Raw genomic sequence first — 231,359 nt, 5'->3', positions numbered from 1 at the left:
ATTGTTTTTGAAATTTAAAGTACTTTAATTTTTTTAATGTAAGAAACAATTTAATTAATGTTGCATGTTTGACTGAAAGAATAATAAAAAATAGCATACAACATTGCTTTTCAATTTAGAGCAATTTTGAGCCATTAGGAAAAATGAATATGCTAAAAATTTTATAATAATTATATATATACATTAAATATGGATATCTATTTAACAATATAAACGTGAAAGTTGCCCTATAAACAGTGTTTTTTTGTCGAGCGGTTATCCTGCAATTGTTATTAGATATCCAAGCTATTAGTAAATAACAAACTAATTATTCTTTTTTATAGAATGAAAGGAATAAGAATAAAAACAAAGGCATTAAAAAATTGTAATAATTATATAGAGTAAATATGGATATATAGACTAATATATCTTTATAATTGTATGTTTTAAAAAGTAGTAGGATTAGAAACCATTTTTAGTCCAAACCCTTGACACCTTAACCGATTTTGGTTATTCATGATAATAATGTTGGACTTCTCTCTCTCTTTTTTTTTTTCTTTTTCTGCTGTTCAATTTTTAGGAATCGTGCAGTCAAAAGCTACTCCTGAACATGCTAAACAGCCACTGCATTTAACAAATTTACAGAACACTATTTTATTTCATTTTTTTGCAATATATGCATTCATTTTTTTTTTTTGCAAACAATTTTATTTCATGTCACAGTAATAAAATTCATTTTTTAAAGTTGCTAATGCCAATAATAATTTATTAATTATTTCCTCAATAATTGTGTCTTTACAGAACACTTAACAATTTTATTTCATGTTAAGCCAACAATAATTTATTAATTGTTTCCTCAATCATTGTGCATTTACAGAATACTTCAAAAGCAAATAACTAACCACAAAATTAACTTTCTACTAAAAATACAAGACTAACGTTTAAATTTTGTTTAAAAAGTAAAAAATATCACTAAATTCAACATTCCAACTTAAAGAGCCTAAATAAAAAGGTATATAATAACATTAAATCACATAAATATGTTGATTGTATAGTTAGATGTAAAGAATGTAGGCAACAAAGAATATAAAAAGGCATCCGATATTTAGTAAAATAAAAGAATATAAATAAGCATGAATAAAAGTAAAAATGGGAGAAATTTAACAAGCATCGTGATTAAGAGGATGGAAAATGTGGGAATTCTCATCTCTGTGATCGGTTTCCAAATGGCTTGAACAAATCAAAAGTACAAAACAGTAGATTACTCAAAGTCAAAATGGCAATTTTCCAATGAAGAAGAGGCGGGTTTCAAAGAAACATGTAAAAACAAAAAGTGAGGCATCCACGAAAGTGAACAATGTGCCCTTGTCGGGGTTTCTATCCCACATCGGTACTGGGGGGTATTGGGTTGGGTAGTTAAGTGCCTCGGACGTCTTCAAAAGTTGCCGGCTTTTGAAGATTGTTCGAGGACTACGCTTAGTTAAACGACTTCTTACTTTCGTAAGAAAATGTTAGAAAGAAACTCTTTATGGGGCGTCTTCTGGGGTTGGTAAGGGTGCTCTTTAGTGTTCAATGCTGCCCTACTGGGCTTGCCCTTGTCGGGGTTTCTATCCCACATCGGTACTGGGGGGGTATTGGGTTGGGTAGTTAAGTGCCTCGGACGTCTTCAAAAGTTGCCGGCTTTTGAAGATTGTTCGAGGACTACGCTTAGTTAAACGACTTCTTACTTTCGTAAGAAAATGTTAGAAAAAAAAAACGAAAGTGAACAATGAGTCAACAAAAAATAGGGTCAGAAGACAACAAAATTACCAAACAATCAAGCAACTATAGCATGCAGCTTGAACGAAGGAAAAAAGGAGTGGCATAACTGAAAAATAAGACAAACCTAAGGCTAAACTAATACTCGAGAATAGCTAAGATGGCCTGTCTCTGCGGATCACAATAGGCAAAAATGATGCAAACAAAGAACAAATAAATTACAAAGAGACCACACAACTATAACATGCGTCTTTCGGTTTCGGTCTCCTGAGTAAGGCAGAAACTGGAAATGGCATTAGCGAAAAATGAAGGACTAGTAAGTAGGGGTGAGCAATTACGGTAATTACCGAATTACCGATCGAAATCGATTTCAATTTGGTAATTCGAATTCGGTAATTCGGTCGGTAAATCGGTGGTATCGAATTAGTAAGAATCGAATTAGGGTCGAATTTGGTTTTGGGGTTTTTGAATTCGGATTTACCGAATTCGAATTGAATTCGGTAAAACGGTAAAATATTTACTTTCCCAATCAGATTACGATGTACCCTCATTCTCCGCTGCCCATTTATGTACCCCGAGAGCTTACCTGCCTCTTGTTTCACTCTTGGGCCTCTGCCATACAACACTGCAATGTTGATGCAAGGGAATTATGTGCAAGCAGCAACTGGCTTTGATAATCATCACCACATCAGTCAACCAGCAAACCTCGTACTTCTTTCTCCGGCTGGGGAGTACGAGGAGAACAACACTAATAATACTGGTGGCTGGTTTCAAGAATCTGATTACCAGTTTTCAAATATCTTCATGCGGATTAGGATTGAGCCAGAAGAAGAGACTGCATTGGTTGAACTGAGTCATGGGCCGGAGCCTACGGTGTTTGATCTGTATGAAGATTCGAATGCTGATGTTGAAGAATCGAATGGCCTTGGAGATGATTGGCTGGAAGAAACCATCTCCCAACATCTGAAGACTAGAAGGTATCATACAATACCTGGTGTAAAACAGGCTGAGCGTGAAGAGGCTGAAATTTGTGTGGTGTGCCTGAGTGAGTACGAGAACGAAGAGATATTGGCGACCCTTGCAGTTTTCTGAAATTCGGTGATTCGGTATTTTTTTTGTTTACCGAATTGAATTCGGGTTGAATTCGAATTCGGTAGTGTCTAATTCGAATGCGAATTAGGTCGAATATTTCCAGAACCATTTATCGAAAATTACCGATTTCAACCTACCGAATTACCGAATTCGAATTCGATGCTCACCCCTACTAGTAAGGCTAATTCTAATGGCATAAGGAACTGCCAAGGACTGATGCAAATGGAGTTGCCGAAAAGCCGACAAAACCAACAAATACAAAAGCCATCAAAGTTGCTGAAAATAACGTGATAACCGCTCGACCAAAATGGCACTGTTCATTCTTCAACTCCCGCTTTTATATAGTTAGATGCGTTTAGCTATATTATTAATAATTACTAAGTGATATCACTACAATGTGATAGTAAAATCTGAAATAGTTCCTTCAAAAAAAAAATCTCAAATAGTTAAAAAAAAAAAAACAAAGACAAGTACGTACTCTGACTCGGCTAATATCAACAATATAAAATTTCCATCGGTTTGTTAAAAAAATTGGTAAACTCTTGTTGGTTATATACTTGAACTGCTTTAAGAATTTCCCCAATTATGCATGAACTCTCCGAGAGAATTTCTTAGAAAGACAACCAAGACTGAGGATATTCACCGTAAAACTTAAAACCTCTGCTCCATAAGCGCTTTTAACTACTTAAAATAAACATGGAGGTATAGTTTAGTGGGAGGGGAACCAAAAAGGGTTGCCTGTTCAAATAGTTTAACCGTGTATAACCTTTTTAATTCATTACAAATTAATTATACAATCTTATATTACATGTAATATTAAGCATTTAAGCTACTGTTCACATACATGTCAGATTTTATGGGAATCATGTGATAATTTCTCAACTTTGAAACTTTTTGGTGGCTTCTATTTTCAAAAAGTTTTTATCGAAAAATATACTGTAACGATTTTGTGTATCTAAAATAAAAAAATAATTAACAAATGTATTCACAAAAAGTAAAATGTATAAATTTTTTTTTACAAAAAATAACAATTCAAATCCTAAACAATTACCGTTATCGGTCATAGCGAGCGAGGAATGCAAAAATGTGTTCACGGAAGAAAGTCATTTTTCCTCAAAAGATTTCTACGCTTTTTATAAACATATTTTTTATTCACTTTTTTATCTCATATGTATCAAATCATTATAATATATTTTTAAAAAAAATTCAAAAAAAATAGCAATCCAAACGAGAGATTTTTCTGCAAAAATGACAATTCAAATCCTAGGAGGCTATCCAATGTTTTGAAAATCGGATCGGATCGGTCGGTTCAACCGGTTGAACTACAAACCGGCCATGACATCGGTCCGGTTCTATGTTAGGGTTGATCATGCTAGAAAATCGGTCCAATCGTGAAATCGTAGAAACCAAATTGAACCGATTTTTCAGATTTTGAGTTTTCCTCTTTTTTTTTTTTAAAACGTTTTGCAAAATGTAGTTTTCAAGATTTAAATTCATGACCTTTGTAATAGAAGACTAATATAGTAACTGTTGCACTATCACATCTTATTAAATTTTTTTATAACTTATTTATATAAAACAAACACTCATATTTCTTTTTTTCTTTTTTCTTACAAAATCTCATTCTTTCATGATTCTTTCTTTTTAATCTTCAACTTTCTCTCTCTCTCTCTTTCTCTATTCTCTTTTCTTTTGTCACTCCCTTTTAATCAAACATCTTTATTTTTAATTTATTGATGTTTTCTTACATCTTTTAATTTCATTTTTGTCCATTAAATTAAAAAAGTTAAAAAAGAATTTTTTTTAACCCAAATTATTTAATGCCACAACCACTTACTTTTATCTCATTTTTTTGTTTCTTATCAAGTTTGCATTTCTATTTTTGTTTCTCTTGACTTCTTTCGAATTCCAAACTTTCTTTTTTAAATTGCAATCTCTAAATCCCAAAATGTAAATTAAAATTTAAGTTCACAATGTCTAAATTCTTATAGACGTGAATTTTATATAATTTCAAAATATTGTGATATTTTTGGGTTAGATTTAAGATTTTTTGATAGATATAATTGAAATTGAGATAAAATTTATTTGTTTTAATTTATAATTCAAAAATAAATAATTTATTTTTAAAAATCTAAGTTATTCAAAAATAGTAAACTTTTCATCATATAAAGTATTAAATTAGTCCATTACATGTTTTATTTTATACATATATATATTTATATAAATTATTTTTTTAAAAATTTATTGAATCAAAGTTGAATCGATTCGATCGATTGAATCTCGACCTTTTCACTTCATCGGTTCAATTAACGATCCGATTTTTTAAACATCGTGGCTATCACCATTGCCGGTGATAGTGGACGAGGAATAAAAAAATCGGTGCCTGTGGGCTGGATCCTGTTATTCTATTCCCACTATCACTGCAATTTGGGGGTTATTCTCATCTCATCACGGCCGTGGATGTATGCTCAAATGCCATCACCCGCGTTCACCGTTTAATAGATCGCAACCGTCAAATAGAACTGTCCCCACAAGTCATTCAATTGATCAGCCCAGTCAACATTATACACCTGGTTGAAAGTCCACTCAATCCGACGTGGCAGAGATCCAAGGACCAGCTGTAAAACAAGTTAAATTCCGGTTTACAGCCTCCTACAACTATAATTAAATTAACACATTTCTAACAGACAGATAACAATAAAGTAGTCACAGCAAAAACGAATATAAACTCCAATTTTCTTCCAGACGAAGAATTTAGACGAGAGAACGGAGAAGGGTGGGAGGAGAAAAGGAGGTTTATTCATTAATTGGGATTTTTTCTTTTGCCGATAAATTTGTATTACTGAGCTAGAATTGATATTATTTGCAGAGAGAATTTTATTTATTTATTTTTGGTCGGGGAGAGAAAGAAGGATGAAGATCACGGCGCTGTTGGTGCTGAAGGTCGGACCGGACGAGTCGAAGGATCCGGTGATATTAGCCAACGCAACTGACGTCAGCAGTTTCGGATTCTTCCAGAAATCCAGCGTCAGAGAATTCATCGTCTTCGTCGGTCGGACCGTCGCCAAACGGACGCCTCCTGGCCAACGTCAATCCGTCCAGCACGAAGGTAGGAATTAGCCTAATATTAATCCTAACAGGAGTCCAATCTGTTGAAATTATGCGGATTTATATGGGAACTAATTTTGCGGGGAGAATATATCGTTCGGTTTTTGGGAATTTAGGTTTAGATTAGGGAAGATTGTTGGAACTAATACAGGTAATTGTAGGAATTTTGTAGTTTTATGTTAGGGATTATAATCTGATGAGTTAACGTGTCTTTCTTAATTTGACGAATTTTGTATTTTTGTTTCTGAATTAGAAATGAGAGTAAGAAAGTGAGGATTATGCGAGTTATGGAATTTTAACTGGGACGAGGCCCTTGAACATGAAAATTTACGTTTTTTAGCTGAAATTGTTAGGCATTTTTTGATTGAATATTTCTGTCAAAGATTTACTTTTTGACTGGAAGAAAAAATGACGACTTGTGCATTTTATAGTCTGTTTTGATAAATCTGTCATTTCCCTGAGAGTTGGTGATCCTAGATGGCACATTGGAAAGAAGTATTAAATTCAAGTTCTCCCATTTTAGCTGGAAAGTAGGCAAAATCCCTTGTATTGATTCTTGATAGTCAGGCACATTTGGCAAAACTTTGCAACATTTTGATCTGTTCTAGGTTTTCTTCATTTTGGAGGCTGAAACCAAAACATATCCTTTGAATACTGTAAGATAGACTGAGTTTTATACCAACGCTGGTTGATTTGTAGGGTATTAAATTTTTTAAGTCTCTATTGTATGACCTTTCTTTCAGTGCCTTGCAAAAGATCCTTTGATGTGACCAACCTTAGATGCATCGAAAAGGAAGAAGTAAACCACATATATTGCTGTTGTTTGGGCAATTCTTCCATGAGTTAGACTTAAGGTCTACACCGTAAGATTAATGCTTAACGAGTTATACTAACTCATGCTTGTTCTATGTGTATCATCTCTTTAAGTTGGTTCTACCCCTCATATCATCTTTTATCTATTTACTCATCCCCCTTATGCATGAGATCATATTACTGGATGGTATCGTATAATTGCTTAAAGCTGAATTTTTTTTTGTTGCTCTAGAGTACAAGGTGCATGCATACAATCGAAATGGCTTATGCGCACTGGGTTTTATGGATGATCATTATCCTGTCCGAAGTTCCTTTTCACTGCTAAACCAGGTTAGCTTTCCTGTTCTGGAACTTGTACTAACATGGAGGTCAGCTTGGATTTCTGGATATAACAAGTTGATGACTTTGACTTGGTCAGGTCTTGGATGAGTATCAGAAAAATTTTGGTGATGCATGGAGAGCGGCTCAAGCTGATAACACTCAATCATGGCCTTATCTTGATGGAGCTTTGTCCAAATTCCAGGTACATGAAGCATTATGTCTCTGTTCTACTTTGTTTGGAAGTTGTCTTTAGGACTTCCATTCTACTGCATTGTACAATTTAGAAGTTATATATATATATATAAAAAGAATTGCTGATGGAATGAGCTGAAGCTTTGTTCTCTTTTTACCTTCACTGATCTTTTGCCATTCCACTCTATAGGATCCTGCCGAGGCTGACAAATTGTTGAAAATTCAGAGGGAGCTGGATGAGACAAAAATTATCCTCGTGAGTACTTTATCCTAATGGGTCTATACACCTTTCAACTTGGTTTGTATCTTAGCAAGATCCTAGAAGTCAATGGTTAGTGAATGTTGCTGAATTTTTTAACTCCATATACATGTCACACTGTGTGTGTGTGTGTGTGTGCGATTAAAATGTTAGTTGACTGAGTAGACTTATTAAGTGATGCTTCTAGTTAAAGTTCATGAGTCAAAAGTCAAGGACTTCAATATTCAGTGGTTGTTTTATAGATAGCTTGGTGTATCGCATGATGCACATTCTAACATCTGAATTTTACCTTACATGTTTGGACTTGTATATGTAAGAAGTAGCCATTCTTCTACGCCTTTTTTTCTTTCTGCTCCTCCTACAGTTATTAATACTGCTATAATCGAGACAAGTTTACAATGAGAGTTATTTGGTTCGATCTGAATTATGAACTTTGCATTGTTTGTCAATGAGTATAATGTGTTCGAGGTAGTTTAAGAGATAGGAAATCTCTCTTTTCCATTACTTGTTTGACTTTGTTAATAGTGGAGAAACTATAAATTGATTGAGTTATTGTACCTCAAAATTGGCCTTTGAGATTATGTAATTGGTGGATCTTGCAATTTAATCTGTTCGGAGTATTTTCATATTTGGCCTTTATCAACAATTGAAAAATGACAAAAGATGTCTATGCATCGATTTTCTTTCTACTTCCTTCCGTTCTTCTAATCATTGACGAGAGTGTTCCAAGTAGATAACTGCAGGTTGATAGAATTGCTGCTGTTTTATTTTAGTGTATGCTGCTTCATGTTTGTGACTCTGATAGCTTCCATACGAGGACCCAGAAACTGGGTTCTTTTAGGTTGAAGGTTTAATGAGATCTATATGTATCTTGCTTCTTGAACCGTCGTCACTAGTTTTATTAAGTTCCTTCATCAATGGAAAAAATGTGTTCCAAAAGCAATTCTGCAGCGAGCTTTTCAACTCAGGATTTGGCGATTTTCCCTTAATTAAGTGACTGTATAGCTGTGATTGGTGTTTTGATATCTGCTTTTAGAGGTTTTAGTTTCTTATAATAATCTATACCCGTGGTTCACACAATTTCTTTAGGTGGTTTGCTTCTTTGAAACTTAATCACAAACAAATTGAATGGGTCCGTTTTTGAGTTGCTACAAGCCTATTTCATTTTTCAAGTTGCTACAAGCCTACTTTTTTATTGTGATTCAACTGGCCCATCATTAGTTCAAAGACTTTAAAAACCTTTTGCCTTGTCAGTAACAATCTTGATTTAGCAAGTTTTCTCTATAAATTAGTTTGTCCTCTTTAACAAGATGCATCAGTTTTTGACATTATTTTTGCAGGCCTACTCATTTTGGAAGAGCTTTTTGACTAGTTAATATTGTGTGTGGATTTGCCGCTTTAAGTTCATACATCATTGTAGTGACTCATATCGTATACTTCTATTTTAGTGTCTCAATTTGATCTTTTATTTTGTTCTTTTTATCAGTTAAAATCTAATATATCTTTTCTGTATTTAATGCAGCACAAAACTATTGACAGTGTCCTAGAACGTGGTGAGAAGCTGGATAGTTTGGTTGAGAAGAGCTCAGATCTGAGCGCAGCTTCACAGGTGCGTGATAAAGAGCTCAAGTTCAGTTTATGTAAAAGCTGGCTGCATGTTTGAATGGGCCTGGATTAACCCCCTCAGGTCACCATCTGGGGCCAAAAAAATTAAAATGATAGTGCAAATTACAGAAACAAAAAATCTCTCAGATGATTAGCTTTTCCAAGTGAACATTTGGCAACTCTATGTCTTAGGCTATGTATGCATAATTCTTTTCATGTTACAAATTTTGTTCTCTTACTCAGTGCATGTGCATTTGGTAGGGATTCAAAGCTTTTGCAGTTTCTTTCTTTCTTTTCTTTTGGGAGGTGGTTTTGGCTGCTCCCCTAGTGGTGTTATTAGCTTCATTCTTGTGTTTTAGTGCCCTTTCATGTTTTGTCTTGTAACTTAGCATAGGGCTAATTGGTATCTGGAAGCTTAGCTGCATGCAGTTAACCACTAGCCTTTTCTTGGTATTTTATTGCTGAACCAAGAGGTATTTGTGTTTGACGTAGTGTTTCATTTGAAGTCAATATAGCTTCTGTTTGACGAGTCTGTCTGCTTGGTTTGAGAAGTGATGGGGCAATTGTGAGATGTATGGGATTGTCTGCTTGTACTCGCATTTCCTAAAATGGGATTGTATTTGCATTTCCAGACGCGTGGTTTTTGAAAGTAAGAAGCTGATTTTTAAGTTGGAAAAGGTCTTGGATATCTGCTCTGATTGGTCGAGCTTTTAATTCATTTATCAATTCTCTCTCATTACTGAAGTTTTTGCTTATTTGTCTTTTGCTAAACAGATGTTCTACAAGCAGGCAAAGAAAACTAATCAGTGCTGTACGATGTTGTAAATCTTCTGAAGATGAAGGGGCTGCTCAACCATGTATTTCACGCGCGTCTGATATTATACATATAAGAAGTTGATTGTTGTTTATATCATTCATCAGTCGTGGTCAAATTGAATGCCTTTTGTGCTTCCCCTTTGTTCCTTGGTTTTATGGTTGATGAAGAGGAAATGATTTGGATTCTTATAGGCCTACTATCGTCGTTCTTATTACAGGATGTCTTCTCAATTACAAGTCAGGGTTTCTTTCATGACCGACTATTTCTAATGCTGCCCCCCCCGTCTATTATTAATACATGAATTTCAGTATAGATGCAGGAGTCCCTAGTTGAAGATGTTCTATCATCAGCGAACTTTTAATGACAAATGGAAATGCGCACGTTCTCTAATCTAACTTATCTATTGCTATCAAGCAATTGGGCAAAATTACTAGTGAGATGGACTGTAGTTTTACAGACTAGTCTAACTTAACAAGTCATGTTGTGTAGTTCCTAGAGGTTTAACTTAAATAATTTTCTATTTAAAAAGAGTTCTGAGTGTATATTAGTTTTTCCCACGGGTCCAGGAGGCAACCATTTGTTTTCTGGGCCAAGCAGTTAGGCTAAGTTGACGCCCAGATTTCTGTTGATTACATGAGAACAAAACATTTTTGTGGATTGCTTGAGCAGCTGTTCTCGAGACAAGAGTAGAGCTTGTCGAAACCCCATATTCAAACGGAAACCCCATATTCAAACGGCCTAGCACTTGAAAATGTTCCCTCGCTTCTTAGAAGGGCTAATTCCATACTAGGGTGGGGTGCAGAGCAGGGGAGGGTGATGGATCCAACTAACCTGTTTATAATCTTCTTGTTGGCTGTTTTGAGATAAACTTGACCGCGTCCAAATGATTTAGCCTCCTTTATCACAGCTTTAATAGTCACGTCTCCCTGTCCCCCAAACTTCCCTCAAATTCTTTTCTCTTCTTGGCATTTCTGTCCACCCAACCTAGATCGTGGATTTATCGAATTGGTCGGATAACGATGGCAATACTGCTAAGATCGTTCCAGCTCATGGCATATCTCCACCGACATGCAACCTCCGCGAAACTTAGCCGTTGCATCAGAAATCAATCGCAACACTTTCCTGGGCTCCAAGAAAATAGATGGACCTCACATGTGGGCATCAAGATTCATCCCCAAATTCCAAGTGGACCTTCCTATAATCCCTTAACGCTCAAGTCTAGCATTGACATTGAAAGGCCCCATTGGATGTGGAGGTATCCAGAGAAACTTGACCCCAAAGATAAAGCAACAAACAAATTTTAGGCAAAGACTCAAATTGCATTAGAGATCAAACCACGCTATTCTCAAACATTACAGTAAGGACACGGCAGAAATAATAATTACATTACCAAAGATGGGACTCTCAGGCCCTTTTATTCAACACCACCACTATTTCTTTTACTGATTGCAGCACTAACGCTGCAATTTTGATAAAAAAGGGTTTATTACTAACTACTTCCCAAATAAAGATTTGATCCACCAAATCCCTTTGTTATCGGTGGAAGCTCCATCGCTCTCTGGAGGGGGGTCATGCTGTGGTGTCTTGTGCAGCTTGCTAACATCATAGCCTTCCTCAACAGCCTTTTGAACAAGCTGGTTGTAGATCTCATCCTCCAAGTGGGTTTTCCTGCTCAGTATCTGTTAAACAACACCACCACCTCCTCTGAATTATGCTCGTAAAAAGCCAAAGATTCAATTCAAGAATATTCCATAAGACAGAAAAGAAAAAGAAGATCCAAATAAGGAGAGCTCGAAATTTTGAGTTGAGAGCATTTCTATTTTCAATGAGGAATCCGAATAAGTAATCTAAAGGTTGCATGCATGATTATCATTTTAAATTTTACATCCATAATTACTCCATCTATATTTGGGTTAATTAACGAAATTAACCAACCTTGGTGGAGTTGATATTTTTATAAACCCAAAACGACATTTATGGGCATCTAATACATCCCATAAGTCACATTCTGCTAAAATGCTAATCACTATAATTGACAATGGAAGGATATAATTTCTGTTTCTGTACTTTCTTTCTTTCTTCCTTCCCTGGTTTCAAATGTGTTATTCTAGTCTTATTTGTATGACCAGAACTTAAGGTAAGAAAATCACATTAAACCCACGAAATTTTGCTAGCAAATTTTTCCCTTTTGTATCAGATTCTCAGAATCAAGCATCACAGAAAAGCAATCAATTGTCACACGATTTAGTTATACCTAGAGAAGCATGATGCTGTTATCAAAAAGAGACACGTACCCAAAGATACTTCCTACTAGGCTGGCCAATCAAGGCATACTGGTAATCATCATCAATATACAAAACCCAGTAATCCCCAGTAACAGGAATGATGGGCAAGAAGGGGGGGACATAGAACTTGACTTTGAGCTTTGCCTCATCACTTTTGGCGTCAGCCTTATAGGCAGTGCCTTCAATGGAATCCCTTTTGCCATCAGACCAGGTTTCATTCAGAACATGGATAGTTCCATCAGAGTTCAAAGTGTAGGTGGCCCTTGTGTCAACCCCATTTTTTGGTTGGAAGAACGAGGGAAATGAAGCAATTTCATACCATCTACCCATATACCTCTCCACGTCCAGGCCTTTTACCACTTCCATCTCTTTCTTTGGTGCCATTTTTTTTTTTTTTTTGCAGATTTTGAATCAAATAGAGGCTAAGCAGATAGATAGGTAGATAATGAAGGTTTGCGCCCAAACTACCAGATGGGACTTGATTTTTCTGCTTTCTGGATTAATACTAGTGCTTGATGAGGATCTAAGAGAAAGGAGGAGAGGTTTAACATGTATATATAGAGTTTGGAGACGTGGAAACTTAAGGTCCATAGAATTTGTAGAGGCTCCGGGTTGTTTCCATTGCTTTACAGGTCATTCTAGAACGTCTTTAATACGTAAGAAAATACGACTAGCGTTTTATAGCAGTAGTATTTCACACTAAGCAAATGACCCAAATACTCTCCTACAATTGGATTCTTTCCATTCAGGGGTAAATGGAGATATTCCGTTTGCCCTCCTATAATAATTCTTCAAATTGTTTTCAAGATTTGAAATTATTCATGATTCATATCAAGGCTGTATAATTATTCGGAAAAAAAAAATATGTATATGAACTGATTTTGGAAATGATTTGAGAAGAAGATAACATTTGGTTTAGTCTCATCTTTTCGAAGATTTTATTTATTAAGATTCAGTTTCATAATAAAATTACTGCATAGGAATACTCATTCACATTTATTGTCCTTACCTGTATTTAAATAAGTTTTTCCATTTCAATTCAAATTGCCCAAAAAAAAAAAAAAACCTCTTAACCATGTCAAAAATTGAACACCTCTACTATAGATAAATATAGAGGAATAGAAATAAAGACAATCCCTCAAAAGCAAGCAAAATATTTTGAGAATATTTTGCTTTATGGGCCATTGTAAAATGTGTTTGGTAAAAAAAATATTCAAGCTGTCATACTTCAAACAAAAATTCTGTAAATTTTGGCTTATTAGACAATTTACACAAACAAATAATTTTCATTTATTGTTGGAAAATGAATATGTCTAGGTGATATCTCATATTATCATTTTTTTTTCTGATCAATTAAAATAGTATTTTGTACAAACAAACAAACAAACAAACAAAATTCGTAGTATTGCACTTGAAATTTGAAAGTCACAAGTATGACCAAGAAATACAATTGATTTTTATAACACAAAGAAAAGATTACATTTATTCTTATCTACCACATCCCAACATACAGTATTATGCAGCGCCGGTTTTCACATTAATGCCATGCATGCATGTATGGACAACCCGCTAATATCAGCATCTAAACAAAATGTAAGTAAATGTGTTACCACCATTTTCATGAATTGATCAATTGTACAGAGAATAGATAGATGAGCAAAAAAACATACCCATAGAAATCTCCTAGTAGGATGGCCAACCACAGCATTCTGGTAACCATCATCAACGTATAAAACCCAATAATCCCCAACAACAGGAACGAAGGGAAGGTCTGGAGGGATGCGGAACCTGACTTTCAATTTTGCTTCGTCACTTCTGGGATCGGCCTTATATGCAGTGCCACTAATGGATTTTCTTCGGCCATTAACCCAGACCTCATTCAGAACACTGATGTTGCCATCAGGGCGCAAAGTGTAGGTGGCCCTTGTGTCAACACCACCTTTTGGTTGGAAGAATGAAGGAAATGAAGCAATTTCATACCATCTTCCCATGTACTTCTCCACGTTTAGGCCCCTTACTACTTCTTGATGGGATGCCATTGATTTGCAGATCAAGAGTGAAAAAAGGGCTAAGAGAAAGGGAGACATTTTGTTACGAAATGGAATTGTTTCTTGTGGGTATAGCTTGAGGAAGAAAGCAAAGCAAGGTTCAACAAGTATATATATATGGCGTGGAGACGTGGAAGATAAGGATGATCTCCTTAAATGCGTACCCGTTTCACTACGAGTGGCAATTGCAACCGTTTAGTAAATAGATCTAAATGCATGTGATTCAAATGGATAAAGATCATCCATCCACTAAGGAAACTTTTTCCTAAACATCTAGCTGGTTTCAGTATTTTACTCTGTGTGTGTGTGTGTGTGTGTGTTGGTATTCAATTTTTCAGTTAAATGCACAGGTTACAAGGAGAGAATATGGTCAGAGTTATTACTACTCCCTCTCTTTTTTTATAACTGACGTTTAAGGTTTTACACACCAATTAAGAAAAATTTTTCATTGCTTAAATCTGTACACTACTTTCCTTTTGTACCCTCATTAATTATCCAATTTACCCATGTTTTCTCTCACTAGAGTACTTGTTGAGATGCCTTGAATTAGATCTTCAACTCCCGCTGAGCTGTACGGGGGTCTCGCTGTTCTTGTTACAACCCTAATACAATCTGATTTCCCCCAAGTTGTTCTTGTCTATTCTTGTTTGTTCTTCTGTTCCGCTGCATCTGGTATAACAAACTGGTATCAGAGCTCTAGGTTTGTCCTAGGGCTCGGATCACGCAACAACATGTCTGCTTTGAACATCAAGATCGACAAGTTCACCGGGAGAAATAGTTTCAGTTTATGGCAGATCAAGATGCGGGCTCTGTTAAAGCAGCAGAGCCTGTGGAGTCCGCTAACAAAGAAGAAATCGGATTCCGTTGATGAAGAGTCGATGAGTCTGGAGGAAAAGGCTCACTCGACAATCATGTTGTGTCTGGCAGATGATGTCATCACTGAGGTCGCCGGTGAAGAAACTGCTGCGGGTTTGTGGGTTAAACTTGAAAGTCTCTATATGACGAAGTCTTTAACCAACAAGTTGCTCCTAAAGCAACGTCTGTTCGGTCTGCGTATGCAAGAAGGTACTCCTCTTCGAGAACATTTAGATCAATTAAATACAATTCTTCTTGAATTGCGTAATATTGATGTTAAAATTGAGGATGAGGATGCCGCGTTGATTCTGTTAGTGTCTCTACCGTTATCGTATGAGAATTTTGTTCAGTCTTTTATTGGCGGTAAAGATACAGTGACTTTGGAAGAAGTAAAATCAGCACTGCATAGTAGAGAGTTGCGCCATAAGGCGGCTGGTAATGTTACAGATAATCAGGTTGCTAGATTAGTTGTCAGTAGTGGTAAAGGAAAATTGGGAAAAAAGAAGTCCGGAAATAAGAAGCAGTTCTCTAAAGGTCCCAAGCCGGATGATGTCTGTAACTATTGCAAGGAAAAGGGTCATTGGAAATCTGATTGTCCCAAGAAGAAGAAACAGCAGGAAAAACAACACGCTTCAGCTTCAGTTGCAGAAAAGGAAGCGGAAAATTCAGAAGAAGACCTGGCCCTAATTGCAAACGAACCAACACATCACTCTGATGTGTGGGTTCTTGATTCTGGGGCGTCCTATCACATATGTTCAAATAGGGAATGGTTTACAACATATGAGCAGATAGATGGCGGAAATGTCGTGATGACTAATAGCGCTGTCTGCAAGGTTGTTGGAATCGGTTCGATTAAGATCAGGACACATACTGGAAAAATTGCCACACTGAACGAAGTCAGGCATGTCCCTAAAATGACGAAGAATCTGATATCACTTAGTACTCTTGACAGTAAGGGTTTCAGGTTCAGCGGAGGAAGTGGAGAGTTGTGCATCAGTAAAGGTTCATTAGTGGTTCTCAAAAGAGTTAAGCATGGCACCCTGTACATCTTACAAGGTTCTACGCTAACAGGTTCTACTGCTGCTACTGTTGCATCTTCTGAAGATCGCAGGTCTGATATGACCAAGTTGTGGCACATCAGGCTTGGTCATATGAGCGAAAGAGGGATGCAGATTTTGTCTAAACGTGATCTTCTAGAAGGCCACAAGGTCACTGATCTTGGATTCTGTGAACATTGTACTTTCGGTAAATTACATCGCAAAAAGTTTGGGAAGGCAATTCACAGGACAAAAGGCACACTGGATTACATCCATTCTGACTGTTGGGGTCCTTCACGAGTTGAGTCCTTGGGAGGCTGTCGGTATTTTTTATCCATGATTGATGATTATTCAAGGATGACTTGGGTAATCATTATGAAGGAAAAATGTGAAGCTTTCAAGAATTTCAAGCAGTGGAAGGCCTTAGTGGAGAATCAAACTGGAAAGAAGATCAAAAGGCTGAGAATTGATAATGGTCTGGAATTCTGTTCAAAGGAGTTCGATGAGTTCTGCAAAGATGAAGGAATTGCCCGGCATCACACAGTTCGACACACACCACAACAAAATGGTGTAGCAGAACGCATGAATCAGACATTTCTAGAGAGAGCACGGTGTATGCTCTTCAATGCTGGTTTGCCAAGGAGGTTCTGGGCGGAAGCAGTGAGCACGGCCTGCTTCTTGATCAATTGTGCACCTCATACAGGTATAGACTGCAAGATACCTTATGAAGTGTGGTCTGGTATGTCCCCTACTTACTCAAATTTGAAGACTTTTGGTTGTACTGCGTATTATCATGTCAGTGAGGGTAAACTAGAACTAAGGGCCAAAAAGGGAGTGTTTCTGGGATATGGAGATGGGGTTAAAGGGTATAAATCTGGTCACCCTCAGAAAGGAAAGTTATACTTAGTAGAAGTGTAATTTTTGATGAAAACTCTATACTTAACCCCTCTGTGAAGGTTGTTGTTGCAGAAAGTACAGGTGATGAAGAAAGTGCAGGTGTTGATAAACAGGTAGAGCTAAAAATCATTCAAAATGGTTTTGAATCACAGCAGCAATTTAGTGATTATCAACAGCTATCCTGTGAAACTGAACCTCCTGCAGAAGTAGAGTCTCCAGAACCTACATCAGCAGAAAGGTTGGCACCTATATCCCATACTGCATCAGAAACTCAACAGCATGGTATTGCTTATGATCGTGCAAGGAGAGTGGGAGTACAAGCTCCCAGCAGGTATCGGAATTTTGTAGGTTATGCATTTCAAGTTGCTGAGGAGGTGGATTCTCCTGAGCCCTCTACTTATAGAGAAGCTATTTCAGGCAGTGAGTCAGCTCAATGGCTTGCTGCAATGGGTGATGAAATGGAGTCGTTACACAAGAATGACACTTGGGAATTGGTCAAACGGCCAGCAGAGAGAAAGGTTGTGACTTGCAAATGGGTCTTTAAAAGGAAGGAAGGAATTTCTCCAGCTGAGGGCATCAAGTATAAAGCACGTGTTGTTGCAAGAGGGTTCACTCAAAGAGAAGGAGTAGACTACAATGAGATTTTCTCACCAATGGTCAGACACACTTCTATCAGGGTGCTACTAGCAATGGTTGCACATCAGGACATAGAACTTGAGCAGCTAGACGTGAAGACAGCTTTCCTACATGGAGAGTTAGATGAAGAGATTTATATGACTCAGCCAGATAGATTTCATGTTCGGGGAAAAGAAGATTATGTATGCAAGTTGAAGAAATCTTTGTATGGATTAAAGCAGTCCCCAAGGCAGTGGTACAAAAAAATTGACGGCTACATGATTGAGCTAGGTTACAACAGAAGTCAGTATGATTGTTGTGTATATCACAACAAACTTGAAGATGGTTCGATGATCTATTTGATTCTGTATGTAGATGATATGCTCATAGCTGCGAGGAATAAAGCTGATATACAGAAGTTGAAAAGTCTTCTCAGTGCAGAGTTTGAGATGAAAGACTTGGGTGCAGCACAGAAAATTTTAGGAATGGAGATTTTCAGGGATAGAAGTCAGAAAAAACTTTTCTTATCACAGAAGAGCTATATTGAGAAGGTACTATCCAGATTTGGCATGTCTACAGCAAAACCCTTGAATACTCCGAGTGCAACGAATGCTCAACTATCAGTTACACTTGCACCACAGTCAGAAGCTGAGATGGAGTATATGGCTAAGGTTCCCTATTCTAGTGCAGTGGGTAGTTTGATGTATGCCATGGTCTGCACTAGACCTGATCTGGCACATGCAGTCAGTGTTGTTAGCAGATTTATGGCTAATCCTGGGAAGGAGCACTGGCTGGCAGTGAAGCGAATTTTTCGGTACTTGAGGGGTACATCTGATGTTGGTCTCATCTATGGAGGTGATACAGAGTGTTTGGTTACAGGCTATTCAGATTCTGATTATGCTGGAGATGTTGATAGTAGGAGGTCGATGACTGGTTATGTTTTCACTCTTGGGCATTCTGTAGTTAGTTGGAAAGTAACTCTACAACCTACAGTGACTCTGTCCACTACTGAGGCAGAGTATATGGCATTGACGGAGGCTGCTAAAGAGGGAATTTGGTTAAAGGGGCTGGTTGGAGATCTTGGCCTACATCAGGATCAGGCTAATATATATTGTGATAGTCTCAGTGCAATATGTTTAGCCAAGGATCAAGTTCATCATGAGAGGACTAAACACATTGATGTCCGATATCATTTCTTGAGATCTGAGACAAGGATCAAGGTGAAGAAAATTGGCACTGCTGACAATCCTGTTGATATGTTCACCAAGCCGGTCCCTCATAGTAAATTCAAACATTGTTTGGATTTGCTAAATGTCCTAAGTTTCTGATGGCCCTTATGGGCATTCTGATGGTACTTAGAGATAATTCTCTGAGTACTTCTGGCACTTCATTAGTGCGTCTGTTACATTTTTCGGGGAAGATTCAAGTCAAGGTGGAGATTGTTGAGATGCCTTGAATTAGATTTTCAACCCCCGCTGAGCTGTACGGGGGTCTCGCTTACGGTATATATTAGTTACCGCGTCTGTTTTATTTTGGGTCTTGTTTTGGGCCTGTTTTGGGTCCAGTCTGTTTGGTTGTATATATATACACATTATTTTAGTCTGTAAACTATTCCAATTACAACCCTAATACAATCTGATTTCCCCCAAGTTGTTCTTGTCTATTCTTGTTTGTTCTTCTGTTCCGCTGCATCTGGTATAACAGTACTAAATGGTGCTGTTTTACTAGGCCAAAAATAATGCAAACTAACTCCTACCAAATTAGGAATAGTAATTAAAAACCCTGTATTGAAAAAGAGAGATAAAAGGGTAAAATTGTGAAAAAATAATTAATACTGTATGGGGATAATTAAACGACAAATAAAAGTATACCTGAGCAAATTTCTCAAACGTCAGTCATAAAAAAAGGGAGGGAATATTTGATTGATACTCATGAATTCAACATTATTGATAGCAATTAGTAAAGATTTTCAATTATAAAAGAATTATAACCTATGCCTCTAATTTAAATACCTATAATTCCTACATTATTGAGCATATTGTTACTAGTATAACTTACGCTTTTGACTAACTATTATCACTTGTATATGTGTGTGGACTACGAGAGAGAAAATACTTATGGGCTACCAATGCTACTGAAGTCTGACAGCTATAAGTAACAAGAGAAAAATAACATATTTTCTATATATTCCTATCTCGTATTTTAGCAAGAAGATTCGGTATTAGTAGAGCTATACTCTCTTAGTTATATAGGCTAAAGAGAATAACAACAAATGTGACTGTACTGTTGTATCCTAAGATGATAAGTTGGACATCTTGCTACACCGTAATTTATTTTTCGGCGGACGATTGAATCATTTTAAAACAAAAACGAGATATCTGTTCTTCAAACCACCGCATTTGTGCACTCTTATATCTTTATTATTATTATTGTTTTATTATTCCTATGTAGTATTAGCTCTTTTTATTCTAGCGGAACAACAGTGTGTATGTATGTGTATATAAATATACATAAACAGATACATATCCTTGGTTGGGCAATTCAATCTTGCTGTTAACCTTTTGGCCATAATCCACCAAGGAAACTATTAATTGGTTTCAATATTTTTCTTGGGGTCTATCTACGTCTCCAAAAAAAAAAGAATATATAATGCAAGTAAAATCAATAAAGAGTAGTTTGTTTATCATTATTCGATGAATTGTAAAGAATCTCCATTGACAATCATACCACAGCGACTGTTACTTGTAGTCTAGAACATTCGGACAAGAAGTAAGAGGAGAAAGAAGGATAATAATAAAGAAGGGTCTGTAAAAAAGGGCTCTTTGCCACACAACTATCTCTGTTGGAGAAATTACAGAGTCAAGAAACTAGAGGTATAACAAGAACTTAACCAAGATTATGCTCAGAATTGTCAAAGTTTTATTAATTTAGTATATAGCTTCACGAATATATGCAAAGTAGCACGGTTATATTCTGAGATTGTTGATGATCTTTATATGCTAGTTGCCAGTTTCCCATGAAATTTTACATTTTAGATACCTACTAAACACAGCTAATCATTATTTGGTGTGTATAGATAGTCGAGTGAACTTTCTTGTAGGTACAATTGCGTGTAAGAAGCCAATCACATTTAAGTGCAAGCAAATCAAACATCATATTTGTCATGCGACTTAAGGTAGACTTCAAGAGTTTGCCAAATTTAAGTTAGGAAGAAGTAAATAATTTTGCAGCAAAAACATACTCCTTATTGAGCATTGCAAGATGTAATTTGAGCCTCGAAGCACTTAAGGTTCTAATAATTACTTGCAGATTGTAAATAGTTTAGATTCTATCAATTGTTTGACATCGATATCTCTGAAAACTATTCTAAATATTACAGGTTTTAGGAGATGGAAACTTATATCCGTTTATGGCTTTTTTGTTAGGTGCTTTTTTGCTTCCACCTAGCAGTGAAAGGATTTCAGAGAAGAAAATTGGTGCATTTTTATTAATTAGGAAAGATGGTCACATTATTAATTTACATTTATATGTGTGTGTACATATATAAGGATGATGCAACTTCCATAAATTGAACTCCTTTCTTATTTGCAAATATAGGTTTTTTTTTTTAAAAAAAAATTCATTTGCTATTGTAGGTTATCACTTCTTAGGTAAATTAAACTTACTCTAAATGCTGTCCAAAAATGCATTCATGTCTAGAGCACTTTTAGCTTGCCTACTTCGTTTCCTTTGACCTACAAAAATTGGCATCACTCATCAAAACAATAATATATGAGACGTTTATTAGCAACAGTGAAAGTAAACAAAATTGACCAACCCCCCCCCCCCCCCCCAGTGTATAGAATTCAGCATATGCTAGTACCTCTGCTCTTCTTGTAATATCCATTCGACTTTCCCTGAATACCACACAATAAGAACTTGGTAATTTCCCCAGGCCAACTCTAGATCATGACAAAGTTCAAAGTTTGAGTACACTCATAAAATGATCTCAAAATTAAATAGTTTCATCGCGTAATGTGTAGAAATGATTTGAAAGCTCTGGGCACATATCTAATCGTGTAGAACATGGATTTCGTCTATAACTTGAAAAAGTAATGAACTATATGTAAACTCATCATGCAGGACAGAAGCAATTTTAACCGTAAAACTGGTAGTATCATTGTAGAAATGTACTCTACCATAAATATTACTACCACATTAATTTGCTTACAACTGTTTCAATGGTTATGAATTTGTCTGTTGTCAGTTGTTGCCGTATATGAAGGTGTTGGAAACCAGCCAGACTTTCCTCGAATTTAGGAGGACAAAACACAGGACCGTGGTAGTAATGAAGGGGAAAATATTGCAAAACCAGGGCTTTTTTTTTTTTTTTTTTTGTTGACGTTTGAATGGATTCAAAGACCAGAAATTAACGCGACAAATGTGTGGGAGCTAGTGACCTTAAATATGTGCCTAGTTTTCATCTCTCAAATTTCTGAAGCTCCCCTTTTCCCCATTCCTTCCCTTTGGGAGTTTCGGTATCATTTTTTCCTCCTTCGGGAAATGATTGTTTCTTCCATCTGAAGCTCAGAATTCAAGTAAATTTTCGCACAATCTTTCTTTCTCTTTCCTTCCTTTTTGTTGCATGTTGTTTTCTCTTTGATCTTTGACATTAATAATAGAAATGTTCTTTGATTTGTTTGTCACGTTCATCGTTTTTGTCGAATGTTAATATTGCTTGAACACAGGACCAATGCGATGTGAATTTACTATTGTCCTCGAAATCCCTGTTTTGTGGACACTGTTTATCTTGATTTAGCCATCTTACGTTATGCAAATATTTAATGCAACTCCGAAACCATAAGTAGAAGAAAGGGGGCGTTTAAATTTTCTTGATCTTTATTGTTCTGGAGAGACATAAATTAATACACTGTTATCTTCTAAATCAAAAGGAAACATCCATGAAATGTTTTGGCAACAGGCATTCGACATTTAAAAAATAAATGCAACAGAGGCGGCCATTATCTGACACTCCCGGAAGAAAATCAGAATATAGTTAAATAAGGAAAAAGGCTAAAGCAGGATCAAATCTGAAGGCAATTCGGTTTCACAACTTCTGGTAAATTCATCTTTGAAAACCAGTATTCTGTTTACCAAAGTTTTTGCTGGTACATAAGTCTGTGCTTGCACGTGTTTCTGTGTCTGTTCTGCATGCTCGTGCGAAAATCTGATAGTTTGCCATTTATGAAATCAACCAGGCTGACAGGATTGGAAGAAAATGATCAGGCAACTGTTATTGTCTTTCTTGTTGATCCAAACCACTCTAGTGGCTGCCAGAGGCAGGGGAAGACGCCACCCTGCTGTTGTTCCCCCTCCTGCAAAAAAATGGCTAACTCTAAACGGTAATGTGTTATAACATTGAGTTGTATTCAATTTCCTGCTTAAAGGGTGCGAATGATCTCAATGCTTTAGTCCAATTATAAGTTTGTATGCCCTTGTCTGATTTGACTCTTTGCAGGAGGTGAGCCTGTGGCAGTAGCCAGGGGTGGATTCTCTGGAATTGCACCAGAGTCCAGTTTACCTGCTTATACTACGGCACAGCAGACGAGCTTGGCTAGCACGATCTTACTCTGTGATCTCCAACTTACAAAGGATGCACAGGGCTTTTGCCAGTCTAGTCTGAACCTTCAAAATGCAACAACTATTGCTACAGCTTTTCCAGACTTGAAACCAAGAACCTACAACATAAACGGAAAGAATGTGGAAGGATTCTATGGGGTGGATTTTTTGGCAGATGATCTACTCAAAAATGTTTTCTGTAAGTTGTCAGACGGTTATACAGAGCTTCAGTTTCCTTTCTCAGTTGGTAGAGCACTATCATCTGGTTACAATTAAGAACAGAGAAACTTACAAGAAGGGTTGAACTCAAACGCATTAGAAGATTAGGAAGCAATGCTAGTGCCCTTTCAAACAGTAGAAAATAATGAATTCCATGCTACTGCATAGTTTCTTTTGCTATCCTTCTTCATTCTCCTTCTGTTCTCTCTTAGAAAGCTGCATTTCGTATTGTTTAATCTGCACAAAGAAGTAATTTCTTGAGTTAGTAATGCTCTTCTGCTTAACAATTAAGTTGCTACCAGATAGACACAAAGATTGTGAATTGCCATTGAATTGATCTAACTCACATACTTTCTCTGGCAGTGGTGCAAAGCATTTACTCAAGATCCCCTGGTATGGATGGTTCATACCCTCTGTTGACACCCTATGATGTTGTGGGCATGCAAGGTCCTCCTCCAGTGCTATGGATGAACGTCGAGGTCCTTTCCTTGCTCTTTTATTTTCATTTAACTGACACTAATTAATGGTAAAGTTAACACAAGCAGAATTCAAAATACACCAAGAATCAATCACGAATTTTAGAGGAGTCGTCCATAAATTTTTGGGATTTCTTTGTTTTTCACAATTTGGATTTGATGTTGTTGCAATTTTGTGCTGCAGTATCCTAGTTTCTACGACGGACTGAAACTCAGCGCATCAGCATTTATTATAGATACCATGAGAGACTTGAATCCTGCATACATTTCATCACCAGAGATTGGATTCTTGAAGGGCTTAGTAGGAAAGGTGAACCCAGCAAAGCTCATTTTTAAGATTCCGGGCATAAACGAAGTTGAACCTACAACGAAAAAAACATATGTTACACTGCTGTCAGACATAAATATGATCAAGACATTTGCATCCGGGATTATTCTTCCAAAAGATAGCATATGGCCCGTAGATAGTGGAAGGCTATTGCTGCCTGCTACGAGTTCTGTATCTGATTTCCACAAAGCAGGTCTTGAAGTGTATGCTTCTGGCTTTGCAAATGATAACTACTTAAGTTATAATTATAGCTATGATCCAACCAAGGAGTATCTGCAGTTTATAGACAATTCTCAGTTTTCGGTTGACGGGGTAATTACGGATTTCCCTGCCACCGCATCAGAGTCCATTGGTGAGATTTATGCTTTTTCTCTGCTCCATTCCTATAATATATTTCTCAATGAGTCAAAAGGAAGAGTACTGCAAAACCTATCAAAAAGTCAAACTGACTGAAACTGTCTCAAAATTTTACATTAGCTTTCTTCCTTGGTTTTACCTGATCTAGTTCTGACCTGAGAACTGCTCATGTTGCAGCATGCCTAGCCCAGAACAAGAATGCTCCCAAAATTGTAAAAGGTAAGAAGTGTTACACTTTGTATCGTTTCATAGTCTTGGAAAACAAAATTATGCAATCTATTGCTGCATGGAATAACTCGTTGTCTTCTTGCATTAAAGCATTGATAATATCTCACGACGGAGCAAGTGGAGATTACCCTGGGTCGACTGATCTTGCATACCAGAAAGCCATAGATGATGGAACCGAGATAATCGATTGTTCTGTTCAACTGTCCAAGGATGGAACCGCCTTCTGCTTGCCTTCTGCTGATCTTATAGGGACAACCACTGCAGCATCTCTTTTCATGGACCGATCTACCAGGATACCTGAAATTCAAGATAAGAATGGAATATTCTCCTTTGATCTCACTTGGACTGAAATTCAATCACTAAAACGTAAGCAAAACGCTTTATTTAATAGTAAAATGGTTATGACACCTTTTCAAGCTTTTGACATATGATGCTTTTCTCCCTTTTCAGCTCAACTTGCAAGCGTTTTTGATGGCCCTCTTGCTCGAAACCCTGCAAACAAGAATGCAGGAAAGTTCGTTACTCTTAATGAATTCTTGGATCTTGCTAAGAATAGGGCAGTTACAGGAGTTCTAATTAACATTGAAGTAAGATTCACTTCACTTCAAACTCTTTCATGGACTCCATTTGTCAAGATATATTTTAATTTCCAGGTTCCTTGTAAAACGTTTTACATATCCCACGTCTCATGTAACATCATGATTATACTATACTCTTCAACCGTGCACAAGTTAATTAACACTTGATCTTTTAATCAGAATGCTGCCTATCTAGCATCAAACAAGGGTCTTGACATTGTTGGTGCTGTCACCACTGCCTTGAGCAACGCCACAATGGATAAGCAATCTACTCAGAAAGTTTTGATTCAGTCAGATGACAGTTCAGTGCTTTCGAAGTTCCAGGACATCAAGACTTACCAAAGAGTCTTGGCCATCGACAAAGATATAGGTGGTTCAACCCAAGAAACAGCACAGGAAGTCAAAAAATATGCTGATGCTGTTAAAGTGTTCAGAAATTCTATTGTTCTGGACTATCCAAACCCCGTCTTCATGTCCTTGAATTACAGCAACCTTGTTGAAGTCATGCATGCTGCCAACATCTCGGTGTATGTGGGAATTCTGAGAAATGAGTTCCAAAACTTTTTATTTGATTACTACGCTGATCCTTATGTCGAACTCGCCACTCTTACTCAGAAAGGAGTGGATGGAATCGTAACTGACTACCCTGCCACAGCAAATGCATACATGAGTAAGCATTTTTATTTATCAATTTACATAAGCAAGTTTTACTACCACTTAAGCATTTTTAGGAATTTATCAAGGCCACCATATGGTTTCTTTTCTTCTATTTTTTGGCCTAACCTGGAAATCATCTCTATCATGATACATCTATTACTGAAGTATGGAAGAGAAATTTCCTCTGATCTCTACAATGAAATTAAATGAGCAACCAGAAGAACTGTTTTGAGGGGAAAAAATGTTTGTTGAATTTTCATAGAGAATTGTTAGAAATAGAGACATTACCACTAGCCAGACAACGAAAAAAAAAAAAAACAATGACCACTCTATGACAAATACGTGATTGCTGCACTACAGAAGAGCTCTAGATGAGCATAAAGAAGACACATGTTATTATTTTCTTCAACACAATACATGCCTAGCTTACAAACGGTAACTTGCTGTCCTTTGCTGCTGCAGGGTCCCCATGTTCCAATCCAAATGCCAATCTTCCATATACAATACTACCCATCAATCCAGGTGACATGTTTAACAATCTGGTTACAGCAAAACCTCCAGAGGCTGCACCCGCTGTACCTCTCCTTCAAAATGCAGATGTCGATGATCCTGCACTGCCTCCTGTAGCCAAGATTTCAGCTCCTCCACCCGCATCCCCTTCTGAATCTGGCTCTAACTCTCTTCCTGCTCCAGCACCCAAAAAATCAAGAAGCACGAAAACTGCTAGCAACACAGGTCTCATGGTTGCAGCAATGGTTGCAGTACTTACAATTCTCAGCTATAATAGCAAAGTTTATTAATAGGCATATCCACATTTACAAACACCAGTGTTCACCCTGTCACCGGGAAATATTGCAGGTTTTTTTTTAGGTGGATGTATTAGTACTGTTTGCTAAACGTTTTAGTAGGAATTTTTCGTGCTAATGATCATTGATTCCACTGACAAGAATAAGTTGCAGATTCTGACTTATTTGTTACTATATTGGTGCTCAACTGTAGAAGCTAATAATGAAGATTCGAGTAATTTGTTACCGGTAATTAACTTAACCAGAAATTTTTCTTACCCAAAAAAACAAAAAAGAAATTTTCGAGCGTTTAAGCTGGTAACCTGGAAATCAAAGGCAAGTTAGATATCTTGATTAAAAGCATATTCTAATTCAAGGAGTAATTTTTATCCTCAGACTCTGCTACAATCTTCTTGCGACGCTCAAGTTAGCCAGCAATTAATTACAAAATATCAGTCTAAAGAATGCAGTTTTGCAGAACTGACAAGTAACTACAGAAAATTAATACCTTCCAGTAGTATTAAATTTCTTTTCACATCATATTTTTGGCAATCCTCGATGCCAACGATTTCCATCCGGCAAAACTTTAATCCTTAAGAATACACAAATTGCAATCAAAAGCCACAAAGTATATTGTAAACTAAATCGTAAAAGAACATATATTCCGTCAACAGATTTTCTAACCAAAAGACAGAAAATGGGGATAAAAGGAAAAAAGCTATGTTGCTTGCTTCTGTTTCAAAAGGAAGATTCCCAGCTACAGATCCAGAATATAGCTGCAAATTGAACGAAAAGAATAAGAAAAATTCTATGAGGTTGTGGGTTCATTATTAAAGCTGAGTGAAAAAAGGAGGCTCAGATTGGAGTCTGACATCAAGACAGGCTAAACCCGCTATGGCTGCAAACAACAGTTGCCGCATGAGAGAAATCAGACAAAGAACCCAAAAGGAAAAATGAACCAAAAGTGCCCAATTTTCCTTTTGAGCCCTCTGCATATCCCTCACAGACCCTCCAGAGTTCACCAAGCCAAGAAAAGCTCAAAATCTTGATTTCTATTTAGTTTCGTATTGATAACAAACAAAAAAAAAAATCATCACAGCCTCAGATAAGCAGTTGGGAAAGAGGAGGAAAGGGAATGAAACCATGATCCCACCAGTCTCTCTCTATCCATCCATCTATATATACATATATACATATATTTGTGTATCCACTGTTTGTATGTGTGTATGTTTGGATTTGAAGGGTGGTTTTTTTTTCCTTCATTTTTAGTTGAAATCATTGGCTGATTTACAGAGAGGGGTAACCACCCTTGACAAACTCCATGCCTCTCTGAGTTTAGCCTCATTCTTAAACTAATAATGAGATGCTGAATCTAGGGTCTGCTCTCTCTGCTTCAATGCCAACTTTATAGTAGTGTCTCCGCGGGCTACAGAGTCCGTCCTGTTATGTCCTTTCCAACCCTTTGTCTTGGAGGACACAGACGGTAATTCAGTCATCATGAAAACTTAAAAAGGAAAGAAAAGAAAATTAAAAATAAATAGTCTCGACCTCAATGAAAACCCTAAAAATGGAGGCTCAGATTCGCCTTTGATCAGACAAATTGGTAAAAATTGCTAAAACCACCAATAGACCATGGCTGCAAAGCAACAGTTGCCATTTTTTTTTTGCCAGAAACTCAACAAAATTTGACCATCTGAGCTGTGCCCTGCCAAGTTATGGTATTAGCTATTTTCAGAGTCTGAGACTTCTTTCCAAGTCCACAAACCTATTCATCACAGCCTCGTCCGTATCGAACTACTGAGAGAGAGAGAGAGAGAGACGTAAACAATAGCTAAAAATGTTCAAGGACCATTTTGCAGCCTGCATTTTCCGAAGGGCGGTTGTGAAAATAGGAGCTTCATTGCTTTTTTTGAGATCATCGGCGGAGATACGCGGGAAAGAGAGGGGCAACCACCCTCAGGAACTCCATTTACCTCTCTTCCGGCGAGATTGCTCTCCGCCTCAGTCTTAAACTAATGAGATTTTTGCTTTTTTTTTTTTTTTGAGATCCGGTATGGTTGTTTCTTTTATAGCACTAGTTTCAGGCCTTTCGTGGGCCTTTGCTCGTTTCACCGATGAAGCCCTAAACAAATTATACCATTTTAGCCCAGCAAATGAAGCCCAAGTATCTGCCAAATGAAAGCCTAAAGTAGTGATGTGTGAGCTTTTAGATTTTTTGGTATGTAAGATGCTATTTGGGGGATGAGGTCCTTGAGGAGGAAACAAAAGAACAGGTTAATTGAGTTATGAGAGAAAAAATTTTATTCTTTTTCTCATTGAGAGGTTCTGAACCAAGTAAAATGATTTGACCTCGTTGGTTATTTCGAGATTAAGGATTCCTTTAATAAAACTGAAGTCTGAAATTTGAAATCTGAATCTATTAAATTATTAAATTGTTAAATATTAAATCCGATACATTTGAATATATATCGCATTAAATAATAAATTGTTATCACTTATTTTTTTTTTAAAAATTATTATCACTTATTTTTTGAAGCAAATTTTGCTTAGAAAATTCAGTGTCACTTAATTAATTCAGATATTCAATTTTTAATTATCAAACGACTTTGAACATATTAAAATCCGAAGTCATTAAAATAAAATATTAAATTGAATTATCAAACAGAACCTAAGTTCTCTTAAATGAATCAAACTATTGCTCCTCTTGTTCTTTATTATAATTTTGGCCTTACTTAAAATAAGAAGAAAGATCCAACACTATTTAAGTTGCTAATCCGTCCATTTAAAGGTTTATGGGCCGATTCTAGTGTTTTCCACTTCCATGGAGATCCGCATGAATTTTGGCGTTAATTTTTTTTTTCTTGTAACTTACAGAAACAGGAATACACTGTTGAGCAAATCAAAACAGATTAGTAAGTAAAAAATTGAACTTTCATTATGTTTAAACGCTGTTCTTCATTGTCTTGAGCAACATTCTCTTAATTGCGTGTAAGAAGTGAAACGTCGAGGAACATTTTGGATGTTTTTGTGTTTTTTGTTGCAAGGCCTTTTGGTGGTAGGCAGTGATTTTTTATTTTTCTATTTTTTCTTTTTGGCAAATTACAAGTGTATTTGGATAGATTATTATTTAAAATAATTATTATAATATTTTTTCTAATGTGATGTATATGAAATAAAAGAATAATTAAAAATATTAAAAAAATAAATTAAAAAATATATTTACAATGCAAATAAAATAGGGATAATTGCAGAAACCTCCCCTGACTTTTATAGTAATAGCATTGACCTCCCCTATCAATTTAAAAATAGCACTGACCTCCCCTATCAAAAGTTGGAGGCAATTTAATAAGCAAAAATGGATCAATTTACTAAAGTACCCCTGACATGATTTAATTTTACCAAATGAATGTGATGAGTACTTCTATCAAACCCAACAAAACATTTGTTAATAAAAATTACACTAAATTAACTATTTCTACATAGTTTAACTAATTAATTAAATAACTAATAATCTAATTAATTAATAACTAATTATCTAATTAACTATTAACTAATTATCTAATTGTTAAAAGTTATTAACTAATCAAACTATTTCTACATAAACTAATCAAACTATTTCTACATAATTAAACAAATTAACTATTAACTAATTATCTAATTAACTATTAACTAATTAACTAATTACCTAATTAATTAATTAACTAATTAACTAATTTCTGTTTATCTAATTAACTAATCTCTATTTATCAAATTAACTAAAGCTGTTGTCTGTCCGAAACTAATAAACTATTTGCATGTTAAACTAATTAACTAATTAGCTGCTTAACTAATTAACTACCTAATTATCTAATTAACTAATTTTTGTTTATCTAATTAACTAATTATCTAATTAACTAAAGTTGTTATCTATCCGAAACTAACAAACTATTTGCATGTTAAACTAATTAACTAATTAACTGCTTAGCTAATTAACTAATTAACTAAAGCTGTTGTCTATCCTAAACTAACAAACTTAGCATGTTAAACTAATTAACAAATTAATTGCTTAACTAATTAACTAACTAATTATCCAATTAATTAATTAACTAATTTTTGTTTATCTAATTATCTAATTAACTAAATTTGTTGTCTATCCGAAACTAACAAACTATTTGCATGTTAAACTAATTAACTAATTAACTGCTTAACTAATTAACTAATTAACTAAAGCTGTTGTCTGTCCGAAACTAACAAACTATTTGCATGTTAAACTAATTAACTACTTAACTAATTAACTAACTAATTATCTAATTAATTAATTAACTACTTAACTAACTAATTATCTAATTAACTAATTAACTAATTTTTGTTTATCTAATTAACTAATTAACTAAAGCTGTTGTCTATCCGAAACTAACAAACTATTTGCATGTTAAACTAATTAACTAATTAATTGCTTAACTAATTAACTAACTAATTATCTAATTAATTAATTAACTAATTTACTAATTTGTATTTATCTAATTAACTAAAGCTATTGTCTGTTCGAAACTAACAAACTATTTGCATGTTAAACTAATTAACTAATTAACTGCTTAACTAATTAATTAATTAATTAGCTAACTAATTAACAAACTATTTGCATGTTAAACTATATGCAGTACGCATTACCTATTTAAAGTATCGGTTCTTTATAGGTATTTTACTTTCAAACATTTAATTTATGATAAAAATATCAATGTTTGTAAGTAAAATTCAAAAAGTGTTACAAAAAATATCAATATTCTTACTTTCAAACATTTAATTTATGGCCCTATACCCCTCCCGTTTTGTAAGAATATTATTGTAACACTTTTTGAATTTTACTTACAAACATTGACGTTTTTATCATAAATAAAATGTTTGAAAGTAAAATACCCATAAAGAGCCGATACTTTAAATAGCTAAGGCGTACTGCATATAGTTTAACATGCAAATAGTCTGTTAATTAGTTAGTTAGTTAATTAGTTAATTAGTTTAACATGCAAATAGTTTGTTAGTTTCAGACAGACAATAACTTTAGTTAATTAGTTAATTAGATAAATAGAAATTAATTAATTAGTTAATTAATTAATTAGATAATTAGTTAATAATTAATCAAATAATTAGTTAATAGTTAATTAGTTTAACAATTAACTAATTAGATAATTAGTTAAGTAATTGTCAAGCAAATAATAATTGTCAAGCAAGAAGAGGGCAAAATTGGAAGAAATTTCTTATCTCACTTCTACAAAAGCTGTCAGGGAGGTTTCTGCAACGAATTGTTACTGTTCAGGGGAGGTGAATGCAATTTCAAAACCTAGAGGGGAGGTCAGTGCAAATATCAGAAATCTCAGGGAAGGTTTCTGCAATTATCCCAATAAAATAATATGTGAAATAATTCAACAATCCAAATACACTCAATTCGTTTGGCATTGTACTCGATAAAAGCCATATTAACAGCGTATAGACGTGAGAAAGACAACATATGTTTATTTTTCTTTTTTCTTATCTAGTAGAAATAAATGTACTCCCTCTTCCGTCCCATTTTAATAGTCCTGTTTTCCTTTTTCATCTGTCCCAAATTACAGTCAATTTTCCAATTAAAGAATGTAGTTGCATTTTAATTTTTCTAAAATACCCTTATTTAATGTAAGTTGTTGTTACAATAAACCTACTACATTTAACGAGAGTTGACTTTTTTTTTACCATCAATTTAAGTTCCCATAAAATTATACTCTATTTAATGTGAAGATATTTTAGGAAAATAGCAATCTAAATTTACTTTTCCAACAAAGTTAACTACTTTTTCTTAAACTGTGTCAAAAAAGAATCAGGACTATTAAAGTGGGAGGAGGGAGTATATAATTTAGTTGTCATTAATTTTTTTTTGGCATCCGGATCTCATAACATGACTAGAAAATTAGTAGTATATCTAGCTGACATAAAGCTTCGGAAATGAAAACAGAATTTTGACACATAATACCATAACGAGGAAACTGTACAAGAAAAGAGCAAATGAGGGAAAAATAAAATCAGCAAAGTAAAGAAAAAAGAAAAAGGAGGCTCAGATTTGCCTTTAATCAGACAGAAAATGGCTCAAGCCCGCCATGGCTGCAAAAATCAGTAGTAGTACTTGTGATACTTGCCCAGCCAACATACGGGCTTAGCTCAAAAATCTGACTTGCATTTGACGCAGGATTAAATCATCACAGCCTTTGATTTTGGGGGTTTTGAGTGCTTAAGAAGCTGGAAATGGAAACAGCAGTAGAATGATTGCGCTCTTTGGGATGCAGCATAAAGGGTTGTTTGGTGGGTAGCGATGAAATCACCGGCGGCGTAATTGCAGAGAGGGGCAACAACCCTCCACAAAACTCCCTACCTCCCCCACAATTACACTGCCTCATTCTAGGGGTCCTCCTTCTACCGACGCCTCTCGATCTGAAAAAGCTGATAAAGCATGTAGAGACCAAGGCTAGTTTGCGAGTTTAGGATAGAAAGGAAAAGAAAGAAAACTCTAATGAGGACTGAGGTGAGAAGCGAGCTTGTTGAATATGGATTCTCAACAAAAAAAAAAAAAAAAGAATCGAACTTAGTTGAGGCTCAGATCCGTCATATCAGTAAGGCAATGAGGAAGTAAACCGCCATGGCTGCAAAAACCGGTTGCATGTCGGAGAGAACCCAAATCAGATTCTCCTTCTTCTGCCATCCGGCTTGCCCAACCAAGATACGGGCCACTTTGTCTCAGTGCCAAAATTTCATTTGCTCAGAGAAATTATCATCATGGCCTCAGATTCAGTCCTCCGTGATCTTTCTTTCTTTTCTTTTTCTTTTTTTTTTTTTTGGGAGTGTTTGGAAGAGCATGAAATTTGTGGATTGATGATGAGGAACCAGAAACAGACCTGGCACTTCAATTCGTCCATGGATCCATGACTAGAAAGCATCTTCAGTTTCTGCTGCTGAAGGGTTGTTGGCTTTGTGGAGACTTGGGGGCAAAAAACAGAAGAAAATCACTGGCTCAGGAGAGCGGCAACCACCCTTAAGAAAATCCCATCTCTCTCTACAGCCTCATTTCTTTGCTCTGAGTCTGAGGACAAGTTCTTTCGCCCATTTTTTGTTTTATACAACTTTTATGTTAGTCCTTAGTATTGTTTCCTAGTTACCATTTCTGGCCTTCTTTTCACTAGTTTTCGCGTCTTTGACATAATAGTCCATGGCCCCTCGTTACCATTTCTGGCCTTCTTTTCACTAGTTGTCGCATCTTTGACACAATAGTGCATGGCCCAGATTCTTGTCCAAATTGCCTGAAAATTTCACCAGTTGACTGTTCAGTCCTCCGACTCTTCCATTGATCCCTTGAATTCACCTCTTTCGTTTGGCATAGAATAGGAAGAGGTTTAAAATAAAATTTCATTTTTTGGATTTAGGCATTGGATTTGATTTCATTAATAATACAGTAACCATTGTTGAGAGAATTAATTAACCAAGTCTAATCACACTATATACGGTGAAGAAACAAAAGATATATAACAACATAGCTTAACTAAACTTTCACGGCCAAGAACATGAAAGTGCTTGGCTTGGTCTTCGCTCAGCTCTTGATTATCTTTTTTTTTGCTTATTTTTCAGTTGGCTTCCTTTTTTTTTTTTTTCCCTTTTTAATGAATGCCTACTGAAAATTATCCCTACAAAGGTCAGGGGTGCAATTGTCAGAAACTTAAGGGGATATTTTTGAAATTATCTCTAAGCCCAGTTGGTGCAATTGAATGCCGTCTACTACAAAGTACAGACAACCAAGGCAATAAAGAAACAAAAGAAGAAAAATACCTTTTGAAGGTAAACAGGAAATATCTCAGTTAAAATAAGAAATGTAACTTGAAACTGAAGAACAAAACAGTTAAAAATTTGCTAATAAGCAGTAAATAGAAAAAAATAGCAAAATGAAATCTTTGAGGGTTCGTATTTTTGGGTGAAGATTAATATCAGATGCTAACCATCTTGTTTTTTAAGTAGTTTTTTGGTCACAAGCAAAGCGCCTTTACATCATAGAATCCGAGCCAAGAATAGGCAGAGAGCAAAACAAGGAAAATCAAAGGTGAAAACCAAATTATCCCTAGGGTACAAAAAAGTGAGCAATCACATATTTCTTTCAAGAAATTAAGCGGAATAAAAAAAAGTATGAGGCTCAGATCTGCTATAACAGTTGGACAAGGAGAAAGCGAACCGCCATGGCTGCAAAATCGGTTGCATGAAAGGAAAAACCATATCAGCTTTTTCCCAATTCTGCCTTCCGGGTTGCCCAACCAAGATACAGGCCACTTTTTCTCAATGCCCCAAAATTCATTGCCCAGAGAAATCATCAGTCACCACAGCCTCAAATTGAATCCCATTTTTCTTTTCTTGGTTGGCTTAGCGCGTTAATCCTCAAGGCTAAATATACAGAAACAGAAAGACGACAGACATTAATCCTCAACATACGAAATATGTGAAAGCAGAAAGGTCATGCAATCCATTACTTCCGCTGGAGTATCCTCCAGTAGAAGGGCTGTTGGTATCGTGGGGGGACTGGAAAAGAAAGTCATTGGCTCTGCAGAGAGGAGCAACCACCCTCAAGAAAATCCCATCTCTCTGACCAGCCTCATTTTCTCCTCTGCTCTAAGCTCTGAGTTGACCAGAATTAGACAGGTTTTTGGCTATCAAGTCCTCTTTTATGTTACGACATGCTAGGAGTCAAGGCGTAGTTACTTTTGACCTTTCTGTTGATCATCCTTTTCCGGGTTTTTTAATAAATTATTTATTTGTATTGGGTTGTTTATTGACAACTTTTACATAGGAAAAAGGGTGATATTGAACCAAGTAACTCAGTTCAAATTTACGAATTACTTGCTTAATAGTTTGACTCGAGTTTGCTTTCACCAAATTTGAGGTCGAATTCAAGCTACTCGTTTAAGGTTGAGTTGAGTTCGAGTTCTAAATTCTTGTACTTAAAGGTTTGACGAACCTAATCAAGTTTTTTTTTATAATATATATATATATATTTTTTAAATTTTTATATTATTATTGTGAAATATTACATATTAATTTTTATTAGGTGAGTTCGATTAAACTCAAATAGCCTCGATTGAGCTTGATTAGAGTCATTAAATTTAATTAAATTCAAGTTCGAGTAAACTAAACTAAAATTGAACTTGATTTCAAGTTCGAGTTCAATTTCAACTTTTAAGAGTTTGATGAGCACGAGCTCAATTATTTTACCTCAAATCAAACCTGAGTAGTGACCCGACTCAATTGCACCCTTGCTAGTCATTTTTAGGACTTGCACGTTAGAGTTCATTTCCGAGAGCCACTCCTAGTACAATTCCATTACAAAAATTTTAGGAAAAATCATAATTTGCCCCCTAAACTTGATGCCTTTTAACACTTTGTTCCCTCAACTTTAAATATATACACTTTACCCCCTACATTGATTATTTGAATATTAATGATCACCTTTCCATCTAATTTTTTAATAAAAGACATTAATGCCAGAGCAGTTGGATGGTGCTAGCTAGAATATTTAGCACTTTAATGGGGAAAAAAAACACTGCATCATGTGATACTAAAAAAATAAAGAATAAAAGATGATGAAATTAAAAATAAAAATTGTATTGTAGAGTAAAAAAAATTTAGAAAATCCTCAAAAATTCTATGTTGTGTTGCTTCTCTTTTTCCTTTAAATTATAAACAAATTATCTTTGATAAATTTCGATTATCTTGCAACTCTCACAAGATTTTACAAATCAATAAGATGTGAATTGCTTTTCCTATGTCACATTTGCATCTTACCTTACATTTTGGTTGAGTTCTACATTATTTAGGAAATAATTGAGATTTTTAAAATACATTTCCACTACATGTTTATTTATGTCAATCAATATTTTATCCCTAATAAATTATACAATGCATTGGTCAATTTTATTAAACAAAAATAAGCACTAATATCGGTATTAAGATAAAACACTTTGAATTGCTTAGATTTTTTTCTTTTAATTTTTTGGCTTTTTATTGCTAAAAGTTTAAGTGCATGGTGTGGTTGTGTTTAAACCAATTTAACAATTGTTGAAAAATATTTATTTATTAGGTTATAATTGTTATGTGTTCAAGAATTAGCCAATGATATTTTGGTCTTGTAAAATATAACTTCACCTTAACCATATTAATAATATAACTTTAAGGGGTAAAGTGCATATATTTGGAATTTAGGGAGCAAAATATTACTTAGAGTCTAGTATAGAGGAACATAGTGTAATTAACCCAAAATTTTATTACCAACTCTAAATTCACTATCAAAATTTAAAACATCTGAGTATTATGTATCAAAGATTTTCTCGGTAACAACGAAAAGGCAGCGTAATAAATCGTGGGAAACTCGTAAAGAAATAAAGACAAGGAAAAACGTTGGCCGAGGCGTTTTGCTAAATTGTTTGGGAAGCGTGACAGGCTACTTGCAATGTCTTAAATGTTTTGCATCTTGTAAGCGAGGACAATTGGAACGTTACGAAATTTAAAACATGGAAAAATTATTATAATTTTCAAAGGGACAATAAATTTGTTAAAATTTCTACAACTTATTAGTTTTACATGCATAAATTTATAGTAATAGATTTTTTTAAAAAAATCATACATGTGTATGGAGATATGCTATATGAGTATAATACCAATTTTACTCAAAATATGACTTTTAGAGGTATCATACCATTTTTTTAAAAAAAATTATATAGCGCATTTTTTTAAAATTTTTTTGAAAATCCTTTAGTTACTAATAGTCAATGCAGAGAAGGGCTGAGCTAACAAGGTTAATTTAGTGAGAAGAAAATACTTAGTTTATACTTCATAGACCTTAGATATACATAAAGCTAAAAGGATTGTACAACGACTCTAATTTTTCTAAATTTTTTCGTAAAGTTTATACTTAAGATTCGTTACCTTTAGTAGGACTGAAATTTTTCAGAGGGATAGTCAAGTCATTTTAGGGACCAAGAGTTTTTTTTTTTTTTTTTGGGGGACAGTCAAGTCTCAAGTACGTGGTAAAGGAGGTTATCTTATCTCTAGGCGGAGGAAGTTCCATTTCCCCAGGGGAGGTTTTCTGAAATGAACCCTAAATGCCTAAATTGCTAATCCCTTGGGGGAGTAGGGAAGATCCTTGGATTGAGGCCAGTGTAATTTGGGGCAGGGAGGTTGGGAGTTTTTGGGAATGGGTTGTTGCCCCTCTCTGCAATTACGCTGCTGCCGATGATTTCATTTCACTGCAAACAAACAACCCTGAACCCCTCTTGAGGTTTCTGAAATTATCCCTTTATACTACTCTGTACAGCTTCAATAGCAGATCGGCAATATATCTGATCAAAGCAACCGAAGGACCTGCGCTTAACTTCGACCATCCTTAGCCATCTGCCTTTCATTCTGGTTACCTCACTCTCCTCTCCAAATTTCACCACCACCACCCGTTGCGTATGATATGAAAGCCTTCTCGTCTTCTTTGCCCTTTTTATTTTTTCCTTCTCCTTCTCTTGAATCTCTGCCACCCACTTGCTGAGTCTTTGAACCATGGGGAGAATCCTTCTTCGATTGAGGCAGTGTAATTTGGGGCAGGGAGGTTGGGAGTTTTTGGGAACGGGTTGTTGCCCCTCTCTGCAGTTACGCTGCTGCCGATGATTTCAATGCTAAAAACAAACAACCCTTCATGATGCATGATGCCGCGAGATAAAGGTCAGACATCCCTCATGATTTCACAGGCCAGTCCATCCTAAATTCTGTATCCCACTAGTAATTGGAGGCTTTGATGATATCTTCCTTTCTTAGATTGTGTCAGATTTGGGGCTAGCCCGTATCTTGGCTGGGCGAAAATCACGGAAGAGTGGTTTTTGCAGCCATGGCGGGCTTAGCCTTTTCTCTGATGATGATAAGGAGATCTGAGCCACCACCCCCTTGCATAGGATATTAAAGCCGCCTCGTCTTCTTCACCCTTTATTTTCCTGCTGCTCCTCTTCAACCTCTGCCACCCACTTGCTGTATAGTGAAGAGTCTTCAAAGAGAGAATTTTGGGTTAAAGATTGATTTGTTATTGGCTGTCTTTCTGCGCAATTTCTCATACATTGGATACCGGTGAGTTTTTTTTTTTCTTTTTAAAATTTTTGATACCCCAATGTGTCTCTGAAAATCATGGTGAAAGCCTCATTCATGGATATCTGATGGGTCAATGCGGTTTGACTCGGTAGACTCGGGCGCTCTTTTGAGTCCCGGAGTTGACTGAGCCGGAATTTTCCGAGTCTGAACGAGGTTCCACCGGGTCTACCTTCTCCAGGATATGGCGGAACGGAAGCTGAAGTTCTGACGACTCAGACTCGGCCGAGTCTTTGAACGCCTGCCCTTTGGATGAGGCAGTGTAATTTGGGGCAGGGAGGTTGGGAGTTTTGGGTGGGTTGTTGCCCCTCTCTGCAACTACGCTGCCGATGATTTCAATACAAGCAAACAGCCCCTGTTGATGCTTGCCAGATGTAGTACAAACCTCTCTAGTGATTCCACAAAAACCCTAAATCCTAAATCCTTGTAATCAGAAGCTTCGATGATATCCGCCTCTTCCAAATTAAGTCAGATTCTGAGCTAGCTCGTATCTTGGCTCGGCAAAATCTCCCAATGGCGGTTTTTGCAGCCACGGCGGGCTTAGCCTTTTCTCTGATGATTATACAGCTCAGAAAGAAGAACGAATGAGGCAGCAGCAGAGGAGTACGGGATTTCTTCAAGGGTGGTTGCCCATCTCTGCTTTGCCTATGATTTCGCCATTGGTTACTAAAAAACCAACAGCCCTTCGAACATAGCCAGGGAAATATATGTATATATATATATATGTACACAAACACACGTGTGTGTGTGTGTGTGTGTGTGTGTGTTTAACAATAACAGGGAAGAAGCCCTCGTTGCGAGTTTTCTTTTTCTTCTTTTCTTTCTTTTTGGCGACGGTGTAATATGAGATGAAGGTGGTGGTGGTGGTGGAGGGATTCGGCGTTTATGGAAAAGAGGCGGTGATGATATTTGTTGGGCATTATTTCTGAGCGTATCAAATCGGACATTGGAGACGAACCGACCCGTAACTTGGCTGGGCAAACTCAGCAGTTGGTCTCGTCTCATGTATGAGCAGCTGCAGATTTTGCAGCCATGGCGCGGTCAATGTCTCTGTCCGATTCATAAAAGAAATCTGAGCCTCATCTTTCTGTTGTTTTTTTCTTTAAAAAAAAAAAAAACATTTTTTAGTATATCATTTTGATACCCCTTTTGGTCCCTGATTGAAAAATATATATTTGAATCCTCAATCCTTTTATGTTGATGTGTGTCTGGAGAATGTGTCAAGGGAGGCTACAAGCCAGTCCTTGTTATGGACCGCTAGCCATCAAGTGTTTTAAAGAGCGCTTTCGAGGCCCGTCTCATGACGGAGCGTTTTGTTTTTTATACAGTCTATTTACTTTCAAATTTGTACGGATCGTATTTCTGTGAAAATTTTTAATTGTACTTTTAAAAAATTTATATAGTATGCATACATATAATCTCTTTACGATCAAGCGCATCATTTTTTTTTCTACAAAGAGTGTCCATCTCTTATTTTACTAATTATGCCTAGAACAAACAAAAGAAAAGAGAAACATCCGTTTGGACAGTCATTTTTCGTCGAAAAATTGCGTTGTTTTTAGTGATTATATTTTTTTATTATCTTTTTTTCTCATATATATCAAATCACTACAGTAATTTTTTTACAAAAAATTCAAGAAAATGCAATCCAAACAAGGCCTTGAGATCTTAATCTAATGGGTCTTTTTTTAAAAATTATATAAATAGAAGGATTCGAATTCGAGATTTCTCATTTAATATTTCTTACCTTCGTACCATTCAATCCATTCTTCCCTTCCAATCCATCTGAGTAATGTGTTACTTGACCTTTCAATTAATGTCAATTTTTATTTTATTATTTTTAAGAAAAATTAAGAAAATACACTGACATAATTACATCACAATTCAAAACAGACTATAACCAAAGAAAAGAAACAGGTAAATAACTAAAATGTTTAAGAAAAATTCGCCACGGACAAATGTTACGGCAGTCAAAACGCTGTTCATAGTAAACTGTGCGTATTGGTGTTCCTGGAGGGGTTTGAGAATTTGTCTTCTTCGGCCCGAGCGTGAATTCTTATGCCTGACTACACGCTCGTCTTAGCAGTACTTGACTGCTTTCTACTTACATTTTGGGCCAACATCATTGGTATGGTCGATGCCTCGATGGGGATGCCCATTTCATTCATGGACTTACTTAGGGGATTTAATCCCATTAATAGTACAATAACTGTGAACAAATCAATCAACCATGTCTAATTCGTATAAAGTAAGAAAATAATATTTTATACTTTTTTTGTTCTACTTTGACAGTGTTATTTTTCTTTTTTATCTATCCCAAATTATAGTTTATCTACACCTTTCAATTGAATAATCTAGTTAACTTTTAATTTATTTAAAATACTCTTTTTAATATAATTCATTATCAATAGATATGGCATATCTTATTTAATACAATTAAGTTTTCTACCAATAATTATTTTGATATATGTGTGTGTATGTATATATATTTTGAATGGTGCAAAATACCATCATTATTACTCTTGTAATTAATGTAATAGTGATTAGTGATAATATTAATTGACGGGTATTTTAGAAAAAATTAGACTAAATTTACTTTTCCAACAAAGTTAACTTATTTTTTTTAAACTGTGTGAGGAAAAAAACGATACTATCAAAGTGGGATGCAAGGAGTAATTACATAGCTTAACTTTCTTAAGAACATGAAGGTGCTCGATGTTGGCATCAGCATATACTAGTGGCACATTGAATATGATTTTATTGACGACCCTTAAATTTGGTAACGCACAATTCAAATCATTACCAAAATTAGTTCTAAAAAATCGGTTCAATGGAAATATGGACAAATAAGATTATAGGGTCTTTATTGAGAACAATCCAAAGAAGTACAATCCAAGTAGTTGTTCATCACCGGATGAAATTTCTCAGAGACATTGGAAAGCCCCATCATCGTAAATGTGACAATTCGTATGGCCTGCACTAATTTCATGGTACAGCATTGAATGGATTCTTCTACCTTTTGAGCAAACCAATTACTACCATTGACTGGATCGGATCGTTCTACTTTTGAGCAAACCAAAATCAAGCCTAGTTGGTGCAATTTCAATGCGGTGCAGTCCTCCACAAAGTACAGACCATTTAGGCAATAAAACCATGCGTTAATTCATGGCACCGGTCACCGGTTTAGGGGGGCAAAGAAAAAAAGAAGAAATACCGTTGAAAGTAAACAGGAAATATCACTTTTGTGTGTTCCCTTAGAATAAGATAAAAGGTAAATTTTAACTAAGAAGCAGTAAAAAGGAAATCCCGAAAACAACATGAGAGTTTATATCATTGGCTGCAGACTAATATGAGATACTGACCATATTATGTCTTTTACGGAAGAAAATATTTTGTTTTGTTTTATCAGTAGTTTTTTTTTTCGACACAGGGATATCCGGGTCCTCAGCCCGACTACTCTCATGGTTCAAGGTCGTGGTCGCGATTGCGGTCGCGGCTTGGACCGTTTCACATCAGTCTCGACATATTGGTCGCGGTTTCGGTAAGACGCAAATTTTTAAAATATTTAATATTCTAAAAATTATTAAAAATATGATAAAAAATAATTAAAAATTAGCAAAAATAATAAAAACTCGAGCTAACTCAGGATGACTCGAGGTGATTCGGCTGTTTCGATCCGTTTAGGCCGAGTTATTGGCGATTCATTATTTCGAAATCATCTCGTTCCGTTCTAGTGACGACTCGGCCGAGTCGTCTTGGTCTCGGCCGAGTCTTTAAACCATGACTACTCCTCCTGCGGCCTAAGAGGAGAGGCCCAATCTCCTCAAACACGTCCGGAACTCGAACCGTGGTCGTCATTTCCTAAAGAGGAGCAACGAAACTGCTCGAGCTACCCGGGTTGGGCCAGTAGTTATTTTGACAAAATCGAAGGACCTTTACATCATGGAATCCAAGCCACAAAAGAATAGGCAGAGCACAAAACAAGACTAAGTAAAACGGTGAAAACCAAATTATCCAGTAAAATTGATGCATACAAATTCATTCACAAAGGCATGGTACAAAAGCGAGTAACATTTCTTTCAACAAATTATGTGAAACAAGAAAATAACCAAATCGCTGCTTTAGAATAAGGCTTTGAGTACTGAAGTAAACATGGGATACCAAAATAATAACGATAGTAATGATCTGGGCTGTTAGCCAAAAAAATTTTTTTTTTTTGAGTAAATGATTTATTATAAAGTTCAATATTTTCTTATCAGAACTATAAGAATTTTCACAAATGCACCCACAAAAAGCAATATTTTCTTAATGCTGCATGATGAGTTGATTCGAGTGGGTAAGAAATTAGGAGAAAAAAATGAGGCTCAGATCTGTTATAACAGTTAGGCAACGAGAGTGAACCGCCATGGCTGCAAATACCAGTTGCATGAACTAGTTCTGCCATCTGGATTGCACAGCCAAGATACGGCCACTTTTTTTCTCAATGCCCCAAATTTCATTGCTCAGAGAGGTCATCATCACAGCCTCAAATTCATTCCCCTTCTGCTTTTCTTGGTACAGTATGTAAATGATCGGGTACGTCGACGGTGGAAAGGTCATTATCATTGTCATCAAGGTGTCAAAGATGCAGAAACTGATAAACGACAGACATTGAAGCTAGAAGATCATCATACTGGAAGTAGCTAGTAAAGCCATTGATGTATCCTCCAATTCCAGAGTTTACAAGGGCTGTTGGTTTCGCGGCGGCACTGAAAAAGAAAATCATTGGCTCAGCAGAGAGGGGCAACCACCCTTGAGAAATCCCATCTCTCTGTCCAGCCTCAATTTCTTCTCTGCTCCGAGCTCAAAGTTAATTCGAGTATTGGACTGGTTTTTAGTGATTGGGTAGTCCTCTTGTGCTATCTTACATTGTTACTGCGTGCTAGCACCATGGTGCAGCAACTTTTTGACTATTCTGTTGATTAGTTTTGACTACTTTTATTTTTTCCCTTTTTCCTTTTTAGTAAATTAATAGTCCCTCCGTCTCACTTTGATAATCCCACTTTGATAATTCTGTATTTCTTTTTCATCTGTCCCAAATTATAATCCATTTTTTTAATTAAATAATGTCCCAAATTATAATCCATTTTTTTAATTAAATAATGTAGTTGTATTTTAATTTTTTTCAAATACCCTTATTCAATGTAAGTAGTTATTACTATAAACCTATCCTATTTAACGAGAGTTGATTTTTTTTTATCATCAATTCAAGTTCTTATAAAATTGTATCATATTTAATGTGAGACTATTTTAGGAAAATAACAATTTAAATTTATTTTTTTAACAAAGTTAACTATTTTTTTTTAAACTGTGTGAAAAAAAAATAGAATTATCAAAATGAGACGGAAGGAAGTAATCGCAAGTCACAACTTCAACTTCTTCCTCCTTTTTTGTTTAAAATAATCGTCAACAAGCTACTTTATTACTATGCTGTGAGGGGATGGGAGAGCCTAGTTGGAGCTTGGAGTTGTACGAGGCTAGAGCTAAACCTTCAAATTGGACAAATGCACTGTTACACTACCTAATTTTTTATATCAGACAAATGCACTACTGACTATTTTGACGAAAGGACACTAAACTTCCACTTAATGCACCAAGCCAAATTTGAATTCCCGCCCGGTGCACGGGAGTTCGAGGACGTTCTCTCAGGCATTGGACCAAAATCCAATGGTTATAAGTGTAGTTATTAAATCCGGCTTGAAGTTTGATTCGGATAGATGATCGAGTCACTAGTTCAATTGCGGCTTGGACTGTTCAATTGCGACTTACATAATAGTTATATAATATAATATAAAAATATATTTTAAATTATTAAAATGATAAAATTTTTAAGTTGACGATTTAACTTGTAGCTTTTTTTCAATTCATCAATTGAACCACTGAATCGTTGACTGGTCAATAAATTTGTTGCTTGATCGATCTAATTAGTGACCTAACTCTGCCCTACGAGCGATTCATCGAGTTGACTGATTTGGCCGTCAGACCAGGCCGAGTTTTGTAACTATGGTTACAAGTCACAACTATAACATAGGGATGCAACATTTATCCTTAGGGACTTGCAAGTCGGATTGTATCTCATTATGAGAATGTTATTTCCAAGCGTATATTCACATTACATGAGCAATAAGATCTTAATTCTTGTAATTTCTGACTGTTAGGCGTTGAAGATTTACTCATCAGCGACGAAAATGTACAAATAAATCCTGCGACAGTCATGATAACGAACTTTGAAGAAGTAACTTAGCTTAGTTAAAAGCATGCTAGCTTGTTAGTGCTGCTTGTTAAGGATTAGGATACTCCCAAATGACGGAACAAATTATTGAAGCAACAAAAGTGATTTTTGAAGCCGGGTATACCAAGTGCTTTTACATATGTCAATATTTACAACAGACGTTGATGCATTCTTCAAGATGGACTTCCACTGAGGGGACAACAGAGAATTGTTAGCTGGGACCATAATAAATGTGGATGTGAAGCCGGGAAAGAGAAAAGAAGAAAAGGGTTAGTGTTTGTTTAGTGCTTAGTCGGGCCTAATAAATTTTTTCCATCAAATGATGAAGCATCATCGGTAATTAGTCGCTCACATTCACGTCCAACATTTTCATGACAGAAACTTTTGAATTTGAAAATGTTGGTTCTAGATTTGCATAATTAATCCTCTTTACAATAATTACTCGGATGAATTAACCATCATTTTGGTTTTCTATTTGCAGATCCGCGGTAGCTTTTAGAGTGAACTCTTTGCTTGTGCTGTGGTACTACTATACAACAATAGATGTTACTATTCATATTAACAATTAGAATCTCACTTTCGTTCCTTTTTTTTTGGCCAAAAAGGAGGGAAAAAATGAAGGCGAAGGAAGCAAATAAATTAAATGTCATTAGCTCCATTCAAAATCCAGAGGATTTTTCCGATCAGATAGAATCGTAATACCCAAAAAAATAATATAAGTTTTAGAAATAATCGAAAAAAAAATAATTGAGGGCTCAGATTTGTTAGTTTTAACCAGACAGAGACATCGACCACGCCATGGCTGCAAGTCACCAGTTGCATAGGAGACAATAACGATGTCCCAAATACCGTACCGGGTTTGCCCAGCCAAGATACGGGTCGGTTAATCTCGCTGCCCCGATTTGATTTGCTCAGAAAGGATGCCCGGAATTATCATCACAGCCCCTTTTCATTATAGACAACCTCCACCATCACCGTCACCGCCGTATCACAGTCCGGCGTCAACAGAAAAAAAAAAAAGAAAAAGAAAAAGAAAAAGCGCATGAAGGGTATGAACCCTGTCAAGAACACACACACACACATACAAACACAGATATTGACATGTATAGATATATACATACATCTCTCTGTTTCTCTGTCTCTGTTGTTCTGTTTTAAAGGGCTGTTGGTTTTTCAGTAATCAATGGCGAAATCATAGGCAAAGCAGAGGGGGGCAACCACCCTTGAAGAAATCCCCTACTCCTCTGCTGCCTCATTCGTTCGTCCTTCCGAGCTTTCACGAAACCCTGGCGGTTGGGTCTTTGGCCCCTTTTATTTATACTGCCCTGCCCTTGTTTTTTCGCCCCTTCTTCAGTACTTTTTTTACCTTTACAACACCTGCACTGCTACCATCTCATGGTGGGAATGGTAGAAGGGTATCATTGTAATTATACTTTCCTACCTTCTATTTTTCCGGGATACCATTTTGCACTTATGCAGGTTGAATAGCTTTCTCTTAATTTTTATGACAGGGAGCACTATAAACGATAAACCTTTCCTTTGAATATACTTTCAGTATATGGAGCTAGAATAGCTCCTCCAAAATTGCTCTTCTAGATCTCTTTAGTAATCTGCTGCAAATTGTAGTCACAATACTTGATACACTGAATTAAAATATGTTATGTTTGACTTTTTTGTTTTGCATTCTTTTGGCCAAGCTAATGTCGCTTAATAATGTGTCTGATTAAACAGGTAACCGCCAAGTCACAATTCACAAGAACTCATTTGAGTGGCACTAGAAATACTCCTGCTTGATTGTCCCCCGTTCATGGACGATTTGAGAATTTGCCTTCACTCTTGACTCTACTGACTTCTTTATTTTCTTTTGGAAAAATTACACTAATCGTTCCTCACATATTAGCGATATGAAAATGTAGTCTCTGAAAATGAAAATGAGCATTTTTAATCCATAAAAAAAATCAATTTTAGTTCCTGCTAACTTTTTCATTCGAATTCTTGATAGATCCAGTTATAGGAATATCACGTGACTAACTTTTTAAGATTAAAAAGGACAAGTGACTCAGGTTTTGACCAAAATGTAGAGGACTAAGTGCTCTCTTCTTCAACTATTCATTGAATCCCTAAATTTTTTTGAAGTTTTCATGGGAGAACCACCAATATGTGGTTGTGGTATAGCAGCCACAGTGAAGACTTTATAGACGACTAAGAACCCAGAAAAAAAGTTCTATGGATATGCCTATTATGAAGTAAGTCTTTGCTTCAGAATAATTTATTTATTTATTTTTTTTTGGAGAATCTGAGCTCCTAGGAGACAATAAGTGTTTCACCATGAACATCATAATAATGGTGGAGGCGGATGTGGGTACTTCAAATGGTATGAAACAAGCAGCTGTAAGAGGTGCGATAAACTGGTGAGGCACACGCGTAAGTTAACAAAGAAGGTGAAAGATTTGAAGACTGATGTGTAGGAAAGAAAGCGCAAAGAGTGCAGACTGAATTTGATGCTATTTTTGGCCATTGTTATCGTAATCTATCAATGGCTTTGGAAAGAGCAATTTGGCACTGGTTGTATATGTTTGTCTGGGTTGTGAATTAGGGGCCTTTGATGTAATGGCTATTAGGTAATGTACGAAGATAATGTAAGAGTCTTAGATAAACGTTAGTTGTATGGTTTTGAATGTACTCTTGCAGCAGCATTGGAATGAAATGCTCTGTTTAACAATTTGCAAATTACTTAAGAGTTTGCAATCTTGCATGTGTTGTCCAACTTAATCATGAATTAATTGGAAATCTGAGCATGAACATTAAAAAAGAAGCAATAGATATTGACATAGATGAGAGTAAAAAAAACTTTTCGAATCAATTCCATTACTGCAACAAAAATTGAACCATCAAAACAGGTCACATAATTACTTCCCATTAGTCCATGTTTTTCACAAAATACAAGTCAAAAACTGATCAAAGTTTGCTAAGATCAATCATAGTCAAAAGGCACTAATTGTTCCCAAAAACAAAAAAGTGAAAGACACAAAAGCCATAAGAGGTCTGATTATGCAGCAGTAGTTTTCTTTCTTTGTAGTGTAGTAGAACCATTCGAGCCTTCTTTGCAGTAGTAGTAGCTTTTGGATTCTCATGTCTCTGAACATTAGGCTATATATATATAACTTATATATGATTAAGTTCGTAACACGAGCATGCTATGTCAAGTTGTAAAATAAAAATACTTGTCAAGTTGAATTTTGGAGAAAAATAAGTCTAAGCTGACATTTGTTACATAAATCAAAAAATTTGATTTTACAGAATTTATTTCCACAGTATCTATAGCAAAAGAACAAGGAAAAAAAAAACAAGTTGCAATTGTAATTTTAATTAGTTAATCCAATTGGCTGATCACGTAGACAGCATTGGCTCTTAAATTTCCCAAACATGATTTCTCGAACCAATGCTACTTCTTGTAGTTCCTTCGGGGTGCAAGAGCATGAATGTTGCCTGTGTTGTTAGCTATGCCATCTTGATCTATTAGTAACAGATAAAAATGTTATGCAGGTCATTGATGGTTTCTTGATTCTTTTAATACATTGGTCGGACCAGGAAAAGGGCGAGGGATTGAGAAGGTATCGAACAGAAAATCCCAGTAATTAGCAAACAGCAAAAGTTCCTTAAAGCAACATCATTTATCACAAAACAAAAACCATGAAAGTTCAACCTCTGTCCCCCTAAACGAGGAAAAGGAAGACATAAATAAAATTACGCAAATATTATTATTGGCTCAGTGTATAATTTCTTGGATGAAAGGTGTTGGCGAGTAAACTATTTCACTATTTTACACATCTTTTTGTCTCGTGACTTCAAGCCCAGTTGAAAATTTTGACAAATTTGTATGTGTGGTTGCACGTACAATGACAGGTCTTTGTCTTTCTTGACTCAGTCCCTACCAAGTCATCTTGAATAATTATTTACCTTTGTTCCATTCAACCTCAATTGATGCCATTCATTGATCTCTTTCTTGATTTTTTTGTTCATGTTTTGGCCCTTTTCTTCGACCTAAGGTGCCTGGATTTGGTGGATGTTTTAGTGCAGCACCAGAAAGTATATTATATTATATGCCAGCTACAGATGTGCTAACGAGGCAGGCTTACCAATTAGAGATTCTTCAAATTAAATGCAAGTGTCACACTTCTTTTATCATAGCCACAATGTCAGATTGGTCAGATTTTAAGTGCATACTTGATCATATGCCAAAAAATGACAGGTGATATACCACCCTAATGGCCCAACCGAGGATGCTTCGATTTCTTTTTTTTTTTTAACTTTATTCTAGTCATTGATCAAAAGGCGAACTAGATACTCCCTCCGTCTCACTTTGATAGTCCTGTATTCCTTTTTTATCTGTCCCAAATTGTAGTCCACTTTCCAATTGAAGAATGTAGTTGTATTTTATTTTTTTTTAAAATACCCTTATTCAATGTAAGTAGTTGTTACTATAAACTTACCCTATTTAATGAGAGTTGATTCTTTTTTTACTATCAATTCAAGTTTCCATAAAGTTGTACCATAGTTAATGTGAGGGTATTTTAGGAAAATAGCAATCTAAATTTACTTTTCCAACAAAGTTAATTATTTTTTCTTAAACTGTGTGAAAAAAGAAATAGGACTATCAAAGCGGAACGGAGGGAGTATCATTTTGTAGTTATAGCACAAAAATTGGGAAATAATTGGGTGAGGGTTTTACAAATCAGGTTTTGCACACTCCGGTAATCAAACCGAGAACTCATTTAAAATTACAGTATCAGTTATCCGAAAACACAGCGAAAAGATGGTAACGAAAAAAAAAAAATTTTTTTTTGACAAAAAACAAAAGGGTAAACAATTTAATAAGAATAAATTAGTACAAAAAATAAAAAAAATTTGAGGCTCAGATCTTTAACAGTACAAGCTAGGCAAAGAGAAGGTGAAATCGCCATGGCTGCAAAAACCGGTTGCATGTTAGGGAAAAACCCATATGAATTCTGCCATCCGGATTTGCCCAACCAAGATACGGTCACATTCATCTCAGTGCCCCAAATTCGTTAGCCCAGAGGAATTATCATCACAGCCTCAAATTCCTTCCCAGCTGAAACCACTTTCCCCTCTTCAATATTGAAAGATACACAGATCAGAAGCAACACTTTAGGCTAAAGAAGTTCAGTTGCAGTCGTTGCGATGGAAGATGATTATGCTTCAGAATACAGAAGGGCTGTTGCTTTTTTTTTTGTTATATATATATATATATATTCTTTTTAATTTGTGAGAATGAAATCATCGGCTCAGCAGAGAGGGGCAACCGCCCTTGAGAAAGTCCCATCTCTCTGCAAACCCTCATTCTCTTCTTCACTCTGAGCACAAGCTAGAATTGCCTCTGCTTTTTGCTTTCCGAGACCATTTTATAGGCCACCATTTCCTATAACTTCTTTTTTTTCTTTTCCTACCATTTTTTTCTGCCTCTCTTCAAGGAAAATTTCTCAAAATAATCTTAAAAAAAAAAAAAAACAAAGGTATTATTGTAGCAGCACATATGATATGATGCGCATCTACACTTTGATTTACTCTCTCCGTCCCACTTTGATAGTTTTGTTTTCCTTTTTCATGTGTCCCAAATTATAGTTCACTTTCCCATTAAGAAATATAGTAATCTTTCAAATTGTCTAAAATACCCTTATTAAATATCTTGTTATTAATACATTGTTATTAAATACTAATCCACTACATTGAATACATTGACCTTTTCCAATACTAACCCATTAGCTGTAACTGATATTAATTGGCACTTTTCGTGTTTAGCATAAGGGTATTTTAGGAAATTATTAATCTAAATTTATGTTTCCAACCAAATTAATTACACTTTCTTAATCTGTGTGAAAAAAAAAACCAAGACTAACAAAACGGGACGGAGGGAGTATTTTTTTTTTTCAGTTTGGTTTACATCACCGTGCTGCATATATGATGTAGTTTGTTTTACGCTTTGAATTTTAAAAAAAAAAATTAAAACCAAATAAATTTCTTAATGTAGTTGGAATTTTTTTTAAAAAAATCTTAGAATGAGCAGTAAAGAAAAGAACAAAGAAATGCATACAAACATATTTAAACAGCTCATACATAAGCAGAGGAACCAGACTAGTATCAACAAGAAGATGCAACATGATATTTTTGCAAACTAATCACAGAAAAATGTGCTCTGACGTTTGCAATGACAACTAGTTGGTAGGGATTTTTAAAATTAAAAAAAAAAACTAAATACCCTACCGTGTTTAAAAAATAAAAAAAAATGATTGGATACAAAAGACATATACGAAGAAATCCCACTTGTTAGAATCACAATTTCCCGATTTCTTTTTTTTTTTTGAACAATATATGAAGAAATTAGCCATGAAAGGGTTGGGTTTATGGCATCCAAGAAGTATAGTTTGCTTTTGTACATTCACTTTTATTATTGATAAAAAATCATGGGATGTAGAATGAGATAAATGACGGCAAGCAATATCTATTTGGAATGGGCTAATCTACGTATTTAATGCATTAATAACTTGTATCACGGATATTAATAACTTGTGATACTATTAGTTTTAAAAGTTATATCACATGTGAATTTAAACTGTCGAGGCGTGGATTTAATGAGTGTGTTTGGATAGTGGGTTATTTGAGATATTTTTATTTTAGCATTTTTTGTGTTGTGATGTATGTGAGATAAAGCTGTATTGAAAATTATAATGGTGATATAAGCAAATATATTTGGAGAAATAACCCACTATCCAAACACACTAATTAATATCACCCTATTTATTTTTAGATACTTGATAGTATATAGCACGGGCTTATTAAAAGAGAATGTCACCTTCTAAGTTCTAGCCTATGCTTCACCAAATTTTCACTTCGAAGTTTTTCGTGTTCATTTTTCAAAATTGAGATTCAACGCGTTAGCATGTTGATATGACAGCATTAGTGAACGTCGGATAGGCATTTGTTAATTAAATAATATAGCAGAAAACGGAGAAGACCCGGAATTTTATTGGTTTCGAAATGAAATCTATTAAACCTCTCTGTTACAATTAATCTATCATTGGTAAAATACAACCTCCTCCGCGAGTCACAAATATTTTAACTAATTACGGTCTCAATTGATGTTGACTGAATTACCAACGTGCTTTGAACTGTTGGTTATCATCGAAGACTTAACTTTAAATTTTCGTGAGATGAGAGATCAAGAATTTAATTCTTGCCTCTTATTAACTAACTAACATGTCATTATAGGTGACTTTTTCTACGTAATACGTCTGTCTATCTAGTTCGATGATGGTTCGATCTTATCGAACCAGAAACGTGGTTCGGGCCTATCGATTAGATACAAGAAACAGAAAGATCAAAGAGAAATTGATCAACGAGTAAATAATTTTTTTGAAAAATAATTCCTATCCGTTCACTATGAATTGATGAGCTTAAAGAAAAAAAAGGGAAAATATTCTGAGGTGCAAAAATCATAATAATACTCGTAGGAAGGTTTGAAGGGACATGAGCTAAGACCATATATATAAATATATATATACAGATATATGTATGTATGTATATATTAATATATATATATATATGTGAGGCTCAGATCAGAAATCCACAAGTCAAGCAGTAAGAGACGTGAACCGCCATGGCTGCAAAAAAACCGGTTGCAGATGCAGATCAGGAAAAACCCGCAATGAGATTTCCGACCGCTGCCATCCGGGTTGCCCAACCAAGATACGGCCCACTTTTACCTCAGATGCCTAACGTTTATTTGCTCAGAGAAATCAAATCATCGTCACAGCCTCAAAATTCGAGATCCAAAATGGTTGTTGTTTAACCTGGAAGTTTAGTATACACTGAATGCAGGAGGACCAAATTAAGATACGTACAGGAACAGAAAACATACGTTCTGGTTGAAACCCAGAAGACTGTACTCCTCTGCAATCCATGGAAGATACATCATCCTCAGGGTTTCAGAAAGACGAAAGGGCTGTTGGAAATTTTTTTTTTTCTTTCTTTTGGGTTCGTTGTGGAGATTGAAGATCACTAAGAAAATCATCGGCTAAACAGAGAGGGGCAACCACCCTTTAAGAAAATCCCATCTCTCTGTACAGCCTCATTTTCTTTATTATGGTTCTCTGAGCTGATCAGCTAAAGCAAGTTAGCTAATTGATCTTGGCTCTTGGGGTTCCAAGCCCTTTTCCTGACCATTGTTGGTGGATTAGTCAACTGCTATTCATTGAGTTATGTCCTTTTCAATCTTGGTAATTGTGAAGACTGACATATTTATTTATCAGGTGAACATCGGGTGAAGACTTAACAATTTATTTACATTTACCCCTTTTTCTTTTTTTTTTTTAACGACAACTATTGTATAAGCTAATCTATTTTACATTAAGGGAGGGAACGGACTTAAGAAGGTCCAACTACCGGACTAAATGAGTGCACAACACACTCGCCTGAATTTTTTTGAAGCAAATCACTTAAACGTAGCATTTTGATAGGAGGCAAGAATTCCATCCCATCAAACTAGGTGGTGGCCACCAGCCCCAAAGACTGGTGATTTATTTACATTTACCCATTCTTTTCTGAATTAACTTTATTCTTATAAAAAAAAATTAACACGTGAGATCTCTCTTAATTGGTGTACAGTGAATATCCATTGGCTAAACTCTATATCAAATTCTAATTTCAAAGATTATATGCATACAATACACATCATAAGAATGTATTAGACATGTTGCATCTCGTTTTATATGTATAATAATAACATAAAAGTCTCTTCCTGGATTGCGATTTTAGAAATAATAAAATGTGTTTTATGAAATAGGATTTTTCTAACAAATATATAATGGGCACTTGTTAAAATACTCATATTTATGCACACTCATATTTATGACACCCCTGAATTGGGGTACATTTTTTAATTAACTACACCTTTTAAAAAAATTAACACCTCATCCTCTCTTAATGAATATTGAGTGTCTATTAGGCACCTGTTAGCTAAATTATATGAAATGTTCCAAAAATGTTTTTCTAAACAGTGACTTTCCTAACAATAGTTTTATTTTTAATTGTTTGGTCCGTCATATAGTACAGCCACGTTAAATTGAGTATTTGCATCAATTTACTTTAGCTTAATTATATTGTCACATAAGGCAACGTCCACGAGATATATATCTCTCTCTTTCTTGTTTAGTTTACAGTAGTATTTGACACACCGAGTCCGATATGGTCTTCTGATTATTTTTTTGTTTGGGGTTTGGCACCACCTATTTACAAGTGGAGATGGACAAAATTATTCGCTAACCCGGAAACCCCGTCATATCTGATTCGATCTGATCCGAAAATTAGAACACCCGATTTATGTTATTTGATCGGGTAAAAAAAAAAATCCGTTAAGATGCGGGAAGGAATAGAGTCACATAACTAAAAACCTGCGAATACCCAACCCGCCCCGCATATATATATTTTTATTTTTATACATCTACTATAAAATAATAATTTAGAGCTTAATAAGTAATTTCATGAACAAATTACATTATAAATAGGAGAGACTATAGTTTATTTATAAGATTCATTTGTAGATGTCAAAATCTTATATTTTATAGAAAATAGCTTAATTAATGTGAAACATATATTTTAAAAACTATGCTACTTATTTCAAACTTTTATTGATTTTGAATTCTTTTAATTATTTCCTTTTATCTTATATTCTCTTCGCATGCTTGTTTTTTGATGAGAGACTTTTTTTTGAGAAAAAATCTTTATTAAATTTAACATGAATGTGTAAAATATAAAATTAAATTAGTATAAATCGTTGATATGCAGGGAACATAAGGATCAGAAAATGTTGACCCGCAAGATATGGTTCGGTTCGCATCAGTCAAATCGTAGATGGGACGAATATCTGACCCGTACCCATCCCAATTATATGGAATAAACAGTAGTTACTTTGCTATTTTCTATGGTTGTTGTAATTGGAATTTTCCCAGTTGCCATCGGCACTTAAATTACTCTATTCTGTTTTTTTTTTTACATTAATAGACAAATTATTTCTGCCAATGAACTTTTGCCTGTAGCCAGTTAGGTAGATATTGTCAGAAAGAAAACTCATTCTCAGGGGTTTGGGGGGTCTTTATCTCTTAGTAGCGGGGCATTCTGTGAGATTTTCTATCCCACATCGGTATTGGGGGGTTGGGGTTTGGGTAGATAAATCCCTAACATAGACTTCAAAAATTGGCCGGCTTTTGAAGTTACAGTGAAGAATCGGTTTATTTACGTAAATTCTTACTTTTGTAAGAAAATGTCAGCAAAAAAGTTAGGTAGATATTCCCTTTCTAATTAGTTTCCCAAGAAAGCAAAAACAATTGAAATAATAAAAAGAAAAGAAATTACTAGTACACAATATAATTTCTTTAACCGATTTCCTAAAAACTGAAGTCAAACCAGAACTCCTTGATTCAGACTGCGTCATTGGGAAGATATTTTTTATTGGAGAATGTGAAAGTGTCTTTTTTACGCAAAATGCAAAGTCTTGTAGTTCTAACTTCTAATACTAATTCAATTAACCTGGGGGCACTAAAAATGGATTAAAATCTACTGGGTTGGTGGAAAAGCAACAAATGAAACAGGGAAATAAAAAAAAAAGAGTGAAAAACCAGAAAGTATAATTTTTTTTTTTTGGTATCTTTTTCTTATGAACACAATGGAAAGATACATGCCTCAGAACATTGACAGATTGACAGATACATGCCTCAGAAAATCTCAGTCGGGGATGTACAGAAGGAAAATCCCAGTCCAAAAATATATTCATAATTCATCAGAGGTGTGGTTCTCTTGCCTGTCAAGAATCAAACCCACACAATTTTCACATATATTAGATGTAGGAATGAGGCTCAGATCTGTGGTAATTAGGCAATGAGAGAGTGAACCGCCATGGCTGCAAAACCGGTTGCATTATCAAGGAAATCCCATCTCTGAGTTTCCCAGTTTTGCCATCCTGGTTGCCCAGCCAAGATACGGCCCACTTCGTCCCACCGCCCCGAGTTCTTTTGCTCAGAGAAATCATCATCACAGCCTCTAATTCAACCCTTTTTTTGTTACTAATATCTTTCTTCTACTTCTTCTGTGGTTGGGAAAAAAAAACAAGGAGTCATAATTGCAATCAACAAGAACCAAACAGAAACAACGTCAAGAATGAAGCAGATAATCATTTGACGAAAGAACAGCCAGCAGTCAAAAGTATTATCCTCCATGGAAACAATGGTAGTATAATATTTGCTAAGCTTCAGAAACCAGCAAAATCCAAGGGCTGTTGGTTATCATTTTGGATGATGAAAAGAAAATCACAGGCTTAGCAGGGAGGGGCAACCACCCTTAAGAAAATCCCATCTCCCTGTAGAGCCTCATTGTCTTTTCTCCGAGCTAAAAAGATAATTGCCACTGCTGCTTGTGATTCTAGCCTTCCTTTTATGCAATTTCCTTCTACTTTTTAACCCCACTTCGATCAGTTTTTACACCTTGGTCACACGGGTGAAAGTTAAAAAAGGAGTTTGACTGTTCTTGGTACTACACATCTTCTGTTTCTGTCTTTTTTTTAAAGAGGCTTCAGTTTACTAGTAGTGACCGTCCTCCATTTTAGTCCTACAATAATTAATCTAACTGTAGAACAATAATGATGACTTGCTTTAACTCCGGGGATTAAGGACACTTAGGCTGAGAGTGGTTGAGGATTTGGCTTCGATCAAAACAAGCATACACAAATCAAAGCAAGTCAGGAGACTCTTTGCCAAAAACACCTTTTCTGTAGTCTAGCATTTCACCCTCCTTGTGACATTTAAAAAAAAAAAAAAAAATCTTCTGCAACATTTATACTTGACAGTTTTACATTATTTAGTGTCAGTAACGTTAGCAAAAGGCCAAAGTTCTAATTCCATTCTTGAAAAAGCTGTTGATTAGCTCGTGAAAGTGAAGCCAAATGTTTCGTTGTCTTAATTGTATCATGCAAAATTGAGCGGATGTTGATTCAACGCAATTGGACCTGATAGTTTATTCCAATCGGGCTTTTTATCCTCATATTCATTCAATCACATGATGTGGAGAGTACGATAAGCATTGCAAATAGGGTACAAGAATCGTCCATTTCTTCCAGAACGGAAGGTAATAATTAACCCCGAAAAACCCTTCTCTTTTAACGGGTTGCATCTCCATGATCAGCCAAAGAGAAAAGGGCAGAAGTTCGCGAATTTTGCAGAGCAGAATGATCTTGGGCTTGCAGCTCACCAGTCACACTGGCTAATTATAATTGTTCAAAATCGAGTTTCAATACTTTCCTTTACCATCTAAGGTTTGACGTGCAGCCATATTGCTGCAGTAGAAAACGTTTGGATAGATTGATCTTTGAACATAGAAACATCCTCGATCTTTGACGTGCGGTGTTGCTACATGGCGTAAAACAAAACGTTCGGATAGATATTTTTCAGTGCAGTAGAAAATTGAAAGACATTATATACAGAATATATTTTGATTTGCTTCCGAAATCCATAAAGAGACTAATCTGCCTTAGATTTATGAAAATCATAAAAGGCCACTAAAAGTTTTCATTCCGTATACAATTCTGACAAAGCTCCGACCTGACAAAAACATCCTTAAAGAAGTGGCTCAAGACATGCAAGAGCTATCTGTTTATAATAATGCCTTCTGGCCTGACAAAAGCAAAGCAAAGCATTCACAAAGCTCTTTGCTGATTTCCAAAAGATTTTATTGTATAGCACAACTTGAACCTTCCACTGACAAAAATCTTGATGAGCAAATACTGCCCGTTTAGGGTAATTGCCCACAGAAGTTGCAAAAGAGTTCAGAAGACCAACAGAATAAAACTCGAACACCTCGTACAACTGCTTCAAATCATACCTCACCAGAACTTGGATGGTGATCTCTTTCAGTGTTGTTGCACCTCATATATAAGCTTCCTAGCGTGAGAATACCACTGGTGCAGGATAATTGCACAAAGAAGTTGCCGCCAAAGAGTTTAGGGAAACCAACAGAACGAAATTCAGCCACCTCGTAAAACTACTTTCAACCACACCTCAAGGCATAGCAATCTCTTTCCCTGTTGTTGCAACTCTTCCACCATTGAAGAAGAGGGGACGCAATTGATTGGTTATAGTAGCGAGGTCGCGAAATCACCATGGCTGAAAACATCCAGTTGCAACTAAAAAGGGAACATAAAAAGCATTTCATAACAACCCGAATTTGCTGTCTAGGTTGCCCTGCCAAGTTCCAAGCTGGATTGTACCATCCACAAGCGATTCAGTTCATCTCACAATATATCATACCAGTGTTTCATTTTTTATCAAACCGTTTGCGTTTAAATCACCATAATCACAATCATCATCCTCACCATATATATATATATATATATATATATATCATTGAACCATCAAAGGCAAACTTTTGAAACTGACCAGAGAATAAGGCTCAGATCTAAATGGACCTGGCATTGGTGTTGTGACACTGCCATGGCTGCATATTACCAGTTGCAGCCAAAAAGGGGGTGTGAAAGCATTCATCACGACCCAAATGTGCCATCTAGTTGCCTCGCCAAGATATGGGACAGCTTATAAACATCAATGCCTGATCCACTAGCTCTCAAGAAACATCATCACAGCCTTCCCTTTTCTTTGAACCAATTGCAACGATATCAACCTGATCATCATCATCACCACCACCACCACTATCATCATCATAAAGGACACTAAAACAACAGAAGAAAGGTTTTCATACAGAGATACTCCCTGCTTTAAAGCTTTCCAACTTCAAGTGCCCGGTAGGGTCCAAGGGTTTTAAAATCAGATTCTAGAAAGAATCGTTCTTGAGTTCATAGAATTGGACCTAAGGATCTCAATCCTATGAAAACGTAATTAAGTTATTAATTCAATTTAGGCTAATGGTTAATGAAGAATTATATGATCAATTCAAAAAGGTCAAAGTCCTTTGACCTGAGCTTATAATTTTCAACTCACAATGTAGCTTTGTCATAAGTTTATCGACTACCTAATGCATCAGTTTACCTTTTGGCATTGGCTAATTAAAAAGATGGATCAACTACTTTGATGGTTAGGATGGTAATCCATCATTACATCATGAAATGTAAAAGCATTTATCCAAGACATGCATGTGCACAGCTTATTATAGAAAAGAATAGTGAACCTATCTACAACCTGGATAGGTCTTGTAGACTAGTCGAGTTTGTTTGGATAGGAGTTTATTTGGATGATTTATTGAAATAATTACTGCAGCACTTTTTATGATGTAATGTATGTGAGACAAAAAGATGATTGGGAAGATAAAAAGGTGATCAGAATTTGTAAAACAAATTATTTTATTTCAAATTTTCTCAATCCAAAAGTAGGATCCTGAGATCCGGACTGGGATTCTAACAACTGTAGTCTGAACAAAACAAGGCTGTTTAAGGGCTGTTCTAGAACAACGAAATCATAGGCCAAACAGAGAGGAGCAAGCACCCTTAAGAAATTCCATATCTCTGCAGGCTCATTCTTCTGAGAGCTGAAATTTCAACGATGGCAAAGCTAAAGATGAGAGATTTACCCTCATCTAATCAAGAACTTAGATAAAAACAGCTCAAAACCATTAATTACCGCCATTGCAGCAAAGACCTGCGTTTCTAAACTTGGACTGGGGAGGCGACTCAGCTAAGCTAAGAATCTACAATCAAAGAACCCGTACCATCACATCCCCAATGGTTTCTCTTCGCGGAACAGGATCCATTCCTCAAAGTCCGTAAAGGCAGTGGTTTTTTCTTCCATCTTTAACAGGTGGTGAAGGGTAAAATCATTGGCATTCAGAGAGGGGCAACGTCCCACATTTACATACTCTTTTTTTTTTAAAAAAAAAAAAAAAAACAGGGAATCCAAGAAAGACACGAACCCTATACAATATCCAAACTCAAAGCGTTTAACAAGGTCTAAAAGGCAGCAAACAAATCCAGAGGAGGCTCAGATATTACCAATTTCAAGGTCAGGCAAAAGACTTTGACACCGCCATGGCTGCAGCACCGGTTGCATGTCAGGGTTGGTACCAACAATTCTGCCATCCGGGGTTGCCCCGCCAAGATACGGGTCAATTTTGCTCAATTGCCTGACCCAACTGGGCTCTGCGAATAAATAAAATCATCACAGCCTCTTTTCATGGTAAATACAGGACAGCCATTTAGCATGATCCACAGCAGGAGGAGGTAGTAAGCGTTCAGCATGAGGGGGGTGCAAAGTGAAATTGTCAGAAACCTCAATGGAAGTACAAGAATTATTTCTGCAGTCTGCTAAATCAAAGGGCTGTTGGTTTGCTTGCGTTTGAAATCATGGGCTTAAAACAGAGAGGGGGCAACCACCCTTTACAGAAATCCCACTCTCTCCCTGTTTGCCTCATTTGAGCCGATAATTTTCAAGAAGGACGCACTAATGAAGAAGCATTTGAGAGCTTTAACCCAGAAATTATTTTTTCAGGTTTAATTGTAAGATACACCCTCAACTTTCTTCAGGTTGCAAAGCGCCCCTTAAACTATCATTTTCCGTAGTTTACACTCCCTATCCATCTATCGTTTTTTTTTTTTTTTTTTTTTTTTTTTAAAAACACGATGTACTCCAAGTGCAGTTTTTGCTACTACGTTATAGTGCTTGCAAAATTAACGGAATTGTGTTTTCATCTAGGTGTTAACAACAGTTTAAATTTGAAGCAATGGTTTTTCTAGAGTGAAGAGGAATATGAAAGCTGGAATTTTCAGCATATACCACTCGATAATTCCCTCTTTTTTAATATATATATCTTATTGAAAAATATATGAAATTGTGGTGATAAAGGGCGCTCAAGTTCCATCCTTGACATAAAGAAAAAGAACCAGCGATTGGATTTGTAGCAGCTGAACACTGGAAACTAAATATATTGTTAGGATCACTGACTTTTTTTTAGTAAGCTATCAACTCAGTCTAAAAGCTTATTGTCCTTTAAACCTAAATCCGTAGAACCATGCTGCAGAGAATTGAGGCATAATTTCCATTTTTCAGAGTTTAAATGTTCAACCATTTCATACCGTCCCCTTCTCTCGACCCACAACCTAACAGAGAGTTTTGCCCCCAAAGAAAACTATCAAAATCATCTCTCTCTCCTTTATTTTTCCTAGTATCAAGTGAAGAAAAACACAACCACCAGCAAGCCCTTAAGGCTTTGGTGAGATGGGAGGCAAGGGTTCAAAATGCCACTCTTGTGGCTCTGCTTCAAAATGCCACTCGTCTGGTCCGATGGACCTCCTCCCTAATTAGAATTAGAGCAGGAGTAAGGATGACAATTGACAAAAAAAAAAAACACATTATTAAAATTACCAAGACAAAACATGGTGAGACACGGTTATAAACCTTGAGCGAAAAGTTTGCAAAGTGTTTATGGAAAATGCTCGTGCACGACCAATTAAGGGGGAAAAAAAAATCTGATCTTTCCCACTCGTTCAGTAGCCAGCCAATTCCTGCACAAGTCCTACTTCTTTGACCCCCAGTGGAGCAGAGTTATGAGGATAGAAGTGCACGGTAAAGGCGGTCATCCTAGGTTCGAGAATCTTGAGCAGTGTACCAACACGGAAGTTGCAAAAAAGAGAAGATTCGAACCTCCAACAGGCAGCCTTTAATCCTCTTTAGCAGATAAAATTACATAACAGCTAATACAGAAGTGCAAGGGAGGGGGGTTTGGGGGGCTGGGAGGTTGGGGTTAGATAGGTATGAGAGAGAGCAACCTGAAACTTAACATAGAGTGGTAGCTGCTGATGCTATAGATGGAAAGGGAATTACTACTTTCACAAGCTCCTTTTACAGAATTACCATATGTGCATGCATATTATATCCTCATACAGAGAAGACATCACCATTTTCTGAGCTTTTAGGCTCTGAACAAGACGTAAAGATCCCGCCTAAAACTTTGATTTCAGGCATTAGATAAAAGGAAATACCGTCTGGGGTAGATAGAGAACTTATCACGTACCACCAAAATAATACAAAATAGTATCAAAACATGGCAGCTCCCACTGCCAACCAAGAACTAGCAAAATCATTGAGAGAAGAAAATCTTAAAAAACTTTGTGTTGACATGTTAGATCAAACACAATGGCATTAATTGAAATCACTCCCAAAAGTTTTTCACAGCTACTGATTAGTAAAATAAAACAGCACTAATGTTCCATATAGATGTTTTTCTGGTAAATATAAAAAGATGATTCCAATTTACATTGGTAAAAATTGTTCTCTTTTTACCAATCAAACTCATCAGTCATCAAACCAGAGAATTGAACTCAAAACCTCTAATGAAATTAAGTATCCAAACACAGCCAGCAATATACAAGTAGAGCAGAATACGCATGCATATCAAGACAAGACACTACACGGACAATGTATTTGACCAGGCATTGACGCTGTGAGACAAGCATGGCAGCAAATCACAAGTTGCATGTCATAAAGGGCGTATAAAAAGCAATTCATCACGACCCAAAAAGCCATCCAGGTTGCGCTGCCAAGAAACGGGTTCCATACATCCATAAATCCTGAATTACTTGTTCTCACAAAATATCATCACAGCCTTTTATTTTTTCAAAAACAAAATGCCAAAAATCATCGTCAACATATTAATATCCTCACCAGAGAAAACAACAAATATACCAAAAAAAAAAAAAATCTTATACAGACACTTTCCAATTCCCATTACTCGTTAAGGAACCAAATAAGGATTCTAAAGGCCTATGGGATTTGACAAGAAAGAAATCACAGGTGTAAACAGATAGGGAAAACCAACCTTCAAAAAAAAATCCCATCTCTTTGATGCCTCATTCTTCATAGAGCTGAAATTTCAACGAATCCATAATAGCAGGCAGTACTAGCAAGCCAAAAATAAGCAACAGTAAAGAAAGTTGGCTCAGATCTATTCTTTTGATCAGAGGAAGGAGGACACCGCAATGGCTGCAAAAACCTAATTACATGCAAGTGAGAAAGAACCCATTTTCGAATCCTTCTCATCTCACACATGATTCAGGTTGCCCTGCCAAGACATCGGTCAGCTTTACCTTGATGTCACAGATAAAGAAAACATCATCATCATAGCCAATTATTTGAACAGGAGAAGACGCACTGTTGCTTTATAAGGCATCCCCTTATTTTCTAACAGGGCTGTTAGTTCCGTCCATCTTTAACTGATGGTGAATAATGAAATTGTTGGCATCCAGATGGGCCACCTCCTTAACAAATTCCCATCCTCTGCTGCCTCATTCTTCTTTATCCTGAAGACCATTGATATCCATCTTGAGGCTTGTTTTTATTGCTGGCATATATTAAGAAAGGCCTAGTTTGGTGTTGTTTAGGAGAGGAGAAAAATAAGGAGTAGAGGGAGAATTGGGGTAAGTTTTTCTTGCTTCAACAATCAGTAAATGCATAATCCTACAATAACGGTTGCATTTGAGAGAGGGAAGAGAATGAACCTCATCCCCCCACCCCAATTCTGCCATCCAGGTTGCCAAAAATATATAGGGGCCACTGGTCAGCACCTCAATGCCTGACCACACTGGCTTCGGAAACATTTCACCACAGCTTATTTTGAAGTGGAAGGATACTGTAAAAAATTGAAATGATACAGAGAAAGGATTAGCTTGATCCTGCTACAACAAGGGCTGTTGGTTTATTTGGGTGAGGAAATCATTGGCTAAAATAGAGAGTGGGCAACCACCCTTACAAAAATCCCAATCCCTCTCTGTTGCCTCATTCATTTTTTGAGCAGAAAATTTGAGAGGAAGGCTGATACTTTCAGACTTCGCAGCAAATAAGCAGCTCTAGAAGCAATAGCTATCACCACATCTAAGAAAATCTTATATGTGATTAACATTTTCGTCCTAAATACAAAAAAACATTGAAGCAAATGGCTCAGATCTTTACTTTGACATCAAGGCAACATTGGAGAGGTTCAAATCAAGTTTGGGTCAAAATTCTTACTTCGTATGTATGTAGCAACCAAGTAAAAGCTAATCGCGTAACATCACAGCAGCAGCTACAATCAACCATAGGAATGCAAACTCCTTCACGTAAGATTACTTCAAAAAATTGAATGTTAGCACATGAGACGTAATTAATTAACTAAACGCACTCCACATACAAAACAAGCGTGCTTTCAAAAAGTTATCATGTTTGTCCATTGAATATTGGAAGATAATTACAAGTTACGGTGCTGAAAAAGTGAAGTATTTTTTGACAATCAGAGTCATCAATCATCAGACTTGTGAATCAAACTTCAGACGTCCTGGAATAACTATCCAACTACAGCTAGCAGTAAAACGAGAAAAGCCAAAAGATGTATAGCAGTAAATATGGCTTAAACAGGTAGACATCACAAACAAGGCTCAGATCCATACTTAACCTGGCATTGGTGCCATGACACCGCCATGGCTGCAAATCACCAGTTGCATGTTAGAAAGGGAGTTTTCGACCAAAATGCCATCTAGGTTGCCCAGCCAAGATACGGGTCAGATTCCACCGTCAATGCCTATATCACTTGCTCTCACAAGAAATATCATCACAGCCTTTCATTTTCTTTAAATAAACACTACCTTCAATGCATCATCATCATCATTGTCATTGTCATAACATATGAAACAAAAAAAGAACGCATGGGAAGTTGTGATAGAGACACTTTCCCTATATAAATGCATTCCCTTTCCAGTTCCCATTCCATACTCCCAACCAAACGAGGCTGTAAAAGGGCTGTTGGTTTTCATACGAAACAAATCACAGGCTAAACAGAGAGGACAACCACCCTTTAAAAAATCCCATCTTTCTGGTGCCTCATTCTTCAGAGAGCTAAAATTTCAAGGTTTTTGAATGCCCACAAACACTGGCAGAGCATAAACCTTAGAAGGCTCAGATGTTTAATTTTGATCAGGGAAAAAAGAAAGGAAAGACGCCGCCGTAGCTGCACAAGCCCAGTTGCATGAAAGAGAAGAAAGAACCCATCTTTAAATTCTTCTCATCTCACATGCCATCAGGGCTGCACCACCAAGATACGGGTCCACGATTTCCTCCATGCTCAAATCACAACTAAGAAAAATCATCATTGCAGCCAAGAGAATACAGAACAATGGTGACAGAAAGGGAAACGGGGCCTCACAAGTTCCATTTCAGACCAATTTACGGCAAAAATTAAAGGCATCAGAAAGAGAAAATGACACCGTCATGGCTGCAAAACCGGTTGCAATGTGACATTGTGACGTGAGGAAAACATTGACATAGAAAACAGAGAGAGACCCAACCCCAGAAAGATGGATGGATCCCCTCAAAAAGTTAAAATCATCATCACAGCCTTCAGATAAGCGGGCTTATCGAGAAAGTGAGCAAACTCAATAATAGTAGTAGCAGTAGTGCTAGGCCGTTTTGCCGATCCCATTTTTCTGAGAGCAGAAGCTCAGGGAAATTTGAGATGCTTTACCTGTCAAAGGCTTGGAGCCATGGTGCGAAGCTTATTAGACAGAGTTGGGTATTTTATTGCACTAATTTTTTCAGCTTATGAGTGAATTTTGAGTGAGTAAGATGAAGCTTCAAGGACTGCGTGCCTTACATTGCATGATTTGGGCTTTCAAGGATTTGTGAACAATCCGGATTCAACCGCTCAATGTACCCCTTTTTTTTTCTTCTGTCTAAGTGAGAGGTATCGAACCCGGGTTCAAAGACCAGAACTGAATGTTGTTGCTGAAAAGATGAAGGGCTGTTGGATTTTAGTTTACTGATGGCAAAACAGAAATCATAGGCTAAGAAGAAACAGAGAGGGGCAACCACCCTTGAAGAAATCCCAACCTCTCTGATAGCCTCATTCTTCACAGAGCTCAGATCTTAAGGCACCGTTTGGATTGAAGACAATAGCGAAGGAAGGAAAGGACTCGCAGAAGTCATCAAAACAAAAAGTTGGGAAAGAATGGAAAGTGCTTCGGTTCAGCTGTGAACTGGTCCGAAATGGAAAGTGCCAGAAATTGCGAGGCCCCATGCCATTGCTGTCCTGCACTCTGTGGCCCAGGCATCAACCCTTTGAATTGGGTTTGAGACGTGTTTTTTTTTTTTTTCGGTTTCTTAGGCGGTCTTGGAATTGGGGTGCGGTTTACCACGAGGGCAAATGGGCTTCCAAGAAGCCCGACCCAGTTTGTTGTGTAATTATCCCGTCTGAAAGTTCAATCACACTAGTAAGAAGACAATTAGCAGCCTAGCACAGAGTTACGCTAGCAAGCAAAATGTACAAGTATTTGAATAGTGAACAAATTTCATGCAGATTTACTATGTTCTATTTGATTCTTAATGAGTGTGTTTGGATTGTAAGTTATTTGAAATATTTTTACTGTAGCACTTTTTGTGATGTGATGTATGTGAGATAAAAAGGTAATTGGAAAGATAAAAAGGTGTATTGAAAATTGTAATGGTGATGTCAGCAAATATATTTGGCCAAATAATTGGCTGTCCAAACACACTCATTAAATGATAGTGCAGCATAAGCCAAAGCTGTGAGTTTGGATGTAATTAATTAATTCAACTGAATCCCAGACAAGGGAAACGACACATTTTCTTGTCAACTTATTTTTCATTTTTACCCTCCTCCTTTGTCTCTTTTCACAGTCCAGCAACACTTTATATAATTCTATATATTTCCCAGAACTGAGCATGGGTGAAAATGGTTGAGGTTATACCATATTTTCAAACAGCTTAATAAAGTGGAGCCAAAATATTACTGCTTGACAAGAATCCACTTTGCCCCCGCCGATCGACTGGTTTCCGTAGTCCTCTTTTGGGGCAGGTCATTGGATCGATCCTTGGAAGAGCTAACGCGCTGTGAACCTTGGGACAGGACTCTCACAGTCGCAAGAAATTAGTTGGGCCCAATGGTTCCGGGGCAGATCATTGGATCAACCCTCGGGAGAGCTAACGCGCTGTGAACCTTGGGGCGGAGCTCTCACAGCTGCAAGGGATTAGTCGGCCCGATGATTCCGGACACCCCATGTCTGACAAAAAAAAGAAAAAGAAAAAAAAGAGACAAGAATCCACTTTGACCTGATACATCATTCAACGCCAAATCCAGAGACAGAAGCAACATCGACATTAACGAGTACAAGCATTTGGTAATAAATCTTCCTTGTTCAAATATGCTTGTGGAGCTGCATGACAATAATGATGCTAAAAAACAGGAAAAAAAAGGATAAATAGTAACTTCAATGGTACCGAATGCTAAAGCGTAAACCATCTTACTTTTAGAATTACCTAACCAGAACTAACGAATTCATGCAGAGTAAACTGCAATTTTGCATTAATTTAACTTCATTCCTCAGTGTACCCAACCCAAAAAAAAAAAAAAGAGCCCAATTTCTTGAAAGTAACCAAAGCACTTGCTTTTGTTTTCAGAAAAAAATGACGCCATCAAGGGGGAAAAATGATCAAGGTTCAGGCTCAGATGTATCTAATGAGGTCAGGCAAAGAGAGAGTGACACCGCCATGGCTGCAACACCGGTTGCAATGCGATGGATCATCTTCTCCACCTCCACATCATATATGCCATCCGGGTCGCCCAGCCAAGATACGGGTCGGATTTGCCTCCAGCCACTGACACATTTGCTCTGAAAGTTAAAGAATCATCACAGCCTTCAGACAAGCAGGCTTCTCGAGAAGATGAGCAGAATCAATACTAGACTACTAGTAGTAGTAATGCTGCTATTTATGAAAGGTCTGGGTACCAAAACTTTAAGGGGGGTTTCTGTGATTAATCATAAGCAGAAAACTGCATCTGAAGGGCTGTTGGTTTCAGATGGTCGATGATGAAAAAAAGAAATCATAGGCTAAAAATCAGAGAGGGGCAACCACCCTTGAAGAAATCCCCAGTCTCTCTGACAGCCTCATTCTTCACAGAGCTGAAATCTTAAGGCACCGTTTGGATCGAAGCAAAAGGAAAGCTGGAAAGGAAAGGACTCGTAGAGGCCCCATCTCCCTCTCAACTTGATCCCCTCAGGATAGGCATACAATCCAGAAAGAGAGAAAAAGAATGAAGGCAATAAGTTGGGCAGACCGAGCCATTTGCCAAGAAGGAATCCCACTCAATTCTGTATGGCCTCGAAGGCTCGAACTGGTTGGAAATGGAAAGTGTTGCAAATTGCGAGGCCCCTTCCCTTCTGTTCTGGGCCTCTGTAGCCGTCTGCGCTCAGACCGTTTATTTTCTTTGACTGAGGTTTCTACAATTGCAGGTCACCTCCCCGGTGTTTAAAAAATTACACTTATCTCCTTTGATGCTTAAAAAAAAATGATGCTGGAAAAATATGATAGTCTTCACAAAATCTTTACAAATTGTAAGTGAAAATGAGTTTAAAAGAGAAAGATGAAAATTTTCTTGATAATATTTCTTTATTCTAAAATTCTAATGTAGTACATTATACTTCATTCCCAATTTTCCTGACCACATTTATCAATCAATTTACAAAAAAGTAGACTAACTAATTGAGGAGGCAATTGTTAAAATAAGCATTTTCAAAACATACTTAATCGAAAAAAAGTTCAAAATACCAAAAAAGAATACTTTCAAAACATGACTTGTACTATTTTCTAGCCAAAAAAAAAAAAAAAAAAACTTGAAATGTTCACCTAACAGATAATGAGGCGCATAGTTTGTTTATCACACTATGCTCATATTTAATGTGCATCTTTTTTTAATAAATATTTATTAATAAGAGTAATAAATACAGCACTAAAATTAGTATTAATTGAGGGATACATGAAGAAAGTACTATTACGTAAAAATAATTGCATTGACTACACTAACTTACCCTTCTTAATCTGGGTCGAGATGGAAATGGCCTATTTTTACGTGACTGAATGCGTATTTAACTAGACAACATCTGCACGCCTAACCAACTCTTTAGAAAATAAATTACATTCTTAATCAGATAGGCCACAGCAGCTGGTCAACTATGGCTCTCTCACGAACGATTCGTATGATCGTCATCCAGACCATTCTCTGGATCCTGTTACCATTCTTCAGCATCTACAAGTTCCTGATGTTTTTCTACAGATACTTTTCAACCGAAGACATCAAGGGAAAAGTAGTTCTAATCACAGGTGCATCATCAGGAATTGGAGAGGTACGTTCGAATCCACGATTTTGTTCTCACGGTTCCATTTCAGTCGCTCTTGATCATTTGTGATTACCATTTACTATCCCATCAAGTTCTAGAAGAATGATCAATGATGAATATTCATATGGATGCAGCACTTGACATATGAATATGCAAAAAGAGGAGCTTGTCTAGTTATTGTTGCCAGGAGGGAGAATCTCCTCAAGGAGGTGGCAGAAAATGCCCGGAAACTTGGCTCGCCGGACGTTGTCCCCATATGTGCAGATGTACTCAAGGTCGATGACTGCAAGAGATTTGTTGAGGAAACAGTTGACCATTTTGGCAGATGTAACTATTTCCATCACCAACTTTTGCAAGAAGCGTATAGAGTTTTACAAAAGAGCCTAATCACTAATCAGTTTATTTGCAGTGGATCATGTTGTCAATAATGCAGGAATTGTCTCCATGTGCTTAATTGAAGATGCAGCTGACATTACAAACCTCCAACCTGTTACGGTAATTAACCATCATGAGTTGACTGTTTAGAGAATGTAGGAATCAATCTATTAAACCAAGTTCCATGTACTTCGAATTTTCAGGATGTGAACTTCTGGGGATCTGTTTATCCGACTTACTTTGCAATTCCTCACCTGAAAAGGTCCAAGGGATCCATCTTGGTTAATGCATCATCAGCTGCAGTTTTGAGCCCACCAGGATTGAGCATCTATTCTGTAAGATACTTTGCATGAGCTTATTCTGTTCGGGACGTATTTGGCTTTCTTTTCAGGTAAACTGTTCGAAAATGTCGTAGTATATAATTGGTTTTTCAGGCAAGTAAAGCGGCTTTGGTCAGCTTCTACGAGACGATGAGAGTTGAACTGGCTTCTGAAATCTCAATAACAATTGCAACTCTTGGTCCTGTAGAGTCAGAGATTACCAAAGGGAAACACATGACCAAGCATGGAACTACAGAATTTGACTCAGAGTTGGTAAATGTGAGACATCTGATCATATAGTTTATAAAAAGTTTGAAAGTTCTCTTGGGTAATTAGGTACTTCAACAATATAATCAAAAAGAGAAGTTCATCTAAAATGAGCAATTCATTGAATATTGTGGTGATTATGTTTTTGTGCAGGTTTTTATAGATGCTGATCGGCTGCCAGCCATGAGCTCCCCTGATTGTGCAAAAGCAATAGTGGACTCGGTATGCCGGAAAGAAAGATATGTGACAGTACCCAAATGGTGCAAGGTCCTATTCCTGCTGAAGATATTATGTCCTGAACTAATTGAATGGGCTAGCTACCAACACTGCTTGAAGATAAAATCCTGGGGAGCAAAGGCTACTCCAGTGCCTCCTCGTTCACAAAGTAAATCAGACTAGCTGCATCTTTTGGCTGTAGCGTGCAAACTCTAGATAATCTTTTTCCTAATGAAGTCATCATCCCAGCACAAGCCATGAAAAGCCGGTGATCATTGTCGTTGGAGTCGGCAATTGGTTCTATTTTTGTGTGACGAAACATGCAAATTAAGTATCTGTTTTGGGACATTGTTTTTCATGGAGAAGCAAAAATTCTTGGTTATATTCATCAGCGTAACAGCTTATATTAGATCATATAGAGAGAACAGAGGTGGAAGATTCATAAAACGAAAGCTGACATCTTTAAACAGTTCACAGACACCAACCATCCCGTTGTTCAAATCAGGTCATCATGTTTCATTCTAAAACTACAATTTGATAAAAATGGTCTCAAGTTAGATGATTTACTTTGTTTGGATTCTTCATTTGGGAATTGAATTTCAATTATATAGACGCCAAGAAGGAGAAGACTTGGGTGAGCGTGAGGTGCAGTGGCTGCTAGTCTTTTTGCCAAACATATGAACTCAAATGCTGGACAGAAGTCAGGAGACAAAACAAGCAATATGACCAACTGAATTATCACAAGAACAGCATGATGTAAATCAAGGGAATGGTACACTTTCGAAACATTCCAGAAGGGAATTCCAAAAATTAGATTCAAGGCCGAAGTAGTAGTAATATTTTGCAGTGGTATCCAATTGCTCATCAGCACCTGATTTTCCAAGAATACTCTTACAATGGAACAAAACTTTGATATTACCATCTTGACTTGACAAGGACATGTTGAATAGTGGACCGTTATGGCAAGTGTAAACATTCCTTGTTACCAGTTACTACCACCACGGCACCACCTAGCCAGTAAAAGCTGAGACCTCTAACTCCACACTAACCTGACACAAATATATGCAAAGCCTAAGGGAGAGGCGAAACAACCTAAAAGTGCAAATTCAACCAATAACAAAAACCAACATTTTATACGGCATTTTCCTACACTGGTGCCGGACACTTTTGAAGTTTTAAGGGCTCAGATATGTCTAAATTAGGTCAGGGAAAGAGAAAATGACGCCGCCATGGCTGCAACACCGGTTGCAACGTGATGTGAGGAAAACATTGAAAGTTTAAACAGACAGAGGACCCAACCCCAGAAAGAGGGATGGATCCACTCAAACCCCTCCTCTCCCCCTCTCCCTCACATTTGCCATCCGGGTTGCCCAGCCAAGATACGGGTTGGATTTGCCTCAAACACACTTACCCATTTGCTCTACAAGTTAAATCATCATAGCCCTCTTGTTGCCTTAGAAGCAGATGAAGAAGAAGAAGAAGAAGAAGAAGTACAAGGGTCAGTCATGTCAAGAAGAAGCAAGACGTTAGAGATCGTTAAGGCTCCGTTTGTTTCGCAGGAAAGTCACATGGGAGTATTAAAGTCATTAGCTGAGAAAAGAACTGTTCCACGAAGAAGGGCTGTTGGTTTTCAAAAGACCGAGAAGAAATCACAGGCAAAGAAACAGAGATGGGCAACCACCCTCACAGAAATCCCAATCCCTCTGTTCCCCTCATTTTCTTAGAGAGCTGAAAATGTCAAAGCATCGTTTGGACGAGGGGTTAGATATATAATACTCCATAAGGATACTCTTCCCTGTCAAACCCCATTCTTGATTGTTGGATTGATCAAGGGCTCAAAGCCTGAGCCCTTTTACTCTTTCTCTTATCAGGAGTTCGAGGCAAACCTAAATTTGGGCCTCCCAGAACCCAAATCCAGTTGGTGGGATATCATATAATATTTTATATAATGTCCAAAAAGACTATACATAATTTAATCTCTAACATAATACTAATTAATAAGCATATGGTAATAAGCTAGATAGAGTGATTGGCATGAATAGAGAGTAGTATTTCCGGTACTACTATTATATTCTGGTTTTTGTTTGTAATGTCTTCCTTTTTACGTGTAGAAGTATGGAAAAAGCCTAATCAATCTCTGTTTAGCTGTGGATCATCTGGTCAATAATGCAGGAATTGGTTCCATATGCCTGATTGAAGATGCTACTGATATTACGAAATTTGAGCCAGTGATGGTAATTATCATGATTCCGGTATATATTATCCAGATATACCCAAAACAGATTTTGACATTATTCAAATGGTACAGGATGTGAAAAAAACTTTTGGGGATCAGTTTATCCGACTTACTTTGCTATGCCTTACCTGAAAGGTAAGGACAAAGGGGTCAATTTTTTGCAAATGCATCAGCTAGTCCAATTATGAATACACCAGGATTCAGTATCTACTCCGTGAGAAACCTTGCGTTTTACCCCTCTGTGTGGTTGACGGACTATTACACGAGACAGGATTTATCTGATACACACTCTCGAGTAGCAGATGCGGTTCCCTTGTCAACCAAAAAATAAAAAACTCCATGTTAATGCCTGATAAAGATGTTGCCACATCTTGCTAATAGAAGTTTTATTATCATAGTACCCCTCTAGCTAAAACAGTTCAGTAGCCTTCAAATTAGGTAGTGCATCCTTTCGTCCCATCTCCTTCATTCAATTAGGCTAGAGTTCGATAGATTCCTACACTAGGACTCAGTAATAACTCCGTCTGGTTTTCAGTAGATGATAATGGCTAATGTGCTGAAAATTTCACCTGGTTTTGAGTCTTTCAACGTCTACCTTTTATGATACAAATACGAGTAGAACTCCAATCAGTCTTTGTAGGAGATCATCTCGTCAACAATGCAGGATTTGCTTCTATGTGCCTGATTGAAAATGCTATTGAAATACAGAATTTGAGCCAGTTATGGTAATTTCATGATTCTGGTATATATGCCCGCATAAACGTACAACCAAGTTTGACATTATTCAAATGGTACAGGATGTGAACTTTTGGGGATCAGTCTGTCCGATTTACTTTGCAATGCCTTCCCTGAAAAGAACGAAGGGGTCAATTTTTGTGAATGCATCAGCTAGTTCACATTTGAATCCACCAGGAATTAGCATCTATGCTGTTAGAAACATAAATGCACTCAATGCCTGCTAACACTTTCGCTGCCAGTAAATACTTTTAAACTGCACTAATGATTTTTCAGGCAAGTAAAGCGGCATTGCTCAGCATCTACGAGACAATGAGAGCTGAACTGGCTCCAGAAATCTCGATAACTACTGCAACTCTTGGTGTTATAGAGCCAGAGATGTCCAAAGGGAAGTACCTCAACAGAGAAGGAATCACTCAAGTAAACTCAGATTCGGCAAATGTAAGATACCTGGACCTAATAAAGATGTCAAATTTCTTTTATTAAGCACAAGAATGCAATCTTAAATGACATCAAATGTAAATGGTGGTTGTGGATGTTTGCAGACTTTTATTAATCAGCTGCCAGTCATGAGTGCTAGTGCTAGTGCTTGTGCAAAATCAATTGTGGATGCAATATGCAGGAAAGAAAGATATGTGACAGAACCAAAATGGTGGCGAGTTTTCTTCCTCTTGAAAACCTTCTGTCCTGAACTAATTGAGTTCGCTAACCACACGTACAGCTTGCAAATGAAAGCCTGGTTAGCTAAAAATTCTTCCTTGCCACCATCAGAACATAAAACAGACAAGCTGCAGAATAAAAAAAAATGGACAAGCTGCAACATCTGGCTGTAGTCTACAAACACTAAATTTCTGATGGTACTTTAAGGTCATTTCCATCTCAGAAAGGTGAAGAATGAGTCGTGTTCTGAAACTCTAACCTCTAACACTACCAAGCTCCAAATTAGCACGTCATAATACCAGAGATTCTAGATGGTATTCACCTAATATTGAATAATTGACTCTGTGTATAAGACACATCAATTCTCTTTCTTGTGAAATGTAAGTCAAAAAAAATGTTTGGCCAGCGACAAACAAAACCATTCTGATATTTGAGGTTCGTGTAATAGTGATGAGATTAAGCAAGAGACAACAAAAAAATTTAAGAGCGATGAGATTAAGCAAGAGACAAAAAAAAAATATGGAACTGTGTGATGACACAAAACCTATTGTATGGCTTAGAACTTAGAGGTGAAAATTCTAAAGAGAAAAATACCATTAGTACTTCAGTATGGGTCATTACCCTATCTTGAAACTGGCAAGTTTTTAAATATGATGTATATGTTTACATGTTGCATTGGTGCTTCAAGATTGATTGTTTTAGGCACCAAAGTTTCATATTCCACTCATATTATTTAACCCTCCTATTTGTCTGAGCTTGAACATAAATAGCACGCATCTCTAAGCAACAATTGTGCAACTTATGCGAAATTTCTGCTACTGAAGCCATGATTCAGCTCATGACATCATAAAGATACAAAATTCAATGCAAAATATACAGTACTAAGTAAAAGATTTTTCTTTTTTTTTTTTTTTTTTTTTTTTTTTTTTTTTTTTTTTTGTTTAAAACCAACAGCAAGTATATACAGAAACCTGTACTGAAGAAATGAAAACTCTCCAAGCACAAACTTTGCACAGAGCTAATTTCCAACAATGAACTATTCACAAAAAAACTGAAATACAAAATAAAATTGGGAAGGACCACGACAGCAGCAAATTTAGAGCAACATTAATGGAGATAAAATTTGCTAACATGCAAAACCACAATCTCAACACAGAAAAGCCTGATTTTGCAAAAGGATAGGTTTAAGCTAGAAGCCCACAAATGTAGAAGGTCTAACTTCACTAATCACCAAAAGAAGTGGTTTACGAAAACACATCCAACAGGGAGGACTGAAGCCTTGACCATGTATAAAAATCAGGAAATCCCAAATCAAGGTTGAATTTTGTTCATGTAGTATTTGACGACATGCCAAAAGTAATCTTAACGACAGTTATCTCAACCCAAAAATCAAACAATTGACTGACAATTAAATCATCTGAAGCAAAAACTTTAGTACCCAATTGAACACACTCAACGAATAAACAGATAAAATGAGTGAAAAAAACAGAGTGGAAGGCTCAGATTTGTGTAATTGGCAAAGAAAATGTGACACCGCCATGGCTGCAAACTCCGGTTGCTGCGAGTAAGGAAGAAAAGCCAACCTCTGGCACCCTTAACACAACGCCATCCGGGTTGCCCCGCCAAGATACGGGTCAGCATGCATCAAAGCCCGACTTGCTCCGAGAATTTAACAAGACGGAGATCGTCACAGCCTTATTCTTCTACTTAGGATCTTCCAAAGGATTAGGGGCCGTTTGATAAAGGTATGGAGTAGAACTAGAATCATCAGAATCAGTAGCAGTACTCCACAGAAACAGCTCAGGGGAGGTTTATGAAATTATCCCAGAAAACAGCAAAAGAAAGACTAAAGATTAAAGGGTTGTTGGTTATTATCATTTTCTTTCAAGAAAATGAAAAAAAGAAGTCATGGGCAGAACGGAGAGGGGCAACCACCCTTACAGAATTCCCATCTTTCTCCATTGCCTCGTTCTTAGCCTCCCGGAGCAGACTCCTTGCGGTCAGAATCTTTCTTCGGGTGAGTACTTGGGCTTTAAAGGTTTTTTTTTTTTTTTTTTTGGATCAAATTAAACCGTAATTACCTGGCACGCTTTGTTACCCGAGTTGGCTTGACTTTAATGGACTAAAAGCGTAATTTAGAAGGTGCTGCATAGGTCGTGCGGGAGTGACGGGAATTTGGAAACAAAGTAGGGTTTTTTTTTTTTTTTTTTGAGGAAAATAAAGTATTGTTCATCAGCAATAGTTAATGAATATGATGAATGATCGGGACAATGTCAAGTAGCACATATAAAGTAGGGAGATTTTACCGTCTCTTCTGAGTATTATATTTACAAGTGAAATTCACACTGTTAAATCGTAAACAAAGTGTTATTGATGATTAAATTAAATATTATTAAATATTCAAAATTTAAACTATTTATCTTTAGTGTGATATTTAAGTTGAGGGAATGGTAATCAAAAGGGATTATAGAATTTTCCCATTTACATGCCTAAAATTGGAATGATTATTTTTCACAAATGTTATTGGCACTCCTTAATGAGCGTCCAACATTCCATCCTTCCTTTATGCTTTTAAAGGGAGGATGGAGTGTTACAAGTTTTTCTAATTTTATTTTCCTTATTTTACATGTCTGGAAAACAAATCTATTTTTTTAGATAATTTAATTTAGGATAAATTACATTTTATCTCCCTATAATTTGGTATTTTTCATATAATCCCCTTATAATTTCAAAAATTATATATAATCTCTCATGGTTTGGATTAAAGTATCAAAATATCGGAATCTATATTTCATAATAGAATCAACTAAAATGTCAAAAACACCTCTATGTAAAGTTGAAAATTATTTATCAACCAAAAGAGGGTTACGTATATATTTTGGAAACCATAAGAATGTAATGTGGTAAAATATTAAACTATAAAAGGGTTATATGGTAAAATATAAAACCATGAGGGGCTAAAATATCATGTATATTATATTTATATATTTTGATCACTCCAACCATTTTAGTTTATAAATAAGGATAATCTTGATATTTCTATGAGTTTCGTTATAGAGGATCGTTTCCGTTGTTTTGACACTATAGTTGAAATCATAAAAGAGCTATGTTATAACTTCCAAAATCACATCACAAAGGATTATGTGAAAAATCGCTAAACAATAGGAGATAAAGGATATTTTACCTTTATCCTTTAATTAACAAACAAGCTCAAATTTCAAGAAGAGAAGGATAACTTTAACTCGCTTGACAATTTAAGGTTAGAATGATGTGAAGAACTGGAGTCCTTGAGTTAAACAAAATTGCAGTTCTTGAGTTAAACAGAATTGCAAGAAATGAAAGTAGAACGAGAGAGAGTTGAGAGAGGAGGTAGAATTGTGTAGATTTCTTATTCATCAAGCTTGTTCATTACAAAATACTACTAGAGTAGCATATATTCAGCTTAATGCAACAGACTAATTGAATCATAAATGAATACCAATAACTAACTTTCCTCCCACCAATTACCACATTAAGTGATTTTTAAAAAATACATGCTATTAGTGCAGCTGCATTGTTATTGGCCAATTAATTCTTTGAAGCAATGCCCTATCTGAAGAGGACCAAGGGATCGATATCTGTGAATGCATCAGCCAGTGCATATATGCATCCATCAGGATTCAGCATCTACACTGTAAGAAACTTAAAATATACTCCCTGTCTTCTAACCTTTTGGCACCAGTAAATAGTTCCAAGTTACCTCAAAATCTTTTAGGCAAGTAAAGCAGCTTTGGTGAGCTTCTACGAGACGATGAGATCTGAAATGCCTCCAGAAATATCGATAACTACTGCAACTCTCAGCCTCGTAGAGTCCGAGATGACCAAAGGAAAGCACTTGAACAGAGAAGGGACTACCGAAGTAAGCCCAGAATTGGCAGATGTCTGGATTTAAATTTTGTAACTACGCATTTTTTTTGCTATTAAACACAAGAATACAATCTTATATAACCTCAAATGTAAACGATTATGGTTATATGCAGACTTTAATTAATCAGCTGCCAGCCATGAGTACTAGTGCTTGTGCAAAATCAATTGTGGAAGCCGTATGCAGGAAAGAAAGATATGTGACAGAACCAGAATGGTGTGCAGTTCTCTTCTTGCTGAAAGCCCCGTGTCCTGGACTAATTGAGTTCGTTAACTGCCGCTTACACTTGAGGGTAAAAGCCTCTGTAGCCAAGAATTTTTCAATGCCACCACCGGAAAACAGATCAGCCTAGCTGCAGTTTCTGGCTGCAATCTACAAACTCTTATTTTAGATGGTGTTTGATTTATGGTCATTTGGAAAAGATAAGTGGACGATATTCTAGTCAGTATGAAATATTATTGATTAATTGATTCCGTGTATCGTAAGACGCATAGATTTTCTTTTTCTTTTTCAGATTATTGCGATATTTTAGCCTACACAGATAAACAGATAATATTCGGTCATAGCAAAAATACGAAAAAACTATGGAGTTGGTACTTCAACTTGGGTCATTACCCTATATTTAAACTGCGATGATTCGCAGAGGTGAAACAATCTTAAAAGAGAATTACCATTGGTACATACCACCCCTGAAACAATGAGAGGACGATCAGGGCATAAGATCCAACAAATGCATCCCTTAAAACTCCTAGCAAAAGTAGCAGAAAAAGCCCCCTCTAGACCACACAGACAAAGAAGCTAATGCAGCACCTGCCAAGGAAGCTCATGCAGCGTTAGCAGCTGATGCTAGAAATAGCCAAAGACATTGCATCTTTTTTGGGATTGCTACTGTTTTCCCAGAGGCACAAAATGAGTGTGGATTTCAGTCCTGTCCTATTCTCCAATGGCCTTTTCTTCGTGCAGCTTCAGATTTTTCCCTTACTTTTCTTTCCAAGGTATCTTTCCCATCCCCTTTCTTAAAAAGGTATGGTTTTCATAACTGGCAATGTTGTTGCATTTCACGTCCAGAAGGAATCCATCTCAAAAGGTCCAAAAAAAAAAATGTAGTACACGTTTGGAAAGATAGACTAAAGTGATGAGCACCAAAGCTTACACAAAAATAGAACTAAAGAAAAAGCAGTACCAGAACAAAATTTTGCTCTTTCTTTGATCTTTTTAATTTAAAGATGGACTATATTCAGAACAAAGTTGAGAAACAAAGCATATGAGATACCCAATACAATACCAACATGGCTGATAATCCAATATCCTATGAACCACCAAACATCAAAATACTTCTAGAAAAGAATTTCCCTGCCAAGATCAATATTTAATCTTCTGAATCAATACTAGCTATTAGCAGTGCATAATTGCACCCTCATTTTTGTGGATCAGATACTTCCTAGTGGACCATCCCTTTACATTTTGCCAGCAATAGTAGTAACCTGATTTCACTACTGCTGTCTAAGGCAACAACAGGAATGGGTAATGAGGATCTAACTGAGGTTCACCCAACTTAGGTTGATAAACAACTAGTAGCTGAGTTACCCCGTCAGCTCCACCCAGATCTGTACAAGAACAAAGTTTGTCTAGATAAAGAGAGATACATACCAGGAAAGAAAAATGCATTTTGGTCACTAAGAGGACAGACTAGTGTTGGTCTGTGATCAGGCAAAGAGACCAAGAGATGCTCCCGCGGCTGCAAATCTGAGATACTTACCAGACTCTTCTGCTGGAATCATTCTGGTTTCCCAGCCAAGATCTTACCAGACTCTTCTGTTGGAATCATTCTGGTTTCCCAGCCAAGATATGTTCTGGATCACCTCAAAATGCCTGCAAAAGAAAAACTTGCTCCATTTGGAGAGTAAATAATCATCACAGCTTTTTTGATGTTTTCATTTCTTTTTCAAACTGGAAAACTAGAGGCTTGGAAGTTTTCCATGATATATCAATAAAGAGGGCCTTTTGGTTCACATCAGTGACAAAAGGGTGGTAAGTACAATTAACCCTTGCTTTAAACTCTCAATGGCTGTTGGCTTCTTTGATATGAAGAAAGAAATCATAGGCTAAAAACAGAGAGAGGCAACCACCCTTAAGAAATCCCATCTCTATGGTGCATCAATTTTTGAACTAAATTTACAAGTGCAACTAACAATTCAAGGGTTACCATAATTCCAGAGCAATATTTGTCTTGCCAGAGCAACTTTGAACAGAAAAGAAGTTGCAACAAACACCTTTCTTGGACAAAACTCACACATACACGCATGTATCAAAACAAAGGCTCAGATGTAGAGCAGCAAAATCAGGCAAAGAGGAAGGGGAACAGCCATGGCTGCAAACGCTGTTGCATGTGGGGAAAATCCCATATCATCAGGGTTGCCCTGCCAAGATACGGTCCCATTAGCATCATGCCTGATCTGCAGCTCAAGAGAAGACGTACCATCACAGCCAATATTAACAGAGAAAAAGAAAAGATGACGGACAAATGGTGATGATCAGACAACGATCCAAAATGTACTAGGGCATTTGTCATGCCTTTCCTTTTGATTTATTTATTTATTTATTTTTGGGTTTTGCTTGATAAGGGCTGTTATATTTTTCTTCAAATTAGTCATTGGGAAATAGCAGAGAGAGGGGCAACCACCCTTGGAAACTCCCCAAAACTCTCTCTGCACCCTCATTTCTTTTCATTCTTTGAGTTGAAAGAGGAATTCCCATAGAACCCTCTGGTCAAGAAAGATTAACTAATTACTTAAGGTCGTGTATTCGAACCCACTTTGTGTAGTAAATGGTTATTTCCATATAGATTGGAATACAACACCATACTTGCACATTCCACTCACAAGTATAAAATAACCAACTCAAGAAGTAGAAATGCATATACCGACCTCTATAATAGCATAGACAAGGCTCAGAACTTGCATTTCATCAAGCATTGATGACGTTGTGAACTGTGACACCGCCATGGCTGCAAAACCAAAAGTTGCATCCAGTTGCCCCGCCAGGACACGGGTCAGGTTATACCATCAATGCTAGTTCATTTCCTCGTAAGAAATGTTACTACGATAGCATCATCATAGCCTCTTTTTCCATCTCTCATTTTCTTTGCTCATTTCGTTGTAGTGTTACCACTTACTACCACCACCACCACCACCACTACCACTAACAACAACAACAACAACTATGAATTCACCATCATCATCATCATCATCATCATCATCATCATCATCAACATCAAAAGCACACTGGCTCAGAACTATTACACGAAAGCGCTCGCTTGAACAAAAAAACACAAAGGGCTGTTTACTTATGCAACTAAGATATCATAGACTACAAAACAGAGAAGGGCAACCACCCTTAATTCAAGAAAATCCCAATCTCTCTGATTACCTCATTTCGCCTCAAAGAAAATGGCTCAGATCTTTCATCAGAGCAAAAGAGGGAGAGAAACACCGCCATGGCTGCAAAAACCCAGTTGCATGCAAAAGGGAGACGGGAAAGAATCCCCCATTTTCAGGCCATCAGGGTTGCCCTGCCAAGATACGGGTCGGTTCACCTCAAATTACCCTGCAAAAGAAAAACTTGCTCCGATTCTGAGAATGAAAAGTAATCATCACAGCCTTTTTGATGCTTTCTTTTCTTTTCTTTCCTAAACTCGCAAACTAAAGCTCCTGGGAAGTTTTCCAGGGAATATGAATACAAGGGCCCGTTTGGTTCGACTCAGTCGAAAAAAAAGGAGGCGCTCAGTGTAATTAACCCTTCTCTCAAACGATGAAGGGATGCTGGTTTTGCTGTAACGTGATAGAGAAAGAAATCACAGGCTAAGAAGCAGAGAGGGGCAACCACCCTTGAAGAAATCCCGTCTCCCTGCTCGCCTCATTCCAGTCTCGGAGCTCCCAGTTTTCACTTTTTCCAGTCATTCCTGCGTAATATTTGTATGGGTGACAATGATGTTAATGTGCTCTGGAAATACGTTTAATACTTTCCCAATTTACTCGTCGGATTTGGGTTGACCTAGTCATTGTTGCCTGGTTTCCTGAGCTTTGGGCAAGTCGTCTTTATCTACTGGTGCAGCCCATCTCAGTTACTGGCTTGGAACAACACTTTGCTTTTCAGGGATTAAAAGGCAAAAAATAAAATTTGCCTTGCACATTGATTAGTTAAAAGTATAATACAATGATTTAAATTTTTATGAGTATATGCCTTTTATGTGCATTTTGATTAAAAAAAAAAAAAAAAAATTTCACCTATGCTTCTAATTAGTGCTTGGCTGGGCTTGGACTTGAGAAACCAGAATCACAAAGGAAACAAGTTCCTGGCGAAGTTTGTAATAAATTTTTGGCCGGGTTGGTTAGTTTTTGCAACTGGGCCAATGCTTCCTTTCTATTTTCTTTCTCGACAGGATTCATTTTCATTTTCATGGCTCTGGGAACTGGGAAGCTGTGGTAGCATTTTTGCATGATGTTGAAGAGAAGATGTTGCTGCCAAAGAGAGGGGCATCCAAGGTCCCTTCAGTATCGTCCCAAGATCCATGTAGTATAAGCTCTGCCTATCCAGAGAAAGTGGACAAATGGAAATAGGATATATGATTCCTTGCAGGAAGCTGGGAAGAGAGAAACTGATCTCCTTGAAGATGTACATGGAGAGACTAAAACTGATCCGATTCTAGATAATTTTACCTAGCCATAAATAACAAGAATATGATCAGAAGAGTGTGGTGCAGCAACACTAGCCCTACATATTTGCACTAGAAATTTCAATAAGAAATACACCGGTTTTAGAAAGAACAATTCTACAGACACTTAACACAGATATCTGCAATAAGACGACAGAAATAAGAAAACCCAAAATGAAAATATCAACTACAGTTGAAGTATTTAGCACAGTAGAAACTAGAAAACTCTCTAACAGAGCACAAAATCACAAGAGCCATGAATAGCATCACACACGTGCAAGGACAAGTTGAACTGCGCAGAACTGCAGAATTGTGAAACCTTAGTTCAAGTAACAAGAATTTCTGGTTCACTAGACTGACCAGCGAAAGCTGAGGCCTAACATCAGATTGGCAAATAATTTCAGTTTTAATTTCACCTCTAATCATCAATAGCTTCTCCAATGACGCTTATGATACGGCCAAGAGCAGCTCGACCAACAGGCACTGTAATACGGGAGTAGTTGTTGGGCACCTGCTGCCTACAAACAAGACCTGGAGTAGCCCATAGATACACCTAACAAATTCTCCCTTGTATGCTGAGCCAACTCAAATACAAGTTGGATCTGATTATCAAACCACCTCCAGCGCCATCAAATTGGCACCCCTCCTTCCTTGAACCTAATATCAAGGACAGCATCAATCACTTGACAAACTTGCAGAATAGCACCCTTTCCAGTAAAACTCAGTGTTGGTGTATAGAAACAAAAAGCCAATGAAGCCATGGTGGTCATTCATATTGGGCCATGCAGTTATGAGAAAAGCTGGCAGAGAAATGAGAAAAACCAAAAAGCATATACAATAAAAGAAAACCTTCTAACGTTTCAGGAAAAAAATATATATATACAATAAAAGAAAAGATCAGAAAATCCTTCTACCAAAACAAAATATCAAAATAAAAAGAGCAACCTATAAATGCTAGAAGACTAAACTGGGAAAAAAAAACTCTATTTCCAATAAGACCAGTAATGTGAAAAAGGAATCCCACAAGATGAATATGAGGCTCAGATTTGTACATCAGGCATTGAGTATGTGACACCGCCATGGCTGCAAATCACCGGTTACCTGAAAGGGAACATAATCAGTCATCAACCACTCCCATAGAAACAGTATGCCATCTGAGTTGCCCTACCAAGATGCGGGTCAACTTCTCATCAATCAATGCCTGATTCCATTGCTCATAAGAAACATCATCACAGCCTTTACTTTCTTCTACCCTCTTTCTGTTTTGGATTCATCAAAGAGCAAAAACAACAACACCAGCAGCAGCAGAAACAACAGGCTTGTTCTCAGTCTATTATTTCACCTGATCATAGATTCTAATTTTGGATAATCATTTTTTATAATGTTTTTTTGCATCTGCATTTTACATTTGTTAATGGCCAAAAAATCTGAAATGCAAAATCCACCAATGAGTAGCCTCAGCTGATTATGATTATTCTCTAGTGCCACTTTCCATAAGCATTTACAAAATCTAAAGCATACAAGAACAAGCTCAATATCAGCTGCATTCTGAAGTCTGATTATTATTATTATCACTACTACTACTAGATACTAGTAATGAAGGGCCGTTGGTTTTGCATTGGGTAATGAAGAAATCACAGGCGAAACAGAGAGGGGCAACGACCCTTCAAAGAAATCCCATCTCCCTGATGCCTCATTCTTGGAGCTAAAAATTACCAGTGACAGGTACCACTATTCAAGGAGGATTTCTACAAGATTCGAACACACACAAAAAACGAGGCTCAGTTTTATAAAAGAAATGGGTAAAGGGGGAAAGGTTCCGCAATGGCTGCAAATCGAGTTGCATGTGAGAAGGGATAACCCATAAAAACATACCATCCGGATTGCATCACAAAGCACGTGTGAATTGCATCACAGTTACAGTACCAGAACCAGAACAAATAATACGATATTTGTGTATTCCTTTCTTTTTCGTTTTCCAAGGGTGGTTTATTCTTTCTTCCTTGTTTGAGGACTGAGAAATCATTGGGGGAAATGCAGAGAGGGGCAGCCACCCTTAGAAACTCGCCCCAACAGTACACTCTCTCTGCCCCATCATTCTTTCGATCTTTCAGTTGAAAGAAGTATAATGCCTCATCCCTTAGAGGCTACATGAGTAAAGGGACAATTTCAGAAAGGCATGCTAAGGATGTGAACCTTGAGAAAAATGGGCTCAGATCTTTTAAAAACTTTAGGCTTTGGGCAAAGAAGTAGAGAAACACCGCCATGGCTGCAAAACCCTGTTGCATGCAGGCCATCAGGGTTGCCCTGCCAAGATGCGGGTCGGTTCACCTCAATTGCCCTGAGGGAGAAAAAAACAACTCAGCTCCCATTCAGAGATGTAAAATCATCACAGCCATTTTTTATGGGACCATACAAAATCTCTCTCTCTCTCTCAAACTCCCAAACTAGGCCCAAGAAACTTTGCAAAGTTGTCGGACGCCATGTTTGGTTCCAGTGAATGCTAGCAGTAGTAGTACAAAAGGGTGATCAGTGAAATTAAACCCTGAGAAGGATGGACACTAAATTAAACAGAAGGGTTGTTGGCTTTTGAAGAAGAAGAAGAAGAAGACATCATTGGCTAAAAACAGAGAGAGGCAACACTGCTTGAAGAAATCCCACATCTCTCTGATGCCTCAATCAGTCTTGGAGCTCCTAGTTTTCAGTCCTCTGGTTGTTTTATCATGGAGGTTCAAACCCGATCATAACCCTCATTCATTCCTTACATTAGAAGGAAGTGAGTAACACCACAGCCTCTGAAAAATCTGATTAGGGAGAAATTGACCACCATTGAAAATCCCTATTTCTCTTGCGCCTGAGTCTTCAACTTTTGATTATGAAAGAATGCAGATTGTGCTACAACAGCTTGGGTGGAGTGACAGAAGCCTTGGAAAATACACTTCAAAATTCCAAAAATTGAATAATTACAGCTTAAAAAATGTATGTTCATATCCAGTAACCCACAAAAAATCAAATCCACCTAATGCAAGTAGCACTAGAGAGCAACCAAAACACAACAAATCATCTACAATGAATGCAGACTTGTAAATAATTACATTGAAAACGACAGAGGTAGAAAAATCTATATTGAACCAAAATCACCACTTCTTTTATTTTTTAATTTTTTTCCAGCAGGGAAGGGGCAGGACTTAAGAAGCATGAGGGGACAGGGGGATTTGAACCCAGGACTTCTAATTCCTAGGGCCTCAACCTTAGCCACTAGACCAAGGCCTCATTGGCACCAAAACAAGGAGACTATCAACCCAGGGACTAAAAGACCCAATTCACCAAAACAATGAGCTATCCACTTTTACAGAACTGGTAAAATGCTAAACAAGTGCAAATAGCAGCATTTAGCACATCAGAAATGAGAAAAACTCCTGAAGAAAACCCAGAATCATAAGTCGCAAAGAGATCTTATTTGAACAAGGATAAGCAGAAATGCACAAGCTGCATAAATGCATGGCCACTCTATGCCTGTGACTTCAACACAAGAATACTGCAAACAACAAGAACACAAGGCTCAGATCTGAATTTGACCAAGTATTAAGTTTGTGACACCGCCATGGATGCAAATCACTAGTTGCGCTATAGTGAAAGAAACTAATACACAGAAACACCCAAGTAATAACTGTGCCATCCAGGTTGCCTACCAAGATATGGGTCAATTTATAAAATCAATGCCTTTTTTTCCTAGCTCATTACAAATATCATCCTAGCCCTCAACACTTTAGTCTTTTCTTTCCTATACTTCTCCAAGGCCTTTGGTCAAAGAGCAAACCAAATAACATAGAATTATAACTACAGTCTAAGTTTCAATTAGTAGTAGTAGTAGTAGCAGCAGCAGCAGCACTGATTACTGGAAATCAAGAACAGTTGGTTTCTAAATTTGGTTAATTAATGAAGAAATCATAGGCATAAAACAATGAGGGAATCCCATCTCTCTATTTGCGTCATTCTCTGAGCTAAATTTACTAGCTAAAGATTCCCACCATGGCAGAGCCACTTGTTCCTACTGCCAACTAAATCACAACAAATCTCTCTCTCTCTCTCTCTCTCTCTCTCTCTCTCTCTCTCTCTCTCTCACACACACACTAACTAGAGAAAGGCCCAGATATGCACAGTAAAAATCAGGCTAAGAGGAATGGGAACCAACATGGCTGCAAACCCAATTGCATGTCATGGACTCCGGAAAACCCATCTCAAAAAATGCCATCAGGGTTGCCCCCACCCCCAACCCCCACAAAAAGATACAAGTCCAATTAGCTCCCTTCCTGATATTCACAACTCAAAAACAAATAGTGAAGTACCATCACAACCTAGAAATGCATATACTAGCACACAGGAAAAGAGGGCAGAGTGATTAAGGGTTTTGTGCTGTTACTATGAGGTACTGCTGCTGCTGCTGATAACAGCTGATTATTTTTCCAAATATATTTACTTGCATCATCATTACAATTTTCAATACACCTTTTTAATCTTCCCAATTACCTTTTTATCTCACATACATCACATCACAAAAAGTGCTACAGTAAAAATATCTCAAATAACTTACAATCCAAACAAACCCATTAATGATGCTATAGCATATAGAATAACTCCATTTTCTTCTGTTTCTAATAAGGGCTATTTTTCATTTTTATTTTTGTTCAAAGACTGAGAAATCATTGGGAAAAAAGCAGAGAGAGAGAGGGGCAACCACCCTTGGAAACTCCACCAGAATCTCTCCCTGCACCCTCATTCTTCATTCTTTCTGTCGAGAGAGAAATGCCTCCTGATGCCCACTTATATTCATGGTTCAAAGACTCGGGCAAATAGGAGTCAACATGGAAGCCCCTAAAATTTGCAGAATCCAGAATTGATGGCAACTTGCTCGAACTCAGACTATTTATATTGAGTCCACTGAGTGAGTAAAAAAAGAAGCTAAATATCCAAGTCTACCCATTGCAACAGAGGCCAAAAAAAAAAAACAAAAAACTTTCTGCTTTACTAAAATTTATGGAAAGGTAACAATAATCCTCCAAGAACATCCGAAAAACAATCAGTTTGTTTGGATACAACAGTATTTGGAAAACATTACTAATTGCATCATCAACACATTTTCCAATCAGCTTTTCATCTTTTCAATCACCTTTTTTCTCACATACATCACATCATAAAATGTGCTAGACTGTTACAATATAAAATTTTCCAAACAGTTCTCCATCCAGAAACACCTAATTTATAAAACAAAAATCCCCAAAAAAATAAGAAACTAATCTCCATACTCATCTTCGGGCCAAACTTGTCTCCTCAAATACCCTAAAAAGAGCAGTAAGTGGGTGGGAGAGAAGGGGAAGGGGAACGTCAAGTGCAACTGAAGCTTCATTGAGCAAGGAGAAGGTCATTGCGGGGAGGGAGTGGGCAGTGTGATGGAGAGGAGAGGGGAAGTGACCCTTGGGTTGGAGTGGAGTAGGTACTGGCAACACGCTAGTAGGCTTAAGTTGTTTAGTGAATGTTGTTGAAAAGGCATTTAAGGTGGAACGAATAAGGGATCCTTTTTGCATGCGTCTACAACAAGAAAAACATCAGGCTCAGGTCTGTAATTGATCAGGCATTGAGTTTGTGACACTGCCATGGCTGCAAAACACCGGTTGCATCAAAGAAAAGTTTGTGATTCATCAAAACACCCCCCAAAATGATACCGTCCGGGTTGCCCAACCAAGATACAGGTCACTTTATATCATCAATCCCTTAGTGCCTAGCTCATCTAGAAATATCATCACGGCCTTTAACATCTTAGCAAAGCAAACAATGGAAAAATACATCCGCAGTCTTTGGTTCAGCTAGAAGTAGTAATAGTAGAAGCTGAAAAGTAAGTACCAGAAATTAAGGGTTGTTGGTATTTATTTTTGGATAATTAATGAAGAAATCATAGGCTCAAACAGAGAGGGGCAACCACCCTTCTAAAATAAATCCCACCACTCTGTTTGCCTCATTCTCTGAGCTATCGACCAGTAATATATAAACCACCATTTTGAGGATTTCCATAATGCCAGAGCAATATGCTTGCTTCCAGATAAAAATTGCAAAGTAAAATGTCTATCTCAAACAACACACACTAACGATGGAGTTAGAGTACTTCTAGAGTAAGGCTCAGATAATATAGAAAAAATAAATAAATTAGGAAAAGGAGGAAGGAGACAACCATGGCTGCAAAGCCCAGTTGCTTGTGACGAGGAGGAAAAGAACCCATTTTGAAATAATGCCATCTGGGTTTTGCCCAGCCAACATACGGGTCCGGTTGCCTCCATTCACAGATTCCAACACAACAAAATTTCTAGTACCATCACAGCCTTATGAGTAGTGACCCCTGCTGATGCTGATGACGGCCGATGAGGATGAGCAGGATAACCATAACGAGGACGATGACTAGGTGTATAAACCGCGCAATAGCTTTTCTATTTTTATTGCCTTTTCTTTTCAGTCAAGGGCTGTTGATTTTTTTTTTTTTGGCGAAAAATTGCTGAGAATCATCGGCATTGTGGAAAGAGGGGTAACCACCCTTAGAAACTCCCTCAAACTCTCTCCACAACCTCATCCTTTCTGTCTAATATCCCTTCTTCTTCAGGGCTCGCAGTTCAGAACATAGTCAATAAAAAACCGACCCGGATATCAACCCGGTGGAACCTCGAACCGGGTAATGAAGAAATCATAAGCTTAGCAGAGAGAAGGAGCAAAACCCCATCTCTCGGCTGCTTCGTTTTCTCAAGCTAAAACTAGACGAGCAAAACCAGACAAAAAGAAAGGCTCAGATCTGTCAAAAGGTCAGGCAAAGAGGGAGGAGCACCGCCATGGCTGCAAACCCAGGTGCATTTTAGCATGGAGAACCCATCTCAAATAATGCCATCAGGAGTTTGCCCAGCCAAGTTACGGGACCCGTAAACTCCATGCCCGATTTATAACTCAGAAAGAAAGAGAAATATCATCACAGCCTTATATCAAACAAGAAGAAGATGATGATGATGACGAAGATGACGGTGATGATCTTGATGCAGAGAAAGAGTGAAATGATGATAATAATAATAATAATAACAATGCATTCTTTCGTCTTCTCTCCGAAGGGCTGTTGATTTTTACTTTAGCGGGTCTGACAGAAATCATCGGGGAAATGCAGAGAGAGGGGCAACCACCCTTACAAACTCCCCAGCTCTCTCCCAGCGCCCTCATTCTTCTGAGTTGATTCTTCCAGTAGTATTATTCTTACTGAGGTGTGAATTGCGGGCGGACCATATACAAGCAGAGTGAAAAGGGTTGCGCGGTTTCCTCGAACAAGGGCTTGTTTGTCTAATCAAAAAAGACTGCATTATTTACTTTTAGTACACCTTATTCAGACTTTGAATTTGAGATTATACTCCAATCCAAATATGGAGTTAACAAAGACCCAAGCCACCATTCTAGCATTTTGCTCCATTTAGATTAACGTAAATATTTGTAGAAGCTAATATTTTGTGTTATGAAATTGTTGGACTGTATAACACACCATCAGTCCCAGCAGATAACCCGATTGAGACTGATCGTCTGTAGTTACAACAAGATCTCAGGTTCGATCCCACATGTTACCGTTGTTGAGGATTTTTGTTGGATATTTTTGGGACAAAGCTCTGCCCAACCCAACCTGGAAGGATTAGCCTCCAGACCCGAAAATATATATATAACACACCATCAGCTTTTCTTGAACTACGCAGGCCTAAAAAAGATACATACTGTACATTAAATTTTCTCCAAATTGACTTGCATTACTTGTTAAGATGGATGGTGCTCCTCCAAAGACCCAGGAGATCTCGATTCTTTATAACCATATTCTTTTTTTTTGTAGGAAAAAGGGTAAATTAACTACTAATAAAACGTAACACAGGAAGTCTGATGCAATAGTAACTTCACATTTTACCACTGTCCATTGCAATGGTAACTTCAGAGCCATATTCAATGCAATAGCAACCAAATGTTACTGAAGAGTGAAAACCAGACACTGATTGGCCCACAAACCTCGCCTTTTTACCAGTATACAAACTCCTGATTGGTTAATCTCCATGAACCATGATATATGGAAAACGAACAAATAAACTTGGGATTTACAAAATGCACTTCGTGTTGAAGCCTGGTTTGAAATGAGATAAATGGTACATCCTTCAGAGGGATGGAGTCAGTCAGTCCTCAGCTTACAAAAATGACTTCCTTCATCTTGCCTCAGCAATGCACAACATTGTCATGTCTCTATTCCCCCTATGAGCAGTAGTCGATACACTCTTCTGCATCTTAAAAACAAAACCTGAACAAACATACATACGGCAGCAACAAAAGAGGCTCTCACATTGGAAGGGCTGCTTCAGCAAGAAAATACACCACAAAAGGAATCAGAAATCTACTCATTACCCTCTGGCTACTACAATCATATCCTTTTGTACCACAGTGATCCATCATGAAAATGTAAATGCTGCAAATCCTGGATTTAACCGAAGCTGAATTGTATTGCCCTCGCTTCTTATACCTGGTAGATGCTATAAGATCCTGTAAGGAATCTGTTTCAAACGCATCCCAAAAGCAGCTTGAAAGAGTAATAAAACTCACCCATGATATTCAAATCAAGTGTATCCATTCAAAACAACATTAGAGCAGCAGGCAGGACATGTAAAACACATAATTTCGCTCAACATCCTCAAACTATAAAACTGTTTTAAAATCCTACAAGTGCAAAACGATTGCTCGTGCAGATCCAATGATGTCTGACAGCTAACTGTCACTAACTGCAACTTTTAATCCAATAAACTCAACTGAAGGACCAAGGTATAATTCACAGCTACACACATTTTCCACGTACCAAACATTTAGCAAAACACAGTCCATATTACTTCCCTACCAAAATGAAATTAATTGTCAGATAATGCATGACTGAAAGCAAATTCAATTCCGTTAACCCTGCATAAATGTGGAATTTGAAAATCAATGGAGCTCAAAACAAACTTTTAGCAAGCTTTTGTCCCCTAAATTGCCAAAACAGTGAACTGGTGGTTTAAATTCTCCCAATGTAAAGATCCATCTGATTATTAACTAGAATGGAAAACCCAGACGTTCCCACAATAATGTGATTTAAAGCCTAAATTTAAATAAAATCAATCATCACAACAGTGGACTTGGTTAAAATTCTCATTCACGTAAAGGTCCATCTGATTCTTAACTAGCATGGAAAAAGCAAAACTCCTCCAATAATGTATCTAAACTTCATCTCAAACAAATATAAGGCTAAATCTCTTTCTAATTAAACCCCATTTAGAGGGGAGTTTACAAGACTTCCATAACAATAAAATCACAAAGAAGGTTTTACTTTAGAAATCATCTCGGCTCATGAGTGTAATAAGTTCCAAAATGTGCAATTTCTTTTTTCTTTTTTTCTTTTTTCAGAAGGATTGTTTTCCATTGATAGGCACAAAATATCTTAAGATTTATCAATCCTAGCTAAGGCATGTTTTCTATAAAAGCCAACTATTACTTGGAATTCCTACATGCATAAAAAATAGTTTGTGATTAATAATAGAGTTATGAGGACCTTTAGGCCCTCATCTACAATTTGAAGTACTAAATGAGATGAAATATGCATTGCTTGACGCAAAGTTGGTTGCTTAAGATACATAGCTCAACCCTTGGGAAAATTGACACTACCAAGATTAATTTTTCTTCTTTCTTTTCCTTGTTAGGCGACCATTGCCATGATTATCAGCAAAGAACCATAATTCATCAAACATATAACAAGACAGAACAATCAACATTCCAAATTTTCAATGACCTCAAGTAGAAATAGATGATGCTTCCAGCCAAGAGTATAGCAAAGAAAGAATTCAACCACACAATTACATGTGTGGTACATGCTCATCAACAGAACTCAACTTTCACTGGTCTAAGGACGATAACAGAAAGAGAAAGATTGAGAAAAATGTAGAAAACTCTTAAGGCCTCAAGAGAAGCTCTTTCTTCTTTTTACTTACGGGCACCCTTTTGCTAAGCTGGTAAAACCATGTTGGTTGATACTGGCACACCAGAAAAAGACTAACTCCTCGAGGTAGGTAATCAACTGGAAGAGTCTTTTGAAGGCTTTCAGCAGAAGATCTGCTAAACAGGTATGTATGACCACCAGAATCAATGTCTGGATGTTCATGAGCAAGTTCAGAATTATTCAATCAAAAGCAGGGTCTCTTTCCCACTTTAGGTCAAGATTATTGAAAGAAAATGCGACCTTGAAAGTAAATCCAGCATATCCAGTATAACTACAAATCCAATAGACAAACTATATACTAAAGAGTTTAGACAAGGTAATAAACCATCATATGCACGGTTTAACCAGGCTCAGATCTTGTAATAAGAAGAGGCAAAATGTAGAGTCAGTACCACCATGGCTACAAAATTCCAGTTGCATAAGTGAATTTAGACAAATAGAACCAACCCATCTCAGCTCAGTTGCAATCCGGTTTGCCAGCCAAGATATGGGTCAGATTGAACTCCAGACCCCATTACAAGCACCAGAATAGATTTTTATCATTAAATCCTCAAGCATTTCAGAAACCTAAAACCTGATCAAGCAAAAGAAAGCTTGTCAATTAATACAAGGGATTATCAAATACATATACCACCATGCCGTTTCAAAATTCTTCGCAAAGAGGAATATGGCATAAGCATCAGCATTACAAAACAGACTGCTGTTTCTGTCTCAGTCATCCAAAGGGCTGTTAATTTTTTTAAAGAAAAAATTGAAAAAGAAAAAATTGAAAATCATTGGCAGAAACAGAGGGAAGCAACAAGCATTTAGAAACTCTCCCAGCACTCTAGCAACCTCATTCATTTCTCTTAAGTTTTGAATGTCTTATCAAAGTTGGATTTCTTTCAGCACCACATGTACTCTTTCCAACTTTTTCTTCCTGGTCCAATATTTATTCTCAAGGTGTTCATTTCCATGTAAAAGTAAACTCTCCAAATTTATGACCAAATTTTCCTTCACTAATCTTACAAAGAACAGTAGTGGTTTTTCCATTAAATTCTTACAAAGCAATCAACAAATTCCACAAACTTGAAGATCTATGTAATATTTATCATGAATAGACCTCATTTTTATTCTTGGAGTTTATTTCGCTTCTGAGGAAGAATGCATTCCCTCCTGCATAAATTCATATAAAATAACAAAACCATCCAAGAATGCCTCAAGAAACTGGCGATAATGGTATTGCTTTTCACATTTTGCGATGGTAGGCAAATGGGTCAGCAGTCTCTCATTACTAAAAAGTGATTCACCATTCAATGGTAGGCAAATAAGTCCAAAAGTTCTAACAAATGATTTTTATCAATAACCCAACAAACTACATTAACTCTGTCACATGGCATGGCATAACTCATATGGTAAATCATACTATTACTAATTACCCACATCTTCAAACCAAGCTCGCGCAAAATTGACAGGGAAACTAAGTTATAGTATCATAATTCAAGATCCAGTGGCAAACTAGATTTGTTAGGCCCTGAAAAAGGTTGACCATTAAAATCAAGGGTGCTAAAGAACAAGCAATTACCTAATCTTAAGCCGTCTGAAAAATAAACAAAAGTGGACTTGTCTAAGCTCCGTTCAGAAAGGTAACATAGGGAAGCAACTAATAGTCACTTAATCTTCTATAGGATGCTCTCCAACAATAAGATTCAAGCACAACAAAAACTAATTATGATCTTAAGAACTTTTCCATGCATGAAATTCTCCAATAAACAAGCTCAATAGCAAAACCAATAGAGACTAACACTCCCTTCTCCAATACACGCTAGTTTTTTGTTTTTCTTGATTCATGATTAGTTGAGGTACATTCAAAAGTAGTCAAAAGTACAAAAAGAAATGTTATACCTAGGCATCTAGCAATGATATAATTCGGACAGACAATCCTTTCATCGGAGAATTTTAAAAAGACACCAAGGCATCACTTCCATAGATAGTTTAACTAGGCTCAGATATGTAGTGGGATGAGGCAAAATGGAGCAACAACACCGCCATGGCTGCAAAATCCCAGTTGCAAAAGTCAATGAGAAAGAACACATGCCCCCGTTTCAGCTCAGATGCCATCCGGGTTGCCCAGCCAAGATACGGGTTGGATTTAAACTCCACATGCCCCACCACGAACAAACTCAAGAAAAGATTTTTATCATCACGGCCAAAAACTATATCCAACACGACCTTAAACCCTAAACCGAAACACCAGAAGGCTTTCGTAAACTGCTGATAATTAAGCCATTTGTCGAGAACGATCAAAGAAGATTGCATCGAGTAACAGAAGCAGAAGCAGAAACCAAAAAGGCAATAATTTAAGCTTCCAAGAACATCCTCAATCTCAACGAATATCAAGATTATCAAATGCTTCCAGCAGGAATTGGGAAATGTTTTTCTTTTCGTTCTGCAAAGGGTTGTTCATATTTTCCCCCCTTCTCTTTTTGGAAGGAAATCATTGGCCAAAAAAGAACAGAGGGGGGCAACAACCCTTTAAAAACTCCCCGGCCCTCTGCTGCCTCATTCGCATCTCTTGAGTTTTTTCAGTCTTTGTGGACAGAAAAGTGAACTTTCCACCGTAGATGTAACCGACCAATTTCTGCGAGTAGACCCTTATATATTCCTGTGGCGCGAAACCCAAAGACACTAATCGAAACGGAACAGGACCGACGTGAGTGGCTCCAGACACGGTAACGTTTGGCCTAACATGTTTGTGTTAGACTAATTGATTTCTTCTCATATTCTTTTCTTCGCGGGTAAATGGCAAATTAGTAGCCTTTTGGTACATTACCCACCGTTTGGATTGGACTACTTTTTACAAGCTAGTTTTTTTGCCTAGGGGTGTCAATCGGGTTTTTCTGAATCGGATCCAGCAAGTTCAAACTCATCTCACAAGTTATATGAACTTTTGGATTTTGAGCTGAAATTAAAAAGGTTCAATATCAATTCACATGATCATATGAAGTTTGGGTTCAAATCAGGTTTGATCCAAACTCATAATTAAATACATAATTATATATAATCTATAATTATAATTATAAATTAATACAAATTTACATATAAATTATTAATATTTTATGTCGTAATATATACTAGTATTCAAGGCACATATTAATGTGTGTGAGACTAATAGAAAAAATATTTTTGAAATATTTTGAGTATATTAATTGAAATCATTTTCAAGAAAATTGGTTTTATATTTTGAAAATACATATGTAAAAAATTCACCAAAATAAAATTTATAAAAAGTAGTTATTTGGTAGTTATTCATAACCATAATTGGTAGTTGCTAATTAAAATTAAGATTTACTAAATGAGTTAAAAAATAAAATATGAAAAAAATACATATTACTTGGTAAAAAATCATATTGTTAATGGGTAGTTATCAAAGATAAATAGACTTTTGTTTATACCAAAAATTCCCGCACCATCAAGGATAGTTTAGGAAGTATATAAAGTAACAAATTTTTGTTTACCCCAAACCCCCCTCCCTCCCTTTATATATAGTATAGATAATTATAAATTATAGATATTATTATATATATTATTACATATATAATTATACTCATATATGAGTCGGGTTTTAATCAAACCTAAGCCTAGTATGACCTAAGGTCGGCTCACATTTAGTTCGAGTCTAATATTTAGATCCAAACTCTATCCACACCAACTAAAGCTTAAATTTAGTGAGCTTTTTCGGGCTGAACAGGCTGAGTTCGGACATACCCAACCCCATTGATAATCCTAATTTTTCCAAACAATACACAAACAAAAAACAACTCCAAAAATACCTAATATCTCAAAAACAACTTACAAATACACAAAAAATTAAAAAAAAAAAAATCAATCATACCACTTTTTTTCCTTCCACACATTACCACCACCCATCACAGTTGCGCCACCCCTATCCTCTCTCTTTTTTTTTTTTCTCCCTCCTTCCTTCTCCTCCTCCCCCATCTCGTCGCCCCACCTTCCTCTCCTAAAACACCTTTAAAAACACCCCTAAAAACACTTAATACTTATAATAAAAAATGTTCACATATATTGGTACTTTAAAATATTTAAAAAACACCCCCAAAGTTCCCGAACCTGCCTGTTTTCAAGGGGTGAAAACCCGTTTGGCTGATGATCAGAAGTTGGTTTTGATGGGGTTAGTCCATGCACCTTACAGAACTGATCGAAGCAATTTGAATGGCGGTAGCTTGTGTCACAGATGAAGGGTTTACAGCCTTTTTCATTGGATGGACAAATTAACTGCACAGCGTTATGCGGATGATCCATGCATACGGGGCATCTTGCTTCTTTCCACTCTGAGTCTTCCTCTAACTTTTCCTCAGAACTAGTACTATTTTCTAACTTGTTCTTGCAACTTCTGCGATGATTATTGCTTGAGTTGACATCGTAAGGAGATGCCCTTTTGTCGATGAGAATAAGTTAAGGAATTCGGGTTCCTGTGAGATCCTTTCGGCATCCTTGATGCTGATCGATGCTATGCTGCTAAAAGGCTTTGTTGAACACAATTTTCCTTTGCAGGACTGACAAAATGCTCTACGGCTTTTCTCAGTTTCTTGAGTCGAGGATTACCTCCAAGGTTTTGAAAAACGAAGTGGTGGTAATTATTTATAGGACAGGAGGCAATGAAGCTAAAGGGTGTTTATTTTTTCACTAGGAAAAGTTTGCAGATAATTATGGCGGTTATAATCTCTAAAATTAATCTTAGGATTTCAGTTCTGTATAATCCTAAGTGGACTACATCGTCACAGTAGGTCTTTAATCTAATCTTAAGGATTCTAATTCTAAGTGGACAACTAATTACTTGACCCAAAAATTTAGGACAACTACAATTTTGTCGTGCCAGCAATTTAGGAAATTACTATAGTGAAACTTAATTTCGTTCATCTTGCTTTCAACTTTCCGCAAAGTTTTGGCCCAAGAGGAAATGTAGAACGGACAGTTTCTTTTTTTTCTTTTTTTTAAAGGAAAAATTTAGGTAACTCCGGCTTCGATCACCGCCACACCACAGATCGGAGCATGTTTTTGACACCATAAGCTGCTTAGAGAGGTAGAATGGACGGTACTAAGTAGGGCACAACTATTTTATAATTTGCCAAAAGACGGCCGAGGCTGCCATTCACTTTAATGACATTTAATTGCGCAATCGAAACTTACTACAAAGGGCTTAATGAAGTAGCTACCACTTGGCGCAAAAACTTTCGTGCAATTTTTTGGTTCATGTTATAAATATGGTGGTTCCTTTCCGATAGATGTGATGCAAGTTACACAATTTGGTACTTTAGTATTCAATTTATAGCTTAGTAGTTTGAAAAAAATTAATTACATTATAAATATATTTTTTAATCACTTTTCTCTGTACAAGTTACTTTTTCAATTTCACAACCCAACAACTTCTTGGTGATGGATTTGGCCTGCCTTGAGGGTTTCTTTAAGAAAATGGGGCAGGTATTCTGAAAGGTTAATAGTCATGATTTGGTAAAAATGAAAAATGTTAGACCCAAATTACATTTTTTTACATGAATTTTAACATCATGTATGAACCCCACGACATTTTGTTGTTTTACATTTACACGGTATTGAAACTAAATTACATTTTGAACAAACAAAGGAGATTACATCCTATGTGTTTAAACAAGAATTGGCCCAAACGATTTTTCCAACAACTATTTGAGCCCCTAGTCCTTTCTTTGGGATGTAAAGTACAGCGATCATTGTCAGGCGACAGTATTAACAAGAAAGAACAATTTAAAAAAAAAAACTTCTCTTACTTCTACTAAAGAAAAATATATATAAAGGAGCAATGCAAGAAAAAGCAGATGATCTGAATCAGCTCAATTCATCCATGGTGATCGGGTTTGTTTGGATTGCTGTTTATTTGTCAAAATATATTTGCTTACATCATCATTACAATTTTCAACACACCTTTTTATCTTCCCAATTACCTTTTTATCTCACATACATCACATTACAAAAAGTGTTACAGTAAAAATATCTCTAATAATTCACAATCCAAACAATGATACTCTGCTAAGTTCATTTTTGTATCCTGCAAATCAAGCGCTACAAGTTATTTTGTGAAAGAACTAAAAGAAGTAATTTTTCTAACGGTTTAATCTTAAAACACTCATTGACCTACCCAGCTTGTATTCAAATACATACATAGATTAAACCACTCATTGACCTACCCAGCTTGTATTCAAATACATACATACATACGCACGCTGCGAGTAAGGATTGATCTAATGATTAAAGTTAAAATTTCAAAAATTAAAGACTTTAGATTCAAATTCCCATATCTCTTTTACGTTTCTTATGTCCCACCCTTTCCCTGCTAAATATTTTTTTTTAAAAAAATGCAAGCATGTTTCGCATCTAGTCCCTTTTTCAATATAATTGTCCCATTAAACAAACACGGAAAGGAAAAGCATTGGCTTAAAAGAGATTCAAACTTGAACCCCTTATTTCTCTAGCTAAGAATGCAAACGCTAATTCTTTAGCTAAGAATGCAAAGCTGATGTGAATCATCAAGAAGATAATTACGGATGAAAAGGGTGGGAGGGTAGAAGGGAAAAAAAAATCAAGAAGATATCTATAGCATGAAAATTCAGGATCACATAAATGAGACATGCCAATAGCCCGGGTTGAACAAAAAATTTCTGCAATCCATACCCCACCAACTAACTTGGATAATTGGGACAAGGGCAGGAACGGTTGCAGGAGTCACCATTTTTTGCAGTTTTGATCATTTTTAACAACGCGTAACTTTGGTTACACACAACATAACTTTATTTGAACAACATTTAACTTTAGTACAAAATTTTACGAGCTCCACATATTATGAAAATTAATGTACAACTAGTGATCTGAATCGCACAATTTTTTTTTTTTTTTTTTGCCAAAATCTGGCCGTGAACAATTCAGGATATTTCAGTCAGGGAAGTAGTAAGGCTCAGAATTCAGATCTGTCATCTGTGAAAGAATCAGGCAGAGGGGGACAGACTCCGCCATGGCTGCAAAACCACACATTGGTCCATGAGCAATCTACTAGGCGCCCATGTTGCCCCGCCAAGATACGGGTCGTGTCACCCCAATGCCCACAAGAAGTAAGAACTCAAGAATTAAAGAATCTGATCTTCACAGCCTATAACAATGGAGGGGACCCGAAAACCAGCTGAAAGACTGGACCCATTCACGCTGGTGGTGACGGTGGAGACACGTTTTTACACGCGCGGGCACAAACAAATAGTAGATACCTTTCTCTGCCGGAGTATTCAGAATCTCAGAAACCAGAGCTGAAAAAGGGCTGTTGATTTTTTTCTTTCTTTGTTCTTTGATGAAATCATTGGCATGCAGAAAGACGGCAACAACCCTTTAGAAAATTCCCCATTTTTCTCTCTGCAGCCTCAATTCATCCCTGAGTTCATTCTGGTCAAAAAAAAAAAAAAAGAGGCTTTTTGGTGGAGCCATTCTCTTCTACACAGATACTAAAGGGTTAGAAAATTTAAGGAATTTAAACAGGGGAAATCTTTCATGAAAAATTTAAAGAACGAAGCTAAAGCATCATCATCATACACTGGGTGAGTACTGACGTAGGCTCAGATCTGTAACAAGACGAGGCAAAAGAGAAGGCGACAGCGCCATGGCTGCAATTTCCCAGTTGCATATGTGAAGGAGAAAGGAGGAGCTAATTGAAGCCCACCCGCTCTCAGATCACATGCCATCAGGGTTGCCCAGCCAAGATACGGGTCGGATTCAACTCCACGCCAACAACTCAAGAAAATAACTCTATCATCACAGCCTGAAACCTTCACTAAGCAACAAAGCCCTGATGAAGAAAAATGCTTTGTCGAAGTTGATCACATCAACAATGAAAAGTTTTCATGAAATGTGATGACTTCTTGACAAGCACTTTCAGAGATAATCAAACGAAGTCCCCAGTTCACATTTCATTTCCAGACGCACAATTCAAGAAATAATACTACTGTATCTGTCTGTCTGCTTGGAAAGGGCTGTTGATTTTCTTTTTTCTTTCTGTATATAGAACAAAAATTGGAAGTCATCGGCAGAACAGAGAGGGGCAACAACCCTTTGAAAAACTCCCCGGCCCCTCTGGCTGCCTCATCCATTCATTTTTCTTGAGTTTCGACTCTTTAAGGTCTCAAGCCCCAGGAGGCTGAGACTTTATCATAACACTGAACCATATTTATGCTAGCGGTGTCTCTTCCCCAAGGAGAAGGGCACGAACACCGATACAGTGCGGATGCTACAACAGCAAAATTGACCAGGCAAGTCCTTAGAGTTAGAGCATCGAGAAAGAATAGGGTGTAACACACTCTATTACACGCATGTATTGAATCCACTCCCACTGTTTGAGCTAATTCCTTTTATTATTGTCAAAGAAGAAAAAATCGCAACAATAATATTATTCTGACAATGGTCTAGTATAGAATTATACCTACTAGACTAACTAAACCCGATAGGTAAGAGAAAAAAATTTTTTTAAAAAGGTAGGCTATTGGACTGTCAGTTCAATTGTCCGCAACAATTTTTTGTTTAAATGTTTGGCTGTCGGGCTGACTAAATCCGGTAATCATCGAAAATTTTCAAAAAAGGTGAGGCCTAACTGACAGCTTATGACTTATCTTTTTTTTAAAAAAAAAAAAAAGAGAAAACTTGGAGGCTGCCGAACTTCCTTTTTGATTTTTTTTTAATGTTCAAACATAAGAAAAAAGTTCAAGCAGATTTGCTAAATCAATTATTTTTATTTTATATTCAACCCTAAGAAAAGGTTTTAGATAAAAAAATCTCATTCAATTTATACGAAGATGCATTCCCCAAATCTTAATGTGCAACAGTCAATGCATATTTAAAAATCTTTGAAAGATAATCATTGAAATTATTATGTATAAGATTTGGTTTTATATTTTTATAAAACATATAAAAAATTGATATTTACCTAAATAAAATATACAAAGAAATTATTATTTGATAGTGGGTAGTTATAAGAATAGAGGTAGAAGCAAATATGATATTGGGTAATCAAACATAAAAAGTAATTATTAATCTAAACTATAATTTGACAAATATAACATTATTGTGCAATATAAAAATGGTGAAGTTATTGTGCAATATAAGAATAGATCTCCGGGGCCTGGCTAAAGATGCAGCTCGGTGAGAAGAAATCATTTCTAAAATAAAGAGTGCTTCTGAAGAATGGGGGTTCTTCCAGATTGTCAATGATGGGATTCCAGCGTTTTAAACAATCATTGAGGGTACCCATCAGTTGCATGAACAAGAAACTGAGGTGAAGAAATACCCACGACTTAGCAAGAAAAATGTCATATAATAGCAATTTTGATCTATATCAAGCATCAGCAGCTAGCTGGAGAGACTCAATGCTTGAATTGTTATACGAGGGACTCAATGCTTAAAAAGTTAGCCAAAAAGCCCAACAGCCTCCACGTTTTTCTTTTTTTTTTCGAAGTGAGGCTACAGGCCGTCGGGCTGATAGCCCATAGTTTTTCTGAAAATTTCCAATGGCTGCCAGGTTTAATTAGCCCAGCAGCCAAATATTTTAAAAAAAAAAAAAATTGTTGTGGGCTATCGAGCTAACAGTCCGGTAGCCTAACTTCTTTTTAAAAATTCGCTTGCTTACCGGATTTATTTATTCAGTCCAATAGACATATTTCTACACCAGAACATTGTCAAGACAATATAATTGCGATTTTTTTTTGGCAATAATCAAAAGAATTAGCCCATTGTTGGAGTATTTGCTCCATTACGGACAATAATGGTATAAAAGTTGAGAAGTGAGCCACTCTGGCCAATCATTCAATGCTTGCAACGGTTCAATTCTTGAAAGTTTTGCATGATTATTTTCAACATATTTGCAACGGAAGTATTTTGCTTATTTCTAATCCTCAAAATTTTGTCTATATATATCATTAAAATTTTTTTAATTTCTCACTTTCCTATTCCATCATTTCTCCTACTTCATTATCTATTTTCTTCAAACTCTTATTCAATTTTCTAAAGTTTCAATATTTTCTCATTATGGATGAGAATTTTAATAATTTTAGAAATGTATTTATTGCTCTAAATATAGAAAATTTTTCCTATTATCTAATGCTTAAGTTATGATAGAGTTATAACAATGTATTATTTTTGAGAGACCTCAAAATATATATTATTGAAAATAAAAAATTAATAATAATTTTTTAAAAAAAATATTAGGAAAGTAAAATTTTCAATAAAAATTAATAAATTATTTTTCCTAGAATAATGAGATTATTTTTTAGAAAATAAAATTATTTACTTATGAGATATGTATTGTATGTTATTAAAATAAATATGTAATTTAATTATGTGTCCATATTATTATACAGTGTAAAATGTTTACATCCATTGTAAGTGATTGTATAAGAGCATCCCCAATCTAGTGAGTGATAGTGTAACGGCATCACGAGAGCAATTTCTTATTACTCAGAATATAGTTGAAAAAAAGAAAACTCGGACATCTATTGCTCTGACATTGGTCTGGTGCAAATCTATGGATACCGAGCCGTGTTAGCTCGACACCCAAAAGTCAGTCAAATTTTTTTTTCAGCTCTGACATTTCTGCCGAACTGTGTCAACCTGGCAGCCAAATTTTTTTTTTTTTTTTTTTTATAAAGTTGTCGGCTGTCGGGCTGACAAGGCCCGGTAGCCAACAACTTCTGCAAAAAGCTGGCTGCCGGGCTGAGAGAGCCCGGCAGCCAGTCCAATTTAAAAAAAAAAAAGTGTCAGTCAACATCTCTACTCTAATCAAGGCAAAGTGATGGGGATTAAAGAAGAATGCATTTAAGCAGAAGTAAAAGCAATAGGTTATGTCTAACAGGTTACGTCTACAGTGAAAAGTTCATTTTTCTACGCATAATTAGCAGAAGCAATGCAAGGAGGCCAATTGTAATATGTGGAGACGCACAAATAAGTATATTGGGGCACTGGAGAAAGCGGATTATGCATAAATAAAAAATGTTATATATTTTAAAATTATAATAAAAGACCTCTTAAAAATTTATTCATCATCTAATGTCCAATACTTATATTTGGTAAATTAAAATAGTTAATTAAATATTCTATTATAATATAAGTAACTATATGTGATTGAGTCAATTGAATAATAATTTATTTTTTCTTTGTTTGGCATTTCAACTATTTGTCTATCAAGTTTTAATTGAAATAAAGATTTTATAATTATTTAAATTATTCAATAAAATAATCAATTTAAGATGAACATAAATATAAGTACATTAAATTGTATTATTGAAATATTTGATTTCATATGAATGAAAGCCAAGAAGAAATGGCAAGAAAATTTTTAAAAATTCATGTGAGTTCTTTATATTGGTAATCACCTTTATTTGCTATTATAATCATAATACCTGATCATAACCGATTGAAACTCATATCCTAATACTATTTACAACTAAAGTTACTATATACTCCAATTAAAATTTTCTTTTATATATGATGTATGTGTTATCATTTGTTGATAATTAATATAAAGAAAAGATGCTATTTAGGCTAATATGTCTTGACAATGTGGATTACTTTGAAAGATTTTAATGAGAATTAAACCACATTTTTTATGGATTCAATCTAATTCACATTTTATGTCATTTGAAATATAATTATTTATAACAAAAGGGACCAAAAAATATGAAGTAAAACTTTTGACTAATTCTAACTTGTTTTGACCGTTATATATTATAGTTTTGTATTAGTTGTCCTAAATTTAGCTAAAATAAAAAATTTGCTATCATAATTATTTTGGTCAAAATATCACGGATTAGTTTAACTGATAGACCAAATGTTGGGGGGACCAAAATTGCACATGTTCCTTTATTTTAATCATATTTGATATCCCAACCCTTTCTTTTATATTTACGCCTCAATTATTTGAAATATGAAGCTCAATTAAAAAATAAAATCTGCCACAATATTTGACATGTACAAAATTCACTAAATAATGTTGAAAATTTCACCCTTTTTTTTATTAAAAACTTATATCACTTAACGTACTAAATCCGACAGTCTTTTAAGTTAATTAAATGACGTTTCAAAATTCGAACAGCAGAAATAGATGAAAACAGGTTTGTTAAATCAATAATTACTTTTATAAGATGTTAAACTAAACAAAGGTCGTTTTAAACAAAAAATCTCATTCATTTTACAATAAGATGCAGTTCTCAAATTGTTGAAAAATTATTTGTTAAAATTGTTATGTAATTTTTAATGTACAATATAATTTTATAAATATAAATTTATTATGCAATATAAAAACAAAATAGTCATATACAATTTCTATCATAATTATCCCGAAATGAACTTTCCACTGTAGACATAACCTATTGCTTCAGCTTCTGCTTAAATGCATTCTTCTTTAACTCCCATTGCTTAAATGTATTGCTTAAATGCTTCTGCCTTGATAAGAGTCGGAATGTTTGAGTGACACTTTTTTTTAAAAAAAAATTGGACTGATTGCCAGACTCTCTCAGCCCGGCAGCCAGCTTTTAGCAGAAGTTGTCAGCTACCAGGCCTTGTCAGCCCAGCAGCCGACAACTTTATAAAAAAAAATAATAATAAAATAAAAATTCGCTGCCAGCCCGACAGCGATGTCAGAGCTGAAAAAAAAATTGACTGACTTTTGGATGCCGGACTGACACAGCCCGATACCCATAGATTTGCACCAGACTAATGTCAGAGCAATAGATGTCCGAATTTTCTTTTTTTCAACGATATTCTGAATAATTAGCTGAATATAGGCATTTGCTTTTTAAAAAAATGATAAAATGTAATTGTTTGAAACTCGTAATATAATCTATATCTTTCATGTCTACATGATACAATGGGACAAAAAGAAATTTAAAAAAAAAAAAAAAAAAAAACCCAAAGAGCTGTTGCGCCATGTAAGCGCAACGATCCAAAAATTAAAACAATGCCCTTTGCGCCAACATAACGTTCCAGCTTTAAGAATGTGTCAGGCCCATGGCAACAGAGTCTGACATTTTTTTTTTCAGATTGTGTCAGGCCCATTTGGTTTACAAGAAAAAAAAAAAACCATTTGGTTTACAAAACATTCCATTTTTTTTTAAGTGTAAGGTTTGTTAAGTTTTGTAAAGAGTGTTTTGGGTTTATTAAGTTTTAGCAAATTTAGGATTTACGATTTATTATAAAAGGTTTAGAGTTTACAATTTATTAATATTAAATATAGTCACTTATAACTTACTTAAATATAGCCATGTTGACGCAACAAGCGATTGCTTAAAATTTTGGACTGTCCCATCAACATGGCATGGTGGCCCTTTGGGTTAAGAAAAAAAAATTCTTTTTGTCCCATCGTGTCATGTAACCAAGGTTTGTAAAATCGGGATCCTACGTAGGATCGATTTTAGTTTCACAGGATCGGATCGTAGAATCGTAAGATCCTACCAAAAGCTCTTAATTGCAATTAAAGGTTGCAATTCTTTGATAAATTATAAATATACCACAAATATTTTCATTTATTTGCAAAATGGAGCTTCGTATTTCACAAATTTACAAAAAAATTGTAGGATCGTACGATCCTACCGATCCTACGATCCTACACGATCCTGCACGATCCTGCACGATCCTGCTACGATTCTATGCGATCCTGCAAAAAATTAATATGATTTGCGACTCTGCATACGATCCGGATCGATTTTGGTTATCCGGATCGTAGGATCGTACGATCCTACGATCGATCCGGATCGCGATTTTGACAACTATGCATGTAACCACAGCGGACATAGATTAAGACATGAGTTCCACGCAACCACATTTGACCTTTTTTTGGCAAATGCCCATATTCCTATATTCTAAAGAATTTGCCACATCACGAAGGATTACACTCTAGAGTGTAATCCACTATCTCTTCCATTACAATATCACAGGATTCCACTAGCTCTTCTTTCATCTCGCCCATTACACTATCCCAGGATTACATTCTACGCAATATAATAGTATATATAATAGTATGAATCTACAATTAAATCACACATTTATGTTAATAATTCACAATACATATCTCATAAATAAATAAATTTATTTTCTAAAAAATACTTAATTCCATTGCTCTTGAAAAATAATTTATTAACTTTTGTTGGAAATTTTTTACTTTTCAAATTTTTAATTTGCTAAAAAAGAATATTATTAATTTTTTACTTTCAATGATATATATTAAGTTCCCTCAAAAATAGTACATTGCTATTTTCTAAAAAATAATTAAGTAATTAACTCCATCATAACTTAATCATTGAATAAAAGGAAGAATTTTCTTTATAAAATTATTAAAACTCTCATCCATAATGAGAAAATATTGAAACTTTAAAAAATTAGATAAGCGATTAACGAAAATGAATTATGAAGTAGGAGAGTGAGAAATTGAGAAAATGTTAGCAATATTTATAGACAAAATTTTAAAGATTGAAAGTGAAAAAAAATATTTTTGTTGCAAACATGTTAAAAATGATGATGCAAAACTTTCTAAAATTGGACCATTACAAATATTGAATAATTGGACAAGGCGAATCCACTTTTCAGCTTTTGTCCCTTCATTATTATCCGTATGATAGGGGATTGTGCATGTAGTGGGGAAAATACTCCTATCACACCCCACTGTGGATGCTTCAATGAAAGAAGGGATAATGAAATAATGATATGGCATATGGATTCCATCATCGATGCCCTTAGTACAAGTTGAATTTTACACACAAAATAAAAAGCACAAATGTCCCTAGTCTATGTTTACTAGGGAGATTGCAATATGATACTCCCATTTTGATGTTTGCTAGGAAATTTGCAATGTTCGTACTCCTATTTTATTCTATGCCTTGTTCTTGAAAATTTTCAAATATTTTGTGTCTGTTTGAATTACTATTAGCACACTGGTATAACCACCTTAAACCCGTAGGGCTCCTCAACAAGAGACTAACCTTAAGGGCATTTTACTTTTAAGTGCATGATCTTGTATACACTTTTCTACCAAATCATCAAAAGCCTATATGCTGTCGTTTGTTGGAAAAAATCAAAAGCCTATATGTCGTTTTACCAATGGGTCTATTTGGATTAGCTATTTTTGTAGGGTGTTTTTCAAAAATTTTACTATAACGACGTCTTTAAAAAACTTTTACTATAAATAATTAGTTGCTTTTAGGAATATTTTTGACGGTGTTTTTGAGGATGTATTTTGAGACATTTTAGAATTTAAAATTTAGGATATATTTTAAAAATAAAAAATAACACCACCATCTACCACCAGCACGCACGGTCACCACTCACCACCCACCATCACCACCACCCATTACCACCTCTGGTCACAAATTTACCCTAAAATCTCGCTCCCACTGAAGTTTTTGGCGTAGATTTCATTCGCGGCATTACTCTTCACATAAAATGATTGAAAGGTGGTCAAACGAACCATTTACAGCTGGATCTCCTTTTCCCAAACTTACCCACATCAAGCCCAAAATCAACAAAAAAACGCACTAAAACGACCTTCCTCGATTCTATGATACAGCCAAAACTCTAAATTATCAAACCAAAGCAAAAATTTCACAAGTTAAAGTAAAAATCAAGATTCTCATAGGAGATTAATTTCCTTTGTTTTTATGCATGAAAACTGCAAGTTCCCATCCTAAACATTCTCACCAAACGATAACCATCAGAATGACTCAAGAACCAATTTGTCAATGGCTCTTCCAATATTCAACGTGATTTTCTAACAAAAAAATTTAATCATTTATTCTTTGTTCACAAAACAGGATGTTCAAGTTATAGTCACAAAGGAAAAAGCATCATCACTCAACACTCAGCCAAGAAAGACAAAGCAAAGTTTGCACAAAAGGGAATGAAAGAAAAGACCTTCATTAAATTGGTAGCCTTTCAACTCGAACAAGGAGAATTTGGTGAAGAAATCCATGAGTCCCAGCTGTCCTTTGTCCCACTTTCTTCTTCTTTTGTTCCTTTTTCAGTGTGTGATTTGTGAGAGAGTGCAAAGGGAAAAAGTGAGGTGTGTGTGCAGATTTGTTTGTGTTAGTGTGTGCATGTGTTTTCTGGTGTGTGTGTGTGTGTGTAATCTGTGTGTACGCGTGAGAACTGCGTGTGTGAGTATATGTTAATGTGTGTAATGAGTGCATGCTGGTGATGGAGAGAGAAAGCCGAAAGAGAGGGAAATATAAGTGAGTGTGAAAACCGAGAGAGGAGGGATGGGGGAGAGTAAAATTATTATAATTTTTTTCATTTTCTTAAAATTAAAAGACCAAACTTAGTGCCCAAGACATAAAATAAAAGTCACATTATTTAATTAAGATTATCAATTTGCCCTTCCTCTTCCCTCTTTTTCTTTCTTCATTTTTTTTTTCAAAAAACCTACAAAATAAGAAAAATTCATGTTAGAATTATGAAAATAAATTACCAATAAATAGATAAAAATTTCAAGAAAATTTTGAAAAATAGCAACAATTTGGTGTCTACACGACACTGGACGCTAAACTGATGAAAATTGTTGAAAGCTTGCATTTTGTAAACATGACAGCTTTTTATTAGTTTGATTGTCGTATACATGAAATGCGACCTCTATTCAGTAAACAAACACTGGTTTTCCTCCTCCCTACCCTGTCGTTTGTCTCCCTTTCCCTCCCTAAACCAAGCCGCAGCACTTCCTCCCATCTCCTATTCTTTATATTGTGTGAAGTCTGTTAATCGAAAGGGCCTATGAATGACTACCGACATTGAGAAGGAAGATGCTTTTAGAGATCCCTTCCTTAAGGAAAGGTCTGTTATGGACCCCGTGCATGGGTGCACCAAGACACAAACATGTGGAATCATAACTTGACCCACATATTTGTGTCTTGGTGCACCCATACACCAAATCCATAATAGGAAAAGACTTTCCTTAATCTCTTTCCTTTTCCCAGCAAGAATAATTAACAAACACCACCACCACAAGACGTGGTATACTCGTGCTTGATCCTCCTGCTGACGTGCAAGCCAAACATGATTCTCAAACTCAAGAAGTCCGGACATGGCCGTCCTACTTGCACGCAAGGTGGACAAGATCCTTAGGCTGAACACAATAACTTAACCAACTTGTTTCAAGTAATTAGTTACAAAGATCATAAACCCTATAGTGGTATTTAATCAACACTCACAACAAAACCTAGATCTACAAACTTACATGTTGAAGATTGGTATGCAAACCTAAACATAATGCATTCATCTAAACCTGACGGCTAAGCTAGTAGCTTTTTATTCAAAACTTATTACTGTTAGTACTATCTTTATCCAAAGCCTAGTCCTCATTATTTGTAATGCAATGGATCTGAAAGGATCTAGGAGGCCAAATTTTAAATTGCTACCACCACCAAATAAGGACAGTCGCAATTGCTAGGTGCAATATTATATCATTTATAAAAGGTGACCTCCTTTCAGGATTTCTTACCCTCCCTTTGTTTCCTTTTCCTTTTCTATATTACAAAGGTGGTCGCATTCGAATGCAATGCCATTTGAATGCAACCTCCATTGAATGTTTCATTTGTGAAATGCGACCCTCACCCATCCCGGCATTGCTCAAAAAGCGACCATTACACTTTAAGCATAATAAGAATCAATATAAGCACTCAAAACACTTTCATTTTTTCCTTTTCTTGTAAGCACACACTGACACATATTATATATGTATTCGTATTCTATCTCTACATGTGTATGGGTATACAAGTGACACAAGGAATTACGAACCTTACACATGATTGCCTACCCTGTTAAATGAAAAGACATGTGAATCCAACAAACTCTTTCCAAAGAAACTACGAAATTATGCTAAAGCTTTGTTAAAAACCAGTTGACACGTTGCATCATCCGTGACTACAAAAATAAGCTTACTGAAAAGCAAGCCATAAACTTCCTCAGCATACCGAAAACTAGTTAAGTATGTCGTTAAGAAGCAGAATTCATACCCATCATCTGTATAAGAATTTCAATTAAATTTGTAGTTTAATAGCTAAAACAAGTTAAGCAAAGCATAATCCATTACTCATACAAAGATAAGACCATAACCAAAACAAAATGCTTTCAAGTAGCCTAGGACAATGATTATACTTCTCAAAACTAAACTTCTCTATAGATTGTAAATGCTAACAAGTCACTAAAATTAGATTTGAGCAGTAAGACTCCTGAACTACCAACTACCCTTTTAAAAAAAGGTATCCACCGATTTAGCTCCTATTCCACAAAAAATTGCATGCACCTGTTTATTAAAATACTTACAATGTACAGCTGCATGGACAACACAATCACATGTGAGCCCTTATAAAAATTCCAAAAAGAACAGAAAATGAAAAAAAGAAAGCAAATCTTTTAAGCCAAACTAGTTACATTTGTAATTCATAGAGCACTCCAAAAATATTGGCCGCAATAAATTGTTTACAAACCTCTTTTTTTAGCCTGCAACTGGTGAAGCTGCATTAGTTATCGTAAAGATTAGTGTTTGGAGGTTGTTCTCCTTTATTTCCTGGTTAAACACTGATAATGAAATTCTCAAAGTAACACAGAAAACCGAGGGAAATTTTCCCAAAAAAAAAAAAAGACGTCATTTATAGAATTAACACATAAGCAAGTCTATTGTCGAATAAAGTCGATTGTTACTACATTGTATGCTACTACTTAGTTGAAGCGAAATGCAGCAGATAACTCTAGCATGAAAAATTCAGGAAATCAAATATAGGTTATATGTACCTTTAAACTAGACATGAAGGACGTAAAACCTGCCAATTGCTTATTGTCTCAGTCCTCAGTGGGAGAAAAGCCATAGCCAATCAAAGAAATGGTGCGGGCTGACTTGAAAGCATTGAGCTTCGTGTCCGCCCCGTGTGGATATTTATTTTTAAAATGTGGATATAAGTAAGGCTCAGATCCGTGATGTAATCAGGCAAAGAAGGAGAGACACCGCCATGGCTGCAAAACCACAGTTGCCCAAGATCAATCCACAGGCCATCCGGGTTGCCCCGCCAAGATGCGGGTCGAATAACCTCAATGCCCAGATGAACCCAAGAGCAATCGAATTCGATCGTCACAGCCTATAACAGTGGAAAGGAGCTAAGTCTGAGATAAAAAAGGAGATTGGATTGGTAAAGGTGGTGTTGGAAATGTGAAGTAGAAGCCAGTATTCCATATTAGCAATAACCAGAGATCCACCGCCCCAGAGATCACACACAGATATATATATATACATAAACACACATAAATACATGCACGAGTACTTAAAAACTGAGAAGGGTTGTTAATTTTTCTTTCGATTTGAATGAAATCATTGGCATGCAGAGAGTGGGCAACAACCCTCAGAGAATTCCCCCATTTTTTATTTCTCTGTGCTGCCTCAGTTCATTTCTTGAGTTCGTTCTCAGAGACGAAACAAATTAGCTGGCTCCGGTGTTTATGAAACTCTCCTACTGTCGAGGCTGTTTTTGCCCTTTCACGATTGTCTTGGACCGGTGCACCAGTCACCAGCCCATTGGCCCAAAACGGGGACCAGCTGGGTTTTGTGGCTGAAATGGATTTCGTAAGGTAAGAAGAACCTCTCTCCCTCGACTGGTATAAGATTGAGGACTTACTACTAAGTACTAAGCCAAATTTGTCAACTTATAGTAAAGCAAGTGATGTTGCTTCTGCTTGTATTTTTTTTTTAAGATGATAAACCTATTCTATCCTACATTAAGGGAGGAGGGGACGGATCTAAAGAGATTTAGGGATAATTCGGAGGGGACTGAATCACCACCGGATCAAACGGGTGCACAGTATACTCGCCTGGATTTTTTTAAAAACAAACCACTTAGATGTTGCTTCTGCTTGTATAACTAAATTAACTTGATCTTTTGGATTCCACAACCAAAAATAAATAATTAATTGCAAATCATACCAAATTAAAAAGTTTTACGAATGCATAAAGGGTGTTATACAAGTAATTTGCCCTCTATTTTTTTAAAAAATAATATGATGACTAATTATAAATAACAATAGAGTATGGGATAATAGTCTTCTTGGGTATAGTTTTTCTTTTGTTTTTTTAGTGTTTGTGGAAGGGCTCGAACTCATACTTACTTGCACTTGAATCCCCCTACTTGCGTTCTTTTCCCCAGTTTTACATCATTTACTAATTCTACTTATAATTAGAAGACTTGCAACAAAAATATTTATAAAGCATAACAATATAATCTAAATGTACAAATTACAAATATATATATATATAATAAATTCAACAACTGTATTGTATATGTGTCATGCTTTAACTACAGTTGCTACTCCAATTTACCATGAAAGAAGTATCAGTGGGTGTGTTAGGATATTAAAAATACGTTTTAAATATGCTTTCAGTTGCATCATAAATATGCTTTTCAATTTTTTTTATATTCTAATTTTTTCTGACATACATCACGTCACAAAAAAAATGTTATAATAATTATTTCAAATAATATTCTATTCAAACATACTCAATTTTTATTTTTATTGGAAAAATGACGTAGTTGATAAATACTTAGTTCTTACTTTTGAGGTTTATCACATTGAAAATAAATTAGTTCAATAACTCACATTAAAATTTGTATTTTAATCAAGGGATAATTTCAATAACTTCTTTTGAAGTTTCTAACAATTTCGGCCACCTCCCATAAGGTTTGAAAAATTATGCTTATCTCCATTGATGCTATGAAAAAAAACTATAATAACCTTCACAAACTTCACAAATTTTAAGTGAAAATGAGTTTAAAAAAGAAAAATAGAAATTCTTGTTTGGTAATACTTCTTTATCCTAAAACTCTAATGTTATTTAATCTAGTACATTATACTTCATTCCCATTTTTTTTAATTAGATTTGTTAATCAATTTACAAAAATTTGACCAACCAATTAGGGAGGCATTAATTAAAATAAGTATTTTCAAAAATTACTTAACCAAAAAAAGTATAAAGTACTAAAAAGGAATGCTTTTAAAACATGTCTTAAATTTTCCTACAAAATACTAACTTGAAATTTTACCCATCGGATAATGGTGATAGTTGACTTTTTAGCATTTAATTTGTTTTACATATTAGAGTGGGGTAATATTGGATATTCATTGGATTTTTTTCACTTGCATCATCGATTGCTACCAAGATATAATTTGTAGGGGAGGTTTTTATAATTTTTCAAACTTTAGAGAAGATGGTTGCAATTATCAGAAACCTCAATTGAGGTTTCTAAAATTATCCCTTCAATCAATTGTTATAAATTTTGTATTTTCAGTCTATCTTCAAGGAGTTACTTATAATTGCTTCTTCTCGCATTTTCAAGAATACCATAGCAAGATTTGTGAAATAGAAGACGGGAAGAATCAAAATCTAATATATTTGAGACCTGACAATTATACCCAAAATCCAATAACCCACCTAACTCACCAACTAATTTGAGAGGTTAGGTTGGGTAAATTGGGTATTGGATCAATTTTGGATTGGGTAATAAAAATTCATACATATTTTGGGTGGTTTGGGTATTTGTGTTGAGTACCCATCACCCAACTTAAATTAAAAAATAACTAAACAAATTAAACACAAAATGCATGATCACGCACGCAGGAGTTGATCTATTAAGTCAACGACTTTCCCAATATGTGGGGTCCCACAGATCGTATAATCAGGTGTAACCCCAGTGCACGAAATCTTGACCATCCAAACAAGATCATATCCGCATGTAGGCTTTTAGTTTTAGCAAGCGGGAATCTCATGTGGCTAAAGCCTTGTAACGGCTCGATGGGATGCGACCTAATGACTATTAAATGTTGGTGTTTGTGAGTTGTGTGCACTGGGAACATAAGATCATAACGGTGTCCAATTGCTACACAATACAAATCCAATGGCAGCCCAAGGTGAGATACAGGCGCCTTAATGTGTGTATTGTTTAGATGTTTCTAATTTCTCCATTTTACAACTGTTCAGATGTGTTATCATGCATGATTCTTTTGTGTTTATTTTTTGGGTCAAAAATTCAGTTTATAATTTTCTTTAAAGTGTGATTGAGTCCAAGTAGTTTAAACAGTTAGTATGTGTGTGTATTTATAAAAGTATATTAGTGTGTATTTTAGTGTGTTTGTATGTGTAAAAATAACAATGTATTTCAAAAGAACTTAAAAACTGAGTGTGTGAAAATATATCTATCTATGTGAATATGTATTTATGTGTGTGAATTTTTTTTTTTTGTATGTGAAAATATATTTGAGAGAGCTTATGTATCAAAATCTATTATTTAATATATTGAATCATATTTGGGTCATGGATTTGAGACAATCCAATATGACCCAACCCAGAATTAATCCAATATAAAGTTGAGTGGATTGGATGTAACCCATTTAAATGAAAATCCAATATCAATCCGCTCAATTGCCAGGTATAAGAAAGATTAAACATTCATAAGAAAGCTATAAGTTTTCGGAATTTTGTAAATATGTCATAGGTTACTAGCATATACACATGACCATATATATATATATATATATATATATATATATATATATATATATTCAGACGTGTACACATAATTCACCAAATTGCATGTTTGTATTGATGCGCATATGCTTATTTGTGCAAATTTGTATCTGTATATTGTAGATGTCAAGTATATCAAAATGCACACTTTTACATGGATGCATAGTTTTGTTTATCAACTTGCAAAATTTTTTTTAAAGGCACATCACTTTGAGCCTTATTCAATCATTTAAGAATAAATTTAGTAATTATTGCCTGAACCATAACTTATGCACCATTTGCAAATTTTTTTAATGGATATTGAATCTTCCCATCCTCATTTTCCAGATTTTCCTCCCTTTTTTATTTTTTAATGTTGTTTCCTTTTTTTTTACTTTCCACTCGTGATTCGAGCTCTCTCTGCTGCAGCACTAATTAGCTAATAAAAGAAGAAGATAGAAGTGGGTCACTTCGATCTTGTCTGTGAATAAAACGGAAAATGGTTTCCCAAATAATCTTAAATCCAAACACACTCATAATCTGATCTGAGGGCTTCAGGCCTCAGCCAAAACTCAAGAAAAATGTATGAGGCTGCGGAGAGCCGGGGAGTTCTTAAAGGGTTGTTGCCCCTCTCTGTATTGCCGATGATTTCCTGCCCAAAAATACATGCTTAAACAGCCCTTTGCAGAAAAATCAAGATGCTGAAAAGAACCATGTTGTTTCCCGGGTGCGTTTGGTAACTGGTGATGTTTGTGTTTTGAAATCGAGGACCGTTTTGGGTTATTTCTCAAAAATCTGTCTTGTTTGCTTTAGAATATCGTTGATGCTGTCGCTGTTGCCGTATTATTCCACAACCATAATCTATAAAGCCTTTTCTTTTGCTTTTAAGGCTCTGAGACTTCAGTAATATTCAGGCTGTGATGATTGCAGGAATCTTTTCTTGAGTTTGTTGTTGTTGTTGGGGCACGGAGTTCATCCGACCCGTATCATGGCTGGGCAACCCTGATGGCATGTGAGCTGAGATTTTCTCATTCTCATATGCACCTGGGAATTTTTGCAGCCATGGCGGTGTCTTCCTCCATTTTGCCTCCTCTTGATGCGGATCTGAGCCTAGTTGAACTGTACATGATGATTTACTGTCTTCTCTCAACTTCCCGAAAGGAATCAGTTTGTTTAGTTTGCATTCGACATTTTTACTATGTTTTATCGTGCTTTTAGACTCAATTTTTGAATGCTATAATTCTATCAGTATTTTGACCCAAGAAAATGAAATATCTGATCGGCACTAGGGAAGATAATTTATTTTCTGGCTACCAAACTTGCTTATTGCTCTATAATTCTGGCTTGCAAGCTAAGGTTGTGTTTGGATTGCATTTTTCGTCATTTTTTATGAAAAAATTACTGTAGCGATTTGATATATGTGAGAGAAAAAGGTGATTGGAAAATATAATCACGGAAAATGACAATGAGTTTGTTTGGACAAAGATAATTTGGTTTGCAAAATTTATTCTCACAAATCCCAATCACCTTTTTATCTCACATACATCACATCATAAAAAATGTTACAGTAAATATCTCAAATAAATCATCCAAATAATATCCTGTCCAAACAAACTCAATATATTTTTCGATACAATATTTTTCGACAGAAACGAGCAATCCAAACAAGACTGAACTCGAGTAATATGCCTACTTAAGCTAGATAGTAGCTAGTGAAAGCTTAGGTTTTTTGACGATCAAATGATCACATTTATGTTTGTGTGGTATGGTTGAGCTATTTTTCTTTGATGTTACTTGGGTCAGTGCATGAGCTCTTTCTCTGTGATGCTACGCAAGTGAATGCATCATCTCTTTTTAGTTGAGGTAGAATGAAAATGTAGTGGTGATATCACTTTCAGTCCTGTGGTATGTTTTGTTAAATCTTGTTTGGACTTGGGCCGTGTTTGGGAAATTGTTCTTGTTTTGATTTCCTAAAACTGTCTCAGAATTCGTGCTCTCCACTGGTTGAAATTAAAATGAATACACGAATAAAAAATGAGGCAGCAGGGGCTGGGGAGTTTCCAAGGGGTGTCAAAAAAAAAAAAAAAAAAAGAGGAAGGCCCTTGGCGGAAATCTCAAGAACTGGAACTTTCATTAAAGTTGGAGGACTACCGACTACATTGGTCATTTGCCGGTTACGCCTACGGTGGAAAGTTCACTTTTTTGCCCAATGCAAGGAGGTCAACTGTGTTCTGTGGGACGCACAAAGACGGACAGATAAATGATGTACCGGGCACGGGAGAAAGCGCCGGTTGTGCTTGGATAAAATAATGCAATACATTTTAAAATTATGATAAAAGTTCTCTTAAAAATTTGTTCATTATCTAATACCCATTACTTAGAAAATATTTTGTGAACACTCCAATCGAGATGCAGGTCCCAATGAAAAGTGAAGAGCGAAAAAGTGAATGTCAAAAAAACGTGAAAAATAAAGGTACGAAAAGGTAGACGAAATTGTTGTAACAAAAAATAGGTAAAATTTTTAATATTATTTAGTAAATTTTATACATGTCAAAACAAATATTGTGGTAGTTTTTATATTTTAATTGAGTTTAATATTTGAAATAATTGAAGCATAAATATAAAAGAAAAAGTTGGGATATCAAACATGATTAAAATAAAGAAATATGTGTAATTTTGGTCCCCTAACGTTTGGTCTATGAGTTAAACTAGCCCTTGATATTTTGACCAAAATAAATACGGTCCCAAATTTTTTATTTTAGGCAAATTTAGGACAACTAATAGAAAACTACAATATCTAACGGTCAAAATCAAGTAAGAATTAGTCAAAAGTTTGACTTTATATTTTTTGGTCTCTAATATTTGAAAATTTGTTCAATATGGTCCCTTATATTTTAAATAATTATATTTCAAATAAAATAAAATGTGAATTAGATTAAATTCATAAAAAATGTGTTCTAAATCTCATTAAAATCCTTAAAAGTAATCCACATTATCGAAACATATCATTTAGCCTAAAGAGCATCTTTTCATTAAATTAATTACAAATAAATAATAACACATAAATCATATATAAAAGAAAATTTAGTGGAAAAAAGAGAATTTGAATTTGAGCGTATAGTAACTTTAATTGTAAACAGTATAACACAAATTGTTGTATGACTTGTGCGTACGAGTTTCAATTGGTTATGGTTAGGCATTGTGATTATAATAACAAGTAAAGGTGATTACCAATATAGAGGGTTCACATGAATTTTTAAAAAATTTCTTGCTATTTCTTCTTGGCTTTCCTTTATATTAAATCAAATATTTCAACAATAAAATTTAATGTATTATATTTATGTTCATCTTAAATTGATAATTTTATTGAATAATTTAAATAATTATAAAATATTTATTTCAATTGAAACTTAATTGACAACTAGTTGAAATACCAAAAAAAAAAAAGAAAAAGAAAATATTATTCAATCAACTCAATGACATATAGTTATTTATATTATAATAGAATATTTAATTAACTATTTTAATTTATCAAATATAGTATTGGATGAATAAATTTTTAAGAGAACTTCTATTGTGATTTTAAAATGTATTACGTTTTTCATCCAGGCCCAACCGGTTTTCTTAGGTGCCCGGATGTCCTTCTTTGTGCGTTCCCACATGGCACAATTGGCCTCGTTGCATTGCTTCTGCCTACTATGGGCAGAAAAGTGAACTTTCCACCGTAGACGTAACCGTCATTTGCCCAATCAATCAGCTTAAATGAAAGTTGGAGAACTTTTATTGAAGTCTGATGGTTGCACTGCCACCATTAACTGAAGGAAAAATGAATGAGGCAGCAGAGAGCTGGGGAGTTTCTAAAGGGTTGTTGCCCCTCTCTGTTTTCCTGCCTATGATTTCGGCAATTCTTTTTGAAAAAAGAAAGAAATTAACATCCCTTTGCAGAAATCAGAAACTGGAAATGTTATCAAACGAGGCCTGTTTGGATTGGAGATTATTTCTGAAAGATCTGCTGAGATAGCAGTGCTTGTTTCATCACCAACCTTAATTCTTTGTTGTTGCTGCTGCTGCTCTGCTGTGTAGTCATAATTACTGATGCCTTTTTGCATTTGGGCGTTGAGGTTTGTGTATATTTCCGGGCAGTGACGATGAAAATCCTTTCTTGAGTTATTGATGGCGAAATTCATGGAGGTAAATTCGAGCCCGTATCTTGGCTGGGCAACCCAGATGGCGTGTGGGATGAGATGGGTCTCATCCGCATATGTAACTGGGAATTTGCAGCCATGGCGGTGTCTCCCTCCATTTTGCCTCCACCTTTTACAGATCTGAGCCTGATTGATCATTGTATGTATCTTCTCTGTATCTTTTAATTACTCGATTGTTTTTGTTTCAGTCTTGTGGTATGTTGATTTGTCGGTGGATGAATTCCATTGGAAACAATACATTGATGGACCTAGAAGCATCAAGTCATTAAGCCAGGAGCAACCAAGAAATTTTATGCAGCAATTATCTGTTATGAAACATTAATTTTGACTTTTACCCCCTTGTCATGTTAGTGACCATCTTCGTTAGGGCTAAAGACCAGTTAAAAGAGTATTTTCCCACCTCCTACTGTCTTGGTACTAGTTTTCCATATGTTTTGGGGCTCAACAAGCAGAATCTGCAGTCAACCATGATTTGTTTGATATAATTCGGTTTCTGTTTCAATTTTGGTCTTAGGAAGTTGATGCTGGTCATGCATTGATTAATTTCCGGGACAGATAAGCACATCTGAGTTCCATATATTGGTAGTTTGAAAGGGGATTATTCAATGGACAGATCCTAATTAGGAGACTAAAGACTAACGTATCTCACTCTTCAATCATTTTGCAGCAATCTTTGTTATATTAATTTTACTGGTTTTGCACATGGACTTATGCTTTGCTTTAATTACCCTGCTGCTATAACGGTTTGCTTCAATGGTATCGCATGAACATCTCTGAGGACACTTTGGGCTTTGACAATACAACTTCTGGTCAAGTTTGAACATCAGGTGTGCTTTGTTTCTCTCCTGAGTCCCCCCCCCTCCCCCTTTCTGGTGTGTTGCATGATTTTGGTAGCATTTTACTAAATGCAGCAAATTTCAGTTTCGAAAATTTGCAGGATCTTTAAAAGTCACTTTGGATAATTTGCACTGTGGTATATCTGAAGAGAGATGATGTCAATATGTAGTGAAAAATTAGCAAAATCCATTTACATTTTTAAAGAAGACAGAGCCTGATTGTTCTTTATTGCTGTCCTTTGCTGTTAGGTTTCGTTTCAAGGACATATTGAGGACAGCAATATAGGCTAATGGTAGTCTCTCTGTTTGCATATCTAGAGTTTTGGTAGTTTAGTTTAGAGATTTGAAGCTTCAAATTTCACACTCCACAAGAATGTTATCAAAGACAAAGTGACCAACTGATGTAGGGTAAAATTGTTTTCCTGATGTTTCTGGTGTAGCCTATGAGAGCCTTAGCTAATTCACTCTTTCCTTCTCTAGTGGGGAAAAACAAAGGATGATTGCAGAATACAAATACGTTATTAGGTATAACTATTCTTTACAGAATATATTTGGGTGTCTCTACAAGCTAATAAAATGACCTAGAATTGCAATTTGTACTCCAGCTGCAATGTCTTGAACACTTCTTCGACGAACATCCTGCTGCCAAACTTCAGTAAGTAAGAGTTGTAGTGTACTGAACTTCAGCAATCCTATCATACGGTGACATGATAGGTGTCTGAATTTGGTAATTTCGATATGGATTCAGGTGGAAGTTCCATTGTAGAGGTATTGATTCATAAATTCATACTGCCTATTATCATTCTGCTCCAAACGATCCCAAACAGACCGCCTCTCGTCATCTGCCTCCGTTGGGCCTCACCCATGGATGTTGAATCCTAGCATGTTTCCTTAATTCATCATAATTCCCAGAAAAATCACAAGATTCCAGAGCACAACCCCGTGTTCCCGAGTTCATGTACGTGCGAGCACCTTGTACCACAATCCAACCACTGATGTTTCCCCGAGAAAGAGGGCACACAAGTTCAAGAACCCGTCTGTTTGCACAAGGAAAAGACCCGTTTGGTTGATCAATGGAAGTTGATTTTGATGGCGATAACCCATGCAATTTACAGAACTGATCAAAGCAATTCGAATGGAGGTAGCTTGTGTCACAGATGAATTCCTGGTTCTTTTGAGCAGAACTACTTTCCACAGAGTTCTTGCAATTCCTGCTATTAGTCTTTGATTTGTTGCAATTGTAAGGAAATGTCCTTGAATATTGATTGGAAGATGAGGGGTTCAATCTTTTGTCCTTCAGCATCTTAAGATGTTTGATGGATGCTTTTTATAAGAGGATTCAAGTTTGGTTTTCTTGATCAACTGTTTGAGACGAATTACTACTTTTTTTTTGGTGCTAGACTCAGAAGATGGGGCTTTCTGAATTTTTGATGAGTTCGATTCTGTGAAGGATTTCTCTCAGAAATGGAACACAAAAGTACGTTCCTGATTGATCATTGTCCACGTGAAACTATATGGGGTTTGTATTTATAATTACACCGCAGGGTAGGATACAGATGCGGTGAGAATCTTGGGAAATTTTCCAGAGTTCAATTAGACAGAAGAAAGAAAGGCGTTGATTGGAAAATTTGAACTCGCATTCCTTCAAACACAAGGCAGAGAACCACTCAATAAATTTGGACACAGTTGCAAAGGTCAAATAATACTTCAACATGCTAGATCAAACTAATTAAAGCACATTAATAAGTAAATCCTAAGGCTCCTCCATCTGGAGGAAGTGGAGAATTGAAGTTGGAGTAGTTAAATCACATTGATGATCCGTTCATTCATGAGGACGCAACGCTCACATGGTTCAAAAAAAAAAAAAAAAAACAAGTTCTTCTTTTGGATATTTATTTCCATCAAATATTTAACTAGTACAATGTTATCACCAGTAACAGCAGACCAATGCTGAATGTTTTGAGACTGTCAAAGAAAGACAATCCTGCATGAATTCATGCTGAGGAAAGTTCTATGTAAAACTAGAGGTGGCAAAATGGATTCAAATCCATTTATCCATCCATATAAACCAAGTTTAAATGGATTTGGATGACTAACAAAAATGTGATGGTTTTAAATGGATAACCATTTAAAACCAATTAAATTGATGGATTTACATGGTTTATCCACTTGATCCATATAAATCCATTTAGCAAAATAGCATGCAATGGGAAGACGGACCCAGGACTCACAAATAACTTCTTCTCTTCCTTCCAGAATGCGTCATTGTTGTGGGCCCACAAAACTAGAGAACATCATCACGTTCACAAGAAGTGGAGCTAGAAACACAGCCAAAATATTGACAACTGGCCTCTATGAGTTTGTTAAATCTGAGAAGGGTCTTTTTTTGTTATTGTCTTGTACTTCCTTCAGTATATTTTCGTCTTTTTCTTTTTCTTTTTTTGTAGATTTTTCCCTTTAATTGCTTAATAATCACATGTTCTTTGCCTTCTACTAAGGGCCTGTTGCGAGTTACAATAACTTATTAAAAAATAATTTTTTAATAGAGTTTTTAATAAAAATACTAAGTAAGTATTTAAATGCTTTAAAATATATTATTTGGAGATATAGTTCAATAAATACTTGTTGTATTGGATAATATATAATTTAAAAAATTTTAAATGTATTTATCTCTTTATTTAGTTCATAATATAGGATAAAATGATTAAATTCAATGTTTTATTTTTTAAATCACAAAAGCTAATATAAAAGTACCAAATTTAACCTTTTGCTAAAAGTGTTTTTAACACAAAAATTTTTACTCCTAATTTTATGGGATGATATTCACCAAACGTTTTGCCTCTAGCACCTAAAAATGCATTTTTACTAGAAGCACTACAACTCTTATGGGGAGAGCTTGCGCCTCTTATGGGGTGCAACCTGGCTCAACTCCGGATTAGTCAGGGCCCAAAGTAGCTATTTCATACCGAAGGATCTGACAAAAAAAAAAGTTATGAAAATATTTAAATGGATTATAAATGGATAATTGGTTTTTATTTAATCCATTTAGATCCATCCATTTAGATCCATTTATTAAATGGATTTAAATGGATTGGATAAATTTCATCCACCATCCGTTAAGTCAAAACCAATTATGAACCATTTATCCATATTGCCACCTCTATGTAAAACCACCTGATGTTATTGATGAACCCAAGTAACACTAGTGAGTTCACCAAAGGCTTCCAAATCCTGAGTATCTCATGACTTTCCACTCTCAGCAGGAGACATCTTCTTCTCAGAAAATGCTTTTCCGGTCACATGGTATGATTCTTTTCATCTGCACGGCATCGTGAATAGCTTGAATACCTGTCTGGATGTTGTGCTTCCAAGGTACACAAAATGCACCGCCTTGCCGATGCCTCTTAAACAGATTAAACCCCATAAAGCAGCTCAACCATTTCTCATATTCTAAGGCACCTGATGTTGGGGCCATTGAAGTATCATGCATTCCTTTAGTCGCCTGTTAGCAACAAAACATAGAACTGTAAACTGATATCCAACGGATTCTTGGCAAAAAGTCTATCACTCTATCCCAAGAATTGTCTTCAATGCCAAGGTAGGCTTCCTCTTCGTGGGTGCGCTGAGGATCAATGTGAGTGCCATGACTCGGTGTGCAGAGGATCAATCTCGGGTAGTTGTCAACTCTGCTTCGCCTCCCTTTCATAGCCGCCTTCCCTTCCAACTTCATACATTGGATTGGGTGTCACTTGGCAGATGGCTTAATCGAGGCGAGCACAACCAATAACTTAGACAACTGTTCAACACCAAACACAATATAACTTCGAGTATAATCTCTACAGGATCCCTCCCTTGATATCTTTGGCCGATTTGCTGATTAGGCAAATTTTATGAAGTTGAGAACCCCAGTATATTCGATGTTCGAGGACTCCAAAATTCAACAGGAGACAATGATCAATTTCTTGAACACAAAATTTAACAAAATAGTCTAGGATCAATTTCTCCAACAATAGACCTTAGGATCATTTCTCTACAATTTATGGAACCTGACAATTGGGAGACCCTAGGATCAATTTCTACAATCCAACAAGTGAATACCTAGAAAGACTAATTCCACTTGTCGGAGATTTATGATCATGGCACAAAAAGATCAAGAAAGAATTGCACCAAGGCCCTTTGGAAGGCAACCAGCTCTATTCTATATCACCAAAACCGCACCTAGTAGAACAGTTCACATACATAAGAATTAAAGTCGGCCAAAACCAACATACGCTCAAGAGTAACTTAGAAGCAAGGCGATTAACACGTATGTATAGAAAAATAAAGCGACTGGAAGACTGTACAGCCCAGTTTCTAATCCCATCGGAATGATAATGTCAAGACAACTTTAGAATTTTACAACTTACTAGTGAATAAATTTGTAGGACTTGACTAGAAAACAAAAGGTCGACTATGTGAAAATTCTATCTCTCTACAGTTTCGAATAAAGAACGTTCATTCACATGCTTTGTAAATCAAGATTCTTCAAAGTTATTTGGTATATAAGGGGGCAACATGCAAAAATTTTACCCATATAATTCAGCCGTTTTCTGTAAGGTCATGTTAATAGGAGTGCTCAAAACTTTATCTTGGAAGGAATGACTTGCTCATGGTTGCATATCTTGGAAAGGGAAGACTTTTAGCATATCAATTGGTAGTGGAAAGGATGTGTATCTCCTGACCTTATCCACAAAGACCAGACGCAAGAATAACAAGCCTCTCATAAAGGGTACAAGAAACAACTCCAGCAAATGTACCACTCAGTATGCTTAAATTGCAGGACCTAATATGGTACCTCAGGAACCAAATCAAAGATTGTTACTGTTAAGCCAGAAACTCAGAAAGAGATCAAAGACATGGTATTTAAAATTATGAAAATAATTGAAAATCTATACAGAAGACAAAAGGTAGAGCAAAACAAGCACCAAGGCTTTGGGATGATTATAAGGTCTTTGAGCACATCACATGGCTTCTCTACCACTTTGTTGAAGTTCAATCTTGTGTGCAACATCCCCCTCCAAGTTTATTGAATAAGTTACCTGTTATAAAAAAAAAAAAATTGGAGGTTACAGAAGTTCAAAATTTAGATTATTCAAAGGACAAATCATAACATGTTAACACTCACCAGTTCTAGGGAACTGACTCTGTGTAGAAGCAAACCATTCACCTTTTCCCTGGAAAAGATACAAAACAGTAGAAGATGGTTATCAATAATGCTTCAGGCATAAACATCACCTTAGAAGATTAGAACAAGGATGAAGCACTCACTTGTTTTGATCAAATATCCTACGAATTGGAGTAAGACAAGGTCCTTTGCCCGGTTGATCAGCATTACCAGGCTGTTTTGCACTCTGTTTGTGAACATGTTCGGTACAAGCATGGCCACTGAGGTAAGCGTCCTACTAGGACAAAGTTCATATGCAAAGATTCAGGAGATTCAGGAGGAAGCTTGAAGATACATGAAACATCAGAGAAGTATGGGCCTTTGAATTCAGTTATGTCAGGAATTTTGGGAATAGGTGTTTGCATTGAAGGTTTACTATTTGAATGCTATGGACAGAATTTGATTGCCAAAACTACCACTCACCACTCGATGATTCAAAAACATTTCATGAAGACACAGAGGATTGTCTTTAGCTTCCGTACTTCCATTACAAGCTAACAGTGGGTGGAAACCAACAACAATGCGCCTTTTGCCCCAATAGGAAAACCAAAAAGCAAACCAGAAGATGTTAATAATTGACAGTGGGTTGAATGTAAAAAGTATGGAGCAAGCTGCCACGGAAGGTAGCAACAGGCCTTGAAAGAAGAAATGTAATCCTCTTTAAGAAGTAGTGCAAGATTCTAAGCTTTAGACCATTGGTTTTTTATTCTTTTACTGCATAGTCATACAACTAAGCTACACAATAGTTGCGCAAAAAATTTTCAGAAGAAAAAAGCTACTTTTCATTTACCCTTGAAATTGGTTCCAAAGTTGACAATCTTATTTCCAGGAAGATAAGCCACATCATTGTTCACATTAAATTAATTTTTGTCCATTTCCAATAAATATCTTACCAGCTATAGCTTACCAGTCACTGGTGCTTTCTTCCAGTGTCTTCATGAGCCACAGTAACTGATGCTCAATAGCACCAGCTGAAGGGCCCTGGAGAATACAAGTTTGTTAAGAGGTAATGAAAACGAGAGTGCAGGAAAATAGTTAGTGAAGTATGCAGCTAAGGACCATAATGGTCCACTAGGAAATGGAAGTATGTTTCTTCTTCTCTTCTTATTCATTTAACAGTTGCGGACACCATTACAAGATTAACAATTAGCTGGTTCAAGTACGGAGCAAAACATAGTAGCTCTTTCATCACTCAAGCTGATCTATGACATTAGGCAAGGACTGCCAAAAGGGTGGGACCTAGGTATAAAAAGGTTCAAGTGAAATCTAGTTCTAGGAAACCTGTCAAAACTCATAAATGCGGGGCTATAAGACGGATGAGAAGAGCTTAATAACAGGGATTGTGCAGTTACAGTGGAGCATAATTTTGGGCATGGTTCGCCATCGCGGGTCACGGTTGTGTCGCGGTCTTGGTTGTTCCACATCCATCGCGGCATATCGGTTGAATATTGGGTGATATGCACATTATAGCACATGAAAGTTTCCAAAAATTTTTAAAAAATTACTAAAATTAGAAAATACCAAAAAAAGACACAATTTTAAAAAAATCTGAGTCAATTCCGAGTTGACTTGGATATATCGGCCGATATCATGCATCACGGATTTGAATCGGCCAATATCGGCCGAGTCAGAGCGAGTCGTCGTGGATATAGTGATATTCGCGATTCGGGGATGGGTATAAAACCGGTCCCCTCTGTTCCGGTTACAACTCAGCCGATACTGAAACATATTGCGAACCATGCTTTTGGAGAGGGCAAGAGAACCGCTTATGTGTAATATATATAGGCATCTCTTTATTCCGAAACTGAACATTTTCAATGCCTACCATGTGATGTAATCTCTTGAATGTAGGCTTTTTGCTTCCGAATTTGAACATTTATACATATTGACCTGAACTTTTAATTAGTACATTGAACTCCCCTTAAAACCAAACAAGTTTAGAAGGTATAAAGTGAATGGTGGGATTATGTTCAAGTAAAGAAAGAATAAGATCAAATCCAAATCCCCAGGCAATTGTAAGACAAAAGTAAATGCTACTTAAGCCACTTTCTCCTTAGCTTTGATAATTTCCATGTCCATCTTACTGGGAAACTTGGTTTTTCCTTGAGATTTCCAGGTTCTTATATGATCTATTTTCCGAAGAGAATAACACGTTTCGAGTATCATTTAGGCTCATGCATCTAGCATTCCTGCACATGGTATTTCTTCTTCATTTCAATTCATCATCAGAACCATGCATCAAAACCATGTCTCAAAATTGTACACTTCAGGTAATGTCCTTAAATGGTTTCACTGAAAACAGGGATGGAGGCAAAATCTTGAAATGGGGAAACTAATTCATAGTATAGATGCATCTAGCACAGAAACTGGGGCCACCAATTACGGACAGGATCTTCTGCAGATTTCTATGATGTATACCCCTTAAACACAACAGTAGATTCAAAGAACTAGAAAGCACTATTTGAAAAGTCAAGGGTTGCCAACCCTACCTTGACCCTGCTAGTATACGAACTGTTCCCAATCAAACAAACCAAAAACATGTACCCTCAACATCAATTGACTTTTAATGATACATCAGAAAATTAAATGACTACTATTATTTGCAAGAAAGGGAATATTCAAGTTCATGTGTTAAGCATGATTCATACCTGAAATAACTCTGTATTCACAATTACAATATCTAAGGTTTTCCCATATTGAACTTTTGTATGCTTGAGGTAGGAACCAGGTCTTTGTCCTTTGAATGATTTTGTTGTGTACCTACAAGTTACAGCAGCTGAAGAGAAATTGGGAAAAAGGACTTTAAACAAATTTGAACCTCCAACTAAGACTGCCAAAGTCAGACATGGTAAAGGATGGTATACCAGGGAAGTTTTAGAGACTGAAAATACCACGTGGCCTGTTAGGAAAGAAATGCATTTTAGTTGCTTATAGCTAAAACTACCAAGTAAAACAAGATCCTAAATAACTGATGAGATCCCAATCAGACCCATAATGTGACTGGTGTAATTTTTTGCTATAAAAACTAAATTTTGCTACCACAAGGATACTTCAAAAGAACAAGTTCAAGATGAAATGTATTTTGCTCTACAGAACGGAATATATGAGGAAACTTCAAGAGATGATGAACCATGCACAAATTATCAGATTCATGAAACTATTTGGCACAAATAAATCAGGTGTAGGTGACTACAAACAACCGTTCCTCACAAGAGTAAACCGTACTTTGAAGAAGAAGTAGAATTTATTACAACAGCAACGAAATCAGTTCCACCATTAGTACATATATTTACAGCAATATCAAAAACAGTAATCTTTTCTGCAGGAGACAGGTAGGTAGGTGACTGAGAAAATATCCATTGCTAGTTTCTAATGTTAGCCGATTCCTGTATTGAGTTTATTGATTGCCTGTCATTTTTTCAATATGTACACGTCTAACCAAGCAAATTTTACCTAATTGTGCTTATCTAGGTAACTTCGAACTGGGTGAACAATCCAGCATAAAGGTGCATTAAACGATTAAAAAGTCATGCCTTACATTCAGGCCGAGAGGATCATTTTCCCCAAGTTCACTAATGCTCACTACAAATTGTACTTTGTACACTTTTGCCACCTTCTCCATCTGCATCAACATTACAGAGAATCGAAATTTCCAGTCAAATCAAGCACCAAAAGCAAGATGACAATAAAGCAAAACTCTCACCGCATAATTGGATGGCTTTAATTGGAACAGCTAATAAACAAACATTCATATTAAAACTACAGAGAAAATCCTATCAGTAATAGTACTGTCAGATGAACAATAGAAAATGATCTCTGTACAAGAATGCCTTTCGGCCATAATCTAACAACAAAGCAGTAATTAAATCCAGCCAAGAAACAACCTTCAAAGTCACCAAATAAAACAGATTAGACCAACAGTTCAAACCCAATAATCCAAACCTCTAATTTAAAAACCCGGTATCTAATGAAAAGGGATGAAAAAGCACAAAATTTTCTTTATTACCAATAGAAAAGCCATGCAAACTACGAGAAACTGACCAGTTTGAGAAGAAGGGTCTGTTCATTTTCAGGCCTAAAACCTCCTGCAACACTCATAAAGTACGTCTCAACAGGCCTGCTGCTACTCTCAGTTCTGTCACCCATGTTAAATGCTAGGTAAACACAGAAACAGAGGGAAATCTGTGTGATGAAAGTGCAAAGCCATGAATGTTCCTTCATTATTATTGCCTGAACTTAGTTCAGAGTCCAGACGGCTGAAACAATAAAAAAGAACACCACTAAGTTCCCTTAATTTTTTTTTGCTGATAGTGGAAGAACATGCGCATAATGCGGCCTGTAGGTCCGATAAGTACTGAGAATGGAACACTAGTTCTTACTGCGCAGGCATTACGTATATCTCTTCCAATTACGGTGTGTGTGTGTGTGTGTTTTTTTTTTTTCAATTTTTCCCCGTCTCACTTTTCATAATTCATTTTCTTTTTAAAGTTTCAATAACTCTTAACCGGGTAAGAAATAAAATACAATAGACTACAAAAACAAAATATAGCAAAAAAAATAATTATTTCATTTTATTTTTGTAGTATGCTATATTTATTTATTTTTTACTTTGTTAGTAGTTGTTAAAACTTCAAAAAAAAAAAAAGAATAAAATGAGATTCTTACTAAGGACACGTATTGATGATACACGTATTTTAAATCATTCTTCTCCCAAAAGAATTCTTAAACCTTTTTTTGCCTACTCAAAAAAATAGTTAAATCACCTTTCAAAGTTGAGGAACCATTAATGTTAAAAAAATTAAAGGAAAAAAAAGCCTAAATGCCACCTCGAGAAAATAAGAGTAAATTTATATTAACGTCCATGTTAGTGATTCCCTTTCTTTTTTCTTTTTTTTTTTTTTTTGCCTTGAGATCCTCTCTTAGTTTCTAGCACAATCTAATTTTTTAAAACCAGTAAGAAATTTACTTCTATATTGATTTCTTTTACTTTATTTTTAAGTCTTATCTATTTTATTCTACTGTTATAATGAGTGAAACATGTATTAATTTAAAAAAAAAAATTTGAAGGCAACATTGAGAAAACTGACACAAAAAAATCACAAAACATCCAATACTAGTACGAAATTTGGAATCAAAATATGTAGTCAACACTCGAGAGTGTTGATAGTTATAAATTTTACAATTACGTCTCGTCATATATAGTTTCCTTATCCCGCGGGCAACAACTTTTTGTTGTTTGGTTGGTTATGGTCAATAATGTCCATTTTGATGAAGAAATGAACAATGGCGGGTCCGGTCCATCATTCTCTTTTTCAAGAGATATGAAAGGTGCTGATGATGTTACCAATTGGCATTGGCGGCAATCAAGAAATAGCAAATTGGACAAGTCGTCCCATCATTTCCTGGAGAATTTCTAGAACTGCTCACTTTTCCTGAGATACACAATTACGAGTCCTACCTAAGAAGATTTATGATTCCAAAGCACTCAAAACTAGGGCTGTCAATGGGTCGGGTTTCGATCGAAATTCATTATTTCGGGCTCGGACCCGAATTACTATGCCGGATTCGGATCCGACTCGTTTATCCGACGGGTCTTTTATTCTATGTTCCGGATCCGGATCCGGCGGGTCCCGGATCCGGATCCGGATCCTGGTCTACCCGAACAAATTTATCAAAATTTATAATTTCTAATAAAAATGAGAAAAAAATATATTTGTAAACTAATTTCTAACTAATGCAAAGAAAAAACCAAATAAGAAAAGAAATCAAATTAACTTTATTAAAATACATCACCCTAATCAAATTATATTGATAAATATATATATTTTAAATTATTAATTCATTTATATCCGAATCCGGATCTAATACGGGTCGGAATACTATATTCCGTATCCGACCCGTTTTTTTGTTTGACAAAACGGATCTGGGAAATGGAATTAAATCCATACCCATACCCACAATAATTTCACGGATCCGCTCCGGATCCGGGTCTAGACCCGACCCGATGACAGGCCTACTCAAAACCAACTACAAACATGTGTCTTGCTGAGAATGCTGCAAGGACCATATTTCTTCTGTAACATTCCAACTATCATTATTGAGGACATTGAATCAAAATCAAAATTATAATACTCCCTCAGTTATGACATTGGGACGTTTTGTATTTTAGATTATTGAGTGAATAGCGACTAACCATAAAGCCAATAAGAGTTGCCACAGCTAGTAAAGATCGTTCGCCTTGTTCAAGAGAAGCTCGGGTTTGAGTTTCACTATCAGCAGTTTCCAATTGATAATCAATAAGAGAAGGCATCCCATGTATTACCGGACGCAAAATCTCCATTCAGAGCTTTTAACTTTTCTAGAATTAATGAAGTTGTGCGGCTAAAGTTTACCTATATCCACACATATATAATATAAAGGGTTCAATGTAAGAAAAATTTTACTGAATTCTTTTTCCGGAGTTGCAAATATCGATTCCAAAGAATTCAGTTCTTACAAGTAAATACTCAATACCCAAGTAGGCTTACAAAATTAATCATGATATGATCAAGTGCTTTCTGGGTCGTCTCAGACCTTACGATTGGTATTTATTCCCCAAATATTTGTAAATACACACAAAAGGTTTACTTGTTACTAATATAGTCTAACCTCTGTTCTCCTTTAGACCCCCTGTTTCACTCCGATAGTATTATGTCATATCAATGCAGAGGAAATGAATGCATTTTCATACTATTAAATCTTAAGTTAAGTAAGTGAAATAAGTGTAAATCCCATCATCTTTGACACGATGTAACTTTTAGTGCAAAATTGTGGAAGTACGGACATTGATTTCTAGTGCAACTGAGGCAAATATATTGAGGAACTAAAGATCCCATCTAACATTGAGGCACTAACAAATTCAGATTTTGCTCTGATGCGATACAAAATGGGAATGCTGGACATATCACCCAACAGCCCAACCTTCCCAGCGTTGTGGCGAGAGCGAGAATGAAGTACAGATTGCTGAAACTACTTATCCTCAACTTCCCAAGAATTAATTTGGTTTTCCTTGAGCACAGGCTCTGCAGCACAAGATTTCAAAGATGCTATTGCCATGATCACAAAGCCATATAGATTGAAGACTAAAATCATGCAACATGAACAACGAAATGTTGGATGAAGGCAACAAAAGTGTTGCATGATGGATTTCTGATTAGTCCATGCAAGGATGGTTATTTAGAGGCCATGCACCAAAGAATAGAACCAGAAACAAAAGAAAGACCGTTATAGAATAAGATGCCTCTGTCTCACTGTGTTTTCTTTAAATGAAAGATGCGGATGCCCTTTTAGCAAGCACAAACTCTGTACATAAATGTTAAACTTACAGTGACAATTAATGAAGAATCTTCATTTTATCTGAAGTCCTACTTGTGATTTTTGTTTGATCCATGACGTTTCTCCAATAAACCATTTCACATGTTTGGATTAGGAATATCAATATCCTCAATCTAATCCACCTCGATCAAGCATGTCTACTAAAGTCATCCTCCTTGGGAACCTTGGCGGCAATCTTAAGATCATTGCATCGTCAATCTTAATTGGCAGATGAGTGGCCACAATGACGATCCCTCCCTTCTTTCTGTGCTCTGCAATTATATATTCTAGCAATTTCACCCCATCATCGTCCAATGCCACGGAAGGCTCGTCAAGTAACCAAATTGGCCGATCAATTGCTAACAGCCTTGCTAGCTGCAGCCTTTTTCGTTGACCCATAGAAAGCATTCTTGCTTTCTCTTTTGCCAATCGTCCAAGTCCCATAAGCTCCAAAGCAGGCAGAGACCTTCCTTGCTTGCCTTCAAGAACTTCAAACCACTGAACATTGTCAAGGACGGTGAACTTATCTTTGATAGCATCTTTAAGAGAGAGCCAATTAAGCTGAAGCTTGTACTGATGGAAAACGCCAGATTCTGTGACGTCATGACCATTCCAGAGTATCTCACCTGCTGATGGTTTGGAAAATCCTGCTAACATGCGCAAGAAAGTAGTTTTGCCTGAGCCATTGGTGCCTGTCAGCACAAGTGCACCACCATCATGAACAGAAACATTTACATGACGAAGTATTTGCTGAGCATTTCGCATGCAAGAGACATTGTTCAGGAGAAGGCGAGGAAGCGGAGGCCTACGCAAGGACATTATAATCTGTAAAATACTCGGCCAATGTTCTTAGCAGTACCAAAAGTCCAGGATAATACGATGAATAAAGTTTCCCTTTCGCCAAAGCCAGTTATAAGAGCTGCAGGAGTTTAGATGTGCCAAAGAGATTTCCTGTCAATTTTGAAAACAAAATCACCACTAGGTTATAAAGACAACAATTACTTGATATTAGAATATTATGAATTAGACGAAGAAGTAGATTGAAATGCGTAAAATACAGACGTAGGACAGAAACACGGTCTGCAAAACTCTTCAAAATTTCTATTGCGTGCATTGATTTCCTAGTCAATATGATCAATGAACAATCTCAATTGAACTTAATGAACATTTAAGCCAAAGGACAACCGTAAAGGAAGTGCATATGGTAAAGTAGACTGATTAGCAAATTGATACAAATGATCAATGAACTGCCAGACTAAAAATTTACAGTCAGCAGTAGGTAATTACTACTCATTATTGACATCATCATTGACCCAACCAAAAAAAAAGAAAAAAGAGCTGGAATGAAGACCAAATAAGCTAAATAACTCGATCCCAGGCAGAGAACCCAACTATGAATACTCATCTTTCAAGCAGTCATTCTCACAAACACCTAATACGCATGTGACATTTCTATAACCCAGATACGTCACGGGGCGACTCTCCTGCAGTTGCTGAAAAGTTGGAGCAAAACTTCAAGATAAAGTAGAACTCAAACTTAATTACGAACAAACATAGAGGTGAGTATAGCTGCAAATTACGTGAGTGAATATTGGAAGTAAAAAACTGCTCTTACGGCTTCATCTGATATTGATGGATTGCCCAATGAAGAAATTTCCCGTGACCTCTATTAGCTGGGTTGATGCTGCTCCTTTATTCCCTGCACAAGTTAAATCAATGGGACGGCTCAAGAAAGTTTCAGATGCAAATGTTTCTGATCTTTTTTCGACTTCAGTTTCATCAGACAGAAGTCTTTTGGGCGGAATAGTATTTCAATCATCAAGAATCAAGTCAGTTTATGTAACATTTTTGGACTACGGGGCTAGCCAATCGAACCTATTTCAGCTATGTAGAAATCATAGGCTAAATTGCACGCATTTTAGATTAATCTATCTCCTAAACTCATGGAGTCCGTTACAAACCCTTCGTAAATCCAGTCATGACTAGGTAGGTAAGACGTAAGCTTATCGTTACTTCATAAATGTCCGACATCGTAAGTTAAGTTGTTAGGAATATATATATTAGTCAGATAGTGATGAGACTAAAAATCATATACTCTAAATTAGGAAAAAGCACCTAAGTTATTACTGTGCTTATTTCTGCACCAAAATCACCATTTGTTTTTCCGGTATTAATTTAGTCACTAGTCACTCAATTTATTAGTGTAGTTGCTAAGATTGGTCTTAATGACATGAGCATTCATTAATTTTTTTTTAAACAAAAAAATATGATTTTTCACATACACCACTAATAATTCTGATGCGCTGCACTAGGGTCAATATCAATATTATATCGCCAAATAGTGATAATGAGTCAAATCTTATCCACTCGGTTATAGACAAATTGTAAATAAAAAAAATATATCCCATCATTATTATTTGTAGCCAAGCCGTGTAGGTAGAATTTGCAATACCTTCCCTTTTTTTTCTGACGCGATAGACTATGATTGCAAACGAATCAAATCGCTCGCGAGCCGCTCAAATACGAGTTCAAGTCGAATTCAATCAATATCGAGTTCGACCGGATCAAGTCGAACTCAAATTCAAAGTTTGTTAGCTCGCGAGCGACTCGTGAGCTCGATTATATATTTTTTTATTTTAATAGTAAAATTACATATATATATTTAATATTTTATTATTTGTTAAGAAAAATAATTATTTTATTTATTTTAAAAAAATAAAATATTTATTTATTTTTTAAAATAAATTAATTATTTTTTAAAAATTTTTTAAGCTCAACTCAAATTTGAGTCTCGAGCTCGACATTTTGAATTCATCGAGTTCGATCTCAAGTTTGAACTTCGTAAAATTAATTTGAGACTCGACTCGATTAAGTCAAAATTGTACTCAACTCGACTTGTTTACACGTTTACAATAGACCTACACTTAATCTATACTAAGGGAAGAGGGACCCGAATAAGACTAATGAGAGATCGGAAAGGACTGAATCGCCATCGTCCCAGACGGATGTACGCCTGTTTAAAAAAACACTTAAAATAACAAGCCACATATAGTGGCAAATAGTGAAAGACAACGTTTAAACCGTTGACCTCCCACCCCACCAAATCTTACAAGCTATGGTGGTAGCCAACAGCTAATTTGCAATACCTTTCTCAAATATGTACTCAATGGTGAAGGGAAAAACTCGTTATTATTTCTAATGGTCGAATACTTTATATCCCACCACGGTAACCATCACATTTCCAAAATCTCACAGCTTGGCCGAATACTTTATACTCCCAAATCATAACTAAGAACTTGGTTTGGTTGCAGGAATCCAATTCAACCCTACGAATGTTGTGTTAACCACCTGGTCGGAGTTGATATTATATCTGCAGGCAAACCCCAAGTAAACAATGCTAAAAAGCGAACTGGTCTAAATATTGCATTCTATATTGCTTTTGACGATATGTTTGTCAGTCCATTAGAGGTCTCAGCACAATGAAGATGTATGAATCGCTATATAGCCTGTTGCCTTTGTGACTCAAAAAGGCTCTACATCTAGAATACATTGCAATCTAAAACAGGTAAAATCTAATCTCATTCAAATAACCTACGAGCTCCTACCTACAGGTTTCACGAAGACCCCGGCTCCATGTTCTGGCTGCGCAGTATCTCCCATTCCCTTACTATAATTTGAGGAAAGCAGCAAATGAAGAGCTTCTCCTCCAAAAGCACCGAGGCATCAGGCAATCCAGATCCGATCTTGGCATGGTCAGGAACATTAGGTGACCATGCAATACAAATAGCTACTAGTAATACACTAACTACAAACACTATCAAACTTTCTATTACCCAGCTTGCTGAGGTATGATGTCAACATTTATCAGTATATACATATACTTCAGATGACAATAACAGAAAGTTTAGAACTGAAATAGATGGCTGCCTGCAGCACATCACAAGGTCGTATCCTCTATGCTGAAAGGTACAGAACTCTGAATCAAAGAGGTACTCAAATCACATATGAAGGACATCTCCACGAGGGTGCCAAATTTAAAAATATGATAGCCAATGAGATATTTGCTCCACGAAGTGAACTGCTTTATCCACCTAAAATCAATGTCTTCTCGCAATTAATTGCCAGTCCACCTCCTTTTACGAGCTGGACGCTCTGCTTTAACTTCAAAATCTGCACGACTTTCACTTTGGGCAGACAACAAAGCTTCATTTTCCACCTTTTTGACTGTTGTGGCTTCTTTCTCACTCGGCATTGGAAGTTTGAAACGTTCACTTCGCTTCTTTAGTTTTTCCACAGTGTCCAAGTGTCTATCCTCTATGGGCTTCTTATCAGTGTTATTCGTCTCCAAACTGGCAGCATCTTTCTCATTACCTGAGGGGTGTTGCTTATCCTCCACTGGGTTAGAAGCTTCATCACGAAGTTTGCTGCCAATGGAAGGCCCGCCACTACCGTATGCCTCAGGCTGCTTCATCTTCACGGAAGATGAAGCCTTGCTGCTGATACTGAAATCCCTTTCCTTATGGCTGGTCCAGCGTTCTAGTTTGGAGCGTCCCCTCCTGGATTCCGACACTTCATCATCTGATGAAGCCTCTTCCCTATGCTTTTTAGATGGCGGAATATTCACATGGATCTCATTTTCACTTTTTCCCTGCTCAATTCTGCCTTTGAATCTCACCTGAGAAAGAGGAAAATCATAAATTTGAAGCTATACATACAGATACAAATACTTCCATGCATCTGTGTGATGTAACTTGACATGTACTTCCCATTTACTTGCCAGCATGATTCTGATCTGTGCGAGGGATATCCCACATGCTACAATCAATGGAGAAGGCTGCCTAGCCACAGATACATTATAGAATCGACACAAGCAGATCTTGCAAAAGAAGTATCCACATGGTGATGTTTTGGTCACAAAGAATTACTCTGACTAATATCGCGCTTATTCATTGGGATTAACTGGCTACCATTTTATAAGCTAGTCAAAGCAAATATTGCTATTTCCAGTTTGACAAATACAATGAAACCATACAAAGAGGCTGAAAGCTAGACACAATCCCTTCTACTAGAAGATCAAGAAGAATCTAGATGTGTACCATATTAATACTAGCCAAGCATTCTCAGAAGTGCTATCATGTTCAACAAGATATTACAGTCCAGCTATTTTTATTGCTATGCTAAGCTTTGCCTGAGTCAGCAATGCATAACAACTTGATCATAAAAGAAAAAAAAATCTGTTAGTCACCTTTTCCGATTCAAAGATTAAGGTATTGAAGGACATTCAAAATTGTTTTGACATCAGCAGTGCATCACAAGGAAATATATGGTACCATACACAGAAATTGCATGTTAAATGGTACATTGGAAATATCAGCTTTCCAGAAGCTTCTTTAGACAAAAATGGTTTGAAGGATTATACAAGTTTTACAAACATTGGCAGTCTCGCTTGGGATAACACACCCAGGGTTACTAATTTGCTAATTAAACTTAGAAAAGGTATGAAGTTACAGTTCTATGACCAAAAATTTAGAGATTTGCCTAGGGAGAAGAAAAACTAAAAATCATGAAAAAGTCAATTCTCATTGATGATATGCATACTGTGCCAGAGAACATGGAATAAAAGAAAAAATATTCGATTAAGTTTCAAGATAAGTGCTAAAGAAGTAGTTGATCAAAAGTAAACAAGGTCCTCACAGAGACCATAAGAGTAAAAGGATATATGAAAACAAATAGTCAACCAGGAAAGCGTAGACATCAAGACGCATCAAATGGTCGTCTAGCTATGGGCATGAGAAAGTTTAGAAAATCTCCACTTCATTAAGCAAAATCCAGTAGTAATGAAAAACTGAACGTGCATTCCTCCCATGATCAATTATTAGAGAATGGACGGCCAATGAATTTCCACTAAGTATCTCAAGTCCAAAAATGTTCATTTCATGTATTCAAGGTCAGCTTTGTCACAATATCCAGAACCATTCAGCACATAATCCTTGAAAATGAGATAAAAAAACCACTCAATCCCATCCAATCACAAAGGCAGGCAACAGGATTCGAAATCATCCCAAGGGGAAGTTGGTTAATGAAAGTCAGGCAGTAAATGGCCTAACTATACCTGCAAGGCTATTTAATCAATAATTCCCATCCCTTCAGAAAAACAGGAAGAAGAAAAAGAAAAGCCAGTTCAGAAATGTAACATACCATGTCGCTTGTCTGCGCACTGATTTCATCTTGATTCTTCCTAGAACGGGCCAAGGAATTCCGATCAACACTCTCAGTTTCCTTACCCTTCCTTGGATTTTCTCTGTGTTTTCTCTCATGCACCTTGTAGTTCTCAACATTGGCAGCCCGATCATCACGAGTGTTCATCCTCTCATGCCTTGCTCCTCTTCTCTCATCAGTATTGAGCTGGTTCCCATGTGCATAATACTCCTCACGACCCCTATGCTGTGAAAGACTCTCATTTTCAGCTCGATCCCTCCTGCTGATTAACTCACTCTGCCGCAATGCATCCTTTGAATGGTACTCCTTATCAGAACTTCTGCGGTCATCTTTGCCTCTAGATTGACTGCCCCATGTTTTCTCTTCAGTAGCTCGCCCACTCCTCATTCCAACCCGCAAGTCTTCTTTCTCCTTCTTTGATGGAATATCCTCATTCAATTGTTTAAGCCTATGCCATTCCTCTCGCTCTCGTTGCCTCTCGCCCCTTTCCCTCTGAAACAATCCCTCTTCTTTGTACCTAACACCATGTTGATCATCATCTCTCATTCTTACTTGGTCATCCCTCCTCCGGTGATCTAACACATCATCCCTTTCTCTCTTTCTACGACTGCTACTTTCTCGCTGAGCATGCAACATTTCTTCCTTTTCAGCATGCTCCCTCCTTAACTGTGCATCGTCTTTCCTTCTCTTGTTGTGAAGGTCATCTATTATTTCATTTCGACTTTTCACATTATCCTCCCTGTCTCTGTGCCTCAATCCCACATCTTTATCATAACCGCCTTTCCAATTCCCATTATCCAATTGTTTTCTCAGTTGATAATGTTCATCTTTTTCATTCCTTTCAATTTCTCGAACCTTACTGCGGTGTCTAGAATCAGTCTCATCCCTATGCTCCCTTTTTCTTGTGTCTTCAGCTCTAGGTCTCCTCCCATGCAAATCTTCTTCTCTGCGATGACGGGCTCCCTCAATACTATCCATATCCTTTCGCAGGTCTATATTCACAGATTTCCCTCGAGAAGGATGCGCAGAATAAGGATCCAACCCTTTGTGCTGATATAAATCTTCCCTCCCTTTCACTGAGGTGCGGTGTCTATCATTTTCTTGTCTATCATCACGAAGTTTCCTTCGGACACTGTCCTCGCTGCCCACAGTTGACCTTTTAAGATTACCCATGTGTTTTGAGCGCGCTCCTTGAACCTCTTCTTCTTCAACACTGTCCCGTAGCTTCCGGTAATTGCTACTTCCTGATTTTGCTTTACTATTTTCACTACTTCTTGCAGCTTTTGAGTCTTCATCCTCATCAATTTCTTGAGGCAGATGCTGTTCATCATTTGAACTCACTTTCTGTTTTTTCAAAGCATGGTTCCCTGTTTCATCTGTAAGTGAATCACTACTTGTTTTAGCATTCAAAGACGCATCCTTGTCAATCATGTCAGAGCCTATCTCAGTCAGGGCAACTTCATCATTCATAGCATCTTTAGGTTCACTATTTTGTTCACTAGCACCTCGAACAGCTAAAGGAGATGATGGAAGACTATGTTTGCCTTCTAAACTTTCAACTGAAGATTCTTTATTATCAGTTATTCGTTCTTCAGCAGTACAATCCTTATTGGCAATCATGGGGGAACTGTCACGTGCTCTCTCCTTTGTCCGCCTGGATTCACAAAAAGAAAATTACTGTCACTTAACAAGTCAATGATGATCATGAAGCCAAAACCTAAATGTAAGTCACAACTAATTTTTGTGTATAACATCAGCGACAGTTCATCACAAGAATGTTTGAAGAAAATTCATGTATAGTCTCCTACATTGTCAACAACTTAAAAAGTTGCACAGTTAGTTGTCCACTAACAGCCAAAACACAAAGCTGAAGCTTTTGTGGAAGGGAGCTGCAGCAAGCAAATTTAACTAACAAAAATGCTGGAGCAGACTTGTCATCAAGATGAGCTTCGTCCCTCTATGAATTTCATGATCATTAATCTCTAGTAAGCCATCATCCTTCTGCATACAGATAGGACCTACTAACCAAGTAACAAGCAAAGCTCTGGATTGAATCGGTCTACTATATAGACCGACAGTTAAAAATGTGATACAGCATAATAAGGAGAAAAATTTATCAAAATTTCAAATCCAATTAAGTGGTTTCACATGCTTATGCCATAAAAAGAGTTCAAGATAAAAATAAAAATGCACTGAATTTCCAGCAATTTTTCATACCTCTCCTCATGAGCAAAATCTCTACCAGGATAAACAGGGGTCTGTTCTCTAGAGTCAGGATGGGATGCTGACGGTGCTTCCGAAGAGAGAGGCAAATCGCCATTTCCTTCAGCCAAGTTATCGTGAACAGATTTCGAAATTGGCACTCTTCCGCCCACAACTTCCCTCCTGCGACTGCTGTGAGCATGTGGAACACGATCCACATCTTCAGTATCTTCTTTGGGAAGGTCTTCAAACTCATCACCATCCCTAAGATCCTCCCTCGAAGGATCATTGTCAGCTTGCTCTGTCATCTCATTTCCAGTGTTGGTATCATCATCAGCAGGGTCTTGACACACAATCTGTTAAGGAAGAAAATAGAAAAGAAACATCAATACATGAAAACTACATTACAATTGATACAAAAACGAAGGTTGAGTTAGACAGAATAGGAAGACCTGAAAACTTACCTCAATAATTACATCTAAATCACTAATCCGCGGTTTTCTAGTGTCAATAGACGGCAGACGTTCACCATAACCAGTTTCCACTTGTATTGCTCTTCCAGTTGGCTGGTGGCAGATTAAAAAGTAAATAATTAAATCAATTCAGTAGAGAGAATGAACTCTATAGGTGCATTTTCTTTTCTTGGTTATTTAATCTGTAAAATATTCCACAATCAGATGAGGTAGAGAAAGAAGTGATCCTAGCACCAAAAATTTAGCCTAGATGTAAAATAACAACATGAATTTTATAAAATGGTCAAAATGTTTCACGAGTAGCAAAGCAAAAGGTCTAAGAAAACTACATACCACGGGTGGTCGCACACGAGCATGTACTCTTCCTAAGTCATTTTGAACAGCATCTGGCTTCCCAACTTTCAAGCTTTCAGATGGAGTATCTTGAATACCAGCAGCTGCTGCAAGCTCAGGTGGAAGATCTGGATCATACTCCTGAACATAATACAAGAGGAAAAACAAATCAGATATAAAATACAATTTTCTTTCTCAACCACAAAAAATCTCATGCAAATATTCAGAATATTACATATCCAAATTTTAAAAGACTGTGTACCTGTTCTGTTCTCCCACTTTCATAAACACGAATTTTGCTTTGCATTGTTGTTTCAAGACGGAGTTGCTCCTGAAAATTAGCATTAATTTTTATTTTAAAATGTGCACACAATTTTTTATTACACTTTGTGCAGATCAGATTTTACCCAACAAGGAATTGATACACAATCACACAAAATTATAAAAGTAGAAGGATAAATCACAAGGTAAAATTCTTTTTAAGGCATGCAAAAAGCTGTTGGTGAAACCTACGAGCTGTTTGCAATAATCTTTCCAACTTTCCTCGATCAATCCAAAGTTGAAAAAATCTGTTATATCCACACCAGCATGTCTCCATGGTTTTTCCTCAAAACCATCAATGTCAACTTCAAATATGGTCCTGGTAATAAAACATAAGGTTAAAAGGCCAATTATAACAAACTTTAATTTAAAAAAAAAAACTTCACCATTACATGCACAGAAACAAATAGAAAACGGCAAAATCTTTGTCTAGAAATACTACTTGGCCGCCATGCACAACCAAAGGCAGATATCTTTTTAAAAAGCAAAACAGACATGTTAACAAACACCAAAACCAATTTATCATCGAGACAACCCAGAAACTCTGACCGGCAATGAAGTTTAAAGCAGCAAGCTTTTACAAGGAGGTAGAAATTTTTTCCTAAAGTGGGAGTATCTCTAACAAGGGATACTTACAAACTCAAATAAGAATTTCCACAAAGTTTTTGTCAAAAGGACAAAAAAGAGTTTTCAGTGCTTATTTACTTATTCACATTCACATACTAGCTCAAAGGGTCAACCTTTCACCGCATTACGGGATAATGAGTATTTTCAACGTGAAATGCTATAAGGCTTCACTTGCAGTCCAATGTTATGGCAGTCCAATGTTATGAAATTTGTGATCTTCCTCAATTAATAACCTTCTGTTACAGTGTAATGATCAAGCTTGCATATGTCAAGCTGTATCCTCGTCGAATTTGCATTCTTGCTCTCTGAGGTTTAAGGAAGTGTAATATACAACCCTCCTCATCTTTCTCAATCCCATACAAGTCTAATGCTAGATGTCAAACTTCTCCAATGGGATATTCTCCAGGTCAAGTAAAGATGATTACTGATCTTAATATCCAAACACAGGCATACTATCAGTGGTAATAGATGGTCTAGGATTAAAAACACTTCAAACATAATTCAACATGGCCCTCACAGAAATAAAAAAATTCTATCACTGGTTCATAAATACAAACTAGAGATGTACTTCCTCTGCTGCCTTTCTGTATCTCTCTCCCTTCTTCCCAATTTTTGCCCTTTCTTGTTTCCTTTATAGATATACATTACAAAGTTACTGTAAAAAAGTTTAATTTGACAGACAAGTTACAGAAGTGACCAAGACCAGAATGTACATGGCAGACAAGGAAGCACATATGATTAGACGACCTCACCATTTCCTTTATACGTTTGTACCAATCATGAGTAAAAGCCAAAGATGGAAGAGGCAACTCCGACTCGACACCTGTATAGAATCTAAGGGAAAGATTTAATGATTCGACAAGTTTGACTAGCATGACAGTAACCAAGTGTCTAAACTGATCCAAGAGTAAGAATCCCAAAACTACTGTTGACCTTCAACTTTTCACTTCTCCTAAAAGAATTAAGTCCCTTCTGTTTGACAAAAAAAATAAAAGAATTAAGTCCCTTCTACTTGCATTCTTGGTTATTTTGCTCATCTAAAATTAGAAGTATCTATTGTCTTTCTCAAATCAGCTAAACAGCAAAAATAAATCAATATTGATGCTAGAGACAATATAGCCTTGATATGGAGCTGGAGCTGCTAACCATGATGAATGCGCTATGGATATGATGCCAGAAATAGACCAATTTTATATCACTCTTCAAATTGAATTAGCAAAAGCAATGTCTCCTTGCATAATATGGATTCCAAACATTCATGATCTGGATGTGAATAAGTTGAATTACTTATCCCCTAGTCTATTAGTGAACAATCTCTCCAGGGATTGTGAAAGTCCCATACTTTACCTTAATATCCGCATCCCAAATGTGCATGAGATAATCAAATACATGCATAAACTTATCGACAATTAACAAAAGCTTAAGATTTCCACCAACCACTTGTTTTGGACTTTGTATGCATCGGAAAAGATGTTTGTATTAGAACATGCAAACATCTCCACCATGAAAGGCTACAAAAAGGCACTTCTACAGAAAAGCAACTAAGGCAGAAAAACAGGTCTTTAACTTGAGAAGATCAAAACATTTGCCTGCCAAATAACAGTTTTCGGCAGGTGAACATGAGAATGTCTTAACCCCAACCTTAACAGCTTTCAGCAGGTGGATGTAACAGTTTTAACTTCAAATCCATTCACCCCATGGACATTTTTTGTTTAAATTTTTGAGAAAATGAGCAAAATGCTTGTGATAGAATAGCACTACCAGTATCCTCATCAAAATAAACATACTTATGTGATGGAAGTGTAAACTCCAATCCACGTCCTGAAGCCCCACTTCCCCAAATAGGCATTCCATAGCCTGGATGAAAACCTTTCTGCATTGCTGGAGGACCCTTTACTCCAGTCGGTCGCCAATCACCTCTGCCACGTCCAGCACCAGGAACCATGCTCACAGGTGGACGAACTTGACCTGAAGTGCCCCCGGGACCCATAGCAGCTGCTCCAGGCATTGGTGACGCACCAGGTCTCACATACTACACGGTTTTCCAAAGAAAAGAACAGAAAAAGTATCAACAAATGGAGAATCAACATAAGAGCAAATCTTTAATATGACGCAAGCCTTTCAAACACATGCTCAATGATCTAAAAAAAAAATCAACTAAATATCGAAAACCTTTAGCTAAACATTCACAGTACTAAAATTACAAATTTTCACGTAGTTCGGATATCTTGCATTATTCGAAAATATCAACAGTATTTCAACTAATAAGGCTAATGAGTAGGATAGGAAAGGAAAAATTGAAGGGTTAGAGACCCTAAAAAAGGAACAGTTTGTGTCATGATAGAAGATGGCAATCTTGATAAATTATTATTAGTTGAAAATGAAAAGCATAAAGTACCAAGAAGCTAACAAATGACATGACTAATAACAAAGAGAAATCAATTAAAAGCAACATCATTTTGTCACAGCTGTGGAATAGCTTTAGTTAGAAGCATCTATTAACTAACATCTAAACGACACTTAAAAGGCCACCAGTGTAATTACTTCAGGTGAAAATGATATCCTCATACTAAAATCAATTCCATACCAAGAAAGTTTTGAAAAAAGATACGAAATATAATAACTACCAAAAGGGATTTTCTAAAACTTAAGGTAGCTAAATACTTGATGTAGATATTTTACAACATTTCTCATCAAACAACAATAACAGCCGGTTTCCAGCCAATAGTGAGTCGCAACGTGTAGGAAAATGTGTTTGCACCAGTGCAAGGGAAACTGCTAAATGCACCATTTGCTTTGTTTCCACAAGCAATAATCAGTTTAAGGTTCAAAAGGACAAAACTGGGTCGCTGGCGGTATGTTGCATGAAGTTGTATAACTTCTGTGTTGCAGCATGTCTAGATGCTCAATGCAAGCCACCCAGGCAAGGAAGGAAATTCACTCATAACCAGTTCTTGTAAAATGCCAGCTATCTTCTCAACACTTAACCCCCAAGGAGCAGTTTCAGAAGAAATTTTAGGAATGAGTGATAGCAGACAATTTTAGTTCAATCTTGACAGTGGTTATTCATTGAATTCTGCTACTCAAAACTTGGACAGACATACAGATTGACAACTTTTAGAAGACGCTTGGTGAATAAGGTTGTGTATGGTCACCGGAAACTCTCCTCGAAAGCACAAAGAGATTAGGATGGACTGAAACAAACTAGTTCCCTATGCGCCAGAAACAAGAAGCTACATGCTATTGCCACATTGGACATATGTTCATCGTCTGTAAAATTTAAAGCCACCAAATGAACAAGTAAGAAGCTAAGAATGAGTAAAAGCACTGGAGTATGAAATTGGTCACAAATCATACTAAATTTTATTACTGGAGATTTGAAACCAGTACAACAGTCAACCTCATTAACACATACGACAACCGCATTGATGAATTCTAATGTAACCAATTTCCAGAACTCTATACAACAATTACTAGCCAGTTTAGTACATTGCAAGTTCTCATCAAACAAGAGGGTGAAAGCACCAAACCCCAGGTGTGCGGCAACATCACTGACCTTGAACTGTGAATGGAACGGATGATGATACCCGTGACCGCTATACCCAATCTTCTGTGCCGCCACAGCTCCACCTCCTGCCCCATTTATTTTTGCAGCTTCACCTAATTCCTTTTTCTCCCCATCGCCACCAGCTCCCACTTCCTCCCCTCCCCAATCTTGCTCTTCCATCATCATTGGCTGATGGCTCGGGTCATCATTGTCTGCAACAATCACCAATGGCTCCCCATCTTCGTCATCCTCATCGTCGTCATCTTCATCCCCCATACCTCCTCCTCCTCCTCCCATCCTCTCCATCCCCATCGGCCCATGATTAGTATCATTCAACACGATTTGCAAGTCATCCTCGCTATCACTATCCCAATCATCATCATAATTAGCGTTGGCACGGCTTTCTACTCTGCCAGAAACTCCGGGAATCGACAGCCCCGGAATCATCGGGTCTCCCGTGCCAAAATTCTCAACATTTCCACTTCTATCCGTCAAATTTCCACCTTTAACAACGAAATTGTCGTCTTTTTCGTCCCTCTCTTCAACCATGACGTCAATATCAGCGTCGTCACCTAAGCCGGAACTCCCCCGAGCCCTTTCCGGCAATTTCGCATCTCCTTCCTTCGTCCCCAAAACCCTAGCTTGCGAATCCGATCCAGCCCCAGCTAAACCCCCCGAGCTGCCCTCCACTTGACCGGAAATCTTATTCAAATCAAAATTCGTCGGGTCAGGACGAGAATAGAATCCGGATTGCGACGAGGCTAGGGTTTGAATCTTTCCAGTAGAACTGGAATTCGCAGCTCGGAAAAATTTATCCTCATCATCATCGTCGTCGTCATCATCCTTATCTCTATTGACGTTTAGATCGATCGGACGGCCTTGATACGCCGTCGGTTTGGATGATTCTTTATTTTCACGCTGGAACTGAGGAGGAGGCGGAGCAGGTGGCTGCTGCTGCTGCTGCTGCTGCTGAGGTTGAGATTGAAACGACGTCGTTAGAGGCTTTAAGACGTCATCAGTATAGAGATCTCCGAACTCATCATCGTCTTCCATGAAGAAAGAGAACAACGCGAGTGCGTGTTTTTGAGTGTGTCTAGTGTGTGAGCCTCAATCAGAGAAATGGAGGGTTTTGAATCTCGTTCGGAGCCTCTTGGTAAGTACCAGTGCTACTACTTTTTTTTTTTTTTTTTTTTTTGTAGAGGCAACTTGTACTACTACTTCTCAAGACTGCAACTATATAATACAGTACTAGTATATGTATGGCCTAATAGGAGAAATCACAGCCAATTTTTGTTTCATGGCTGCAAGTTGCGGCGCATGGGACTAGAAAAATATTTACATGTAATTAACTCACAAAGAGCTTCATTAGGCACTTAAAAGGAGGGTAAAAAATGAAACATCAAATAGCTAAAAGCATTATAGCTAGTATTATTCTGATTTTTTGTTTTTTCAAATAATTTGCCACCCAAACACACTAGTTCATGGTCTAAAAGTTATTTTTTTTTTCCTTCTACGCTTGATCAATGCAAAGCTAATTATTCGTAAATGGAACATTAAAAATAATTTATCATTGCATGTTAAGTAAACCAATTATTTTACTTAGTAAATGAATGAGAAGAAAAGTTAATATTGGGTGTGTTTGGATACTAATTTTTTTAATATAATTTTGCATGCATCATAAATACGTTTTGCAATCACTTTTTTATATTATTAATCACTCTTTTATTTCATATACATTACATCACAAAAAAGTGATACGGTGATTATTCTAAATAATCTCCTAATCAAACAAATTTTTTTAACAATTTTTCTAACAGATGTTACAAGTGAAAAAAAGTAAAAATTTATAATAACGGCAGACAATGTATGCATGCTCATGGAAAAATATATACAATTTCATGATGATGTGCAATTTCCTTATTGTGTAAAACAATTGGTACTTACAATGGTTTTTGGCCAAAAGAATCTCGAAACTATTTATTATATGATACAGCAAGACTTTATGCTTTTTAATTCACATTAAATTGACTTAAAATATTTTGATTCTTGAAATACGAAACTTTAGTTTGGTCACAAACCATCTTTCTCATCTACTTTTTCAGCTTACCAATTTCAAAAGTAAATAAACATATCAAGTAGTTATGTATCACATATCATAATAAAAGAAGGTAAAAAAAATAGAAAAAGGGATTAGAAGCTCACATTTATGATCTTTTGAGATTATGGTAAAATGAGAGAGTTTGGAGAAAATAGGAAATGGATTAGAACAGAAACACATAACAAAATGGGAAAAAAAACGTTGGTAAAAAGTTGAGGGCGCAAAGTGCAACTCACGCAAAAGTTTAAGGGTTTCAACTACAATAAACCCTTGTATACTTCCATTAATCTTAGGAGCACAAAAATTTGCTTTTATCATTCAAAAACCCGAATTGATCTTCGCTTTTAAGTTTTCAACTACGACTGGTAAGTACTTTGAGCGAAAGCAGACACAGTAGCAATCAAAAAAGCAACCCAACAAATTGGTGAAGGATCGCAGGATGATAGGAGTTGGAAAGATGAAGCAGTACACAAATGTCCTCGACAGACCCCTCAGTAAAGGCAAACAAGAGGTTTTCTTTCACTCCCTATTCAGATCTAGCCGGTAACAGGTTAACGGATTAAAGGGTTTTAATTAACTGTAGTTGAGCAAATTATAAGGTACTTAGCTTGGTTTCATCTCAAATCATGTAGTTTTGCGGCTCAATGTGGATGGGTTTTTGTTTTTGACTCTTTTCATGGTCACAATTGAAATGTATTTGTTGTTTAGTATTTCTTTTTGGGGTTTTGTTCTTTCTGCTGGCTGTTGATTGAAATCTCTTCTTTGTTCTAAAAAAAATGATAATTTTTTGGTCAGGTGAGTTTGAGTGCATTTGCATTCTTGTTCTCAGAGCTGGTTCAGTACAATCAGACTCAAGTTGACAACATTGCTGAACTCGAAAGAAGGTGATACTATCTTCCACTCATGTAGGTCAATATGTATATGCTGTGAAGAATGGTTGGCGTTAATTTATAGTTCTTGAGATTTCTTGAATCAAACTTGTGAGATGTGCTCAGGATGGAAAATCAGTCACCGGTTCAAAGCAATTATGCGCAAGTAATTATCATCTGGTACTGTTTTGGAAACAAAAAATTGAACTGACTAATAACATGCTAAATTGTGGGGATTGGAGAAAGGGGTTGAGAGGGGGGGGGGGGATATGCAACAGCAATATAAATAGTTAGTTTAGTGTGCATTTTGAAAATTTATGGCAAGAATCGTCCTTTACTAATCTGCTTTCGTCAAACATTCTCGCCACACCATCCAAAATGATTATTTTTGTTGTTCTGATTAATCTGGAACTGGATTCACAATCCTTGGATTTCTGATGGTTTACTTTGGGTTACTGAAGTTGTGTGACTGCTTGATTTATGCATGGATTCCGTTGTATTAATTTGATGATATCTTAGTTTTGGGCTTGCAGGCTCGAAGATGCAGGATATGCTGTTGGAGCAAGGGTTTTGGAACTTCTTTGCCACAGAGAAAAGGTGCGGAAAATCGAGAGAGTTCATGCAAATATTCTTACTTGGAAGTTATTCTCTATGGTAGCCCATGGCAAGTTTTATGCATGTTAAATCATCCTAATCTTTGAAGTGAAACTAAAACATCTGCATCAATTGCAAAGCTGAAGAGCTGGATATTTTTGTCCATTTAACATCTGCCTATTGTGGCTGAAGTGATTGAAGTTCAATAAATTGATTCAGATTAGATTCTTATTTGCAGCAAGTTCATGTGTTTATAATGTTTTTAGTTTTCTTTTTTTTTTTTTTTGAAGTAATTCCACTGCTACTTTGCTATAGGACATACACTGAAAAATCAAGGGAGAAACCAAGTAATTTCTTTTTGGTGTTGAGGTTTTAAAACTATTCTCCTAAACAAAGCTATTACTGTTTGAAAGAAAATATTAAATCAGCTAACTTTGTATGCTTATTTATTCTTGTCTTTAACTGAAGCATTACCTTGAGTAATTTTTCGCACACGAAGATTCATGTATGCAACATATTGGTCACTGCAAGATCTGGTGAATGGTGATGGTGCAACATGTTGATCAATTATTGGTTGAATTATTAAAGGGACATCTGAGTAACTGTTTGTGAAGTGATTAATGTTATATAAGAACTTCTCAGAGGGGTCTCTAAATCTATGTTTATGGCTTTTGTTCTTCTCTAAGTTGACTGGCTTATGTTTTTACTATTTATTTGATGCTTTAGGGAAACAGAAGAGAGACACGACTCCTGGGTATCTTATCTTTTGTACACAGCACAGTATGGAAGGTGTTGTTTGGAAAGGTTGGTATTGACTTGCGGCCTCTCAAGATATGGTGCATTGCTTAAATAAATTTGTCTCTTGAAACTTTAGTAATTTTTACTCTTTTTGTGGTAGATCTATCTTGGTTTATTTTGAAGACCTGAAAACTTTAGTGGAAGTATATCTTCCCGTGTCTTTGTTAACTCGCCAAACTAATCCTTTCCTCTTTTCAGTATTGCCACCTTTCCTTGCCTGGTATGGTGAGATAGGCTCCACATACCTTCATAGTTTCTTGCTCCTGATTTTTAATTTTTGAAAGGATTGATGATCACCATGATCCCAATATGGGTGTGTTCTCAATACTAATCTGACTTGAAAGGCATTTTGCAAGTTTACCACACTCTTTTAGAAATGTGAACTTAGGTGGTGCAGGATTATAATCTGAAAACTAAGAGCCTCTATGTCATGAAAACCATTTATGTGATATGAATGTTGTTGCGACCTGTTCCCTGTTCCTTATGACAACTGTCATGGATGTCAAAATCCATTTGTCGTTTGCAAAAGTAATATTCTATTATTTTCTGAATCTTATATTGACTATTTTCTCAGGTAATTAAGTTTGGGATTTTTTCCGAGTTCATGATGTTGAGTAAGGATTAACCTAACTTTCCAGCTCTGAACTATCAAGACGGTTGCTGGTTTTGGATTCATACTGCACAGTATATGTCAGCTTGCTGTTTTAAGATTTGACCTATACTGAGAATGAAAATCTAGGATAGCTGCTTCAGAAATTAGATAGAGCACTGAGAAACTGAAATTCTTGTAGTATAATTTTATATATTCCCCTCAATGCCTTTGTTGCATGCCCTTGATATGTTTTTCTGCCCAATATTTCGCTAGAGCGTATTCAATTGTCAGATCAGGACAATCCGCAAAGAAGCATATTCAAATGAATAATCCAGATACACTGAGTGTTTTCAAATTTCAATATGTTGCTAATCCCCAAATATTTGTTTAAACATACGCAATGAAATGTAGAAGATTGCAAAACTATGAGTTTGCAAGTCAATGAAAAACCATATTGACTGTAAGGTTGCTCATATTCTGTATTTGTAAAATGACAACCTTTGGCCACTTTTTATGTTGAATGGTGATCCCTTGGAGATGGGATCTGCAGAGACCAAATTGCTTCAATGTGAATGCAACAACATAGGGAACAAAGTTTCTTCCGACTTTAATAATAAATTGCATAATCTTATTGTAGCGTTTATGCTTCAACTATTCTGCAGCTTGTTACTTGTGCACATAAAAGTAAACCTGGAAAATAGCATATCTGCATTTTATGAAGATGCTTCACCCATTCACTTTTATTTAATTTAAGTACAGCTGTGGAGCGTTACTACTGGAAAGAAGAATCAAATCCAGAACTTTGGCACAAGCTTTAAAAAAGACATGCTACCCTGAATTAAGCATTTAGTGAGAAAAATTGCTTATTTGCATCTCAAAATTTTAGTGTTACTTTTCTAACTGGTAAAGCCACCAATTTGACTTTACTGCTGAAGATAGCCATCTGAGGTGATAATTTTATCTTCTTTTTAGATTCTCACATCTGTAAATGATGGTCTAAATAGCACAAAAACCGTATCAATACAGATTGGAAAATTTTAGCATGCTTCTATCACTGCTAACCGATCTTCTTTTCTATGTGGTTGAGGTTAATGTTTCTTTAGTTCTCTGCTAACTTCTTCTTTTAAAAGCATGACCTCCAGTTTAGAAAGCACATTGCTTCCGAAGCTTAAATAACGATGGAGTTTGTGTCAGGGTTGACAATCTGAAGAGTTATTTTTAGTAGGTTGTGTAATAAAAGAACTGACAAGAATTTGCTACTGGTGGCTTCAAAGTGCTGGGTGCACACAAATTTGTGCCTTAGATCATAATGTATGTAAGGGGCTTCTACTGTCCAGAAGGAGCATTTTCATCATATCTGTCCTTGGTCCTCCACATAATCAACTTGTAATATCAGACACCTTTATATTAAGCTTTTCATGTGCATATTATTATTATTATTATTCAGACACCAATACTGTCTGTATTGGTGAGAATTTTCTGAAGACGTAGTTGTTTTAGAAAGGGACATGAATGTATCTTTTATCCTCTTATCCATGTAAATTTCAGGTAGCTGACTCTCTTGAGAAAGGTACTGAACATGAAGATGAATACATGATTAGCGAGAAGGAACTTTTGGTCAACAGGTTATCTTTCTCCCTTTGTTGCATGCTTGTATCTGATTTGTATTAGCTGTCCTCTTAATGGTCTGCTAACATGCATTCATTTGATTCTAGATTTATATCAATTCCCAAAGATATGGGTACTTTTAATTGCGGAGCTTTTGTTGCTGGAATTGTAAGGGTATGTCTTACATTTTTATCTTTTTGGTACAAATACCTATTGATAATTTTGGAGTTGGCCTCTAGTTGATGTGCTTTTTCTTTTGAAGGGCGTTTTGGATAATGCAGGTTTCCCTGCTGTGGTAACAGCTCATTTTGTTCCTGTTGAAGGACAGCAGCGACCTCGAACAACCATCTTGATAAAATTTGCTGAGGAGGTACAAAATGTTTGACTCTATCATTCTTTAAGCATGGCTCCCATGTTCCTTTAGTTCTCTTTTAGAAAGTGCTTGGGGTTTAAGAATACAAAAGTTGCAGGTTTTATAATTGGTGCATACTCCAACTCTTGTTGAGTCTGCTTTTTGATCAATTCTTTTTACAGGGCAGATTGGCCTCAAAAGGGGCATGCTATCTTAGATATTGCAGTTGTTGGTAGTTGTCTTTTAATATTGAATTTTGTGCTTTCCACATAGCAAGTCTGAGAATTAAAGACATAGTAACCTGTAACTTATTCAAAAACGAGAATTTTTTGCTTCTTTTTTTGGAGGAATAAAGTGAAATTATTCAGGATGCTGGTTTTTTACAGGTTTATTCATAATTGTTTTTGGTTAATTCTTTCACTAAAGTAGTGAAATGATGAATCACCTCTTCCGGCTTTAGCGGTTCATTAATACTGTACAGATTCCAGATCTCACCTTGTCTTAACTGGCTTGAAACGACTCAGCTTTAATTGTTTAAGTTATTATTTAGCCAATCCAGCTTTTCTTTTCCCAGCTTGATAGTCTCTAGCCTGAAATATTAGGTTATAGTGAGCAATATTTATTAATGTTCTTCAGAAGTTTTAATCTATTGACGTTTGAATGGCATTGGTCTCAATTTTGATGAAAACTCAGTTAATTCTAAGGCTACAGCATGTTTTCTTCCTTTCTTTGTCGTCTGCCACCTAGACTAGATAAACTTTCAAGCAGTTTTTCGTAAATATTCCCCATATTATTAAGTGGCTAGCTTGTTTGACCTGTTCATTTTGTGGGTTTTGAGCACATGTTAAATGATGGATGAGCTGGAGTTAGATGCTAAGGTAATTTGGAAATTTTTCTTGCGACTCCTGGAGTACTTTCTGCCACTTATGGTTGACTGTTACATCTTTTCCAGGTACTACGAAGAGAGGCAAGATTGGGCTGATACTTACTTTTCAATGTTCATTAATCAATAAGAAGTTGCAGATCGTGAAAGCTGTCATTTCATTACTAGAAACTGGCATTTTCATAGTCCAAGAAGTTTGCAGTTCGTGAAAGCTGTCAATTGATTACTGGAAATTAGCATTTTCATGGTCCATGATGCATACCTACTGCCCTTCCTGGCAGTATATCTGTACCTGTCAAAAGTATCATAGCAGCCGGTTTAGAGTGCCATTTTAAGATATGATTGGTGGAAACTTTTGCAATTCGCAAGCTCTTTTGAGGAAATTTATGGACATCAACACAGGAAGTTACATTTTAACCAGGATGAGTTAAATGTATGGGAATTGAATACTTTGGCTTTCTTTTAACAAAATGTTTGGTATCATCAACAGTCAGCTCTATGACATGGATTAGAAAATGCAGAAATCAAAGAGCACAAAGACAAAAAATGATGTTTCCTTCTTTATTTTCTTAGACACAAGTTTAATCGCAGCAACTATTCCATGGTCTGAACGAAATGAAACGTCAAACTCCAGCTTCAAGTGTCGAAGGAAGGTAACACAGTAGTGATGCACGTAATCTCATAGAAGAATATGTGAGCATTTCAGGCGAAATTTGACATTTATGCAATCCAGAACAATGGGTTAAAAAAGGGGCTACTTAATGGGTAAAAGACATGCTATTTGAAACCAAAAATCCACTAAGCGATGCATAAGCAATCCGTGCAGATGAAATTCGCAGGACATTCAGCAAGCACCAAGCAGGAACCCCTCTTCCTCTCTCTGTCCGGAGCTGCAGGAAGTTCAGAGAAGCTTCTGGAATGCCAAATTCCCGAAAATATGCATCTGGAGTTGATATGTATGGGTAGCAAACCAATATTCTTGCCCTTAACTGGGATGAATCAGCAATTCTAGCTACCTGCAAATCTGTAACAAACATTCAAAGTAAATGAATTTTCAAAAGTTTGTTGTTTCATACTTGTAGATTACACGTATTCAAGCACAATCATATAGACACATATTTCAATAAATTTCATTGAAAATTTGTGTCTACTCAGGGTTTAGTCTCACTCTTAACACGTCAAATGAGTTCGTGAACAACAAATGCTAAACACCTGGGACATGTCACTCTTGGCAAGCCAGGAATGTAGTAATAATTCATAATAGAGACTGCACAATCTTCCATGTGTCATCATACTTGCGCTTGCTTCATATTCATACAGGGAAAGATGGTTCTGTGAACATCAAGGCCCATCAGGTCAGTTCATCATAGCTAAATGTGAGTTTCAACTGTCGTAGAAAATCAAAACTTTAATCCCCTTCAGTAATAAAGTAAAGCACTTGATACGTTTTTCATGGGTAAGGTCTTGGTACCTTGATACAGGATACAGATAAAATCATGCACCTAGCACATTGATAAACTTCATTCTGGCTGAATAAACTTCTTCCTAGTTGAGAAAAGAAAAATGTGAATAAAATCCAACGATCTAAGTTAAAGCTTCTGCTCTATCAAGGTATTCTACACCTACTTTATCTAGGCTTGCATATTCTCTGACACGATGCATATCATCCAGATCAATAAGGTGCTCTATGAGGTTTGGAAGCGAACAATACATGATGCCAGAAAAGAAAACAATTGGTACAAGAACCCTAAATAGTGTCCAAAAGACATTTTATGGGTGTTTATAAAATGAGAGAGTTCCTGCACATGATGGTCTTATGAAGCAAAACAAACCATTGCTATATAAAGGAAAGTTCTGATGTACTACTGACCAACAAGTATGATGAGCATGCAGGAAGTATTAGATGAAGAGAGGATAAAAAAGGAGGTAAGGACGCTTAAACCATCCTAAACACAAGCTCCAATCAGCAGTTCAGAATGTCATCCAAAACATGTTTAACACATGGTATCAAGCCAGGAATGGGATGGTGGTGAAGATGGGCATGAATGCAAACATCTCTTGATTACTCTCACAAAGTCAACTTCTTTATTATTCTCCCTCACCAATATCTACCTCTGAAAGAAAGCAGGCTCTTAAACTTCTTCTGGCTAACAAGTATGGAAATTAGTATTTTAATGAACTCAAAAGAAAATCAAGAGGGCACCATCAGGTGGGAGGCAGGAAATGATTTGTCCATAATTAATTCGAAAATAAAGTTAAATGAATAAAGACAGAAGTCAGCTTTGCAAGTTTTGCTTGCAACCTGGTTTATGCTAAACCTAGGCACCATCTCTTGTCAAAGCATTTTACTATCACTCCAAAATCAAATTGTTATGAAGCGGAAATGTCAACACAAACAGCATAAAAGGAAGAAATTTTTTGAAATTCTTCATATAAAATTCAAGTATGACTGGTCCTCATATTGTCAATGAAATGGAAGAAAACACATCTTAAAACAGGTCCACTATATTTTGAGCTCCACAGTGCAGCTGAGGCTGCCAAGTGGTGCTTGGGGGAAGAATAAAGGATGATAAATTATGGACAAAAGATCAAGGAATACTGGTGGAGAAAAGTTATCCCCTTGATGCAGCAAATTGAAATACCACCCCAACTCCACACCTGGAAAAAAATAAAAATCATGAAGTAATGAAACCTTAGACTAACTTCATGCTTAACCAAGTGATCAAAGCTTGGAATAGAAAAAGGATAACTTGTAAGATTCTGAAAACACAAGGAAAAAGGTAAAATCAGAATACTAGAGGTCAAAATAGCATGAGAAGTCCATGCAACAGCATCATCTTAAGTACCATGGGATCTGTTTTCAGCACAGGTTAGACGCTTCTGCATAACTTGTTAAGTATCTTACAATGCTAGCACTGCAATCTCTGCTTAGAAAAACCATGTCTATCATTTTTCTTTAAATTTTGCTGGCTCCAAGATTGGCTAATAAGGGGTTATTACAAGCAATAAATATTTCACATCTTTAGGTCACAAGCACAACTAGATATGCCTCCCCTGAAATTCCACCACTCACCAATATGCAAATTGAAGTTTAACCAAGAATGACAAATGATTGCTCTCTTGTCAACATAAAAAATGAAGATCCAGAAAAACATTCCAAACTCTGGCTTGTCAAGTATATCTGATCAAACCAAGACAGATACTCCTCGGACCTTTTAGTGGATTCCTCAAGCTCGTTGTCAACCAGCAAGAGATGCAAACATCCACCAGAAGTTGGGAAAACTTGGAACTACAAAGCTGCATGGAAAGACAAACCCAAAGAGAAAAGAAAGTGTGATAACCTAATGTCTAGAAAACCAAATGATTATTAAAAGCTAATTTTTATAATATTTGAACTGAAAAACCTGATTTATTGTTCAAGGAAATGGTAACTTGGAAGCTACAAAGTCAGAAAGATCTCTCAGCATGTTCCCAATCGTGTGTGTAAGAAAAAAATTTATCCAGAAGCAAAAAAAATAGAGCATAGAAGTAGCAAAAACAATCTCAAATTAAGCACAATGGCACATTTATTTGCCCTGTATTACCAAAACCAAAAAGCGGATTTTTTTTCCTGCCATTCTTGGCCTCCCCCCGTGCTTCCCCATGTCTCATTAGGCAAACTTAATGAATTGACCTAAAACTGGCACTTAAATGAATACTATTCTACGAAAAGATGATGCTTAATGAACCTCAAAAACAGAAAATACCAAAAGTTGCAAACATCATATTCATTGATCCACACCTCAGAACAAAGAGTCAGCCATCTTGTAAATGACTCTTAACCTGATCAGAGTGACAGGTGAGACCGGTAATCTTGTTCAGAGAAACTTTATATGCCTGGTCAAATTGGCAAATCCAGAAAAATTAGGTTATGAGAAGAAACCTACAGTGCTATCAGTACTTGACAACATCTAAACAAACCTGTGCAAAAGCAAGAACTTCTACCATGACACTCCCACGACTTTCAGATGTCATAGACACTTGTGGATTGCAACTATTGTGGGCCTATGTAAGCCCTCCACATTTTACCTTGTCTCTCTTCTCTTCAGCCTCCATGGAAATGTGTCATATCCTACGTTTTTTATACTTTCAGCAAAGGACAATGCACAATTGCCCCCATGCTAACAAGAGAACTACATAGCCCGTAAGATTGAGAGATTTCTGATTTTAGATCTCAGAAAATATAAATTCCACCTGTATTAATCATAGGTGACTCTAAGCATAAAGAACAAGATGGGCTCAGAACCTGTTTAAAGGCAATTGCAATTATTTCGATACATCTTTATTTCTAGTTGCTTATCTTGTTTTCAATCGATATCTCTCTGAACAAAATAAAGCCCTAATGCCATCTGTTGCACATTATGATGTTAGCTTCTTTACCTTCCTCCATTATTAACATCTGGAAGAAAGCAAGCTCTCAAATTTTCTAGTTGACAAATACGGTAACTAGCATTAACAACATCACAAGAAGAAGTACATTAAAGAGAGTGAGACAGATGGAGGGAGGGAGAGGGACGGCAGTAATTCTATATCCATAACTTAATAGGCAGAAAAATTAAATGACCAAAAAAAGAAACCAGCTTGGCGAATTTCACTTGCCATCAGGTTTATAGATAGTTTACCATCTTTCACAAATCAAATTATGATGACATGGCAAGATTATCCAAAAGAACATAATATAAGAAAATTCTTCAGAGTACAAAGACATAATGACGGCTGATCCTTGTAAGGCCAATGAGATGGAAGAAAATATCTTTTTTCTAAATCAGCTTCTTTTGAGCTCCAGCAAATCTGGTAAAAGAGAGAGCTTTCGCTTGGCTGCAGGTGATAATAATGAACAAGAATAGTAGCATCCACCACCACGCCAAATCTCTTAAATAATCTACAGAATCTTCATAAATTAATGAAACCCTAGCCATGACCTGATCCTAACGAAGTAACCAAGCTCAAAAGGACGAAAATTTTGCAATACCCATATCAAATTCTAAACTCTAATAAGGATCACTAGCGTAGAACCTAGACAGTAGTGGGCAGACTAGAATGACAATTACATACTTCGGGAAACATATTCATGTTTAGTATTTTTCATCAGGTTTTGCTGACTACATGAGAGGCCAATCAGGCACAATTAAGACACAAGAGCAACTAGTTAGGCCTTCTGCTCACATAATCTCTGTCACTGCTTAACTTGCCGTATTCATATCGTTACAGGTAAAAAACACACATGCTTTTAGTTTTTGCATTTTTTTTCCCTGGGCTTTTTCTAATGACAAATGGAGTACCATAAGAATGCAGAGGCATGCTTTACGAAGGAAAATACTTGAAAGGATTCCTATTCAAGTCAACTGTGTCCAAGAACACCAAAATTAGAAAGAAAAAATGACTATCAATGAAGATGAACACTGGTCTTCTAAGAATAATGAAACAAGAACACACAGAGGACAGCAAAAGGAGTAGGCATCCATTCACGAGAAAATAGCTTTTTATTTAGTTATTTATGAGTTGATATTCTTTTCTTTCAAGTACTATTAGGTCCATTGTCAACACCAAGACCATACAATACACCTGCATACTTCTCAGTTGTCCCATGAAAGAAACTCTCTTTCAACTTCATAAATGTACAACAAGTAAGCAAACTATCTGAACCAGCCTGATGGCAGATACCAACTCTTTCCACTTCCAACAGCTCAGCAAGCTTGTTTAATCCACCATGGAGGTGATTGCAGAACCTCATCATATGCTTGATATCATAAACAGTTGGAAAATACATCTTGATCAATTTGAAAAAACCCTCCTGAGTTTCAGGCAGGTTCTGGCACGTCAGGATCTTCAGCAAGTACCCAAAATCATATCCACTGTGAAAGGCAACCCAGCTGACACTATCATTCAACACAATCCCAGACGACATCAGGAGCTCACTGAACCGATAAGCATCAACACCGTTATCAACATTCTTCTTGAAGTCAAATCCACTTCGCCTCAGAAGCTCGATGGAGTCATGAGCATAGACATCCTCATTGGGATTAAACTCCCGGAAATTGAATTGCCAGACGCAGTACTTACCAGTTCCACAGGTGGGAAGATTTCCTTTCTCATCAGAAAACGTGAGGCCCAACTGAATCAACTTGAGAAGGTCCACATTAGCCTTCAAGGTTTTAAAATGAAAATCAGTGAAGTTCTTATAATCCCCTAAAGGACGAAGAACAACGCCAGGAAACTCAGTATCCATAGCTATATAAGGGTAATCATCAACAATTTCCCTGATCAGTGCAAACTCATCCTCAAGGTTGTCATTCCAAACTTCCCTTATATGAATTGAATCATGGCTGGGCAACACGGTCATTTTCTCATCAAATTTGTAGGAAATTGCCAAAACCCACAAAACCCAGTACAACAAACCCAAGACCCTAAATCTGCAAACACCAACAAAATAACAAATCCAAACAAGCCCTTATCAACAAAATCGAACAGAACCCGGAAAATAGAACCTCACAAAAATACAGAAATCAAGTTAAACTAAGGGCTGGAATTGAAAAACATGCAACAAGAAATAGATCTGACCTTAAAGTTTCGAACTTTGTATGGTTCAGAAGGGATGGATTCTTCTGGGTTTTGGGTTGATAAAAATTTTGCGCTATTTTGAAAGTATGTAGGCGGCTCAACTTTGATTCACGAAATAAAATTGGGGATTTTTGAGGACGAATGAGAGCTAGGTTTCAATTTTAAAAAGGGAAGGCAAAATTGACAGAAAAATCGAAATGGGCCTTCGGAAGTCCCCTTAGCTCTCACATTGTAAGAGCATTTTACAAAGTGAAAGTTTATTCAGGTGAACAGGAAAGTGGGGCAGGAAAGTGGGCGCTTGATAGTGAAGTCGGGTATATATCGAGGCGCAGATCAGGCGCTTCTAGAAACCAAATATCAGAAATTTGCGTTTTACACCATCAAACCTTTTGGTTTCGTATCAGTTTCTAAAATTTTTTTTTTTTTTTTTTTTTGGTAAGAAGTTTCTAAAATTTTCAATCATATCATTTCGCTTCTCTAAGATAACAATAGCATATTGTTTGGAAGCCAAGTTTTTTGCCAAGTTTGTGTGCTACAAGTTTTTAAAAAACTTTAACTATAGTAATTTCAAAAAAATTTTCAAAATTTTTAAACTATACACTTCAAAATATTTTATAAAAAAACACATTTCAAAAAAATTTTTAAAAAACTTTTACAGTAATCTACAATAAAGTTTTAGACAAACATCCAAAAAACTCACCTTCCAATATAATAATTTTGAAGGGAGAAAGGATGAGTTGGTGGTATCAAGAAAAAAGAATATACATAAAACGTGTCAAAATGTAAGTAGAAATAGGAGATCTCGAACCAAATGCCTCTCAAGTTTGAGACCTCCCACTTATCACTTGTATTTCAACACCTCTCACTACTACTGATTCATGAGTTATTTATTACATAGTGATCCAATATATGGAATTGCTAGAATGGAGGTAAAGGTTCTCTTAAGTTTATCCTCGTCAAATCTAGAAGGAATTTTATAGTACATCCTGTGCATTATCAAGAGCCTTTAATGCAATTGCCGAGGTCTTAGGTAATTTTGGAACTTTATTCAAAAAGATAGTCACACATGAAAGTGAACGCTAGTCATTTTAATACTACTCAGCATATAGTAGTATTAACCTCATAGTCTAAGAATTCTAATGTAAGTCGTTTTGCTTTGAAAAATGTAATTTGATCTTAATGGCATCATGCATTTTGATGTGAGCAATTTTCTTCTTCGCTTTTCCTGGTTTTGTGAAGTCAATTAATTGGTTCAAATGACATTGACAACTATTTGACCTAGTTTTTCTGGGTTAATTATATCTGCCTTCCTTGAGATTTGTCCATAATACAAATCAAGCCTTGTGGTTTAGTTATATGACTGTCAGCCCCCTATCACTAACAACGCCTGAGCCCAACAAACGGAACCAATGAAATTATAGAAGTACCCTTTGTACGAAAAGCTCAATTTTTCCTGTTAAAGATCACAATATTAAAATAAAAAAAGTTTAGAAGCATAAATAATATACTGAGGAAAATCGTCCACAATCATCACAAAACTAACAAGAGATCCAAATAAGGGAATAAAAAGGTGGAAATCTAGAAAAAGACTATTTTTGCCAAAATCTCCAAAAATTAGCAAAAGAAAAGAAGCAAAATTTGGAATAAAAGCACTCGCCACTATTGGTAACCCCTCTCAATCTTGTTGTAGTTCGTTTTCTCTCTTCCAAACTCTCTCCTCAGCAATTCTCCCTAATCCTCTATCTGCTCCAAGCCTTAAATCTCTTTGTTCTTCCCTCTCATTTAAGAATTATTTATCAAAAATGCCTTAATTCCTTTGCCTAAACCTCAATGGATTGCCTTTGGGCCATTACTTTTCCACTCTAAACCGCCCCACCATCACCCTTTACAATGTAAAACACAACAAACTTTTATTTATATCATCTTATTGGCAATGCAATTGATGTCTAAGAACCCCATGTCTATTTGTTCAAGCATAACTCATTGTTCAATTTTGTCCGTGTAACGACTTTTCATTGTGAGAATTTGAGGAAAATATAGAAGAACTGCGAATAAGCAATCAAAAAAGATTAAGAAGATCTTGAGGCGAGAAGAAATAAGTTCGTATTTATACTTTCAAGAATAAAAAGATATAGGGTACGTTTGGATTGGTGTTTTTGAAAAACTATTTTTCACATTTCAAATGCTACAGTAAATGTGTATTTCAAAAACAACTTCAAAAACACCAATCCAAACAATATATCAAAAACAACTCCAAATATATTTCAATTATGCATATTTAATTTGTATATTTTAATAAGTATATTTCAATTTGTATATTTTAATTATGTATTTTATATGTATATTTCAATTATATTTTAATATATTTTAATTATATATTTTAATATGTATATTTCAATTATGTATTTTAATATGTATATTCAATTATGTATATTATATATATATATATTATATTAATATAAATATATTTATTTCAATTATGTATAATATTATATATATTATGTCAATTGAAATAAATATTATATATTTATATAAATACATTTATTTATATATAAATTTATAAATATATTTATGCAATTTTGTTTTATAATATATATTAATATGTATATTTCAATTATGTATATTATATATAAATTATATTAATATTAATGTATATTATATATATTATACATTTCTAATATTATATATTTACATATACATATCATAAATATTTTATTTTATTTAAAATATATTTTTATATATTTATAATATATTTACATAAATATTATATGTTATATAAATTATATATAATATAATATATAATATATTATACATTTATATAAATGTACATTTATACATAATATATAAATATTTATGTATATTTATAATATACATTTATATTATATATTATATATAATATAATACATTTATACATTTATATTAATATACATAATATTAATTTTACATTTATACATAATATTAATACATGTATACATTTATATTAATTATATTAATACATTTAAACATAATATTAAAACATATTTATAATATATTAATTTATAAATTTATATAATATTCATTTATAATTTATACATTTTTAATAACATACACTTATACATTTAAATATATATTTATATTATGTATTATATATAATATAATACATTTATACATTTATATTAATATACATAATATTAATTTTACATTTATACATAATATTAATGCATATATACATTTATATTAATTATATAAATACATTTCTACATAATATTAATATATATTTATAATATATTAATTTATTAATTTATAATAATATACACTTATAATTTATAATATATTTATAATTTATACATTTATAATAATATACACTTATACATTTATAAATATATTTATATTATGTATTATATAGAATATAATACATTTATATATTTTTATATGAATATATAAATATATTTATTTATAAATGTATTATAAATGCATAAATGTATATTTATATAAAAATTATAATTTATACATTTATACATTTATATAATATTCATTTATAATTTATAATTTATAATAATATACATTTATACATTTGTAAATATAAATGTATTATAAATGCATAAATGTATATTTATATAAAAATATAAAAATTATAATATTCTAAAAATACTCAAAAATATGTTTCAAAAATACCTCTAAAAATAATCCAAAAAAATCTACAGTAAAAGTTTTTCATATAGTTTTTGAAAAACAACCCCAAAAACAACTAATCCAAACGGACTTGTTTTTCAGATTCGAAATGCTACAGTGGTGTTTTTGAAAAACAACCCAAAAAACAGCTAATCCAAACGGAGCCAATGACTACTGAGAATGTTTAGCTGACTAGATTTGATATTATTAATTTTCCTACACTTCAATACTTTTGAGGTTATAAATATGGTCGGAGTAATGATTTACTTTAGTGATACACCTAAGTTTTTTTATAGCGATACTGGAATTGTTTGGCTGTTGAGCATTACTAGGGAAAAAAGAGAAAGTCCAACGTGTGGGGTATTTCGGGACTTTTGGGAGAATAATCTTGCTGATGTCATTAGAATATGGTAGTCAACGTTTGGCGTATATGTTACACATCTCTCAGGATAGAGGAGCTTTTCGCAATATCATCAAACAGTAGGGCCTAATCTATAATTTGACGAAACCTCATTGGAGGTTAATACAAATAATCCAATTTTTTTATGATAATTGTACTAAACCCTCTCCAACTATTATTCCAGTTGCACTCTATTTTTTCAACTTGCTTTGTAGGCGCTTAACCCTCTCATGATGTATTTGGACAAAATCATCCCTGCCATCTTAATTATTTTTATTTTTACTTTTTTTTTTGTTTTTCACTTTTCCTTTTCCTTTTTTAAATTTTTTCTATTTCCTTGCTCTCTAACACTATTAGGCACTTTTGTCTATCTGTTAATAAAATATTTATGCTAAATATTTTAATTTTCTTTTAAAACATTTTCTCCGATTATAGTTTTTTTATGTAAGTGGAAGGTCTCGAACCCGAAACCTCTCACTTACACTTACCCCCCACATACCACCAAACTCATCCCTCCCCCACTCCCATTTGTTTATTTGTTACATTTCACTTTTAATAAATTCATCATCAACTCTATACAATAACAAAATATATGCGTGTTAAATTGCACAGCATATATACTATACGATTCAATACTTTAAGGACATATAAACTAATTAGAGTTCATAGTTACTTAGTTAGTAATAATAAACATACTAGAGTAGTAGAGCAAGTAGGAAATATGTGTTAACAAATTATTACTATTAACTCCTTTAAAAGAAGAAGAATATAGTTGAATTATTTATTTTTTATATTTTTTAAAAAATTTGTTAATTAAGAGTTCCACTTTGTTTATATGTGTTTGAATAATTTAATTTCTTAGATCAAATGGGCTTATGATAAAGCTTCTTATGGATTATTAAAATTGGAAATTAACTATATCTAAAAGTATAAAGTTAAACAAGCTAAAATGATAAAGTTGGTGGTAGCTTTTTATTTTCAAAATAGAATTTTTAAATGCACTATTTATTAAAAAAAATCACAATTAGTGCATCTAAGTAACTAAAACTCTATAAATTTTTTATTAAAATATGCTATACAAATTTTAACAATGAGTGCACTAAATATAATATTGTAATGCTGAAAAAGAATGAAAGGAAAAAGAAAAATAAGAGGGAAGAGATGAAAATTTTGAAAAAAACGAATAGGAAAGAAAAGAAAAAATAATTGAGTTTGTAGAAATAGTTTAAGTCCCTAAAAAAATTCAAGAGGATAACGTGCAACTTGGGTAATATTGACGAGGGTCAAGTGCAATTAACCCTAGCTTTTCATGGTCCTAAGATTCGGAGGAGTTAATTAGCTAAAGAAATACATAAAGGCTATTTTGGCCATGCACTTGCAAAACATTTAATTTTACGAATTAACTGCTAATCCCATGAATAATTGCGTAATTGGACATCGAAGTGTAATCTTCAATTTAGATTGCCAGAGTTTAAAAACTGGCTCAATCACAACTTCAGGAATCAGAATGTTTCTCATGAAGAAAAATTTCAAGACGAGACAAAAGTTTTAAAAATATAATGCCAAATCCCTTATCTGCATTTGTCTTTATGACGCAAGACAAAGAAAAGAAATGATTTAATGGATAGCGAGGATAACCAGTAGAAACAACCACTAATTAGCATGATTAAAAAACAAAGTAAATTTTTTTTCTGCTTTATAATATCATGGTTCGAACTATCTATATCTAAGGAAATGTTATGATTAAATTTAAAACAAAGAAAATGTTTATCTAACTGCAGTTTAATGAGAACATATGAATTGATGTAATATGAATTTCAGTGCTAAGGACTTCAAATTTTTAACTGCTATGAGCTTTTAGTCTTTGTCAAGTATGTCTACCATCACAGAATTTAAGATACATAAAAAGTACTTAAAAGAAAAAAGAAAAGCAATGAATTCATAAGCAAAGTAACCAAGTTTTTATTTTTTATTTTTTTTTAAAAAATATTACATCTTGTCCATTTAGAATTTTAAATGTCCATCTGATATAGTACTGAGTAATTTGTACTAGTGCTCATATGCTGGCATGAACATGCTTGGTGTCCAATTTTTAGAGAAGATAATTTATTTAGTTGAAGTTTGAATTTTAGTATTGACCCTAGTTTGAAGTATAAATTAAAAGAGTTCAATTATTTATTAAAATAAAAGATTCACTTGTTGTAAAAATGAAAATTTATCTTTTACTTAATTGATCATTATTTGGTTGGATATACGAATTTCTTGTATTCTACTACCATTATAAGAACGCGAAGGCACCTGCAACAAGCTCTCGTAGCTCAGTTGGTTAGAGCACCCGTTTAGTAAGCGGGAGGTCTTGAGTTCGACTCTCAACGAGAGCAACGACCCTCCCATGTCATTTTTTTCCCCACCCTATAGTGCTTTACGAATCAAAAGAGATCCTTTCAGGTTCCACGGTACTTTGGCTGCTCTGAGTACAAACGGAAAGTAGAAATTCAGTAGAAACCTTTTACTTCTTTGAATAACAAGCCAGGATATCTACGAAGATCCACTTCGAGAGGGATTTAATTTTATTATTTTTCAAATGCCAAGTCTAAACTTGCGGTAAATATCAACTCTTGTAGATTACACACCAAGCTTCAGTTAATTCTTCAATCCATTTGGATTGGTTATTTTTTGAAAAACAAGTTTTTCAATTGCAATTTACAATGCTACATTAATACACAAACAAAAATAACTTAAAAAATACCAAAGACAACTTCAAAAATACAAAAAATATAAAAAAAAACCTTAAAAAATACAATAAATACAAAAAATAGCCTAAGAAATAATCTCATCTACAGTAAAAGTTTTTCAACTACATTGTTACAATAAAATATTTTAAAAATATCCCTAAAAAACAGCTAATCCAAACGGATTAATTTGTTTCAGCAGAATGGTAGATAAAAAGCTCATTCCTGTGAGACAGGTAATTTTTGTCTGACATTCTTTCTTCCAACTAGTTGAGATGGGATTCTAATATTTTAAGTGAGGCTTAATTATAATAAATCTCCTTCGTAATCTTAATTTTGATTTTCCTTTGTCTTCTTTCCTTCCTTCTTTCTCCTTCTCCCAGCTTATTCCCCTTTTTTTTTTCACGCCATCTCTTCATTCAAGAACCATTGATCTTTAGATGACTAATGAATAAAAAAAAACATAGACCATTAAAAGGCCCAAAAAAAAAAAAAAAGTTAGCAAAAGCCACCATTTGATTGGAGTAAAAGGAAAGATTTACCATATTCTGGGATACAAACATAAGAGTCTACATAACATAAGAGTCTACATAGAGAGATTAAAAAGGAACTCAATCTTTTTCTTTTGCATTCTGTAGCCTCAATTATTTCAATTGTGGTCTGAAAGTTGAAATTCACCACTTACATGACACGTTATATTCAAAACTTTTCAAATCAAGCAAATGAAGAGATTAATTTAAAAAAAGTCGGGCACGAGTAGCTTAATATAATGATGGTAGCGGTGGGACAAATGCCACTGATGGATGGCAACTATAGCGATGAATAATGCGCTGATGGCAGCGGCAATCCAGCAGCAGAGACCAGAACTGCCAAAATGCTTCTGCACATGCAATACATACTTGCCTTCTGCATACGGCGAACCTAAATCTACTACAACGAACAGTGAGCTTCAAAGCAGTTACCCTTTGAATTGAAGCTCAGAGACTGTGAAAAGGGGAACAAGATTAACAAGCCATTTTGGAAAGCAAAACACCAAGTTGTTTATCTTCTAAAGTTAACTTGGCAAAACTCCTGTTCTGCAGTACTAGTTGGCTAATAGCCTCACGAGAAGCTAGCATGGGATGTTAAGCTCACAACCCAGAACAAAGAAAAATAGAGATTACGTCTCATGTTCTAACCAATAATTCTGCCCAGTCGGCCATAAACTTCCTCTTTTATCTTGATTAATAATCATTTGCTGAGCAATATATCACATGATTCAAAAAATTAAGGTAATGTCTAACTTTTGCAAGGAAAAAAGCAAGTAAACGTACAACTCAGAGAAGGGAAAAACAGCTCTACTAAATACCCATGACACCCTCCAAATTTCCACCACTTGGTCACCACGCCTTGGAACATTCATTACATGTTTATATCTAATTCCACTATCATGATGGGCAGCATGTACAATTTTGACTTCCTGTAAATGGCATTATTAAGCGCTAGGAGAATCTATAAAACTTATAGAATGAATTTATGGAGAAAAAAATTTGACTTCCACAATTCATTGTTAACAAAACTTCAACACAATAATTCATCAAATGTAAGCATATCAGAAAATGATTCAGTATGCTACAATGAGCTAGCCAGATATAAATGCCTATCTCATATCTTGCAGGCAGCTGCCAACTACAACACATGACTACAGACTGAAAATGACTTCAGATCACAGTCGCTACAAGATATTGAGAAGTCTTCGTTCTTCACAGTTACCATTTTTTTCCTTTTATTTATGTTTGCAAGTTTTTATTTTTAATCTTATCAGTATAGAAGTAAAGAATCTTTCAGGTATATATTCATCAACTAAGTTGAAAAGCGTAATGATCTGCTGGGATCATTGTTACAATGTGAAAATAAGGAAGCACTTGAGACATCTCATGAAAACATATATTACCACAAGAAACAGATCTAACTCCATAAATCAGGGAAGCAAGTCATCAATGTAATTACTCACAGTACAATCACTGCTAATATGATACATCAACAGAAAGCTTCCGTATAGCAAATCACAGCAGCTAATAACCAGAGGAAACAATTCATTTTCTTCATCAATATATAGTCCCAGGTTACAATGCAACTAAACAACACTACAAGATCACCTTAACAATCCCACCTCAATTAATTTCTCCCAAGTGGCAGTGACCTGCATGTAAACGTCTCTTTGAAGTCAGACTTTCTTGATGAAGTAAAAATAGATGCATATACTTCCTTCGTGGCATTAGCTGGGGCAGCATCAACAGCCTTGAATCTCTTAGCTGTTCCATTCGTCTCAACTTTGCCAGTCGACACGAGCTTGGAATTTCCTTCCACTTTGGCTGAAGCCTTGTCAGGTACCTTAGTATCAATTCCACGTTTTGTCCCACTCAACCTTGGCAATCCCACTGACCCATCCTCAGCACCATTAGCCACCAAACCCCCAGTCTTCACCTTCTTTACCTTCTTATCCTTTATATTAACCCTTTCTGCTTCCATTCTTTCTCTCAAAACCGTCACTTCCTCTTCATTCCCATTGATCGGCATCTTATCACTTTCAGAGAACTCTTTATGACACACCAAACATGCTGACGACTTAACCTCCTTCAATGCCTTCGCACTCAGCACATGTCCACATGACCTCAACGCGAAAAACTTATACTTCCCATTGAACTCCAACCCCGTTATAGGGCACTGAAACTTTGCCCCGGTCCGACTCCCTCTCTCATCCTCCAACCCAGGAATCACATCCAACTCGACAGCGATCATATCCTTCAAACCTTTTATATACCAAAACTCCTTAGGTACCTTTTTCATCAACAACGCCCCAACTAACGCCTCCTTATTGAACAAATTCCCAAGCTTATCGATCACAACCGGCCGCTTCAACGGCTCATTGGAAATCGCACAATTCAGCCATTTCGACAGCCTCGTCTCATTCGGGTCAACTTTATCGGGCTTTTTAGTAGCATACATGTTAAGGTAACAATCCCGGGATTCCGCCCCAGTGGCGCCGCCATCTCCACCGCCACCGAGAAGGCGGCACCGAAGTGTTAATGTGGAAAGAGGAGCAATTTGGGAATTCGGTAACTTAGTCGAATCAGAGAGGGGTTTACCATTCAAGGTGAAGTAAAGGGAGCTAAGATTTTGATGGGCTTTGGCGAAGAGAGAGGATTTGAGATCTTGTAAAGTGAAATTAGGGTTAGGGTTTTCGACATTTAGAGCTTGGGTTGGGATTTGTAGTTCAGGGGATTGAATAAAGACTTGAAATTTTTGAGTTTTGGTGATCATTTTTTCAAAAAATAAATCAGAATTCGCTTGTATTACCACAAAAATATTCAAGAAATTGATCGGAGCTGGAAAACAGAAAGTGTACCTGCGAAGAAACTCTCCGGATGAATTTCAGCGGCCCGCCACCCGTGAAATAAACACCAAACTCTCCGACTACAAGGATATATATTATATTTGGGGAGGGGGCTATCTTGTATTACGGGTGGACTTGAGACCTGGTGCACCGACCTTGAATCGTCAAGTGAGGGGGTGTTTCGGTAAAAAGACACGTGAGGAGTATGGGCAGTATAGTAAAAAAAAATTTGGACCATTTCTCGATTTGTGCGTGTCATCCTTGCGCAGGGGCCATGCTAATCTTCTCTGTATCGTTCCAATTTTATCGGATGTCCCCGAAGGGACGTTCGCTCCCTTCGGAGCTGGTGTATTTAAAGAGTTAAAGGAGCTGCTATTTAGTCGATGTGGGACACTTTTGGGCCTTAGTTACATCCCAAGGGACGCCACTTTGGGCTTTGTTACATCCGTGATTTTCATGAACTTGTAACTCTTTTACATTTGTAGTCAAAAAGATTTTGGAGAAAGTAGATGGAAATTAATTTCCACTTATTAATAATGTAGAGAATGTAGTCAAGAAATTCACATATTGATTAATCAAAACGTTAGAAAACTTTCTAACATTATTGAGTTTGTTTGGATAGCAATTATTTGGCATTTTTCTTTTAAGATTTTTAAAACACCCATCCTTATTACTTTTTTTAAAAAAAAAAATTATTTTCAATCACTTTTTTTTTCTTTTTGTTAATCGCTTGCTTGCATCAAAGAGAAAATTTTCTCTCTAAATAATCTTCAATCGAGATAGGTAGACTTATTATGTACAGGACAAAATTATGAAGTTGATACATATTAATCAAATTCCGATAGGTTTTCTGAAGATTATAATCAAGTTACCTATTTCAATTTTCCAAAATTGACACGGTATTTGGGGGCTAATGGGCGAGGTAAAGTAATTCACTTTACATCTTCAATCTTTTAACAAGTATTCAAACAAAATTTGTTCTTTTTAATTTTAATCACATCAACTTAGATGAGAAACTCGGGAAAAAAAAGTCCGATAAAAAATAAAAAAAATTATACAGAGAACCCATTTAAATTAATTAAAAGTAATTACACTTTATAGATCCCTATGGAAGCCAAGTTGTGCAGTGTACCATTTTTATGAGGAGTCAGAAATGGGTATTTTTGTAACATCACCCGTGAGAAATGGGTATTTTTGTAAAACTATTTCTCTTCTGTCATAATTGCATAGGGACTAAACTAATCTTCTCTATAAATGTAATTTTTTGGCTGTCCCCAGAGGACTTTTCCATTTTATAAAAGCAAATTTTATTAGGGACAATTAGAAATCATCCAGCACAATTTGATTTATGTCATTATGTTAATGGTAAATTAAACGTGCACTGGAAATAACAAATCTACAATTTAACGGATTTGCCTAAGGAACATTTATTATTATTAGTTGATGTCCAGTGCTATTTAATCCGGTGAAGCATTTACTGATGATTGATGAAGCTTTAATGGGCTTTGGTCAGGTAATCTTTTATCCTGAATGAATTCCTACTCTATATAGTCGAACTTTTACTTTTTTTTTTTTTTGAGAAATTAAATTGAAAATTGATGTACATTTATATATAACCTTTTCAAAAAAATTCACATATTGGTAATCTAGGTATTAAATAATACTAAACACTGCTCTTTAAGGGGTACTGTCCATTTTGTCTTCCGAGACCTTGATCTACTGACCATCGCGAAGGACTCGAGTCCCTCTGAGGTAGCCTGCATTATTCTTAGGATTTTCTTGGAATTTGTCTTGACTAGTGCACTAATTAATGCTTTAGTTTGGATTGAAGGTGCCTTCCTCCCCTCTTTGCTCCCCTGTCAAACCATTGAGTCCTTCCCCTTTTCTCACAGTGTAGAAATAGGTTAGAAAGTAATTGTTGTAACAAGAAAAAAATATATATATATATATATATTGTCATGTTATTTAGTTCCTAAGGCATTTTCAATCTCCAAAATACTAGTGTTGTGAAAACAGAAATTGATTGTGGTAAATTGGTTTGGAAATATCGAAGTGGTTTGAAACAAGAATATCAAACCTTGGGCTGTAGGTGAGGGTTCAAAATCTCACCTGTAGCGAAAAAAATCTAAGAGTTGTGCCAGAGCACTCCTTTGGTCTAATTGGGTCTGTATACCCACTAGTTCCCTACCACAGCTTCCTTAGGCTCCCCCTCCCCCTCTTCCTAGATTTAAGATACAGTAGGTTATACAAATGTATCGTTGCTAAAAAAAAAAGAAACAAGAATATCAGTTTGTTGTATCTTTTGGTAAAACACGGGCTTCTAAATGATTGCACGGTTTGGCGGATCATCACCACTCCTACCAATACTTGTGGTTCTGAAGAGGATAAAAGAGAAGGCGATCTCTACCACACCCAAAGAGTTGGGAAGCCCACCGACTCTTAGCCAAAGCCACAAATTATCCTCCAGCTACTCCATCATGAAGCCACTTCTTTCATAACTCTTGGCCCGTTCTTCATAACTTTTTTTTTTTTTTTTTCCATTTTGAAACTCTAAATTCGCAGACCATCCAATTATATTGTCACAAGCTCAAATGATTGATGTTTACTATAAGCATTGAACCATATTATTTTATGTATCATAAGTCATCACCATGTGTAGTCAAGATAAGTATTCTAGCTTTGAACAAGAATAATTGGTTAATTAAGATGCAAGTGGTACAATGTAAGTGTTCCTCAATTGATTTAAAACTAGTAAGACACTTCAGACATAGGCACTAATTTCTCTAAACTCTTAAAATAGTGCCGAGGACATAGCTTGGATATTTTAAATTTGAAACTGCAGCTTGGAATTTATGGAGTATTTTCAATCTGCAAATCAAAGTCTGTAATAAAGTGTACTGTTGCTTGGTATTGACCTGCTCCATACCTCTGACTGGAAAGTGGAGACAATGCTAGGAGAAAAAATTTTTTATTTTTGGTAAGAAAAGGAATTAGGTACAAAACGAGGCAAGCAAATTCCTTTAATATTTTCATCTAGTTTTCTTAAATTGGGAGGGACACTTTCATAGAATACGAAAGTTCTATTTTGCGTTCTTGCTGAGAATCCAGTTTCGCCAATTTGTCTGTACAGTTGTTAGCTTCTCGGTAAGCATGTCTAAGAGTGACTTTCGGTAGAGCAGAGATCAAAAACTTGGGAATCAGAGATAATTGAAGCATGCTCATGAGTTGAGATATCAGCAGATTTAAGCAAGTCTAAAGCAGATGTAGCATCAACTTCTAGTTCAACATTTTGCAAGTTGAGAGAGGAAGCTAAGGATTCCCCATCCCTTGTTCCCCATAGTTCGGCAAGGACATTAGTAGCATGGCCTAATTTTCGGCTAAAGCCAGCTACCCAGTGGACTAGGTGATTTCTGATCATGCCACCTGATCCCGCTGGACCGAATTCCCTAAGGAGGAACCGTCAGTGTTGACTTTGAAATAGGAAGGTTTGGGGGGAATCCAGAAAATGAGCACTTCAGTTCTAAGGGGTGCTAAGCTCTGAATAGGTCCTAGAAAGGAGTATGCAGCCACCATTACTAGAGTATTGTGCAGGATGGAGAAGGGGTTAGAGGGTTCAAAAATAGCCTTGTTTCTGGCAATCCAAAGATTCCAGCAGGCAACAGAAATAAAAGTACCCCAGGGGATTCCATAAAAAGGAGAAATATGTTTTGACAAGCAACCATTTTTAAGCCAAAATGTAAAATCCAGATCAATTGACCAACCAATGTAGGTAGGAATGCTGAGGCTTTGCCAAAAGGGTCAGGCATGGGAGCAATATCTAAGAACATGTGCTGAATCTTACACAGGGATGGTTGCAACGAGGGCAAGAAGAGTCAGCAGTGATATTTCTCTCTAGGAGGACTGGCTTAGAAGGCAGTCTGCTTTGGCAAGCTAGCCAAAGAAAATGTTTAATCTTGGACTTTGCTTTGGCCTTCCAAACCCAAGACCACAGGGGAAAATCTCCTCGAGGGTTCTTTTTCTTCAGTTCATGCTCCAAAATGAGAAGGACAGATTTGGCAGAGAATGGTCCATTTGGCCTCCCTACTCTCTACTAGCTCTTCCTTTTGAGAAGAAAGTTACATATTGAAAACGTTGCAATGGAAACTGGGGGAGGATCAACCATCACGCTAGTATATACAAAGAATATTCGTAAACAGAATGGTTACAGCATTTATTCTTGGGAAAGAAAAAGAGAAAGAAAAGAGAAGCATGGTTGAATTACCCATTCCCAGTAGCAGGGAGATAAGATATAGAAACATGCAGAAACCGATAGGGTTTGTTTGATTGAATTGCTCTTGTAGTTTTATTCATAATCTGGACAAGAATTGTATACGGTTCCAACTTCCGTTGACTGCTCCTGCTGACATATTTATGAACATCCATAGTTATCAAAAAAGGGGAAAAAAAAGGCATTTGGAAAAGTTCTTAAAATTTGTCTTGATTCATGCTAAGGAAGAAAAAAAAAAAAGGGTTCTTGCTACCATCACTTTTTGCTCGAGCTCCAGAAAAGGTTCTTCTATCTTTTTCACCAAAATTTGTTGCTTAATTATTCTGATTTTCTCTGGTTTTTGGAACTTGGAAGGGTCTATGATGTAAAATAATTGCATTTCATCAAGCCAATTGGATGAAGAAAAATGCTTAACTTTTGGCTCCATCCTTAATTTTGAGAGAAAATGTTTAACTAATTCAACTTAAACATCTCAAAACTTTGTATATTAGGAATTGATATCAAGCTTATGATACCCTTTCATTGAATTGTGTTTGTACGGTGTTACACACATTCTTTTGGTTTTTTACTAAAAATTGACGCTTGTTCACCTTTTTTTTTTTACTATTGAAATATTTAACTTGTAATTGATGAAACCCAAAACTAGACTTTTATTTTTTAAAATGTAAGCAAGATAACTTGAATTCGAATTTTTTATTTACACTTGCTCCTCCGAAACATCCAACTTGTTATTCCCTCGAACCTAGAGCAAGACTATTTCATCTGTATTTGTCAAATTCTTGGTTACAGAGTTATGGCCAACTTCCACTGATTTAGATTCGATTGTTTCAAAATTTGGTCGTCTGGTCCAAATTCCGACAGATGGTAATTTCACCTTCACAATTCTATCTAATTCACACCATAATTGAACCAGCAAAACCAAAAAAACACTAGTAAAATCAACAAAACAAGAACCATAAATTTAGAAGAAGAAGAAGAAAAAAAAGAAATAGACAAGAACCAAAAAAGAATCCAATGGAAGAAGTGAAAACACCTGCACGTCGTGTTGTGCAATATATCATATCAACCTAGTAAGTGTAGAACATTATGGTAGTAATTAATCCCCAAAATTATTACCCAAAAAAAAAAATTTTGAATGCATGTGGTGGATACACCAAGTAAAAACGTGGCCAACTAACATTTAATTTCCAACGGCTCGGAGCTGAATATCAAAGTGATTAGTCATCAACCAAGGTTTGGCTTTTTCTTTTTTCTTTTTTTCTTTGTCTCCACAGCTGCCACGATCCAGTTGGTCCAAAAAGCTGAAGTCAAAATCCGAGAGAACAAGAAATCTATGCCTCAGAATTCCCTGAAGCCCAAATGTGGCTAACCATTTTCCTCTATTTATAGGTCCCCACCTCCAAATACACACCAGTGATCATCACTCGTTAGGTAGCTACTCCCAGGGCAGCAGAAGAAACAACCTGATTCTGTTTCTCTGAGCTTTGAAGCTAAATATTTCCCTCAGAGGGTTGATCAGTCTTGAGAGGAAAAGCAGTTTAGTGTCTAAATTAGCAATGGCTGGGAGTGGAGTTTTTGCTGAGATTACTGATGGAGATGAGTTCAAGTACTACTTTGAAGGGGAGTGGAAGAAGTCTGCTTCTGGGAAATCTGTTTCCATCATTAATCCAACTACGCGAAAAACTCAGTACAAAGTACAAGGTATTACTTTTGTTATGCATGTCTGACTTGAAATTGATGATGATGGCCTTTGATTCTTTTGGGTTTCTACTTGTACTGTAGCCTGTAGAACTATTTGATTGTAGAATTGGCCCACCAGCTATAATTTTACAGGGTTTTTGCAGCTCTTGCTTGAAGAGATCACTGTACAATTAAAAGTCAAACGGTTTCTTTGTTTTAGTACTACATGTTATGTGAAATTTCTCGGCATTATCCAGCGAATTTGACTCCAGTTGGATACAAGGACTCTTGTTATTTTTGATAAATCGATATGAAGAAATTCTCTTCCACCTTTTCAGAAATGCTGAACCTTGTTTAACTGACCAGTTCCAACATCATAACTATTACCCACATCTTCTTGCTTTTATTTCTCTAAGAAACGGTAGGGGATTGCCAAGAAATTTGGTTATATGTAAGATGAACTATTGCTACTGTCATTGTCGAGTTTATTTGAGCAACCTTGATTGGGGCTAGATTTGGCCTCTGATTCTCGATATATGAAATTTTCAACCAGCATGTACACAAGAAGAGGTTAACAAGGTAATGGAAATAGCTAAGGCTGCACAAAAGTTATGGGCCAAAACTCCACTTTGGAAGCGCGCAGAGCTGCTTCACAAGGCCGCTGCTATTCTCAAAGAGCACAAAGCGCCAATTGCAGAATGTCTAGTAAAGGAGATTGCAAAACCAGCAAAAGATGCTGTCACTGAGGTAGCTGATATGTGTACTTTTTGAAAATTTGCTGCTCTAGCAAGTGTGCATTGCACATAGAATCAAGATCTTGTTAGCAAAACATAATGATAATAGTCACTTGGATTTGATGAAGGTTGTGAGGTCTGGAGATCTGGTTTCTTACACTGCTGAAGAAGGAGTAAGGATTTTGGGACAGGGCACATACTTGGTCTCTGATAGTTTTCCTGGAAATGAGAGGACCAAATACTGCCTCAGTTCCAAGGTACATTTTGCTCTCATTTTCTACTAAACTTGATGCACAATGCACTGCACGAATATTGGACTAACAAAGTTAAAATTTTCTTCTCTTTACCGCTTGGTTTATTTACTCAACCAAAGTAGCAAAATCCAGTCACAAATTGCAGATCGTGATTCCATTTTTCTTGTACTATGTGTATATATAAATTGTGAATTAACACACCTGAAGTTCCTTAATCTTTATGAACTATATATGGCAATTTGATCTTCTTAAATTTGGTTTTTTTGCATGAATCGTAATTTTCGTGGATTCAATCACTAAAATGATCTCTTTTCGGAGGAATGAAAGTTTCTATGCTGCCACCTTTGTTTCAAAATCGTGTCACAAAAATTTGGCAGAGGTCGCTTGTCATATGTTGGGAAGTAATAAATAGCCATAATTTTGCTATTGTAAGCAGAATAATGCCAAAGATAGTTGATTGTTTGGACTTACTAATTAGTGACTGGAACCTGCACAACTTGCAATGGCCTCATCTAAGATGACTTCTACTAATCCGTTGTCATTTTGAATCAGCAATTCTACTTAAGATGTCCGTGAACTTGATTGCCACTGAACTATCTTCACATGTATTCCTAATCTGAAATCATGTCCCAGCATAGAAAATAAAAGAAGCTATATCAAATAGAGAATTTCCTTAAAGGTTCAAGATCATGTTTTCAGTTGCCAATCTGGATGAATTTACTTGGTCATCGGCATTCGAGTGTTTTAATGCGCAGCTTCAGAACAGCGGCCTTCTTCAATTATATTCAGTTGATTGGTGATGGAAAACTCTCATTAGATACTTAGCATCAATTGCTCCTTTATTACTATGCCTTACTTTTCACAATTGCCTGACCAGCATTGCCAAAAGAATCAGGAAAGCTTGTTTCACAAGATACTGAGGTTTTATTATACTGATCAAATCTTGTGATACAGATCCCACTCGGTGTTGTCCTAGCCATTCCCCCCTTTAACTATCCTGTTAACCTTGCCGTCTCCAAACTAGCACCTGCCTTGATTGCTGGGAATTCTATTGTTCTCAAGCCTCCAACTCAGGTACTTCCATGCAACTTACTAATTGCTGCATGTAGGATTTAAGCAAGCTGGCTAGTTGTTATGTATTCTCCAACGATATAACCATGGAGTAGAAGCATTCACAGTTTGGTCTATTCGAATGCTTGATGGGAGTTGTTAGGTTGTGACTTTTCATTGGTTTCTTTTCGAGTAATAATTCTTTCTCCACGTACTTTTTGGGCTACATGTGCTCCAAAAGTGCAATGCATATACTTCTTGTGCATAGGGACTTGGTTACCTAAAAGAGTGCCTTGTTTCTTTGATACAGGGTGCTGTGTCAGCCCTACATATGGTTCATTGTTTCCACTTAGCTGGCTTTCCAAAGGGCCTTATTAACTGTGTCACTGGGAAAGGTTCTGAGATTGGTGATTTCCTCACCATGCATCCTGGTGTGAACTGTATAAGGTAAACCAAATTTCTTAATCCTTGGTGGTTTCCTAAGCCACTTTTTCCAGTAATGCTGATAGTACAAATTGTGTGCTTTCTGTAGCTTTACTGGCGGTGACACTGGGATTGCGATCTCAAAGAAAGCAGGCATGATCCCCTTACAAATGGAGCTGGGAGGAAAAGATGCTTGTATTGTCCTTGAGGATGCAGATTTAGATTTGGTTGCAGCAAATATTGTCAAAGGAGGTTTTTCTTACAGGTTTAGCATCTCTCTTTTTTGCTTATGGTGCTCTAGAAAACTTGCTTTATCAATCTAAAACTTGGTACCAACATTGAAATTTCAACCTCTGAAATTGTTCGAGTCGCCATTTCTCTATTTTTGGTCTGTGTGCCATGCACATAAATTGCTGTCTTCATCATTCATCTTGAAATTAAGCAAGGAAAGATGCTTGCGACTCGTATGAATGAATACATGCCAGGTTGAATTGGATAAACGAAGATGGCATTATTGCTGTTGCATTAGTCAAAACATGAAGGCTAAAAGGATTAGAAAAGCACTTGATTGCAGAAAAAATTAGGCCCACTCACTAAAGAATATTCATCCACTGACATCATAAGTTGGGAGTTGATGAATAAAATAACAATTAAATGTCTAACATAACTTGAAATTGAAACATAAAATTAGGAAAATGAATGCTTGGTGGAGATGGATATCAGAGTTCAATTTTCCCCACAAATAGGTTATTACAGCCAATGTCTTTGAGTGATCTAATGTAGACACATGACTGGACTTTGCTAGTTTAGATTGGTCGTACTACTAAAGATCCAAGTTTTGGAACTTATTCAGAATTTTAGGATCAATCTCATGCTCCTCACAAGTAGAAGAACCTCTATCCCATATAATGTAGAGGGTGGTAATGGTGGACAAGATTTAGGCACTGCCTTTTACACCCTTTAGCTGCCTCAGGAAATGGATGGAGCTCTACGCTGCATCGCGTGTTGTTTTTATTGTAATCAGCCAGAACTTCTAACTGATTGTTGGACTTTAACAGTGGTCAAAGGTGCACAGCTGTTAAGGTTGTTTTGGTGATGGAATCTGTGGCTGATGATCTTGTTGCAAAAGTAAATGCCAAAGTAGCAAAACTAAAAGTTGGACCTCCCGAAGATGATTGTGATATCACTGCAGTTGTCTCAGAGTCATCGGCAAACTTCATTGAAGGGTTAGTTATGGATGCTAAGCAGAAGGGCGCAACATTTTGCCAGGAATACAAAAGAGAGGGCAATCTCATCTGGCCACTTTTGCTAGACCATGTTAGGCCAGACATGAGGATAGCATGGGAGGAGCCATTTGGGCCAGTTTTGCCAGTGATTAGGATTACCTCTGCTGAAGAAGGAATTCACCATTGCAATGCAAGCAATTTTGGCCTACAGGTATAAACTCATCTAGCTTACCATCTAAATATCTCAGCCTCAAAAGATTTTTCTGTGCTTCTTTTTCTGAACATCTTGATCCGTATCACCAAAAAAACAGGGTTGTGTCTTCACCAAAGATATCAACAAAGCTATGTTGATCAGCGATGCCATGGAGACGGGAACCGTCCAGATTAACTCCGCTCCAGCTCGTGGACCGGATCATTTTCCCTTCCAGGTGAACTTACAAGCCTAACCTAGTCATGCACGTCATCAAGAAACCATCTATACAATGTTCATTTCTTCAAGTCTATCCTCCACATCTTCTCTAAGAACAATATGATTTTAATGTGCAGGGAATTAAGGACAGTGGAATAGGATCACAAGGCATCACCAACAGCATTAACATGATGGTTAAGGTCAAGAGCACTGTGATTAACTTGCCATGCCCATCCTACACAATGGGCTAATCATTTCAATAGCTAATTAGTACCCAATAATTTCCGTGTGTTGTTAACAACAACACAGCAACTACATAGAATTAATTAGAATCTTGAATAGTTCTCCTGGAGCTAACGTCGGAGACAAAGGTGAAGAATAACCTCTATTATTCTGTTTTTGCACTGAATATATATATATATGTTGTTTGATGGAGTAGCCTCCTATTGTCTATTTTGATGATGAAAATTGAGGCATATGAGGGAAGTCTACATTTGTTATTCGTACGAGTATGCTAATGTATGTCTCTACTCTACACTAGCCATCCGTTGATCACAGTAATGTATTCGTATCTTTTTCTCTTGTATTCTTTCGATCTTAGGTATCTGTTGAAATTCCTCATTTACGCTCCTCATTGGCAAACAGCATTGGATGAGAATCATCCCAAGATTAATCATGATAATTCAGAAATTATGTGTCTTTAATCTTGCTTGGGAGTTCAGTTAATATATATGCAAGATGAAATCACATATTGAAAAAAAAAAAACATTTTCAATCCAAATATATTATTTAGACAAACTCAGCTCTCCATCTCACAATTTTCATACTTAAAGAGAAGAAATCAAAATAAAGTAATGCAAACAGCAAAATATATGAGTGTCACTTCACTGACATGGCCGCACTTAATCCCATTACGATCGGCTAATCCAACAAGATTAGTTACTCTAAACCATAATTTTCTTAATAGGCTAACAAATCCTCGGAGACACACACTCGCTTTAAATAGTTCCAACTGTTAATTTTTTTTAGTAAGAGAAACTAATTTGAAAAAGCATTTAAATACAGAAGACAAATAATGTGAGTGCGTACATTCACGTTCACGTGATGAATTAGGTGTAATTTAGATATTTTAATAAGTGGAACGTTAAATATTTCGAGCTACTCGTTAGAAAAATCCTTACAAAAGTTTCAAAAATGGAATATTAACAAACTGCTGTTAGACTGCAAGTACAAATTGTAAGAATGTATTTTATTTTTATTATTATTATTATAAAAAGGGGATGGGTATTAGGATCTGTAGCCGACAGAATATATGCTTTTGTGCTATAAATATTAGTAGAATTTACTTACACCCCTGTCACTTTAATTACAACTATTAATTAAATATTGGCAATAAGGGTTGACCAGAATAAATGATCAGATCTTCAATTATATGTACAGCCAAAAGCACGGTCGCCTTTACACAAATTATAGTGTATTTTCCGGTTATTATAATAATGTAACTACAAATTCTTGATTTGAATTTGATGCTTCCAATCATTAATACATTATTAATTCTTTACTTTTGTAAAGAGCATCTCACTTTTCTTTTTTATTCAATAGGAATATAAGCTCGCTGATTTCCTTTTTTTTTTTCTCTCTCTCTCTTTTTTTAATTAAACTTACATTTTCTAGTTAATCAATTGGCTCGTTTTTTTTTTTTTTTGTCAAGTATGGATAAACCCTTTTCTTTTTCCTCCTCCGTCATTCTCGTTTTAAGTTTTTTTTTCCTTTCTTTTTTTTTTCATTCCTGTTTTAGGTGAATTATCATTAGAGAAAAAAAAAAACTAGAAAACGAAATCATGCCTAATATGTGAAGCCATGTAATGTTTTCGTTTTCTAGTTTTTTTTAATAGAAAGATTTCTAAATATCATTACCTGTTCCTATTATTTCATTCTTTTCTTCTTTTGTTTTTTTTTTTGGCCTTCTTCCAAGTACAATTCTACTTATAGTGCGTCATATTAAAACAATGATGGAATGTTTAGTCATTCAAAGAGTTCTCGAGACAGTTGATAATCCTTCGTGATTATGAAAGATTTGTGTGATATGGACGAGCATATCATCCATCAATTAACAATCATTGTTTGTTTGTTCTCAAGAAATTCTCTCCAAGTCATTTCTCTTTTGCTTTTGCTTTTAATAATTAACATACATATATACAGAAAAGTGATTCTTTAAAGAGACTATTTTGAAAATTCGAATGGATTTGGTCCTTTCCTAATGGCTATGGAACACAAAAATTACGAATTTAGAAACCCGCCTGCTAGATGTTTCTGATCGATAACTCCATAGTCAAACGGAAAAAAAAAAAATTGAAAATAATCTAGAAACATTAAGGAAAACCCAAGCACGCTTCCTTCTTCTTTTTTTTTTTTCTCTCAAAAATAAATACAAGCTTTTTCGGACTTGTTTTTTCGTTTTTATTAAGAGGATCAATAGCAGTTTATGACTCTGAACCCGTAATCTCTCGGTTACAGATGAAGAAACATCTTACCAACTAGACATTAAAATGTTTCGCTGTCTAAGAAATGTCGAGCTTATCAATTGTTATTAATATTTTTTTCCCTAATATTTCCATACGTTGTCAAGATGTGCACTTGGCTTAAGATTCCTGCCTTTTCAGTTGATATGATAATTGTAATGAAACTCAATGGAGCTCATCTTTTTATCAATAGTTTGTGTGGTGGGGAGCTGTAAAGAAGGATCTTAACATGTAAATGAAAGAGTCAGTGATAGGTGCAGGAAAAGGACGTATACCTACAAATTCTTCGTCTTCACAAGTGTCTAGCTTTACTGATTTTTATTGATCATAAGCTTGTAAAGTCTCTCTCTTTCTCAAGAAACGATAAGATAAAAAAAAAAAAAAAAGGACTTGAATGACTTTTCATGTACTTATTTGTAGATATATTCCGAAGGCATCCATAATATCAGAATAATTGTAGATATATTCAACTGCTAAGCAGCTAGCTGCTGCTGCTGCAGCATTATTGTATTTTTAAGAGAATTTTTTTTAATTCTCTCTATGAATCTTAATTTAAATCAATTACTCGTTGTCGTAACATCAACAGGGTAAGATTTTAGTCATGGCTCATTTATTTAATACGATTCATTCGTCTGTCTACTGGATCTCAAATGATGCAATGTACATGCACCTCACTAGTAGTTCTAGCAAATCACGCTTAATCACACATAGCATCATGCAAGATGCTTTAAAAAAAAAAAATGTTCCAAGTTGCACGTAGATCTTTTGGTGATTGGTGTATTTTACATTCTTCACTATAATCGTGAATAAGTGTTTGCATTGCATTTTTCTATCAAATTATTGACGATTACATTTTCCAATCATTTTTTGTAATCGATCCGCATATATCAAATTACTTATTACAGTACATTTATTCACAGAAACTCTAAAATATAGCAATCCAGACGAGAAAGTATTATTCACAAATAGCAACGCCTATTTAATAAGGCCATCACGTTGTTGCAAGATGTCACGGGGAACCCAAGTTTTTTTTAAAAAAAATTGGGAACCATGAACGTAAAAATATATAAATGATTTTGGTCATTCGAAGATAATCTAATTTACTACTATGGGTGCATATGCAGTATAGACGCAAGTATGCTTATATGTATGTAGTTGTGAAATTACATCGATGCATAAACATACCTTCTCTTAATTCTAGGTTAAAAGTCTTGCAATCCTATAAGCCCATTTAAAATCAATGTGCACAACATTACGTTACTTATTTTTCTTTCACCTTTTAAGAGAATTGAAAGAATGGCCTTGATATTCTTCACTATCTCTTTACATTCCGAAAAATATAAAAAGTAACAAAAGACAAAGGTCCTTCAATGTTTACCGCTGTCTATTTAAATTGGAATTGATTCTTGTGTGGATTGCAGTTTTTTATCAGAAAATTACATCGTTTTCCACGATCACATTTTCCTATTACCTTTTTCTCTCGTATACATCAAATCGCTACAGTAATTTTTTCATGAAAAATCGTAGAAAATGCAATCCGAACACAACCTTCATTAAGAGAGCAATTTTTTTTGGGTGCATCGGAGGACTTAATGGTCCATTAACTAAGAGTAAAATATGGGAAAGCCGCGCCTTTCGTATCACGGCCCAACAAGTTTCTAATTTCCGCTTGTGGTTCAGCAAATCTTTGTCCACCCCCTCGCAATCAGGGTGACATTCTGGACAGGGCGAAGATGAGAAAATGAATAAGGGAAGTCATTCTCATTTTTGCCCTTCATCATCAAATCACTTAACCGACAATTATCCGAATCAGCCCTTGAATTAAGATTGGATTGGAACAAAATATGTTTTTGGAGTTTTACAGTATAATTTTTATCTGTTTTTTTTTTATATCTATAGCATCCATTTTTCAGATTTATTCTTTGATATCTGTGTATATTTGATGGTATAACTTCTATCATTAGTGTAAATTTTAATGAAATTATGATGTTTTATCCAAAAAAAAAAAAAAAAAAAAAACTTTGCTGCGCACTATTGATCGAGCTTTTTGTAGAAGGAAATAGAGGAAGCTTGATTGCAATAATTTGGTAGCACTGAGTATCTATAATCATGTCGTGATAATATTAGTAGTGGGAACAACCCATCACAAAGTGTACCTTATCAAACGGTACGGTCTAAACTCTTACCATTCTTTATATCTGTAATTCGGTATAATTAAAAGTTCGGAGCAAGAAAACATGTTCAACAAAATTACGCCTATAAATTCGTACGTGAATGGTAAAAATATATTTGAAATTCATGGAATTAAAAATATGGTTAAAACTACTATATATATATATATTTAAAAAAAAAAAACTTATGGTATATTTATACAGATTTAAACTCTTGACCTCGTGTATAAATTTATTAAAGTTTTATCGCCTCTTTACCTTTATATATAAATTTATATAATTATGTTATATGTGGCTATTATTTTGTGTATAATTAGAGAGATAAATTATTGTCCTTAAATTTTAATTTTAAAAAAAAATTAAAGTATAATGCATGAACTATAAAAACATCAAAAGTTTATTACGAGTTTAATCGAAAAGTGCAAATATTTTTTCAGAATACTTTGAAATGTACTAAGTATGAGAGTTTATTTGTTCATTCAATTAATGATGAAAAACATATATATATATATATATATATATATATATATATATATATATATATATATTCTGCAAAAGAGAACGACACTACAAAAAACCGAAAGCGCGTATGATTCACTGATTTGGATGTGTAAGTGGCAGGAGAGCTTACAAGTGTGAATCCATCCAATATCAAAACAAAATCCCCAAACTGTAGAACAGAACCTACTTAAGAATACAACCAAAAGATCTCAAAAAACAAAAAAGATAAAAAGGAAATACTACTAGTTTTTTTTTTTTTTTTGAAGAAAAAAGAAACAGCAGAAGAAGCAATAATAATGCTTAAACACACTACTATTTATTCACTCGAAGAAGTTCCCACAAATCTACATACATGGCTACTCGAAACATTCCATTTCCAAACACAAAACTTCTTCTTCACAGTCCTCTTCTCGTCTTCAAAAACCAGTAACAACAGCCCTTTCTTCCTCCATCACTTGCCACTTCCTACTATTTCTCGACTTCTATTCGAGTCTCGTAGCACAGTTGACAACTAAAGTCCTCTCTCTCTCTCTCTCTCGTCCCGCGAGTGCCGAAAATCATCGTATCGTATAGTAGAAAAGAAAGAAGACCAAATCACTTGCTAGCTTAAGTTCTCTCGTTATTCGTGAAATTTAAGGCTCAAGAACTTCTCCTACGTTCACAGAAAATGCAACCCGGTAGTAGCAGTAGCAGAGAAATGCAAGCCATGAATTCCCTCCTTAACCAACAACTCCACGACCTCCAAAACGGCCAACAACAACAGCACCACCACCACTTCGACTCGACGACGTCGTCCCACGACGACTTCCTCGAACAAATGCTTTCTTCCATCTCCACCGCTTCCTGGCCTGCTCCTGACCTTATTAAAACCCAGCCCCCCTGGGACCCTTTGTCCCAGACCCCTCTGGGTTCTCTCGAGGACCAGTCGGTTTTGTTGGCTAATAAGCTCCGGCAGCACCAGATCGGCGGCGCCAAAGCTTTAATGCTTCATCAACAGTTAATGCTCCCTCGGGGCCTCGCCGGAAATGGCCTCAGATCCCCTCCTGGCCCCAACGGCGGCCTCTTGGCCATGCCGCCGCTGAATTTGGCCGGTAACGGCGATCAGAATGAAGTCATCGTCGACGGGTCCCCCTTTAAATCTGCTAATCCCGTGAGTTCATTTTGTTTTTCTCTGGCAGAGTGTAATTAAGGAGTCTATAATTAATTTAATTATTCTTCAGTTTATATGATTAAAAATTTGTTAGTAGTAGTATTAAATATGGGTTTTAACTGAGAATTTAATGACAGGGAAATGATGCATCAGTTCAAGCTCTATACAACGGATTTACTGTTCAACCCTCCACTCAACTTCAGCATTTTCACCACCCTCAGGTCTCTCTCCTGATTATTTTCAAATCTAAACCATCCCCTACCTTTTTTCCCCCTTGTTTGTTAAAAAGGAACTTGTACTGATAAATGGGATTTCGTTTTATTTGCGTCTTTGGCTTAATTTGTACAGGGCGGAGCGATGCAAGCCCAAAATTTTGGAGCCCAGGCAATGAACCAGGCCGCGGCAAGCGGTTCAATGGGAACCGCCGGAGGAGGAGGGACGGCGGCGGCGCAGCCACGACAGCAGAGGGTGAGGGCCCGGAGAGGACAAGCCACGGATCCACATAGCATTGCTGAAAGAGTACGTTATACTAGAAGCCGTGACTTTGCAGTCCTGTTATTAGGCTAGCAGTACAAAAATTTGTTTCTTGTTTTTCGCTTGTTTCAATTTGTTTTCTAGTTTCTGAATTTTGCTGATTCTGTTTTTGGAATTTGTTTGTATAATGTGGGTGATGACAGCTACGTAGAGAGAGAATTGCAGAGAGAATGAAGGCTCTGCAGGAACTGGTGCCCAATGCAAACAAGGTGTACGCGCTAGCTACTCGCTTCAGTCTAATCTTTCTCCCTCTGTCTCTTTCTTTTGTTGACTATTAATACTACTAAGAATTAGCGATAACTTTTAATTTTTCATTGATTAAACTTCCACAAATTGTGTAACTGCTTAATCCAATGATAGTACCATAACATGAAGCTCTAAAAAATATATATATATAAGAATTTACAAGCAAGAGGGTTTCTTGAATTGAAGTTCAAGGAAAATCATAGGGCGGGCAAAATAGTAGGGGTAGGACAACATTTTGTACTTTAATCATGAAGGGAGCGAGTACACTGGAGTACAGACTGTGGTAAAGTGGGGGGAGTTTGTTCAGTATATATCTTTCCGTGCGTACCTGAAAATGTAAAGCTGGAAAGCAGATAGAGTGACAGAGGGATCATTCATAATCAGATGATAGCTACTCCTCCTAAAAAAAAAAAGCACAGTCCCTGACTCAGATGTACCGGCACTCCTGGTTTCTTTCCTCCCTTTTTCTTGAATCTTTTAGCCAGTATAATTATATATATCAGTACTGCTGGTATAATCTTTTATGAACAAATCAGGGCATAATATTTTACTACTAGCACATGTACAAAATTTATTCTTTGTATGGATTGTATTTTTTTTTAAATTTTTTATAGAAAAATTACTGTAGTAGTAATTTAATATATGCGAGAGATAAAAAGGTGATTTAAATTGGAATCATATGATCGCATCGTACACACAGATTGATTTAATGGATCGAACATTTTTCGTGCTTATTTTTAACACTGGAGATAAGTGTATGACTGCTGCTCACAACACACACTGCTACTATTTTTAAATGGGGCTGATACCGTGTTGTTGTTGTTGGATGTATTTGGTGGGGGGATGACAGACGGACAAGGCTTCAATGCTGGACGAGATCATCGACTACGTCAAATTCCTCCAGCTCCAAGTCAAAGTACTGACTCCTAATCTCCCCCCCTTTCCGCTCCTTACTTTAGTAGTATTCTATTAGAAGATGAGTAGCAGGGGTAGATGTCTGTATTTATTTATTAGAAAAGAAGAAGTGGGGAGGGATTCTTTTATTTAGTTGACAAATTCTGTTATTATTATTATAGTTTTAATTAGATGGGGTGGGGTGAACATGGGGCGTCTTATTTTGTTGTCCGAGAAAATTCCTCTCTTTGGTTGTTGTTTATTGCGAAATTCCGTGACCAACAGTAATGGGGATTGATTAAGATAATTAGAAAAGTTGAAAACCAAACCTTTTCTTTTTTCAATTTTTTTTTTTGGGGTTAATGATGATGATGAACAAACCGTTTAAGCTGTGGTCATTATACAATATGTAACGCAGGTTCTGAGCATGAGCAGATTAGGTGGTGCTGTTGCCCCCCTCGCTGCTGATATGTCTTCTGAGGTACTTGCTACATTCTATTTCTTGCATTGCAATTTTCTAATCATTTTTTTTTTTCCAAAAAAAAATCCTGCATATAGCATTAAATAACTGCAATATATTTTTCTATTAAAACTCTAAAAAATACACAATCCACACAGAACATTAATCTATCTATCTAATGTACAAGTCTCCGTTCACCAAATTTTAGTAATTCATTATTGTTGCGTTAGCCAATCTAATCTTCTTTTACCAAAAGCACCTAATTCAACTTAAACCAAAAATAGGCAGCATTAATTTACCTCTATGCTTCTTGCTTTTCCCTAGAGCTAAGCTGCTAAAACAAAAAATATTTTGCATTGAGATAAGATGACTGTCTCTCCAACTCACTCCAACCTTTTAATCTTTCCAAAAACAGAAAAAAGGTTGGAGCAGGAATCGTCGACATCTCCAAAACCAACCACGCACGCACCTCTAACCTTTTTCTCCTGCATTTTTTAAAAAATCAATCAAATACGCTTCTTGTCCTCCTTAGAAAACGACAATTTATCAAAAAGTGTATCACGCGTGCTCGCTTTCCACATTCCACTGCCTCCCCCACCACTACCTCCCTCCCCTGCCCGCATGGGCATGGGCATGGGCGGCTGGCTGATTCAGCAACCCCCGGTTTTGGTTTCCGTGCAATCAATAATAGTCAAGTGACTGCCTGCTGCATTTGGATTGTAGGTTTCCAGTAAAAAAAAAATTTTACCACATTTTTGTCGTCGTCAACATATTTTTTTTTAAATCATTTTTTATTTTATCTCTTCTTATGTATTAAATCACTATAGTACTCACATTCTTCTACATATACATTCCAAAAATTGGCAATTCTAAAATGATCTAAATTTTCTATTTTAAAAAAAAAAGAAATTTAATAGTATGTGGTTTAATAATTGGTTAATTTGATTGTACATTGGTGTGTGTGTGTGTGTTGTTTGTGATGAATATAAAAGGGAGGCGGTGACTGCGGGAATGGAAGGAGCAGTAACGGAACACAAACAGCGTCATCATCGAACAACAACAATAATGATGGCATGACGGTAACGGAGCACCAGGTGGCTAAGCTAATGGAAGAGGACATGGGATCGGCCATGCAGTATCTCCAGGGTAAGGGGCTGTGCCTCATGCCTATTTCTCTGGCTACGGCCATTTCTACGGCCACGTGTCACTCCAGGAATCCCATGCATCCCGGTCTCACCGGCAATGGCGCTAACAACCCGCTTCTGGGGCTGGGAGGTGGGGCTAGCGGTAACGGGGTTGGTGAAGCCGGTGGGCCCTCATCTCCTAGCATGTCGGTGTTGACCGTTCAGTCAGCCACGATGGTTAGCGGTGGTGGCGGACCTGGTGGAGAGCCCTCTTCCGTCAAAGACGCGGCTTCCGTTTCCAAGCCTTGAAAGTTGGGAGTCGTAACGGCGTTGACTGTTGACTGACCCTTGTTTAGTGGAGAAAGACTGCACTGCGTTTGATTCGAAGTTTGAAACTCTCGTCGACGGCCGTCAAGTCCACCCAAATGCGTAAGCAGCACGACGCCGTATTTGGAAGTGATAGACTTGGCACGAGGAAGCGAAGCTTAACTTGAAGCTAACAAAAGTACAGGAGGACAGATCCATCTAAAATTCCAAATGAATTCCTTTTTCTTTTCTCTTTTAATATTTTTTTTTTATAAGTTTATGCAACTCACTGAGAATTATGTCTTTTCTTTTTCTTTACATTAAATATTGGTATGATCATGTGCTGGGCTTTCTTACTAATGATGTGAGGATGAGCTGTGATGATTTTGACTGTAATGGATGGTATCAGTAGTAATTACATGATTGAAACAGGATTAATTAATGAATTAAGTCAAGATAATAACTACGGAGATTAAGGATCAAAATAGGGTCTCGTGCTGCCTTGAAAAAGTCCCTGACAGCAATGGTTCACCTTAATTATCCCTTCTTTTTAAAATTTTTTTTGAAGGTTTAAATTAATTATTCTGGCTAAGCTAGTACAATAGTCTGTGTCCGTGGTTCTTTAGCTCTTCAGAGAAAAGGAAAAGGGAACTGCAAGTGGTGCATGTGTGTGTGATCCATTCAGGTCAACGCTTTCTTTAGATGGAAATTAAAGGACGAAATGGAAGTGGATTTCTCACATCTTTAGGGTTTCATGGCTCTATTATTATGCTTGAGATTGCCAATAGATTCATTTGACATGTCCAATTGCATCTCATAAACTGCTAAATTATTCGACAATCCAAACATACATTAATGGTTCAGATCCATCTTGTGTAAAAATGTCCTACTTGTCTCAAGGTCAGTTTTTCCTTTTTCTCCCCCTATATTTTAGTGTATAGGAGTGATTAGCGTAAACTTTAAAATATATATGGGATTGTGTGTGCGCGCGCGCGTGTGTGTATAAGCGGGGGGAAAGGGAATGAGGGATTAGAATTCAGAACCTTAAAATAAAATTTAGTATGAAAAAATAAATGATATAATCAATCAATTCACACAGCGTTACAATAACATTTATTAGAAAGGAAAAAAGTATCAGCTTGTTATATATTTTAGTTCAATGTTTCCTCATAGAAATGTTGAAGATGGTCGTAAGGGTTCACACACTTTTAGGGGACAATTACGAAGTTAAAGGGGATACTATCAAAATTCAGAGGAAGAGAAAGGGACAAGAGTGAAGCAATTATGCTATAGTTTCGTAAAAGAATTGGACTGTGTATTGTTTGGATTGCTTTTTCTTGTAATTTTTGTAGAAAAATTATATTACAACGATTTTAATGTATGTAAGATAAAAAAGTAATTTTATAAAAAAATATATTTACGAAAAATATGAAATTTTTTTTTGAAGAAAAATGCCATTCCAAAAGGTGAGAACACGCTAGACGGGACTCCCCGCCCCCCTTCTCTTACCTTTGGAGCCCAATGATGCATTAGACAACACGGGAAGCAAACACATTTAACTCACCTGCATTTACAGGTTTAATTATACCAATTGTCTCTCTTAAGCAAAGTCGCCCTTATTCTATCCTTCCACAACACGCACGTACCTTTCAAGAAGAATCCAAAAATATTCGTCTCTTGTATGGTCATTACAAAATCCAGTTCTTGTTTTGAGTAATTCGGAATAAATCCAGTGCTCTCCAGCTTATTAGAAGAAGAAGATTAATTTTTAGTGTGTACATTATATCTTGCTTTTATCATTTTCCAAAAAAGTTCCAAGTTGGTCAATTATGTAAAAGACACCCTTTGTTTTCCATCACTTTCGGACCTCTAACAGAAGCGTTTTCTTTCTTTCTTTTTTTTTTTCATCAAATTGACCCCATTCAATTTTTGCAATACTCAAGCAATTAATGACCAATTTACACTTTTATAAAGGGTAAAAAATAAAAAAAAACCTTTTGTGGTAAATCTAATATACAGAAAAAATCCTCCGTGGTTTTAAAACGTACAACACGAGACCTCATGTTTTGAACTAAATTGTAAAGATGACGGAATCCGTTAAACTTGACGGAAATGGCTTATTAGAATTTAAAAAAAAAATTATATCTAATTTTTAACAAATATACCTGTTTTTCCCCTTAACTCTTAATTTTCTTTCTCTAGAGGATAAAACAAATAATTTTGTTGACCTGTCTTTTGCTTAATTATATTAGGACATTTTTATCATTTCATCCATTTTCGTTAAGTTTAACGGATTCCGTCATCTTAACAATTTAGTTCAAAACATGAGGTCTCGTGTTGTACGTTTTAAAATCACGGAGGATTTTTTCTGTATATTAGGTTTACCACGGGGACTTTTTTGTTTTTTTACCCTTTTATAAATCATGTATGACATATATTTAAAGAATATTTAATTGTGCCATTAAGTTATTCTAATGCACGTAAACAAATTCGGAGTCATGATCAATTGATTATTGAGGAAATAGACGAAACAAAAGTTCTTAATCTGAAACTCATAGTTAATTGGAATGAATTCCAAAAGGTGATCAATTCTCCAAAAAAAAAAAAATCCAAAAGGTAAGAAAATAACTAAAGCAAATAATAATAATAAAAAAAACAATCCTTTTAATACGTAAATGGGAATAGACATCAAGGAGGTAGAGCTTGGCGAAATCAAACCTTAAGTGCATGGTTACAATAAAAGACTTCTGTCCTTCTTTTTAGGCTTAGAGATTAAACATTTCTTGTCAATGCTTTTGGGTTCTCAGTTCTCAATAATGAAAACTTGTTTCTTGTTGTTGATTTGCTAATTTCGGCTGCTTTTGAGTTCTGTCCAAATCGTCCAATTGACAACTTGATACAAACGAGAAACACACAAAGTCCAAAGATAAACTTACAAAGAATTCTCCCTAAGCCATTGACTCAAATGTCTGAATTCTTACCTAAATTAAGTTGCCTTCATAGGAGCTGTGGTGCTTTGGTCAACGAACACATCTTAACTTAACCACTTTAGACCACTTACTTCAGAGCCCCCCCCCCCCCCCCCCCCCACAGCAACCAAAACAAAAAAAAAATTTAAAAAAAAAAACCAGAATGGTTGTTGTCATCATTGAATTTTGTCCCGTAAGGAAATTTATACCAAAAGACTTCTTTTTCTAAACCTAAATTAACTTCGGGAAAAGTTAATCCTTCTCCAGTAGTGACTGATTAGCTGGTCTTACTTTTGATCAAGAATTGTCGTGTGATAACTCATTGACAGCCACAGAACCTATTCTTTCTAAGATTGTGATTCTTTGACTTTTAGATAGATAACTGTTTTCACCGGAACAATTAATTAATTGGTTTTGGTGGTGTTCAGAAGACTAGTTATTTAAGCATCATATCTCTTGGCCTCATCAGGATGAGCAACAAAAATAACTGTGGAAATTGTTAAACTTAGTTAGGTCTCATGTGGAAATTTTTTTGTAACTTACGGTAGAAGCTGTAGAAAATTTTTTTGAAGTGTGTAATTTTTTGGATATTTTGAAATGTATAGTTTAAAAACTTTGAGAAATTTTTTGAGATTATTGCAGCTAAAATTGTTAAAAGACTTGTAGCAAACAAACTTAGCTTTGCCAAAGAAGGTTTTACTTGATTGCTGACTGCATAATACGCAAAACCAAATTTTGATTTGATTGTAAGCATGAGTTCTTGAATTCAAAATCTCCCAGTTATAAAAAAAAAAAGAGAAAAATCATAATTAGTTTGGCACTATCACTTTACTCTTTTAAACCCGCTAGTAATCATAATTAGTTTTAGTGCTACATTTTTCTGAAGCCCAGTATGATTTTCCATTATAGTTTAAACCCGCTAGTAAGATTTTTAAATTATTGCTAAACTAATGTGTTACCAAAATCTTTGCAATTTGTATCAAAAAAAAAAAAATTTTTTTTTTTGGAAACGAATTGACAAGGAAATTTTTGCAGCCTCATCTCTTAGTGCAAATGTGAAAAGAGAAAACATGATAACATCCTGCTTAGGTGATCTGACAAATCATGTAACCTTCCGTTTAGACAAATATGATAACTATAACGAAAGGTTTCATCACAAAAGTCCAATCGAAATAATAGCATGAAATCCAACTACACAGTACTACTAGCTCTTTTCCTAAAGCAAGACCAACTAATAAGAAAGGACAGCAGTCCAATGACCTTTTGACATCTAAAGATCAAGTAGCATGCCCAAAAATCATTTTGAACTCAAAAAACCCGCACTTCACCACGAGAAGTCACCTATTAATTCGAATTAGACATCTATCTCCCACAAAGAAAATATTAATAATAATGTTGGGATGCATTTACTCATGACCTTCTCAAATCATTTGAAGTAGAAATTTAGGGTTAATTACCATAAATCCCCTTTAGGTATGGCCTCATTCTCACCTTATTTCCTAACCTTTCAGTTGTGTCGCTTTACCTCATGAGACAAAATTGCCTCTCTTTAATCTTAATTTCGATTTTTCTTTGCCTTCTTTCCTCTTTTCTATTTTTTTTTTAATTTTCACATCGTCTCTTCATTCTAGAGCCACTAATTTCATTAGATGACTAATGAATAAAAAAAAAAGATTATTAAAAAAAGAAAATAGCAAAAGACACCATTTAATTAAAGCAAAGGGAAAGGAATTAGAGATGCTCCATTTATTTGTCATTGACGTATGATTATGAAATCAAATCATGGACGATAAGTCGGCAGAATAGACCTCAAAAAGTGGCTGAGGTCCAAAACCATGGTGGTGCTGAGTACACATTTTAACTACAAAACAAAATTGAAGATAGCGTTTGGGAAGGAAAAAAAAAAAATTGAAGATAGATTTCTCAGATTCAAACTTTCACCATCATGAAAAGACTTCTAGTGCTATCTTTAGCTGTAATAAAATGTAGTATATGAATTTCCCACCTAACAATTTTTTAGTTATTAAATCTTAAAGAAACCATCGTAATCCGTGACTTCCAAGTTGGAAGTTGCGTTTCCGGAAATTCATTGACTGAAGTTGATGGGAGCAGCAGCATTCTACCATTAGTCTATCCGTGTCGTGAATGGGAAGAGCACCACACCACAGGGCAAACTTTTTCTTCTTATTATAGTACAGTAGTAGTGTTTTGAGAGTACAATATGTAAACTGCACATCTTGAATCTGTAGTTTCAGCAGAAAATTGGCTTTTCTCATTGATATCAGCTAAAGCAACCCGTCTGCCTTTTTTTTTTTTGTTTTTTTGTTTTTTTACACCAGAAGTCCACGCTTCCCTTTGCTAAATAACAGTAACAAAATGCCCGATTTCAATTTTTACCTTATCCCATGAACATAATTGTAAAAAATGCTCTGCTGTCCCACTGCAAAAGATGATGGATGGGACTTCAGCACTTCACAAACTTTGTCAGCACATGATGCAATGCAACGAAGGCAAGGTTCGTGGGATAAAGATGGGAGATGTTGATCTCAAAATGATTCATCTTTGTCAAAAAGATGACAGCATAGCACAAGCATGATTGCAGCGAGTTCAGATATCTTCGTTCTGTCTATCGAATTCCAAACTAATAATTACTGGGAGAAAACACATCGTACATCAAAACGTTGCTTGTCAAATTTGATCATGAACTGAATCTTTATTCACTCGAAGCCAATATATACTTCTAACTAGGTTACCCAGTCCAACATAAAGCTTAAGAACAAACAGCAGATACCAACATAAAGAAGGCCGCTTCCCTAGAACTCAGTAACATTAACTATTTGGGAGGAGCAACTTAAAAGACCTCAGTATTCCTTTCCCTCCTAACTAGATATTACCCAAGCACTTAACTATTATTCACAATCCCCTTTGCATTCCAATTCAGCTCTTTATCGACTATTTGGCAAAAAGGACACAAACTAAAAATAAACATCCAAAAGACGAACGATAAATCAGCTACTAAGTACAGCTACACAAACCAAGTCTGTTTTTTCCTGGATGTTGCATTCAATTATATCTATAGGGTGACAAGCCATTTTCTTTGTTGAAGATCTTCTTAAGTTTGATGTTTATTAACATGATCCTCTGTTTTTTCACCTTCATTTATTCTTTGCCCCTTTTCTCCCCCACAGAAGGTCAAACTAAGTCAGTCTTGCTTGCCAAAAAAATCATAAGACGACTTTGGAGTCATCTGTCACAAAGGTATGGAGATTGACACGAGGAAGATGCTTGAGCTCCCAAAACCATTTCATTCTCCTAAGCGGTCCTTCACCTCTCCCCCACCCCCCCCCCCCCCCCTCAAAAACCCCCCAAAAAAAACCTGCATGTGTGTGTGGTTGTCCATGTGCATCTCTTTTTATGTGTGCCTCTATTTGATCTTCCCCAAGATATTACCATCAAATACTTACAACACAAAACCATATCAATCACAATCACGTTAAAATACAAAAGAGCAGATAATACAATTGGAGTGGATATAACACACATATATACAGGGAAATCAAAACGGAAGAGAATAAGTTTGGTTTGCACATCAATAACAAGGATGTATTGCTAGTCTATAGGACAAAATTTGAGAATGGGATAATGGATCCCAACCAGAAACACAGCAAAACAGGATGACACGATTAATAATGCAATCCTGCATCATCTCATAAACCAAATGACCCCTCAATTACCAAAAGGCCAAAAGGTTGTGATAGCAAATATACAAGGTGCACTTAGAATATACTTCAGGTAAATCAAAAAACAGTTGATATTCCCCGTAAACTACATTAACTGTACAATTTGACCAACTTCCCCCTTCTGAAGGAGAGACAAGGACATCCTAAGGTGCAAATACGGTGGTTTCATTTGCTTCCCTTATCAAGAGCAGTATTGGATTGAGTCCATAATAGAACTATTCCCCAAAGTTTTCAAATATCAGGTTGCTCTAAAAGCACTTCAAATTTTATGGCAACAGAATAGAAATTATAGTGTTGAAAAGTAAGTATCATCGAAGACAATATGCAGCAATGTCATCTAGTAAGAAAGGTCAAGCAATACACCACTAATACAAGTTATGCAAGGAAAAGATATCTATTATATTATGAGATGAAGCACCAATGTATCAAATGGACATACTAAAGGCCTATATCGCAAAGCTAAGAATGAAAAAACAAATTATCTTCATAGGTTGAATTGATTCCATGAGATATTGTGCATGTATGATCCATGAACGCCTGCATTCCTCCCAAAGCAAGAGTACAATGAAGGATAATCTTTTCACATATCGGTTCACAGTCAAATATTCTTACTTAAGTTACAATTTTCTGGATTTGTTACACTTTCTGTTTCCTATTTCAATCAATTTATTTACTTATTTTTGGTGGCTTGGCATTGGTTGGTGAGGTATGGAGGAGTAGAGAGAGGAAGGAGATCACTAAACCAAATTCTTCACAATACTATACCACATGAACAAATCTATTGCTTAATCACATGGTAAGTAGAAGTGATGATTCTATATGAATTTCTAATCTTATATATTATCCACTCTCATTTGTATGGCTCATGTAATCAACCAATATGGGGCATCACTTGATAGCCTATGTAACAGTCAAACTTGAACTGCTGTTCTATCACGATGAAAGGGCATGCATACTATCACTACTTCTTTTCAAAATCAAAGTTTTAAGCGAGTCAACCTGCTTTACTTTATGCTTAAGTTATCAGCTTCAGCCGATTTTTTCTTGCCAAACAAACTTCTCTTCTGCTCGAATTCCAAATTACAAGTGAGGTGCAAATTAACAATGAGTAAAATATATTCTTAATTTGGTCAAAGCTGTCATCTACATATGCTGAGATCAACTGACTTCAATCCAGATGTAAAAGTTCCTATTACTTCTTTCATTTGTTAACATTTAGATTCTTCAAAATCTAATCCTATTAGGATGGACCCTACTCGCTATGCTCAATGATCAGATTTAAGATGGAGGAAGGTTGAATGTTGCAGAAAGAAAGACCACTGTGCCAGCAGTGTGTCTTGAAATAGCAAATGGACTGGGTACCTCAAGGTTTCCAGCCATACAACTACAGTTATTTAGGTGTATTACCTAAGCCAGCCTCATTATGCAAGTGTTGATGATCTAGAATTGTTAACAGTGATACCTCAGAATTGTAAGACAAGATATATGGTGCAAGGACCTACAGGTTTTTCCTGCATCTCAAAACTATACATAGTTTCTCAATAAGAAGCAAAACTTCAAAACAAGTAGCTAATACACACCACTACTTGAAAAGGTAAAACATGTTGCATCATTTAATAGTAAGTAGCGAATAGCAGTATGGAACATAAAAGAGAGGGGGGGGGGGAGTGTAGGGAACAAAAGCATGAACTAGAACCTGAAAACCTTACTGGTCTGGTAGCATTACAACCCATCAAGGTACCGAGGAAACAGCAATACAACAAAACTAAAAGTTGGACAACTTAACTTAGCCACTAGAATGCCACAAACAGGCTATTCACTAAGAGAATCCTAATTGATTCAGCATATTTTACATCTCCTTGATCTTACTTGAGACTTTTGCACAGTTGAAAGCAAAAATACCGATTAAGTAACCTGGCTACCCGAATAAACTCATTTGCATCTTCCCAGGGGCCCAGCTTTACACCCCTGCCAAAATAGTTTAATTCAAAGCCAACGAAACCATAACCAATTTGAATTTGAATAATCAAAACAGCACTATTCCATTTTCCCAAAACTAAGCAAATAGTATAACACTTCGGAGGTCACTTCTCCACCAAGCATAAAGGTGGGAAAACAAAATAGTAACAGCAAGATAACAGTAAAGCTATCAATAGTTAATTGGATGCACGCTGACAAAATAGTAATTGTTTACATCCGCAATTCTGTTCGTCTAAGTATCTTTTGCAAGATCAACCGGAGCAATTTTACACAGTTTTCCGACAAAAATGAAATTCTAAGAACGAAGTCAAGAACATCTATTTTCCTCTACATCTCTATACATTCGTGTCCGTATTAGTCAGCAAAAATTAATAACTGGGTTTGAAAGTATAAGGCTGTGGGAGTGACAACGGACCTCTCCTTGACTCATTGTCATCCAAAAGCCTCTGAACCCTCCTCTTAGCACAATACTGCCTATCAAAATGCTTCACCTAATCACAAAAGGCAAAAGATAATCAAAACCCAGAAATTATACAAACGAAATTAACTACGAAAACCCAAAAATTTCCTGAGATTAGAAAACTAAACTAACCCAAGTAGGCCTGCATTGCTTAACAAACTCCTCCCTGGGTTTCTTGCATTCCACAGGGTATAGCAGCCCCACGTAGCCAATTTCACTAGGTTTCTTGCTTGATTGTTTCTCCAAACAGGCATAAAATGCATCACGCGCCTATTGGGTATCAAAAAAATTCAGCCCTAATCAGCAACATTCAAGATTTATTCGGAAAAATTATCCGAAATCAATAGCCCAAATAACACCATCCAATATTTCAACACACTGTGTGTGCACAAGAAAATGAGAAATTACCTTATAGCAAGATTGTCTAGCTTGGGAGAGAACGTCAGTTTGGATTTTGCCCGCGTTCTGGGAGGCGTAGGCTTCCAGCGCCATCTCACTGCGTGTTCTGTGTGTGTCTTGAACAACAAGAAGGTCCTATTGAGCTGCGCCTCTCACCCTGGAAGTGCGGACAGTATGGCATAGCAGCGCGTTAATCTTGGAACAAAAATTAACTCCTTAATCGTCTATTGGGCGTGTGAGCCTTGAGTGCGTTTCTCTTTAGTGCGTGCGAGCCTTGAGTGCTTAAGTTTGTCCCACATCGAACTTGGGAGGGGGATTTGGGTAGTTTATTAGGCTCCTCAGAACCATAAGAGTTGCCGGCTTTTGTGGTTTCCTGTGGATAAAGTCTCGTAAAATGCAAAAGTCAATCTGCTTGGCTAGACAAAAAAGACAGACTGTCCGCTTGGGGTGTGCGTTTCTCTTTAGTGCGTGTGAGCCTTGAGTGCTTAAGTTTGTCCCACATCGAACTTGGGAGGGGGATTTGGGTAGTTTATTAGGCTCCTCAGGAACCACAAGAGTTGCCGGCTTTTGTGGTTTCCTGTGTGAGCCTTGAGTGCTTAAGTTTGTCCCACATCGAACTTGGGAGGGGGATTTGGGTAGTTTATTAGGCTCCTCTGGAACCACAAGAGTTGCCGGCTTTTGTGGTTTCCTGTGGATAAAGTCTCGTAAAATGCAAAAGTCAATCTGCTTGGCTAGACAAAAAAAAAAAATCGTCTATTGGGCCAAAATTTGGGCTCATGATGGGCCAAGTTTGGATTTTTCCTTCATCAACTGGTAAACGGAGTGAATCTCCAATAGAGCCTTAAGACACTCAGTAATATTAAATAATGACCCTTACTAAGTTTGGCAAGTCTCGTAGTTGATTTTTGATTAATCTAACAGTGCCAAACGAACATATAAGGATCTCACAAATAAAATGACATTTACTAAGTTTGGCAAGCTTGATAGTTTTTTTTTTTTTTTTTAAATATAATAGCACCGATCGAACAAATAAGGCATCTCATAATATTAATCTAGACGATATGATGATAGGTATGTATGGGGAAGTTTAGTAGTTGATTTTTGATTAATGTAACAGTACCAATCGAACAAATAAGAATCTCACAATCTTGATCCAGAAGATACGATGACAGGTATGAGTGGGGCAGACAATACTTCCTTGCACTGCATCAGGTGGAGGGTTCAACGCCCAACCTAATGCATGGGAAATACTTCCTTGTAATATATTAGGAGGGGTTTGAACCTTCAACCTAATGCACGGGAGAGTTATAAGAGGCTCTTTCTGATCATTGGATCAAAGCCCATTGATTTAATAATGTGCTCAAGCTGCATTACCTTACATCTAGAAAGACTTTTATCGCACTTATGTTGAGGTCTAGCTTATTGATTGGTCCTTGACTCCTTGAGAGAGCAGCCAGGGACTCGGGGCATGGACGGTTGCAGGTGCAACCTGCAACCGTCCCTGCCAATTGTAGTCATTATCAACTGGCCGTAACTTTCTTTGTACATCGTGTAACTTTTTTTTTCACAGGATGTATTTTCACAACAGATAGTGGTGGGCCTCACACTTGGCGCGAAAATCGAGTTACATGGTGTAATCTCAGCCGCACAAAATTGTGAGGGCCAATCTTGGCCCTTAACCGTGCAGGGACGGTCATACATACTGATGACCGTCCCTGCCCCAAATCCAGCAGCTACGACCATTTGTAAGACTAATCATGGAATTAAGCCATTAGCCTGGGTGTCTTTTAAGGGCAGCAGGGGTGTTTGATTAAGATTATGTCCTCGGAACACTGACGCAAATTCGGTAGCCCATTAAGGTAATGTTCGTTTATTGAAAGAAGACAGCTTCTTGCTAGAGCCCGGAAATGACAGAACTGTTTTATTCAACTGCTAAAACATTGGGATTTTGGCCAAGTCAAACTTTGGGTTTAATGTCCTTTCTGATCATAAATTGTACCCAAACCTTTTTCTTTCAAAGAAATAATAATAGTATCCAAATCTTTGACTCTCAAAGAAAAAATTGTATCCAAATTTAAATAGAGACCTCACCCAAAGTATAGACAGTGCAAAATACTTAGCAATGTAAAGAAAACAAGAAAAGTAAAATAAGAATAGGGACTTCATATGTTGTTTTGTGTTAATTTTTTTTTTTTTTTGGTGTGAAAGAGGATCAATAAATTTCCCCACAGACCACTTGAGACTCGAATTGTGTTTTACTTGTTTCAATGGGCCCAAGCAAGGCCCATACTTGGAGAAAATATCAAGTACACACCTTTATTAATTAACAGTAATGTTGCACTTTTTTTTTTTTGTCAAAAGTGCTGTTGTATTTTCTCTCAACAAATTAACAATTATTTGTGAATTCAATTAGTCCATCCTCTCAAAATTCTTAAATAACATGCAACTAAACTATGCTTAATTAGCTGCGTATATGCAAAACTGATCTTGAACTTGCTTAATTAAGGAAAGCTGAACCAAATAATTCACAATCTGAACTTGCTCAATTAAGAACGTTAATCAATAGTTCCACCAACAAACTACTTTCCTTAGCCAAAATTTTTTCAAATCGATTATTATCCTATTTCCTTATGCCTATAAATTTTTTCGCCCCTTAATTTTTGGACACTTTCACAAAATAAAAACATGTTTTCAGCTTCGTGCTCTTATAAGCATTCATTCTTTTGTTTTTTCTATGTCATTTAGCACCATATTTCCCCAAGAAAAAAAAAAGAACTCAAATCTAGACAGGAGCTGTCTCACGAACCCATTTATCTGCAAAATTATGTACGATGCAAAGGCATACGCGTGAAAAAGTGTTGGGATATTAAATTTATCATTGTCGCAATGACTTCAATAATTGAACAACATAGTCGTTGGGACAATAATTCCATTTCCTCTTCCATTAAATATCTCTCTGATCATGATTAGGACACTGAATAATCAAGGTGAGATTCCTTCAGCATATGCACTCCAATTTACATAAAGCATCTAAACACATTCTCCAACTTAAACGTTAGTTGAAAGAGATTATCATGTCAATTGGTGAATTTGCACTTCTCCCAACTACTAATTGTCTCTACATAACCACCGCTCATGACTCACTCCTGGTTGAATAACCAATTAGTTGTCAACTTCTCAATTAAAATATGTTTAGGAGAACTCATTATTTAGAAGCTACAATGTCACTAATCAGTAGAACTCATTATTTAGAAGCTATAATGTCACTAATCAAATCCAAGAAGCCTTCCTCAGATAGCAAAGTTATGGCTGTGTGGAAGCACTCTCAAGATGTAGGTCCCATCCACTAATCCTTGTCTGACTTGTATCCTCTACTTTAATAATCCTATAATTAATCTTAGTACGCATGTACTGTTGGCTCCTTTAACTGATCACCTGTACGAGCTAGTACTTTTATTACTCCAACTGTCTAACATTTGATTAGAATTTTGTTATAACATAATGAGCCGTTTTCTTCCTTATGGATCTTTGGTAAGTGAATATATTAGTCCTTTTTTTTTTATTTTTATAAAAAAAAAAGGAAAGCACCACCAAGTTGGATTGCTAAATAATGCATCTACAATCCAAACCCTTTTTCCACTAATCATATGGTTCTATGAATTTCTCCAATTTAGCGTTCTCCTAGCCGGTAAACATGTGACCAATTCTGTGGGATTATGATTTTGTCAATGGCAAAATGCCCACATTAAAAAACAAAGGAAAGAAAAGAATATCCCACTGGGAAAATGACTTTGATTTGCTGCATTTTAAGTTGGTGTGCAGAATATATTGTTCATCATCAGCTCGCTGGAACTTGCATAGAAATTGTGTGCAACTCGAGAGTTTGTCTTCGTTATGACAAGAAGTTGCAAAGAGAGACGGGATATCTTTTCAAAGCTGAAACCGAGTGAATTGATTTTGGCTCTGGATCTTTGATTAACTTGTTCAATTGAATTAGCCGAGCGAGACAGTAGTCCACCTGGTGATTTGCTGGCAATCGGCATGGTCCATTTTCTAGTACGATCAAACATGGACCATATTTTGCCCAATTGATTGAACCTGTGAATCGAATCACAGTCCCATCGTGGAGATGTTAATGCTGTAGACTTGTGGCTACAATTAAACGAAGAATCCACTTGTAAGAAGTGATTGATACCATATTTTGAAACGATAGACAGAAATATAAAAATTTCTAAAATCAATGAAATAAGCTGTCCTTTGATTTATTTTTGTAGCTTAAATCGTTACTTTGACGAGGATAGTTATGAATGTTTTGACGAGGATAACTATGATTTATCATGATATATATATATATATATATATATATGTATATAATAGTGGACAGGTATGGGACAAGAAGCAAACGATTCATTCCGACATCTTTGGACCAGATTAAACCCTGTATATGAATTAGCCGATGTCATAAGATCAATCAGGCGGCTGGTTGGGAAGGGGTGATTAATTATCAGAGAAAAGAATTGCTAATAGTAGCTATTTTCAACTTGATTAGTTTTTTCCCCTTGTTTTTTCTTGCTTTTTAACTTGATGACTAGTTGTTGGGTTGATTCTTAGCAGAGGTCATTATTATTAACGCGCCTAATGACTCTTACTTCTGGAGTAAGCCTTGACTAATTAGTATTATACGATTTGATTGAAGAGTAAGCAAGGCTGGTACACCACATCTCTATCAGTAATTTCTTCAGAAGAGAAATCTACATAAGAGTATAGGGATGACTACACACATACTGCCTTGAAAAGAAAACGGGAAAAAGGGGCAACTATATACCAAAACTAGGCAATTAATTTTGTTGCATGTCTTTATACTTGCATCTCTGAACTCTCGATACATATTTTTCTCACCCAATAAGAAAAAAAATCCCACAAACTTCTCAACGCATTCAGGTGTAATTGAAAATAAAAAGAGGTCGTCCAATTAAGGACCCAAGTACATTCAACATTAAAACACTCATTCTTCAGGTGTTGTTCATGCGAATATGTATTTTTCTTGGACTGTTGGACATGAACTATAATGGTTTTTTTTTTTTTACTGACCTATAATGGTTTATACTTGCATCTCTGAACTCTCGATACATATTTTTCTCACCCAATAAGAAAAAAAATCCCACAAACTTCTCAACGCATTCAGGTGTAATTGAAAATAAAAAGAGGTCGTCCAATTAAGGACCCAAGTACATTCAACATTAAAACACTCATTCTTCAGGTGTTGTTCATGCGAATATGTATTTTTCTTGGACTGTTGGACATGAACTATAATGGTTTTTTTTTTTTTACTGACCTAGGTTTTCGCCCTTTGCATTAGTTGGCCGCTACTTGCAGTTTTGTCCTCACCAAGTTAACTAATTATGCTTGATTGGCATCCATTGTCAAATGATGCCTTCAGTACTTTTAACAGGATTAGTTGCAGACTGAAGTACAAACCACAGTAACTAGCATGCAAGTCTTGGAAAGTGGTCTTTAAGCTCAGCTAAACAATTTATTACTCATGTTTCACTTTAACGTTCAAAACAACCATTGAAACATTTGAGTGAGTTTCAATGCTAAAAAACATTCCGTATCTAACATAAATTCAACAGAAATAGAGGAGGCCAAAGGGAACTCATTCATCTCTCTCTCTCTCTGTCTGGCCGGCTTTTTCCTTTTCCTTTCACATGCAAAGAAATGAATGCATGATCCAAGCAACTATAATTTTTATGAGCTCTGAATACTGCTATAACCAGAGTGAGTAATAGAATAGAATGGCTGTCGATTTGATAGAGCAACATCCAACTAATTAGGTGTGACTTTTAAATTCAGGCAAGTGACAATGATACAAATAGAGTAGAAAACTGAAAAATGAAGTGATGAATGATTAATCTATACATCACCTGACTTGCATACATACATGTGCATGATAACAAATATTCATGCAACCTCAAACTCCAAGATTAATGCTGATGACTATTACTTATGTGTACTGCCAACCTCAAACGCCAACAACAAATCTTTAACCCCAACTTTGTCAGAGCGCTTAAAATTTCTGCTAGATCATCTGGTAATTGGGATAGATGTGTGAATATGCTAGTAGGGATTTTAAAATTTTCTCCATATTCCCAGTAAAGTACCACTAACAGAGAGCAAGGAAAACAGGCTGCAAGTTCATTTTAATTGCTACCACCAAAAAGCCTCCTTCATTGGCTGCCTTACCTAATGATAATTTTCCTAGCGATCAAGAATTTTCAGAGATTAATTAACAATAGCCATCTCTGCATGAAACCAAAAACATAGCTGTCTAAGCTCACGAGAGGCACATGTCCCACACCAATGATTTTTTGACATCATTTGAAGTAGTAGCAGACATTTGCTCCAGTTATAGGTAGGGAGACAACGATTTAATAGGATAGGGGGTACAAAATTGCATCAAAATTTCATTTCATGCTTTAAAATAAAGCAAGAAGTTGCAAAGCATGTCAATCAAATGTTTCGTTTATCCATGGATAAAGCTAAGCTTAGCATATGGGCTTGCGTGTCTCTCATGAAGACAGACAAACGCAAAAATATCAAGATGTATAAAGAAAGAAAGCACAACTCACTTCATCCTTCCTTAACATTTCCCTCCGTAAGAGGAAAATGTGAATACAGCTACTGTCTACTGCAGTTTGCATCAGGATCATGCGTCTAACCGGTAACTCAAATTCTTGTATTGTTCTCGCGCATAATACTTCCGTACCATTATAGTGGGCAACTCAACAGACGTACGTATTGCTAAGTTCAGGTTGAAAGTAAAACAGTATGAGGGACCCTTTGCACAGTATACACTGCTAATGTTATCACTTAAAAACAAGTCATGACCAAAAGTGTATCCATATGATAAATGATGGTTGCCGACTTCCTTCTGAGGAGATTTTTAGGTAGACTTGATTTATGAGTTTACTTGTTATTTGTAAGAGATGGAGATGGAGATGGGGAATGCTATGCTCTGCCATTTTTTGTTTCTTTTAGAACAAAGATAAGCTAGATATCTCTGAGCAACCGAGAGTTCAATTATTTAATGGTTTTTAGTGTCTTAATTATCATTGTTGGCACCAAGGTGATCTTCCTTCATTCTCCTAATTAGGCTAGGTGTCATTCAGCAACAAAGTTACCAGGCATACAGATATGTATGAACAGTTCTGATATTTGAATGGCAAGAATATAATAATTATCATAAGTTCAATTAGGAAAGAGTTTCTCTTACAAGTTTTGGTAATTTTAGTCATTGATTTTGATTATGCTGTATCTCATGATACAACTGATTTTGGCTAAGATTGTATCTAAAGCGATTATAGATTTAATTTGGTGCTAGTTTTGATCTCTCGATATAAGATAGCTTAGGTTATCGATGAGAATAGTTTTGATCTTCAGGTTTTATGAATTTGAATAACAACAAACTGGAATATGACGTGACACTCAAAATATTTACATCTCGAAGTGCCATTTGCTTGCTTTGATAGCAACCGGGGAGTTAAAGTAAAAACAGCTGAAATCTACATATTCTTGGTTCCAAAGCAATTGATTCAGCACACAATATAAATATATATATATATATATATATATATATATATATATATCTTCTCTCCCCAATTTAACAAAATACTCAACTGCCAGAAAAAAAAAAAGAGGACAAAATTCTTTAAAAAAAAAAATTGGAAGAAAAAAAAAATGCAATCTTCTGGTATTGCACTAGGGATGGTAACTGAATCCATCCTTGGAATGAAAACAATGGTGGCACATTATGGACATCATGCACGTATGTTAGTTAGTTGAATTGCCAAAACAAGAAGACCTAACTGTCCTAGCCTTGTGGATTGATTGGTGAGCTATATATATAAAATGAAAGTGATAATGCACATGAACACCAGACAAGAAATCAAATAATTTCATGCATGGCCACGGGGCTCGTGTCCTATGTCTTGACTGCATGCAAAACTTAGGAACCAATAATTCTTATCCTCGTGCTTTTCTGTCTAGTACTTCAGGGTTATGTACTTCAGGGTTGCTTTTGCTTTTTCCCATTTGTTCGAATCACTGAAGTACATGCAACTAGTTACTCCACCAAGCGGGGGCAACAACGTAACATATTTCTTCTTGACAACTCACCAAGCTCCATCGTAAGTGAAGTATGTTTTTCTATCGTGTACGTATTAATAGTTTTTGTATAAAATGTGAATCTTGAATACTACCATGAATTTGTCAAACAATTTCTCATTGTCATAAAAGGTAGTGGTCAGGCTGGGACGATTATTTGCAGTCAATCCCAAGCCTGCAAATAATCAATACTTGTTGCTTTTCTTGGGTGAAATTGAGATTTCCTTATTGTTGTACGTGGTTGTATAAAGTAACAACGAGGGTGAACTTTTAGGGCCAACTTTCTCCTGCAAACTCATCTCATCTGGGTAAAAAAATGTAATGAGAAGAATTACTAATTACTAGTCATTAAAGAGAGAGAATGCAGTCCCTAAATTTTGCACCCGGTGCATATGAGTCCGAGTTTCATATGTGGCATATAGCTCTAGCAATTTGAATACCAAACCTACAGCAAGGCATGGAAAATTATCATTTTACATTATTTTTGTGGAGACCACCATACTTTTGATTATAAAAATCTTAAAACTTAATGTGTATATACTTAATTGAATGCACACACATGTAATTGATTAAAGTTATAAAGAAAGTTTTACTAAAGAATAATAAGCAAGTCCATAATTAATTAATATACAACTCCAAATCGCGACGACTAATACTTTACTTGAAATCTACTAAATAATTTATAACCATACATACTACAGTATTTTTGGGACAATAATTTTCAGAAAATCTCCTCCGTCATTAATCGTACAACAATTCAGAAATGACGAAAGAATAGTGAAAAATGAACAAATTGAAACGGCGAAATAGGGAAATTTATTGATAAATGCACAGAAAGGTAATTTTGTCACTCAAAATATTTTGTAGTAGTAGGTTTTTGTATCATTTCATTAACCAAAAAAAAAAAAAAAAAAAGAGTACAAATGAAGTGTTTGGAGTCGTTTTTATCACTTGCCAATATTCTGACTTCCTTGCTTTAATGTTGTGACCTTCCCTTGCTGAATTTTGGGACAGGACAGCGTTTACATTCAATCATAGACCTAAAATGAATGTGACTGTGACGTTGACTAGAGATAAGCCCTTGTGCTAAATTTAACCGCAGGGCCGCCGAAAGAAGTAGAGCTTGGATCCTACCAAATAAACTTAACAGCCCAGTTTAGCAATGCATACCCATCATTTTACTCCGCCCGCCAGAAATTTTTTTTTTTTTTGGGGGGTGTTGGGTAGAATAGAACCACCTACCAACGGAGATAAGATGTGGGTTATTTCCGCCGTACAACAATTCAATAAGGTTTTGGACCCAACTCCCCATGGCGCCATGAAAAAAGTGGAAGTAAAATTTTAGTGCTATGAAATGATATCATAAAATAAAGTATAACATTTTTTTTGTGAAATTTTGTAATGCCCTGTGTCATCACACTAACAATAAGCTTAACATCTCAGCTATGAAAGTAATATAGTACAGTAATCAAGAAAGTAGGATATGAGCAAGGGAAGACTACTTTTTTGCAAGATGTTCATCAAGAAAGCAGGTAAATCACACAAGTGGTGGACTGGGACTATTTTTGGCTTCTATCCAAGATAACACCTCCTGCGCTGAAGAGCCAATAATACTGCAGGAAAAAGTGATATATGGCGATTTGTTGTTAGTTCACATAATCTTTCCCCCAACCCGAACCCAAAGTTGGATTTGAGGGTACAAACTTTCCTGAAACTGGAAAAAGTGCACATGGTCCCTTGCAAGTTGGAACAGAAAAAGTGACAATTACAATTATTGTAGGACGATGAACATGGTTTGGTTTGAGCCCTACTCGAGTTATTGAAACATGCATAACTTTTAACATATCAAGTTTCAAATGATCGAAACAATCAGCTTCAGTTTTCTCTTTATCTTTCTCTTCTCTTTCTCTTCCATGCAGATGCGAGTCTTAAAACCTTACAAATTGATAGCATCTCGTTTTAAAGGGGAGAATTCTGATTCACAGATCCAACAACCTAACCTAAAAGCAAAATTATCACTATCATTATGAATATTCTAAGAAAAGGAACAGTGAATAAAATAATAACCCAAGTTGCACAAAAAGCCACGATTCCATTCACAAAGTTGATTAATTCAACAGTGAAATTCTGATTCACAGATCCATTCACAATTTCACAGCAAAACACAAGGATACGTATAAGCTAACTGAAACTTGGACAAATGATCAAGATATCCTATAGCTAAATGAACAAATCCCAATTCAGAGCCTCATAATTCAAGAGCAGTATCACAATTTCAACATAATACTAGAAACAAATACAACGTCAATGGATGATCCAATCATATGATGGATGAATCTTGGTTTCCCCGCATAATCAAGCAGCAGGCATTGAATTCCCAGCTGGAGTGGTCCAAACAATGTCCTTGAGTGCTGGTCTGAGCTCTTTGTTGCAGAATTGGTTGTACTCCAAAGTATCACCACTAGACTTCTTCACCTCAACCACCACAAATGAAGGTGCCACGGCGAAGATATCAGCAGCAATTCCTAGCTTGCCTTTTCTTCCGTTTTCCAACCCCTGCAATCTAACACAGGAATCGTTCCTCTTGAAGCTGAAATTCTTTGTTTTCGCTACCTCCTCAAGCTTAGAGATGACACTGCTGGCTGGCTTTGTCGTTGCAAATCTCAACTCTTCTTTCTCCTCCCTTTTCTTCTCCTCAAAAAGGGGCGACAAGTCAAATCCCTCCGATAAAGAGATGATGTGGAAAGCATTCAAAGTCTCAATCTCCTTCCCCCTTGCTACAACACCTTCATCCTCCACCACCGCGAATTCTTGCTCCTCCTTACTTCTCAGAGTTTTAGGCTCCGATTTCTTAAACCAAGAAGAATCCATAATCTTGGAAATGGAAACCCTCGTACTTGGGTTGGGATCCAACATCTTGGTTATCAATTTCCGAGCTTCCGGTGACAACCAAGGCGGGCACTTGAAATCTCCGCGGTAAATTTTCCTATACATGGAAACAAGATTATCATCCTGGAAAGGCAAATATCCGGCCAACAGCACGAAGAGAATTACCCCACATGACCAGATATCCGCTCTAGCCCCATCATAACCCTTCTTGCCAATCACCTCCGGTGCGACGTAGGCCGGCGTTCCGCATGTGGTATGCAATAGTCCATCTCGCCGGAGATGAGCGGTGAAGGCGCTGAGCCCAAAATCTGTCACCTTCAAATTCCCATCCTCATCTAGGAGGAGATTCTCAGGCTTCAAGTCTCTATGATACACCCCGCGGCTGTGGCAGAAATCAATGGCCGACATCAACTGCTGGAAATAATTCCTAGCGACTTCTTCCCGGAGCCGGCCTTTGGCGATTTTAGCGAACAATTCTCCGCCGCGAATAAGCTCCATGGCAAAGTAAATTTTGGTTTTACTAGCCAATACCTCATGCAAATCCACGATGTTGGGATGCTTCACCATCTTCATGACGGAGATTTCTCGTTTGATTTGCTCCATCATCCCTACCTTTATCACCTTCTCTTTCCCAACAACTTTCATGGCCACGCTCTTGCCCGTTTGCAGGTTCCGCGACATATACACCTTAGCAAAAGTCCCGTGGCCCAAAAGCCGCCCCAGCTCGTACTTTCCGCGAAGTACTCCGCATTTCTCCTCGGACCCCATTGTCATCGGTGCTCTGTAGAATGATTTTGCTGAAAAAGAAATGAAAATAGTACAAGAAAACTAAAGGGTTTGTTTAGGTTGACAGGCTGAAGAACTGCACTGTTTTGTTGGACTGGGAAAATATTTAAGCTGGCTGAGAAGGGGTGAAAGGATTCACCCGTCTTCGACGTGTTTCCGGTGGCAATTCCTGCCGCCGGTGGGTTGTTTTTGGGACCTTCCGCCTCCCAAATGGGGGTTAAGAAGCGAAGCAATTCTCATCTCTCTGCATTCGCAACTTGGGCAGTAGAGGAAGGCAAAGAAACAAGGGCTTTCACTAGGGCTTGCCAGCTAAACCAACGAGAGCTCTCTCGCCGCCTCTCTTCTCTAATTTCCTGCCTAGTTCCTCAGGTGGGCAAATATATAGTCGATGTAGGGTAAAATGGACATTTTAGATTATGCACCGGTTCTTCAATCTGACGGCTGTGACCCGCTTGATGGAAGGATTACGTGTCAAGATCGTCGAAGGGTACTAACTGAAGCGTTTGGATTATGTGAATGATTGGGCGAGACACGTGTGCGGCACATGCGGTAAACGAGCAGAGGTAAGCGAGTAAAACACTTTGAAACCAACTTCTTGTGGTTTTTGTCCTTCTTGTCACCATGTACATAAATATTTATATTAAGGCACAGAATAGGAAAAAAAATATTATGATATTAGTAATACATAGTATAATATGATGCAATTGTAGTCCAAGAAAAAGATGACAATTACAGAAGTGCCACGTCTACGATGTGGGTGGGATTGAGGTGGGGGCAACATCGTCAACGTCTAAAGTTTGTGCAATTTCGGGAATGTATGATGGCAAACGTTGAATGAGGAAGTCAATTATTGAGGTTTATTTATTCGTAGAAAAGGGCGTCAGCAGGAATAATGAGAGTTCCACGTAAGACAGCGCTGGACAGTGAGAATATCCAGGCTCAGAGAACTGTGGTGAAGTTAAAGCATACGTGGTTATAACCGCACTTACTGCTCACAAATGACGTTGTGTGGCCCCTGATATTGCAGAAGAGAGGACGGTGGGCTGGTGATTTTTGTGAATGCATAAGCGCCATTGGATTCATGGTATGATAGGCCGAAAAACGTCGGCTGTCAAATGAAGATTGAAGACATTGACACCATGAAATTTTTGTCTGCTAAGATATAATAAAATAATTGAACAGGTAAAGTGATCGAACGGAGGTTCAGACAGATTCAACTCTAGTTCGATGACACACATATCTGATAAAATGTCTCATGGACCAATTTAAGGTATCATTGGATAAAATGTTAAATATTTTTAAACACAAATAAATATTTAAAATTGTAATTCAAACAAATACATTCATCTCAATTGTACCTGTTAGGAAAACAATCTTAAATCCTCCATGAATCACAACCATATTCTCAAATTAAACAAAATGCATTGGAACTTCTAAAATTAAACTAAATCTAATAAAACTACAAAGAACACGACGATTTTTGAGTTTAAGGGTGAGAAATAGAGAGAGTTTATTACTCTTTTAGAAATTAAGGTAGAGAACAAAAGATTCGATAGATAAGTTTCATGTTTAAAACTTTAGGTTCATTTAATGTAAAAGATGGAAAAAATGAAAAATTGTAGTTCACGGGTCAACCTGGATTGAGCGGTCCATCTGATTTTTTGCGATTTTGATCGGTTTTTATGATAATTCAACACTAATAGTGAATTAGAGCCGGTTCACGATCTGATCAGTCAAATCGGGCAATTCGGTCCGATTTTCAAAACATCACTAAGATGATGAAAATTCCAAGTTGAAACAACTCATTTGGTGGATCTCCGTGGAAGGGAGCCCTCTCTCGAATTTTTTTTTTTAGTTTCTTTTATAGAAATAAAATCTCTTTTAAGGTTTTTTTTACTGAGAGATCTTAAAGAGAGATTCTTCCGGCATAAAATCTCCTAGTTTCGGTTTCCTTTCTCTTAAATTGTTCTATTTAGAATCTTATTCGCTCCTAAAGTTTTTCCTTGTAAGAGTTTTGTTTCAGTTTTTATCTTTTCCTATGAAATTTGAGATTTTGTAGATCTAATTTCTCCATTTGTTATTGTCAAATCTAAACTTCTTTTTCGGGTTTGAACCAGTTTTTTAATCAGATCTAATTGTTAGAAGACATGCATAGATGCATGGGGTTACAATGACCTCATTTTTATTTGTATTGATTTTTCAGATTTGTTATATCTGTTGATTTCAAATTTGTATCTATATGTAACTGTGTCATGTTCGATTTGATATATTTCTATAGTACAAATTCATTGAATGAAATGATTTTTTGTATGAAGAAAAAACTACAACAACAACAATTCATTGAAGTAAATAATTTGGACTTATTGTTTTAACTGAAAGCAAGATTCTCTTTTAGGAACCCTTAATAGTCCAATGAAACTCTGTGTGTGGATATATATATATATATTTATATATATTTTGAAGGGATTATATTAGTAATTATTAATATATTTAATTTAGATTAAATCTTTTATAAATTATCAGCATAAAGATATTTTTATTTTAACATGTTTGGATGTACACCACATATGAAAAATATGAATTGTAATATTTAAAAAAGATTAAATGGAAATTGTCTAAATCAACAGATAAATATTCACAGGCAAAAAAATGTTTATCTTTTACTTTAATCTAATATATTATTTAATACACATATTTACATTTATCGTCCCTTATTTAATAAAATTACCTAGGCCATTTAGACTTCTCATGGGGTAACCTTGACCTAGGTCACTTGGACTTCTCATGGGACAACCTTGATAAGTCAATGGTTTCTTAGACGTCGAGGGTTTGTTTGGATCGATAGTTATTTGGAAAAAGAAGTTTTGATATATTAAATTTTAATGTGAACTATGTGAAATAAAAATGTGATTGAAAAATATATTTTGTAAATACTAAAAAATAATTTTCAAATAATTTTATCATAATGAACTTGTCTCACATGCGTATTTATTGCATAAATATATATAAAAAAAAAAAGAAAAGGTGATAGAAAATATGGATCAATAATTAAAGCATACTTCTCTCTTAAATTTATGCATACTTTTAATGTTCCTAAATACTTACCACTGGGACGAATTAGAAAGGTCCATTTTGAAATGAAAAGACAAAATACAATTGTTAGATACGTAGATATTAATTACAGCCCTTAAGTATGAACGGTAATTCTAGGATTTATTCTATGGCTTCGACAAAACTGAAAGCAAAGCAAAATGGTTCAAAAAATGGGACAGAAATTAGGAATCGTCTCGAGAAGAGCCTTGAAGTTGATTAATAGAACTTAGTCCGCCTTAGGGTGATGCAGCTTGGGGACAAAATTTTTGACCATCTAGAATTTTTTGCTATATATAGCGGTTTGTTTGTTTATTGACTCACTTTTTTTTTTTTTTTTTTTTGAAAGTGCATAAGTAAAACTCCAATTACAATAGTGATCAATATATGTATCCAATGAAGCATCTTTTTCGAATGATTGATTTTGGCAGTGCCTATGTAAATGAGCTCAGCAAGATCTCTATATATATATATAGATATTCCCGACCAGTTTCTGAACTTTCTGGTGCCGTTTCATCTAAAGCTTCAATAATTTATTAAGTTCGAACTAGGCTACAAGGTGGTTAACATTTCTTTTTACATTGAAGAAAATGTTTTCACACATAAAAATAAAAGAAACCTACAAGTCCTTCTTGTTATCTTTGCAGTGAACCCTTTTGTTCTTTTGCTCCAATGGTTTTTTATTTTGATAATGTCCTCAGCGCGACGTTTGCGGGAAGCTTCAGAGGGAGGTAGTGTTCATGTTTTCAACTGTGTATTCAACAACTAGACTGACCGGCCAAAGATTCCAAATTGGCTTCTGCTAAGTTGGAGCAGTTCCAAACAGGATTCAGGCCTAAATCAGATCACATCAACTCTTTCATCGTGGAGATTTTGAGCTTCATGCATATTTTTCTTGATGCATAATTGATTGGATCAGATTTACACCAAACCAAAAAAAAAGAACTTGCATGGTTTATCTCGATTTAGATTTATGCATTATGGATAGAACTGTCAATGGGATCGAGCCAACTTATTTACAAATCGAAGATGATAAGATCAATGAATCTGTCGCCAATTATTACAATTTTTTTAATTATTAGTCGTATAAAAGAACACCAGTGTTGTCTTTTGGGTTCAGTGAATTGTGAATTCCTTGCATGTCCTTGGAAAACAGAATCTGCCGAGAAATCAAGCAAATAAGCATGCGCGGCTGTGGAATGTTTTTTGGGGGTGGGACGAGGAAGGTGATGTCGGTCAAAGACGGCAGCCCACCTCATTTATTTTCGTTTGGCGGCCACAGAAAAAGACAGATTTTGCCACCCCAAGCAACATATGGTTTTCTGCAAATTTCAATTCTTAATCCACCTGATTACTGTTAATTTGGATTTAACCACGTTGATAATTGTCTGTGGTGCTTAATTTGCAGTGGTTAATTGAGTGTTTATTTCTTATCAACTTTAGCATAGTGGGCAGCTCGAGTTGTGATCTCTATGAGATGTATATTCAGGTTCAAGATGTCAACGGTAAGTGTTTTAACCTTATTATAATTAAGATAAGATATCACTAGGCTGCAAACGAGTCGAGCCGAATTAAGTTTTGAGCTAATCGAACAGAGTCTCGACTAAATTTTACCAAACTCGAGCTCGAGCTCAAGCTCGACGAGCTGGCAATTTTCGAGCTCGAGCTCGAAAAAAATTAAAAAAAATTATTTTATTTTTTAAAAAAATAAATAAAATAATATTTTTTTCTGAATAAATAATAAAATATTAAGGATATATACGTAATTTCACTATGAAAATAAAAATAAAAAAAAATATATATAATATACGTAATTTTATTATTAAATAAAAATAAAAATAAAAAAATATATATACTCAATCTCGCGAGCTGGCTCGCGAGCTAACGAGTTTAATATTTTGAACTCGAGTTCGAGCTCGATTAATATCGAACTCGACTCGAGCTTGACTCGAGCCGCTCGCGAGCAGCTCGATTCGTTTGCAGCTTTAGATATCACCGGAAGCGCCTTGGTGTTCTTGATCTGGCTAATTGGAGGGTCTGATGTTAAAAAGATGAAGAATTCAGCTCCCGATAGGATAGCCTCTCTTGCTGAGGTAGAAAAATAAAGGGATAGTTTTACAAACCTCCCCTAAGGTTTCTCACAATTACAAAGAACTCCCCTCAAGTTTTAAAAATTATATATACCTCCCCTACTTTTACTGTTTAGTAACAATATAGATCCAAAAACTTAGATTTTCTTTCAAAAAATCCTAAATTACCCCTTTGTACAAAATTAAAAAAGAAAAATATAGTATACTCAATCATTTTCTTCCACACTTTGCATAAATTAAGAAGCTAAATCCCTAATAACTACCCAAACATAAGTTCTAAAATCAAGTACCTAGTCATTCAAGAGATCCTAATTAATTGCATATACAGTATCAATACACTTGTCACGATAAAAAAAAAACACACACACACACAAAAGCCCATTGACAACCAACTTTATACTCCCAAATTAAGTATTAATGCTCAAATACCTTTTCAATGTAAGCTAATTTAACCTAGAATCATCATTACAACTCTCCTATGGCCTTCAAAATATTAATATGAGAATAAAAACTATCTCCACAATAAAAATGAAAATAATTATGTACATGAATATTTTTCGCAACTAATACTTGATATAAATGAAAATAAAAACATCAAAACTTGTTGGTGAAGAATGAAAAATGTGTGTTTTATGAATAAAATTTGAGGTTACAGCTAAAAGATTGCTGTTCTTTATGGAACATATACCCGAACATCTATATATATTGTGTTCATTCATTCATTTAGATCTACAAGAAACATGTAGTTGGTTTCGTTTAGTTTATTCAATTAACAAATAAACTAATCGTTTTGGAAAACGATTGATTACGAGCACTGAACTCTTAACTACCAATACAAAGCATTTACGAAAAACGTCGAGGTAAGCATGAACAGATAATAATTAAACCAACCAAAATTATATTCGTCATCAAATTTCGTTAATAATGAAATCAATCTACACCAATGACAGAAATTACATAAGCTATACGCATACAACAAATGTAAAGAACAAATACTATAGTTAATAAATCATTGCGTTATCAAACTCCATGCGCGTCACAGCTCTTGATTTTAAGAAGAAAGAGTAGTGTATCTTTCAAATTAATCATTTGCTTGGCAAAACCAAACTCTATTCATGCATCACTAATTTCAACTACATCATGACGTGTTTAGAAAAGAATGTACGCAACTGGCAACCGCATAGGTGGCCTCACCTTCAGGTGCATGAGGAGTCGTGTAATTCGGCCTCCATAATAAATATTCCTCGTTCCAGGTTATTATGCATGATGCGGCGGGACCTGTATATATTATTTGATCGTCGGGGGCCGACCCCTTGGCCTTTGCGCCCCACCAAGAGAGGCTGCGGAGATCAAGTGGAATCTTCAGCGCCCATCTTAGTCTTACCCATACACCAACAGGGGCCGCTGCCTTGCTAACGTTGGTGCGAATAGGTAAGACCTGTACGAGTTAAACCTGCAGCAGCATCCATAAGCTGTACAAGTACAAGAAAAAAAATCACGGATGGCCGGGTGGGAATGCTTCTTTTTGGCTTGGTTTTAAGCTCAACAATTGTTTATGAAATTGTTGATTCCAACCAAAATGACCCTTAATCCATCAAAATCGAGAGTGCAATTGTATTATCATTGATTTCTGAAAATATTAATGATAATACCAACTTTTGACAAAGAAAAAAAAGCACTATGATGGAGCATTTAACTAACCTTGACCGCACTTCCAAGTAAGATATTTGTAAAAGGCTATACTCTTTCCCCCTTTTGGACTCGAAACAAATCAAGACAAAAGCGAGCAGTTCATGATCTGAAATCAGCTCTTACATATAGTATTACTCTAACTTTATCAGTAAAAGCATGAAAAAGAAAAGAAAAAGATCGATTTTTTTTCGGGGGTCATTTCATACTTGAATCCCGATTAGCAATATCATTGAGTACTGTATATAGGACCCTCAAGAAAAGTTGAAGTCCTCTCTTCAGTCATTTTTTTTTTTGATATGAAAACTTTGTGGTAAAGTCAAGAATGAACTATGAAGTTCTCGCATGATAAGCTGCCAAGCAGGAAATTAAGAAAATTCCTGTTTTCTGAATTATGGGTTCTAAGAATCTCTGCTGATAAAGATGGCTTGATCATTATATTTGGTTCAATATGATGGTGCCACTGCCACCAACCTGTGAAAGAAAATCAACTCATGAGATTGATATAATTTTTTTTTTACAGTGGCACGGCTGATGTGACAAAATTATCAAATATTTAGGATTGCTTACCGACCATGAATTGCACCATCAGCCTACACTCAGATGTGACTAGAATGGGCAGAGTTACATCATTGTGATAATGACTGATATAGGGTGTGTTTGGATCCCTTGTTTTTGGAGCTGTTTTTGAAAAACTGTTTTTCATATTCCAAATGCTACAGTAAATGTGTATTTCCAAAACAACTCCAAAAACACCATATCCAAATATTATATCAAAAACAACTACATATGTATATTTCAATTATGTATATTATATATATAAATATATATATTATATTATATTAATATAAATTGAAATATACAAATTGAAAATTATATATATTATATATTATATAAATATTTATATAAATTAATATTATACATAATATTGTATACTATACATAATATAATATAATATACATAAATGTGTAAATATTTATACATAATATATTATGTACATTATATTAAATATATACATTATTAATGTATAATATTATTATATACATTATTGTGTATAATAATGTATAACATGATTTCAAAATTTCTCTAGTCAATAGTCAAGGTGCTTTAGTCATTCCAAGGCCTATAGTATTCCGATGAAACTATTGGGAAAATCATTCAAAATGTTGTCACATTTTGCAAAATGACCTTTTTTGTTCCTCACTTTTAAAAGTATAATTTTACATTCCTTACAAATTCACATTGATCAAATTTGATCCCTACTTAGATTTCTGACTAGTTTTTGACCGGAATCCGACACATGCCTTGCACACGATCAGTTTTTAGGGGTAAATTTGTCAAATCAAATTCCATATAATCCGATCCATAGTTCCTCACATTTCACAAAATAAATTTTTTCGTCTCTTATATTTCACAAAATGAATTTTGTTGTTCCTCATTGATCATGTGTATAAATAGCTTTAAAAAAAAATGAAATCCATGGATATATATCTATTTAATTTTACCTAAATAGCATGAATAACATATAATATATCTTTATTTGATTTTACCTACAATAAAATTAGCTTATTCAAGTGAAATCAAATAGAAAGATACTACATGCTATTTGTACTATCTAAGTGAAATCGAATAGAAATAATGTTATGTATAATATATAATATACATAATATGTAATAATGTAATAATGTATATTATGTATAATATATTATATTATGTATATTATATTATATATATACAATATTATGTATATTATACAAATTGAAAATTATATATTATATATTATATGAATATTTATATAATGAAATATACAATAAATATTACAAATTGAAATATTATATAAACACCATATTTATAAAATTATAATATTTATAATTAATATTAATGTATATTATATATTTCAAATATTTATATATTTATTGATACATATTATAGATATTTTTATGAATATTATATATTATATAAATTACATATAATATAACATATATTATATATTATATATATATATATATATATATTATACATTTATATAAATGTACATTTATACATAATATTAATTTTATATTTATACATAATATTAATACATTTGTACATTTATATTAATTATATTAATACATTTATACTTAATACTAATATATATTAATAAAATTATAATTTATACATTTATATAATATTCATTTGTAATTTATACATTTATAATAATATAGACTTATACGTTTATAAATATATTTATATTATGTATTATATATAATATAATACATTTATATATTTTTATATAAATACATAAATATATTTATTTATAAATATTTATAAATGTATTATAAATGCATAAATGTATATTTATATAAAAATATAAAAGTTATAAATTATAATTTATAATTTATCCATTTATATAATATTCATTTATAATTTATACATTTACAATAATATACACTTATACATTTATAAATATATTTATATTATGTATTATATATAATATAATAAATTTATAATACATTTATATATTTTTATATAAATATATTTATTTATAAATATTTATAAATATATTATAAATGCATAAATGCATATTTATATAAAAATATAAAAATTATAAATTGTAATTTATACATTTATATAATATTCATTTATAATTTATACATTTATAATAATATACACTTATATATTTATATTATGTATTATATATAATATAATACATTTATATATTTTTTAGCGAATATATAAATATATTTATTTATAAATATTTATAAATGTATTATAAATGCATAAATATATATAAAAATTATAAATTATAAAAATACCCAAAAATATGTTTTAAAAATACCTCTAAAAACAATCCAAAAAACATCTACAGTAAAAGTTTTTCATATAGTTTTTGAAAAACAACTCCAAAAACAACTAATTCAAACGGACTTGTATTTCAAAAACGAAATGCTACAGTGCTGTTTTTGAAAAACAACTCAAAAAACAGCTAATCCAAACACAGCCATAATCTTCATTTCTTCTTTCTTCGCTCCTTCTGCGCTCCACAACGTACCGTGAATAATTATTAAGTGCTTCACTGGCATATGAAACAAATGTTCTGCGATCGAGCTTCCCGGTCATCTCAATGGGCTAAGAAAGAAAAAACAAATAATTTTTTGAGTTGTTTCCTCAAACATTAAATGCATTTAGACTCTTTTGGAAATTCGGTGAAAGAAATTTTAAAAAAAAAACTTTTGGAGGAAAAAGAAATTGGCAGCTCAAACTGAAACGAATGAGAAGTGACGGCCCCAAGTTGTCCATTAGTTGTCTAACATTTTCTTTTGGGGCACAAAAGAAAAGAAAAGAAAAGGTCAATGGTGTTCCAACCAATTAAAACCCTCAAAGCTTTTTTTTTTTTTTCGATAATTTGCTTTTTGTGTTTTCGAACAATCTCGCAGCAAATTAGAGGATTTGATACACTAAAATGGAACTTGTTTTAAGCATAATTTCCATTTCTATCGTGATTAATCTTGAATATATCCATTGGAATTCATGATTATTTAGGGAAAAAATTATTTACGGTAGTTTTTTTTTTAATTTTAAGTGTGATTTATGCATGGTAAAAAAATGGTTCAGATTAAAAAAAACCCACAACATACTTCATTTCCAGAAAAAAAAAACCACAATATAATGTACTGGCGAAAATAATCCAATACATGCAAGAGCTTAGAATGATTTCTCCAATTACCACCCATTTCAAGAGATTATTAAAACAAAAAAAAAGAAGAGAGGATAAGAAAATGAGATAAACCTTATCACATGGGCATCAAGATTCGTCTACCTAAAACACTGAATGCATCTCCTACCTTCATCCGATGGTGATCTGTTCAGGCCCCAGAACCATGGCTGTTGGAGTAAGCTGAAATTTGACTATTCTGATAAAAACTGATATGCTCTGCTGTATACTTTGTTTTCTGGCCACAAGACCAGTATGTGGATATGCTGTTTCAATTGAATGAAAGCTTCCCAACTCCAAAAAGACAATGATATGTATGCATTGAAGAAACCTTCATTCCAACTTCAAAATCTTATCCTTGGAACATAATCAGCCATGCAAGTGGAGATATATCACAGAAAGTTGCAGCACTTTTAGTCCAACCTTTTAACACAATAGCAGAAATTTAATTATTTTGGTTAGAGTAGAAATAATTACAAGAGATCTTAAGTTTATACGTATGCTTCTATATATCTTTTATTTTTACAATTCAAAATTTACATATTTTCCATTCATCCAACGCTAACAGTGCAAAAAAGATTAATCATTTTTTTATGCCATATACGAAATAAAGAAACATTAGATTTTAAGGCGTCCTTCATTAGGATTGTTCTTGTTATCCAACTAATCAGACCTAATCATCTTTAGACAACTTTTAAAAAGTAATATTGATACTCAACGTTATGCTATCCCAAATATAGAGATACTTTAATGGTTATCCAAGTAAAAATAGGAAACTAAAATAACCATAAATGTCTAACTTCTCTACAAGTATTTCTTGTACCATTTTTCTTTTCATTTGGGATCTAAAATTGAACTTAATCAAATAAAGACTTCAAATGTAATAATTATCTTTTAAATACCATTTGATTATTAATATGAATATGTCAATTGCATTTTGGAGAAATAGATATTCACAAACATACTTTAACACTGTAATTACATTATCAAAGAATCTTTATGCAGGAAAGAAGCTGGAGCTATTTTGGCCTTTATTTGGCATGTATTTTGCAAGTTATAAAAAAATAATTAAGATTTTGTGCTAACATAAAGAAAGACAAATGACATTCACGCTCTAAAATAATTCTCTGACGACGCTCCACCTTCTGTCATTTGCCTAAAGAAATTAATGGCATACACACTTGCAAACCAGGTAGCTATAGAAATCCTCACTTTCTCAGGATTTAAAAACTTAGATGCGCACTATATATTTCTGGTCAAATCAAAGGAATCTGGACATGACATATGCACACATAATTCCGTAAGACTGAGCTCTATTATATGTCAAATCATTAATGCCATATTTTGGTTGCAAGTCCGATTATTGTTCTAGTTGGAATCTAAATCCTGGTAATGGGTCCCTAGATATTTCGGAATTTAAGACTTCATTATGGAAATATATAATGCAATTATTTCCAGCCTTTTGCTGCAACTACTATCAATACTTGACGTCACGAAAAATCCAATTACAAATTAGAGCTTGGATTATTTTAGCATATCACAAAAAGGCAGTTAGGTTAATGTCTGTGCTTGTCGGCTTGCTGCAGAAAAAACAAGTAACCAACCATTATAGATACAAAAGAACAAGCGCTAATTGTGCTCAGTGTTTCCTTTTTGGGGTTTTTCTTTTTTCTCTTACGACTGGGGACGATGAACCCTGAATTATGACTGCTATGTGTTAGCAAGATCAGAGACATTGAATTGGCAAAAGAAGAAGAAAGTGAATCATAGAGAAAATACAGGAGAGAAAAGTGAAATGGTAAGGTATAAAATTCTAGTTAACATTGCATGCATTTATTTTTACAAACTCCCTTTCATGATGGCATGTTTTTTGCACGAGGGGGATGGGAAGGGAAGGGAAGAGCAAATTTTTTGTTGAATTACTTCATCTAAGTGATTAAACAAAAAATGATTGCTCGAGGATTAATATTAAGCTATTGTTCTAACATACTGTCAACATACATGATGTTATATAGACAAGATAAGCTGCAAAGTGATAAAAAATGATACGATGTATAGACTGCTGGTACATTACTATATGTCATGTGAACTGAATATTTTCTTGGCACTTTGGTCCACATGAAGATAAGGTACCTTTTCTGGACATTAAACCTGATTTAGATACGTCTTTTGCCGAGTAATTAGCCACATAAATGTTGTCCGCATCTCAATAATTTAATTGGTGAATGCATCAGGAGGTTTGGGACTTTGTATTGATGTGTTTGGTTGCCATCATGATTTCTTGCTGTTTTCTTTTTGAGGGAAGTTTCTATCATAGTTATTGCTTGAAAACCACGGATTGCTCAACAGATGAGGTAATTAGGGTAGCTGAGAATGATGCGGATCACCAACGAATTTGGGAAATTGGTGACTCATGGGTTTTTTAGGTTTTTCCTCTTCTTTTTTTTTTTCCCTGGTTGGGTTTTTTTTTCGGGGAGGGGGGGGGGGGGGTTGGGGGTGTTGGAAGTTCTGCATATAATTCACTCGATCGTAGAATTTGGATAAATCCTCAACAACTATGTCTTATCCAAGTAATTGCAAATTGCAATCGAGGTTCAAGAAGTCGGAAGATGTATGGCTACATTTTGCCAGAGTAGTCATACACTAGAGGAAAAAGATTTTTAAGGATTTGAAATCTTGTTCTTAAATTCGTGGATGATCATTTCTCAGTTTTTGATATATATATTTTGCAAGTATGTCATTGTGCTGAGCATTCTTGAACGTTTGCAAGTATATTTTGCAAGTAGCATGGGAACTAGTTAGCTCTTGTTTGATCTCCAGTTGAAGTTGTGATTTCCAAATTGTAATTTGATCCCGTTCTGCTTCTTAGAGACCTCCATTTCTCGTTGCTAATGAAGAGGGAATAAGGTTATGAGATTTGTTACAACGGGATTTCAAGAAAGCTAACAATTAATGGCTCTTGTTCTATACAGTCCCAAAATCATGATATTCATTACTTAGATCCTCCAGTGCATCATTATAAGATCAATTTTGATGGCAATATTTCGTCGCATAACAATATCTTTGGTATTGGAGTGGCAATCCGAGATCATAATGGTAATTTTCTTGCTGATTTGGCAAAGCAATTCTCTAGCAGTTTCCTTGGCCAAATTTTTTATGATTCTGAATTTCGTTCGTGAAGGGGATGATGCATCATCGATTATCCGGCTTCTTAGAGATATAGAGGCGATGTTTTTTCTGATATAGGCATTATAATTGATGATATTCATACGTCTTTGCTAGACCCAAATTGTGTCAATGTAAGTTGGATTCCCAAGGGAGTAGGGGTGTCAATCGGGTTGCGCGGGTCGGGTTGAGGCCTAAGTATAACAAAGAACCTGTTGACCCGAATCCGACCCGTCAATTCGAAACGGGTCAGGGTACCTGACACGAACCCGAAAATTTCGGGTTGACGGGTCGATCCGAAATGATCCGAAACTTAATTTTAATTTATTAATTTATCACAAAATTAATTACATCATCAAGTAATAAAAATTTAAATAAATAATTTCAAACCAAATCTAAATAAATTAAACACTATAAAAGTGTTTTATCCCAAACCAAATATAAAATAAATTAAAACAGCATAAAAGTAAAAAATAACATAATATATTATTTGTCCAAATATAATAATTTTAACTTCACACAAGTTAAATAAATTCATTTAGGATTAAGTAATTAATGCCTTTGGAAAAAAAGAATGATTTAGTTTAGTTAAATAAAATAATTTTTATGTTTATTAAATTAGTTTTAATTTGTAAACGGGTCACATCGGATCATATCAGGTCACCACGGGTTGACCCGAAATTGACCTGTTTTCTTTTCGGGTTTGACCCAATTCTGACCCGAACTCCCGAAACCTCAACCCAAATTCATTAATTTCGTGTTAGATTCGTGTCGTGTTTTCGGATCGTGTCAGGAATTGCCACCCCTACAAGGGAGGAAAACAAGTTAGCACGCAATCTAGCTTCTTTTCCAAAATCTGCCAACTGTGGAGACTCTATATGGAACATTCCTTCTGATTTTGTTAAACAAATCGTGTTGAATGATTTCCAACAATCTTATTAATGGTGAATATTTCTTATATATATATAAAGAGGGAGTAAGGCTCAATTTCTCATCCCATGCACAGAGATGTTTATGATTGACAGGTTTCCCTATCGCCTCACCTGTTAATGAGTCATGATCCTGTTTAGTGATGTCATTACCAAGCCATGTTAGACGCAATCAAGCAGCAAGAAATGCTCTTGATTTTACCTACAAAAATTCATTGTATGCTCTATATGCAAATTGTTTCTCCAAATATGATTAACATTTTTTTTTTTGGAAATCTACAGTCGTTAGAAAATGATGCATACCAACTATAGTTTGGGGTCTCATTAAGAAGTTCTAATTGGAATTTTTTTTTAGATAGTAGAATTATATTTTTCTCATTTAATTGAAGTCTTAATTATTGTCTCAAATTTTTATATACTATTTGCATATAATTGTTCCCCTGCCAAAGGGCCAAATATTTGGTAGATGTTAAGACTTTTTCGATGTTACATTTCAATTTAAAATATAAAAGCCTTGCCGTACGTGGTTCCCTCTTCAATATAATCTTCAACTAAAAAGCCATTCTTTCCTTGCAACCTACAGACCATCTTGCCCCATGACCTCTCCGGCCGGAGCTTATTAACAGATTTTTCTTTCTTTAATTCCATTTTGGTAATAAAGAGAAAAAAGAAAGAAGAAAATAACTTTATTAGAATTATATGAGGTTTGCAGGCTTAATTATAGCATGCTTTTTTATGCATGTCATGGCCAGGGTTGGACGTAAAACAATAGGAGTATTGAGTACGAGGATTTGGAAAATGCATTGAAATGGATGGATTCGGAAAAGGGGAATAAAATGATCCACGTACTTTGTGTTAATTTCCGATTATGAGGTGACATTGGCTATAATTCCACAAGTCATTTCGAAAGGGACGAGTCTGATATTGGAGACCGAAACGAGGCCATCTGCCCTGTGACCAAAGCAGATACAACTCTTTATTAGTCTCTTATATATATATTAAACAAAAGCAGCTATCGATCGATAGGAGTACTGCGTATGTCAATCACAACTCAATCCGTCAATAATTCTGATTTCTTTCTTGGTAATAACATCCATAGGATCTCTAGAAGCCCTTAAATCACGGGCTCAAAGCAAACCAGACACACATATATATATATATATATATATATATATATAATACTCCCTTCGTCCCACTTTAACAGTCCTGTATTCCTTTTTCATCTGTCCCAAATTGTAGTCCACTTTCCAATTGAAAAATGTATTTGTATTTTAATTTTTCTAAAATACCCTCATTCAATGTAAGTAGTTGTTACTATAAACCTATCCCATTTAATGAGAGTTGATTCTTTTTTTTACCATCAATTCAAGTTCCCATAAAGTTGTACCATATTTAATGTGAGGGTATTTTAGAAAAATAGCAATCTAAATTTATTTTTCCAACAAAGTTAACTACTTTTTCTTAAACTATGTGAAAAAAGAAACGGAACTATCGAAGTGGGACGGAGGGAGGGAGTACACAAATTTCTTGGCAGTGGAACCTAAGTAATTATGCCGGATAATAATTGAAGATGAGATGATGGCAAATATTTGATCTCCGGATAATAATTAGTGAGTGACAATAATTGCCATCAAACAGGGAAGAGAGAGAACAAATATTTATTACTGCCTTTCTTTTTTTCTTCCTCCTTCTTCTTCTTCTTTTGAGAATTATTTTCCTGTCTTTTAGAATATTGTAATTTGCATGCATCTGAGTTTTATATTGAAAGATACAAGCTAGATTTTTGCGTTATGTGTAACGCAAAATGCTCAATTAATTAAGCCTGGTATCTTTTAAGGTACACTTATATATCCAGGAGAGGAGAGGAGAGGAGAGAAGCGAGCTTTAAGGCTGGGGGTTAGCAATTGTTACCCTCCTCAATTATAGGAAATTGAAAATAAAAGGACAGCTGAGTTTCTAATCCTGTTTAATTAGTTTGCCTCACTCACACTTGCACATCCTAAATTTCTAGAAATTCCCTTTTAACGTCATTAATTAATTAATGCCTTCATCGAAAATTTACTTCACCCTTTAAGCTGAAAAATCTTGAAAAAGAAACATAGGAAATATCGCACGTTTTTTTAAAGAAAAATGATATTAACGCTCTTAAAAAAACCCTCTAGCAATTTCTGTATCTATGCAAGCTTTTACAGACACAGAGGATGGAGTGCTAAAAACTCTTTTAGAAGTGCTAATAACAACGTTACATCTCCCTTCTAAAACTAAATACACAATTAATTATTGATTGTTCACCTGCTGAGCGAGCAGCTGCCCCAATCCAAACTAGAAGAACTATAATTAATCATAGGAACTAGGAAGCATTCGAGTCCAAACTCTCCTCGGCCGATCTTGGCAACTAATGGCGGCAGCATGGTGGGATTGCCGGTGCAGTTGCAGCAGCCCCGATCCAAAACCATGGCAAGAATTTCGGCTGAACATACATGCACGGAGCTGAAATGACATGTCGGTGCTTCAGGACAAAACTTGATATCAAAACGATGGTAACTAAACACGAATAATTACCTACTTTATCTTCGAATTTCACTGCAGATGTAAATGCTGGATTAGTGAATAACATACAAGTGTTCTTGTTATAATTAATGACCTTTAATCTTAAATATATGTCCTGCTCCACCCAAAAATCACTAAGCTTTTTTTTTTTTTTTTGTGTGTGTGAAAAAAACACGTACTAGCTAGTTGGCTCTTTTTTGTACATGAAGACGAAATATCATTTAATCAAAGACACAGTACTCAATTTGTAATATGCGTGGAGGTGTGTCCGCGAGAGCCAGACACCAGGACACATGTCTTTCTTATGTCGTACATGTCTGCAAATTCCGCTGCAAATGTAAGCCCTGCATTGATGAGTAATACATGAATATTCTGGTAAGTGACCTTTAATCTTAAGGATATGTGTGTCCTGCTCGAGCAGAAACCACTAAACTTTTTTGAACCAAAAAAAAAGAAGAAAAGAAACGCTACTTCAATCTTTTTTGTACATGAAGACGAAGTCTCATTCAAATCAAAGCCACAGTACGCAATTTGTATATACATGCAGACACGTCTTATGTCTCTGTTCAACATATCTTCTCACAAACTTTTGCTTTAGCACAATGTTATTCTTCTTGCATAAGCTCAAATTAGGAAAAATCGAGGGGGTTTTTTTTTTCCGAGTAATTCTGCCTTCATCCTAGGATGGGTACAAGGTTTCTAACTCTATTATCATACGTATATTTTTCTTCTCTTTTATCAGAGAGAGAGAGAGAGAGGAATTAATCTTGACTCCTCTATGAAAAACTATATCTTGAGTTTTCAGAACTCTAATACTCGAACCAGCTCATCCCACCTAAATTATAAGAAGAAGACTAATCAGAAATCCTTGAAAATGACTTTTGTGGCCGTATTGCTAAGATATGCCATTAATAATGAAGCGCTAATATTGCATGAATACGTGCATCAATCGGGCTGCTTATGATCATTTTAAATGGAGTAGATTAGATGTCTGCTAGCTGGGGATAAGAACCACCACCAAAGGCAGATGCAATCTTCCAGATTTCGTTAATTCAAGCATGTGTTTCATATTACTATCTCAGCTTTATTTAAAGGAGGCTAATGGAGGTCGTCAGTTTGGTCCACCGAGTCATAGATTACATTTGTCAACTTCTGTTTCTGCTTTGGGGTACGTAGGAGGTTAAATTTGATGTTCAAGAACGTTCTCCAAGTTAGTGGCGCAATCTTATCATAAACTTCTGAGTGCAAAAAAGTTTACCCAGTGGATGATATGATACCGGGCAATAACATGGAAGTACG

General features: G+C 35.8%; 15 protein-coding genes, 7 long non-coding RNA genes and 2 other non-coding genes across 34 annotated transcripts; 9 read left to right on the top strand and 15 right to left on the bottom strand.

The window, feature by feature from the left end:
• Positions 1-5,540: 5,540 nt before the first annotated feature.
• On the top strand, positions 5,541-10,196 carry LOC113720168 (VAMP-like protein YKT61). The gene is made up of 6 exons (XM_027245126.2): positions 5,541-5,938; positions 6,983-7,080; positions 7,169-7,273; positions 7,454-7,519; positions 9,045-9,131; positions 9,902-10,196. Exons 1-6 carry the CDS (start codon positions 5,743-5,745, stop codon positions 9,950-9,952), a joined length of 603 nt encoding a protein of 200 aa, XP_027100927.1. The 5' UTR covers positions 5,541-5,742; the 3' UTR covers positions 9,953-10,196.
• Positions 10,197-11,242: 1,046 nt separating this feature from the next.
• On the bottom strand, positions 11,243-12,751 carry LOC113720169 (temperature-induced lipocalin-1). The gene is made up of 2 exons (XM_027245128.2): positions 12,239-12,751; positions 11,243-11,623 (listed from the first exon to the last, which is right to left on the bottom strand). Exons 1-2 carry the CDS (start codon positions 12,611-12,613, stop codon positions 11,438-11,440), a joined length of 561 nt encoding a protein of 186 aa, XP_027100929.1. The 5' UTR covers positions 12,614-12,751; the 3' UTR covers positions 11,243-11,437.
• Positions 12,752-13,744: 993 nt separating this feature from the next.
• On the bottom strand, positions 13,745-14,268 carry LOC140008637 (temperature-induced lipocalin-1-like). The gene is made up of 2 exons (XM_072053470.1): positions 13,900-14,268; positions 13,745-13,798 (listed from the first exon to the last, which is right to left on the bottom strand). Exons 1-2 carry the CDS (start codon positions 14,266-14,268, stop codon positions 13,745-13,747), a joined length of 423 nt encoding a protein of 140 aa, XP_071909571.1.
• Positions 14,269-37,751: 23,483 nt separating this feature from the next.
• Positions 37,752-40,148, top strand: LOC113694233 (uncharacterized). Its single transcript, XR_003449290.2, has 2 exons — positions 37,752-39,048; positions 39,162-40,148. It is a non-coding gene; the product is annotated as an uncharacterized lncRNA (long non-coding RNA).
• A 17,726-nt stretch (positions 40,149-57,874) lies between these two features.
• On the bottom strand, positions 57,875-66,639 carry LOC113693641 (uncharacterized). 2 transcript variants are annotated; one of them, XR_003449114.2, is made up of 2 exons: positions 61,801-66,639; positions 57,875-61,699 (listed from the first exon to the last, which is right to left on the bottom strand). It is a non-coding gene; the product is annotated as an uncharacterized lncRNA (long non-coding RNA). The 2 variants fall into 2 exon arrangements; XR_003449115.2 differs by having other exon boundaries at positions 63,221-66,639.
• A 2,583-nt stretch (positions 66,640-69,222) lies between these two features.
• LOC140008497 (uncharacterized) lies at positions 69,223-70,302 on the bottom strand. Its single transcript, XR_011815880.1, has 2 exons — positions 70,178-70,302; positions 69,223-70,050 (listed from the first exon to the last, which is right to left on the bottom strand). It is a non-coding gene; the product is annotated as an uncharacterized lncRNA (long non-coding RNA).
• Positions 69,399-71,099, top strand: LOC113694206 (11-beta-hydroxysteroid dehydrogenase 1A-like). Its single transcript, XM_027213068.2, has 6 exons — positions 69,399-69,569; positions 69,698-69,890; positions 69,973-70,058; positions 70,142-70,273; positions 70,373-70,537; positions 70,679-71,099. The coding sequence occupies exons 1-6, from the start codon at positions 69,399-69,401 to the stop codon at positions 70,922-70,924; spliced, it is 993 nt and encodes a 330-aa protein (XP_027068869.1). The 3' UTR covers positions 70,925-71,099.
• Positions 71,100-71,959: 860 nt separating this feature from the next.
• LOC113692987 (11-beta-hydroxysteroid dehydrogenase 1A-like) lies at positions 71,960-74,610 on the top strand. Its single transcript, XM_072053469.1, has 7 exons — positions 71,960-71,993; positions 72,200-72,396; positions 72,853-72,975; positions 73,775-73,906; positions 73,989-74,132; positions 74,258-74,451; positions 74,580-74,610. Exons 1-7 carry the CDS (start codon positions 71,960-71,962, stop codon positions 74,608-74,610), a joined length of 855 nt encoding a protein of 284 aa, XP_071909570.1.
• A 3,126-nt stretch (positions 74,611-77,736) lies between these two features.
• Positions 77,737-90,436, bottom strand: LOC113694205 (uncharacterized). Of its 4 annotated transcripts, none has more exons than XR_011815877.1 (3): positions 83,407-90,386; positions 78,948-82,994; positions 77,737-78,648 (listed from the first exon to the last, which is right to left on the bottom strand). It is a non-coding gene; the product is annotated as an uncharacterized lncRNA (long non-coding RNA). The 4 variants fall into 4 exon arrangements; XR_011815878.1 differs by lacking the exon at positions 77,737-78,648 and having other exon boundaries at positions 78,867-80,732; positions 81,204-82,994; XR_011815879.1 differs by lacking the exon at positions 77,737-78,648 and having other exon boundaries at positions 78,867-80,696; positions 81,204-82,994.
• A 496-nt stretch (positions 90,437-90,932) lies between these two features.
• Positions 90,933-95,099, bottom strand: LOC113693768 (uncharacterized). Its single transcript, XR_011815875.1, has 4 exons — positions 94,944-95,099; positions 93,507-93,633; positions 91,445-91,559; positions 90,933-91,340 (listed from the first exon to the last, which is right to left on the bottom strand). It is a non-coding gene; the product is annotated as an uncharacterized lncRNA (long non-coding RNA).
• Positions 95,100-99,858: 4,759 nt separating this feature from the next.
• On the bottom strand, positions 99,859-112,750 carry LOC113691538 (uncharacterized). 3 transcript variants are annotated; one of them, XR_011815873.1, is made up of 3 exons: positions 111,891-112,732; positions 109,020-109,526; positions 99,859-100,520 (listed from the first exon to the last, which is right to left on the bottom strand). It is a non-coding gene; the product is annotated as an uncharacterized lncRNA (long non-coding RNA). The 3 variants fall into 3 exon arrangements; XR_011815874.1 differs by lacking the exon at positions 99,859-100,520 and adding an exon at positions 108,724-108,876; XR_003448733.2 differs by lacking the exon at positions 99,859-100,520 and having other exon boundaries at positions 108,991-109,526; positions 111,891-112,750.
• A 6,478-nt stretch (positions 112,751-119,228) lies between these two features.
• On the top strand, positions 119,229-122,047 carry LOC113691494 (uncharacterized). Its single transcript, XR_003448718.2, has 2 exons — positions 119,229-121,340; positions 121,434-122,047. It is a non-coding gene; the product is annotated as an uncharacterized lncRNA (long non-coding RNA).
• A 3,295-nt stretch (positions 122,048-125,342) lies between these two features.
• LOC113691493 (uncharacterized) lies at positions 125,343-130,249 on the bottom strand. The gene is made up of 9 exons (XM_027209638.2): positions 129,930-130,249; positions 129,427-129,510; positions 128,753-128,787; positions 128,537-128,648; positions 126,796-126,869; positions 126,312-126,414; positions 125,993-126,123; positions 125,850-125,898; positions 125,343-125,763 (listed from the first exon to the last, which is right to left on the bottom strand). Exons 1-9 carry the CDS (start codon positions 130,107-130,109, stop codon positions 125,686-125,688), a joined length of 846 nt encoding a protein of 281 aa, XP_027065439.1. The 5' UTR covers positions 130,110-130,249; the 3' UTR covers positions 125,343-125,685.
• A 2,902-nt stretch (positions 130,250-133,151) lies between these two features.
• On the bottom strand, positions 133,152-135,289 carry LOC113691492 (ABC transporter I family member 1). Of its 4 annotated transcripts, none has more exons than XM_072053050.1 (3): positions 134,822-135,289; positions 134,634-134,734; positions 133,152-134,192 (listed from the first exon to the last, which is right to left on the bottom strand). In XM_072053050.1, exon 3 carries the CDS (start codon positions 134,058-134,060, stop codon positions 133,371-133,373), a length of 690 nt encoding a protein of 229 aa, XP_071909151.1. In that variant the 5' UTR covers positions 134,061-134,192; positions 134,634-134,734; positions 134,822-135,289; the 3' UTR covers positions 133,152-133,370. The 4 variants fall into 4 exon arrangements, with proteins under 4 accessions (XP_071909151.1, XP_071909152.1, XP_027065438.1 ...); XM_072053051.1 differs by having other exon boundaries at positions 134,857-135,289; XM_027209637.2 differs by lacking the exon at positions 134,634-134,734.
• A 1,362-nt stretch (positions 135,290-136,651) lies between these two features.
• On the bottom strand, positions 136,652-148,192 carry LOC113691491 (FIP1[V]-like protein). The gene is made up of 9 exons (XM_027209635.2): positions 146,973-148,192; positions 145,204-145,448; positions 142,982-143,108; positions 142,731-142,799; positions 142,469-142,609; positions 142,127-142,228; positions 141,678-142,018; positions 139,440-141,114; positions 136,652-137,916 (listed from the first exon to the last, which is right to left on the bottom strand). The coding sequence occupies exons 1-9, from the start codon at positions 148,014-148,016 to the stop codon at positions 137,356-137,358; spliced, it is 4,305 nt and encodes a 1,434-aa protein (XP_027065436.2). The 5' UTR covers positions 148,017-148,192; the 3' UTR covers positions 136,652-137,355.
• Positions 148,193-149,357: 1,165 nt separating this feature from the next.
• Positions 149,358-155,244, top strand: LOC113691536 (uncharacterized). Its single transcript, XM_027209707.2, has 8 exons — positions 149,358-149,572; positions 149,857-149,945; positions 150,464-150,527; positions 151,251-151,328; positions 153,463-153,539; positions 153,630-153,696; positions 153,785-153,892; positions 154,827-155,244. Exons 1-8 carry the CDS (start codon positions 149,501-149,503, stop codon positions 154,854-154,856), a joined length of 585 nt encoding a protein of 194 aa, XP_027065508.1. The 5' UTR covers positions 149,358-149,500; the 3' UTR covers positions 154,857-155,244.
• A 5,016-nt stretch (positions 155,245-160,260) lies between these two features.
• On the bottom strand, positions 160,261-161,661 carry LOC113692268 (probable CCR4-associated factor 1 homolog 7). Its single transcript, XM_027210655.2, has 2 exons — positions 161,358-161,661; positions 160,261-161,209 (listed from the first exon to the last, which is right to left on the bottom strand). Exon 2 carries the CDS (start codon positions 161,137-161,139, stop codon positions 160,315-160,317), a length of 825 nt encoding a protein of 274 aa, XP_027066456.1. The 5' UTR covers positions 161,140-161,209; positions 161,358-161,661; the 3' UTR covers positions 160,261-160,314.
• A 6,054-nt stretch (positions 161,662-167,715) lies between these two features.
• On the top strand, positions 167,716-167,789 carry TRNAT-AGU (transfer RNA threonine (anticodon AGU)). The gene has a single exon. It is a non-coding gene; the product is annotated as a tRNA-Thr (tRNA).
• Positions 167,790-170,069: 2,280 nt separating this feature from the next.
• On the bottom strand, positions 170,070-171,664 carry LOC113694236 (uncharacterized). Its single transcript, XM_027213118.2, has one exon. It carries the CDS (start codon positions 171,441-171,443, stop codon positions 170,298-170,300), a length of 1,146 nt encoding a protein of 381 aa, XP_027068919.1. The 5' UTR covers positions 171,444-171,664; the 3' UTR covers positions 170,070-170,297.
• A 75-nt stretch (positions 171,665-171,739) lies between these two features.
• On the bottom strand, positions 171,740-171,842 carry LOC113694361 (U6 spliceosomal RNA). The gene has a single exon (XR_003449318.1). It is a non-coding gene; the product is annotated as a U6 spliceosomal RNA (small nuclear RNA).
• A 5,268-nt stretch (positions 171,843-177,110) lies between these two features.
• On the top strand, positions 177,111-182,145 carry LOC113693824 (NADP-dependent glyceraldehyde-3-phosphate dehydrogenase). Its single transcript, XM_027212552.2, has 9 exons — positions 177,111-177,484; positions 178,017-178,210; positions 178,326-178,454; positions 179,406-179,525; positions 179,812-179,948; positions 180,034-180,189; positions 180,983-181,361; positions 181,462-181,578; positions 181,697-182,145. The coding sequence occupies exons 1-9, from the start codon at positions 177,340-177,342 to the stop codon at positions 181,808-181,810; spliced, it is 1,491 nt and encodes a 496-aa protein (XP_027068353.2). The 5' UTR covers positions 177,111-177,339; the 3' UTR covers positions 181,811-182,145.
• A 4,954-nt stretch (positions 182,146-187,099) lies between these two features.
• On the top strand, positions 187,100-191,806 carry LOC113693566 (bHLH transcription factor RHL1). Its single transcript, XM_027212098.2, has 7 exons — positions 187,100-187,903; positions 188,041-188,124; positions 188,252-188,422; positions 188,581-188,646; positions 189,534-189,599; positions 189,996-190,058; positions 191,030-191,806. Exons 1-7 carry the CDS (start codon positions 187,421-187,423, stop codon positions 191,468-191,470), a joined length of 1,374 nt encoding a protein of 457 aa, XP_027067899.1. The 5' UTR covers positions 187,100-187,420; the 3' UTR covers positions 191,471-191,806.
• Positions 191,807-199,762: 7,956 nt separating this feature from the next.
• LOC113692137 (uncharacterized) lies at positions 199,763-201,243 on the bottom strand. 2 transcript variants are annotated; one of them, XM_072053047.1, is made up of 4 exons: positions 201,025-201,243; positions 200,749-200,886; positions 200,572-200,647; positions 199,763-200,144 (listed from the first exon to the last, which is right to left on the bottom strand). In XM_072053047.1, exons 1-4 carry the CDS (start codon positions 201,106-201,108, stop codon positions 200,137-200,139), a joined length of 306 nt encoding a protein of 101 aa, XP_071909148.1. In that variant the 5' UTR covers positions 201,109-201,243; the 3' UTR covers positions 199,763-200,136. The 2 variants fall into 2 exon arrangements, with proteins under 2 accessions (XP_071909148.1, XP_071909147.1); XM_072053046.1 differs by lacking the exon at positions 199,763-200,144 and having other exon boundaries at positions 200,312-200,647.
• A 10,007-nt stretch (positions 201,244-211,250) lies between these two features.
• LOC113691442 (CBL-interacting serine/threonine-protein kinase 6-like) lies at positions 211,251-213,213 on the bottom strand. The gene has a single exon (XM_027209576.2). It carries the CDS (start codon positions 212,839-212,841, stop codon positions 211,534-211,536), a length of 1,308 nt encoding a protein of 435 aa, XP_027065377.2. The 5' UTR covers positions 212,842-213,213; the 3' UTR covers positions 211,251-211,533.
• Positions 213,214-231,359: the final 18,146 nt, after the last annotated feature.

Source organism: Coffea arabica, chromosome 6c (assembly GCF_036785885.1).
Source record: "Coffea arabica cultivar ET-39 chromosome 6c, Coffea Arabica ET-39 HiFi, whole genome shotgun sequence".
NCBI lineage: Eukaryota > Viridiplantae > Streptophyta > Magnoliopsida > Gentianales > Rubiaceae > Coffea > Coffea arabica.
This window is presented reverse-complemented; position numbering and strand designations above follow the sequence as displayed.

What these genes read in the sequence shown, in the direction of transcription:
- LOC113691536 (XM_027209707.2), top strand. Translation starts at nt 149,501, where the DNA reads ATGATAGGAGTTGGAAAGATGAAGCAGTACACAAATGTCCTCGACAGA. An exon ending in GGAAGGTGTTGTTTGGAAAG is followed by an intron (nt 151,329 to 153,462) that starts GTTGGTATTGAC and finishes TGTAAATTTCAG; the next exon opens with GTAGCTGACTCTCTTGAGAA. An exon ending in TGATAAAATTTGCTGAGGAG is followed by an intron (nt 153,893 to 154,826) that starts GTACAAAATGTT and finishes CATCTTTTCCAG; the next exon opens with GTACTACGAAGAGAGGCAAG.
- LOC113692268 (XM_027210655.2), bottom strand. Translation starts at nt 161,139, where the DNA reads ATGACCGTGTTGCCCAGCCATGATTCAATTCATATAAGGGAAGTTTGG.
- LOC113720169 (XM_027245128.2), bottom strand. Translation starts at nt 12,613, where the DNA reads ATGGCACCAAAGAAAGAGATGGAAGTGGTAAAAGGCCTGGACGTGGAG. An exon ending in CTAGTAGGAAGTATCTTTGG is followed by an intron (nt 11,624 to 12,238) that starts GTACGTGTCTCT and finishes GTTGTTTAACAG; the next exon opens with ATACTGAGCAGGAAAACCCA.
- LOC140008637 (XM_072053470.1), bottom strand. Translation starts at nt 14,268, where the DNA reads ATGGCATCCCATCAAGAAGTAGTAAGGGGCCTAAACGTGGAGAAGTAC. An exon ending in CTACTAGGAGATTTCTATGG is followed by an intron (nt 13,799 to 13,899) that starts GTATGTTTTTTT and finishes TGCTGATATTAG; the next exon opens with CGGGTTGTCCATACATGCAT.
- LOC113691492 (XM_072053050.1), bottom strand. Translation starts at nt 134,060, where the DNA reads ATGTCCTTGCGTAGGCCTCCGCTTCCTCGCCTTCTCCTGAACAATGTC.
- LOC113692137 (XM_072053046.1), bottom strand. Translation starts at nt 201,108, where the DNA reads ATGGCGCTGGAAGCCTACGCCTCCCAGAACGCGGGCAAAATCCAAACT. An exon ending in CTAGACAATCTTGCTATAAG is followed by an intron (nt 200,887 to 201,024) that starts GTAATTTCTCAT and finishes GATACCCAATAG; the next exon opens with GCGCGTGATGCATTTTATGC. An exon ending in AGCAATGCAGGCCTACTTGG is followed by an intron (nt 200,648 to 200,748) that starts GTTAGTTTAGTT and finishes TTTTGTGATTAG; the next exon opens with GTGAAGCATTTTGATAGGCA.
- LOC113691442 (XM_027209576.2), bottom strand. Translation starts at nt 212,841, where the DNA reads ATGACAATGGGGTCCGAGGAGAAATGCGGAGTACTTCGCGGAAAGTAC.
- LOC113693824 (XM_027212552.2), top strand. Translation starts at nt 177,340, where the DNA reads ATGGCTGGGAGTGGAGTTTTTGCTGAGATTACTGATGGAGATGAGTTC. An exon ending in AACTCAGTACAAAGTACAAG is followed by an intron (nt 177,485 to 178,016) that starts GTATTACTTTTG and finishes ATTTTCAACCAG; the next exon opens with CATGTACACAAGAAGAGGTT. An exon ending in TTCTCAAGCCTCCAACTCAG is followed by an intron (nt 179,526 to 179,811) that starts GTACTTCCATGC and finishes TCTTTGATACAG; the next exon opens with GGTGCTGTGTCAGCCCTACA.
- LOC113692987 (XM_072053469.1), top strand. Translation starts at nt 71,960, where the DNA reads ATGACGCCGCCATGGCTGCAACACCGGTTGCAAC. An exon ending in AGACCGAGAAGAAATCACAG is followed by an intron (nt 72,397 to 72,852) that starts GCAAAGAAACAG and finishes TTTTACGTGTAG; the next exon opens with AAGTATGGAAAAAGCCTAAT. An exon ending in AGCTTGCAAATGAAAGCCTG is followed by an intron (nt 74,452 to 74,579) that starts GTTAGCTAAAAA and finishes TGGTACTTTAAG; the next exon opens with GTCATTTCCATCTCAGAAAG.
- LOC113693566 (XM_027212098.2), top strand. Translation starts at nt 187,421, where the DNA reads ATGCAACCCGGTAGTAGCAGTAGCAGAGAAATGCAAGCCATGAATTCC. An exon ending in AGCATTTTCACCACCCTCAG is followed by an intron (nt 188,125 to 188,251) that starts GTCTCTCTCCTG and finishes TAATTTGTACAG; the next exon opens with GGCGGAGCGATGCAAGCCCA. An exon ending in TGGTGCCCAATGCAAACAAG is followed by an intron (nt 188,647 to 189,533) that starts GTGTACGCGCTA and finishes GGGGGATGACAG; the next exon opens with ACGGACAAGGCTTCAATGCT.
- LOC113694206 (XM_027213068.2), top strand. Translation starts at nt 69,399, where the DNA reads ATGGCTCTCTCACGAACGATTCGTATGATCGTCATCCAGACCATTCTC. An exon ending in AGTTGACCATTTTGGCAGAT is followed by an intron (nt 69,891 to 69,972) that starts GTAACTATTTCC and finishes GTTTATTTGCAG; the next exon opens with TGGATCATGTTGTCAATAAT. An exon ending in CAAACCTCCAACCTGTTACG is followed by an intron (nt 70,059 to 70,141) that starts GTAATTAACCAT and finishes TCGAATTTTCAG; the next exon opens with GATGTGAACTTCTGGGGATC.
- LOC113694236 (XM_027213118.2), bottom strand. Translation starts at nt 171,443, where the DNA reads ATGATCACCAAAACTCAAAAATTTCAAGTCTTTATTCAATCCCCTGAA.
- LOC113691491 (XM_027209635.2), bottom strand. Translation starts at nt 148,016, where the DNA reads ATGGAAGACGATGATGAGTTCGGAGATCTCTATACTGATGACGTCTTA. An exon ending in AAGATTATTGCAAACAGCTC is followed by an intron (nt 142,800 to 142,981) that starts GTAGGTTTCACC and finishes GCTAATTTTCAG; the next exon opens with GAGCAACTCCGTCTTGAAAC. An exon ending in ATTTAGATGTAATTATTGAG is followed by an intron (nt 142,019 to 142,126) that starts GTAAGTTTTCAG and finishes CTTCCTTAACAG; the next exon opens with ATTGTGTGTCAAGACCCTGC.
- LOC113720168 (XM_027245126.2), top strand. Translation starts at nt 5,743, where the DNA reads ATGAAGATCACGGCGCTGTTGGTGCTGAAGGTCGGACCGGACGAGTCG. An exon ending in CCTTTTCACTGCTAAACCAG is followed by an intron (nt 7,081 to 7,168) that starts GTTAGCTTTCCT and finishes TGACTTGGTCAG; the next exon opens with GTCTTGGATGAGTATCAGAA. An exon ending in ATGAGACAAAAATTATCCTC is followed by an intron (nt 7,520 to 9,044) that starts GTGAGTACTTTA and finishes TATTTAATGCAG; the next exon opens with CACAAAACTATTGACAGTGT.
- LOC113691493 (XM_027209638.2), bottom strand. Translation starts at nt 130,109, where the DNA reads ATGAAGGAACATTCATGGCTTTGCACTTTCATCACACAGATTTCCCTC. An exon ending in AGGATATTTGATCAAAACAA is followed by an intron (nt 125,899 to 125,992) that starts GTGAGTGCTTCA and finishes TATCTTTTCCAG; the next exon opens with GGAAAAGGTGAATGGTTTGC. An exon ending in GAGTCAGTTCCCTAGAACTG is followed by an intron (nt 125,764 to 125,849) that starts GTGAGTGTTAAC and finishes TTTTTATAACAG; the next exon opens with GTAACTTATTCAATAAACTT.